The 249,022-nt window shown below is 53.4% G+C and overlaps 2 protein-coding genes across 2 annotated transcripts in view; both read right to left on the bottom strand.

Moving 5' to 3' along the window:
* ABHD17C (abhydrolase domain containing 17C, depalmitoylase) overlaps nucleotides 1-12,886 on the bottom strand; it is a 47,425-nt gene extending 34,539 nt beyond the window's left edge. Inside the window, exon 1 of the mRNA XM_028089435.2 lies at nucleotides 12,279-12,886. Coding sequence (XP_027945236.2) covers nucleotides 12,279-12,886 — 608 coding nt within the window. The remainder of the gene's footprint in view (nucleotides 1-12,278) is intronic.
* Nucleotides 12,887-88,064: 75,178 nt separating this feature from the next.
* Nucleotides 88,065-211,281, bottom strand: ARNT2 (aryl hydrocarbon receptor nuclear translocator 2). Its single transcript, XM_028089417.2, has 18 exons — nucleotides 211,169-211,281; nucleotides 205,348-205,395; nucleotides 197,670-197,883; nucleotides 193,738-193,951; nucleotides 165,134-165,236; nucleotides 162,745-162,810; nucleotides 162,340-162,425; nucleotides 123,850-123,926; nucleotides 122,226-122,360; nucleotides 119,940-120,014; nucleotides 114,482-114,633; nucleotides 105,684-105,756; nucleotides 104,758-104,881; nucleotides 101,748-101,847; nucleotides 98,945-99,083; nucleotides 98,227-98,392; nucleotides 89,667-89,803; nucleotides 88,065-88,163 (listed from the first exon to the last, which is right to left on the bottom strand). Exons 1-18 carry the CDS (start codon nucleotides 211,279-211,281, stop codon nucleotides 88,065-88,067), a joined length of 2,121 nt encoding a protein of 706 aa, XP_027945218.1.
* Nucleotides 211,282-249,022: the final 37,741 nt, after the last annotated feature.

Raw genomic sequence — 249,022 nt, 5'->3', positions numbered from 1 at the left:
CACATGCGCGGCGGCCCTTCCTTCTAACCCAGCTGTTCAGAAAAGAGCTGAGGATGCAGGAGACCACTCCCAAGAGACTCGGGTCCAACCGTTCCAAACGTTCCAGGTGTTACTGCATCACCTTTGCAGTTCTTTGTAAACGTGGAGACAAGGGGACAAGGCAAAGACCAGGGAACAAGGGGCCACGGAACGTGCAGGTGCTACAGAGGTCTCCTCTTGTCCGCCTTTTGGCTCAGAGGGGAAATCTGGGGAGAGAGGCAGGCAGGAGCCACCACACAAATGACGACCGTGGTCTTCACCACACCCGATCCTGCAAAGGTACTTGAGGTGCCCTCACACTACCCATGTCCTGAAGCACTCATCCCCACTCAGGGTCAGGCTTCTCAGAAACTAGTCTTGGGGAAGCCAGGAGGTTTGCGGCACCGAAGGGACCCCAGGCATGGCAGCAGGACATAGGAGTGGGCAGCGCCTCCCACGGGGAACCACCCTGATGCTTGGGGTGCCACAGCTGCTCCCCTGGGTGCCTCAGATCACAGGAGGGCCCAGCTCTCCGGACACAGAAAGTGACCCAGGAGCCAGCACCCAATACCACGTGACACCACAGTGCCGTGCCCCGGGGAGAGGGCTGTCATTCACAGGAGCATCAGACCCTCCCACACGGGGTGCTTGCGGAGGCCTGGTGCACCCGGGGTGAAGACTCAACGGGACCGGACCGGGGGGTGGACAGAAGCAGGGTTCTCCCAGGCAAACGCCCATTCCCTCAAGTCTGCTTTCGGTTTCGTGGCCTTCCTCCTTGGAAGGGACAATTCCCAAATTTATCCAGACCTTGCTCCTGAAATCCAGGCTCGCGCCCTGTCGCCTGCTCTGTGTGTCCCCCTGGATGGCCATCGCGAAGGCGACAGAGACAAAGCGAGACTCCTGGCCTAGCCTCCCGCCTGGGGAGCCTGTCCAGCCCTCTGCCACCTCCGGGAGGAGTGACTCAGGCTTCTTGCTGCTCAAGACAAAACCCCAGGACTCATCCTAGACCCTCCCCTTCCCCACTCGACTTGGCAAATACCGGTGACCTACCTCTAAACGAACACCCCAGATCTGAGCACCTCTCATCACACCTCTGCAGTCACGCACCTGACCCACACCACCATTGTCTCTAACCTACAACCCTGAGGGTGAATCCTAACTGGCCTACTTCCCTCCCTGGGACCCCAGCCTTCCGTCTGTCATCCATACAATCATCAGGAACCACCAAAGCCTATCAAATCCGGTCACTTCGGTCCCCAAGGCTCCCATTACAAGCTGCACAAGCCCAGTGCAATGGTCTATGAGGCCGGATAGGAGCCCCAACCCCACCCGGTGGCTCCATCCGGGTTCCCATTGCCCCCACCGTGCACCTCACTGGCCCTGCTCCAGCCACACCAGCTTCTGGGATGTTCTGTGAACCTCAGGGCCTTTGTCCCCTGGCCCTTCCTGCACCGAGCCACAGGGCTAACCCCTCACTGCTCTGCGCCAGATGTTCTCTGGATGAAGCCCATTCTCACCTTTTAAAACCACACTGCACTCGCCCACTCTCTCGGTATTCCCACCACCCGACTCTCTTCTACATTCTTCTCCTTTCTCCATAACATTTATCATACTCTAATCAAATACAGTTTACATAATTATTAGGATAACTGTTTTTCCTGGGTATCTGCCCCCTATGTGTGAAAGCTTCCAACAGCAGGGATTTCGTGTTTGTTTTGTCCTGGAAGAATGTCTGGCCCATGGCAGGCCCTTAATACATTTGTTAAATAAACAGATCCAACAGGATATGAGACTGAGTCAGAAAAGGATATTTTGTAATTCAAAGGCCGGGCGGTGGACCGCTGCCGGACATGACAGGTACGAGGTGTGGCCGCGGGCGGGGGCCGTGGAGGCGCACAGGGTGGTGGAGGGGAACGAGGACGAGGGACGGGTCGGTAGCCAGGAAGCAGGGGTGAGGAGCAGGCTCTCCACATCCGTGAACGTTTCAGCCGCAGGGGAAGTCAGCATGGGCAGGACTGGCAAAGGAAACTGGGATCCAGGCGGGCAAACTCCGATGAGGCTGCTGCAGGGTGCGGCTGGCCAGACGCACGGACGGACAGTAAGGCCCCAGAGCGGGCGCTGCAGCTCAGGCCCGGAAACCAGGAAGGGTGACGGGTGGTCAGGACGATGGCGGGGCGTGTGTCCAGCACGCGGACTCTGAGCTGTGGCAGGGCTGGAGCCTCAGGCCTGCGAGCTCCCGCTGAGCTTCGGGGACAGAGGCAGACCCCAAATCCTCCCCAGTGAGGGCACAGCCCGGCCATCTTCAGCCCTCCCTTACGACCATGTTCTTTCTGGGGTTTTCTTGAAGTTTTAGTAGGAAAAACCAGTTTTTTCCAATTAAATGTATGACAGCATGCTCATTTAAAAAATTACTTCCCCCAGCCTGGTTATATAACATAAAACATGCAAAGAAGTATTGAATATGTGAATGGTCCTTTCCTTTCATAAATATGAAAACTAAAGTGATACGAACACAAGTTTACAAGGACGCAACCAAACACAGGGAATCTGAAATACCCTTGAGTTATTCATGACAATAGGGAGAAATCAAAACATTTAAGTTAAACCAGCATACAAAACCCTTGTGCTGGTATTCTAGAGCTTTGCGGCAATATAATTATCACCGTACATGGTTTGGTTCTGTCCATGACAATCACTAAAAATAGTTTCGGGAAAGTTGGAATTCTCATTTGATTACTAGCCATAACAACAGAGGGGTTAGCCCCAGCAGTTATAATTAAAGTCTAGAAACTCTCGCTCTGTGGATACATCCTGAATATGGGCTCGCTTCACATTCTTCCCCCAACCTAACTGCCCAGATTTCATTTGAACCCCTCAAAAAGGTAAACTAAAGGAATAAGCTAATAATCAGTGCCAGGATTCTTTTGTGCTCCCTTTTTATTTGAAAATTAAAGCCGTGCTCTGTTAACAAGTAATCCTGAGGTAGGGCTCTGCTCAGTGATTCAGCAAATCATTGACAGGCATCCGTTAACGAGCAGTCTGGATCCGAATGACCTAGACTTTCTGGAAACAGAGGTTTCCAGTTTCACCGTGGTGCCACGGTCCTCGAGTGCTCTGAAGTAAATCAATAGTGTGGAAGTTTATCAATGAGCTCCATCACACAGAACCTTGAAAACTCAACAGGAATCTGAGGTACAAGGCATCATGGGAGCATTCATATTTTAAAAGGAAGTGTGTGATTCAGGCCCCTTGCCCGACTTTAAGAAAAGGGAAGGATAACTATCTACTGAAGGTCGTCCCAGTAGTTAAGAGCGACCAGCATGTCCTGAGTGGGGGACAGGGACTGGGTTTTACCTTCGTGCCCCCTCATCCCTGACGCTATGCCCGAAGAAGTCTCCTGCCACACCACACGGCCCGCACCCATGAGCGAGGCCCGCAAAGGGCATGGTGGAGGGAGCCAGAGAGATGGACGGGCTGCAAAGTAATTGCAAAGCGTTGGATTACAGGTAAAGTTTCCTCTCCTTTAAAGTTCTCCTCTGGGCATATAAACACCTTGGTAGATGAAGTGCCATCCAATTTGAAACACTAATGCATACTACTCCCCAGAGCACAAACGTGATACACGGAGCCCGGAGGAATAAATTCAAACAGCCTCTGCCCCTTAACAACATACACAGTCACCCCCCCACTTATCCGTGGTCTCCAGTTCCTGGAGCTCAACCACAGTCCGGACGCAGGTGATCCTCCTTCCGACCCCTCATCAGAAGATCACTAGCCGCCTGACGCCACGTCCCCACGCCCACGTCCCCCACCTCATGTCATCTTATCATGTGGGCACCGTATCATTTCACGTCCCCATAAGGAGGGTGAGTGCCACGTAGTAAGGTAGCTGGAGAGGGAGAACACATTCACGTAACTTTCATCACAGTATATTGTTCCACTGTATACTGTTACAATTGTTCTATTTTATTATAAGTTATTATTGCTCGTCTCTTGCTGTGCCTAGTTTACAGTCCAACTTGATCACAGGTACGTGTGCCCAAGGCAAAGCCCAGCATACACAGGTTTGGTACACTCCGTCTCGGAACAAATCTCCCACGGATGGGGGCGGGGGGACGCCTGCAGAACTCGGTCATCTCTGCTGTGCTCTGCGCCCACAGCCACCGAGCCAGGCCTGCCCTGCGCGCTGTTCACATCCATGCAGGGTGGGGAAGGGAGTGAGCTCTCTAACGGCCCTCCTGATCTAAGTGCCTGGCCTTCCGCATGATCTGAGCATGCGGTTATGATAACTCTAATAATGTTATTAATGATCGTGAACGGTAATAGCCCATTTGTGGTGCTCTGACCGCGTGGGAGGCGCTGGGCTAGTGCATCTCACACGGGGGGGCGGGGGTCACTCCCATTTTATCATTACTGACACGGTGAGTGACCAGTCCGGTCATGACTGTACCTGAGGTGCACACAGGTTAGGAGACCCGCCCAAGGCCAAGCAGCTAATCTAAACTCGGGTGTGCCTGACTCCAAAATCCCTGCCCTTCCCACAGAAGCATCAGAGAAAGCTCAGACTCACAGGAACATTCCTCACCAGGTCCCCCTTGAGACAACCTTGCTGGGTTGCTCTGACGTAAGAGCCAGGAATCAGCACGGCTGTAAATCAGCTAAATGAAGAAATAAATCACCAAGTCGTCTCCAGCTGGAGACCTCTGACTGAAGCAGCGTGGAGGGCCACCCCTGCGCACCTGCGCCTGGGTCCCCCACCGCCTTCACCCAGCCCGCCCACTCCCCTGGGCCCCAGGGGCCGTGCACGGCCAAGTCCACACCCCCGGCCACCGGCCACCAGCTGCCCACCGTCCCAGGGGGCGGTCATCGGCCACAGGGCAGGAGAGGAGCAGAACGAGGGAGAGGCCTATTTCCCTACAGCCAGTGGCCTCCAGGCCGGCCACGGGAGCCCACACGGGTGGTCACAGAAAGACAACAGTGTCACTGCGCTCCTGACAAGCTTTAAGGAACCAACTGTGGGCTACTCTTCAAGGCCCATGCTCTTTTGTCAGAGTGAGCCTCGTGGAGGCCGGGAGCTCCGTGGAGACTGGGCCTTGCAAGCCCTGCAGCCAGGAGGGGCAGGAGCCTGGCGGGCAGAGCCCCTGCAGGCGCCGGGGGAGTGGACACCCTGGGGGCCCGGCCCCTCTCCCGGGATGTGCCTGCTTCAAGGGGACATGAGGGACTGGAAGGTGTGCTGGAATCAGAACGAATTTCCCTCACTCCAAAGGTTCTGGGCTTATCTAACTTCTGTAAATTCAAACTCTTAGACAAATCAGGAAGCCTATTCTTTAAAGCAAGCCTGGGAGAAAAAAAAAAAAAAAAAAGAAGTCATTCGAACAGCCAGCTAATGATCTCCTGAGCGTCTCTTGCTGAGATTTTGGATCCCTGTGCGAAAGGCCTCTTCAAGTGCAGATTCATAGTCTCACCACGAGCTGAAGCAAAATACCCCAGGGAAGGCGGGTGTGCTGCCCATGCTAACGCCGGGCCTGGGGTCTCCTGTGGGATCCAGGCCCTGGACAGGGTAGAGGAGAGGAGCCAAAGCTGTGGGAGAGGGTAGGGCGCCCCCTCGGGGCTGCGCTCTCAGTCCTGTCCGGTGATACCCTTGAGGTGACTTCTCCAGAAAGAACAAAGGGAGGAAAGGCCCCTTCCGCCAGCTGGGCACCAAGGCACCAAGCCTACGGCTTCACGCCCGACCCTCCAAGGGCCCCTGAATAAATACAAATGCGTTTGGAAGGCGTGGTTGCCCCTTCACACAGAAACATGCACAAGCCCGTCGGGTCTTCCGCAAGTGGGTCACCCTCGGAACAGAACCGTGGAGAAGGAATGATGAACCACGGACACAAAAGCTCGGGATCTGCTGGGGCCGGAGAGAAGCGCTACCCGCACAGCGAGGCCACCACCACGGCCTGGCCCGGCACACGCGCTCCGAGGGCCCGGAGGAGACGCCGAAGCAAAGGGCGCCCTACCAACCCCCAAAACGCACTTCGCCCACTTCGGCTTCAACGAGTCTATTCTGAGGAGCTGCACTCTCCCAAGTGGGATAGTCCCACATTGGCTGCCTTAAATTGCAAGCCAATACTCTGCTCCCTTTCTAGAAACACCACCACGCCTGTGCCTCATGTCAACCACTCTTCACGGCACATTCTATTTTCCTCATTCCCTGTCGGTCAAACCCAGGCAGAAATCCTAAGCGTCCCTCCCTTAATGGCACCGTCGTAGTCCCTCTGGGAAAACTGAGAGCAAAGAAGTCAGGTCTTCAACTTCACCTTCCCTGGGAAAGGAGCTGCCCTGCTCCTCCCAGGAGAAACCCATCCTGAGAGTCAGAACGATACACACCATTCACAACCAACACACGGATCCCACCACCCGAGGGCACCCACTACAGCCTTCCTGGGACTTACGAATCGTCTAGTTATGGATCCTATGAATCACAGACACAGAAGTTATAAAACAGCAACACACAGTTACGTGTTCAAAATGCCTCTAAAAGCTCTCTCTCCTTTCCACCACCATCGTGGTGTGTGTGGTTGGCTGACCCTCGCCATGTCTTCTCACGATCTTCCAGAATCAAGAGATTCCTGGCCAAGAAACAAAAGCAGGATCATCCCATTCCCCGGTGGATGCGGATGAAAAACGGTACTAAACTCAGGCACAGCTCCGAGGAGGCGATGGACACACACTTGCACACTTACTAAAGCCACAAGAGGGTCCCATGTTCCTATCCTATCGCTCTGCAAACATCCCTACTCCTCTCCCTAAACAATCCCTAAACAATGGACATGTTTTACTGGGGAAATGGTTGTTCTGTTTCTGTGTCTCCGCACCAGCAGGTTGGTTCAGTAATAAATGTGTGAGACCTTTCAGCTGGAAAAAAAAAAAAAAAGGGCCTCCAAATTCAAGTCCATCCTTTCACAAAAAAGAAACAGAAGCAAGCAAGCAAGCGTTTGGGATTAGTGATACTCAAAGGGAACCTCCCCACCTCCCCCAGTGTCTGGTACGTGCACACCTGGTTAATGGTTAATGGCTTGCTGGTAAAGTAAATGAACGAGTGAATGAAATATTGTCTTCGGTAATTTGCCTTTGGCACCGAGGCACCAAAAGTCAGTTCTCTTTCTCTCTTGCATTTGCTTTCTCCGATTGGGTCAGTGTTTCTGTCACCAAACGCCTCGCCCTTCCACAGTCTCTGCACCAAACGGAAGGTTCCAACAACTTCTGTGGATGGCACCGGTAAACACTGAAGATAAACTGAATCACAAATGCCTTCTCTCCTGTTTTTCTAGATTAAAATGTTTCAGCCGAAATACTCTCCACCCATCTTCCACCTCATGCTCTGGGTTATTTGCTTGTTTGGGTTTACGCTTGCAAATCCGCTTGACTCACACCTTCTGGAATCCTGGGGCCCACTTCTACAGCTGCTTGTGTCCAGAGGACCCCTGAGGACTTGGACCCCTGAGGACGTGTGCTGAGGGGCTTAATCTGCCTACTCCCACCTTAACCCACACAGAGTAATCACTGCCCCAGCTCAGGTTCCAACACCAACTTCCAAGAAGGCTGCGCTGATTTTCAGCATCCTTTCTAGGTATTTATTATTTATTTATTTATTTGAGAGAGCGAGACACAGCGAGAGAGGGAGCACAAGCCAGGGGACGAGGCAGAGGCAGAAGCAGGCTTCCCGCCGAGCAGGGAGCCCGATGCGGGGCTCGATCTCAGGACCCCGGGATCATGACCTGAGCCGAAGGCAGACGCTTAACGACGGAGCCACCCAGGCGCCCTCTACAAATATTTCTAAGGGATTCCAACGCATTCCCTCAGTGGCTTGTATTCACAACGTACTTAACAAAGTATGTAACACAAATGTGCAAAGTATGTAACACAAATGTAAAGCACGTCCTAACCTTCAAGCTTTCAGTCGGGCTTAGGTTCTCCATTGTAGAGAACCTCTCCTCATTGTTCCCATACCAACTGCAGGAGGACTAGATATTCACGTCCGCTCCCCCAAAATTCACATGTTGAAACCTAACCCCCAAAGTCATGGTATCAGGAGGTGGGGCCTCTGGGAGGTGGTTAGGTCCTGAGGGTTAGGGTTAGGAGCCCTTCTGGGGGGGGGGGGTTAGTGCCCTCATCAAAGCTGCCCAAGAACGCTCCCTCGTCCCTTCTGCCCAGCGCAAGTACAATGAGAAGTCCGCAGTCTGCAACCGGGAAGAGGGTCCTCACTGGACCGCGACAACGCTGGTGCCCCCTATCTCAGATGTCCAGCCTGCAGAACCGGGAGGAATACATCTCTGTTGTCTGGGGCCCACCCGGTCGGTGGTATCTCCTTACAGCAGCCCAAATGGACTGGGACTCCAACTTCGTCCACACTGGGTCCACACTCTTCCTGACTCCTTCAAAGCTACTTCTATTCCACACCTTTTCTAACAAGTTTTCAAATGCTTCAAATAATCATCTACTGGCCAAATAGCAACGAACACCCTTCTTGCCTTCACGTTTACTTCCCCCGCAGACCTTTGTTTTGGACTGCTTGCTCACTTCACCACTCCTTGCTAATGTCCCCCATGCATGTGGGTAGTAGGCATACTAGGTAGTGTCTATGTGGGAAGTCCTCCCTCAAGGACCGGGCAGCACGTTACAGCATGCACAGGGGCTGACGTACACACGGGTGGGACACAGATGAAGAGGAATATAAAGGAATGGTTATTGTTACTCTTCTGTTTGAAACAGACACTTCACTGTCCCCAGAACAAACACATAATGGATCAGACCTCAGGCCAATACATCGTAAACCAACCCCCCTTTCTGGTCTACGGTTGTGTCCGTGGATATTAAAGCTTTGGAGGTAAAATAAGACCCAACTCTTGTTTGTAAGAGTCCAACTTAGGAAAAACTAAATTTATCTCATTTATTGACTTATGCGGCATCCATATGTGCTATTCATTAAACAAATATTTAATGTGTACCTATTATTTTAGGGCATTGTTGGGCATAGAGAAGACACAGAGTCCCTCCCTCAAAGGGCTTTCAATTTAGTGGGAAGGACCATTAAATAACAAGACATAGTAAAAAAGCACGATAAGTGCAGGTCAAGGGGCTGAGTACCAGGTGTCCAGGAACACAAAGTGTCTCCGAATCCAATCAGGACCCGGTCAGGATCCAGTGTTTCCGACACAGGAGAAGGGCGGCACACGCAAGAGGCTAGAGGTGAGTGGGAGGAGGGAGCCAGGTACTCCGGGGGAACGCAGCCTGAGTATAGACAGAGACCATGCAGGACAAGGCAGGCTCTCCCATCAGGGTCATGAGCAGTGTGGACCAGGTCAGAAGAGAGATCCCCAAAGAAGGAGGTGGAAAAGGGGGTCTGGCCCAGCCACGGAGCGGGTACCTGTGGTGGAAGGCACTCCTGCCTTGGCAAGGACCTGAACAGAGCTGTAAACGGGCACAGAACAGGGCACCTTCCAGGCAAGGTGACGGCAGGAGAACCAGAGAGAACCAGAGAGTCGGCTGAAGGAAGCCAGTGAGGAGACGGACCGGCTTCAGGGTCGGGTAACTCCCATGTTATTAGAGTAACCGACACACAAAAATGCACCTCTTGAGAAATCTGATAAGCAGGACTACCTGGTGTAGTGGGAAGAGTGTGAAACCAGCGGTCAGGAGACCTACTGCGGACGCCCCGTGAGACGGCCTTCCCCGGGCCTCAGTCAGATGGGGGGCGTGCACAAGACCCGCGTCCAGGAGTTAGGAAATAAATTCCGTGCCTAGCAACCCACATTCTTCTTCTGCTTTTTAAAAATTTGAAATGGAATATATTATGCCATGCACGTTGCCCATAGAGAAAAGAGGGGTTTGTGAAACATTTGCTTCAGATACAGACGTGTAGGCAGATATGATGTATATGTGTGTGCCTGATCGAGGCGTGACCTCTATGTGTTACTGTGGGGTCACCTTCCAAACAGTTGAAAAGCACAGGGCAGGATGGTCTGTAAGTTTCCTCAAATTCTAAGACTCTCACCGCAGCCTTTAAATTCTACCCCACTTTACAGGTGTGTGAATCAATCTAGATATGAATTCCCCTGTAAAATTAAAGAAACGGTAGGCAAAATTTAGATCTATCATCAGATGTTCCAAAACTGAATCGAACTGTTTACCCAAAAACAATGCCCTTAAACTAAATATGACAAAAGCCTCCAGGAAATAACTACACCTAGCCTATTTTGTAACACAGCCACACCTGCATATTCAGGGCAAAGGCTGGCCTCATATCTGAAAGGCTTTCGTTCTAATGTAGTTACACACACATACGAACAATGGTCTATAGAAATTCTCACATCTGGGGCGCCTGGGTGGCTCAGTTGGTTAAGCGACTGCCTTCGGCTCAGGTCACGATCCTGGAGTCCCGGGATCGAGTCCCGCATCGGGCTCCCTGCTCGGCGGGGAGTCTGCTTCTCCCTCTGACCCTCCCCCCCTCATGCTCTCTCTCTCTCAAATAAATAAATAAATAAAATCTTAAAAAAAAAAAAAAAAAAAAAAGAGGGACGCCTGGGTGGCTCAGTTGGTTAAGCGACTGCCTTCGGCTCAGGTCATGATCCTGGAGTCCCGGGATCGAGTCCCACATCGGGCTCCCTGCTCAACGGGGAGTCTGCTTCTCCCTCTGACCCTCTTCCCTCTCATGCTCTCTATCTCGCATTCTCTCTCTCTCTCAAATAAAAAAATCTTAAAAAAAAAAAAAGAAAGAAATCCTCACATCTGGATACTCAAAGTAGGGTTTCAATGGTTCATTTTTAAAAGATTCAATGCCAACCCTTATTCTTAATGCCTTTATCAACAGTACACTGTAGCAATGTATTGATTGTGTAGGACACATAGTTTTGAAACCCTTTACTGGAACAGGTGGCTTTCAACTACCTGTGGATCCTGACTCAGTGGATCTACTTGGATACATTCTCATCTACCCAAACCACTTTCGAAAAACCATCATCCCAGTGAAGTCCTTCAGGACTCCAAGAGAACACAAATAACAATGTAACATTAAATCCTAAATACTTTCCTGCGGCATTTTCCCCGAAAGGCAAAGGGTAATTTAGGAGCATAGGCATGAACAGGAGACGACATCATTCATGTTGGCAATCTGCATAAGCCACGCAAACGTATTTTAGATAAAAACACGTTAAGTGCCGGTTGCCAGAATCGTGCCAACCGCACTTAACCTGGGGACTCTTTCAGTGGGAGAAATCAGATCGCATTATAGACATGATCTCAGGTATTTTCACCATCCTTGCTCTAGGGTAGGTGGCGAAAAGTCACAAATACCAAAACCAGAGCACAAACAGGTGATGTGACTGCGCATTTGCCAGAGGTGTGCCCAAAATGAGAATAAAACTCCCGTTTTCTGACCCAGGAACCAGGCCGGCCACTTGGGCCTTGCACATCAAAGGCTCTCCCACCATAAATACTCTCCAGTCCTGTGAATGCTAATTCAAGGTCAAGCGAGTCCCCAAACCCTGCCAGGTAAGATTCAAACTCAGCCCAGGCTTGTTTCTGTGGCTCTGTGGAAGGTGCCAGGCCGACCGCCACCAGCTACCTTCCTGCCCACATAGCGCCAGCTACTCTGCACCGCCCCCCCCCCCCCCCAGGAGACAAACTTCACACCATGCGCCCCTCCAGCTGCCTCCAGCGCTGCCCACCCATGGCCCCTCGGAGCCCTTTACAACGGGAGCAAAAGTCTTTGGAAGTCATCCCGTCGACCACACACTATGGGAGCCCGAGGTCGAGAGGCTCCCGTGCCTTGCCCAAGGTCACTTCAGTCTGAGGACCTTCAGGCTCTGGCGGCCAGCTCACACAAACTCAGCGCGAACCAAGTTGTTTCTGCCCAGCACTTAAGCCACCCCCACGCCTCCACCTGCGGTGACCAGAGCCACAAAAGACCCAGCCAGTGGGCCGGGGGCACCCAGGCGTGCCTGAACAGGCAAATCCCCCGGGTCTGAGCTCACAAGGAACCTGAGGGCTGGTGGGATTTGGGGAGAGGGTGGGAGAAGGCCAGGGCTGGAGAAGAAAAGCGAGTCCACAGGGTCCTGGGGGCGGGGGGAGGGGGGTCACACTCTGCTGGCGCACAGCCCGGGAGGAAGGGCCCCTCTCCCCGCCGGCCGCCCCACAGGCCCCCCAGGGCACCCGCCTGCCCTCCCCGCCTCACGCGGCTGCAGGCCGGGACTGGAGACCCCCGGGGGGCTCACCGGGTGCGCAGCGCCTGCCACGCGGCGTCGATGTCGGCGTACAGGTTCTTCTCCGAGGGCTTGCCCGAGCTGACGCCGTAGCCCGAGTAGTCGTAGGAGAAGATGTTGCAGTTGATGCGCGAGCCGAGGCCGATGTAGAAGCTGCACATCTGGCCCAGGTCCACGGCGTTGCCGTGGGAGAAGAGCAGCGTGTAGCGGCTGGAGGGCGCGCAGCGCACGAACATGCAGCCGAGCCGGTTGTCCCGGGCCGTGCGCGAGAAGAAGACCTCGACGGCGTCCAGCTCGCGCTGCGAGTACTGCCAGTCGGCGCGCTCGCTCAGGTGCAGGCTGCACGCGCCGGGCCCCGCGCCCTCCTCGGGCTGCTGCGGCGCCGGCTGGGCCGCGGCGGCGGCGGCGGCGGCGGCGGCGGCGGCGGCGGCGGCAGCCGGGGCCGGGGCCGGGGCGGGCGCGCCGGGGCCGCGCTGCTCGGGCGCCAGCACCGTGTAGGTGGGCTCGGGCGGCAGGAAGGCCAGCTTGGCGGCGATGCGGCTCGGGCAGGGCGGGCAGCAGAAGAGCCAGCACAGCTCGCCCAGCGAGAAGCCGTTCATCCTGGGGCCTGGCTCGGGCATCGGGGCGGCCTGGAGCCCCGCCGCCGGAGGCCGGGCGGGCGCGGGCGAGGACGCGGGCGAGCGAGCGAGCGCGGAGGGCGGCTGCGGCCCGCCCGCCCGGCGGCAGGAGGCGGGAGGCGGGGCGCGGAGCGCGGGAGGCGGGGCCGGCCCGGCGGGCGCGGCGCTCGGAGCCGGGTTGGGTCAGCGGCGGTCCCACGGCCGGGGCGAGGCGCGGGCGGTCGGGGCCAGCGCGCGGCACACAAAGCCGGCGGCGGCGGCCATGGCTCCAGCGCGCCGCCCCCGCCCCCGCGCGCCCGCCGCCGCCGCCGCCACTTCCGGGTTACCGCGCGCCGGCGCCCCCGCGGGGACTCGGCGCGGGGCCCGGCACCGGGGCGGGGCTCCCCGCGGCCCCCCCCGCTCCGCGGGCGCAGGCACCTGCCGGGCCTGGGGAACGCGCGCCCGTCTTCGGGACGCCCGGAAGCCCGGAGGAACCTCAGGTCCCCGGGACGCCTCTGCTCCAGGGTCTGCTCGCGGGCAGCCGGGCCGCCCCCACGGGGGAGCCTGGAGGGGATGCGCGCCCGGCCCCGGGACACACAGGGGCCCAGGGGAGCCGCATGTCCCCGGGACGCCCCTGCCTCCTTCGGGGTCTGTGTGCGGGCAGCTGGGCCGATCCCCGGAAGGGACGGTGCAAGTGGCGAGGGCATCCTTCCGCATCGAGCTGTTCCCCTCACTCCTCTCTCCCTTATCCAAATCCAAGTTTGGTCGTGGATGGAGGTTCTTGGGAATCTGCTGAAAAGAACATTAATGGGTGGAGGAGAATGGACGCGTACCTGAAATGTTTGGCTCTTGGCGTCTGTGCTTTCTGAACTGCCTCTTCCTCACGTCTCAGCGTGAGGGGTCCTGCTGTTGAGGGCCAGTCAGCGCTGTGTGTCCCCGTTACACGAGGTGGTTTCTGCATATGGAGCAACGGTGTTCCCGTCCTAGGGGCATGATTGGGTCTTTAGGGTGTCCCTCTGTCTATAGGAGTGAGACAGGTCACACCTCCCCTACCAGTGCACCGTGTGAGGTTGACATTTCTGGTCCCGCGTGCGGCGGATTTTCTAGATGTCCTCTACAGGGCTGGTTTCTCAAGACTTGTCTTGGGTCCAAGATTTTTAAGTGGTCTTCATCATGAAAGATTTCTTACAGTGATTTAATCCACTGTAATCTTGGCATTCACCTTTAAGTGATTTTTTTTTTTTTTTCCAAATATAACTCTCAGTGCTTGAACCTGAGCATGCTCTGGTGCCAATTTCACCGAGCATTCTATATTTCCTTTTTGTCTCCTGATTTGGCAGCTGAACCTCCCTTTCAGGAATTGACAGGATCCTGGACTGCCAGCAGGGCGGTTAGAGAAGTGGAAGTTGGCAGCATCACCAGGTTGGACCTGTTGTTCTAACTAACAGATGTCCTGAGAATGTTAACTTTTGGTGTGGCTTTTCAGGGAGGAGTATTTTTAAGCACCCTCATCTAGATGGATTTGCTATTCAGATTGCAATAACCTTCAGGACCTGGTTTTAAAAGACCATTTCTTCACTGAAATAATTTTGGACGTTTTTGAATGATCCAAAAACTTAGAGAAAACCTAGTTGGTAACTCCTACAGACAAAGTATTTCTGGGTCTATTTTCAAATTACTCACACTTGGTGAAGTTTTACCTAAAACCAGAATTTTAGCTTCACAGGATTGGGTTCCCTTCTTTAAAAAGGTTTATAACTCGGTACACTTCTGTATACTTTCCTTGGATACGTACTTTATCTCTTGTATTCAATTCTTCTGTATATGTATGTAATTTTTTTTATGCTCACAGCACCCAAGACTTGTGTGTGCCACAGTTACAAAGGTGAGTAGGACAGTCCCTTCTCTCAAGTACCCTACAATCTAATTGGGGCCTTAGGAGAAGATTCAGAACAGTTTTTTACATGCCTTTAAAGAAAAAAAAAAATTCAACTCCCCGTAAAAGGTAAGGAGAGCATCTTCAGTCTTGGCTCAATGGTGGTATTTGTGTGGGGAGCTAAGTGATAGCCCAGTATTTTATTTCCTAATCTAAGTGAGAATAGGAATAGAACTTGAGGAACTGAGATGAAAGAGTGTCTAGTGGGCCCCTTTGTCTTCCTCGAATACTGCTGCGCTCACCTGTCTTGACAGTAGTTGAGTAACATGGGGTTCCTATTAGGGTGCTGTGAGGAGAGTCTCAAGGAGGCGTGCTCTGCATGGCTGGTGGAAAAGACAGGCTCAGTGTTCTGTTCCAGATGGCCTGGGGCAGTGTTAACGTTTTCAGGAAAATTAGAAAGCCAGATATTTATTGACACCCTGCCTCGTTCCACAAAGGATTTGCGGAGGGTCGTGCAGTAGAATGCCAGTGCATAAATAAGTAAATAACTAAAAGCTTGGCTTTTAGAAGGGACGCAGAGGTGGGTGGAAAGGGCAACCTTGGCTAAGAAAGGTGTGCTGGCTCAAGTTTGTGCAAATATTAAGTTGAGACCCCCCCAGTTGGGTGCCATAGAGCAGAGCTACCAAGCCTTTTTCACCTCGTGCTACACGTAGTCATGGTAAAGTCTGTGCTGCCCCGGGGCTTGGCCTCCCTAGCCCTAAGGGGTTCAACATCTCAGCACACCTCTAACACATGCACAACTGGTGTGTCCGTGTGCCTTGGCATATTGATGGGAAAACTCTCACATGCAACGCAGAAAGAATCCATTTTCCCTATAAAATGCAAAGGTCAGAGATTACTAGCTATTTGTTTTGACCTTAAAGAATTTCTGTGTGGCCCCTCACCTGCTACTAGAGAAAGTCTAACTTTGAGTTTGGGTGAGCAAACGTATTTACTAGGTATTTACCAGGAGTTAGTCACTGAGCTGATCTGGGGAACACAAAGCTGGCCGAGACCCAGCCCCTCCTGCCCTCAAGAAGCTGCAAGTTGGCACAACTGCATCCTGCTAAACCAGCCAGGACTGGTAACCTGAACAATATTCCCAGTAGCTGAGTGTGCTGGTTTGTTATTTAATTGGCCCTTTCCACGCCCAACTTTTCCCGAACATTTCTTCCATATTAATCTGCCTGATGTCAAGTTGCTGGAGATCTAACTCAGTTTATCAAAGTAAAACTGTGTCGGTAGTAGAGAGAATGATCATTTTTAATTGGCCATAAGAGAAGGATGCTCGTGCTGAAAAAAATGAATCTGGCTGTTCAGATGGATGATAAAAGAGAAATCTAAAATACATTGCCTGGGGCGCCTGGGTGGCTCAGTTGGTTAGGCGACTGCCTTCAGCTCAGGTCATGATCCTGGAGTCCCGGGATCGAGTCCTGCATCGGGCTCCCTGCTCGGCGGGGAGTCTGCTTCTCCCTCTGACCCTCTTCCCTCTCATGCTCTCTATCTCTCTCTCATTCTCTCTCTCTCAAATAAATAAATAAATAAAATCTTTAAAAAAATAAAAAAATAAAATACATTGCCTGTTTTAATTTAGGAGTGGATGCTCTGTGAAGACAAAGATTGTGTTTATTGTGGTCACCACAGCTCCCCGCCCCCCACCCCATGCCTGGCAGAGAGAAAATGCTCAGGAAATATTAATTAAATTGATAAATTAAAGAACGAATGGGTGATTTGATGAGTGCACCAAAGAGACAAGCCCTGTGCCTTCTGGCTTGCGTGTTACTACTATCAGAGTACAGGCTTTGAGGAAAATAAGTGCAATCCGTAGCCAACGCCAGCATCAGTGTGTTTCTAGCCTGCCCCTGTCCTCTGGCTAGGGAGCTGTGGCCTCCCCCCACCTGGCTTACTCACAGAGCTGGGGTTTTGTTCTGGGTGACAAGGCTCCCGGTTCAGAGACACAGTCATCCCCCTCCCGCGCTGTGAGAGCGGCCACGTGACTCGGTTCTGGCCAGTAGTCTCCAAGTGGAGAACTTTGGGGGGAAAGACTGAACAGAGCCAGACTCATCTGGAATGTTTGCCTTTGCCCCCTCCGTCTCTTCCCCCTCGGCTTGCAGGAATTCTTGGAGCTACAGCAACCACCTTGCAACCATGAGAGCGAATTTCATAGCTGAAGATGGTGGACAAGAGATGGGAATCTAGAGGCTTCATGGCAGTGTTGAGTAGCTGCCCAGCCCGCTTTTGCCTGGGCTTCCCGTTAGGTGAGAAAAATAAACTGCTTTGTCGTTGTAGTTGGATATTTTGTTACCTGTCCCGTGATGTAGTGACTAGGAATCCACTTCAAAAATTAAAAGCAAAGGGTCTTACACTGTTCTCACCGGCTTTCTCAATAAGGACAAGGACTACTGTGTCATGCAGGCAGTTACTCCTGGATCCCGCTTATTTCCCAGAGAAAAACATTAAAGTATGACTAGAGGTGGGATAGATTTTGGAGGAGATATCTATTAAAGCAGCACATCTGAAATGTGAAAAAGAAAATAAAAGCTTATAATTTTGGAAAAAATAGCATAAATGACACTTCGAGGCTATTTCAGGGAACCTATACCAGTGTTCATTAGGGGAAGGGGTCTGCCATTCAGCGAAGAGGTTTTGGAGCAAAATATCTTTTCCCAGAACCCTTTTCAGTCCGAGGGCTCTTATCAAAAGTGTTGTAAATGAGGTCGCTGGAATCCAGCTGGGGAGAGCCCATAGATCCACAAAATGCTGAGAAAGCCCCGCAAGAGATAAGGATTGAAAGAAATAAAACACCCACCCCCACCCCCCCCACAGATAAGTGTTTTCACCGTTCCATCCGTTGCCTGGATGACTGTGTCTTCAAACCCGCCTTTGGTTTTAGTACCGCCTTTAGTCTACTCCTGGATCCCTCACAAGAGGTCCAGTGCCCCTGAAACTGATCACGTAATTCAGACTGGGTGGAACACTTACCGTAGGAACTAAGCCGGTTTGGTTCCACCCTGCATAATCAGCACCAAGCATTATGTCCTACCACATCATAGAGCTCAAAACATCTTTGTCAACTGATGGGAATTCAGTTGCTGATAATTTCTAATCACTCTTTTAAAAATATGCAAAGATGTGATAGACAATGTGAAACAGGTAATCTTTTTAAAGTGGAAAGTGGGAATGACCTTTTTTATACGTGGAGCTTGCAAATCTAATTTGAAGGTGATAATAATATCATGGCATTAATTTTAAGGGTTTTTTTTCCTTTCAGAATTTTGGATACCTACACATTAAAACAGTGTACATGAATGATTAATCTGTAGTGTTATTTATAATAATAATATAATATAATAATATAATAATCTATAGGGAATTTATAATAACAAATACTAAATACATACTTTAAAAAATGGTAACACCAAAAAAGAAAAGTAATACCAGCATAAGACCATGCAGAAAAACCAAAATGACCTAGCTGTTGATAAGTATTTACCATATGAGTAAGTTGATATATCAGAGCAGTGGGGATATGTTAATTCATTCAGTCATTGGTTAAATATTCAAAAAAAGATAAAATTCAATTCCGATCGATCAAAAAAATCAAGGATGTTTTTAATGAAACCAAAAGACAACTGGAAAATAGAAATGAAAATTTACATATTTTGAGCATAATATCAAAGGCAGAAGCCACAAAAGAAAAAAAAAATCAGTGATTTGACTACTTAAGTTTTCAGGCTTCTAAATGCAGAAACATCTACAGATGATGTGATGTGGAAGATATGGTGCAAAACAATCTTCTGGGGAAGAGAGGAGGGAAGATACATGTGAAGCGAAGCTGATGAGCCATGATTTGATAATTGAGGCATTTTAGTGATGAGTTGATGGGCACATGAGGCTGTGATGTGTTAGTCTCTACTTTAGAAAAAAGTTTGAGATTCTCCATACTAAAAAATTCACATCCTTTAATCTTCAGAATTCTGAAGAACCAGGCAAAAATATTTGCTATAAGTTCATTTAAAATAAAAGACTCTAGGGCACCCAGGTCTCAGTCGGCTACGCGTCCGACTCTTGATCTCAGTTCAGGTCATGACCTCAGGGTCTTGAGTTCAAGCCCCAAGTCGGGCTCTGCACTGGGCATGGAGCCTGCTTAAAAAAAAAAAAAAAAATTTGTTTTTTAATTTAAAAAAATTAAAAAAAAACAACAGGGAAAAAGGTCAAAATACATGGACAAGCATTTTATTAAAGTGATCAATAGGTACTATATGAAGAAAGGATTAGACTCCTTAGTGTTTTTTTTTTCCTTTGGTTTTATTTATTTGAGAGAGCGTGTGCATGAGGGAGAGGGAGAAGCAGACTTCCCACTGAGCAGGGAGCCCACCAAGGGCTCCATCCCAGGACACTGGGATCACCTGAGCTGAAAGCAGATGCTTAACCGATTGAGCCACCCAGGTGCCCCCAGACTCTTTAGTTTTTAAAAAGCATATTTTAAAAATGTATTTTTAACCTTCTTAAATTGATCCCAAAAAAGTTTTAAAGGGTTAATGACCCCTAGTGCTCTGTGGGACATGATGTGGAAAAGTAAGCACTCTGATCTCCAACATTCTGGTGGGAGTGTTAATTCATATTGCTTTCTAGAAGGAGATTTGACAATATATACCAAAAGACTTAAAAGCATACCACATCTATAGCTGAGTAATTCTGGTTGGAATGTAGCCTAAGGAAATAACTTGTTTTGCACATAGATTTTTAAATAGTAGGATGTTTATGACAGCCTAGTTTATAATAGCAAAGAAAAAAAATGGACAACATCAAAGCCTGAAGTAAGTGATAGCATGTTCGGACAATGGACCAATGTGTGCCGTTAAAACAAATTAAAGGACCGCATTTAGTATCATAGGAAAATATCTATAATAGGTTGAATAAACACAGAGCACAAAATAGGTACAACACCATGTAAATGTACTTTTTAAAAAGTTTAACCCCGGGGGGGGGAAAAAAACTGTCCCTGGTCAGTGAGATTATAGAGATGTTATTTTGATTTGGTTGGTTGTTCATTTCTGGTGTCTGTGTATATTCCATACGTTCTGGGCCTGTATTATTTTTATAATTAGGAGGGAATAATAAAGGTCATTTTAAGCCCAACAGGAAAAAGAAAGAGGAAAGAAAATACTTCAGAGTAATGAAGATGTTCCAGCTATTTTAAGTCACTTCAAAAATTAACATCCCAAGGATAAAGTCACGTTCCATTCACATGGGAATAAGATAATGTTAATACAGCTGAAATCAGCCGAGCTCTGTTAAGACCTACTATGCACCAGAACTGTGTCGTTCCTGCAGCAAATACAAAGACAGACGAGATCCCGGAGGACCTGTTTTTCCTCTCTCCTTTGGAGTCTGCATTATCTGATGGTAGGACCTTCCTCAGGGCTGGGCTGGTATGTGCCCAGCCCAGGAATGCACTTCCTGTCTGCCATGTTTCTGGCACTGGCTCCCTCCCTCCCTCTCCATCCACCCTTCTCTGACTTCCTTTCCCTGGTGAGGAAACGGGGGCTCAGTGACAGTGACAGCACTTCGGACGAAAAGCCTGGACTCACAGTCCTCTGCCGGCTCATGTCTCCTGAGCTCTCCCTGCTTCCCTACACAAACGCTGTCATCCCCTGGACCTTGTCGTCATGTGGCGCTCTGTCATTCCTGGAGGGTGAACTTCCCTTCCCTGCCTGCAAGTTCCTCTTCTTCTGCCCTTTTCCTTCCCTCCGGCTGAACCTCGTCCACATTCTCTTGCTGCCCACCCCTTCCTCCATCAGACCGCCCAGAATAGCCTAATGGACGGTAACGCGTGTCAATGATACTCTTGTTGGCACCTTCATATGCACCCCCCACCGTCCCTGTTGTCCCTCTGCTGCGCCCACTTTGCCGGGTCCCTTCGCTGGTTAGATCAAATGTTATTTTAACAAAACATCATCGAGCACCTGTTCAAATCAGTAAAGAGCTGGGAAATCCAGATCTCGTCCTTTTTAAAAACCGCTTTTCCTATGATGAAGTGTAGTAGGGTGGGAGGCAGCTTGGTTCAGTGGAGTAGGCCAGGGTGGAACGTGGGACAGATCTGGATTGGAGTCCCGATGTTGCCACCTTGGGCACATTATTTCTCTGAACGCTAGTTACCCCGTCTGGAAAAGGGAGTGACAGTACCTCTTAGGGAAAAATACCTTGTAAACTGATAAGAGCTCAAAGGTTATGAAGGCAAACACTTGTGCAGGCTTGAACTCCAACCCTCCAACCCCTCAGAAATAGCTCACTGCACCCTCCCCCTGTCCTGGGCTTCGAGAGTGGTAAGTCTTGTGACTTTACTTCTTTGTGTGGGTGTATTGAAACTGCGCCTTCAATCAAAACAACCCTGGTTTTCACATTCCCAGAGTGGGGAGCCCAGATACAGAGGCAGCTACTTGCCCACCCCGTGGAGGTGGCCTGGGCCTCCTTCGGCACGTCATAATACGTAGTCTTAATCTGATACAGCGGCTCCGGCTTCCCAGCACAGAGCTGCATTCTGTCGCTCCACCCCCTTGAATTGGGGTTCAACCACGTTTGCTTTGAGTAGCAGAACAGGGTAGACGTGATTCTGTGAGACTTCCCAGGCTGGATTCCAAGACGCCTCCCAGCTTCTGTCTGACTCCCTTGATCGGTTTCCTTTGGGGAAAGCCGGCTGCCATGCTGTGAGGAAGCTCATGCTATCTGCAAGGAGAGAGATGTCGGACCACCCCCCGGCCCCTCCAACCATCCCAGGCAGGGTGTCAGACATGCTCCGTGAGAGCAGAAGCCTTTAGAGGGTGGCAGCCTCAGCTACCAGCTGACTCAACCTTAGGAAGGACCCCACATGGAAACCACCTAGCTAAACCCATCAACCCATGAGAATGATGAGAGATGATAAACAGTCATGGCCGCCAAGTTTTGGAGCAATTTGCTATGTGCACTAGATAATGGGAACAAGAACATTTTTCATCATGCCATGGAAAATCGTCTTTATTAGAACCCATTGGAAGAAGTTTGCTTTGAACCTTGATGTCAGGAAGACTGGAGTGACTAATTAATTGTCCCTCTGTCATCCACTCACTTCCAATGAACACTGTGAGTTTTACGGTCCAGATTCGGTCCTTTTACATTAGCTGGACCAGAAAGCTCAGAGCCACACGCTGCCCTTTTTGAAGTTGGCATGTAGGTGATCTTTTGCAAGTGTGGTTTGTTTTTTATTCTATTTTGTGGCCTCTCTGGTTTTTTCCCTTTTACTTTTAAACCCCCACTTTTATGCTAACTTAAAATTTCCATATCCTTGTAAGCTTTCTTAAATCATTTCTGTAAAAAGGTAGAGGGTAATTCAACTAAATAAATATAGTATTTTCCAGGAACTGCACGGGACTTACAAAGAGGTCACAAAGTTGCATGAGGCAGGGTCTTGCCATCAGGGAGAAAGATTCTTACAGAAATGACTGTCGTGGATATTATATAACCCTCATTATAACAATGACAAGAGAAATGCCAAAAGTGTTCCAAGGACACAGAATAATTCGCTCCCGTGTGGGGTTGGTGGTAGACGCCCGCTCTGAGCTGGGCTTTGAAGGAACAAGGGGTCATTCTAAGTAAAGAGTACAGTACGAAGAATACTACGTGTGTTTCTCCTCCTAAGATAAATCCTTCCGCTTCTGCCACTGACCCATCCCCTCCAGGATTATTCTAGAAACTTCTCGCTCTATCAGCTTTCATCTCTACTGTGCCCTGGACTCTTTCCTTCAGCTGACAAGGATTTCGACGTTTCCCCGCCTTGTAAACAAATAGACAAGCCCTCACCTTCCTGGCACCCTCCTATCCCTCAAGCTTCTGTGCCTATGTATGCCTTCACTGCCAAGCTTTTGGAAAGAGTGGTCTCTACTCACGACCTCCACTTTGTCGATAGTCAATAACCTCATAGGCTGGTGGTTCTCAGACTTGTCTACCCATTAAAACTCTCTGAGTATTTCTTTAAACTTCCAGAGCCCGGCGCGCCTGGGTGGCTCAGTTGGTTAAGCGACTGCCTTCGGCTCAGGTCATGATCCTGGAGTCCTGGGATCGAGTCCCACATCGGGCTCCCTGCTCGGCGGGGAGTCTGCTTCTCCCTCTGACCCTCCTCCCTCTCATGCTCTCTGTCTCTCATTCTCTCTCCCGCAAATAAATAAAAAAAAAAAAACTTCCAGAGCCCAGGTCACACCCCAGAGCTACAAATCACACTCTCTGGGGGCAGGACCCAGGACCCAGGAAATTCCAGTTTCAGTTGGGAGTCCCTGCCACGGCCTCTGGCAGCCTCTTTCCTCCAAGGCCACCAGTCACATGACTCTCTATTGGCTAAATCTAATGGTACCTTCTTATTCTTTATCCTGCCATTTTCCCAAAGCCTTGGAAGTAGCTGGCCACCAGCTAAGTACAAAGTCCGGGCATTCAAAGCCTTCCGTGACGTGGCCTCTCACCAAACCCGAGCGTGGTGCTGCTTAGATAAATGGGTTTGGTGGGACGGAAGAGAGAGCGCTGGGGCAGGACCCAGAACCCAGAGACGATGCATATTCTGTAATCTGGAACGGGCACCAGGAGCGTGGACCCAGCTTCCGACCACAGGGGAAAATGCTGTGACACAGGCAGAACGTGTCTGTTCACTCAGCACCCATGCTGTTCCTGGTCCGTGCCAGCACTGGGAAGCGCTGATGCAGGCAAACAGGAAAGGCTGGGGGCGCCCAGGGCGTGCTCGCACTCCTCCCTGGGGAAAGGCTCCGCAGAGACGGTGACTCCTGAGCAAGAGAAAGTATCCCGAGCATGTAGGGACAGGCCGTGTAAGTGGCAAGCAGGACGCTGGCCAGAATCTGGAGAGAGAGAATTCCCATTTGTGCAGCCCCACCTCTGTGCCAGGCAGTAAATAGGACATTGGCCGGTCGCCGTCCCCAGGAAGCTGACTCTGTCTCTGGGACAGAGATAAGCCTGCAGGAAGTTTACCAGGCAGGGCTCTTGGCATCGGCCCCTACGAAAGGGACGGGAAGGAGACAGGAGTAGACAGAAGGGAAGCTGGTGGGTGGGGTGGGTTTGAGGAAGCCCTCACTGCCTGCTCAGGGATCTCCGACGACCAGAGGGTTTGAACAACTTCTCAGCGGTCACACAGCTCGTGCGTCTCAGAGAAGAAATCTGCTTCTGATTCTGATTCACCCCCACTCATCCAGTCTCCGTTCTGGACACGGAGTGGTATCACCTCCAAGGATGTGAAAATTCGCCTTTGGGGGCAAAACAACTTTAGATACCGCAGTGATTTAAGGCTCTCCGAAGGGGCCCAGAACATGACAAATGTATGTTATTATTTGTGCTATTAAAATGTCCTGGGGCGAGATAATTAGGGGGAAAAAATGTCTAAAAAGCCTTGGGGAGGGGGACAATAGTGGCACAAAGGTTGGGAAACGCTGCTCTAGGGGGGACTCAGGTGGGGTTAAGAGGTGTAACATAAAATCATATTTTACATATTGGGACTAAATTGTGGAGGAATTAGAAAATGTCGAGGCCAGGCAGTGGGGAACTTTCCATCAGAGAAGTAACATATGTTTTAGAAATGTACCAGGAGCGGCAGCATGAAGGGTGGGTCAGACGGGGATGATGAAGGCAGAGCGGATGGGAGGCCATCGCCACACACCAATGGGAGGTGACGAGAGTGAGAGCCTGCCATTGACCCAACCTTAAATCCATGATGATTTTATCCAGAGATTCTGAACTTTTTAATTCTTCCAAGGCTCTAAGTCAGGTCACATTCTGAGGTTCTGAGTGATCATGAATTCTGGGGGAGTTGTGCTCAGCTCACACCTGGGTGTAGAATGTGGTTTAGAGCAAGTGATGGTGAATAGTAGATGAGACATAGGACCCTATTTTGTTTTCAGGGGAAGGGGGTTCTTTTCTTTTTTTTTTTTTAAGATTGTATTTATTTATTTGAGAGAGAGAGAGAGAGAGAATGAGAGATGGAGAGCACGAGAGGGAAGAGGGTCAGAGGGAGAAGCAGACTCCCCGCCGAGCAGGGAGCCCGACGCGGGACTCGATCCCGGGACTCCAGGATCACGACCTGAGCCGAAGGCAGCCGCTTAACCAACTGAGCCACCCAGGCGCCCAAGGGGGTTCTTTTCTAAGACAGAGGAGACTTGGTCTTTTTGCGGGCAGGGAGGAAGGACACAGTGAGAAGAAACTGAAGACTGCGGAGGGGAAGCTGACCGAGTGAGAGGAGAGAGAGGACAGTAGAGAATCAAAAGCACAAAGAGAGGACCAGCGTTGACCAAAGACAACATGTCGCCCGCGAGATCGGTTGCAAATGAGAGCGGGAAGGTGAAGGCCCGAAGAAGGTAAGTAGTGAAGGTGGAGGGCTCTCCAGCTGGTCCATAAGCTGCACGCATGGTTCTCTGCCGGGAGGACGAGCAGGAGACAAGGGCTGGAAGGGTTAACGCAGAAAGCTGAGGTTTGAAACGCTGCCTTGGAGTACGTGACGGTGTGCGACCATATGTTGAACAGCAGCGAGGACCTGGCTGAGACTCCAGAAAGCCATTCATTGAGAAAGAGCTTTGCTGAGTCATGACATTTATAAAGCCAGCCTGCCGGGTGCTTGATCAAACCCTGAGCTTTACTAGGGAAATCTCGGGACAGGTTCTTAGTCTTTGAAATTGCTCATCTAATTAAAAAAACAAAGCCTAAGCATCACGTCCGCCATTAAATCAAGAGAAGAAAAAAACAGCCCACGATTTAACATTCCGTTGGTTTCATATTCGGTGCCAAAAAAAATATTTCTAACAAATCCAGCCCTGCATTCAAATAATTTCCAGATCTGCGAACTTGGGGATGAGAATGACGCGTTACAATGAAAGAAGGAAATCTTGGGAGACTTGAGAGGGGCGGTTGTGTTCTCCAGTCAGATATGGAATGGCAGAGGGGCGTCCCTTCCATACGGATTCTGCCATAGATCCGGGGGACGGCTGGGCAGAGAACCTCACGTATCTACGTGCACCACTATGCCCCTTGAACCGGACGTGACTGCAAGAGCTGTTGGGACCCGCACCAGTACTGCTGCGGGGCTACTGCAAGTCAGAGGGATAATCCTAGCCATTCATGAACAAAATTTTGTCAGAATCTCTGCAATCAGGTCCCCACTCAATCTATGGGGGGAGAAGCATGGAGAAAATGGTGGGATCCTACATTCGTATTTCAGATGCAGACAACCCTCCCTTCCCTGCCCCGAGCTCCACTGTCCAGTCGGACGATATGGAAGGCCCAGGACGGAGTAAAGAGCTCTTGGACCCAGGGGAGAAAGGACCAAAGACGCCAGAGCTGGCTCAGCATAAAGGACAGAAGAAGCCTTGCGACAGCTCTTGGCTTGAGGTGCTGGTGATCGCCAAGAGTGCAGGTTCTAGACATTACATCGCTCTGGTTAGGCAAGTCCAATCCTCAGAACTTTGACCTGAAGAGAGTATGTTTCTGCCTTTAGTCTAGAGTCTTCGTGTCCCATTACCCTACACAACCTTACCCAGCGGAGCCTTGCCTTGGTTTGAATGCTTAACCACCACAAACCTGCCCGAGTGACCTGGGACAGTAACTCTCAGGCGCTGTCATTGGAACACTGGTCCATGTCCTGTTTCTCCATCTGGAAGATCCAGAGAACAGGAACATCTGGTATCCCAAGTATGTTGAAAGATTTAGATTAAGGCAACCCACATACAATATGATTAAAGAGCACTGTGAAAATGTCAAATGCTATAAATATGGATAATACAATGATAACTGAGAAGCAGCTTGGTTAATTGAAGCCAGTCCCCAGAGCTATCCTGTAATTATGGGATGCTTGTGTCAGATCTGCCCTGGAGCATGGCAGGGACCTCTTATGCAAACAGGCAGGTCACATCATTTGCATCTCACTAATTTCTGAGATACAGCTTAAACCCAGTGGACAGCGAGATGCATTCCTACGAGTTTTGACAAGTCAAGAGGATTTCTTGACCTGAGCACTGTTTGTCTGTCTGTCTTTATGGCATGTGACCTCAGCCATGGATCGGCTGTTCTAAGAGAGGCTAGGTCCTCTACCAATCTATCTGAGTGTGAGGGTCCAGGAAAGGTTTCCTTCAGCCTGGATAGATGCAAAAGCAACAGAAAACATCAGGCATGCAGGATATACACTTTTAAGGTCAACTATTCCTAAATCAATAAGTAGGACTTCCGTGTTTAACGACATTACCTTTTGGGGATGTGTTACTAGAACTCCCCATTCTCCATACAGATCTTGATGTGTTGCCTTGTCCCCCAATAAGGCAACTGTGTTCTTAATTTGGCAGACTGGAACCACCAGAGCATCGAACCCTTGTAGATCTGTTTATTTAAAAAACGTTGTTGAGGAGTGAGTCTGGATGGGATTGGTGTTGACATTTGCACTCGCCCTACCATGTGCCACAGATGTGGGTGCACACGTGGGATTTCACTGTGGGGCCTCTCCCTGGATGACCTCAACTTCCAGGTCTTAAACACCAGCCCCCTCCCTCCCCACATCTGCTCTTCGCTTCCCAGCCTTCCCCAAAGGCTCCCAGGCCTCCTCTACTCAGCATGTCCACGTCTGAGCTCAGTTTCTTCCCCGACCCCCACCCCACGAAGCCAGAACCTACTCGCACATTCCCACCTCAGTGGGAACTCACTGTCCTGAAGCCAGGGACCGAAGTTTTGGTATTATCTTACATTTTTTCCTCACTAACCCCTATCTCCAGCTAATGTGGGTTTTGCCAGCTCTGATTTCTGTCATTGAATCCATCCCCACCTTAATCCAAACTACGACCCTCTCTTGCCCAGATTTCTGTCTTCGTTTCCAGTCTCTGGAAACTTAATTCTTGATGCCCATTAAATTTGATGATGTCTCTGCTTCAATTATAAAATATAAAATCCTTCAATCATGTCCCTCGATATCAGATAAGGTCTACATTCCTTCATATGGCCTCTGAGCCCCTTCCTATCTCCCCAGCTCCATCGCTAATCACTCCCACGCTCACAAGAACCTTCTCTCCATTCCGTAAACAGGCCATACTTTCTACACTCTCCCCACTAGACGGACTGTAGGCTCCCTGAAGGCAGGAATCGTGTTTGTCTCAGGCATCATCACATCCCCAGGACCTGGGGCCTTGCCCTCAATCCACGTTGTGCTCTATGCGCCTGGAGCCCTATTCAACTTTCCCTTCTAAGTGGCCATTTCCAAAAAAAAGAGTTTGCCCTTTTTAATCCCTGTATACTTACCTTGCGTTATCACACCAAGTCACCCTATCCTTGCAAGCCTGCATTGACTACACTCTATCATGACCTCAAATCACGTTATTACCGGCGTTGTTGGGCAGGCAGCCCAGACTGCCCCCTTCCAAATACCTTTCCCAGGTGCATGGGAGACTCCTCCTGTGTAAGTCAAACCTGTCCTCCACAGCAACTGGCTACCCAGGCCTGTCTGGGTGTCTGTCTCCCTCTTCTTCTAAATCCAGTCTAAAGCCCTCCTGATCGGGTCACTCTCTCCAGGACATAAACAGCCTCCCGAACCTCCCAAGGGATGTTCCTTCCTCAGTCGAGTGGCAGGGGCCTGTTTCAAAGAATGTTGGTGTTGGGCTTGGTTGTAGTGTTATTTAGAGACTCTGACAGTCAGAATTTCTTCTTCATGGCTACCAAACTACTCCAGCTCCAATTCCAGCTATTCTTCCGAGACCATCAGTCGAGGAACGGAGAGTTTCACACATCCTCCCACCCGATCCCCGCCTTCGCTCCCAAACTAAGAGTAGGGGCCCGTGAAGGGACCAGTCCCTTCCTTCACGGCACCTGGCCTTGGAGTCTGATTCTCACCTGTTTAGAGAAGAACCCCGATCACGGGTGACTTAGAAACTCCGCTTTATTTTTGAAAATCTAATGACATAGGTTTATTTTGTTCTTTTATGTAATCTCTATTAAAAGAATCATTAATCTATCAAGTTTTAAGACAAATATTATTTGGAAAATGATGTGAAAAATGCCCGGCCGTTTGCTGTGTCAAATAAGGAGAAAGGAAAGATTTTTTTTTAAAAACAGATCGATACCCTCTAGCTCCATCCACGTCGCTGCAGATGGCAAGATTTCTTTTTTGTGATGGCTGAGTAATACTCCATTACCACATCTTCTTTATCCATTCATCTGTCGATGGACTTCTGGAGGGTATTATGCTAAGTGAAATAAGTCAATCAGAGAATGACAACTATCATATGATCTCACTGATATGTGGAATTTAAGAAACAAAGCAGAGGATCATAGGGGAAGAGAGGGAAAACATGAAACAAGACGAAACCAGAGAGGGAGACAAACCGTAAGAGTCTCCTAATCATAGGAAACAAACTGAGGGCTGCTGGAGGGGAGGAGGGTAGAGGGATGGGGTAAGTGGATGATGGGCATTAAAGAGGGCACGTGATGGAATGAGCAGTGGGTGTTATAGAAGACTGATGAATCACTGACTTCTACCCCGAAACCAATAATACATTATATGTTAATGAAAAAACAAAGAAAATAAATAAAGGCACATTTTGTTTAAACAAAAAAACAGATCAATAAACTCTGAGAATGTAGAGCAGAAAATCTGAACAAATTTGCTTTAGACGCCACAGCCTTCAAGGAACGAGGGGACTGAGACAATGGTGTGAGGAAGATGGTATGATGGGCTGGAATGGATTTCCAGAGTGCTTCTGCCCTTGGCCACCCTCCTCTTGCCTGCCAATCCCCAGTCTTGGATAAATATAAACACCTGTCTCCTTTGTTCTTCATCGTGGACCGCCAAGCATGGTGACGAAAAGCTAGACCGCGTTAGACAACACCACGTATGCCCTCAGCACCACCCACGAGTCTTCTTAACTCTTTGTTGATGGCCCGTTCCCAAGCCAACCACACCTGAGTATCGTGAGCAACTCCAGGGCCACAGATCCAGAGAGACGGAGACAGGTTGACCCATGCTCAGAGGCTTCGAGACTCAAACCTGCCTTCTGAGGATTCTTGAAAGAATGCTTGATATTTAGCCCCAGGCGCAGAAGAGCTGCTATCTGAAGTCTGATAGTGCTTTCGGAGGTGGTAAGGAGTAGAGCTCGGGCTCGCCCGCCAGAGATGCGGAAAGCAGCATTCAAGGGTCAGTCTGGGGAAGGACCCTGCAAGAGCTCTCCACACACGGAGTGGGTTGTGTCAGGAGACAGTTCTCTTTCATTGGAGCCGACGCATCACTCTTCTCTTCGACAGGTGGCTGAGCTAGTTTTGGGACCCCTCGGAATCAAGAGAGCTTATTCTGTGCTGGAGCTTTCCAATGTATTAAGATATTTACTCATTAGGTACAACGGGTAGGTTCATCATAACCGAAAGTGGGTCTCTGCATGGGGGTAGGAGGAAACAAACGTGAAGAGGCCACTGCTGTGTGGTATGGGAAGTGGCACACCAGGAGGGTCTGTGAGACGCCCGGTGGGAGGCCGAGTACAGCTGGAGAAGTCAGAGAAGGATTTTTTTTTTTAATCAAGGAGGTGGGTTTTTAGCTCAATCTTGTCGAATTTGGCCAATGGGTTCATAAAGAACCGGGGGGGGTGTGTAGACGTGCAGAAGAATACGTGTGTGTGTGTGTAGATATGTACAATGGTGCAAATGGCAAGAAGCTTTAAAAACAGTGTAAGACCCGATTTGAAACGGCCGTGATGCCTTACGGTCGTCACGGGACACCGAGGCACAGAACAAAGTCACTACGTTGGTGTCGTGGGCGGCTGTGAGGGGTTGCGTGAGCTAGTGTGGGCTCTGGAGCGGGAGGGGCCCGGAGAATTCTGAATCGGGGCGTGGAGCAGGGAGTAAGGAGGATGAGGTGGAGTCGATATTTCAGAGGTAGAATCCGCAAAGCTGAGAGATGAGTCTGGGGTGGGGGGAGGCAGGGTCAGTTGAATCCGACTCAGAAATTTCTGGCCAGAGCAACTCAGTGGAAGAGGAGGAGACCGGCAGGACGGAGACGTGGTTGAGGCTGATTTTGAGCACGTCGGGCTACAGGTGCCCGCGGGACATCCGGCCGGGGCAGTGCCGATCCTCACAAGTCTGGGCCCAGAGCCCGGGGGAGAGAAGCAGGTAACAACCCGTCAGACGTCAGCATGGAGTGGGGGCCTCTGCCTGGGATCTCTCCCTCCCCCTTCCCTGGAGACAGAACCCCCTTTTGTCCGGGGGTGGCGCTAAGCTTCCTGCCCCACAGTCCCGGATACCAGCTTCTCACCAGAGCCACCAAGTCCTCATGTCACCATGTGTCCTGCTCACTGTTGCTTGACCCAAGGTTGGATCAAGACAAGTGAACATGATTCCTTCATGGGGATTTTTATTTTTTATTTTTTATTTTTTTATAGATTTTTTAAAATTTTATTTATTTAATTGACAGAGAGAGAGAGAGAGAGAGAGACAGCGAGAGAGGGAACACAAGCAGGGGGAGTGGGAGAGGGAGAAGCAGGCTTCCCGCCGAGCAGGGAGCCTGATGCAGGGCTCGATCCCAGGACCCTGGGATCATGACCTGAGCCGAAGGCAGTCGCTTAACCAACTGAGCCACCCAGGCGCCCCTTATTTTTTAGTTTAAAGAAAATTTCCAATATATGTAAGAGTAGGAACCACAGAGCGTAACAAAGCCCGCGCACTTAATTCGCGGTTTCAGCAAGGATCGACTCATGGCCAATCCTGTTTCCGTTCGACCTGCATCTACGTCTTCTCCTCCCATATTCTTTTGGCTTGGATTCCAGACACCTGGGGTTTCCCTCTCTGGTACAGTCGGGGGTGGGATGTACGTAAAAGATGGGAATTTCTTGCAGTTATGTTGCTATCGTGTTTGAAGCCAGTTTGACATAAGAGAGGATAAAACAGGCCTGAAGAAACATTAGAGAGAAAGAGTCCTGGTAATTTGGGCATCTGTGATTCCTGATATTCCAGAGGCCTCTTCATTGTTCGGAGGACCAACCTGTGGATTCCATGAGCCGAAAACCGCTCTTCCTGCCTTTGTCAGGTCAGGCGGGATTTCTGTCCCTGCAACCGAGCGTCCTAAGACACATCCGTGTTCCCCGACTGAACGCAGCTACGCCAGTGTCCCTAAAAACACCTTCCCTCCCCCCGAGAACGTCCAAATCCCCCAGCGCCTCCTTAATGAGAGCTTCTGTCACCCCAGAGCGGGAGGACCTCTCCCCCCCCCGCAAATCCTGGGGCCCCGGATCCCAGGTTCGTGACTCGCCTTCTCTGTTGTTCCACGGCTGTTGGCGCTCTGCCCCAGACCGGGAGCCCCCGAAAACAGGAGCTCGTCCGTAGTTCTTCCCCCCCCCGTCTTCACCCTCCGACATCGCCTGCAGTGTCAGTTCTCATAAATCTGGCTGAATGAGAAAGCAAAGTTTAATTTTGTTAGGCAAAGGTTCAATACCACTTAAAGCCTGAGAGACACGGACGGAGAGACGCTTCGGGCAGTTTCTCGAGGGTTCTTTCAAATCAAGTCTGTGCCAAGGAGAGGCAGTCCGTGATGACAGTTCCGAAATAAAGTCCTAATGAAACCAAGAGGGCAGCATTAGTCGCATAGTATTAATTTAATGAGAACCCAAAGGCCACCAACTACTGTCCTGCTCAGTAAAGCCCCATCGGGGAAATGTCCCAGACCGTGTATTCTTCCGTGTCAAAGCAGAATTGCGTATTTTCCACCTGACGCTTCTCGGCCCGGAGCGTGAGCTGGGCTCCTCCGCGGGGCTTTGGGGCCGCTGGCCTGGCCCCCGTCCGAGACAAGGCCCTGCTGATGTCCACAGTGCCAGCTCGCGGGCCACGCTCTGGGGCCGCTGTTCACGTGCCCTCCACCCACGGCCACGCGCCCAGACCACAGCGAGCTTTCCCAGCTCCTCATCCCCGAGTCCCGCCCCCAGAGGCTGTGGTTTGACGCCCCGGGGCTGTGGCTCGGCTTTGGAAATTTTTTAAAACATCTGCAAGGGATGTGAGTGTGCAGACACGTTTGGGAACCAGACCAAGAATTGGGTCCTACCGGTGCGACTTTCTGATGGCGGGTTGTTTTGGGCAAGTCATCCCACTTCCCTGAGCCGCGCAACAGTGATAAAACACGTATGTGCCCTCTCTCTTGCTCCCTCTCGCTCTCTCAAGGAATAATCTAGATAAGGCATGGGGAACATTCTGTAACCTCTGGAGTTTACGGTGAAGGTGAGGCGTTCCTGGGGCTGCGTCCGGATCGGGGCGCTCCAACATGATGCCCACGCACCCCATGTATGACTGTCGACACTTGACATGTGGCTGGTGCCTCGTGTTGAAAATATTTCAGATATTTTGGATTAAACAAAATGTATTATTAAAATTAATTTGGGGGGGCGCCTGGGTGGCTCAGTGGGTTAAGTGTCTGCCTTCAGCTCAGGTCATGATCTCGGGGTCCTGGGATCGAGCCCCACATCGGGCTCCCTGCTCAGCAGGGAGTCGGCTTCTCCCTCTGCCCCTCCCCCTGCTTGTGCTCTCAATCTCTCTCTCTCTCTGAAATAAAGAAAATATTTAAAAAAAATAAAAAATAAAATAAAACTAATTTGGCCTGTTTCTTTTTTTCCTTTTGTAACGTGGCTACTGGAAAATGTAAAGTAACATACACGACTCGCCTTGTATTTCTACTGGAGAGTGCTGGCCTGGGCACTTGAAAGCAATGGCAGGTGACAAAATGTTAACTTACATTCCTAAGTGCTAGCAGAGGAATTCTAGACTCCTCCGTGTAAGCCAATAAATATTTAAAAGAATATCTTGCGATGAATGAGCTACTTCTATGTCCTGGCAGTTGGTGAATGGAAGTATATTTAGTTTCAAGGCGGTGCATATATGGAATGGGGTTCCCAGAGGCAGAACTCAAAAGATAAATTCTATCCTCAAAGGGGAAAAGAGATGGATCAACACTGAAACAGACGTGGCTCGGCAAAGCACCGTCATTGTGAGGGGAGCGTGGCAAACAGGACCCGGTACCTCTGCTCCCATCCCTCCTTGTCCCTGTGCTTTCTGGGCCTTTCCATGGTCCTACAGGACAGCCTGACCTCCAGCTGCCCGGGCTTCCTGGCCGGAGCCCGGAGCGAAGAGAAACCTGCCCTGGGTTCAGGATTAGAGTACAAGAAGCCCCACCACTGGGGCCACATGACCCAGCAAATTCCACAGCGCAGGAGGATTTCATGACAGTTAAGGAGCTTATCTGAGGTCAGAGAGTCCAGCACGGCTCCCGGGGCTCTGGAACAAGGCCTGCCATCTGCAGCAGAGAACTAGTCTCTGTTTGAAAAGCAGATCAGGGCCTGCTCCTGGGTCCCAGGTGAGAGCGTGTGTTGGATGTGAGTCACTGAAGGACCAAACCTGCCGTGAGGATCTGGGTGCTGGCCACCCCCCGCCAAGCCACTGGGTAGAGTGGGCACAACAGCAGTGCACCATGGGAACACTGCAGCTGAGGTTGGGCCTGAGTAGGTGTAGAGGCACAAGTAAGTTCTACACACAGGGCACACGCCAAGTCAGCCACCTCTGTTGCACTACAGGCAACAGCTCACACCCATGGCCTCCCGGGGAGGGCTCCTGATGACAGGCTGGTGGGGGAAGGAAGAACCGGGGCCTGGATCATGAATCAGTCTGCTCAGGGTGTTGGTTCATGCCCCACATGGGCTGCGCCCAGGACAGCGACACCCAGGGAGGGTCCTGAGAAGAGCAGGAAAGGAGCAGATACAGCTCCTCACTGAGCACAACTTCGGAACGTACACCTGGTCGTCCGGTGACATGGAGGGAGAAGTCGCTCAAGATAAGAAAACCGTCATCCCAGAGAAGAGAAAAGCAGACCTACTCAAGAAAGAAAACAAAACAAAAACACAAAAAACAGGCCTGCCAAGCGGTGTGGTTCACCCAGTTCAGCTTGTGGGGATGACTTCTAAGCTGAACGTGCCACCCAGAGTCTGTGTGCACCCTTGTGTAGCAACACTCAGGTGGTCGGGAGCAGGTGCAAGGAAAACCGTGAGGTGGGTCCAACCAGGATTGGCGCTTTGTCGGCCAGATGTGATAGAGGGCCAAAGGGTGAAGGGAAGTGGCGGTACTTTAAAGACCTGGTTGCAACGGCGGCAAGCAGAGAGCTGCAGGGCGGGGACCTGATATTGAAGACGGAATGAGGGAGGATAACTGAAGGACTGACGTCCAAGGGTTACTGAAGTGGACCCCAGAGACAGTAGGTCAGAAGGAGAGCAGGGTGCTTGCAAGGAAGGCTCCAGCAAAGGAAAACTTACCAGGTGTGCTAGGTCGATGACCATGATGATGCCAAGGGGCTGTGCTGGGGAGGAGGGAAGGAGGTTAAGGGCTAGCAAGGCCAACACTGGATATTTAGACACCGAAGTCAGCAAGGGTGAGGGCAGGAGCGTGGGTGGAGAGGAAGACAGAGGGCCAGGGGTCCCGCTCCTTCAGGAATGGGGAGGAGGGAGCCGGAAGTCAGCTGGTGTCTGCAAGGGGGTAGGAGGCAGGTCAGAGGGCTAGATGGAGGAAGCTGGAAGGTGCCGGGTGCAGTGAGGCCGGGAGGGGAGGAATCAGAAGTGGTTTGGAGGGGGGCACGGGGACCAAATAAGATGTCTCGGCTTCCCCTGCTGGCTCTCCTGTAAATCCACAATCGGGCTTGATTTAAACAGCTATGGTTCATTAAGAATTTATTGCTCGGGGCACCTGGGTGGCTCAGTCGTTGGGCGTCTGCCTTCGGCTCAGGTCATGATCCCAGGGTCCTGGGTTCGAGCCCCGCATCAGGCTCCCTGCTCCGTGGGAAGCCTGCTTCTCCCGCTCCCACTCCCCCTGCTTGTGTTCCCTCTCTCGCTGTGTCTCTCTCTGTCAAGTAAATAAATAAAATCTTTAAAAAAAAAGGATTTATTTCTCAACAACAGCCAAACTATGGAGAGAGCCCAAGTGTCCACTGACTAATGAATGGATAAAGAAGATGTGTGTGTGTACACACACACACACACACACACACACACACACACACACACACACACTATGGAATATTGCTCGGCCATCAAAAAGAATGAAATCTTGCCATTTGCAATGACATGAATAGAGCTAGAATGTATTATGCTAAGCGAAATAAGTGTGAGGAAGACAAATAGCATATGATTTCATTTTAAGAAACAAAACAGATGAACATATGGAAGGGGGGAAAGGAGAGAGGGTGGCAAACCGTAAGAGATTCTTAACTGTAGAGAACAGACTGAGGGTTGATGGAGGGAGGTGGGGGAGGGACGGGCTAGATGGGGGATGGGTATGAAAGAGGGCACTTGTGAGGAGCACTGGGTGTTGTATGTAAGTGATGAACCACTGAGTTCTACTCCTGAAACCAAAAGTGCGCTGTATGCTAACTAACTAGAATGTCAATAAAAATGTCTTAGAAAGAATTTATTGCTAGCCACGAATAAAGTGGTAACCCTCTGAGGTAGGTTTTATTCCCATTTTACAGATTTGGAAACAGTGAAATCCCTTTACCCCTGTGCCCAAAGTAACAGCCAAGTGGGCAACTCAGGTGCCCTCGGGCTTCAACTGAATTAGTAGCTTTAAGCAAGAGAAAACTTTCATAAAATCTTCCAGATCTTTGAGGGGTTGGGGAGGGAGGAGTTCTTATTACAAAAGCAATACATGTGTATTATAATATGTGAATATAGGCAGGCAAAAGAACACAAAGAAAGTGACAGTCCGATCAACCGTGTCAACTGTCACTAATTCATCAACATGCAAAAAAAAATTTTCCCCATCATACCTTTGGCTGACCCCTACACCGTGCCTGGGTAGGCTGAGCTCCTGCGTCAGCAGGAGGCTGCAGAGCCGAGAAAGATTTCAGAGACCGTGCAGGCGAGCAGGCCCACTGTGCAGGAGTGGCCAGAGGAGACATGCTCAGTCAGCACCTGCGCCCTGGGCCAAGGCTCCAGAAGGACCGCACCCTCGCAGTAAGGACAGGGTACTGGGAGAAAGGGCTGCACCCTAGCAGCTGGGATAGGACTGCAACGACCTGCCCTAAGCAAGCCTGAAACCAACGCTCACGTCTCAACATGACCAAAGCAATTCGTTGGTGATTTCACTGTGGGCAAGAACAAAACCCAATACTCCCTAGAGGAATCGGACAACCCGGTGCCTCTGTCATCTGCCGTGTACAGTATTTGGCATAAGATAAAATTATTAGACAAGCAAAGGGACGGGGTAAAGAGACCAACGATCAAGAAATGAAACAGTCCTTAGATGCAGGGTCTGAGATGACCCTAATACTGGGGATGGTAGAAGACAGGGCTTCTTTTGATCTATATGTTTGAGAAAATAGAGGGAGAATGGATGAAAAGAATGGACATTTCAATAGAGAACTAAAATATTTAAACAAAATTTTTTAAGATTTTGTTTAGAAATATGAAACATAACATCTGAAGTTGGTACTTATTAGAACGGCTTGCAGGAGACGGAGCACAGCAGGGAACAGAATCAAGTGCAGGGGAAGACAAATCGATAGAAAATACCAGACCTGAAGCACAGATGGGGGAAGGGAGCAGAAAGTGTCCTCTTGTCGCTCTGTTCTCCAAGACGGCCCCGTTCAGTAATGAAGATCTCCAGGCTCGTTAACAATTGGAACTTCTACTTCTTTCAAGGTTGAGAGTGTTCCTCCTTCCCCAGCTCTGACCGTACAGACTGAAGTCCAGAAAGATTTGTCCCCCTCGCCCTGTTCGCCCTGTCCTTCTGCCTCTCCTCACACGTCTTGCTAACTGGTCTCTGCTCTCCTGAGCTAGAGCAGGGCAGGTCGGAGAGGAGAACATGGAAATCTCTCCACGGGTGACTCCCTGGGCTTGACAGGGTTGGACGGTTACCCTTTCTCTTCCGTGGCGTTTAAAAGGGTTCTTCAAAAACCCCTGTGCTCCCCATCTCTGGGTTGATGCATTTTCTCCCGGTTGGTTGCTTACAGCCCTTTCCTTAGCCTCTGAGAATCCTATATCCTATGGCCCAGTCCCCTGTTGGACTCACCTTGACCAGGACCAAAGAAGATCCTAAACTGACTCTCTGTTTCCCTCCTGCCACCAGAAACGCTCACCTGTTTTTTGGTCCCAGAATAATCTAGGAGGGCCGTCAGATCCCAAAGCCTGGTCACCAGAGTGGCCATGCCAGTGTTTCCTAAGTTAGACTCTTCAGGTGTCAGTCAAGTGTCGGTCCCTTGGTTTCTGAAACTTCTAGACACATGCCTAGATCTCCAGTCATCCCTTCCGAGCCCATTTTGCTAGGTTTGAAGGGAGGAGCAGGCCCCCCGGACACCCCAGTCTCTCCAGACTTTTTCTAGCCTGGAGGTAGGTGGTTGCCTAAGGCTCACAAAATCTTTTACAAATGCAGGTGGTGGTCCCACGTCTCACTTTGGGTTGGGCTGTACAATAAAGGGTTAACTCAGCAGGCTCGGGATAGTGCTGCTTGCACATTCCGAAGAAAGGACTGGCCCTTCCCGGTCTCCTATGACGTAACCTATGAGTCCTTGGAATGTTCTGCCTGATAAGAGTATCTTTGCATACCTGGGACCTTGGACCACACCAGACAGCTTCACGTTAACAATGTGATTTATGATGAGGGCCTCAGGCTACCCTGTATCTCTTTGAACGCTGGAGATCCAGAGACTGTAGCTAAGGTCAGTCGAGCAGGTACTCCGTGCCCACATGACCGACCCTGGATAAACCCTGGACACCAGCACGCGGGGTGGGGGGACTTTGTGTGTATTGTCACACCTCATTTCGGAGAGAATTAAGTTACTACCCCCTACAACTCTGCTGGGAGAAGGACAAAGGAAGCTCCTCCCCTGTAACCCGGGCTCTGCCCCACGTCCCTTTTCCCTTTGCTGATTTTCCCCTCTGTCCTTTTGCTACGCTAGACCGTACCTACGGCAGCTTTCCTGAGTTCTGTGCATCCTTCCGAATCACCGAATCTGAAAACGTTCTGGAAACCCCAACACTGGGACCAACAGTAAAACTACAATCGTTACTTTCATAACACAGCTGCAGTACTAAAAAAAAAATCTCAAACCCCCAGAAAATCACGGAGGTGACTATAACAGACACCCATGTAGCCGTTACACGGAAGAAATAAATGCATTTTGTCATATTTGCTTCACTTCTTCCTTCATTTTCCTTTTTTGATTAAGAAGTAAAACCTCCTAGACACAAATCAGATTTCCCTGGAACCCACCCTGGTCCTGGTCCCTGCGGCTGAGACCCGCCTTATTGGCTGTTGACTTGCCTTCATGAATTATTCTGTGTTTCTTGACCTTGGTTCCCTGATCTCTAAGATGAGGTGGCTTGAGAGAGACTAGGCAACCTTTGAGGGCTGTGCCAACCCTCACATTCTAGGCCTCGAAAATTCTGTGGACCTCAAAACAGCAACAACACCAAAAACCGGGAAAGTCCGTGAACCTCTACAATGAGCGACAGATGAAGATATTACACAGGTGATTGGGTCTCAGAATTAATGGTCTTCCCCAGAATATTAGAAATTTATTTAAATTTAAATTAATAAAATATTAGAAATCTAATATTCCCCAGGGAATATTAGAAATATTGTTTTTGACAATGTAAGGGCAAAAAAAAAAATGATCCCGGTACACAGAATATCCCAGAATAATTCTTTCCATGCTGCAGTGAACAAAATCAGTTCAGTTTTCCACTAATATTCATTCAGTGACCACTTACTGAGCCCTTCCCACGAGCCAGGCCACGGGCCGTGGAGTGGAAAAGGAGAAAGGGATGGGGCTTAAAGGGAGGCACAGACAGAATGCAAAGGAAGGTCACGTGTGGAAAAGCCTCCCAGTTGGAAGGATCACGGAAGTCTTCCTGGAGAAGGTGGTGTAGCACATTGATTCCTTAGGTATTTGTATTTAATTAACATGCATTTTTGAGCCATTACTGTGTCCTATGCCCTGCACAATGTGAAGGCTGTGGGGCTACCGTGATGAATATGGCAAAGCCAGACTCCGTGTCTGCAGAGTTCCCACCAAGCATGGGTCACCCTGGTGTGCAGAGGGGCTGAACAGAGGGTGCTCACCACCTCAAGGAGGGGCTTGTGAAGGCTTCTGGGGGACAGGGGCAAGGCAGTCTTGTGCTTGCAGGACGTACAGGATTGCTGGAAGCAGATAGTGAAAGGAAAGGCACTCTGTGCAAAGCCCGCAGCACGTGCAAAAGCACGGTGGTAGGAGGCAGGATCCTCGGTCAGTCTTCCCAGAGCAGAACAAGTGTAATAGAAAGTGACTCAGTGAATGGTGGGGGTCTGTTTGTGACCAGCTGAAGGACTCCTGAACGTGGACGGCCGCTCAGCAAAGCGAACCTAGTGGAATAAAACCCAGGCGAGAACGGCGGGTGCAGATACCCCAGAGACTGGTGGGCATGAATGTCGGAAGCCTCGTATTTCTCGTGTGACGATCGTCCCTCACGTGTGATTTAAAAACTTGTCTTGGAAAAAAAGGAGAGGAAATGGGACTTATCATGTATCGGATGATAGAATTTTCCATTTTCTCCTAACGCGGAGTTCCCTTCTCTGCAGGAAAGCTACAGGCCACAGCGTTGGAAGCCTAAATGAGGCACCAACACAAACACCCATCCCCGAAGGGCGGTCAGCGGACACAGACTTCTTCAGGACACTCGCCAGCTGATGTCATAGTGAAGTCAGATGCAATTACTCATCACCGTTCTGTTAACGAACAGAAAAGGGGGGAAACCCGGGGAAGGTTAAGAAAACCGTAGATTACAAATTATTCCAGGCATAGCCATTGTACCAGGCACCTTCTGCGTGTGCTCTCCTGAGGGAACAAAGGGAAGTTGCTCTTTCTGTGCTTACCCTTGGGATATATTACCCTCCAGGTTATGGCAGCCTTGGACGTGCCGTCATCCAAGTCCAGAGTCATGGAGCAGAACGGCCTCTCGGGAGGGGGTCTGGCTCAGCCACCCTGCGCTTTACCCGAAGTGCAGACCCGCCACCAGCCTGTGTTTTTAATCCAGTTCCGGTGCCCTGAGCCCTGCCCTCCCTCTGCACGGCCGTCAATGCTGGTACTGCGTTGTGAGCTCAGCAGAGCCGCCCCCCTCTGACTCCTTCCAGAAATACCCCCCCACCCCCAACCTCATTGTTCTCTGAACTCACTCAGGCTTTTCAATGGCTAAACTAGGCCATGTGATTTTAGTTTGCATTGGTAGAAACACAGAACCCAAAAGGAGAGGACAGCCCCACTCTGAGCTGTCACACCAACCCAGTGACAGGGTCGGGCTGAGGGGCATACGTAGGGCACCCAGCACGGTGTTCGGTACGTAGAAAGTGCCATATAATGCACAGTGCAGCATCTTTTATTACTATTATTATTCTGTTCTCGGAACTGTGCCACCTGCTACAGAAAGCACAGGACCACAGCCCTAAGACATCCTCGCGTCTCTGCGGCAATCCAGACTGGGGAGCGCCTACGCAGTCAGGCCCTGGGCACCGGTGGGTCAGCGTCTCCCCCCTCCAGGGATCCCCATCTATAGCGGGAAGAGTACGAGGGTCCTAAGAGAGTTTCAGGGAAAGCAGAGGGTAGGAAGGTGGCTGAGAGAGACAGCCCTCTCTCCTGGCAAATCCCACCAGTGTTTGGTCCTGGGGGGGAGCCGGAGGCTGCCAGCCAGCCTGGGGCAGCCCACTGCTGGGCGGGGCCGATGGGCTGTGTTCCCAGGAGCGTCTGTCTGAACCCGAGCTCCCCACACGTGTCCAGCTTGGCTCCAGTCCCAGTGGGATGGGGCGAGTGCTGGGCCCCTGGATGGAGGCGGCAGGGGGCCTTCCCTCCCTGAACGAAAGCACCCGTGCAGACGCAGGGCTGGCTCGTGTCTCCACCAGTCGCTCAGAAAGCGCCCACCCCCTCGCCCCTGCCCTTAGGCTCAGGGGGTCCAGTGCAGTCCCGCACACTTGGAAGAGAACGATGTTCCCCATGCAGCAGGGTGCCGGAGGTCTCCGGGCCCTCCGGGAAGCAGACCCCGCCTCCCCTGTGCAGACACCGCGGGCCTCGTGAAGCTGGGGTAAGCGAACACACTCAGCACACAGCAGCCCTGCGAAACTGAAGAGATGAGCTCAGGGGGCCATGACTCAGCCTTCTGGCACTCCCTAGCCCCTTCCCAGCAAACACATCGTTTGTAGAGTGCGATGACCGCAGGTTCTGGGACAACCAGTGTCATCCAGGCACATTTTTTAACAGCCCAGAGGCCCTGATTCTGTCTGTGTTGAGACGATGCTTTGAGATCATTTTAAAGTCTCACAGTAGCTGGGTGACCTGCCGCCACTTTGCCCGGGTCTGAGGGATTCCCGGGACGTCGGGTCTTCAGTGCTAAAGGCACAGCAGGTCCAGGAAGACCAGGACGGCCAGTCACCCCAGCAGGGCCTGTCACAGAGCAGATGACCCATGGAGGCAGCTAGTGACACATCCTGCTCCGGTCTCCACAGCCGCCAAGAGCGCGCGCGCGCATGCGTGTGTGTGTGTGTGTGTGTGTGTGTGTGTGTGTGTTCACGCAGTCCTCAGAGCCGGCCTCGGGGCAGGTCACTGTCATCTCCGGTTTGCAGAGGGGGAAATGGAAGAGCCAGGATTTGAACCAGGAACCAGTAACGGGATTCCTTGCTGCACAGTCTTACTCAGCCTGCTATGCCCTCTTCCCCCAAACGTATCAAGCCCTATGTCCCAGGCGTTGCTCTAGGTGCTTAAACCATGCTCATTCAGTTATTTCTTACAATGACCCTATGACTGCTATCGAGGACCAAAAAGATAGGACGGCTCACTGGGGAGAGCCGGCAGGAGAGCACCGGGCTGGTTCTGCCGTCAGCGCCGAACGCCCGCGGCCCAGGCAAACCAGGGCGCCCGGTCACTCCGCATAAAGTGCTAATACACAGCAGCGAGAATAAAAAACCCCCCCAGACCGTTCAAGAGGGGCTACGATCAGCGAACGGGAGGATTGCTATGGGCACCACCTTCCTGGTTAACAAGAAAATGTACAAAGTATCCCAATAAAGGTCAATGCTTAACAAATGAGTGATCAATTCCGGTGATGCTAAGAGCAGACAACAGCGGGCAGGTTTGGGGCAGCTCCAGGCTCCTGTGGGGTCTGGGGAGGGGGGAGCACGGGGGGGGGATGCCTCCGAGCTACTGATCCAGTGGGGCTCACGGTCAGCCGGGGAGGCGCTCAGGAAGTGGGGCAGAGCGGGACATCTGCGTCCAGAACTGGGCCCAGGCTGTGTTGACCGCAACATAACATTTTTGCATAAATGTCACCAGGGCTTGGAAAAGAACTTGGAAAAATAAAAGCATCTTATGTGTGAAGGAGGAAAACTGTGGTGATTTTTCCGCCTTTCCCCCTCATTCGCACTGTTGCTGTTTATTTGTGTCATGGAGGCAGAGAAAGGCCAAGAGCCGGCCGTGAGTCACTCCTCTGTCTTGACGGCCCTGCCCCTCCTCACCTGCCACCCAGGGCCTCCTCCCTGCACACCCCACCCCCACCCAGGCTCCGGCTTCCCCTGCTCTGGCTGCCCTTCCGGGGTGTAGCCCGGGGCCTGGAGGGTCGGAGGGGAGCCCCTCACCCTCCCTCCACCGCGCGTGCCCTCAGCGGGCCCAGCACGGGTACGCACCCTCTCCTTTCTCCGTCTGCCACAGACAAACAGGACCGTGGAAGGCCAGGTGAGGTTAGAAGGCTCCAGGGGTCTCACGGTCCCTGGAAGGGAGGCCGTGAGGTGGGGACAAGTGAGCCAGGTAATTCGGAATCCCTCAGGGAGGTAGGAAGCAGCAAGGCAAGAACACCAGTCTATTCCGGTGAAGGTCCACGGGCCCCTGGCCCTGCATGAGTGAGACAGGGAAGTGCTGCAGGCACGGTCACCTCGGGCCCACCCAGTCCCACCGCCCGGCGCGTCGGTGCAGGACGTGCGGCCGGCCAGGTGTGCCAAGCCCGAGCCCCTCCGCGTCCCCCCGAGGGCTGGCTTCGGCGCCAGCGGCGGCGGCTGTCCCTCCGGCCAGCTAACGCACCAGAAATTTCTGTCATCCCTGAGTCAGTCCTTCCCTCTGGGAATGCCATTTTCATCCACGAAAGTCACAGGAAGGATCAGTCCTGTTTCCTGAAAGTGGTCACACGTGAGCCATCCTGGGCACTGGTTGTCTCAGGCTGGGTCACTTTGTCCAAAGCCCACCCTTCACTGAGGCCCAGGTGGACGTGAGAGAGAACGGGGATCGACTTTGACGGGAAACAGACTAGGGAGAGAAGCCCCGAGCGGCCGGCTGGGGGGCAGGCGAGGGAGGGGGCGGGCGGTGACAGCCAGGTGCCCTCAGGGAGACACCGCCCAGGTGCCTCTTCTGTGTTCTCGCCCACGGTCTTGGGCCAGGCTTTCTGAGAGCTGGTTTCCTCACTCCCAGAATGGGGTGACGGCCTCAGGCCTCACTGCCGGTTACAGGGAGGGTCAAAGGAGACAAGGTCACGGCGCGGCTGGGCCAGGAGAGAGAGGTGCAAGAGGTGCACGCCCAAGGTCACAGGGCCCGTTGGGCGGGGCGAAGCTGGGGCTACAGCAGCAGCCTGTCACCCCAGTCCCCGTGTCCCGTGGTGGCTGTGACAGGCCTTTGATAACCCCAGAAAGCGCTGAGGATTCTCACACAATCAAAGGAATCGCTGAGTGGCCTGTCAGCGGGGTTTGGCGGGCAGGATGAATGGCCGCAATTTGAGCAAGAAGGCTCAGAAATCACTGATCCAGACACTCCTCTTTCTTTCTTTAAAGGTTTTATTCATTTATTTGTCAGAGAGGGAACACAAGCAGGGACAGAGGAAGAGGGAGAAGCAGTCTCTCCGCTGAGCAGGAGCCCGATGCGGGGCTCGATCCCAGGACCCCGGGATCATGACCTGAGCCGAAGGCAGACGCTTAATTGACTGAGCCACCCAGGCGCCCCTAGACACTCCTCTTTCTTCTCCCAGGTCCCAAACTTCTGTCTCCCCCCTTTCGTGGACCGAGCCGCGTTCCCCACTACCTGGTGTGAGGGGCCAATCCCTTCTCCCAGGACCCGTGGGAGACAGAGTGCCAGGGGCTGATGCAGGAACAACGCCCAAGCGCAGGCTCTGCTCGGTGTGCCTCGTGTGAATTAACCGACTCAGTCCTCGCAAGAGCTCTGGGAGTCCCCATTTTACAGAGGAGGAAACTGAGGCACAGAGTGGTTCTCACAGTTAACGCCAGTTGAGGCAGGATCTGAACCTGAACCTCCTGAAGCCAAGCTGCCCCACAGGTCACCCCCGCACGAGGCAGCCATCTGGTGACACTGGAGACCGTTTCAGTGGAATGCCTGCTGTCCCCACCGTGTCATCTGGCAAAGTCACAGCTAACAGAGGTGGCAAGAGGCTGTTCCCATTCCCAGATGGGCCACTGCTCTTCCGCCTAACCCCGAGCACTGCATTTGGAGGCTGTCGGGGTCTCGGCTCCCCAGCTGCAAAATGGGGGGTTGCAGTGGGAGCCCTTGGCTCGTCTGTGAAAATTTCCCGACAGCATTAAGGCTTGTCTGCTTAGGTCAGTAGAGACAGAATCGACGGGAAGCTTGAGGCTTCCAAATTGGAGAAAAGTTGTTTTGCAAAATAGTCTCAAAGATGAACAGAACTTGTCAAAAACAATGGGGGCATTTTCTTTTATTTCCAAAGGAAGTGATTCAACCTAACGAAAGGTCACTCTTGAAAGAGATGAGTTCAATCACATTGTAAACATCAGAGATTCTGCAACTGTTCCCGGCACGCTGGAGAGACAGCCTGGGCGTGGTGTGTGTGTGTGTGTGCGCGCGCGCGCGCGTGTGTGTGTGTGTGTGTGTGCGCGCGCGCATGGGTGCCTGTTTCCTTCTTCAAGCTTCCACCCCAAACTCTCTTTCTTTTTTAAAACTATGGCTTTCGAACCTGGCTGCATTAGAACACCCCGGAGAACTTTAAAAGCCACCAATGACTGGACCCCACTGCAAGCGACCGGAAGGGGCTCACTCTGTGAAGCCCAGACATCAGCACTGTTTTCAACCAGAAGTTCCCCTCACTTGAATGAGCAATCGGGGTGAAGGGCCATTGTCCTGAAACCGTGGTCCCCACATTTCGGCGCTCACAGAATCACCTGGAGGGCGTGGTAGAGCTGGATTGCGCCGGACTCTGACTCTGCAGGCCCAGGGGAGAGCTCAGGAGTTGACATCTCTCGCGAGTTCCCAGGGCCAGTCCCAGGACCCCACCTGGTGAGGCGCAGCCCTGCAATCATGGAGCATTTCCCCTCAGGTTCTCCAGGGACGCTCAGGCCTGGCTGCACGCTGCAGGCACTCGGGGAGCTCTGGACCAGCCTCGGCTCCAGCAGCCCCCAGGCCCCTGAAAGGGTCATCTCTGCAGGTGGGCCAGCTCGTTTCCAAGGCTCCTCCAGTGACTCCGTGGTGCAGCCAGGTCGAGATCCACTGCCGGGGACACGCTCGCACACACGCACCACCGTGAGCAGGCTGTGCCGTAGGTGAGGCAGGTGGCGGTGGAAGGCCAGGCCAGGCAGCGCGAGCGCAGAGGGCTGGAGGCTAGAATCCGGATCCCCGCTCCCCCTCCCTCCTTTCCGTCCACACTGCACACACCCCGTATCTCCCGTCCGCCCCCTTGGGGCCCGGGACACCTGGAAAGGGCCGTGGTGACCGGCGTGGACTGCGGCCCTGGTCCTGGGAAAGCAAGGGAGGGTAGCAGCCTAGGCCTTCCCGCGGGATGCTTCCTGCTTCTCCAGCACAGGGATTATTTTGAGCTGATTGTTTTTAAGAAACAAGGCCACAGGGGAGAATCTCTGGATTCTATTCTCTGGAGAATAGAAGTTGGTCTTTTGTGAGGGGAATTTACATTTATAAGGGAAATCTCCATTTGTAAGGGTGCCCCCCCCCCCCCCCCCCCGCAGTCTGTAACTCCAGCTGAGAGGAAGCTGACTCCAAATCTCTAGAATCTCTTTACTGCTGGAGACGACTCGGACCTCCATCTGCATAACAAACCTTACCCTTGGTGACTGGGCCCTTCCTGGTAACCCTGAAACTGGCCCCCTCCCGACAGCTTTCTTTTGCCTTTTGCCCAAAATGGTATTTAAAGTGGCGGCTCTCGGGCCTCCTCTGGGAGTTTTACTGTTTTTCTGGGTTTCTCTCATCTACATATGAGGTTTCGTGTAATTAAACTTCTGTTGGTTGGTTTTTCCTTGCTAATCTGTCTTTTATAACATGGGGTGTCAGCCACAGAACCTAAAGGGTAGAGGGGGGAGTTATGGCCCCCACCCCACAGCAGCACTGTCCCACATCAGACCCTGGGTGTCCCGGTGGTGGGGGGGGGGTCCTGACAGGTGGACTGAGCTGGGAGAAGCTGGGTGGCAGGCAGCTCTTCACCCCAAGGCCTTCCCCATGTGTTGGGTTCATTGACGTACTTACTCGGCGCCATTTTGATGTGGGAAAACTTCTGGACCCACGCCTCCCGCAAATAATGACAGAGTCCAATAGGTGGCTCCGTCTCGCCTTCTGGGCTGTGACCCACTTTACTGACTCCTTTTTTATGAAGCATGAGGGGACCAGCTGAGACAGAACCTTCGTTCTTCTGATACCCCAGGATGGTTGGCCCAGGTGAAGTCATGCTAGCTGCAGAGACCGTCCGGACGCCCTGACTCCAGCAAAATGCTCCCGGCTCAGTTGCTGTAAGCCCGACCTGGGGACTCTTCTCTCAAGGACCAAATGCACCCAAAGAGATCGGAGCCACTTACACAAATAGCACTTTCATTTCGGAGATGAGGAGAGTGTGTAGCCTAGGGCAGGGTGTATTTTGCAACCCTGACTGCACCTCGTAATCACCTGACGTTCTCCCGAGACCTGAGTCCCATCCGATAAATTCGAATGATGATTTCATTGGTTTGGGGCCTAGCCGGGGCATCAGGACCTTAAGAAACTTCCTTTTAAAAAAAATACCTTTCATATATGTATATGTATTGTGCATGTGTGTGTATATACACATAGTACATACACATACACACATGTATTTAATACAAGTGGGCTCGTACCACATGTATATACTATTTATTTTTAAATTTGTATTTTTTTTTTTTTTACTTCACCAGGTAATACTAGTCTACAACATTTCTAGGTCAGTACGTACTCATTTACAAGACTATTTTAATGTACTATTTAGACATTTTAAATGTACTATGACATTTAGTCTAAAGAGTACGTTTAGTACATTTTAAGCATATTATTTAGACATCTAAATGCCTAAAAAGTATTTCGTACTGTGGATTTACAATAATTTATTTAACATCATTTTACTATTAGATGTATGGGTTACTTTAACCTCTTATTAACTTTTTCTCCACCATAAATAACACTCTAATACACAACCCATTACATCATCTATTTTGTGCCATTAATACTTATTTACTGAGAATCAATGGTTATCATCCTGATAATTTTGTCAACATGAGTGGAAACTGACATTTTTATACTGATTTTTCATTCCTTTTTAAAAATGTATTGGGAGAGTTGACCATTTGTGTATGTGCACGATTGTATGATATTTTGTTTTGTTTTAGCGATTCATAGGTTTTTCTCTGCGTTGTCTCTGAGTCCTTTGTCTTCTGTATCCAGGGCGGAAGTTGGCTTTCCAGATATGCTTTGCTTCTTACGGTGATATCTGCCCTGGTCTTCTTCCAGAGCCTGACGAACATGTTTTGGATGACATTCTAGAACTTCCAGGTGCATTTGATGAGCCCCTCGGACCTGGCGACCCATGGGCAGGGCTGGTCCTGGGGGTGTCCGAGGAGGCTGGAGGCTGGAGGCTGGAGGCTGGAGGCTTCTCCCACCTCCCTCCTCTCCCCTTTCAGTTTCTCTCTATCCCTTCCTTTTGGCAAAACCTAAAAGGCGGCCATCTGGCCAGGGGGTCTGGAAAATGCAGTTTGCAGCGCCCCAGCCTCAGCCGCATTAAGCAGCACGTGGGAGGGTGAGACACGGCGGTACCCGTGGGCTACAGCTCCCGGGGTCCCTGTCTCCCATCTGTCCCATTGGCTTCTCCAGGCTCCTGACGCTCTGGCAGGGCCCCTCGCGGGGGTGGTCCATTCCAGGGCAGGGAGGCATCTGCACGCCCCGTCTGCTGCCCGGTGCTGCCCGGCGGCCCAGAGCCTCCTCCTGCAGGCTGACCACTCCCCTGGGCCCTCCCGCGGCCCAACTGACTCCTGGGTTTGGAATGAGGCTAAGCCAAGGCCCACCAAGTCGAGGTAACTCCAGTGGCAAAATGACCCGTGCCAGACGGGAAACGCACGATTTCGCTGCCCTGTCTACAGGATGGAGCGAGGCCGGCAACCGGGCCTTCGGGGGGTTCTCACCCAGTATCGACTCCCTCGCGCCACGCAGTCAGGCTTCGCACGATAGCAGCTTCCCTCCTCCCGCTGCGTCTGCCTCGTGGCCGCTCTGGCCACAGAGCTCGGGCCACAGGCCACGCGGCGTGCTGGCCGGCCGACAGCCACCTGGTTCTCCTCTAGGACACGCACTGCATTTGCTCGTGCGGGCATCAGGCTGCTGTCTGGTTCGCCGGGAGCGTCACCCGATGGGCCGCCGTGGGAGCCGCTCACCAGGCGGGGATACAGCATCCCACAGGCTGAACTGGACAGTCCCACCACGTCCAGGAGCGAAACCAAAGGACAGAGACCTGGGAAGTGCTTCTCTGCCCCGGCACACCCTCCCCTCCCCCTCGCCTCTGGAGACCCTCTCACCGCTCCCCTCCTGAACCCTCTGATTCCGTGCTGCTTACTCGCTGGTGTGGACCCTTCACTTCAGATTCCTTTTCTGCCTATTGCTTTCTCTTCCAGGCTCAGCCTCGGGCCTTCCCTTGCTTCCAGGCCCACCCTGCCCAGCCTAGCTCACCTCCATCCCCTGGGGCCACTCTGACCTGCAGAGCGACCTCTTTCTCAAGGGCCTCCGTTCCTTTTCCTCGGGTCTGCCCTGCTCAACTCCCACAGAAGTTTCTCTGACTCTGTCTGAGGCCCTCGCCGGAGGAGATGGAAGTTTGATTTTGAAGGAGAGGGTTTGCTTGGGCCGGGCCAGGCCGAGAGCCTCCTCCCGCCACCTTCGGTCCTCTCTCCCCCCGGCAGGAAGTGATGGGAACTGCAGGACACAACTCGGCAGAGCCCTGCTCCCCAGCCCCCATCTGCCCCCCCCCCCCCCCCCCCCGTCCCAACATCCAGCCCCAGGCGCTTCCAGAAGGTTTGAGGCCCTGGGGATCTCCTCTCATCACTGAGAACTCTCCCCAAAACACGTGTCCTTCCTCCAGACCCTCAGGCACCTGCAGGATCCTTACCGTCAACAGCCATGACTCCTGCTGGCCCCTTGGCTTCTCCAGGATGCCTCTGCTGGAAGTGGCCAGGGAGATTTGCGGTGACCCATCACAGAAATGGGTTGTCACAGACCACGACAGCCCCCATTTAGAATTCAGTGCCAGAGAAGGTCCCGTTCAAAACCAGGGAAAGAGAAGCTCTGTTTCTCTGCCTTTTTAACAAAAAGAGTGATGTGAAACCAGTCTTTGCTCTCCCCAGGGTACGCTGTACCAGGAGTAAGGACAGAATGGGAGCCATTCCAGCACCAGCCTCGGGGTCCATTCACAGAGCCCCGGGCAGGAGAGGGGGGCCTTCTGTGGCAGCGCGCCGCCCCTCGCTGCCACCACCCTGTCCCCTGCTCTCTGTGCGGGACAAAGGATCCCAGAGAGCACCAGAAATCACCGAGAGGGGCTCTGAGCACTACAAGCCGGATGAGAGAAAAACCAGGCAAGCACACCTGTGAACGAACGCGTGGGTGACTAATAGAAGGCACGCGTAAATCTGCATTTGCAGGGTCAGTTTTCTCCAAGCTCACGCTCTGCCTGGGGTGGGTGTCTCTGTTTCACCGTCTCAGGCCCTGGAAGGCTCCACACTCTCTGTGCCGGTCATTTGGGCACCCCCCGGCCCCATGCCCCTGCTCCGTGCACTGCCCTGTGGGACAGGAGGCTGGGACCCTGCACACTGCACTTAGATGCTGCATCCCAGTTCCCATCTGTCCCTGGGGCGGGGGCGGGGGGGCACCTGCAGGAGATGGGAAGTGGGAGGAAGAGCAGTTCTTCCAGGCGAGGGGTTCCCGGTTCCCGCTCAGGCTGCGGGGGCCAACAGCAGCTGTGGGCACCGCACGGTCTCCGGCAAGATGCGGGGTGGGGTGGGGGCCAGAGCTCGGGCTATGTCAGGGCCGGCGGGGGGCGGCGGAGGGGAGACCTGCCTGGCTGCCCGTCCCCTACAGCAGCAGCAGGGTGCAGGCTCCCATGGCCGCGGTCCACGAGCCCCCTCCTCATGCGTCATGAATCTAGATCCCAGACTCCAGGGTAGCCCCATGGCCCTGTTAGCTCTCGAATCTAAGGGGCACCCCAACCCCTGAGCGCCCCGCCTCCTGCATCTGCTCTCCTGGCCTTTCCAGTGCTGAGATCTTCAGTTCCCTCCGTGCGATCACACAGAGCAGCTTCTGTTTCCTCGAAGGACATGGACCCGCACCCCCGCCCCCAGCCTCTGGGCCTCGGGACAGCACCAAGCACGCCTTGGACGTTATTCTCACACACGTCTGCATCTGAATGTGACAAGGAGTGGGACTCCTGTACGGTGAGTCTATGTGTGAGCTTCTTTTTTTTTTTTTTTTAAGATTTTATTTATTTATTTGACAGAGAGAGAGCACAAGCAGGGGAGTGGGAGAGGGAGAGGCAGGCTTCCCGCTGAGCAGGGAGTCCGATGCGGGGCTCGATCCCAGAACCCCGGGATCATGACCTGAGCCGAAGGCAGACGCTTAACGACTGAGCCACCCAGGTGCCCCTGTGTGTCAGCTTCTTTTTTTTTAAGATTTTATTTATTTATTTGATAGAAACACAGTGAGAGAGGGAACACAAGCAGGGGGAGTGGGGGAGGGAGAAGCAGGCTTCCCGCGGAGCAGGGAGCCCGATGCGGGGCTCGATCCCAGGATCCCGTGACCATGACCTGAGCCGAAGGTAGACGCCCAATGACTGAGCCACCAGGCGCCCCTGTGTGTCAGCTTCTAAGGAACACCCAGGCTCTTCTCGGAAGCCGCACACCACCGTCTGTTTGCTCCTGCTGGCGGGGCAGGGCGTGTCCCCGTGGCTGCAGGGGACAGATGTGACTTACCTCCACCCAAAGCAGAGGACCAGAGACCTGCTCAGTGAAAAGTCGAGAGGTGGATTGGCGGTGAGGGGAGGTCTCCAGGTCTCACTCAGAGTCCATGTGGCCTGGGAGGCCTGCTTCTCTGACGACTGCACAAAGCCGTGGCGGTCTGTGGGGGTCACGTCACAGGTAGCTTTCCACTGCTAGATGTCCGTGCGTAGGCTGTTTGTCACAAACATTGGTTCTTCTTTTAGTCCTGTGAATGTCCAAACTCTTCCTGTGTTTGGACAACACTGTCCCCTCGGAGGGCAAGATCTGCAAATGCTGCCCGCCTGCTCCCCCAGGCTCCCGGGGCGGCCCTGCCCCGTGGATGCCGAGGGAGAAGCCAGTGTCTGCGCGGGGCCAGGATCCCGGTGGGAGGAGGCCGGGCGGGCGGCTCAGCCAGGCTGTCCGGAGTGGTTTACGTGGGCCGGGGGTGCCACGCCTTCCCAAGCTCCATGCTATACCCTCGCGTCACGCCCGGGGTTTCAGATCGGGAGTGGCTGGCTGAAGCTGGACAGCAAATGTGTTTTGCTTAGCCTCCGTGGTTTCCTAGAGTTTGGGAGGTTTCCCCCCAAACTCCAGATTTCCTGAAAAAACCCAGAGGCTCTGGCAGCCCTGGGCCAGCATCCCACACATGACCACACTTACCTGGAGCTGAGCAGCCTCAGGGTGCGGTTTGCATGGGATACGAGCTCCTCGGGTGGCCCCTGTGTCACCTCCTGGCTCCTCATCATTCGCTGCACCTACTTGGCCCCCGGAGAGACAAGTATGCCCTGGTTGCTGAGGGGCCCAGCCTCTGGACGAGCTGCCCACTAAGCACTTTCCCGGGGGGGGTGCTGGGAGCTGTCTTTCTATTGAATGTGGTCCCCAAACTTGGCTGCACATGAGAATCACCTGCGGATGTTTTTCCTTTTAATTCCAAAGCCCAGCCACTCTGCAGACCCCTTACATCACAATTTCTGGTAGGGGAGGGTGGGTACAGTCTGGTCGGTGCTTAACAGCAGGCTCCCTGGTTGGGCGGTGGGGAGCCTGATCTTCAGCTTTTGCTGCTTTCTGTGGCATAAACACCCCATCGGGCTTGAGTTCACCTGCCTGCTTTCACTGAATGCAGAGTCAGGACGAGATGCTCGGTGGCAAAACCATTACGTAGTGTTTTCCTCCTGCAGATAAAAACAGTTACAAGTAATCTCAAGGGTATAGATAATAGCAAAATACAGTAAGATAACTTGGAGGTGATGAGTCTTGAATACTTATTATTTTTAATAAATAATAAGTGTATATACACTTATAAACTGCAAGTGTGTATATAATTTATGGGACGGCTATGTTAAATACCTGGGCTAGCGCAGACATTTTCTGAAATTTTAAAAAATCAGCTCTTGCGAGCTGGTAGGAACTGGTTCCAGCCCACTACCAGGACAGGCATCGCTATTTTCTGGAAATTCCCAGTTGATCCCAAAGGATAGATAAATTCAGAATCTACCGCTTTCGAACAATGCTCCTCAAACTTTAACTCGCATCAGGATTGCCTGGAGGGCTCGGTGGAAATCGGATTGCCATCCCCATTCCTACCTCCCAGTTTCTGACTCAGTAGGTCCACTTTAGGGTGGGGCCCAAGAAGTTGCCCTTCTAACAAGTTCTGTAGAAATGTTCATGCTGCTGGTCCAGGGACCACATTGTGATTAGAGACGAGTCAGCCTCAGTTCGGTTAACCTCCTTTGGCAGCAAGGGCCAGGCGTGATTGAAGTCCGTCCTCCTCTCCCCTTCTGATGGGGGCAGGGCAGGGGCAGTAAATGAAGCGCGCCTCCAGCCTTGAGGGTGCCGCCGGCCCCCAGGACAGTCAGGGTCCTCCCAGCCCCTCCTCCAGAGTGCACGCTCCCCTCCCACACTCAGGGCGCCCGTGACACAGGGAGCAGGGAGCAAGCCGCAGAGTTGTTTCTCTGAAGGCCATTACCAGCTCCCTCAGGACTGGCCCAGTACCTGACCCCTGTCACCATGGAGACAGACATTCCTGGTGGGCTGGGGTCTGGAGGGATGAGGACAGAGGTACCGGCTTCCTGAGCCCTCATGCCCAAAGGCTAAGGGAAGCCAGGGGCGTTTTGTCTTTGGCCCATTAAGAGGTGTTAAGAGGGCGCCTGGGTGGCTCAGTTGGTTAAGCGACTGCCTTCGGCTCAGGTCATGATCCTGGAGTCCCGGGATCGAGTCCCGCATTGGGCTCCCTGCTCAGCAGGGAGTCTGCTGCTCCCTCTGACCCTCCCCCCTCTCATGTGCTCTCTCTCTCTCATTCTCGCTCTCTCAAATAAATAAATAAAATCTTTAAAAAAAAAAAAAAAGAGATGTTAAGAAAAGCTGGTGATAATGTCTGCTCCATTAGGTAAGGAGAGGGGTAGGAGCATTCATCAGGTCACAAGTAGGCAAAAGGATACCGGATATATTCTCTAGGGGTCTGATCAAACCCCGACCTCCCTGAAGACAGAGGCTGCATGTTCGCGTCCTGCCCACGGTGGACGTAGCCAGGGCCTGCGGAGGGCAGAGCGGGACGCAGGATACACTTGCCCGCGAGGGAACCATGCACACGATTGCATCTCAGAGTCGGATGGAGCCTTCTCTCCTGGTTCCCGGTTCTCCACCTTCACGGCAGGATCTGGGAAAGCAGCGAAGGTGACGGGTCTGTGTGCATTCTTGACCAGCCAGTGTCTTCATCTGTGAACCAGAGGTTGTCCAACCGTCAGCAGGACTGATTGAGGCTTGTGATTCCTCCAGAAGTACTCAGCACAGTGACTGGAAGGTAATAAATGTTTGCTCTCGTGACACGGTCAGTCGGGAAGAGAAAACGGACTGAGGTTGGCACCCCTACCGCACCCCCAGTGCCTGAAGCATCTGTGGAGCTGAGTGTGAGGAGCGGGGGCTCCCCAGTCTCCCAGCCCCTCCCCCGCCGTGGGCACTGCCCCCCACATCCTGCCACGGAAACATGCCACACACATATAGGAGCTGTAAAAATAAAACAGAACAAAACAAAACAAAGAGATCCTAAGAGAAAACCAGATTTTAAAAATGCTTCGGTATCCATGCAGACGAGTCCTTTGTAAGCATATGAACGTGGTCAGAAAGTGTGAGGAAGAAGAGTGATGGAGATTCCATAAGTGTGTTTTTCACGTTAGCTCACAGGGTGGCACAGTCACTACTGGATGAAGAGTGAGTGAGTAAGTAAAAGCAAAAGGTAAATTAGTCACTAGGGAAATATTTGCAATGTTATGACAAAAGAATACAGGACTTAAAATCCTTAATACATAAAGGATTCTCGTGAACTAATAGAAAATGAGGGCCCATGAGACAAACGGGCAAAAACTGCGAATAGACGATTCACACGGATGAAATCCACATGGTCAATACACATTAAAAGCAATTCCATTTCATTGACTATCAAAGGAATGCGAGTTGAAACACCCAAGAAAAGACATTTTGCTTATCCAATTAAGGATTAAAATTATGCCAGTCAGGTGTAAAGGGTACAAGGAAATTGACTGTTTTCCTTAACTAAGATATAATTCACATATTCTCAAACTCGCCCTGGTAAAGTATACAGCTCAAGGGTTTTCCTATATTCACAAAGTTGCACGCCCATCACTACTATCTGATTCCAGAACATCATCATTCCAGAAAAAACTCCAATACCCACTAGCAGGTCCGCCCTCCAACACCCACTCTCTCCCCTCCCCCCAGCTCCCCACAACCATGAATCTACTTTCTGTCTTTATGGATTTGTCTGTTCTGGACACGGCAGATATTTGGAACCAACAATATGTGGCCTTTTGTGACTGGCTTCTTTCACTGAGCATCAGTAATGCTTTCAGGGTTCATCCACGTTGGAGCAGGTATCAGCTCCTCATTCCTTTTCATGGCTGAATAATATTTCATTGTACGGATATAGCACTTCTTGTTTATTCGTTTATTAGTTGATGGGCATTTGGGTTGTTTGCACTGTTTGGTTATGATGAATAATGCTGCTGTGAATATTCACGTACAAGTTTTTATGTTGAAAAAGAAGTTTGTGTGAGTATATGTTTTCCATTCTCTTGAGTATATAACTAGGGATGGAATTACTGAGTCATTGTGATAACTCTGTGTTTCCACCTTTGAGGAATTGTCAAACCGTTTTGTAAAGTGGCTGTGCCATTTTGCATCCCTAGGACAACACATGACAGTTCTGGTGCCTCTACATCGTTGCCAACACTTAATGACTGTCTGTCTTTTCAATTATAGCCATCCTAGTGCATGTGAAGTGGTATCTCATGGTTTGGATTTGTATTTCCCTAATGGCTAATAATGTTGAACATCTTTTTATATGTGGGGCATATCCTTTTTGAAGAATAATTTGGTATTATGTTTCAAAAACCATTAAATGTGCATATAAGTCTATCATCGTTCCTGATTCTAGAATTTATTCCAAGGAACAATTACAGATGAAAAAGAAACTTACCTGAAACAATGTTATATAAAAGAGTAAGTAGTTCAAAATAAAAGTGCAACTATAGTATATTGATTAAATAAGTGACAGTCCATCCATAAAATGAAATACAATAAAATAATTTAAGGTGGCACCTGGGTGGCTCAGTCGGTTAAGCGACTGCCTTCGGCTCAGGTCGTAATCCTGGGGTCCTGAGGTCGAGCCCCGCATCAGGCTCCCCGCTCCATGGGGAGTCTGCTTCTCCCTCTCTCTCTGCCCTTCCCCCTGCTCATGCTCTCTCTCTCTCTCTCTATCTCAAATAAATAAATAAATAAATAAAATCTTTTTTTAAAAAATTGGCAGAAAAGGGGCGCCTGGGTGGCTCAGTCGTTAAGCATCTGCCTTCGGCTCAGGTCATGATCCCAGGGTCCTGGGATCAAGCCCCGCATCGAGCCCCGCATCGGGCTCCCTGCTTGGCGGGAAGCCTGCTTCTCCCTCTCCCACTCCCCCTGCTTGTGTTCCCTCTCTCACTGTCTCTCTCTCTCTGTGTCAATTAAATAAAATCTTTAAAAATAAATAAATACTAAGAACAAATAATGCATTTATAAAAAAATTGGCAGAAAAGAAAGAAAAAAAATCTGTAAAAAAATTCTGTAGAAGACTAATGATATGAAAATATACAGTTGGAAAAAAATACAGGCTATACAACATGACATTCTTAATTTTAATTAAAAATGTATACATATGTGGAAAAAGGGCTGTAAAGATGTAGACCAGAATGCTAACAATGGTTATGGATAGTTTGTTGTTGTTGTTAACAGCTTTTTGAGATATAATTCACATCCTACAAGATTCACCTATTTAAAATACACAATTCGGGCGCCTGGGTGGCTCAGATGGTTGAGCGTCTGCCTTCGGCTCAGGTCATGATCCCAGGGTCCTGGGATCGAGTCCTGCATCGGGCTCCCTGCTCCTTGGGGGCCTGCTTCTCCCTCTGCCTCTCTCTCTCTCTCTCTCTCTCTCTGTCTCTTGTGAATAAATAAATCAAAAAAAAATAAAAAAAAAAAACTTTAAAAAAAATAAAAAAATAAAAAAAATACACAATTCAATGGTGCTAGTATATTCACGGTTGTGCAACCATTAGTATAATCGATTTTAGAATATTTTCATCACCCCCAAAAGAAATTCCGTACCAATTAGCAGTCGCTCTCCATTTTCCACCTGCCCCCTTAGCCCTAGGCCAGCAGTAATCAACTTTGTCTCTCCAGATCTGTCTATGCTGTGTACATTTCAAGCAAATGAAATCATACAATATGTGGTCTTTCGTGTCTGGCTTCTTTCACTTAGAATAATGTTGTAGCCTGACTCAGTACTTCTTCATTCCTTTTATGACTGAATAATATTATATTGTATAGGTATATCACATAATTGTATTTATTCATTCGTCAGTTGATTGAAATTTGGGTTATTTCCATTTTCAGGTGTTATGAATAATGCTGCTATGAACATTGAAGTTTTCATGTGGATATATGTTTGCTTTTCTCCTGGGTGTGTCCCTAGGAGTGGAACTGCTGGGTCCTATGGTAACTGTGTCTTTTGAGGAACTGCCAGACTGTTTTCCTAAGTTCTTGCACCATTTTGTAATCTCACCAACAGTGTATGGCAGTTTTGTTTTAGCTCTTACATTTGATCTTTGATCCATGTTAACTTTTGGATCTGGTGTGAGGTCGGGGACCAACTTTTCCTTTTGCATGTGGATATACAGTTCTCCAGAACTATATTTTGAAAGACTGTTCATTCCCCATTGCATGGTCTTGACACTCTTGGGAAAACCAATTGACTGTAAGTGTGAGTGCTTATTTCTGGACTCTCAGTTCTATTCTATTGACCTATGTGTTTATCTAGAGGCTGGTACCACACTGGTTTCTTCAGCATTATAGTTTCGCAGTAAGTTTAAAATTGGAAGGTCTGAGTTTTCCAGTTTTGCTCTCTTCTTCTTAAAAATGTTTTGGATAGGGGCACCTGGCTGGCTCAGTCGGTGGAGCATGCGACTCTTGATCTCGGGGTTGTGAGCTCAAGCCCAGTGTTGGGTGTGGAGTTAACTTGAAAATCTTAGGAGAAACTTTTTGGCATGTAAATTTTAGAATTGGCTTGTCAATTTCTGCAAAGAAGTTGACTGAGATTTTTTTTTTTTAAAGATTTTCTTTATTTGACAGAGAGAGACACAGCGAGAGAGGGAACACAAGCAGGGGGAGTGGCAGAGGGAGAAGCAGGCTTCCCACCGAGCAGGGAGCCCAATGCGGGGCTCGATCCCAGGACCCTGGGATCATGACCTGAGCCGAAGGCAGACGCTTAACGACTGAGCCACCCAGGTGCCCCTCAACAAAATATTCTTAAGAATCAATTATGTGTCATAAATGGACATATGTCTGGAAGCCCTTCAACATTTTCCATAATCTGTGAACTAACATGTAATTACAATGGAGCTAATGTGTGGTTCACGTAATCGCTTTGCTGACAACTTGGAAGCTTGTGTCATTCTTTCCTCAGACTTGTGGTTCAGAACATGGTTGACATAGGTACTCTGGATTTGTTTTGTTTTTTTCTGAGCAGTGAGATTTGATTCGTGTCTGCTCTATACTCTCACCCCACCTTCCTGCCACAGTGCCTGGGGAGATTTATGCCCATTCCTGGGGATGGAACAGTGAGGGAGAGTTCATTGACCTGTTGGCTGGTGACCCCAATTGTGTGGTCTTCCTTTTCCCAAGCAGCACATAAAATGGGGGAAAGAATGAGTTCAACCAAGCCGCTTTGACAAACAAGCCAACATGCAAACAGGAACAGGAGCCCTGGGACTTTCCTAAGACAAACAAAGGATTTGAGAGAAATAACAATATTTAGCAAACTCAAAACTCCCACTTCCAGATTAAGAAAAACAACTTGCTGCAAACAACTTAAAATAATATTTAAAAAGTAGCTCTGAGGTTTTACAAAAACTCTATCATAACACCAAAAGTTACTTAGACAGAGTTTAAAAAATATTGGTAAGAATGGAAAATACCTGTTTTTAGCTCAAAGAAGATCTATCGTGTCCTCAACTGAGCCAACTCAATGGCCTGTTCCAAACTCTTGGTTCACTCCAGCTTCCCCGAGTGCCTCACTTCCCATTAAACTCTTATTGTCCCTAAACCTTCACGTCTTTTCTTAATCATATTTCCTCAGCTAGGAAATAAATCTTCAGGCATTTTCCCTTCTGCAGCCATGAGTCAAAGCTCAAGACAGCTGTCAGATATTCCTCTTGTGCAAGCCAAGCCTTCCAAGGAGTGACACGACAAAGTTAAGACGCAAACGGATGTGATGAGGCAGTTGATGTTGGGCTTGGCACAGCCATGGCCAGAGGAGTGGGGCTGCAGAGAAAGAAACCATACAGAGACAGGATGCACATTATCTCCAGAGGAGTCATCAAGGATTTACATTCCACATGGCCCAAATTCAGAGCCTGGAAGCCATGGCCTTTGGCAGATCATATGGTTCAGAGTCACCCTGGCTGACAATTAGGATCGGTAAACATTCTAGATCAGTGATCTGAAAACTATGGCACATGGGCTAAATATGATCTTCTGCCTGTTTTTGTACTGCTGGCAAGTGACGAATGATTTTTAAATTTTTAAATACTTGAAAAACATAAGTAATGTTTTTGAAACTAAAACTGTATAAAATTCAAACTTAAGTGTCCGAAATTAAAGTTTTGTTGATCACTATACCGATTTGTCTATGGCTGCTTTCTTGCTACAGTGGAAGAGTAGTGTTGTGTCCGAAACTGTATGGCCCCCAATGCCTAAAATATTTCCTCTCTAGCCTTTGTCATCACTGTTTTAAGTTCTTTTTCACAAAACCCAGCAGCAACAGGAGAGAGAGGAGCAGAGGAGGGAAGAGCTAAGCCATAACCATCACCTCCGAGATGGGGAACCTAGACTTGCTGGAGAGGAACGGGGTTTGGGAATCTCTGGTTAGGTCTGGCCACTGTGTTTCCATGAGGGATGCTCTGGATGCAGCAAGGGGATGGGACAGACCCAGTGACTGTCCCCACTGAGCCTGTGTGGTAGCTTCTCACCGAGTGAGGGCCCTTCCTCATCACTCTGTGTCTCTGGACCACCATTAGGAAAGTAGTTATTCCTATCTTAGTCCCAAGGGGAGAAAACACCTCAATTCAGGTCCATTTGAGAAAAACTTAGCAGGTGGAGAATTTGGATATTGGTTCAGGAAGGACCATAGGTGGAGAAGAAGCAGGGCTGCGTGCCATGAACGTACTTAACGGCCGGTGCCCTCTCTCCATCCAGCCTCCGTACTCGTAGAGTCCCAGGGCTCAGTCCTGTGTCCTGGTGCAGCCCAGGGTTGGGGGCATTGTCTTCAGATACTTTGAAGGCCATCTTGTGGAAGACGGTTCTACGCCCCAGCCCCCCTCCCCCCGCGCTCAAAAATAGTACTAATCCGTGGAGCCATCGTAGATTTGGACTTTTCTGAGCAGAGCTGCCTTGGAGGCAAGGGGCTTGCTGCTTTCGCAGAAATGCTGACAATAGTCAGAAAGGTGGTGTATCAGATGACTGCGGATGCTAGAAGTATATGACTCAGAGAATATGCGTGGGTCAAGGGGTGGAGTGAGAGCACTCAGACATCGCACACAGTAGCCAAGAGCATGGGCTTTGAAGTCAAAGTGGAAGGAAGTTCAAATCACCACTCTGTCCCTCAGTGGCCTTTTGGTAGAGTTAATTGGGATGGGGTTCAGCTTCCACATCTGTAAACTGTGGATTACGATCATGACCTCACCGGGGTACTGTGAGGGATACATCACAGCACTCTCAGGGTCAACAAATGGTAGCTGTTGTTGAACATGGCAAGAAACCTGATTGCCTTGTACATCAACCGAGTCCAAAACTTGGTAGGAAAAAACGCTCTGTTTTTGTTTTTTTTTTTAAGTTCCTCAATTTCAAAGTCATTTGAGGGCAGGGAAGAAAGGAAATGAAGAAATGCATAATAGAGCTCTCTGGGATTACATATCAGCCTTCAGCAGGAGAGGGTGACTCTCCCAAGTGTGTGTCTCCCTGGGGTCAGTGACATCAACGTGCACTTCATCAGGACTTCCGCCTCCAAACGGGCTGTTGAATCTCTCCCCAGGACTCAAAAGGCTCGGGCAGGGAGGAGAGATGCTCATCAGTTGCCAAATTGGCAATATGTTACAGATGATGGTTGGCAGGGACTTGGAAGTCAGAGAACATCACACTCATTTGTTTTTATATTTTTCCCAAATGTTTTACAAAACCATTAATCCAGAAACCCGGTTTGGCTGAAAAACAAATGTCAGTGGTGAGTAACGGATACCAGCTTCCGTCATATCTGCCCTTTTCTGGTAGTTTCTGAAGTTCTGGACTTGCTGGCTTAACAGTTCAGCTACCACCAAGGGAGATTTTTACAAACCACAGGGTCCGTAGACTGCTTTACGGACATCGGGTAAATGACGAGCTGAGCCCACCTTTACAAGAGCATCGGGCAGGTCAACTCAGCATCTTCTGCTGGAATGCAAATTTCTTGAACCCATTTTAATTCAGTTCCCCTACTGGGTGCCCAGCACAGTATGACACATGGGACACAGAGGTGAGTGGGACACTGTCATTGCCCCTTAAGGGGACCATCCGGTGGGAAATAGCCCCAGCTACTTCCATGCATCGGAGCATCTGTAGGAGTATGAAGCTGGAATACCCCAAGCGGGCTGGAGGGCCAGAGAAGGCTTCCCGGATGGGTCACGCCTAAGCTGAGGCGTAAAGTGCCATGAATTAAGGGGTAGACATCAGAAGCAGAGCTGCTACACGCTCAAGGGCATGACCGCCCGAGGCAGCATGCACCTGCAGAAGTAGCTGAGTGGAGAGCGGTGGTGAGGGAGGGAGTAGCTGGGGTGACGAGTGGGGCTCTAAGGGCAAGCCTCAAAGGCCATGTGGAAGAGCACAGACTCCTGGGGGGGCTGCAGGCGGAGCCAGGAAAGGCTCTAAGAAGAGATGTGGGTCAATCGGATTTGCACACGTAAGTAGCTATTTTGTGAGCCACGGTGCAGAGGATGAGCTAGAAGGGATGGGCCGAGGGCTCTGAGCCAGCCAAGGGACTTCTCCTCTCCCTCTGTGGGAGGGAGAGGAGATGCTCACCATCTGCCTGGGGTCATGTCCTTATGGGGGTCAACTCCATGCTTGCCGACCGAGTTGGACGTTGTCTAGCAGGCCCACATGTCCTGGCGTGGTGCTGGCAGCCAGGCCCCGTGCGTGCACGGGCACGTGTGTGTGCGTGTAACGGGGGTTCCCACTGACCTCGACAAGGACGGGGAGACCAGGCGTGCCTGAAGTGCGCTGCATGACAAAGTCAAATGTGAGTCATTTGCATTTTGAATTCAAGAGGGCCTCATGTACGTCCATGGCCTTCACCCCTAAGCCTACTCAATCACGGTCAAACCCGGCGCTCACAGGTGCTGCGGGTAAGAGAGAGGGGCGCAGGCTTCACCGCCAGGGCTGACAGGAGAGAGGGGTGCACGGATGACAGGAGGCGGGTTCCTGGGTACGGGTAGCATTGCCCACAGGCATCAGCTCCCTGTGTCCAGAGCAGCACTGTGGCATTCTCGTCCACACTTGAAAACACCAGGGCTCAAGAACAAGGAGGAGGGAACCCACCGGGGGCCCACAGACACGCTCCTGACACGTCTGGGGTTCTGGCTACTCCCGCCTTGCCCGTGGCGGGGAAGTCAGGGAGCAGCCCCCACTGCGGGAGAACCCCCATTTGATGATGACGGCTGTCCCCACTGCATGAGGCCTGCAAGGCGGGGCAGGCTGGACAAGGGCCCCCCAAAGGTGTCTGTGTCCCAACCCCTAGAGCCCGTGAATGTGTTGCCTTCCCTGGCAAAAGGCACTTTGCAGATGTGACATAGTTAAAGATCCTGAGGGGGAAGAGCGTCCTGGACATCTGGGTCGGCCCAATGCAGTCGCAGCGCCCTCTAAAAGGCAGTCAGGCGGACCGGGACCAGAGCAGCTGTGACCGGGGAAACAGGAGGTGAGCCTCTTTGAGGAAGGGGTTCAGGAGCGGAAGGCAGGCGCCCGCAGGAGCTGAAAAGGCGAGGAACAGCTTCTCCCCGGACCGTCCCCACGGAACCAGCCTGCTCACACCCTGATTTCAAGCCGTGAGACTGGTTTTGGACTTCCGACCTCCAGAAAGATGAGAGATGAATGTGTGTTGTTTCAAAAGCCACCGCACTTACGGTGATTTGTTACAGTAGCCCCTGGGACCTCACACATTTAGAATCAGAGTCCAACCCAGCTCGGCTGGCTCAAAGCACCCTGGAAAAATCCATTTAGGAGGAGCTAATGGAACCGATGATACGTTCGTTCTCTTGAATAACTATCCTCGGATAGCGTGACCCCACCCTTGTGATGAAGCTCGGCAAATATTTACCGAGCAACCGACGTCAGGCACCAGGACATGTAGTAAAACCCGCACTTTCCCTTCAGGTAGTTCCCGGTCTGCCAAGGGAGTGGATGTAAGTGCATAGATGGCAGGAACCAAGACAGAAAGTGCACATTCTCAGAGGCCCACAGCACAGTGAAGGGTCTCACACGGGACACCTCTCCTGGGTCAGGAGGGCTGCGGATGGTTGGAAATCGGCTTGGATTTGGGATGGGGCCGAGGGGGCAAACCGATGCAGGCCCGGGGTGGGGGCAAAGGCTTGGGAGTGCATTTAGTGCCAGGGGCTGAGTCGTGCTCCCCTGAGTTCCTCTGCGGAAGCCCTAGCCCAGGAGGACTGTGCGCACAGAGAGCGAGAGGCCTGGGGAGGTAGGTCCAGTTGAGTGAGGTGGTAAGAGTGGGGCCCTCCTCCGGTAGGACTAGTGTCCGCATAGGAGAAGGAAGAGCCCCGGGGAGCTCCCTCCGTGCATACACAGAGGACAGGGGCGAGAAGGCAGCCACCTGCAAGCTGGGAACCGGGACCCAGCCCGGCCGCACGTGGATCGTGGACGTCCGGCCTCCGGAGGTGAGAAAACCCATCCCCGCTGCGGAAGCCACCCGGCTGTGGCGGTCCTCCTCGCAGGCCGAGCGGAGGACACGGAGAGCCCCGAGCCGTCAGGGTGGATGGGCCCACGGGATGACGGGGAGGGGCAGCAGTGAGGTGGGGGCCGCCCGGCACAACGGCTCAGAGCATTTGCCCGGAACTTTGGAGAAAACCCGGAGTCCAGAGGTCAGCCTGGAGGACAATACGAGTGAGGTGCCGGATGGGGCATTTGCGGTCAAGGCTGAGTGCTTCTGCTCCAAAGGCAGGGCCAGCAACAATGGCTGAGCTGCCAGTCTGAGGTCTCCGGACACAACGGAAAGGGCTCTCTTTTCTTCTTCCGGGGGCAACACAGGGCAGTGTGGAAGGTGGGGGGGGTCCTCTGCATTCCCACCTCCAGACCCCTGTACACCCCTCCCCTCCCCACACGCACACGCCCCGAGGAGGATGCCCTCTGCTGTCAGCCCCTGGCCTGGAGGGCTGCGCTCTTTTTGGACTTGGGCCCCCTGCCCCTCCCCCCGTGCCTGCACTATTAATCCAAACCTGGTCTTGGAAATGCTGAGACACCCAGGGAGAAGCAGGGACCTAAGTCCTGCCTTGCTTTCTCTGCTTCCCGGGAGGACCTCGCCCTGGACACGTCTGCACGGGCTGCAGGGTGAAGTGTCCGTCGCTTTGGTTTGGTGGTAAAACACCGGACAGATTTCCTCCAAGGCTGGAAATCTGAGGGGGTGTCCAGCAGTGAGTTCAATGATGGGGCGGCCAGAACGGGAGAATATAGGGTCCTCGTCAGCTAAGGGCGCCTGTCTCTTCCTCCTGGAGGCACAGCTCGGGCTTAGCATAGCCCTCGTAGGCAAGCCCAGAAATCTGTGGCCCCTGATGCCCGGCAACACGTCCCTGCTACTCTCCGGCCGTGTGCACACACAGCCACACGCCACTGCAGCCAAAACGGACAGCCAATTTCGAATCCGTTGCTCTCTGCATGCACGCTGCCCACTCACGCAGCTCACCCTCCTTTCACGCACAGATCACTCGTCGTGGCCACCAGACAGCTCCTCGTGACAGCACCTTAGACACGCGCACCCACACGTCCTCTGCATACAAATACAGCAGCTTCAGTTCCTGGGACTGGACTCAGCCGGGTTCCATAGATGGTAGGAAACCATCCTTCACTCAGTTTTGCTTTAAAACCATCTTTTGGGTCCAATTTGAGACTCCGCCCCTTTCCCCCCTTGTCTCAGCTCTCCCAAGGTGGTCTCATGTTGGACCCCAGGAGCTGATGTCCATGGTCCCCAGCTTTGGTCACCAGGGGTCTGTGCTCCCTGTGTCATCCTCATTCTGACCTCTGAGAGTCACCAGCTTCCTCGGCCTTCCTGCAGCCCCGTGGGACTGAGGGGCTCTTACACGTCCTCGGCACCAGCCTGACCATTGCTGGCCTTCGGTTTAGGTGCTGAGCTGCTTTGCTATGAGGGAGGCTCAGCCTTGCTGGTGAGGGACACCCACAAATCCCCGGGACGGTCACCACACCGGGGCCAGTGTTCCGTGAGTTCTCAGCATCGGTACTCCAGGCTTTCCCATTCCCGGTCTCCTCTCTGGTCTGCTGGACAATCTCTTACTTCCCTTTGGGTGTGCAGGGGAGGAAAAATCATTTCCCCGCTACTCTTCTAGATCCTTGCCTGAGACACCGCCAGACCCTTAGTAAATAGCCAGAGTAACAGGAGAAAAACAAATTACTTACGTATGCACATATGGACGGAAGCCCCACGAAGATGTGAGACTCAAAGATGTGGTCAGAGCAGGAAGCTTTTATACTTTTTAGACAAAGAAACACTACGTTTGCGAAGAACTGACAAGACAGAGGGTTTGGGCTGTGGGTAGTAAATGGCGAAGAAGTCACAAGGTTTGTTCCTGAAGCCTTCTTGGTCCTCAATTCCCTGTCTCTGGTGAGAGATGTTCTCTACCCTCCTGTCCAGGGAAAGCACCTTTCACACGGGAGATTTATCTCCTGCTTTCAGGGGGCGAAGGAGGGGCAGAGTGTCCTTCTTGCACCTGCTATTTCTCAAATACCTCTATTTCAAAATAATCAATATGCCAGAGTGGTCTATCTTGGGGTGACGTATTCCGAGCACCCCGCACAGGTTCAGATCACTGTTGGGGAACGATGACTATTAGGGTCTCTTGAGTCTTCCTTCCTCCATGGGAAGTTAAAACCCCACTCAGCTCTCCAAGCTCGGCTTCTTATTTTTGAATTCCAGATCCTAGAATACCTAGAAAATGCTTTTAAACTTTCAGTGAAGGCTGGATCTTGCAAAGTACCTTGACTGTTGCTTCTTTGTGTCTTTATGTGATCCTTCAATTTCTTTCTGAGGCACTTACCAGCAGGATAAACAGAGGCTCTTCCTGCTACCCGAGTGGAGAGGGGGGTAGAGAAGGTGGGGGTAAAGGCAGTGGAATATTCGTTGCTGGTATTAAATCGTTACCTTATAACATAAATGGAACTGAAATGAAGAATTTTGTGGATTTAGCTTTTCCTTCTATTGAATAATAAATTCCTAGGTCCTGGATGAATGGATGCGGGGTGTGCACATAGGTCTGTATGGCTCATGACCTCTCACTAAATGGCAGTCAGAAACCTGCAATGGTCTTTTCTAGGCCCTGTGGGACCGGTGCTATATCACTGAGATCGATAATGACCACTTAGCGGAGGAAGAACAGCCCATGTAGGTCCCATTTTTTATTCTTAAGACAGTTGTATAATGCCCTTCTTTGAGGCCAGGTGCAGCATATGCAGGAGTATGTGAGTTAGGATCCTTGTGGGTTTGTGCGGCGAGCCTTGTGCATCCTCGGGCAGGTGCTTGTGTGTGAGGAGGCGTCCGTCAGGCCTGCCCAGCCTCACCCCCAGCTCTCACCCCCCGCCGCGGTCACGTCCACCTGCAGGCTCCGCCCAGCCCCTGGAGCCATCAGGCCAACTTGCTGTTCGGGTGGCGTGTGGAGCCTTGTCTATGAAATCTAGGTGTTGCCCGTGATCCCAGGCTGACAACCAAGCTCGTATGTCCTCCCCGGTGTCTGCATCCTGCTCTGGATAGCCTCCAGGGGCTAGTCCTCATGGAAGGGGCACCCGACCCCTGCCTCTGCTTCCCCACTGGACTTTGACTTGCTGGGTCCCCAGTGACTCCTAAACTCCAAAGCCAGGGCACACTTTCCAGGCCAGATATCACCTGATAGCGGTGTCATTGGGCGTAGCTGGTGCCACTTCCTTACCACGTGTCCGCTACAAAAACTGACGCCCTCCTGAGTGTCGTGAGCAAGTTCACGTAAGCACGGCGGGAAGGCACAAAGGGCAGAGCGAGAGGCTACAAAATACAAAGTATTTTGTAATTGATAAATACACTGCGGTTACGCTGTACCGAAGCCCCATTTAAAAACCAACTTTCTATTTTGAAAGAATTACAGATTCGCAGGAGTTGCAAAGAAATGTGCAGGGAGGTCAGAGGCTTCCTCCTCTCTCCGCGGCACCTCCTCACATCTGATTGTTGTTATAGCCACAGGCCGGCCTTGGAACCGAGAGAGGGACCCTGGGTGGCCCAGAGCTTCCCAGGATTTCACCAGTTCTGGACACACTCTTGTGAGCGTGTGTGTGTGAGTGAGTGTGAGTGTGAGAGCGTGAGTGTGTGAGTGTGCATGTGAGTGGGTGTGTGAGTGTGGGGGGGGTGGGGGGGTGGGGGGTGGGGGGAGCCAGTTGTACCAAGAGCCTGGCCCTTGTTGCCTTCCACAGCGAGCCCCCCCCCCCAAGCCCCGCAACCGCTGGCCCATCCCCGGCCCCTGGACTGATACTCTCTGAACAGCAACTAGAATCAAGCAGCAGGTGTCCTTTCGCTCAGCGCGACTTCCCTGAGGATCGGCCAAGTCCTCACGTGAATCAACACCTTGTTCCCTCTTGTGGCTGAGTAGTATTCTATGGTCTGGATGTAACAGAGGGGTTTGGGGTTTTTTTCTGTTTTGTTTTTATCCATTGAAGAACACTTTACTTATGAATAAAGCTGTTACAGACATTCATTTACAAATTCTTGGGTGAAAAAATAAGTCTACATCTGCTCCATGTAGTTTTGAAAGGACCCACCGAATGACCTCTGAGTGGCCAAACCGTTTCCTGTTCCCACGGGCAACGTCTGGGCGACCCATCTTCACACCCCTCCGGCACTCGGTGCCGTCACCCTGGTTCATTTTAGCCACACCAATATCTCATCCCAGTGTTAAGTTAGCTAACTCTCTCATGGCTGAAGGCCCCATGTTGTTAATAGGAAAGGCTTAGCTTTTAACTTGGACATACTCTACATCAAAGAAGTCCGTCTGTCGCAGCGAGCACAGGGCCTAAAGTAGGGTGGGGAATGGCTCTGATTTACCAGCTCCTGTCTTTTCTCGTTTAGCAATCTAGATGTTTTCCTTCTTCTTCTTCTTTTTTTAAATTGATTCTTTTTTTTTTTTAAGATTGTATTTATTTTTGACTGAGAGAGAGAGCACAAGCAGGGGAAGAAGCAGGCAGAGGGAGAGGGAGAAGCAGGCTTCCCGCCGAGCAGGGAGCCCGATGCGGGGCTCGGTCCCAGGACCCTGGGATCATGACCGGAGCCGAAGGCAGACGCCCAACCGTCTGAGCCACCCAGGTGCCCCGATGTTTTCCTTCTTCTGCAGGCCTTTGTGCCGTTAGGCGGCCGTTAGGCGGAACGCATGGGAATTCTAACCCTAAGGACAGGGAGGCGGGCTGCGACCTAGAACAATACAGTCCTTTGTATCAAACAGGAAGAAAAAACTGCAGTGTTTCTGGCAGACGAGAGAGGGAAATGCAGAAACAAGTAATTCAGCAAATACTGTGTATCCCCCGTGTGCCTGGGTAATATCCTCGGCTCTCGGGATGTATCAAGGAGCAAAGCAAGATCCCTGACCTCACGGAGCTTAGAACGCTACCCTCGGCCCAAAGTAGGGCGAATGAAACAAACACGGAAATGAAAGAAACTGCTTGCAACCGCACTCTGTAGGGGAAGGATCCGAGAAGATCTCTGCTGGCTTCCATCTCCCCTGCTGCGGCCAGCTTGAGCCAGGCCAGCCCCGCGGGAACAACAGAGCAACAGTAGAAGGACGTAGCCAGGGAGAAATGGTTTGAACAGCTGTCGGTTCCTCCCAGCAGCGGGCAGTTCCCAATGCCCGCACAGCGGGATTTGCAGGTGCAAGGAAACCCACAGATTGGCAGAGTCTGGGGCTCAGACGGGGGCAGGAGGAGATGGGGCCTCGTAGTCGGAGGCCGAGGCCAGGTTCAGAATTTCAGAGTAGATATCAGCCCGACTCAGAAAAGCGAGGCGTCTGCTTCTAGCCGAAGTGGAGAAACAGGGGCGCGGTTTATGCTCCTCCCTGAATCAGGTAACACAGAGAAAATGCATAAAACAGTGGCTATTTACCTGGTCCTCAGGTTAACAGGAACCAGAGATGCCTGAGGGGAGCCAAAGCTATGAGGTTAGCTGAGGTTAAATCCCCAGGTCAGGGCCTGAGTTTCTTCTAGAATGCTGCACAGAGAGAGGGAATCTGGGCAGCATCTGGAGCCTCCGGATTGAAGAAAAAGAGCTTGGAGTTCAGGGAAGCCAAGGAGGCTGGTGTTTGCGAGCAAAGTGTCAGCAAGGAGACAGCAGGGGACGCGCGTGCATGTACCTTGCAGGCCGCCATTCTGATACGGACTCTTTAGAGACGCTTCCTTGAGTCTTCAGCTGTGAGGCCTCCTCAGTGAGAGTAACCAGGGAGGGAACGATTTAAGGTCAGGGAAAGAGCAATCAGAGAGGAGCAGAGAGCGTTGCTCCTGGTGTACCTACAGGTCTGGGATTAGCTCCTGCATCCACAGCTGGATCGGGGAGCTTCACAATCCGGGGGCATTGGGGGGGGGGGCTTGGAGGGTACCATCCCATGAAAGGGGAAAAATGATCTATCCCTCCTAATACAGCTTAAAAGCAAGATGAGAAAGACTCAACCTGTCTCTGTAATTTTGCTGTGTACCAAAACAAAACCGCGGAGTATGTGTAAGAATAGAAAACGATCCGGCATCCACGAAGGTGAAGTTTATGTTGGTCATCCAATCAAAACTTACCAGGCCTTTGAAGAAACAGGGAAATATGATCCATGATGAGCAGACATTTCAGTCGACAGAAACAGATGCAGATAAGGATACAGATGATAAAATTAGCAGAAAAGAACATCAAACCTGTTTTTATCATATAGTTAATATGGGCAGGGAGGTAGCCCCAAGATGATGTTCACTAGAAATGCAGAAGATACAAAAAAGCCCCACTTGAACTTCTAGGTGAAAACCACAATGTCTGAGATGAGAAATAATAGGGAGGGTATTCATGGAGGACTGGGCCCCGCGGAAGCAAAGGTCCTCCATCACGGATACACGCCATATTCGTAGAACGAAGGACGAAAACCACACAATCATCTTAACAAATGCAATCAATGCAGAAAAAAACACTTCACAAAATCCAACACCCTTTGATCACAGAAACACGCACCAAACTAGGAATGGGAGGGAAATGCCTCAATCAGATAAGGGTCATTTGCAAAAAGCACATCACACTGAGTGGTGACAGACTGAAGGCTTTTCCCTTCAGGTCAGGAACAAGCCAAGGCCATCGGCTCTCACTGCGGCCATGCAACCCTGAGCCAGAGAGGTTCTGCCTGGCTGAGGAGGTAGAGAATACAGCAAGAGCCATCCAGACTGAAAAGCCGAAGTGAAACTATGTCTATTCGCAGGTAACATGATCTGATATATAGGAAATCCCAAGGTGCTGCAAAAGAGAAAAAGACCACTAGAGCCTATCAGTGAGCTCACTGAGGCCTCATGGCTCATGATCAGGGCACATCGGCTGTGTTTGCACCAGCAACGGGCGTTCGGACAATGAAATTAAGAAGACAATTCCATTTACATGATCAAAAGCCACTCAGGAATAAATTGAACAAGAGAAGCATATGACTCGTATACTTGAAAACCAAAACCTTGTTGAAAGAATTAAAAGCCTAAATAAATGAATGGAGTTCGTGTTTGTGGCTCGTAAGGGCTAATGCTGTTAAGATAGTAAACCTCTAAACTGATCAGCAGGTTAAATGCAACGTCTGTTGAGAGGAGCGTGGTGTCTATAACACACCGCGCGGGGGCAGCTGGATTGCGACGTGCAAAGGGACACATTGGGGCCACCACCTCAGACACAAGAACTAACTCAAAATGGGCCAAAAACCTAAGTGAAGGACAGAAGCGATTCAAGCCTTACAAGCAAACGTAAGTGTCAGTCTCTGTGACTCCGGATTAGACACCAGTTTCTTCGATATTACACCAAAAGCACAAACAACAACAACAAAAAGTAAATCGGACTTCATCAAAACCAGAAACCTTGGTGCCTCAGAGGACACGCCATAAAGAAGGTGAGAACTGCAGAGTGAAAGAAAGAAGCTGTAAAGCACCCACCTAACGAGGGACTCCGTGCTAGAACACATAACACGCAACAGCTCAACTGTAACAAAGACAAATAATCCGATTTAAAAACGGGCGAAGTATCTGGATAGACATTTCTCCAAAGCAGGTGGACAAACAGACATCAAATACGTGAGAAGACATTTAACATCATGAGCCATCCAGTCGACGCAAATAAAACCCACAGCAAGATAACTCTTGACGCCCACAAGGGTGGCGAGAAACACAAAGATGGGCAAGTTCTGAGGAGCAGCGGAGACTCGGGCGCTGCTCGTGGGAACCGAGGGGGGCGGCTCCCCAGAAAGGAAAACGTGGCCTTAGCATGTGACCCAGCCACCCCACCCTTCCTGTTCGTCCAGACCAAACCGTGAGCGAATGCTCAGCGCAGTATTACCTGTAATATTCAAAATATGGAAACAACTCCAAATGGCCACCAGTGGATGGACAGATAAATAAAAAGTGCTGTCTTTGTACAAGGGAATATTATTTGGCAATAAAAGGGCTGAAATACTGAGAAGCTCCGGCAGGGGTGAGGCTTGAGAGCAGCTCAGCGACAGGAGTGAGACGCGAGAGGCCACTCGCAGCCTGGCTCCCTCTCGGCGCCGCGTCCAGAACAGACCCATCCTGCAGTCAGGGAGGCGTGAGGGGACGGGGGAAGTGGGGCTGATGCTGACGGGCGTGGGTTGCTTTGTGGGATGATGAAATGGTCTGGAATGGATATGCTGATGCTTGCACAAACTTGTTTATGGACTAAAACCACTGAATTGTACAATTTAACATGGTGAATTTTACAGTACGTGAATTTTATCTCAAAAAATACAGTGTGGGGGCACCAGACTGGCTCAGTCGGAAGAGCATGTGACTTGTGATCAGGGGGCTCTGGGTTCAAGCACCCCCTTGGGGGCAGAGATTACGTAAAAATAGAATCTTTAAAAATAATGCAATGTGCGTCACTGGACATTTTAGTAAATGATATGTAACCGTCTTCCTCTTTCCAGAATAACCCTCCTCAAACACACTCCAACCCATGTTTTTGTTTTTCTTAATGAACAGGAAGGAGGAAGACATCTTGAGTGACACACCTATTCAGAAAAGGTAGTGCTCCCCAGCTCCTAACTCGTGGGCCAGGCTCCCTAACTCAGTGCTCCGTGCTCCCTAACTCAGTGCTCCATGCTCCCTAACTCAGTGCTCCGTGCTCCCTAACTCAGTGCTCCCTGCTCCCTAACTCAGTGCTCCGTGCTCCCTAACTCAGTGTCCTGTGCTCCCTAAGTCAGTGCTCCCCGCTCCCTAACTCAGTGCTCCCTGCTCCCTAACTCAGTGCTCCGTGCTCCCTAACTCAGTGTCCTGTGCTCCCTAAGTCAGTGCTCCCCGCTCCCTAACTCAGTGCTCTGTGCTCCCTAACTCAGTGCCCCGTGCTCCCTAACTCGGGGCTCCCTGCTCCCTAACTCAGTGCTCCGTGCTCCCTAACTCAGTGCTCCGTGCTCCCTAACTCAGTGCTCCCCGCTCCCTAACTCAGTGCTCTGTGCTCCCTAACTCAGTGCTCCCTGCTCCCTAACTCAGTGCTCCGTGCTCCCTAACTCAGTGTCCTGTGCTCCCTAAGTCAGTGCTCCCCGCTCCCTAACTCAGTTCTCCCTGCTCCCTAACTCAGTGCCCCGTGCTCCCTAACTCGGGGCTCCCTGCTCCCTAACTCAGTGCTCCATGCTCCCTAACTCAGTGTCCTGTGCTCCCTAAGTCAGTGCTCCCCGCTCCCTAACTCAGTGCTCCCTGCTCCCTAACTCAGTGCTCCGTGCTCCCTAACTCAGTGTCCTGTGCTCCCTAAGTCAGTGCTCCCCGCTCCCTAACTCAGTGCTCCCCGCTCCCTAACTCAGTGCTCCGTGCTCCCTAACTCAGTGCTCCGTGCTCCCTAACTCAGTGCTCCCTGCTCCCTAACTCAGTGCTCCGTGCTCCCTAACTCAGTGTCCTGTGCTCCCTAAGTCAGTGCTCCGTGCTCCCTAACTCAGTGCTCCCTGCTCCCTAACTCAGTGCTCCGTGCTCCCTAACTCAGTGTCCTGTGCTCCCTAAGTCAGTGCTCCCCGCTCCCTAACTCAGTGCTCCCCGCTCCCTAACTCAGTGCTCTCTGCTCCCTAACTCAGTGCCCCGTGCTCCCTAACTCGGGGCTCCCTGCTCCCTAACTCGGTGCTCTGGGCAGTTGCTGTCCCCAGCGCAGCTTCTTGCCTGTGCAGGAAGCCAGGCCCTCCCTCCATGGGGTCAGCATGGGCTTTTCCTCTGACGCTCAGGAACATGTGCATCTTCATCCTGTTGGGCTGGAAATACACTTTTCATTCAGGAACTGCCTTCACAGGAGGTCTCTGTTCTGGAGAAATGCAGATGCACAGCACATGTGGGGCGTTCCTACATGGACCGCCCCCCCGGCCCCCATCACACTCTGCCCCCAAATGACTTTCTTCTCCCGAATCACACTCACCCCTCCTCTTAGTGGGCACTCGGAGCCTCAGACTTGGTGTTGCAGTGAGGCCTGGCTTTCCCCCGCGCCCTCTGAGCTGGACGGGGCACAGGGGCCTCCATCTCTGAGATCTGAGCGACTCCCCCCTTTCTGGGCTCAGCCAGCCTCACTGTTGCACTTCCTCCAAGAGCCCTGATCCTCCCTTCTCCTGGTCTTCGGATCTCAGCACAAACCAGACAGGCCCACCTGCAAGAAGGAAGTACCAACCCTCTCTACCACGTAGATGGCTCAGTGTCTGTGCAGTCCTGCCCGGTCGTGCCCTGCCTTTCCCCACTGCTCCTGCACTTGCGGTCCCCTGCACCAGCCAGGGCTAAGTATCTCCCCAGACTCCGGGAGACCGGTACACGCATGGGGAGATCCAGGCCCTCCCATGCGCTCCCCACAGAAATACTCCCCATGGGGCAAGTCTCCAGGGTCCACTGGGAATGTTCTCTGGGACTTGCTCCACCCTTTTGAATGAATGATGCCCAAGAAAGTCAAAGTTGTCGTTGGAAATGAAGGTCAGCTCCGTCCAGGGCTCGTGCTCTCGGTGAGAGGTTCCAGCGAGATTCCCTTGGCCAAGAAGATGCGTCCGGGTGGAGGGCGCCGGCGCCCGATGGGCAGATCCAACATGGCCCTTTGAGCACTTGGTCAGATTCAGCAAACATCTTTGATCACTTTGATCACATCTGCAAACATGCTTTGATCACTTTTCCTGACGTTGTGTTAGAAGGAGGAGATGCGGAGATGAACTTACCGGTTCCCCATCCCGGGGGATTTGTCCATTCTAGGGTGTTTCTGGAGCATAATCTTGTCCTCGAGAAATAGACTCCAGAAAGAGGTAAGAACGTGATATGTTTTAGTTTAAAGCGAAAAGGAACAAAACCCCAAACCTTTGTCACTGAACCTCCTAAGTCTCAAACTGTGAGGCTTCATTTCTCTCCCTGCTGCAGGGGTTTCCTGCAGGAGAAGCCCCGCTCTCCCCTCTGCGTGCAGCCTGCTGGCAAGGCTGCTTTGAGGGATCGGTGACCTTTGCCCCCATCCTGCCAGGTCCCCCCCCACCGCCCCACTTTCCGGACGGAGCCCCAGTTCCTGCCCTTCCCCGTCTCCTCCCCCTGCCCCACGAGTCTCAGAGCTGCGGGGCCACCTTCCCGGAGGAGACTGTCTCTCCTTCCACGTCTCATTTCCCAACCAGCCACGTTCTGACCCCAAAAAGGAGTGCAGCTGGACCTCGGCCCCCTGAAAACCACTCTCCACGGAGCTGCTCCCTGGGGGTGGAGGTCGCAGCCCCCAGCCTCCCAGCCTCCCATGGTGATGTGTCTTCCGCACTGGGGTCATGCTGGTGCGGACGGTGTAGACAGAAACCCGAAGGGAGGATCTCAGAGAAGGGAGGTAAGTCACCACCCGTTACTGTTTCTCGAGGGCCCGAGAGGCCCAGGCTCACTGTCCTTGAACCTCACGCTCTGGCAGGGGGGACGCCCGGCCGCCCTGCTGCGGCCTGCCTCGCCTCTCCCAGGCCTGCCGTCGCTCTGTGTTCCCACCTCGTGCACCTGCTGTCTCTGCTCATCCGAGGGCGTCTTCCGCAACCGACGTGTACTTCCCTAGGTCCCCACCCCAGCAGCAGGGGTGTCAGCGGCAATTCCTTGCATTCTGGGGTATTCCGTTTGGGTCCGCCACGCTTCTGGGACAGTCTGGATTTCTGCATATCTTTGCAGAAGACCCAGCACCTGAGACTGTCCCTCACACTCACTGTGCGGTGTGGGTTGAGTTGTGTTCCCCGAAATAGGTCCCTGTCCTCACCCCCGGTACATGGGAAAGTGACCTTATGTGGAAACAGGGTCTTTGCAGGCGTCATGAGGTGAAGGATCCTGAAATGAGATCATCCTGGATTTAGGGTGGGCCCTAGACCGGCGAGAGGGCCCTCGTACGAGAAAGGAGGGGGGTGACTTGAGACACAGGGACTCAGGAAGAAGGTCTTGCGGACACGCAGGCAGAGACCGGGGGGCATGCTGACCCGCGCGGAGGGGTACCGAGGCTTCTCGGCAGCCACCAAGACCTTGGGAGAGGCACGGCTCAGATGCTCCTTCACAGTCTCCAGAAGGAACCCGCCCCGCCGACACCTTGATTTCAGAACGTGGTGTCCAGAATCATGAGAATATTTTGCTGTTGTTTGAAGCCACCCAGTTTGTGCTAACTTGTCAGGGTGGCCCCAGGGGGGAAAGGAACACCCTGGCTGACTCGGACGTGGCCCCTGCGTGGGACCCCTGGCCACAGGCCTCTTCCCCCTCTCCTGCCCTGGGACGGGCTCCGGGGTCTGCCCCTCCTCCCCCTCAGGGTCTCCCCAGAGGACCGGCGAGACCACAGGGATCTTGTGCCGGTTTCCTCAGGGCGGAAAGCTGCTCTCCGCGGAAAGCCCAGCCTCGAAGACTCCAGGCTTCCCTCAACGGGCCAAGTCACCTTCTCTGCCGTCCCCTTTCCGGCGCTCTCGGGCAGGACACGCACCGTTGACCCGGTCAGAGGGGAAGGGGCTGTCTCTGCAGGTCTGGTTAGTTGCTGGTGGCATAGAAAGTCCCCCCGCTTTGGGGCACCCGGGGGACTCAGTTGGTGAGGCGTCCAACGCTTGATCTCTGGCTTGTGGGTTCGGGCCCTGCACGGGGCTCCAGGCTGGGCTGGAGCCTACTTGAAAAGTAAAGAAGATCCCCGCCCCCCGCTCTTGTGGGATCTGTGTGGGTCTGATGCGTGGCCTCATTCATCGAGACCGTCAGGGCCGAGAGGAGCATTCCTCTGTTGCTCAAGCTTCTGAGGAACAAAGCAAGAGTCAAGCGAACTTCTGGACTCCCTTTCCCCTTCCGTTACCTAAGAATGCTGCTCTCCGGGCCCACCAAGATCCTGTCCAGCTCCAGCCATCGGCGGCCTTGCAAAATCCATTGCAAAACGTCGGTGTCTTCCTTCCTCTTGAGGGGCACTGTCGTCACTGCCAGAAAACGTTGGGGTCCCAGGTGGGTGACCCGATGTCCTTGTTTACTCTGTTTTCAGGATGTGGGACTTCCATGGCTGCCACTGGGAAAGTCCCAGGTAAACGGGGGTGAGCGCCTCTCCCAGGCCCTGGCGAGAACACGTATCTCTGAGGACGAAGTCCTGTCCCATCTATGGTACCAAACATTACCAAAAATATTCATGTTTTTATTGACAAGTAAAGGCTCAATCCTTTGTATGTCTAGCTCTTTAAAAGACATCTTCTTTACATTTCTTTTTTTCTGCTAGAACGATGAGGTGGTCACAGGTTAATTCTTCGTCCACGTTCCGTGTAGGAGGTTGGGTTCTTCGGAAGCAGAACCTAAGAGGCATGTTCTCGCGCAAGGGTTCTAGCTAAGGGGTGCTCCCCGGAGCCGTCGGGGCTGCAGGGGACACTGCTCATGGAGACTTGGGACAGCAGAGCTTGACCGCCAGGGAAGGGAGACACCTCCCCCCAGGAAGTGGGGTGGGAAATGAAGAGGGGGCAGACCCCCGTCCCCAGCAAATAGGGTTTCTGCAGAAGGTAAGTACATCTCAGTCTCCCAGGGGTGCTCGAGCACCCAGTGTGGAGGCTCCTCAGCAGGCAGCAGGGGAGCGGGGGAGCGGGGCTTTGTGACTCCCCTGCACCCACGGGTCCTTGCTAAGGGGCAGCTCTCAGTCAGACAGATGATCCCATGTGCCCCTGGCCCTGTACGTTGGCGGAGCGGGGCCCAGGAGCTGAGGACAGTCCTTCCACAGAGACGGGGTTCCCGTGCCCGAGAGGGAAGGCAAAGAGGGCTGGAGTGAGGGGGAGCAGGCAGCAGGGCCCCCCAAGCGGCTCGTCCCCCCACTGGCCGTTCGTGGTCTCCTCGGAGGGGCTGTGCTCTCCCAACCCCGGCCTGGGTCCTGTGCTCAGGCCCTCCTGGGGCCCGGGGTTCCTGGGTCCAGGATGCACTGGGGACCAGCGTTCCCCTCTGGGCCCCCGGGGCCACACAGCCTGACCTGCCTTTCCCCCATTGCTTCTAGCCTTCGGGTTTTCTGTCCCAGGTGTGTCCTCTCTCGGCCGCCTGGCCCAAGCACCGTGGGCTTGTCTTTGTCACGCCCAGGTGTCCCAGCCTTCCCTGGACGTCCCTCCCTGGGGCCGCCTTCGGGTCAAACACCAGCCTCCCTCACACGGCCTCCCTGCCTCATGCCCACGGAGGGAAAACAGTCCCCTGGACATTTCCTGCGACAAACGGGGGCCACGCTCCACGGTCCCAGAGGGGAGGCCCTCGTGCCCCGCGGTCCTGGTTCACATGGGTCCCAGACGGGCCATCCGCCCGGGGCTCAGCCGGGGGCCACCAGCTGTCTCTCGCCCGGCTCTCGGCCGCCCTCCCTCCTGCCCGTGGTGCGGAGCCACCGCCCCCCCCAAGCGGAGGCCGACCCCCCTCCAGAGGCCCCCACCAAGCCTCCCCCTGCCCCCGCTCCCGCCGTGGCGAGCTCACTGTGATCGGGACCGTTGCGGGGCTGCCCAGCCTGCGGGGGGGGGGGGGTGGGGGGGGGCGAGCCGTGGCTCCGTGGCCACAGGGAGAACTCGGCGGCCATGCAGGGCGCGGAAGTTCCACGAGACCCAGGAGTGGACGTGGTTTCTGCTCCGAGGAGCCTCGGGGAGGAGAACTTCTCTCCCCCTGGCGAACCGCCGCGTGCCGTGCTGGTTTCTCCCCCTCGCCAGCCCCCCGCCGCCTTCCCGCTTTCCGCACGCACGCGTGACTCCTCGGGAAAGCCGTGAACTCCGTGGGAAGAACCAGGAGCTGGGCTGTAACCAGAGGCGGGCGGCGTTCCAGTCCTTTCCAGCCGGTGTCCAGCAGAGGGGCGGCATACCTACCTCGGGATTTGTAAGGGACTTGGGCTTGGAGACGGGAAACCGTTAAGTGTCGTCTGAACCCCCAAGCTGGGCTCCCAGGGGGAAGGCTGTGTTGCTGACGGGCCCCAGCTGGGACCTGTCGGTTAAGCCAAGCTCAGCACACCCTTCCCTGCTATTCGGCCCCTCCCCCGCTCCTCCTCCCCACGCGTGTTGGTGCGGGATGGGGGTCCTCTATACCCAAACCCTTCGCACATTCTGGAATGTCATAGTCTGTCTGCTTGCCTCTCTCCCAGGAACGGGGTTTCCACTGGGGTGGGGGGAGCATGTCTTCCCGGTGGAGCCCCTGCCCCCTGCCTAGCAGGTGGCCTGAGGACACGCTGGAGAGAGTTTGGGCGAGAAACAGGCTCACAACTATCAGGCCTGAAGTGGGATTGCTTTGTATTTGTTCGCACACGGAGGTGATGCTATATAACATTTAATGAAAGGACGTTTTCCAATGTATTCATTCATTCCTCGATTAGTGGGCTTTGCCTCAATCCACACTTCTCCCGCCGCGGAACACTGTGGCCGTGCGCGCTCGCGCACCCCACACCTGCATAACTTCAAGGCTCTTATCTCACCGGGAGGCACATCTAGAATGGAGATGGCTGGGTCCAAGACATGTTTATTTTCAATGAAAAGATATCGTCACTCAAAGTAAGTAAGTTGTGAAAATGTATATTTCTACCAAAAGTATGTCAGAAAATTCTTGCACGTGCATCCCTGATGGGTGTGAGTATCTTCTGTGCTTTTGGCAATCCATGGGGCGGGGGGCGGGAGGCGAGAAATGTTGTCTCATTGTTACTTCAATTTGCGTTTCCCTGACTACTCGGTGAGATTCAATAGCTGCTTTCTCACTTGCTGATTTATGTGCAATTATTAAATATTTCCAGAACACAGCAAACTTGAGAGAAGGGTAACATACTCCTCTCTGCTCCGCGCCAAGATGAGACCAGCTGTTGGACATTTTGCCCGAATTCTTCCCTTTACTTTCGATCCACAGACCCCTCTCTCTCCTTTCTTAATCTGAAGAAACTCAGCCACACAAACCTTAACAGTCACACCATCTCTTCGCCTCTCTACCCAGAGTTGGACTCTATCGGTCGGTCCATGAGAATTTTTTCCAAACTCTAACAACTTACCTAACACCTAACCATGTAGGTGATTGCCCTGAGCTATAAAAATATGAACAGTATGTTAAATTCAGTACCCTAGTTTTAGAATTTTTGATTGCTGCAACAAGACCCCCTTTATGGGCTGCCTTGTATTCCTTTGTGTGACTAAATGGGTTTATTCCTGTCTCCGCCGAGGGATGGTTAGATGTTTCTCACTTTTCACTGCTACACACGGCACGACACATCTTTTCACTGTCCTCTTGTGCTCATGCAGAAAGCTTCCTAGGACAGGGCTTGGAGTTGGGGTCGCTGAGTCAGGGGTCCTGTACATCCCTGACCTGCAGGGATGTTACCGAACTCTCCAGAGCATCTGGCCCGCTTCCCATCAGCAAGGGTCCCTGTTTCCCCATATCCTCACTAACAACTGTGTTTATCAGACTCAGGGAATCCAAGGACATCGTTATCTTGTTTCAGTTTTGCATTTCCCTGCATTACTAGGGAGGTCCAGCCCCTCCTGCTGTGTTTAATGCCATTTGAGTTTTACGAACTGACAGTTCGAACGCTTTCGCCGTGTATCTGTTAAGTTGTATTTTTCTCATTGTTTTTTTTTTAAGATTTTATTTATTTATTTATTTGAGAAAGCGAGAATGAGAGAGAGAGAGAGAGAGAGAGAGAGAGCACATGAGGGGGGGAGGGTCAGAGGGAGAAGCAGACTCCCCACTGAGCAGGGAGCCCGACGCGGGACTCGATCCCGGGACTCCAGGATCATGACCTGAGCCGAAGGCAGTTGCCGAACCAACTGAAGCCACCCAGGCGCCCCCTTTCTCACTGGTTTTAATGAATCCTTCATATGTTTTGAATACTCTGTGCCAATACCACTTTGTTGGGCATATACAATATAAATTGCAAATATTTCCTACCAGCTTATCAGTTGTCTCTTTACATATTTTTAAGGTGAGTATTTTTCAGTGAGTTCAAACACATCAGTATTTTAACTGTAGGGTTTGTGGTCTTCACGCCTGGTGTGAGAAATCCTTTCCGGATTTGATTCCATAAATACAGTTTCCTAGTTTTTTTTTTTTTTTCCCTACATGTTTTACATGCATCGCTTTTTAACATTCAGATATTTTCTCCTCTGTGGAGTGTATTTTTTGTGTACTGTATTTTGTATCTTGGGTAAGAGAAGGATCAAATGTCTTCTTTGCTTGCCATTTGCCACCATTGACTGGTAGCCCACCGGGTCCCCGGACTTGTGATGCTGGCTCCCCCAGAGGACAATCTCCCTTCCGACCGTGTGTGTCTTCCTAGGTTCTTTGCTGTATTCCCGAGCTAGCGTTCTAGATCCACGCCTCTCATCACAAAGCTTGCACGTGTCTAGAAGGCTGAATGCTCCGTTTTTCTCTTCTTCCTTTTCCTCCTTCTCTTCTTTAAATATCTCATTCAATTAAATGTAGTGGCTATGATTTCTCTTTAGTTCCATAGGAAATTTTGGCTTACCTTGTCAAATCGCACAAAAAAAACTCTCCTGCAATTGTTTCTCTATCAACTTAATTAGGATAGAACTTAGACATACTATAACTTAAAGGACCCATCTTCAGTGAAGAGTTTGAGGAGTTCTGTCATATTTGCATACACACCTTTGTGCCCACCCATCAAATCTAGAACCTTCCCATCCGCTCTTCCGTTCTCCTCCCCTCCAGCCCCAGAACCACGGAGCTGCTGATGGGCTAGTTCTTACCTGGAACTTCGTATATGTGGAGTCATGTCGTGCCTCTGTGCCCGGCTTCTTTTGCTCGGCATGAGGTTTTTGAGCTCTAACCATTGCCTGCATCCACACTTTGTCCTTGTTCCCTTCCATTGCTGAGTACTGTTCATTGTGTGGATATACCACCATTTGCCCACTCACCTTCCGATGGACATTTAGGTTGTTTCTGGCTCTTGGTGGTTACAACATTCCCATTGAAGTCTTTGTGGGGAAACAAGTTTTCATTTCCGCTGGGCAAATCAATACCTAGATGTGGAAAGACTAGGTCTTATGGTACATGCGTGCTTAACTTTCTAAGAAGCTGCCTGTTATGCAAAGGGACGGTGGGGGTGTCTAGGCGCTCCACATGCTGGACAAGACTTGCTGTATCAGCCTGTTTAAATGTTAAAACATTCTAGGGACGCCTGGGTGGCTCAGTCCCTTAAGCGTCTGCCTTCGGCTCAGGTCATGATCCCAGGGTCCTGGGATCGAGTCCCACATCGGGCTCCCTGCTCCGCGGGAAGCCTGCTTCTCCCTCTGCCTGCCTCTGTCTCCGATAAATAAATAAAATCTTAAAAAAAAAAAAAAAAACGTTAAAACATTCTAATGGCTAGTGGAATTAGAATGTGCATTTCCCTGATGGCTGAAGATCCCAACCATGTTTTCATGTGTTTATTTCCCACTTTGTGTCTTCTTTGGTGAAGTGTCTGTTCAAATTTTTTGCCTCTTTTGTTCTGACTTGTTTATTGAGTTGTAAGCGTTCTTTACATATTTTGGATACAAGTCCTTTGCCAGATACATGGCTCACAAATGTTTTCTCCCAGTCGATGGTGGATCTTTTCATCCTGCCAACAGTGTCCTTGAAAAGCAAAGTTTTGAATTTTGTTTTATGAAGTTCAATCTGTAATTTTATTCTTTTATAGATCATGCTTTAGGTGGAGTATCCAAGAAATCTATGCCTAACTCAAGGTCATAAAAATTTCTCCCATGTATGCTTTAAGTATGTGCAGTTTATTTTATATCAATAATAGCTCAATAAAGCTGTAAAAAAAACAAGGACACCAGATGTTTGATGGAAAAGTGTTTAAATTATTTCAGCCTGCCGTTTTGCTAGACTCCAAATAATCATCTCTCAACAGAGAATGGTTAGCATTTGTAAGTATTTACTAGAGGCTTGGGCATATTAAAATACTAACGTTCGGGAGAATTTTAAAAAGAAATAAAAAGACTGTTTTTTTTTTTTAAAGATTTTATTTATTTGACAGAGAGACACAGCGAGAGAGGGAACACAAGCAGGGGGAGTGGCAGAGGCAGGAGCAGGGAGCCCGATGCGGGGCTCGATCCCAGGACCCTGGGATCATGACCTGAGCCGAAGGCAGACGCTTAACCGACTGAGCCCCCCAGGCGCCCCTAAAAAGAGTGTTTGAAGAAGACGATAAAGGGTTTGGAGTGAGGATTTGAGATCAAATCCTGGTTCTGCCAGTTCCTTCCTGTCAGTTCTTAGATAAGTCACTTAACTTCTCGAGTCCAGTTTCATAATCTATAAACTGGGACTCATAACTACATAGCCCCGGTTTGTCATGATTCACAAATACAGCACGCAGAGAGCCTTCTAGAGAGCTTTGCCTGATAGACTGGGGCAAGCACCTTCCTCTCCTATGCAGCTGGACCCCCGGAAGGGTCCCTCTTTAGCACCCAGGGACTCTCCGCTCTTGGCCAGCATTGAGAGATATAACCCAGCCCTTAGGAAGAGGTGTGATCCCAGATATATCCCAAAGTCCAAGAGAAGGTCCCCTGAACCGCTCAATCACGAAGCTGGCCTGCGCTGTTCACTGTTCAGGGCAAAGTCATTTTTATTGTAATGAAATTTTAAAAGGCAGTTACATTAGTTACACATATACACAACCAACTCAATAACTGTTAGTCATAGAGAACATTCAAGAAATACAAATGACGACTTATCCACAGCACAGCTCACGGCCGTACGAAGAAAGGGAAATGAGATGCTTACATTGTCCACGGAAGCCCGTCACCCCCGAAGAACGAGGCTGTCCTGGGGAGCCAGTCGCCCCGCGTCTGGCCCAGCCTCTCCCTTCCCGGTCGGTGGCCCCACACAGGCTTTGGCTGGTTGTTGGACCACAAAACCAGCTCTGGCCACAAGACCCAGGCACCTCGCTCCGTGAACGGCTGCCGGCACCACGGCAGGGCGCCTCTCCAGGTCGTCCCAGACGCTTGCAGTCGGGGGGAAAGGGGGAGCGGCCCCCTTAGCACACACCACACAAGGATTTGGTGGACGGAGGAGGGAACGGGCCCCTGGCAAGTAACGACCAGACTCAGTTTCCGCTACAACCAAGACCACTTGTGCCCGGACTCGTGACTCACTAGCGCTTTGATTGGTCTGCCTAGGTGACAGGTCGTAACTGGCAGGGAATAGGTGGGCCCAGGTGAGCGGAGGCCACGGTCCCAGCAGAGCTCAGCTGCTCCTAAGGGCTGATGTACAAGGTTGAGGCCACCACTCATTTCCCCGGGGCCTGTCCCATCCCCTGGCTAAGGCTGGCAGATGTGGATGGGAGGTCACGGTCAGGTGTGGCTAATCTGGAGGGAGACATGGTTTCTTTACTGGCCGAGAGGTCCAAGCTCCCTGATGGCAGTTCCATCAACTATCAGCACGTTCCCACTCTCTAAAGGGTATTTGTGAAACAGCAAAGGGGGCGGGTTCAATGTATTGGGAAGCAGAGGAGAACGCGGCTGTTTGTGATGACTCCCTGAAACCACAGCTAAAAACAAACCTCGTGGGGGGTGGGGGACACATAGGTAGAATGTTCTAGAACCTCCTTGGCCACAGCCGTCACTAGCCAAGTCTTGTGTGAGCCTCAAAATGGCTGCCTTGTGTCCTCCCCCAAGGCTCAGGCCACCGCGGCTCCGGCCTGTTCTGCGGAAGGCCGGCCCGCCGGGCCCAAGGAGAGGGGGGGTGAGCGAGGCAGTGCGTCCCGGCCGAGCTGGGAGGGGAGTCTGGGCTGGGCCTGGCTGGAGGTCGTGCCAACAGCAGGGTCCACACACAGTCCCCTCCTGGCTGTGCACGCCTGGCACGGGACATGCTCCTCCAAACTGGGGTGAGACCCCCTGTGGTTTTAACTCTCATTCCAGTCTGTCGCAAGATTCCTTGGGCGGGGGGGTGGGGGGGTGGATCTCTTGGGTCAGAGACCCTTCCAGTCCTGTCTGTTTTCTTACTGGCCACGGGATGGCTTCCAAGAATCACAATCAAGCCAAGGAGTAAGACGGGGAGTCTAGGGGACAGAGCGCTCCTGCAGGCCGATCGGACTGCCATGGGCTTCCCTGTCGAGGCTCCTGGGACAGAGCCAGAAGTAAGGGGGCCGGGCCGCCCGAGTCACTGTACTCCCCCCATCACGCCCGGCCTCAGTCACCGACGGTCCCCGCCTTCCAGGACCGAGCCTTGAGTGGTCTGCACCCCGAAAGACAGAAGTGGCTGCAAGGCTCGTTCCCCTGGTCCGCATCCCCTCGGTGTCCAGTGCAGCCCCGGGTCACAGCGTCAACCTGATGGGCACATCTAAGGAAATCCCCAGTTCTCTCCAGGAAACAAGGAAAAAACAAACATGAAAGCCCCCAAACTTCCAAACTCACAGGTGAAAGGCCACAAAAAGTCCATTTCTGTTTCACGGAAATCATTCTTGGATCTGAAAGTGATTTCTGTGCCTTTTTTGGAAATGAGGATCGTGCCCCCTGCTTGGGGTAGGCTCAGGCTGCGGAGGCGGAGGTGACCCCAAGGGCCCACACGGGGAAGCCCCCTCTGGCTCTGGCACTGTCGGGCCCACCACGTCCCCTGAAGCGAAGAGGGTCCTGAGGGCAAAACGACCTCGGGTGCGCCTGAACCCGGGACTCAATCACCGCTATACGCAAAGGATTAAAAGCCGCTCTAGGAACTGTTCGGTCTGTGTGAATTTAGAGTCTAGGAACTGGGAGCACACAAAGCGGACTACTGGCCACTGGGATGCTACCAAACAACTTTGGACTTTTGTTAGGTGGAGCTCTCCAAGCAAGAGAGGGCACAGGGGTCCCCTCTGGACCCCACACGGGAGCCGGCGTTTAATGCAGAGTGTGCAGAGGTCCATGCAACCCCCCGCCCCCACCAGCTCCTCCCTGCCCGCTGGGCTCACTCTGCACTCAGGCAGCTCAGAACCCTCCGCACTCGGCTGGCCCTCCGCAATCCTGGGGGCTGGGGGGACACGGGTTGTTTCCGAGCCGGGTGCCTGAGGAGGTCTGCCTGAGAGACACCGGGAGAGATGCAGGGCTGTCCTGGGGGAGGGCTCCTCCACCTGCCCGGCCGCGAGTGTAGCGTCCCTCCCACACGGGAGGCAGGGAGCCCATGGGTGGTGAGGCCAAACGGAAGCCTGGCTGTCAGGAAAACAGAGACGAGAGGCTGAGAGCCTGCCTCAGGGCACGCGGCCTGGGGGGGGGGCGCGCGAGGTCACTGAATAGAGGGAAACACAGCAAGCCAGGGACCATGGGCTCGGCCAGGTAGAAGCTTCTAGAAGACAGCTCTTCCTCCCGTCTTGAGACCACCTGAGGAATTCAAGGCCCTGGTACCAGAATCAGAACGGGAAGCCCAGCGTTCTGCCTCACAGACCCGCACTCTGCCCCTGGCGGCTGCAGAAGGAAGGCCAGGCGGCCTGGTGGGAGATGTTTCTGAACTCCTATCTCCATGCACAGGTCCACACCTGAACCGGCTCCAGAGCTGCTGAGTGTAACGTGGCCGCCGAGGCCTGGACGTCCTGCCTTCCCGTCCAGTCCTCTGCAGAAGGGCCTCGGGCTCTGTGACCTCAAGGTGTGCCCTTGGCAGGTGCTGGCTGGGACCCAGGGGGGAGACACCTGTGCGTAACCAGGAAGGGCCAGTGCTCCCTCGGGGGCCTCCTGGAAGATGAGGGGGCCGCTTCCTCTCAGAGGGGCGCCTGGACCTGGGAGCTGACCCGTGAAGGCAAGCAGGTTCCCAGCCACGACTCCTGGAGACACTATGAAACGTCAGCCTGCTCCGCCCAGCCCGGCGCCCAGGCCCTGGGCCAAGCTCCCTCCAGCTGGGGTGCACTGCGCTGGGGGTGGGGGCTGCACGCGGGGGCCCCTGGATTCTGGACGCTCACTCTGGCCACACGACACAGGGGGGCACAGCACACCCATCAGGACAGGGATTCACGTCACACTGCACAGAGTACACACATCCCACAGCGTGATGGACGGATGGACGCACACACAGACTTGGCTGAGCTGGGGACGGGGGAGTGGGGTCCACCCCTGGGTCCCAGCTTGGAGAACAAAGGCCATGCAGCCGGCTCGCCTCCCTTCCAGCACCCGAGCCCCACCCATCCACAGATGTCGACGGCAAGAAGAAACCCGTTCCCGTGTCCTGGGCAGGCCTGGGCGCTTGGGACTGGGACCGGACGTTTTATAGGTGGACACTGTCTGCTAAGAGATTATTCACAACCAGACCTCCAGGACCGATGGGCTCACCTCCCGAGCACACACAGATAAGAGTACAATAAATACAGTGGCCCCCCAGTATCCACTAGGGCTCCTGGTGGGTGGCCGGGCAGCCCTGGCTGCAGGCTGAGCGATGCTGTGCTGGGGGGAACATGGCGGTGAGAGGCCTTCTGCTGGGGGGGTCCCGCGGCTGGGCAGGCGGGGCAAGCAGGGTGTGGGGGGGCCCCGCCCGCGTGGGGGGCGCTGCCCAGCGCCGGCCGCAATCTGCCTGCTGCTACTCAGAAAACGGCGGGAACATGCCCAGGTCCGCGAAGTCTTCGATGTTATAGTTGCCGGTCCCCTGGGTCGGATCTCCGGGCATGGGCAGCATGTCCTGCAGGGGGGGGGGGGGGCAGAAAACAAAGCCGTGGGGGCGTCAGCTCATCCTCCTGGGCACCCGCACGCCCCAGGAGCCCAGCCTGCCACGCCCCCTCATGCTCATCCCCCTTGGAGGCAGCCCGGGGACAGGCTGCAGGTCTTGGGGGACAATCTCAGGGGTCCTCAAATGTCCAGAGCCGGGAAGCTGCTCTGCCCTGGGAAGTGGCATCCCAGCAGGTCAACACAACCTCAGGACATAAGCTCTGTCTGTGTGAGGCTGAGCCAGGACACAGGGTGGACAAGAACCCCACCGGTGCGGTACATCTAGCCGGGCACCAAGCCAGGGACCCATGGTCGATGCTCAAAATGCAAGAGAAACTCGGTGCCGGGTTGAGCACAAGAAAGGCTGTGTGCATTCTGAGGGCAGGGCCAACCAAAAGGCTTCACTTTTAGCAAGCCCTTCAGGTTCTGCGGGCCTCAGACTGCCCATCCAGAAAATGGGAATAGCAATATTCCAATGGCAAATTTCTCGAAGTGTGTTCTGTCAGATTCTTGGCCCATGAGATACTCTGGGGGAAAAGAATTCTGTGGACAAGGGAGTTTGGGAAATGGCATAGTCTGTCTACCTCCTAAAAATCCTCAGTGCTTATTAGTATAATAAGGTTCTGATAAACCCTGCAGGCAAGAAACTGAATAATTTGCTTAGCCAGTGTTTCACAAGCTTATCTGACCAAGAATTCTTCTTAGCTTCGTGACCATGAAAAATCAGGTTGGGGAATTGTGCCTTACACACGGCTGCGGGGCAGAAGGACGGAAGAAGGAGGTCAGAAGACTGCCCCTCTGGAGACCGAGAGGGACATCTGGTTCTAGACCTCTGCCTGCGAAGGTTGCTGGGCCAGGTGGGAAAGGTGCCGGGGACAAGGAGAGCGGACCCTCCCTGGGGAAGGTGGGGGTTACCAGCTGGGAGGTCTCCAATCCCTCCCTCCATGTGCCTCCTGCCCGTCCTTGCTTGGCAAGGCAGACCCGGAGCTGTGGGCATGACGGGGACGGGGATGAGGTGGGGGGGGGTGCCTTGGCCCTTGTGGGAGGTGCTTCTCCCTCACATGGGCCTGGTGGGACCGGCCCAGCGCTCGGCTCAGGGGGAGTCAACAGGCTCATGCCTCCATCTGGAACCTTCTTCCAATGGAAACTTCTGTCTGAAGGTGGGGCCGGGGAAACCCCGAGGGGCCCAAGCACTGCCCTGCTGGGCTGTCACGGGGTCCCCTCCAGCTGCACAGCTAGGTCAGGCTGCCCATCACGAGGGATGGCCGGGAGGGTCTCCAACAATGGACAGCTACGGGGGGCACAGGTGTCCTCAAGCAGGGAGGATAGCTGAGGCCTCGGCTCCTGGCCCCTCTCCCCAGGCTGGGCCAGAACCCGTATCCCTACAGGACAGCTGGGGCTGCAGCAGAGAGCGAGGGGAAAGGAAGCAGAGAGAAGGCGCCGGTACCTACGAGAAGGCTGTGCTGGCTCGATTTACCTGGAACACTTCGGCCTGACCGGACTGCTGGTGCGAGTGCTGCTCACCGCTCTGCGGGCCGTGGTGCTGGCTTTGCCACTGTGACCAGACTTCCGACGGCCGCCCTGGGAACTGCCCGCTACTCTGGCCACTTTCAGCTGAAAGATCCGACGTACAGGACACCGCCTTTAAAAGCCCCGTCATGGCTCCGGGAGACCTAAGAGCCACTGCAGCCCGGAGCGCCCCACGCTGCCCATCGGCACGCTCCGTCGGAGCTGGCCGGGCACCCGTGTCCGCGGCCCCCCGCGCGCTCACACGGACCGACAGGCTCCAGGTCACTTCTGCACCACATGGCTGGGCGGGTGGAACGGAAGTGGGGGCTCTCTGCCAAGGGGCGCAGGCACTCACTGGAGGGTGGCTCTCCCCAGAGCGCACCTGCTGGGGGGCTGGGGGCTTTAAGCCTCGGAGCCCACGGTGCCCTGGGTGACGGCGCGTGGAGCTTTGGCGGGGGCGTGTGTGGGGGGCCCAGAGTGTGGGCTGACACAAGCTCCCCCTGCCGCCCCCCACAGCACGCTTGCAGGCCCGAGGAGGGAAAGCCTCTCTGCCACTCCGGACCCCTCGTCCCGAACTTGCTCTTTACAGGAGCCTGACTCTGCCAGAGGAGGAGTTGACCTCAGCGTGCCCTGAGCTCTGCCAACCTCACCGGGTTTCGGGGAACTTGGTGAGGCCACACGTGGCATCCCACGAGGTCCTTCCGCAGGCGCCCGGAGCCACAGCCCCTCCTGCCTCTGGGTGTCTCTTAGCACCGGGTGGCTTGAGAGCAAAGGCATCTGGGCCCGGCTCAAACACGAAGGAACGCCTCTTTGTAGGAATCAGCCCGTTAATGCGTAAGGAGGGCAACCTTGCCTCCTACGCTTTATAAAGAACACACAACGGAAAACCCAAGTAGAAAAAATGAGCGGTATTTGTCTAAGACATTTTAAAGATTCAACTCAAGAGAATGAGTTACCCGGAAGCACATCAAGAAAAGCTGGGGAACGTTCCTTCTTGTTCCGAACCACTCAACAGCATTTGGGGGGCAGTGGGCTCTGTCGGGCTCTGGGCGCAGACCAGGCCCCACCTTGTTCTTCCTCACGGCCGTGCCCACCATGGGCCCCCCCTCCTGCCCGAGGGCGGGGCGCCGGGCTCACAGGGCTGAGGCTGCCAAGTGTTCAAGGAGAACCCTGGCCTCTCCCTCTGTCCCCGTCTCCCGGTCTCTCCCACACACGCACACATCTAACATACTGCCGGAGACAGGGAAGGTGGTAACGTACGAAACACGTATGTTCTCCTCAAGGCCTCACGACTGTGCTTTCCAAACTCCACACGGTAACAGCTGGGAAAAGACTCTATAAAATCAGACAAGGACATAATTCCCTGTGCCCCCATCAGAGGGGTTAAAATCGACTATGCACACGGGACTCTGCTGTTTAAGAAAAACACGTCTGGAAATCCGAAATGCCTTTTCCTAATGCTCGTGAGACACCAAGGCCAGGGGAGCTCTTTCAAAGCACTGTGCCCGAGGGCTGGTCTGGGCATCCACATGTCTAGGACAGGCCTGGTCCACACAGTGGGGCTGGTGGAGGCAGTGAGGAGGCCGCCTCAGGCGCCCAGGGAAACCGAGCACAAGCCGGCCCACCTGTTGCTCAGGGCAGCGTGGACAGGCCCGGTCACCATCGCGGAAGGCGACGGCGTGGCAGACCATGGGGACTGTCATAATAATGGACCCAGGGGGATGACCACCGCACGGGAGGCCCCCCCACGGCCCCCACTTGCTACAGTGACTCCTTGCTGGGGTCTTGCCCATCAGACACAAATTCCCTCAACTCTTCCTTCTGGCTCTGGCCCTCGCCGAGTCGTCCCCCCGATTCATATGCTGGGGTCCTGGGCTCCGGCCCCGAGCCAGGCTCGGTGCAGGTGTGCACCCAGGCCGGGAAGCGGGACGGCTCCTCCTGGGGGAGCTCACAGCACGGGGCGCCACACGGGTGGGAGCTGCTGTGATGGGGGAGCGGCGAGAGCACCAGCTCTCAGGGGGACATCAGGCCTATCACGGGAGGTAGGAGACACCAGCAGGGGGACAGTCAGCAGCTGAGCGGGTGCAGGGCTCAGAGGCAGTCACCAGGATCAGTCTGTGCAAAGATGTGGGGGTGAGGAGGGCGTGTTCCAGGGACAAGGGTCCGAGTGTGACCGGGCTGAGGGCAAGCCAGGGCTTGGGTGCCCCGCTGTGAGGGTGGCAGGGACCTGCGGGGGTTCGCGGGCACATGGAGGAGTGGCCGCACACACCTGTACATTCAGGAATACCACCGCCCAGGGCCGAGCGGACAGAGAGGGAAGGAACCAGCTAGGAGGAGGCCGCTGCGGGATGCGTGCATGAGTCCCGGAACGTGGGGTGGCAGGGAGTTGCCGATGGAGGAGGCGGACGGCCACACATCCGCGTCTCTGCTGTTGGATGTGCACAGTGCTGCTTCTCTAGGCTCTGGGCCTGGGAGCCACCGCTAAGTCTCCGAGAGGCACCCTGGGCTCCCCGTGCCTGAAGTCAGCATCTCCCCGCCCAGACCATCCCGGTGGGGAAAGCCCAGCTGCAGACGCTCACGTCCAGTCCACCGCCCCGAACACCGCATCTCCACTCTGGTCTGCTTCCCTCCATCCTGGGCCAGCACCTGTCTCCCTCAATCTACAGCTGCCCCACAATCTTCCTAAAAGAGCGTCCACTGCCTAAAACCAGCCCAGGCCGCCGTGCCCCCAGAGCCTGAGTAACCCCACTTCTGCTACACACCCCTGCCCCCTCACCCCTTCCTGGCTGACCCACCTGCCCCCAGCCGCAGACTACCCTGTGCCCAGAGGGTTCTGCCCGTGTTCAGAGCCCCATCGGATGCAAGCTTCCCTGACCCACTCTCAGTTTGCTGTGGCCTTGCGTCACCTCCACGGCGGGGCCACCATGGGGGAGGCCCTTCTTCCAGCCCCTGTTACGGAAACCCTGTTCCTCTGAGCTGCATGCATGACCTCCACACTTGATGATGAGCAGTAACTACAACACGGGAACACGGACGACTCTGAGTGTGAGCATCAGACGCAGCGCTGGGTGCTCCCAGCCCAAACCTCAGCCCCACTGACCCACACCACCTGACCACAGACCGATGGTGAGCAGGGGTGGCACCCACCATGCAGCCATAAGCCGCTTTCTGGAAAAAGCCCCAGGGGTCACCGACATCCTTGCTGCCTTGTTCCAGAAGCTGCATGTATGGCTACAAACAGCGAGCTGGGCTCCAGCCACTCCGTCTTCCGTTTGCTCTGCTGGCTTCCTGAGCAAAGTCTAGGCTGTTATAGCCCCAGCCAAACACGTGGGGCCCCCACCAGCCCCACGGTCCAAGTAGAGTACGCATGGGGTTGCTACCACCTGGGCCAAATGGGTAGCCTTTCAGACCAAACTTCAGAACCTTGAAAAGCATGTGGCTTCCTAGGTTGTAGGAGTAAAGGGATGACATCTTTCTTTTAAAACAGTTTATTTTATCAGCTCTCAATGCTATAAGGTCACTCTTGCTGACATTTTTCCTTTTGAGCTTCATCTGAGGATCGCAGGGTTGTTTGAAGTGCTGTGCAGGGGTCCTCTGCGGTCAGAAGCAGCTAGGTGGTTCTAAGCAGGGCTGACTCTGCTGTGCAGGGGACATGTCTAGAGACATTGCTCATGGTCATAAATGCAGGGGTGCTGGTAGGGAGAGGCCAGGGACGCAGCTGAACAACCACACAAACAAGGCAACTCCCAAGACAGAATTACTTGGCTCAAAATGTCCACAGTGCTGACGCTGAGAAACCCTCATGGATAAAGTCAGCAAAGAACACCAAAGGGGCAGTTTGTTCTAGAAATGCCTCTGGGTGGAGGGCTCCTGTAGTTCACGCCCAGGACACATGCTTCCCATGCTTTCGGGCCAAGACCTCATTTTTCATCATTAACTGGTAGTGGTGAAAAGGTCTATAATCCCCTCAACTTGCTGTAAGAATGCACAAGGCTGAGGGGCACCTGGGTGGCTCAGACGGTTAAGTGTCTGCCTTCGGCTCAGGTCATGATCCTAGGGTCCTGGGATCGAGCCCCACATTGGGCTCCCTGCTCAGCGAGAAGTCTGCTTCTCCCTCTGACTCTGTCTGCTGCTCCCCCTGCTCATGCTCTCTGTCAAATAAAAAATCTTAAAAAAAAAAAAAAAAAAAAAAGAATGCACAAGGCTGAGATTCGGGGGCAGGAACTGGGGGGTTCGGGGGTGTGGTGTCTGCAAACGTTTCAGGTCACGAAACCCTAACCCCTCCCCCACTGTGCCTGCCCTGCCCTGCCCCGAATTTTTCATCCCACTTCTCACTGCAAAAGTCTTCAGACTCTTGTGGAATGACACGTTTCTTTCTTTCAATCTTCCTCTCTGAAGTAAGCGTGCAGATGGACAAGGCTCCTTGAGGAAGGCCAGTGATGTGACGGATGCATTTCCTGAGCTTCATGGAAGATGCTCACGCTCAGAGTCGTCTGTGTTCCCTGCTGTGATCTGAGCAGACCTGCACTGACTCGTGCCGGACAGGAAGGGGCCATGCTAGCTGCCCCTTCCTACACTGGGAAGCACGCTGCACAGGAAGCAACGCACTTGCTCGCGCTTGTGGAGTCGCTGCGTCTGGAAGCACGCGGGTGAGACAGGGATGTCATTTAGACCCAGGGCGAGTCCGCGGAAAAATGCCTGGTCTGCCCGGGCCCCTCTGGGCCACTTGCACTGAGCACCCTGTGTGCCTGGCTCCCTGCATTTCCCCAAGCCACACGGACGCGTCGGTGAGCAGACACCCGGTAGTGGCAGAGACAGAGACCAAGCTGTTCAGGGACCTCGGGTCTCAGGACTCAGCATGCGCTATGGGTTTATTGTCTCTTGGCTCCACATGCATCCTTCTTCGTCCCGCCTCATGGGGTAGGAACTGGACGCTGTAAACATGTCTCCTCTGCCTGTGGGCAAGGTCAGGCTTTGTCTGTCTAGAGTGCAGTGACCGGCCGTGTGCAGGATGCCCAGCGCACTAACTCCTCGGGGAGCTTCTCCAACACCCCGTCACCCAGAGCTTGCAAACCAGCCAGCTGCTGGCGCTCTCCACGCGGCGGTGCCTGGTGGGCTCTGGTCTGGCTACACCCTCTGGGGGGCGACCAGCCACAGCCCCCAGCCCCGAAGCTGTGTGTCCCCCCAGCAGACACACCTCCAGGGAGGTCTGACCTCAGGCTTTGTGGGGTGGGGTCTCCCGCTCAGCCTCTGAGCTAGAAGCTGCCACGCGTGTTCGCTCTGTCTTCCTCAGGGCGCTCCTTCAACCATGTTAGCTAAGAATCATTGTCTTAAGCACTCCCCGTTGCAACCTCAGGTGTGGTGTCTGCATCCTCCCTGGACCCCGACTGCCGCACCTTCCCCACTCAGCTTGTTAGGAGGCGAATGCTCGAACTTGTAGCCCCTCGGTAAAGGGCTCCAGTTCTGCTTCTGGATGCTCCCCGTCAAGTGGGGTAAGACCACAGTGAGCTGAAACTGGAACCAGGACTGGAAATGCAAATGCATCGGTCACGCAGCTCAGGATGCGTCCACAGGCAGGAGTCCTTCGGTCTGACTCCTGGAAGCCGGGGGAGCAAAATGAGCCTGTGGCTCACAGAAGGGGCTGGAACCAGGAGGGCGGATTTCTCATTCAAGGAGGAAGCCCCATACACCAGACATCCCGAGGGTTCCCTGCGGAAGCTGAGGCATGGCTTCTTCCCCTCGATGTCGGCCACCCAGGCTGCCACTTAGTGACATGCAGCTCACCAGCGCTCCCAGACTCCTGCTGGCTCCAGCCCATGAGACAGGGCAGTCGGGGTTCCAGAATCCGGCCCAGGACAGCTAGTTGAGCCAGGTACTGCAGGTTGGTGGGGGGCACTGTGGGGCCTGCACACCCTCCAGGCCTGACCAGCAGGCCCCCAGGCATGGCCGTGTGGCCATGCCCTCATAGAGGGCACTCAGGTCCCACGCAGGGCCAAGGTGAGAGTCTGCTGCATGCATCAGGGCTGCCGGCAAGCTCACGGGCTTGTGCTTACTCATGACTGGGGAGTCTGACCGTTAACGGGGCTGTTCTGTCTCCTCCCCACACACTCCTTCTCTGCTGTCTTGCTTGCACCCCTCCCACCATGCTCGGGAGCACCGTCCTTGTTAATAAACCACCTGCACACCCTCGTCTCTCTGACCCTGACCAAAGCCTGCCCCCCACGCCCACCTCCATGGACCCCATTTCCCTGGAGCCCCCTGGAGCCAGGGCTCTTTGTTTTTTACATGCCGCCCATCCCACACATGGCCCACCCTACCCTCCGGGTCCCTCCACACCACTGTCCCCCACCTCTGCTGGGGCCTCCTGCCACACTGACCGCCGCTGTCCTCAGGGAGCCCATGCCCATCAAGACCGTCCCCCATCCCAAGCTCCTCCCCAGCTCCCTGCCCCCCCCCGCCCCCCGGGCCTGGCTTCCAACATGGGCCACGGCTTCCTCCTGCAGTACCGCTCCTGGGTCAAGGTCAACAAGGGAGGGACCGATGGGGAGGCCACATGAAAACTGTTTACAGTCCCTGTGCACTCATGGAACGGGGTCCAGCCCCTATTACTAGGGGTACACCGCTGGTACACCCAACCCCCACCTAATTCCAACACATCCCAAATGGTGCATCAGGAGACAGGCCAGCACAGTCTGGAGGGGAGCGCTCTGTGACTTCTATCTGACCTCACCATGCTTCAGGTTATTTATCTGTGATGCGGGAGAAAATAGGCATCTCCCTCCAGGGCTGCCGTGAGAGTTACAGGAATTCAGCGTGCCCGGTGCCAAGCAGATAGCATCCGGTAAGCATCAGCTGTGGTCACACCTACCCTTAGGACCGTGTGAGTGCAGGACGGCTCGGAGCCAACAGGGACGTGGCTGCTGAGCCTGGAGCCTCCCGTGTGAGCCCACTCCTCAGGGGCCTTAGCCCCGGGCTTTGTCCCCCCGCGCCCCAGGCCCATTTACACGTCAGGGCCTGTGGATGCCACGTGGGAACCAGACAGACGCACGGAGCCGAGGGCCCAGGTCGCTGGCGGGGGAGGGGCTGCCCACCTTTCCTGCTGTGGAGACGAGATGCTTCTCGGCCTTACTGGGACTTACTGGGACGAGCACCAGCTCTCCTCGGAGCCTCTTCAGACTCTGCAGGAACGGCGGCCCTTCGGCCGCGGGCAGACCTGGCGGCTGCACACACGGAGCTGCCCTGCCCTCTCCCGTGTCCGAGCTTCTCCCCTGCCCTCTCCCCATGTCTGAGCCTCTCCCCAGCCCTCTCCCCGTGTCCGAGCCTCTCCCCTGCCCTCTCCCCGTGGCCGAGCGTCTCCCCTGCCCTCTCCCCATGTCCGAGCCTCTCCCCTGCCCTTTCCCGATGTCCCTGTGTCTCTCCTGCCTCAACTGCACTGTGACCTCCCCCTCTGTGAGCCCGGGCCCTATACCTGCAGGCCTCCCGTCCGCCAAGGCTCACCTTCAGGGTGAGGCGGGGAGACCTCTCCCCCACAGGCTGAGGAAGCCAAGGCAGAGACTGCAGGGCGCGAGGGCTCCCCTGGGAGCCAGTGGCTTCCAGCTTCCGGTGGTCTCTGAGTTGGGTGCCTGGCAAGAGGCCGTGGGCCCGTCCCTCGGGGAACAGGGCAACATGCGGCTGAGCGCCCGCTCGGGGACAATACAGCAAAGAGAGCTTAAGGCCGAACAGGAGAACCTGCTAGGAGTGAACAGGAGCTTCGCCGCATCCACGGGGAATGGGCGGTGAGAGGTCAGAAAGCGCTGTGTCCCCAGGCTTGGGGGTGGGGGGCACTGTGGGCAGCTGTGGCCAGCCCCGCGCTCGCCTGAGGGCATCTGTCCTGCAGAGAGATGCCCCATGAGCCACACGAGGGGGTAACGCTCTGAGAACATGGGCTCAGGACGCTCGAAGGGCCACGGCCCCACAGCAATGCCTCCTCGTGGGAGGTGGAGCCCCGGCCCATTAAATCTACACAGCAGGTGCCACACAAATGCCCCTGGGACGGGCACCAGAAGTGGCGGCCACTTAACCCTTTATGGCCTGAGGTTTTGTTAACAAAGCTGGGACAGGTGCTCTGACACGGGATGGGGTCGCTCCTGCAATATTAGAAAAAGAGAGATCTTGACAGAGTCTCCTATTTACACGACGTATTTCTATAATAGGCCACCCGGTTGTTTGAAGCAAGATTATAGCGTTTGGGATATGGGGCAGCTGAACGTCCTTGCCAGGGGCCATAAAGGGTTAAAACTGCATTCCGATGACATGGGCACACAGAATATCGTCTTAGAGCCTTGAAGATAACAAGTCACTCCACAAAGCCGAGACCCGCGCAGCCAGCTCTGAGCAACACCACTGGCTCTCAGTGCTGGAGGCACTGGGAAACCTCTAGCCTTTCTCCCCGGGTTCTGGGAGCTCGGGGCTCAGGCCCTCCAACTCAGGATGCTCAGGAAGCGTTTCTGCGGGCTTCCCGGGCATTCTTTCCCTCGGTCCCCACCTACCGAACCCTGGAGTCCTGTTGGCGAGACCGGAGTAGGCGTTCCCGCTGGGCGACGAGGTAGCTGGGCTGGAGAGAGGGCTGTAGGAAGAGGGGTCTGCTGGGTAGGTGTGGCTCGTTCCAATCCCAAAGGGAGATGACTGAGTCTTGCCAGACTGGGAGGGGATTGGCTACAATTCAGGCACAGCGAAGAGAAGGGGAGCATCAGCAGCAGCCCCTGCCCCCGGCCCCTGGCCCCAGTGGCTGACGGCGACTCCCCACGGCCCTCCTGCCCCACTGGGTGCAAGCCTGGCATCAGGCCAGCACGTGTGGGGCCTGCATCTCTGGGGCAGGTCTGGGTGATGGTCTGGGTCCTGTGGCTTCTGCTTATGGGGTCCTGGGCTCTACAAACTCAGAGAAGGCCCCTGGCCCACCGGACGCCCACGTCACAGTGACTAGCAGGGAGCTGGGGGTCCTCACGCACTCCTGGCTGGGGCAGACAGGTCCAGAGGAGTCCTCACGGAGCGTCTGTGGATCTGCCCCTTCCCCCGGCTTCCCAGGCCACCACTGTGCGGGGCCAGGCTGCTGAAAAGACGGGGCTCCACTGTTGGGGCCCCTCCGGGGTGGGGGGAGGCTGGTGCTCAGAGCGCTAACCTGTCTCGGAGCCACGATCCAAAGAAAGCAGGTCCCGGGTGCTCTGACCCGCTTGGACCCGGGAACAGCTCCCTCACCAGAGCCCATACCTGTCCGGGAAAGGGCGGCCGGCTCCCTGTCCAGGCCACCTGACTCTGGTTCAGTTGCCGGGAGATTTGGGACATGTTCTGGCCCGTTGACGAGGACGACTGGATATCATTCACGCCGGGCACGTGGACCACTGAAGAGCTAGAAGAGATGAAACCGCATCTGTCCCGAGGAGCCGCCTCGCCCACCACGCCGGCCCCCGGGCCACCTCCCCGTTTGCTCTGGCTGCTCCCTCTGTCCGTCCGTCCATCTCTCCAGCACATGCCTGGACAAGAAGGCCCACGCATGGCAAGCCCCGTAGGGTCCCTCCTCTCCCCGGGGCTCCCTCTGTGTCACCGCCGTGGTCTGCCTCATGAGCCCCCGCACCCCCCGGGGCCCTGTTCTCTCCTCCAGGACGCCTATACCCCACCCCGTGTCTGGCTCCCAGGGGACGACTCTGAGGGAGAAGCACCTTAGCATAAAAATCAGCCTCAGCGTGGACCCACTCCTCTGGGCTCTGGTTAATTTGTCCCTGTGGGGCGCCTATAGGGCTTCAGATTTAGGAACCAGGCGCGGGCTGTCAGGTGGTTGGCTTTGGACAGGAGAAAGAGCCTGTCAGGGGACGCCTGCCGGCGGCAGGGGGGCTGGTCTGGCCACCTGGAGCACGCTGCGGGCTACCTGCCCCCGCCTTCCCTGCGTCTTCGATGTCCTCCCTCCGGTCTGTACAGGGCACCTGTGGGGTGTGTCCCAGGTGCCCCAATGCCCAGCCCCCCATATCTCTGACCGCCGTCTGTGCTCCCAAGCACAGGGCAGATACTGCGGATGACACAGTACCACCCAATGCACTCATTAAAGGTGGGAAGCTGGGGAGACTTCTGTTTGGCTTCAGGCCCTTCGTCCTGGGAGCAGCTCAGTGCAGGAGAGTGCTGCGTGCCCAGGAGGGAGCTGGGCAGGGGGTCGGGCTGATGGCAGAACACTGGCGCAGGTTTTGAAGAAAGGCGGGTAGAGAAGAGTGGGTAAAGTTTCAGTGCTTGTATCATACTATATTTTCTGTGCTTTCTGGTTCCTTTTAAGATAGAGAGGCTCCAGGGATGTCAGTACCTTCTCGTACGAGCCTTTCCAGAAGCGGAGAGCATTCCCAGCTCCCTGCACGCAGCGTTCCTTCCCCTTGCTCCCTCCTGATGAACCGGTGGCCGCAGGGGCCTTTACTGATCACCGTTCTCTATGGGGGGGCCCTCTCCCCACCCCCTCAGCCCTCGTGTCCTCCCAGGGCACTGGCAATGAGAGCTGGCCCTTGTGCCCCGCTCCCCAGGCCCCCTGGACTAGGGACGCCTGCCTCCGTGCACACAGGCGGGGCCAAGGCAGCCGGGACCGCGGCAGGTCTCAGGGTGAGCGCACGGTCAGGGACCTGCAGTAACACCCCTCCCCTGGAGCTCAGGGCAGCCCCTGACTGACATCCGTCCCACACCCTTCCCGCTCACACCAGCACGGGCCCTTCCGATTCACAGGAAACCCGGCCCACTCCACAGGCTCGGGGCCTCCCAGGCCTCCCTCCCGCCCTCCTCCCACAGATGAGCAGTGAGTGAACACCTTCCCGATGCAGGCTCTGCGCAGGGGCCGGGTCCTCACATAGCCGGCTGGCCCAAGCCGGCCCCTCCTTCTCCATACCTGCCCTCTGGCTTCCGTTTCCGTAACAGCCTCAGCCCGGCTCAACATCTCGAGCTGGACCACGGGTCCTGTGAACCACCAGCACCCTCCCTGTCCACGCTGCCCTCCGAACTTTCTCCCAGACCCCATTTCCACAGGTCCCTCTTCCCCTCCGACCCCCCGGCGTGGTATTCGAGGCCTCCGCAGCCTCTTCCTGTTTTGCCCTGACTCTGAGCCTCTCCCATCTCTCTGGCCTCTCAGGCCTTGTGCAGCATGTTGCGGAGGAGGCCCCATCGCCTCATCAAGTGGCAAAGTGACCTTTGCTGTGGGCTCAGCTCAGCAGTCGGCCAGGCCTTCCTGGGCCCTACGGTCCCGTCCTCACCTCCGGCCTCCACTCCCTCCCCGCTGCCCTTCGTCCGGACTGAGGACCTGTGAGCACGTGCAGCAGGGCGGGGAGACTGGCAGTGAGGACGGCCGAGCAGCCGCTCCCCGGGGGCCGCCACCTCACCCCACTGGCCCCAGACCAGAGACCTGCTGCCTGTGGCCCACATGCCCGGAGCTGCAGAGCAGGCTGCATCCAGTGAGACCCAGCTGCACTGGCCAGAGCCCCTCCGAGATGTCAGTCTGCTAAAGTGATCTGCTGTTTCTCCAGGAGGTCTGTCCGTGGACCGGTGTGGGAGCGTGAGCCTTGTCCTCACCAGCGAGGGCAGGGGCCCGGCCGGGTCCACTCCCTGGGGTGGTCAGTCCCCCCTGCCCAGTGCTGGTCCCCGTCTGCACCTGGACGCTCCGCTTAGGCTCTGGCCAATGAGCCAATGGCTGGGCTGTATGAGGAGCCTCGCCCACCTGGGCTTGGGTCTGGGACAGTTCTAGTGAGTCTGGGCATTTGGTGGGTGCACGTGAGGACCCCGCACCCTCCTGAGGGCCGCCAGTCTCTACTCCTTCCCAACGGGCAAGCAACATGTCCAGTAGCAACGCACCGAGGGCTCAGAGGGCAGAACCAGAGCCACCGGCATCCCAGCCCGGCCCAGAGCCTGCAGGACGGTAGCCACCAACTGGTGTTGGCAGAATTTGCCACACACGGAGCCGAGCTCTGAGGCTTCCACTGAGGGGTCTGTCTAGGTGGGGGCTTCCCAGGTGAGGGGCATCCTCCCGCCCCCTGGCCCCCAGGCTGGCACGTACCTGAAGGCCTTCCCAGAGTGTCCCGGGGGGAACGGGCTTCCCTGGGAGTAGATCTGCTGCGTTCCTGCCGCAGACGCTGAGCTCATCATCTTCTTCTCCGCTAGGAAGAGCACAGTGCGGGTCACATTCAAGGGCCTCCCGTCCTCCAGACCGTGGGGCAGGCAGCCGGGGAGCAGGTGTGGCACTGGGCGTCCCCGAACAGGACGGCACCTCCCGGCCGCCCACCCACGTGCACCGGCCCTGCCCTCCGCGCACTCCGCCTCCGGGGGGCCTTCTCCGCACGGGGGGGCACCGGGCTGTCCTCCGGCACCGAGGCCGGGCCACATGCACCGGAAGGCAGGCCCTTTCCAAGAGTTGGGAGGACGGAGAGAACCAACGGGAGTTCTTCCGCAGACGTGACTTTACGGACTCCTTCCAAGCCCGCGGACGAAGCACGGGGCAGTGGTTGGAGGACCGGCTCTGTTGCTCGGAGCCCAGCTCCGCCCTACGGTCAGGGGGGTGGCCTTGGACGTGTTGGTTATAGAGCCTCTCACTTCCCTACAATCTCAAGACTCCTACACCTGTTGCTCGCACAACCTGACACCCCACCCACAGCAAGATACTGGAATAAAGGACGTCAAAGTCAGTTACGTGGCAATAATTTTGTGCCTAGACAGACCCCTCGCCTGTACCCATCTCTGGCTTGGTGGGGGGGTCCCCCACTGGGTGGACATGAGCAGTGACTGATGGACACTCAGGCTCCGGGGCTTGGGGCCGAGGGGGCAGGCTTCAGCAGCCACGCGCCGAATCTCCCACCCATGCAAACCACGTCTGTGACGTTTTGATACACTGAAGCCCTGAGCAGTTCTCCTGGTCCATTTCCTCGGCTGCAATGACAGGGCACCCAGTGGAAAATCCCAGAGGATGGAAGGGGCTTGGGCCCTTGAGTGTGCATTCCTGACGCGGTCCGCAGGCCTGGGTCTTGCAGATAAAGATGCAGCTCAAGGTTTCAGGAGAAAGGCACCCGAGGGACTTCTCGTGACTATTCACTTAAGGTAAGCTATTTTTTTCTCATGTATTTTGGTTTTTTGGTGGTTTGGGTAAATGAGAAGCACATTTTTTTTTTCCCTAACTGCTCCAAGACATTTGTAGGGCACAAAATTACGTATGTGAAGATTCTTGATTTTATTATTCGATCTTCTATATCTTTCTTTATAACTTTGATCTACTTGACTTGTTGGAGATGAAGAAATGCATATTGAGATCTCCCGCGGCAACTTGGCTTTATCAGGATTTTCCTGTGTTTCTAACTATTCTTTCCCATGTTCCAGTGCTCATGACACACATACCCTCACGTTAGGCCGCACCTCTTATCTGTGTAAAACAGCCCTCTTGGCTCACAGCGCTCGGCGACCGTGGGTTCCTTCTGGGGTCCGCGGGCACCAGGCTGCCCACCCCTCCGGGCTCCACGGTTTCACGGCATGCTGTTTGGGGGACAGCATATTCTGGCAGCCTGTGATTCAGGAGCTACCATCCAGGAGCCCTTGAGCACCAACCGATTCTCCCGCTCACGACATTCATACTTTCTTATTATTTCACTTGTTCTTCTGAGTATTTTGCAATTTGCTAAAAATGTCCTTGTCTTTTCTTGGAAGCGAGACTTCCTTCCTTCTTTTCTCTTCCCTCCTTTCAAGAGTGGTTATTTTTAAACACACTGGAAACTGTGCTTCTCTAGAAATGTCAGAGAAAAAAAAACATACATGCCGATGAGAAATTTCTGTTTATGACCCCTAACCCGAGATGCATCCGGATCTTTGCCGAATTGCTTTGGTTCTGGTTTTTTTGTATCTTTTGTATCTTCCAGCCATTTGTACCTTGATTCTCGTGCTCTTCCTTCACGCTCCTGCTTTCTCAACCCGTCACTTCCACTCCCGTGCTCTGTGTTTTGATGCATCCCGCAAACAAGCCCAGTCTCTGGCAGGCTGCGCTCTCGGGAGGCCTGGGTAGACGGTGCGAGTCTGGGAGCGTCCTCCTGCGGCTTCCCGTGTGTGAGCGCAGCCTCGTTGGTGGACAGGGGTGGGCTCTGCCATTTTCCTTGTCCGTCAATTCTCCCCCTATTTTGTCATCTTTATGGGAAGGCATCTATGCCTGTGTCACATTACAGCTTCACACGGATTTCCTAGAAATGCTGCGGGGTCTGGTCCAACACCTCAGGCTTCTCTGAGGGGAAGAGAAGTCTTCTGGACGTGCTACCATTTGCTGTCTTCCCTGCCAACATCCAGAGCCACTGACGAAGGTGTCTGGGGGCCAACAGGTCACCGCGCCACACTGGTGGGCACGCACGGCCCTCGTGGGAGACCTCGATGCCACCTTCCTCGCTTCCTTAGCGGTTGGTCCGAGGCCCGGTGGGAGCGACGGCCGTGTCTGCACCACATGTGCAGACATCAGGAGGGCTGAGATTTGCTCTTCCATCTGCCTCAGCTCCTCAGTCCTGTAGACGCGCGTCTCCACGCTGCCTTTGGGTGGGTCAGCTGCCTTCTCCCCTCAACAGATCCCAACCACACTGCACCTTGCAGACATTCCTTGACCACCAGAAAATGGAATCCTTCTGCTGAATTTTGGAATGATACAGACCTTTCCAGGTTGTGTATTTTGCTAACCTTAGTGGTAATCTGGCTGGAAGGGGCAGTTACCCACACAGGCTGCACAGCACAGCTCGACCTAGAACACACCATTTTCTCCGGCGACAACACTAACGTAGGCAGGCAACCCGATGACCGCGCCAGTGAATTCTGGGCATCCACGTGCCATTCCTTCCCAACCCTTGAATGTGGAAGGCGTGGGGGCCCCAGGGAACAGGTGAGCGAGAGGCGAGGCTCCACTGGGGCTCCTGTACCAGGTGCTCTTGCACACTGAAGACCCACCCCGCGGGAGCCTCTCCCCGGGGGGTGGGGGGGCTGTCTCCTGATGGCCCGGCTGCAGCACCCCGCCCCCCACACCCTCCAAGCCGCAGCGGCGTCGGGAAACTTACATGCGCTGATCCCTGCAAACATCTCGGCGAACCGGGGGTCCCTTTCCTGGGAGAAAATGGTGTCCGCCTTTTCCACGGACTTCCCAGCTTCGTGAACACCAGCCGGCAGGTTGGGGACGGGAACCTGTTTGCACATTAAAACACAACCGCATCCCACGTGTGAGAAACAGAACACGTGCTTCCAGCCTCGCCTTCGTCCAGTGCCCTCCATCCCACGTCACTGACGTTTCGGGCTGGAAGGTTTTACAGGTGGAGGGGGGGCTTTTCTGTCGATGAAGGCCAAGGACAGTCGGGGTGGGGGTGTGAGCTGGAGGTCACAGAAAGGACCACGGAGTCACACCGACGACTTCTAGGAAGATAAATAATAACCAGCGTACCCTAAAACCAGGAGACGTGAACATACGGTCTAGCGTAGGAGACAGACACCTTGCGGTTTCCCTAGACAGCCAGCTCCGGATGCAGCAGGAGCAGGAAAGGCAGAGGGAAGAGCAGGAGGCTAGGGACAAGGGGCAAGGGAGGGCGGCAGCGCAGGCAGAGCGGGGACACAGGGCAGGACCGGGGTGGGGGCAGAGAGGGACGAGGCCAAAGGCAGGACAGACGGCTGGGAGGCCGAGGGCTGACAGGGTCCGGAGCTGCCTCCATCGGCTTCCGAGTGTGCGAGGATTAGGGCTCTGAGTCGGGAAGCTACCGGCAGCCCCCCGACACTCTCCGTCCTGGCCACAGCCTGCCACCAGGCTTCCCGGGTCCCGCACCCCTCACGGCCCAGCTCGGCAGAAGGGTCACAGGGGCCCCAGGGGAGCGAAGTCTCTGTGCTGAGGGGCTGGACAGAGCACTAGGACCTGCTGGGCTGGGCTGGCGGGGGCGTCAAGCTAAGGGTGGACTGCAGTGCCCAGCGCCAACCAGGAGAGGCTCTTCCAGAAGCTCACCTGTGATAAGTCGTAGGAGGACAGCCCGTCCCGCTGGTGCACCTCCAGCTCGGCCTGCTGCTGCTGGAGCTGCCTGAGGGACAGGAAACCAGCAGAGTCACCCGGAGCAGACGTGGAGCCGCAGGGCTGGACTGGAGCCTGCCCCGAGCCGAAAGCGGCAGCGGGCGACCCCGACGGACCTCCAAACTGGTTTTGGTGTTTGTTTGTTTTATTTTATGATTATTTTTTAATGTCCCAAATCAAGAGTCCAAGCTCTGTACTGCAGGCTGCCAACAGTTAGGAAATAAATTGTGGTTTATGATGTCATTTCATGCAGGTAAAAAAAAAAAAAGACGTTAAGGCCAAATTCAGACGGACCCAGAAGGCTTCAGTGAGTGCCAACCAGTAGGCTGGACGGGGCCTGCAGGACCTCATCCAGCCCTCACTCGGGACCCCCCCAGCGTTACTTTACGCCCCCGTGAACGGTTCAGAGAGGCTGCCCAGGTGCCCGCCCACCAGCGGTCTCGACCTCACGGGGCCAGGACCTGACGCCTCTGACCCCTGCTCGGGGCTCTGCACGCTCCCAGGCTGCTCTTGGACAGAAAAAGCCTCCTTCTAGGGAATGGCTGCTTTAGGTTTTAGAATATGGAAACCAAGTCACTTCCAAGGGACAGCGAACCCTACAGCTCAGAGTCTAAACACGGGGGAGGTGACAGCATTGCTCTCAGCTCTAAATACCAAGAACGAGAGGCGAACAACGGTCAGCAAGTAATTGACCAAAATCACACCCACACCCCGTACCCAGGAGTCAATGGGGAGGACGCGAACAGTCCGCTCAAGCATAAATACACACACGTATAACATACAGAATACGAATACTCGTGTGACCAGCAGGTAGGGAAACATTTTCACCAAATAGTCAAAGCAAGTGCAAATCAGAACAGACCTGAGAACAATTCTTCACGACCAAGTTGGTAAAAAACTACGTTTACAGGGTGGCTTGGTGTGGAAAGGTCACACGCCGCCGGGGAAGTGTGGGTGCTCACAGGCTTCCCGGCGGTCCCCGTTAGGTTTTGCGGACTCGTCCACGGCCTCCAGGAGTTGCCCGCTGCTGGGGCCTGTGCAGGGAGCTTACTCAGCGGCCAGAGACGAGAGCAGGCTACGCAGAGCTGGCAGTGAGAGGGGACGACTGCATGAACGTGTCCATCGATTCACTGCACGCTCCCCACGGTCCCACAGCGGCTGCTGCGAGGACCATCTGCAGACACTGAGCATGTGGTCAGAGCGCGTGGAAAAGTTCAGGACAAAACGCTCTGCGTGCTGTGACTATGGCCACGAACAGCGCACGGCTTCGGGACGCAGAACAGCATCTCTTCCGTGTTCGCACTAACTGGCTGGATCTTCCTTATCCGTTGGCGCCGTGTTTCGAAGCCAGGACAATCTCCGTGGGTCCCTTGTGGATATCTCCGAGGTGCAGGTCGTCTCCCCCATGCCTGCCCAGTGCTCTGAGCCCGGAGACAGCAGGAGCCCTCGGAGGGGAGGGGGGCCGGAGGCACCGGGGGGCGGGGGGCGGGGCGGGGCAGGTACAGAGAAGGAAAGTCTGCTGGGGAGCCCAGAAGTCACTGCGGGGAGGGCAGGTGTGGGGGTGAGCCGGCCCAGTCAGAGGAGCGTCCCCCAGTGAGCGCATCTCCACCTCTGGATACCTGCAACCCAGATGAGCAGACCCTGGGGCCGTGGGAGGACCTGGGGGGCCCCACGCGGGAGGAGGCCATGTGGACCCGCCAAGGGGGAGCTGCCGACTGCAGAAGGCCAGCAGGAAGGACACCTGCGCCCTCTGTGCATTTGCCCCGAGCCCCTGCTAGGGGTGTGCATTCACAGCAACTCTCACTGGGCTCACAAAGGGAGCCCAAAACCCTCCAAGGGGATATTTCTGAACTCCCTTTACAACAGAGCACACTGAGGCCCAGAGATGCCGGGGTCTGCAGAGAAGTGATGATGCTCTGCAGAGGGCTTGGTGCAGTGGCTATCGCTCACAGCATATAGGACACCCCACAGCGCGGAGGAAGCCCTGAGCTAGCCACCGGGGGGGCCAGTGACGAGACCCAGTGGGAGGGGTGGCCGGCCAGGAGCCTGACCTCAGCAGCAGATGCAGCCCCTGCTACCTTGGGGTGGGGTGTCCCCAAACTCTTACCCTGCGTGCCCCCAGCCAGTCCCTCCACTGGCCGGACAGCTGGAAGCCTGAGAACAGGGGGCACACGCCGTCCTGTCCACAAAGGTTAATGTCGGCTCTCGGACACCCACACGCCCACTGGCTGGCGGGGGTGTAGACAGAGCACCTAGGCCGTCTAGGCCCCGGTGCGGGCTGTCTGGGTGACTGACCACTTCCGCTCCCCAGAGCAGAGCAAGTGTAGGTGATCGGGTCCACAGCCCCCCACCCGAGACCGTGACTGCACGGGCCACTGGCCAGTCTGCCTCCCTCCTCTGCTGGGGAGCTTGCGGCTTCCCACGGCAGCCCGCTCCATCTGTAGACAGACGCAATCATGAAAATCTGTGCCCCAAACAGCCCAAGTCTACCTTCCTACCACTCCCATGTGGAGTTCTGATCCTGCCTCCCGAGAAACACAAAACAAGCTGAATTCTGTACCTGAACTCCTCCCCCAGCAGCCAGAGAGACAGACAGTTTGGACACCGTTCACGCCCCGCCACGCCCTTCACGTCCGCCCCTGGCGTGTGTCGCCCCCAGAGAAGACCTCTTAGAAGAGGACCGGGGACCGCTGAGCAGTGTATTTAGATCTAAGCCCGGATGGGCCGTCTGTCCCAGGAAGTGCACTGAAATGTCTACACCAGGCTCTGTGCTAGACTCCGGGGGAGAGGGTGAGGCATCCAGACCCACGCGGGCGGGGCCCTGACGGCGCGGACAGTGTCTGGGAGGACAGGAGGCAAGAAGCACGGTGTGATGCATTCAGAGCCAGGGTGCGGGGAGAACACAGCTTGTCTCCCGATCTGGGTGGCAGAGCCCAGGGGAAAGGTGAGCCAGAAGACACAGACGTCCCCCCAGGCAGTCTGCACCTGCACCTGCAACACCAGGAAACAGGGGCACTAAAAAGAAATTTTTTAAATTGCTATTTCAAAAAATTTAAAAAGAATATAATGATCTGTAGAAAAATCATAACTTTCCACATTTTCTTATTCTCACTTTACAGTTTTGCTATTGTTTACACCCCGAGGGCCCCACCATCGCTCGCTCCTGGGGCCCCTGAAGCCTGAGTGCAGAGCTCGGGGTGGGACCCTGCCTGCACCATCCTACCTCTGCACCCTTCCCACTTCACAGACACAGAAAGCGAGGCTCAGAATCCCAAAGACGTGCCCGGGATGGCGCATGCAGGATTCAGACCCTTCTGTGTGCTACAGACCCCGCACTTGGTCCCATGACGTAACAAGGACCATTGCCCACATCTCCCATTCCAGAGCAGCCGGCCTGACCACACAGTGTCGTGGACCACCGGGCGGGAGAGCAAACCTGTGCTTTGGGGTTTTTGTGGGATCAGAGCAGTGAATACCCCTCTCTTCCTTCCACAACTTCCCCAGAGCCCAAGTTTCAGCCCAGCACTGCTTGTCCAGGGAATACCGGCCGCTCGTGCCTGTGACCCAGCCTGGGTCCGGCTGGAGCACAGACCGTCGGGGAGTGGGGAAGACCCCCACAAGGGGCCGTGGGCCGGGCGCCCCAGTGTGGGCCTGCGTTGCAGGGAGGGAGGGCCTGTGCTTCCGCTGTGTGCGAGGGTGTCAGTAAGGGCCAGAGGCATCCGGGTGGGAGTGTGCTCTCCGCTCTGTCCCCTTCCGGGCCCGAGGAAGCTCCTTCCAGGGGGATGTAGGAAACAGGGTCTCCAGTGTGGCCGCAGATCCCCTGGGGCCTAACCTCACTCCCTCTGTGGTCCGGACACGGCCACCCCATCCTGCAGACTTTGGTCTCCGCGCCCACAGCCGCGCACCCATGAAAGGAGTGCTGACTCGCAGGTCGCCCGTCCTGGGAATAGGCCTGAGGAGCTTTCTTGGACATTTCACAACAATGGAATAAAAATAAACCTTGGTGTGCTTGCAAATTCCCGAGGGGGGAAATGTGGCTGCTCCCAACTCTGACCAACAGCCTGTGTGTGGGCCCGGGCCTGGACGCAGCAAAGTGCCGCCTGCCCCCCAGTCCCCTGGGGATGAGCGCGGATGACCCGACACGAGATGCCTCAGGCCCGGGCTTCCTGTCCGCGCGGCCTCCCTGCACCGGGGACGGCAGGAGGCCGGCGGATGCCGTTAACGCTGCCGGGTGCCCCGTGGACACGGGTCTTACTCAGCCTGTGTGTGTGTGTGTGTGTGACCGGCCATGGGGGGGGAGGGGGGGTTCACCTGGAGGCAGCAGAGATCGTGCCTCTGGGAGAACCGGGGTCTGGTGACAGGGCACCTGGGGCTCCCCAAGCTCGGCTGACCAGAGTGAGGCTAATAATGCCCCCGCTGACCGAGGGCGGTCTGCATGCCCATCGGGAGGACTCCGGATGCCCGTCCGGGGCTCTGCAGTTGACTCCACGGGGCAGGAGCGGGAGTGTGTGCCACAGCGTGGCTCCTGGGGCCACGTGGGCTGCTCGGTGGGGGCCGGGTGGAAGGCGGGGGGCTGGTCGGAAAGAGGACGGAGGATCCCGAGACAGGGCGGGGGTCTCAGCAGGGAGCAGGGGAAGACGCAGGGAAGGAGGAGATGGACGGAGACTCCCAGACAGACGCTGTGGGACCGTGGTCTGCTGCAGGTGCCTGGGGCGGCAGGACGCGGGACAAGTCCCAGGCTGGGGCTCCATGACCGGCAGCGTCGCCCCCCGCCCCGCACTCTAAGCTCTGCAGGGATGAGGAAGGTCACCTCGCCCTCACTGCCCACTCCCAGGCTCCTGGCCCCTGCAGCCCCTTGGGCTCTCACCGAGTGCGTGGGGACGGACGGCTGGCTCTGAGCCAGGGTGCCAGCAGGGCTGGGCACGGGGGAGGCCTAACAAAGCGCACACACTCCAGCACAAAAGCAGACGTGGTTGTGGAGACCTACGGTGGCTTTGGACAGTGCTGACAGGACATGCCAAAGGACAGCGTCAGATCCCTCCTGAAGAGGGGCCGGGACGGGGAGCGCTCAGCCGCTAGCTCACATGTGCACAGATATGCCAACAGCTCGTGCTCAAAGCGGCCCATGCCATGTCTCCACAGGACAGAGCCAGCCCCGAGCCCCAACACGGCACAGACAACGGTCATGTGGGCGAGATCCGAGCGTGCTTTCTGCGCTTGCTTCCCACTTCCCCGCTCCGACGTCACTTCTCCCCACTTCCCTGCTCTGACGTCACGTGAGCAAGCGTATGGGTGATGGAGGCCTTCCTCTCGGAAGCTTTGCACACATGCTAACCATCTCAGGCTCCGTTTCTCCGGAAGTTTCTTCTGGATGCTCCTGACTGACGGCAGCTCGGCTCACCATTCCCGCCCCAGCACAGGGCACGTAAGGACGTTCCCGTAGCACATCTGCCTGCGCTGCGCACCTGCGGCGGGCTCGAATCCTGGCCGTCACTGCCCGCAGCCAACATCTCCAGCCACCTCCACCAGGGAATGTGCCGCCGTCGGGCCTCTGAGGGGCTGTTCTCATCCCCTCTGACCCCACAGAGCTGCCAGGAGCAACAGTCCTGAGACACAAGCGGGGACACGCCTGTTCGCTTGGGGCTGCCTGCCTCAGAGGAAGAAAGCAAGGCCCCTGCAGTGAGCGCCCTTGGGAGGAGGGTCCCTCCTGTCCTTCTGCACGTCGGACCAGCGCCAGCTGCCGGGAGGCTGTCTTGGAGGCCATGGGCGGATGTGCTCATTCTCTGCCTCCTGTGTCCTCACAGCATGCATCTATCCATCCCTCTGCCTCCTTGTGCTCTCCAGGGACACGGCCCTTCCCTGGCGGCGGGTGCCCTGCCTGTCCTGGAACCTGCCACAGGCCCGTGTCCTCCCGCGGCACTTGGTGGGCACCCACTGCATTGAGTCTCGACAACAGCACCCAACTCGCATGAGGGACGCTTGTACAAACACGGGAGTGAGTGAGGAAGGGTGAAAAGTAGAACAAAGCCAAAAACCCAGGAAGGGAGATTCAGTCCGCTCTCTGACCCGAATCTAGAGGACGCTGCCAGGTGCCTGCCAGGAACGGGTCTGAACCATGCAGGGGTGGCCTGGATGTGCTGCAGAGCCGATTCATGGACGGGCCAGCCTCGGGTCTGACAGCAGGGAGCAGGCTGTCCCCACGACACCCCGAGACTCCTCCCATCGCCTGGAGGGGCAGTCCTCGGCCCCCGCAAGCCGGGCAGCACGCCTCCGGCCGTGCGCAGGTCAGGTATGGGAGGGGGGCGCGAGGCAGCAGGGCGGACGGGTGAGGGGGGCTGCATCAAAGACAAAGACGGCTCTCACTGATCCAAGCCAGTATGTTGGCATCAGAAGGTTCTAGAACAGCGTCCAGGGCCCTGAATGCCTGACAGTCTTGCCCGTCTGCACGACTCCCAGTGGTGGCAGCCGGTGTGACCACAGGGGGGCCAGGAGGCCCACGCTGCAGCGAGAGCCGACGCTGAGCAAACCAAGGCGGCATGCCGTCCTCCCCCGGGGCTCCCACTGCCCGTCCGGCTGCCCCCCAGGCCGCGAGTGCACGGTCACCCCAGCCTCGCAGACCCGAGGAGGGAGATGGCACTGCGGTCGCCTCCCCACTCTCCGAGTGAGGAGCCTCCTTCTCCCCAGGCCGGGGGAAGCCGGGGGAGTAACCGAGTTTGCCACGTAGCCACGAGACCGTCTCAGACACGGGGAAGAATAAAGCCACGCTGTTTCTGCACGCTTGGGTCTCTGACTCCTATGAGCTCCTGCTGGACCTGCAACCAGGAACGTCGTGGCTGGAAGATGGAACCAGAAGAGCCGAGCGCTGGGCAGGCCAAGGGAGAAGGAGCAGAGGGAAAGGAGGTGGTCACACACTTTGGGGGGATGACCAGTGGTGATGGGCTGCCCGGTCCCTACACCTGCTGGGAAAGCGAGTTAGCAGAGCTGGGGGCCAAGGCCAGGCTGTGAGGGGTGACGAGGAGATGGACAGCAGCGGGGGCCCCAACAGAGGGCTGGCAGAGAAAGCTCCGAGGGCCAGGGAGACCAGGGTCTTCCCTGTTCAGGAAGCCGGTGCCTACGCCAGGGTCTCGGGAGGAGCCCACCGCAGGGCCTGGACAAGGAGCGTGGCCCTCGGAAAACAGAGGATGTGCTGGGAGGGCCCGGTCGGCCCCGGGGACCCTCAGTCCCGCCAACAGGAGGCAGGACGATCTGCCTGGAGCTTGAGGAAGCAAGTGGGGCGGTGCACCTCCGGAGCCCAAAGCAGGTGGCGGGCAGCCTGCAAGGGGTGGACCGGGACACGGCGCACCCTCACGGTGTCTGTCAGCCGGGGCCGGCTCCGGGCCCACCGCGCCCCCCACGCTGCTTCACACACACCATCTACGCGCAGGACCTGAGGCACGAGGTTGTTCTTCTCCCCACTTTACAAACAAGGCAACTGAACCCTGGACAACACAGTGACTCGTCCAGTGGGGGCCAGCGCTGAAGCCCAGGTCAGCCACCGCGAGCGGCCTCGCATGAGGGGACTGGACGGTCCAGTTCTGTGCCTTGTGGGCCAGGAGCAGGGCTGAGGCTGAGACACAGGGGGGACTGCCCAGAAAGGAGGCGACTGCAGGGGGCCCCGGGGGCATGCCCCAACCCAGGGAGCTGGGAGACACGGGGGGCCAAGGCCCCGAGCAAGCTGCAGGCTACGGTCACTGCTGGGGTGCCTGGCCGGGACAGCTGTCAGATGAGGAGGGGAGGAGGCAGGGGTGACACCCACTCAGAGCTGGGCCCGGGAGAATGCAGGACGGCGGTGCCACTGACCAGCGTGGGCACACGCGGATGGCTCCGCGGCGGCAGCTCATCTCAGGCCCCGGCAGGCCGCGGGGTCCCCGACACCGACTCACACAGGCTTGGGCATCATTTTGCCTTTGTTCACACTGGTTCCCTGGCCTTGCATTTCCTCGAGAATAAATCCAGGCAGGAGGCGTGACATGCCTCTCGCTGGGAGCCTGACCCCAATCCTCACGGCAACCCCACAGGAGAGGTGTTATCACCCCTTTGCCCAGAGGGGGCAGCGAGCACTGACAAATAACACAACATACAACTCAAGGTCACGGGAAGCGGGGGTCAAGCCCGGAGCCCGGGGCCACGTGCTAGCACGTGTGGACACAGGGGGAAGCCAGTGGTGATTCTGGGACGGCAGGGCCTGCAGCAGGAGGAACGTGCCGACGACTGGGCAGCAGGGGAACTGCGTGTCTCTGCAGCGCCATCCCCAGCCCCGGCCCCCGGCCTCGGAGCTGCCGCAGCCCCAGCCTCACTCCCCGGCCCTGCTTCAGAAGGGCCAAGAAATCAGGCCCTAGCGGCCAGCATGCCGGGCAGCCGGAGGGCACCTGCAGGGCACCCGGCTCACCCCCGCTGGGCTCTGCGTGCTGGGGGCACAGCGAGGCCGGGGGAGCAGGACACCTGCATGGGGTGGGGGCATTCCCGCGGTCTTGGGGTTCTTACAGGAGGGAGGGGGGACGGGAGCATGGCGGGGGGCGGGCGGGGAAGCAGTGATGCGGCCCGCAGCCCCCCTCACCCCCGGGGCCTGCTCCTCCCACCCCGCAGGGACCGCTAGCCAGAGCCCGTGGGGAGAAAGGGCTCCATCCAGCCCGGGACTCAGGAAAGGCACCCAGACCTGGCGGTGGAGTAAGGGGTGGGGTGTGGCGAGCACATACTTGACGTTGGTGTTGGTGCAGATGACGTACTCAATCTCGTCCGAGTAGGGGTTCTGGAATGTGAAGCTGCTGGTGCGGATCAGCATCCACTCGCGGTTCTTGGTGCGCAGCCGGTACATGACCGACAGCACCTGGCCCTTCAGCTTTACCACCTGAGGAAAGTCGCGCAAGGAAGGTCAGTGGGAGGCGGGAGAGGCGCCGGGCAGGCTCAGAACGGGGCACGTGGCAGAGACGGCGAGGGAGCCGGCTGGGCTGGCGGGGCTTCTCCCCCTTTGGAGCAGGCCCCGCACTCTGTCCACTCTCTAGAACGTTTTATATCAGGACCGCTCAGCTTTTTCAAATCGGGTCACGTCGATCTATACGCCCAGTGCTTCCCTGTCCACCTGGGCTGCTAGGGTCCTGGGTGACGAGTTACATTCTAGCGCTGGGTTTGTTGCTTCACACCTCACGCTAAAATATCCTTAACCCCGGTTTACCACTGTTAGTTGGATCGAGCACTCTCTGGGAGGGGGTGTAATGAAAGGACAAATCCGTACGCGTCATCTGTGTGTACAGGCGTCTACTGTCCCGTTCACGCCGCAGCACGGTTTCTGAACGACTTCCCAATGTACATCCTCACGGGGGTTTGGTGAAGGTGGGTTTTACTATTTATACAGGTTTAATACCGAGTCTTAGAGAGGAATTAAACAGGCTGCCCAAGATCACACAGCTCTGCTGGGAAAGCTGAGAAGGAACCAAGGTTTTACTTCCGAACCACAAGTGTGTTTTGCCTGCTCTTGTGCTCCCTGTAGACACACACAATCCATGCACAAGCAGACGTGGAGCCGTGGGTGTGCACGCACAGGTGCAGAAGGCACACGTGCAGAAGGCACACTCGGCCGGCAGCTCTTGTGGCTGCAGCAGAAACAGGCGAGGCTATGAATGGCTGGCGGGTGGGCCTAGGCTTGCGTGAGAACATACCCCCAGGACAAAGCAAGACGGATGGGGCTGTCCTCTCCACAGGCCTGTGTACCCCAGATCCTGGGGCTGATCAGGACAGAGAAGGCTCTAGGCCCAGGGCAGCCAGCTGGCTTGACCATGAGCCCAGAGTATGATCAGAGATAAGAACCGGGACCTGGCCCCAGGGTCAGGGAGGGCCTGATCCCTCCTCCTTAACTCACTCACTTGTAGTTTATTTCTGGCTGGATGTCTGTGGACAGCCTGGGGACAGGGATAGGGAGGGACCTCTTGGTCACCTGAGTCCTGCCCCCAGCCCCGAGCTTGGCACGGAGCAGGCACCTGGAGCACATTTTCTAAACTTCCTCAAGGGGTCTGTCGTCCCATGAGCTGGGCTGATGCAGCCTGGGCGCCCATCCTCTTTCTGCACCACCCCTGGGGAACCCAGACGGAATGAAACCTGAGGCGGTTGGACTCCCTGGTGGGAGAGCCTGAGTGATAAAGAAGCCAGACCACACCCAGGAGGACGTACACACTGGATGGGGCGAGGCCCGGAGGCTCAGGGGCTGTGGCCTGTTGGCAGGTGTGCGGTCCCAGCAGGAAGCTCGCTCTTTCCCCCACAGGGCCAGGGGTCAAGGCGACGTGCCCCTGAGGTTGGCATTCTGAGGGTCCCGTGGGACAAGACACAGGGGAAACCGGCAGCCGCCTCGCATGCTCTGAGACCCGTGTCCTTGGCCCTCTGAAGAAGCGGCACACAAAGTGTCTCTCCTCAGCAGAATGCCTGAGATGGTGGGAAAGTCTTTAGCTTCATGCAACAGACACTTGGCCAAGGTGCCGCCTGTGTGCAAAGCCGGGCCCTCGGGCTGGAGAAGGGGCAGTGGGAGGCTGCGGCAGCCCCGCACCCTCCCAGGGGCCCGGGTCCTGGCTAAGTGTGTGACACAGGTCACCTCGTGTGGGCCTCCCGATGGCACTGTGTGCATCTGGAATCTGAGCCCCAGAGGAGTTAAATATGCCGCCAAGACCGCCCACTACGCCATGCCCGAGGCAGGACGGGGTCCTGGATCTCCTGACCCCACGGCCCACTGTCTCCATGAACTCTTTCGCCAAGAAGGAAGAGAAAGGAGGCTGAGTCCCCGCCCAGAACCACACAATCAAGAGGCACGGGGCCACCAGGACACCGTGGGGTCCAGAGAGGGTTCCTGAGGGAGGCGGGGCTGGGAACTCCCTGGAAGGTGGGTAGGTGGGTACATTGTCGGCGAGTGAAGCTCCCTGGCAGGAGGCATGTGCTCCATGTGTGGGAACCTGGGCCGTGGTGGACGCCAGAGGCCGGGTGGGGCAGGGCTGCACCAGGGTCCCTCCATCCTGCCGAACTCGGGTGCCAGGAGACCACCCAGGCCGGCCCGCCCTGTGCTTCGTGAACATGGCTCCATGGCGGAAGGCACGCAAGAGGAGAGCAGAGGGGGCAGTAGCACCCTGCTCTGGGCCTGCGTCTCACTGGGTCCCACTCTTTCCTGGCTGCCGGGTAAATGGTAAGCTGGTGAGGGTCCAAGAGTGGAGCCAGGAGCAGACTCGGGTTTCCTGGCCCCTGCGCAGGCACAGGCCACCCCACCAAACCCAAATTCCTCAAGAACCTGATGGCACTCTAAGGGTCTCATGTCCGGGCCCCTCAGATGCTTTAGTTTAAATCCAGAGAGTTCCAAGGCTGACTCTGAGCTGACACAGCCCCCTCTGTGCTTCTGCAAAAATAAACCACTTCCCTTTATCAACATTCGTCCCCCAGTGGCTGGGGCCCAAAGAACACATGCAAGGGGCCAAGGCCAGCGCTCCAGGATGTCCCCGTGGCTGCACGGCCCCGGCCCGCTGAGTTCTGGGACTGTGCGGCCGCCGGCTCTCAGGAGCAGCTCTGGTTTCATCTCCCGCCTGCTGTGAGGTGGCCGTGCACGGGGCGAGAGGTCCGTGAGCTGATGCCACTCAGGGTCCGGGCTTACATTCCTCCTGTTTCTGTCCAAAACCACCCAGCTTCCGATTGTGTCAGCAGGGTAAAGCCTCAGCGTGCTGTCCGACGGAGAGGCCTGTGTGCGCGGTGGCAGGGGAACGTGCTGGAAGGGGGTACCTCCAGCCCTCACTCTGTTACCGCCCTGCTGTGGGACTCGGGGCAGGCAACCGGAACTCTCTGTGTCCCGGTGCCCACCGTGAAGATGGGGCGGACGATGGATGGTGTGGGCTGAGGATTATGAGGCCATGTGGGACCAGGGGTCTGGCTGGTCACTAACTGTGTAGGGAGGCCCATTGCTGCTACAGCTTCATTTCCACAGATCCAGAAAAGGGAAGCTGACCCAGGCCAACATCTGGAATAATCTCCACGTATTTGGCAAAGATGAGGCATGAAAGATGCACTCTGACCACGCTTAACCATTCTCACTTCACATCTTTCCAGAATGGAAGTCACCGTCCATTTAGACCACTTTATTAAGAGCCGCTCACCCACGAGCAAGCTCCTCACTCGGTGGTGGGCATGATGGTGAAAAGCACAGACGTGGCACCTGCCCACAGGGAGCTGATGTTTCAGTGGGTGGGGGGGACTCAGCGGACAAACAAATAAAACAATTACAAACTGCAACAGTTGTGCAGGAAAAACAAGAGGCTGAGAAGGAGGGTGGGGGGCCTTCTCGGCTGGCGTGGCTGTGGACAGCATCTCTGAGGTGACAGGAATTAAAACCTAATCAAGAAGATGTCGCTCCTGGGAAGAGTGATGGGACTGCATTCTAGTCTGGAGAGAACATGTGCAAAGGCCCTGAGGTAGGAAACAGCATGATGTGTTCAAGGCACCAGATGACCCATGAGACCAGGTGCCAGGAATGAGTACGGATAAGACACATGGGGCAAGGGTCACCCTGGGCTTGCAGCCGAGGTACGGAGCTTGGACCGGATTCCAGGGGCTCTGGGAAGCCACTGGCACATTCAAGCAAAGACGTGGTGAAGCTGAACTCATGTCTCCCGAGTGGCATGGAGTGGGCAGGAGTCAAGCAGGGAGCCCGGCACGGACCCTGCCACACTGCTTGAATTGAGAGCAGGTAGCCTGGCCGGGGTCGGCAGGAAGGAGCAGAGGGAGAAGGGGCCGGCTGCACATGGCTTCAGGGGGTAGCGGACATGAGGGCTGCACGTGGGGAGTGAGACCAGAGCAGGGGGGCTGACCGTGTCTCGGCTCCGGGCCTGTGCAAGCGGGGGGCATCAGGGGGCCAGAGACGGTCTATGCTGTGTCCCCCGGGTAAAGTCGCCAAGGGAGATGCTACAGGGAGAACAGGAGAGAAGGGAGGCAAGGACCGAGCCCGAGGGCGCAGGGCTTGCAGAGGCAGAGCGGGGGGCTCAGAGAGCCACCCCAATGTGGGGCAGGAACAGAGCAGTGGGCGTCCGGGGAACTGGCCGTCAAGGGGCTCATCTAAAACATTGTAAAGCTCAAGGTTAAGGGCCTGTTGTGTCAGATGAACGAGGCACTATCATCCCCTCCTAGAACGGATCTCAAAGGCCCTCGTCCTGCAACGCTGTCTGGTCCTCTCTTTCCTGGGGCTCTGGCGAGCTCCCAAGGCCCCGGAGGAGGAACCTGTCATCTGCCGTCGCGGCCGAGTGCGGGCCCAGGAGGGGACAGGCCCTCAGACCCCCGGTTCTCCCACTGTGTGGTCTTAGGCCCTCCCCTCTCTCTCCCGTGACATGATGGTGATGATGCCCCCCCGCCCAGGACAAGTGCCCGGTGTGCACACAGGTGTCTGCGGCGCCCGAGCGCGACACAGAGCAGGTGCTCAGCACCGGGCCCTCACGGGGGTGACGCTCAGTGATGCAGCGACGGGCGGCCTCCCTTCCAGGCTCCCCTTTGCCGTCTCCGCCAGAGCGCCACCAGGCCCACACCGGTCCCCTCAGGCCGCCCCTCCACACCCCACCCCTCACCACCTCCATAGCCACCCTGTGCCCCTTGTTCCAAGGGTTTCTCACACTTGCTCTCCGCGTACCCGCGCTACCAAAACTTTCAAAAACACTGCCCTGCTTGCGGTCCTCAGAGGAGCCCTCCCGTAAATGACGCGGGGAGAACTTCAACTCCTCCGTGTGGCCTCAGCAGCCTCCACTGCGGGCCTCCTCCTCCCTGCCCGGCGGTAAGTCTCGCTCCAGCCCAAGGGGCTACACGTAACTCCCTAATACACCACGTTCTTCTGCATCTCCGGGTGCCGGCCATCAGTCTGGAATGTTCTGTCTTGGGGGCAGGCTCATCCCAGCCCTCCCAGGGCTCCCTCCCCTGGGAGACTCTTCCTGCCTCGTCCCTGCACCATTAACCTCTCCATCGCCGGCCCTTCGTCCAGACACAGGCACGGCTTCCTGATAGGTCTGCCCTCCCCACGCGACCGGGAGCCCCTCGCCGCGGGGTCCCTGACTGATGCCTTGGGTAGCCCTACGCAGCCTGCCTGGCGCACCCTGCCAGCCCGCTGCCCGGGTCCCCGGTTCTATGTCAGCCGTCAGTGGGCGCTGGCGGTACCTGCTGAAAGCTCTCACGCAGGTGGCTCTGATCCTCGGAGTGGCAGAATTCCAGAATGTCCTTTCCTAGAAGATCCTGAAGAAAGAGACAAGCTGTGAGAACCCACGATGCCGCTTCCCATCATGGGATGCATCGCTGTCGGACAGCAGTGGTCCGGCACCCCTTCACCCCACGTCCCTTAGCTCCCCATCCTCGGGGGCGAGTGGCCGCAGGACGTCCCCTGGGCCGATGATGGAGCCGGCTTCTGGACCCTGCCTGCGTTCCTCCGGGGCACTCCTACCCACTCTCGTCCCCCGGGGCGCCAGGTCACTTCAGAGTGCAATTCTATTTTGTTTGCCGTAGAGAGGCACACTGTAATGAACGTACTTCAATAAACATAAAAAGAAAGCAAACGACAGCACGAGGACAGACGTGCCTGCCAATGAAAAACTGGAATGGCTGAAATGCAGAAGTGGAAGCTGTCTGGTGGCCAGACAGACGCTGGGACCACACGGTAACTGTACCGACCTTCACCCGTCCACTTCTTACTCAAAGCACCTAGCACAAGCCCCGGACAAAAACCAACCAGGATCACAGACACCGTCGCAAGGGAGCGCCACACGTGCGACAGGAATGGGGTCCCGCTGGCTGTGCCTTAGGCAGCGAAGGATCGAAGTGAATTCACGGATCGGAACCCAAACTGGCAATGGCCTCTGGGGGAGCTGACGTGGACAGTGGGAAGGCGGTCTCATCTGTGTGCCAAGAAGCATCTCGATGCTCGTGGAAGGTGCGGGGGGCAGATGGATCTGGAAATACTCTGCCAGCCAAGGTTACGGTGACTTTGGAAACTGATTAATTCTCCCCCTCCCTCCTTCCAAGGATCTCAAGTTTGCATGAATCTAGAGATGTAGAATTATACGAATGGTTCCAATATTTCAATTTGGACTGTTTCTAGGTCTTCTTCTTTTTTTAAGTTTATTTATTTAAACAGTCTCTACCCCAACATGGGGCTCGAACTCACTGTCCCAAGATCAAGAGCCGTGGGCTCTTCTGAGCCGCCTGGGCGCCCCCGGACTGTGTCCTAGTTCTAAAATAATAACATGTACTTGAAATACCCAACATAGCCCAGATTTTGTTCCTCAGAACAGAGATCTTTTCTTTCCTTCCTTTTTTTAAATGCTTTTTATTTTGGAAGAAATTTGAATCTATGGGAAAGTTGAAAGGATCATGTGATAAACACCTGAATATCCTTTACCTAGACCGTCACATCTGCATTTTTCCTTCTTTCGTATGTATGTAAATGTAAATAAATGAAAACTATGGGAGTATATATAAATGAAATCTCTTTCGTATCTACACACACACACTGAAAAAGCTCTTGTTGAATCATCTGGAAGTAGCGGACAGTAGGACACCTGTCTCTGAAGTGTGTATCTCAAAAATATGACATCCTTCAAAACCCTAACGTTTCCACACTACACCTAAAAAAACACATGAACATTCCCTCGATTATCCCCCAAATGTCTTTTCTGGCTACCTGGGCCCACTGAAGGCTCTCACAGTGCATACTGTGGTTTTTCTCTCCTTGGATTATTATTACTTTTTTAAAGATTTTATTTATTTATTTGACAGAGAGAGAGAGAGCACAAGCAGGGGGAGCGGCAGAGGGAGAAGCAGTCCCATGTGGGCTCCACCCCAGGACCCCGGGATCATGACCTGAGCCAAAGACAGACGCTAAACCGACAGCCACCCAGGCGCCCCTCTCTTTGGTTTATTTTAATCTAGATTACTTTCTCCTGACTTTTAGTGTTTCTTATGACGCTGACTTTTTAAAAAAGATCTGGAACAAAGACCTGAAAATATGCCCCTGTAGACACAGGTTTCCAATCCATTTGAGAAACAAGGGATTAGGTGAAATTAAGTGAACATTTTTTCTCAAGACGTTTCAGAGTCTTTCGCATTAATATTGTTTTTTTAAGTTTGCAAGAAGGAGGTGTCCTGTCTGGTGTTCGTCTAAGTTAACTGATCTGAGAGCCCTGTTCTCACAGAGCGTTCAAGTCTGACTTGTGAGCAACCGGCAGACAGACAGGAGGGCTAGGGCCAAAACTGAAGAGTTACTGTTAAGCAGGGCAGCCGAACCCAGTGTTTGCTTTGGAAGGACATGACTCTCTCCAGGCAGGAATCTGGATTTTTACGCCATGTCCCCTACACCGTCATTCCGCTGGATCTCGAACAAATGAGAGAGAGAAGTGCATTTTAAGGAAAGTTAAATCTCTAGCCAACTGCCATGAACTCAGAACCACCTACCTGGGGCTGGTAGCCGATCACGCTGATGCATCTCGGGTCCACGAACGTGATGATCCCATCAGAGTTATGCCGGGATAAGAACTCCGTGGGCACCGACATCCCGCTCATGTCCATACACACGGGAGAGCTGGTCACCTGGAAAGGGGACATCCACACTGAAGTGGTTCTGCCTGCAGAGAGCCGCACCCCCAGCCTCACGAGCCCCAGTGTGAACCTGCAGAGATTCGTGCTCCCAGCCTCATGAGCCCCGTCTGCACCCGCAGAGCCACGCCCCCAGCCTCATGAGCCCCGTCTGCACCCGCAGAGTCGCGCCCCCAGCCTCATCAGCCCCGTCTGCACCCGCAGAGTCGCACCCCCAGCCTCATGAGCCTCGTCTGCACCCGCAGAGTCGCGCCCCCGGCCTCACGAGCCCCGTCTGCACCCGCAGAGTTGCACCCCCGGCCTCACGAGCCCCGTCTGCACCCGCAGAGCCGCACCCCCGGCCTCACGAGCCCCGTCTGCACCCGCAGAGTCGCACCCCCAGCCTCACGAGCCCCAGTGTGAACCTGCAGAGATTCGTGCTCCCAGCCTCATGAGCCCCGTCTGCACCCGCAGAGCCGCGCCCCCAGCCTCATGAGCCCCGTCTGCACCCGCAGAGCCGCGCCCCCAGCCTCATGAGCCCCGTCTGCACCCGCAGAGTCGCGCCCCCAGCCTCATGAGCCCCGTCTGCACCCGCAGAGTCGCACCCCCAGCCTCATGAGCCCCGTCTGCACCCGCAGAGTCGCGCCCCCAGCCTCACGAGCCCCGTCTGCACCCGCAGAGTTGCACCCCCGGCCTCACGAGCCCCGTCTGCACCCGCAGAGTCGCACCCCCAGCCTCACGAGCCCCAGTGTGAACCTGCAGAGAGTCGCACCCCCAGCCTCACGAGCCCCAGTGTGAACCTGCAGAGAGTCGCACCCCCAGCCTCATGAGCCCCGTCTGCACCCGCAGAGTCGCACCCCCAGCCTCATGAGGCCCAGTGTGAACCTGCAGAGAGTTGCGCCCCCAGCCTCATGAGCCCCGTCTGCACCCGCAGTCGCACCCCCAGCCTCATGAGCCCCAGTGTGAACCTGCAGAGAGTCACGCCCCCAGCCTCATGAGCCCCGTCTGCACCCGCAGTCGCACCCCCCAGCCTCATGAGGCCCAGTGTGAACCTGCAGAGAGTCGCACCCCCAGCCTCACGAGCCCCAGTGTGAACCTGCAGAGAGTCGCACCCCCAGCCTCATGAGCCCCGTCTGCACCCGCAGAGTCGCACCCCCAGCCTCATGAGGCCCAGTGTGAACCTGCAGAGAGTTGCGCCCCCAGCCTCATGAGCCCCGTCTGCACCCGCAGTCGCACCCCCAGCCTCATGAGCCCCAGTGTGAACCTGCAGAGAGTCACGCCCCCAGCCTCATGAGCCCCGTCTGCACCCGCAGTCGCACCCCCCAGCCTCATGAGGCCCAGTGTGAACCTGCAGAGAGTCGCGCCCCCGGCCTCACGAGCCCCAGTGTGAACCTGCAGAGAGTCGCGCCCCCAGCCTCACGAGCCCTGTCTGAACCCACAGAGTCGCACCCCTGGTTTCACGAGCCCTGTCTGAACCCGCAGAGTGTCGCGCCCCCGGCCTCACCTGCAGTCTTCCGATGGCCACGAGGCAGTACTTGCTGCCCTGCCCCACCTCAGCGTCCTCCTCGGGGATGGTCATTCCTGGAAAGAGAAAAGCCAGCGTCATCCACTACGTGCCCAAGGTGGGTGGCAAAGGGGCAAGAGTGCCCGGATTTTATCTGTGCAATCCAAAATACAGATCCACGCGGACCACCTGGGGTCTGAAAGGTAGCCAGTGAGTTAACTGGTGCCCACTCCTGTCCGCTCCCCTCTCCCTGCCTGACGCCTTTGGTACCTTCCCGGGGCCGTAGCATCTGCACGGGGCACAGGAACTCAGGGAAGATGAAATGCCCATCATTCATTTTGCAAAATTTGGCCAAAACACTAGGAAATCTTTACAGCTAACAAGTGTAAGCGGGCATTTCCGGTTATGTAAATGTTTCCTTTACAAGGGTTAGAAAGGAGAAACGGGTGATGGTTACTGAGCACTGAAAACCAGAGCTCGACGGGGGCGCCTGGCGGGCTCCGTCAGTGGAGCCTGCGACTCTTGATCTCGGGGTCGTGAGTTCGAGTCCCACGTTGGGTGTAGAGATGAATTAAAAATAAAATCCTTAAAAAAAAAAAAAAAAAAAAGAAAAGAAAACCAGTGCTCTGGGCGGGCAGGACTTGGTAAAACAATCCCCCGTGTTCTTTGGTCAGGAAAGAGTCTTCCGTTCTGTGCAGCAGCGGCCTGGCATAGGGCCGCTCACGGTGCAAGGTTCTCAAGCGGCTGCAGGTGGTTCTCACAGTTGTGGGAAGCGAGCACCCTTCACCCGGCCTAACGCGTCACACAGACGCTTTCACACTGGGTCAGACAAAAGGCAGGGACAGAACCACACAAGCCCATCGCTGCAGACCATGGAGTGGCAGGGAACACGACTGTGGTTCTAGGAGCCAGAGCACTGTCCCTCTGTCCACACCTGCCCTGTCCATCCCCATAGGTGACCAGCCCCAAGGTTTCTGCTTTATTCTTGCTGCGTTCTTTTTTTTTTTGTACAAAGGAGCATATATCTGTATACTCTCTTTACCTTCTCTCCTTTCTACTACGAAGGGCCGTGCGCTCCAGACACTCTCTGGGGCTTAGCTTATTTCACTTAACAGCAGGTCCTGGAACGCACTCCCTAACTATTCGCAGAGCGCTGCGTGACGCAGACCCCCAAGGCTCGTTCAAGCACTTTCCTGTGAGCACTCGGGTGTTTCTCATGACACGCCTGTGTATTCTCCAGTGACTGGACGTGCACCTGCAGATTCACCCGGAGATACACCCACCCCAGAAGTGGGAATGCCGGGCTGCAAAGTAGGAAAATACGTAGTTTTGTCAAGTGTTGCTAAAATTCCCTCCAGAAGGGGTGTACCGGTTTGCTTTCCCAACAACCGTGTCCGTGAGGCCTATTTCCCCGCCGTCTCAGCCAGAATACACTGTTTAATTTTTCTGGTATTGTCTAAATTGGCATTTCTCTCTCGTTATGGATTTGAACATCATTTCCTGTGTGCGAGGACCATTTTTATATCCTGTCTTTTAGTGAATTGTCCGTTCTGTCTCATCCCCATTTTCCCTGTTGGGAGTTTGGTCCTTTGCCCCTCAAATTTCAAGATCTCGTCACATATTAAGGGATACTGAGTCCTTGTTGGGAATATGTTCTCCTAGTTGGTCTCCTGTCCTCTGACTTTGCTTCTGGTGATTGAACAACTTTATAATTTTTACATAGTCGGATTTATCAATCTTCTCTTGTATTACGTTTGTTATTAAGATACCAGCAAGCTCTTTGAGGGAGTCCTAGAAAGCCATTTCCTACACCAAGGTTTCACCTGTGTTTTACTCTGACACTTTCATGCTTTCGCTTTTTACATTTACATTCCTGAATCCACATGAAGCTATTCCCGTGTCGGGTGTGAGATGCAGATCTAATTTATCTTTAGCAGAATGGCTGTCCGCCGCACGGCTGTTCACAGTGCAGTGACCTGAGGTGTCCCCTTTTATCACCATACTAAAGCCCCACATGTATTTGGAGCTAATTCTGAACTTTCTCTTCTAGTCTACTGGCCAGTTGTCTATTAAGCATCAATACTATGCAATTTTATTATTTTTTATTTTTTTTAAAGATTTTATTTATTTGAGAGAGAGAATGAGAGAGCGAGAGAGAGAGAGAGAGAGCATGAGAGGGGGGAGGGTCAGAGGGAGAAGCAGACTCCCCGCTGAGCAGGGAGCCCCATGTGGGACTCGATCCCGGGACTCCAGGATCGTGACCTGAGCCAAAGGCAGTCGCTCAACCAACTGAGCCACCCAGGCACCCAATACTATACAATTTTAATTGTAGAGGCTTTACGGTAGGGTTCAGTATCTGTAAGGCTGTTACTCTCTTACAGTTTTTCAGTGTTTTCTTAACTATTCTCAGATATATTTTTTTTTACATGAACTTCAGGATCATCTTATTTAACTCCATCAGATAGCTTGCTGGTTTTCTTATTTGGCTTGCATTAAATTTATAAGTTAACGTCAGGAGAACTGACATCTTTATGATGCTGAATTGTCTTCCCCAAGAACAGGGGATGTTTTCCCATTTGTTTGAGGCCGCTCTTGTGCCTTTCAGGAGTGTTTAAACATTTCCCTCACATATACTTGTATTTTGCATACTTACTAAAATTACTCCTAAGCCCTTAATCATTTTTGTTGCTATAGTCAATGGGGTTTCCTCTACCATTATACCTTCTATTTATTGTTTATGTATACGAGGACTATTGGGTTTTGTATGTTAATATTGTGTTGTGCTATTTCACCAAATTATTTTACTATTTCAGTTAGTTTTATTACTGGCCCACTGGGCTTTTGCAGGTGTGCCAGCATATTATAACTGAAAAGAAGTACTCTCCTTCTTTTGTACACGTGTTTGCCTCTGATTTCTCTCTGGGATGGGCTAGTATCTCTTACAATGTTGAAGAGTGGCAGGGAGTGGGCATTCCTGCCTTGGTTCTCATCTTATTGGAAATGTCTCAAGGGTTTTTCCATTACAAATAAGATACCTTTTCGAAAGAGAAATTATTCCCGAATCACTGTTTGGCTTTTTTGCAGATCGATTTAATGCCTTGTTTAATAGGAGACAGCTGGATTCTTACACCTGCTGTGCACACAATCTATTACAATGGATCGTGTTACCTTGGTATATGAAGAAAATGAGCCCTCACATAGGCAGGGAGCTGGAGGAGGGAGAAGTTTCTCCAGATAATTGCGGATATTCTTCTTTGATGTTTTCCTAAGTCTTGACAAGGGGTTGCTTCTTAAAGGTTAATTGCAATGTCAAATCCAAAACTGTATCAATGAATTTTTTAATATTCTGTTACATTAAAATAGATTGGTCTAACACTTGGACTGGCTCCTTTACTAACACAGGAGTTTGAACACGATGTATTGGTCACTAGGAAAATACTGGTTCATCAAATTATACGGATCTAAATGCCAACACATTACAATAAATAATATTTTTAAGATCACACTTGCTCATATCACCATGCGTTTCATCAGAAACAGTTCTAAGTATTGGTCAAGACCATGGTGGTGGATACAAGTTTTCTAAAATTCAGATTTTCACTAGAAAGCTTTAATTTTATCACTGACAGCAAATACTGTCATTTATTTTCCTTGATGTGACAGGTTCATTTTAACTTTTTGTGAAAATATCTTTGCCAAACGCACAAGTTCAAATAACCATAGTTGGTTTGCTCGTCATCCTTTCAAGAAATGGTGTTTCATAAAAGAAGCAACTAGTTTAGCTCACAAACTAGCTCACAGTTTAGCTCAAACAACTGTGCATGTGCTTTTCCTTGACACAACCACCATGCTCTGGTATGCAGCAGAAGTCACCTTACACATACTTCCCATTTCGGGGTTCATTCAAATTAGTACTTTTCACAGCTTCATCAAGGGCATACTTAAGTGAAACCAGCATTTTCAAATTCTGAAATTAGTTTTTGCTGCAAGTGTATATGGTGATAGAGAATCCCATGACCACGACGGCAGTTTGGTGCCATAGCCCTGACACATGCTGAGGCTCCAGCAGGTGTTCCCCACCGATGCTTATGCACCAGCTGTAAGTGGAAAGGGTGAGTAACATCTTAGTGCTGGGATGAAAGCAGTTTAAATGCTGCATACCCCCGAGACCACCTCGGCGCGCCCAGGGTCCACAGACCAGCCTTAGGAGCCACCACCCCCCCTGCTGTCATGCCTGACTTTGGCCCTCCCAGCCTTGTCTACTGATCCTTTCCCCGCTGCCTCTACTTCTCACTACACATCAACAAGACCCAAGACTGCCCCCCCGTCTAGATTTGCCTCTGCAATTCCAGATCCTGACTCCACGTGCCTCCTAACAAGATCTGCCTCTGTCTCAGGTCCTTCAAACTCAACACTGCCCAAATCTTCCTGCCGAAACCTGTTCCTCTGTCTCCTCTCCTGCAGAGAAGACAGCTGGTGACCTGCCTGATGTGCATCCTCTCCCTCTTCCATGATGACAGAACCCTGATTTGTTGGGAGTGATGCTGTGTCCACCCCGTTAGAGGGACACAGCTCTGCCTGTGGAGTGTGAGCAGAAGACCCTGAGTGAGGCTCTCAGGAAAGCTCCTCCTTCTGTGGAACGCAGACATGCTACTGAAGCCCCCATAGCCAAGGTCACACAGGAAGCCAAGGTCACACGATAAGGAGCATGAAGCAGGAACTTCTCTAGTGACGGGATGGTCACCACATCCCCCCCATATGACCGGCCGTCTTAACATTTCATCTATGGGTCCTAGACCTGCCTTTGCACTTGCCCTTTAGACAAATAAAGGGCACATTGTTTTCCTGAGTCTATTTCTTTCGTGGCCTGACATCGTTGTGTCAATTTAACTGGTCTTCCTTCGAAAATGGTCTAAGTCTCCCTTTCTCTGTGTCACTTTTCTGAATATGCTTCAGACTGTCTGCATCCCCCAGAGGCTATTTCCCACAGTGCGCCAGGTATGACCTCTACCACGACCCCATTTCATCTATCCGGGACACAACAGAAGGTGGCTCCCTGGAACCGAAGGCCATGCATTCAAGAAGCAAGGTGTGAGTTGTGCTGACAGCTCTCCATAAGAAGGGTGCCCTTGGCTAAGCATTTAAAAAATAATCACAATGGGAGTTATGCCTCCAGCCAATTTACCTTCCTGCCCGAAACAACCAGAGACAAAGAGGTATAAGGAACAGTGGTTTTCAAGACTGTGTATATGAGGTGATGAACAACAGCATTCTCTGAGATGGGAAACAAATAAGCCCTACGATCACCCCAACTTCCTGCCTTCAGAGTTTCCAAGCCAGCAACTGAAATGTCACAATGTCTACCACCAGATAAAAAATTACCAGGCATGGGGGGGCGGAGCAAGATGGATTTCGTCTGGTCTCAAGAATTCAGCTGAATAGGGATCAAACCATTGTGAACACCTACGAACTCAACAGGAGACCAAAGAGGAGAGTAGCAACAACTCTCTGAACAGAGAAGCGACCACTTACTGGAAGGTAGGACGTGCGGAGAAGTGAATCCGAGGCGATATTCGGGAGGATAGACGGCGGGGGAGGGGGCCTCCGTCGGCCACTTCTGGCAAGTGCTAGAGCCGCGGAGCACAAAATCGGACCTTTTAGAACCCGCTCCGCTGAGGGACGTCGCTCCAGTGACTAAGCTGGGGGTGAAACCCTCGCGGGACAGTGTGGTCTCAGGACCCTCGGGGTCACAGAAAGACCGGGGGTGCCTGAGTGCGGCAGAGCTCCCAGGGATCGGAGCAGGGAAGCCGGCTGCAGAGACGGAGCCGAGGCGCGGGCTCTCAGCTCGGGGTGGCCATAAACTGTGATCCGCGGCCCAGTCGGGCCACTGCTCCTCCAGCAGGGACCCAACAAGCAGCAGAGCCGGGGAGACTCCCCTTCCTCCCCCGGGAGGAGCGGCGCGGGAGCGCACCGCAGGGATCTGCTGGGTTTGGAGACTCCACACGGGGTCGGGTGCCGGAGATAGAAACGCTCGGTCACAGGCCGGGTGAGCACAGAGTGCGGCCGGAGACCGGGGACACGGGAGTGACTGCTTTTCTCTGGGGCGCACTGAGGAGTGGGGCCCCGAGTTCTCAGCTCCTCCGGGTGGAGATTGGGAGGCCACCATTTTCACCCTGGTCCTCCAAGGCTGTACCAGAGCTTGCAGGGAACAAAAGCTCCCAAGAGCAAACCCAAACAGATTACTTAGCCCAGACCGACAAGGGCGGGGCAATTCTGCCTCCAGCAAAGACATTTGGGAACCATGGCAACAGACCCCTCCCCCAGAAGATCAGCACGAACAGCCAGCAAGCCAAGACCAAGTTTACCGATCAAGGAGAACGGGAGAACTCCAGCGCTAGGGGAATACTGCACATAGAATTCATGGTTTTTTTACCATGATTCATTAGTCTTTCAAAGTTAATTGTTTTTAACTGTTTTTTTTTTTGAATATTTCCTTTTCCCTTTCTCAACCAACATCTTACCAATCCTTTAAAAAATTTTTTTTTATTTTTCATTTTTAGAGTCATATTCTATCCCTTCATAGTAGTTACACTTATTTTTGGCATGTATATATAAGTTGTTCTCTCTTTAAAATTTTGAGATACAGTCTCTTCTAACATATCAAAATATACCCTAAATCTCTAGTGTATGGCTTTGTTCTAGTCTCCTGCCTAATCACAATCTCTCCCCCTTTTTTTTCCTTTCTTTTTTTTTAATCCTCTTCTTTCTTTTTTCAAGCACCTTATCAATTCCTCTTTTAAAATTTTTTATAATTTCATCTTTAGTCATATTCCATCCCTTCATTGTATCAACCCTTATTTTGTACATATATAAGGCTTTCTTTCGTTCAAATTTTAGGAGGCACTTTCTTCTAACAGATCAAAATACACCCAAAATCTAGTGTGTGGCACTGATCTATGCACTAGCCTGATCATATTTGATCATATTCTGGTTTTTTTTGTTTTTGTTCTTTTTTTGTTTGTTTTTATCTTTATCTTTATCTTTTTCTCTTTCTTTTTTCTTTCTTTCCCTTTCTTTTCCCCTGGTTTCAGGTCTTTTCTGATTTGTTTAGAGTATATTTTCTGGGGACGTTGTTACCCTGTTAGCATTTTGTTCTCTCATTCATCTATTCTCCTCTGGACAAAATGACAAGACGAAAAAAGTCACCTCAAAAAAAGAACAAGAGGTAGTACCATCTGCCAGGGACCTACTCAATACTGACATTAGTACGATGTCAGACCTAGAGTTCAGAATCATGACTTTAAAGACACTAGCTGGGCTTGAAAAAAACATGGAAGTTATTAGAGAAACCCCTTCTGGAGAAATAAAAGAACTAAAATCTAACCAAGTTGAAATAAAAAAGGCTATTAATGAGGTGCAATCAAAAATGGGGGCACTAACTGCTAGGATAAATGAGGCAGAAAAGACAATTAGCGATATAGAAGACCAAATGATGGAAAATAAAGAAGCTGAGAAAAAGAGAGATAAACAACTACTGGATCACGAGGGCATAATTCGAGAGATAAGTGATACCATAAGATGAAACAACATTAGAATAATTGGGATCCCAGAAAAAGAAGAAAGAGAGAGAGGGGCAGAAGGTATACTGGAGCAAATTATAACAGAGAACTTCCCTAATGTGGGGAAGGAAACAGGCATAAAAATCCAGGAGGCACAGAGAACCCCTCTCAAAATTAATAAAAATAGGTCAACACCCCAACATCTAATAGTAAAACTTACGAGTCTCAGAGACAAAGAGAAAATCTTGAAAGCAGCTTGGGACAAGAGCTCTGTAACCTACAATGGTAGAAACATTAGATTGGCAACAGACCTATCCACAGAGACCTGGCAGGCCAGAAAGGACTGGCATGATATCTTCAGAGCACTAAACGAGAAAAATATGCAGCCAAGAATACTATATCCAGCTAGGCTATCATTGAAATAGAAGGAGAGATAAAAAGCTTCCAGGACAAACCAAAACTAAAGGAATTTGCAAACATGAAACCAGGTCTACAAAAAATATTGAAAGGGGTCCTCTAAGCAAAGAGAGAGCCTAAAAACAGCATAGACCAGAAAGAAACACAGACAATATACAGTAACAGTCACCTTACAGGCAATACAGTGACACTAAGTTCATACCTTTCAATAGTTACCCTCAATGTAAATGGGCTAAATGCCCCAATCAAAAGACACAGGCTATCAGACTGGATTGAAAAACAAGACCCATCGATATGCTGTCTGCAAGACACTCATTTTAGACCCAAAGACACCCCCACATTGAAAGTGAGGGGGTGGAAAACCATTTACCATGCTAATGGACACCAAAAGAAAGCTGGGGTGGCAATCCTTATATCAGACAAACTAGATTTTAAAACAAAGACTGTAAGAAGAGATGAGGAAGGACACTATATCCTACTTAAAGGGTCTATCCAACAAGAAGATCTAACAATTGTAAATATCTATGCCCCGAACATGGAAGCAGCCAATTATATAAGGCAATTAATAACAAAAGCAAAGAAACACATTGACAACAATACAATAATAGTGGGGGACTTTAACACCCCCGACTAAAATGGACAGATCATTTAAGCAAAAGATCAACAAGGAAATAAAGACTTTAAATGACACACGGGACCAAATGTACTTCACAGACATATTCAGAACATTCCATCCCAAAGCAACAGAATACACATTCTTCTCTAGTGCCCATGGAACATTCTCTAGAATACATCACATCCTGGGTCACAAATCAGGTCTCAACCGGTACCAAAAGATTGGGATTATTCCCTGCCTATTTTCAGACCACAATGCTTTGAAACTAGAACTCAATCACAAGAGGAAAGTTGGAAAGAACTCAAATACTTGGAGGCTAAAGAGCATCCTACTAAAGAATGAATGGGTCAACCAGGAAATTAAAGAAGAATTTAAAAAATTCATGGAAACCAATGAAAATGAAAACACAGCTGTTCAAAATCTTTGGGATGCAGCAAAGGCAGTCCTAAGAGGAAAGTATATAGCAATACAAGTCTTTCTCAAGAAACAAGAAAGGTCTTAAATACACAACCTAACCCTACACCTAAAAGAGATAGAGAAAAGACAGCAAATAAAGCCTAAACCCAGCAGGAGAAGAGAAATAATAAAGATCAGAGCAGAAATCAATGAAATAGAAACCAAAAGAACAGTAGAACAGATCAACGAAACTAGGATCTGGTTCTTTGAAAGATTTAATAAGATTGATAAACCCCTGGCCAGACTGACCAAAAAGAAAAGAGAAATGACCCAAATCAACAAAATCATGAATGAAAGAGGAGAGATCATAACCAACACCAAAGAAACAGAAACAATTATAAGAACATATTATGAGCAACTACATGCCAGCAAATTAGATAACCTGGAAGAAATGGATGCATTCCTAGAGATGTATCAACTACCAAAACTGAATCAGGAAGAAATAGAAAACCTGAACAGACCTATAACCACTAAGGAAATTGAAGCAATCATCAAAATTCTCCCAACAAACAAAAGCCCAGGGCCAGATGGCTGCCCAGGGGAATTCTACCAAACATTTCAAGAAGAATTAATACCTATTCTCCTGAAACTGTTCCAAAAAATAGAAATGGAAGGAAAACTTCCAAACTCATTTTATGAGGCCACCATTACCTTGATTCCCCAAACCAGACAAAGACCCCATCAAAAAGGAGAATTACAGACCAATATCCTTGATGAACATGGATGCAAAAATTCTCACCGAAATACTAGCCAATAGGATCCAACAGTACGTTAAAAGGATTATTCACCATGACCAAGTGGGATTTATCCCTAGGCTGCAAGGTTGGTTCAACATCCGCAAATCAATCAACGTGATAGAATATATTAACAAAAGAAAGAACAAGAATCATATGATCCTCTCAATAGATGCAGAGAAAGCATTTGACAAAGTACAGCATCCTTTCTTGATCAAAACTCTTCAGAGTATAGGGATAGAGGGTATGTACCTCAATATCATAAAAGACATCTATGAAAAGCCTACAGTGAATATCATTCTCAGTGGGGAAATGCTGAGAGCTTTCCCCCTAAGGTCAGGAATACGGCGGGATGTCCACTCTCATCACTGCTATTCAACATAGTTATTAGAAGTCCTAGCCACAGCAATCAGACAACAAAAAGAAATCAAAGGCATCCCAATCGGCAAAGAGGAAGTCAAACTTCTCACTCTTTGCAGATGATATGAAACTTTATGTGGAAAACCAAAACACTCCACCCCAAAACTGCTAGAACTCATACAGGAATTCAGTAAAGTGGCAGGATATAAAATCAATGTGCAGAAATCAGTGGCATTCCTATACACCAACAACAAGACAGAAGAGAGAGAAATTAAGGAGTCAATCCCATTTACAATTGCACCCAAAACCATAAGATACCTAGGAATAAATCTAACCAAAGAGGCAAAGGATCTGTACTCAGAAAACTATAAAAGAATCATGAAAGAAATTGAGAAAGACACAAAGAAATGGAAAAACGATCCAGGCTCATGGATTGGAAGAACAAACATTGTGAAGATGTCAATGCTACCTAGAGCAATCTACACATTCAGTGCAATTCCTATCAAAATACCATCCACTTTTTTCAAAGAAATGGAACAAATAATCCTAAAATTTGTATGGAACCAGAAAAGACCCCGAATAGCCAGAGGAATGTTGAAAAAGAAAAGCAAAGCTGGCGGCATCACAATTCCGGACTTCCAGCTCTATTACAAAGCTGTCATCATCAAGACAGTATGATACTGGCACAAAAACAGACACATAGATCAGTGGAACAGAATAGAGAGCCCAGAAATGGACCCTCAACTCTATGGTCATGTCATCTTTGACAAAGCAGAAAAGAATGTCCAATGGAAAAAAGACAGTCTCTTCAACAAATGGTGTTGGGAAAATTGGACAGCCACATGCAGAAGGAAACTGGACCATTTCCTTACACCACACACAAAAATAGACTCTAAATGTGAGACAGGAGTCCATCAAAATCCTAAAGGAGAACACAGGCAGCAACCTCTTCGACCTCAGCCGCAGCAACTTCTTCCTAGAAACATCACCAAATGCAAGGGAAGCAAGGGCAAAAATGAACTATTGGGATTTCATCAAGATAAAATTAGCTTTTGCACAGCCAAAGAAACAGTCCATAAAACCAAAAGACAACCGACAGAATGGGAGAAAATATTTGCAAATGACATATCAGATAAAGGGCTAGTATCCAAAATCTATAAAGAACTTATCAAACTCAACACCCAAAGAACAAATAATCCAATCAAGAAATGGGCAGAAGACAGGAACAGACATTTTTTCAAAGAAGATATCCAAATGGCCAACAGACACATGAAAAAGTGCTCAACATCACTCGGCATCAGGGAAATCCAAATCAAAACCTCAGTGAGATACCACCTCACACCCGTCAGAATGGCTAAAACTACCAAGTCAGGAAACGTCAGATGTTGGCGGGGATGCGGAGAAAGGGGAACCCTCCTACACTGTTGGTGGGAATGCAAGCTGGTGCAACCACTCTGGAAAACAGTATGGAGATTCCTCAAAAAGTTGAAAATAGAGCTACCATACAATCCAGCAATTGCACTACCGGGTATTTACCACAAAGATACAAATGTAGGGATCTGAAGGGGTACGTGCACCCCAATGTTTATAGCAGCAATGTCCACAATAGCCAAACTGTGGAAAGAGCCAAGATGTCCATGGACAGATGACTGGATAAAGAAGATGTGGTATGTATACACAATAGAATATTATGCAGCCATCAAAAGGAATGAGATCTTACCATTTGCAACGATGTGGATGGAACTGGAGGGTGTTATGCTGAGTGAAATAAGTCAATCAGAGAAAGACATGTATCATATGACCTCACTGATAGGAGGAATGCTTAATCTCAGGAAACACACTGAGGGTTGCTGGAGTGGTGGGGGGGTGGGAAGGACGGGGTGGCTGGGTGATAGACATTGGGAAGGGTATGTGCTATGGTGAGTGTTGTGAATTGTGCAAGACTGTTGAATCACAGATCTGTATCTCTGAAACAAATAATGCAATATATGTTTGTTAAGAAAAAAAAAGAAGATAGCAGGAGGGGAAGAATGAAGGGGAGTAAGTCGGAGGGGGAGACGAACCATGAGAGACGATGGACTCTGAAAAACAAACTGAGGGTTCTAGAGGGGAGGGGGGTGGGGAGATGGGTTAGCCTGGTGATGGGTATTAAAGAGGGCATGTTCTGAGTGGAGCACTGGGTGTTATGCACAAAGAATGAATCATGGAACACTACATCAAAAACTAATGATGTAATGTATGGTGATTAACAGAACAATAAAAAAATTTAAAGAAAAAAAAATTACCAGGCATGTAATGAAGCAGGAGAATATAACCCATAATAAGAAACAAAATCAACCAGGCAGAACTATGCAGAAGTGACATGGATCTTGGAATTAGCCAACACATTCAAACTGGTTTTATAACAGTATTCCATATGTTCCAATGGCTAAGTAGAGCGAAGGCAGATATCTAAAAGACCCAAATGAAATTCCTAGAGCTGGAGACAACAATGTGTGAGATGATAAGTGCACGGGATGCATGAAGGGCATATGCAACGGGGCAGAATAAAGATTACTGCGCTTGCAAACATAGCAATGGAAATGATGCCAAGTGAAAAAAAATAAGAATTTTTAAGTGAAATGCTCATTGGTGCATGAGCTATGGAAACCTCCAGTGCCCTGGTGTGTGTGCAACTGGGGTCTCCAAAGAGAAGAGAGAAAAGGCAGACAGAAAGATATCTGAAGCACTAATGGCTGGAAACTTTTCAACTTTGATACAAAGTATGAATCTACGCACACAAGAAGCCTAACGAACCCCAAGCACAGGAACCGTGGCGATTACACCAGACCACATCATAAATTGTTCAAAAGCAGTGATAAAATCTTCAAAGCATCCAGAGGGGGAAAAGACACGATGACATATAGGGAAACAACAATGCACACGACAGCTGATTTCTCGTCAGAAATAACGCAAGTGAGAAGATGTATTTTAAAATATCGAGAGACCAAAAAAAAAAAAAAAAAAAAACCCTCTACTTAGAAATCTAGACCAAGTGAAATACCTTTCAAGATCCAACTATAGGCTGCTTAGAAGAAATACGTTTTAAATAGAAAGCTCTATGTTCAGGCTTGTTTTGAGTCTTATGATGGTTTTTAAATCCTCTTGGGGGCAAGATCCCTATTCTTGGGTTTCACTTAATGGAAAGTCTTCTAGTACCGTATGTGCCATTGATAGTACCTAACCCAGAAGCAAAGATCACGGAGCCAGGGGGGACCTCCATCTTAGCCTGTATTACATCCAATCCACGTGACACCTCGGCATCCAGCCCGGGAGAGGCTGCTCCACGCCATGGGCTCTGGAGTGGTGGAGCGTCTACTGTCAAGGATCGAAGTTCCGAAAATGACCTCAGAAGGAAGTTAGTGTTCGAAGATTTAACGCAAGGGTTCATGTCCTCATTAACTGACTGTTCGGGCATGCCTTGGTAAAGAGAATCATTTAAGAGAGGGCAGCAGGAAGACAGTGACTGTAGGGGATTGTCCCATGTGCCCGTTAACCCCTGCTCTCCCCCACCCCCACCTTCTTTCATTGGTCTCAGCTGTCATTGTAAAGGCTCTAGGGGCCACTTGTCGCATGCCACCCTTCAGGTTGCATGGACTCATCAGGCCAAACCCTAGTTTTTCCTGCAAAGTGGCCAAGGGAGTATGTTGGTTTCAGTCTGTCCCAAATCAGAGCCTGAGAGCAAGACCTCAGGGTGGATGGTTTCCCTCAGGGTGGAGGGAAGCCAGGGACAGAGCATGAGGAAGCGAGGGGACCGAGACGGAGGGGAGGAAAAGACAAGATGAGGGTTACAGCCTCCACATTCCGGGCTCTGCTCACAACTGGGCCAAACGTGGTCCCTTCCAGGGAAGTCCTTGGTGCAGAAAGTAGAAAGGTGCCACACCTTGATGGAGGAATGCGGTCAGCTGGAGGGGAGTCGGAGCTCCCATGGGATGGTCTGCTGCAGCTGGGGCTGAGACCAGGGCTGGGTGCCTGAGGCGTCTGTTGGAGTGACCTAACCCTCTGACCCTCGGTTCCCTACACACGAAGTGGGCATAAAAAGCCCAGCTCGTGGGCATGTTGCAAGGGCTGAAGGAGATGATGGGCGTGAAGCAGCCAGCCCAGGGCCTGGGTATCAGCCTCCTCCCCACTTCTCTGCCCTCACTCCCCGGTTGCTGGTAATAGTGAGTTCGTGGGTAAAGAAGGTAAAGAAGGGTAAAGAAGCCAGTGTGTGTCAGCCATACTTAGGGATCAAGATGCAATGCCACAGGCCAGAGCGGGGAACAGAGGGGACTGTGTGAAGAAGTCTCTGATGTAGCCGGCATGAAGGATGGTAGGTTCTCCGCAGGCCAACTGCTCAGAGGGATGCTGCAAGCTTAGGCTCTCATTGGCTAATATACGACCCCATCTACTAGAGATGTCACAATTCGTTTGTGAATTCATTCTTCGTCTAACAAGTGCTGAAGGGGAACTTTTCCAGATTAAAAAAAAACCAGTCACTATTTCTTTTATATACCTTCCATCGAGGGTTGAAGTTAGATTCCCTCATGACTACTTTCATCAACAAAATATAGGGGAAGATGACACTGTGTGACATCTAGACAGGTGGCACCACACACTGTGGAGAAAGGATCCTTACTACATCCTAAGTCCCTAACCCACAGAGCCTGTGAGAATAAAACGCTGGCTTTTTTTTTTTTAAGATGTATTTATTTGAGAGAGAGAGAGAGTGAGTGGGGGTGGGTGGGCAGGGGCAGAGGGAAAGGGGGAAGCAGACTCCCCACTGAGCCTGAAGACTGACGTAGGGCTTGATCCCAGGACCCGGAGATCATGACCTGAGCGGAAGGCAGATGCTTAACCGACCGAGCCCCCCAGATGCCCCTAAAATGCTGTTGGTTTTATGCCAATCAAAGAAATGAAATGAGTCCCAATCAGAAGGGGGCGTCAGCCTAGAAGCACAGAGGCGGAGGCTGGAGGGGGCCCCCAAACCCCAGTCAGGGACGCATACAAACAGGCTTACTAGAGCTTACAGAAGAGGCTTGGTGTCAACCAAGTCATGTTAAAATAATTCCTTGGCTTTGCAGAAATGAAGTAGAAAAGTTGCAACTTGCTAAATCTGTAGTTTTGGCCTTAACGTGGGCAAGTCGTTTTGTGAATGAGATCCGTGTGTGTGTGCGTGAAATTTCCAGAAAATCTTCAGTAAACCCAGACTTCTTTAAAGGACCGGGTTCTTTAGGTCTGAAGGTTCGCTCAGGGCACTGGGCTCAGCTTCCCCAGGAAAGGGATGGTGATGAGGGCAGAGGGCCACATGCTTGTCCAGGCGGCCTTGACACAGCCCCCTTGGGCCGCCGCCCAGATCTAAGAGCAGGTGAACCTGTGGGACGCGGCTGAGGTTGAGTGCAGGGAGGCAGGGGCAGGTGTGGACATCAGCAGGAGGAAAGACTGAGGATCACACTCCATTCTGAGGCAGTACTGAGCAATCTCCAGGTTATCATCCGGATATTTGATTTTCTCTTATTTTCCAAGTGCTCCTTGTACAATACTCTCAAGTAATACATGATCCCTAAACATGGTTTTGACTTAGTTCCTAGCAATAAAAAGGCAGATATTCCCAAGTAAAAATGAGCAAAGGATCTGAATGTTACTCCAAAGAAGATACACAGATGACTAATAAGCACATGGAAAAATGCTCAACTTCATGAATCATTGGGAAATACAAATCAAAACCACAGTGAGATACCACCTCACACCTATTATGATGACTCCAATAGAAAAAAATGCAAGAACAAGTGTTGGTAAAGACGTGGAGAAATTGAAGCCCCGTACACCAATGGCAGGAATGTAAAATGGTGCCAGGGCTCTGGAAAACAGTCTGGTCACTCTGTCATGAGGTTAACCACCAGGGCACCATATGACCCAGTCGTTCCACTCCAAGCTGTACGTCCAAGAGAAATAACACCCGCCCACACAAAACCTGTGCATGAACCCTCATGGCAGCACTATTCCCAATAGCCCCCCAAAGCGGAAACAACCCTAATGTCTATTAACTGATGAGTGGATAAAAAAAAAAAAAAAAAAAATGGGGCAACTCCATACATTGGAATAGTCTCCAGCCACAAACAGCAAGTACTGACTCGCGCTACAGTGTAGATGAACCTCGACAACATCGGGCTGAGGGAAAGAAGGCAGACACAAAAGATCACACACCCCATGAGTCTAGAGGAAACATCCACTCTAGGCACGTCTGTAGATAAAGAAAGCGGGTGCCTAGGCCTCGGAGGGAATGGGACTAGCTGTCCTTGTGTATGGAGTTTCTTATCGTGGTGACAGAAATACCCTAAAATTAATTGTGGTGACAGTTGCAAAACTATCTGAATGCACCAAAATCCAAATAACTATATACTCTAAATGGGTGATGTAGGCACATAAAGAACCCAGTCCTTTAAGGAAGTTCGGGTTTACTGAAGATTTGATGATATGTGCATTATATCTCAACAAAGCTGGTATAAAAAACTGATTAAAAAATAAAAGAGGTGGCACTGAAGTGAGTAAGGAGCCATTCAAAAGTCCCACCAAAAAAAATGTATCAAAGGTGACATTTTGGTTTACATTTGTCCAGTTTTTCTGGAGCAAGTGTAGAAACTAGAAAAATAAAAGATAAGTGTTAAAATTAACATTAATTATGTTAATACTCTTTATGCTCTTTGCTGTGTATGTATGTGTCTAATAAGATGTCTTTTTTTCCCCCTTATATTGTTTTGTAACCTGCTTTGGAAACTTTAGAACTTACTGGGAGAATCTTTCAATGTGTCAGAACATGTTTTTCATGTTTCCTTCATATGGATGCACCATGATTCATACGACCCCATTTCTATGGTTCTTCACTGTGTGGTTCCCCCAACTTGTTGCTCACCTAAGTAATGCAACCATACATACCCTTCTAGAAAAGTCTCCAAGCATAATGAGGACTTCTTTAGTATAAAATTCTTAGAAGTGAAATTGCTGCCTTAAAGAACATAAATGGTACTTAACGATTGGTTATATTTGCCTTTCTTTTATTTCATTTGATATAGATTTATTTTCCATTTGTTCTTTTATGGACAGCCCGGGCAGGCTTTTGCTGTACAAAAGATCTGTTTGCGATTTTTTTCCCTCACGGATTTTGAAATTCTCCTTATATAGTAAGAATATGTGGGCCCCATGCAAGTTTCTTTTTAAGTGTGTTTTCTATAAAGTATTTTCTCTATCTGTTTTTACATAGAATATTATTAAAATACAGACAATCAAAGCTGTTAAGTTTTTACTCTGTGGTTTCTGCCTTTGGGGTTCCTCTACCCTACAGTTATGGGAAATATTCACCCATATTTTCATAGAGTACTTTTAAAGTTTCATATTTACCTTTAATAAATCTGAAATTTATTTTTGATATGTTTGACTTCATGTTTTTCCAAACGATTAGTCAGTTGTCCTCAAACTATGTACTGACTCACTTTTTCCTTTCCCCAATGACTGAAAATGCTTCCTTCATCAAACAGCACATTTCTAAAGAGACCTGGGTCTCTTTTAGGTCTTTTTGTTCAATAATTTGATTTTTAAGTTCAATTTATCACATTTTAATTATTCAGGCTTTAACATACATATTTTCATGTCCGATATGGCAATTACTCCTCAGTACCTTTATCAGGATTTTGTTGGCTATTTTTATATTTATTGGCCCATATGAATTTCAGAATTAACTTTCACTTAAAAGAAATCTCATTGGGACAATTATCAAAATTGTATCAAATCAATCCACAGGTTTGGAATGAACTAAAATGCTAAACCTTTGTATCAAAGACCATGCATGATGCTCCAGTTAGCTGGGTCAGTCGTGCCCCTCAGTATTATTTTGTAGTTTAAGTACTCCTATATATTTCATGTTAATATTTTTAACATGTATGCTGCAACACTGCTATCTTTATAAACGGGTATTTTTCATGTTGCGTTTTTCTAACTGAGAGTGATTTTTTCTTTCTTTCTCTTTTTTTAGAATTACCTAAATGGCTCTATACTCAATCTCCTGAAAGATTTTCTATAGATTGGACTTGGTTTTTCAGACAGCATCACATCATCTGCAAGCAATGTTAATTTCATCTTCCTTTTCTTTCTTTTCTTCCTTCCAATAGTAATTATGCCTCCTTTTCTCTTCTTTTTTGCCGTGGGTAGAAATCGCACAGTGATGCTGAGTGAGGGTGACAGCAAGCACTCCCCCCAACCTTCCTCCCCTCAGTGAAGACCTGAACCCGTCCAGTAGTTCCCCGTTCTGTTAAGGTGTTGATGATCGGCTCCAACATTCATTCTATGTTAAGAAAACCCAGTTCTATTGCAAGTTTATAAAGATAGTTATTTTTAAAATTTACTAATTGGGGTGGGGGGATGGGTTAGCCTGGTGATGGGTATTAAAGAGGGCACATTCTGCGTGGAGCACTGGGTGTTATGCACAAACAATGAATCATGGAACACTACATCAAAAACTAATGATGTAATGTATGGTGGTTAACATAACAAAAAATTATTAAAAAAATATGTATGCTCAAAAAAATAAAAATAAAATTTACTAACTGAAATGAGTTTTTGTCATATAGGTTTTTCTCCTTTGGTTAATTAATTACATTAACAGATTTTCTAATGTTAAACCACTCAGTCTTGCAATCATTATGTATAACTATTCATCTGATTTGCTAACACTTCTACTTAGTATCTTATATTTACAAATGAAATTGGGTTCATAGTTTTGGGTTGTTGTTGTTGCTTTTAATGTACCCTTAACAGTTTTTGTACCAAAGTTGTGTAACTTGAAAAAACAAAGCAGTACACTTTCCATCTCTTTCTCTACTCTGGAAGTGTTTAAACAATTTGCCCATAAAACCTCCAGGCCTGCTACCATTTAGAGAGCAATTTTTTGTCAGTTTTTACAATTTTTTGCCTACCTTTGATTTTTTTTCTCCTTTCTTTATTCGAATTTGGTTACATATTTTCCCAGAAATTAGCTTTCTTCCTAAAGGTTTTAACATGCATAAATCTAAATCATCCACACTGTTGGTTTATAAGTTTTTACATATTCTCTGATAAATCTCTTCATTCTTAACATGCATTTTTTTGATTCTCTTTTTAAAATTAGAATTAGACTTGTCAGAGGTTTTCTCCTTTCCAAATCTTCATGAAGAACTATTCATCAATAGGGCAATACTTCTCTTTTCAAATTTAATTTTTTTCATTTTTATTTCATTAACTCCATCTTCTTAGTTTGCTCATGGTATTTTGTTCTCTTTTTCCTTGTTCATAGGTCAGATAAGTTCTATTTTCATAAACGAAATTCCCAATCCATACGTTAAATTCCTAGTTTTTCCACATTTAATAATGAAAGGATTTCCAGACACAGATTTCTTTCAAATACTGTTTTGGCCACATGCCCTAAGTCTTGAGATGGAGTGGGGCCGTGGTTGCTTAATTACAAAATAGTTTGTAATTAGGGTTTCATTTTGATTTCCATCCTTCACCAAAAGTTACTCAGGATAGGTTTCTTTATACCAATAGTTGGTTTGCCCTTTTATTTTTATTTTTTTTAAGATTTTATTTATTTATTTGACAGAGAGAGAGACAGCGAGAGAGGGAACACAAGCAGGGGGAGTGGAAGAGGGAGAAGCAGGCTCCCCTCTTATCAAGGAGCTGGATGTGGGACTCGATCCCAGGACCCTGGGATCATGACCTGAGCTGAGGGCATTCAATCGACTGAGCCACCCAGGCGCCCCATTGGTTTGCCCTTTTATAATGACACCAGTTGTACTGGATTAGGAACCCACCATATTTCAGTATGACCTCATTTTCACTTAGCTAATTACATCTGCAAGGACTCTATATCCAAATAGGTAAGTTCTGAAATACTGGGGCTTAGGACCTCAACATATGAATTTTGGGAGAACACAATTCAACCTATAACACCTTCCATGAATATTCTGTGTATACTCTTGCCCTTTTTAGTGGCTTAACCATGACAGACGCAGCACATGAACTGAGAGAATGCCCTCCTGTATCCATGACAAGCATCACTAATTGAGCATGGGGTTTTTCCCCCACTCATTAGAGAAGCAGACCCAAAACAGTCCATCAGAGTGGGCCATGAAATAAAACTGATTTGCCATTTCTGTTTTCTTACTTAGTGTTTTGTTATAAAGTTGCATAAATTCTTTCAAAGTAATGATTAAATAAAAATTGTAAATAGTGATATTGGTAAATCTAGGTACCTCCTGGATAGGGACCTCAGGGTGTGTGACCGGGAGATGCAAAGAAAGACTTAGGTACCAAACACTCACCAGCTCCCTACCACGCTCTAAGCCCTGTGCTCTGTAGTTTAAATACCACAGAAATGCATACGATGTGGTCCTTGCCGTCCAGGTGCACCGCAGAAGCAGGGAAAATAGATGCAAACAAGCTATAATACTAGGTACAACATGACGCCAATCAAGTGGCTGGGAAGTTGGCAGAATCCTGGTGAAGGCTTTATGGACAAGGATTGGTGAGAACTGGGTGTGTCTATCTTGTGCGACTGGCAGACACTGGGGACAGATGGCTCGGGATGGCACCGGGAAAGGAGGGGCAGTGTGGTGCCACGGTGAGTCTAGCATGGTTACACATGACACCCAGGCTCTGAGCACCCAAGCCAGCAGGGTGTCTCTCCTGTAAGGCAAAAGCCTATGAAAAGCACCTCATCCACCCAGAAAGGACCCATTAACAACTCAGCAACCAGAATGAGGTTTCTATGCTTCCCTCACAGATGTCCCAAGGCCTGGGCATTCTGTTCTCAAAAAAGGCTGCCAGTGCCCAACCCAGAGCCTGATTTACTCCCTTTTATGCAGGATGCTGGCAAGTTGGGGTGTGTGGTTGTCTAGACCATGAAGGATGAGAAACAGCAATTTGTGATCGGATGGGGACAGGATAAAAACAGGCAAATGCAAAGAAAAAAGTGTCAGCCACCAGCAGGTGGATTTGCAAACAGCACATCCTATGGAGCACAAAGAAAAACAAACTGAAACAAACCACCAATGAAACAACACCATAGGGGAGGCAGCAGTGGGCTGAAAAGCCCTGAGACATCTCTGAATTGTCCTTTTAATCCCTGGCCAGGCCTGGAACTCTGTCGCAAGAGCTCTGAATCAGCAGGGAAAGATGCGAACACGTTCTGTGTCCCTCATTCATTCCATGCAACCAAAAACAATGCAAACAAAATCAGAAGCTACATGGCAGGCTAGAAGAAAATATTTGCAACATATAATAAGCTGAGGTTTAATATTCATAATGTTACAAAGACCTCCTCTAAGTAAATGAGAAAAACACATCACCCAACAGGAAAATGGGCATACATCATGAACAAGCAACTTGCGGGGAAACAGAGAGAGTCAACACACCCAGGAAAGATGTTCAATCTTGCTAATGAAGGAAACCCAATTAGAAGTATGTCCTTCCCCCCGACACTATCAGACTGGCAAAAGTCACAAAACAATGGAATCATTCTTGGTAGGAATGTGGGAAAACAGACACACTCCCATCCTGCCTTATAGGGTAAATATGGTAGTATCACGAAAAGGGACTTACGTCATTGCTATACCAATGCTGAGATGACCCTGCAGAAACACCAGCACTCGTGGGTCAAGAATCTGTACAAGGACATTCACTGCAGTATCTTCTGCAGGAGCTCCAACCTAAAAACAACGTCAGCGCTCCCATTTGAGGAATGGCTGATGAAATATTGTGCAGCCACTTTATTTTTTTATTAACATATAATGTATTATTTGTTTCAGGGGTAGAGGTCTGTGATTCATCAGTCTTACACAATTCACAGCGCTCACCATAGCACATACGCTCCCCAATGTCCATCACCCAGCCACCCCATCCCTCCCACGCCCCTCCATTCCAGCAACCCTCTGTGTGTTTCCTGAGATTAAGAGTCTCTAATGGTTTGTCTCCCTCTCTGGTTTCATCTTGTTTCATTTTTCCCTCCATTCCCCTATGATCCTCTGTCTTCTTTCTCAAATTCCTTATATCAGTGAGATCATGACACTTGTCTTTCTCTGATTGACTTATTTCGCTTAGCATAATACCCTCTAGTTCCATCCACATGGCTGTAAATGGCAAGATTTCGTTTTCTGATGGCTGCATAATATTCCATTGCATATATATACCACATCTTCTTTATCCATTCATCTGCTGATGGACATCTAGGCTCTTTCCACAGTTTGGCTATTGTGGACATTGCTGCTATAAACACTGGGGTGCAGGTGCCCCTTCAGATCACTACATTTGTATCTTTGGGGTAAATACCCAGTAGTGCAATTGCTGGGTTGTAGGGTAGCTCTATTTTCAATGTTTTGAGGAATCTCCATACTGTTTTCCAGAGTGGCTGCACCAGCTTGCATTCCCACCAACAGTGTAGGAGGGTTCCCCTTTCTCTGCATCCCTGCCAACATCTGGTGTTTCCTGACTTGTTAATTTTAGCCATTCTGACTGGTGTGAGGTGGTATCTCATTGAGGTTTCGATTTGGATTTCCCTGATGCCAAGGGATGTTGAGCACTTTTTCATGTGCCTGTTGGCCATTTGGATGTCTTCTTTGGAAAAATGTCTGTTTGTGTCTTCTGCTCATTTCTTGATTGGATTATTTGTTCTCTGGATGTTGAGTTGGATAAGTTCTTTATAGATTTTGGATACTAGCCCTTTACCTGATATGTCATTTGCAAATACTCCCATTCTGGTGGTTGTCTTTTGGTTTTGTTGACTGTTTCCTTTGCTGTGCAAAAGCTTTTTATCTTCATGAAGTCCCAATAGTTCATTTTTGCCCTTGCTTCCCTTGCCTTTGGCGATGTTTCTAGGAAGAAGTTGCTGTGGCTGAGGTCGAAAAGGTTGCTGCCTGTGTTCTCGGGAATTTGATGGATTCCTGTCTCACATTTAGATCTTTCATCCATTTCGAGTCTATTTTTGTGTGTGGTATAAGGAAATGGTCCAGTTTCCTTCTTCTGCATGTGGCTGTCCAATTTTCCCAACACCATTTGTTGAAGAGACTTGTTTTTTTTCCACTGGACATTCTTTCCTTCTTTGTTGAAGATGAGTTGACCATAAAGTTGAGGGTCCATTTCTGGGCTCTCTATTCTGTTCCATTGATCTATGTGTCTGTTTTTGTGCCAGTACCATACTGTCTTGATGATGACAGCTTTGTAATAGAGCTGCAAGTCCGGAATTGTGAGGCCACCAGCTTGGCTTTTCTTTTTCAACACTCCTCTGGCTATTCGGGGTCTTTTCTGGTTCCATACAAATTTTAGGATTATTCGTTCCATTTCTTTGAAAAAAGGGGATGGTATTTTGATGGAGATTGCATTGAATGTGTAGATTGCTCTAGGTAGCATTGACATCTTCACAATATTTGTTCTTCCATTTCTTTGTGTCTTCCTCAATTTCTTTCACGAGTCTTTTATAGTTTTTTGAGTACAGATCCTTTGCCTCTTTGGTTAGATTTATTTCTAGGTATCTTATGGTTTTGGGTGCAATTGTAAATGGGATCGACTCCTTAATTTCTCTCTCTTCTGTCTTGTTGTTGGTGTATAGGAATGCCACCGATTTCTGCACATTGATTTTATATCCTGCCACTTTACTGAATTCCTGTATGAGTTCTAGCAGTTTTGGGGTGGAGTGTTTTGGGTTTTTCACATAAAGTATCATATCATCTGCAAAGAGTGAGAGTTTGACTTCCTCTTTGCCGATTGGGATGCCTTTGATTTCTTTTTGTTGTCTGATTGCTGTGGCTAGGACTTCTAATACTATGTTGAATAGCAGTGGTGAGAGTGGACATCCCTGCCGCGTTCCTGACCTTAGGGGGAAAGCTCTCAGCTTTTCCCCACTGAGAATGAAATTCGCTATAGGTTTTTCATAGATGGCTTTCATGATATTGAGGTATGTACCCTCTATCCCTACACTGTGCAGAGTTTTGATCAAGAAAGGATGCTGTACTTTGTCAAATGCTTTTTCTGTGCAGCCCCTTTAAAGAAGGAAGTAGCACTGTATGTACTAACTTGGAAATGTATTTACAATGTCCATGAGAAGTTAAAAAAACAGGCTATGTAATAAAATATACAAAATGGGCTCCATCATACACACACACACACACACACACACACACACACACACACACACACACACACACACAAATACCTAGAATCAGAAGCACTGGGGGGTGTTATCAGTTGGTTCTTGGGGGTGGGACCCGGGTAGGAAGGGAGACTGATTTTTAGTTCATAACCTTTTAAAAATTTTAAAAACTGGGTTTGTTAGTGATTTTTACTATGTTTTTTAAAGATTTTTATAGGCCTTTTAAATTTCTTTACTGAAGATGGACTGATTTTGTCATAGTTATTTAAAAAAATAAAGATTCCAGGATAAAAAAGGCCAGCACATGATGTCTGGTACTTAAACGGGGGGTGGGGGGGCTGCATATACTTGGGAAGTTTTCTGAGGTGGTACCTCATTCTCCAACAGTGCCAGGACCATGAGCACGGGGGATTTAAATCCAGACATTAGAACTCTACCCCTTGACCTTTGCATCGAGAGAACATGTACCCAGTGATGCTAGAAGTTAAGTCTAAAGCACCTGGCAAAATTGCAACACTGCTTTCCAAATTAACTGCTCCTAAATCTTGAAAATTTACATGTATCTTCTTTTGCCTAAAAGGAAAGTCGTAAATGAATATCTTCTGTTTACACTTGGACGCAGAAGATAGAGCTTTGTTTCCAATAAATCATAATCTATAAACAAACGGCTAGCCAGTAAGGGGCCGCACCACTGATACCACTCCAAGGGGCAGGGGGGCCATCAGCAGCCCCTCTTAGGCCTAGGCCTCACTGTCCATAAAGGGAGGAGGGGGCCGTGCGCCCCGCCCCCCGGGGGGCCCCGCCCACTGTGAGACTGAGGCCTTGTCACCTTCCCTGCTGGGGGAGGGGTTTCAATGGAAAGCAGTAGGCTGTTTTCCAAGGGAAGCCAAAGAACACTGAACCTCTAGCCCTCCCTACCTTAGCAGCAGGACTTCACGGTGATTTTCGGCTTTCAGTTACACAGAGCTCATAGATCCAATGACGCGCCCCACTAGCCGCCTTCCAGAATCTAACACCTCGCTCCAGTGCAGATGGCGGGGCCACCCGCCCGTCCCCATGCCCGCGGGGGGCTGTGGTGCTGCCCCCTCCCTGACAGCCCTGGGTGCACTGGGCACTGGCTGGCACCACCATCCCTCCATGCCTGCTCTGACAGCTCACCGCTCCCCACCACCTGCCCCTCCGGCCGCCCGCGCCCTCACCCCCCGGTGTCTCACCACTTTCCACTCCCTATTCTGCTCCCATGAACTCCAGGCCCCACTTGCCCCTGCTCGCCTTTCGCAAACTAACCGACCCCCAAACGAGCCTCTTCTGCTCGGCCCTTGGAAGCTGTGTTCTTCGCCACCCAAGCCCGTGGCCATCTGCCTCTTGCAGGCTCTGTGACCTGGCTGCGTCCAGGGCACCTTTGTCACGGGGACCACTGCCCCTGTCGGGCTGCTCCTCCTGCCCACGGACCCCGGTCCCCTGCCCCAGGGCTGCCTCCACGCGCCCGTCCTGTTGCTGTGGTCCGCAGTGTTCTCCCAGAATCCCCCCGCCCCTCCCACTCCACTGCCACTTCCACACCCCGCCAAAGCACAGCCTTGACCGGATTTCAAGCCCCCTTTCACAAAACCTCAGAAGGCTCCCTGCTGGTCACCAATTTCAGGGCCATTCGTTCCATCTGCGAAAGTACATCTCAAAATCTGTTTGGGGAGCAGCTCATCCAAGGAAGAATCTTCACGAATGATCTGAAGGGCAAATACTTTTGATTGAATATAATAATGTTCTGCTACAGGTTGGTTGAGCTCTCCTCCTGGTCTCTCCTCACAGTGTGCTGACCCCATGCGGGCCTTTTTAGGAAGTGGCACAAAAGAAGGCCGGTGCATCCTTTGGAGAGCGTATCTCAGGGCACAGCAGCTGAGCTCTGTGGGCTACCCCCTGTCCCTGATACGGGGAGGCACAAACTGTCTTCATATTTGAAATGGTGGTGACAGGGTTTTGTCTGGATGTCAGGAAGGCAGGCTGCTGTGGAGGCCTCCCAGTGAGTGCCCCGAGGGGCCAAAGTGGTTCCAGGAAAGAATACTCTAAAGGGAAAGTGGTCCCCATGGGACACCAACATGACAGAAGACAAGTCTTGGATGTGTTTATGTTGAAAGTAGGCTCCACGCCCATCGTGGGGCTTGAACTCATGACCCCGAGGATCAGGAGTCGCGTGGTCTACCGACAGAGCCAGCCAGGCACCCCAGGGGACAAGTCCTTGGGAACAGAGTGGCTTGACGGTGATTAAGGGCCCTAGCGCCAGAGTGACAGGAGTCCTGACTGGGGGATCCTGACTCTCTTGCATACTGACCACTGACCGCCGAGCCTCCAGCCTCCCTGCGGTGCAGGAAACAGGACTAATAACAGCCATGATCTGTGAAATGGGGGGCAGTGGGCATTGGATGAGAACATACCTACTAAGCACCGAGCACAGTGCCCAGCATGTGGAACTCAGCACAACCAGATCTTGCTTTCCCTGTGACACGGAAGGTACCATCCTCAGAACTCATCAAAAAGGTGGCCTCTTGCTGTGGCTGAGCTCTGCTTAGCTGCAGGCTTCCTCTGGGGCCAAGGGCAGGGGAGAAATGTTGGGGTTCACAGAGACACAGAGCCTGGCCGGGCTTTCGGTTCTCCCTCTGCACACAGGAGGGGCCAGCCCGAGGTGATGCTTGAGGTTCTCCGTGGCTCTGACACTCTGTGGGCCCAAAGGCCAGGCTGAAGTCCGGCCATGCCGTCCATCACGTTTGACAGACTTCGTGAGCTCCTCCTCAGCGGCCGGGCTGCCCTGGAGATTCAGTGGTGCATGAGACCCGGCCCCTCTCAAGGAGCTCACTGGCTGGCGGGGGACACGGTGAGCCAGATCACCACGATGCCATGTGGTTAGTATTAGAACAGGGAGACGAGCACTGGGCTGCGAGGAGGCTGTACGTCTTCGGCGGGATGCCAGGGCCGGGAGGAAATGGTGTCACGAGGGAACAGTTCCTGGCAGGAGCCGCAATATTTATCAAAGTGGGTTTTAATAGGAATGGGATAATTCCAGCCATTTTAACAGATTCTAGTCATTCCCTAATCGGTGCCACAAACTCACTTTGCCCCACGTTCAATTACCTCTCCTTTGGAAACATGCTTCGCTAACACCAGATCTAAATAAATCCTGAGTGATGCAAACAACACACAAGTGAAATGTAACTGGAAACCGCTGTTTGGGATGAAACCCCAGCATCGGCCCGAAATGTGTGTTCATTTCTTACCGGGGCTTGCGCGAACGCTGTGCAGACACTCATGGAAAGTTGGCCTGTTTTTCAGTAATGCTGGGTGGAGTCTGTCCTGGGACTTAAATCTCCACATGAATTAAGACATATTTGTGGGGCGCCTGGGTGGCTCAGTTGGTTAAGCGACAGCCTTCGGCTCAGGTCATGATCCCAGGGTCCTGGGATCGAGCCCCGCATCGGGCTCCCTGCTTGGCCAGAAGCCTGCTTCTCTCTCTCCCACTCCCCCTGCTGTGTTCCCTCTCACGCTGTCTCTCTTTCTCTCTCTCTGTCAAATAAATAAAATTCTTAAAAAAAAAAAAAAGACATATTTGTGCCTTCTGCCAAATGCGGGGGAGAAAACAACCACCTTCTACAAGCACTTTGGGCCACTTGTTCATTGCATGCTTCCAAGATATTCTCTGAGGAATATTAATAAGTTTTAGGCAAAAAAAAAGTTTCTCTGACCAACACATTTAGGAAGCATAGTTTCAAGAAAGATAGTTTCAAGAAAGATAAAGAGGTTTCATCACTTAGATCTACTCAGAGCATTTCGTGTGCTTCTCTAGGAGGGGAAAACAGAACATGAAGTTTCCCACATTGTTGACCACAGGATCTTTGCTTCATGGTGCATCTCTGGGGAAGTGCAATCTCCGAAGATATTCTGGGAAATGCTGACTTGCAGGTATGTTGCATTTCAGCATTCCTGCTCGTGACTCTAAAGAAATGGATCCCTCCTCTTTGCAAAGCAGAACTCTGAAGCTCAAAAGAGGAAACAGAGACCATTTGAGAAACTACCTGAACCTCCCAAATGACTGTGGAAACAAACAGAGACTGAGCTCAGAGAAGTCCACGTCAGTACCAGAAACCAGTAGGGTTGACATACGCAGACTCCCAGCCTGAGAAAAATCTGGGAGTGCATGGTTTGGGCAAGACTGGACTGAGGGAAGAGCAGACCCGGCACAAGCCCCTGAGCCCGAAGAGAAAGGCCACGTGGGGTGTGTGTGGAAGGCCCCCAGTAAGGCCAACATCCGAGCTTCGAGCTACAGTGGCTTGAGATTAATGCGGAATGGGGGTACATCATGAGGGAGAGCCAGGCTTGAACCCACACATCCCAGAAGGCAGCATGGCGGCCACATGTCAGTGCATCCTATCAGGGCCGTATGTGACTTCAGTCATCTCTTGCCCCCACCTCTGTCCTCGGGTGCAGACAAACGGACCCTTGGTCAGGTAACAGAAAAGGGAAGCAGTCCTCTTCTGCCCTTGCCGGGGCCTCACAGATCCTACTGGAACCCACAAGGTCAGTGATGGAACCAGCCCCAAGCCCCAACAACGGACCATCACACGGCGGCCTCTGGAAGGCAAGCCACGTGGGAAAATCACAAGCACGTGAAAAAGAGGAGACCGAGTGAAGGTAACACAGCAGCAGCTCCCACTAAAGAAAAAGAGTTTCTTTATTTAAAAAAAAAAAAAAAAGAGAGAGGAAAAGTGCCCAAACTCAACGACACAGCATGACACGAGAAGACATCATATTATCGAAAAGAGCACACAGCTTTAATTCAGCAAAGCACTGAGTTCCCATGAAACGGACCATTGCAGAGTTTTAAACAATTAAACGGGAAAGCATACCTAGAAGATTCAGACTGAGAAACTCCCCGAAGAATTTGGAAGAAAAGGTTTTTAACCAACGTAGGTGGGAAATCGGTACGACTGCAGGTGTGAGCGGAGCGGGCAGAGCAGCAGGGCAAGCTGGAAACATCTAGATGAGCTTCCCCATGGAGAAGAAAGACCCGAGTGTGCAAGCCGCGATGGCCCACCCAGCACCAATTAAGAGGAATGAAAACAGACCTACCCCGGGCGCCATCTGAGTGAAAGTCTTAAATTCCAGGGATGAACTCAAAACAACCTACAAATGTCACAGCGGGAGAAAGGAGAAGCAGGCTGCCCAGAAAAGAAAAACAAAAGCCCAGAGGCTCGGGCCTCTCGGAGAGGGAGCACCGTGACCCAGGAGCTTCCGGGGCAGCCACGGGGGAGCCACAGGGGACAGCGTGGACGGTGGAGGACTTGTGAGTGATACACCCACTCGCTCTTCTTGCAAGAGCCTGAAGGCTCACCCTGGCAGTGGGGAGCACAGAACATGGCGGAGGGAATGCGGTCTAGAGGAAATGACGGTGAACCAGCGGGGCTGACCAAGTCTGGGCGACCGACTTCTCAAAACACAGACGACGAAAGACAAGGACCACGTATCTGAACTCTGCGTTCTGCATCTAAAGCCCCGGGTTACCTCCACGCCTATCAGCACAGGTGAGGGGAGGCAGCCTCGTGCACCCTTAAGCCCGGGGCCTCCGGAGTCGATCTGGGGCCGGAACCCCACCAGCCGTGCACGCGGCCTTCACCTGCTTTTGCAGCATCCCACGTCCCCCCTCCATCTGCACGGCATGGCCCTGGGTCAGGCACCACGCTTCCTCCCTGCATGAGTCTCCTCTGGGCCCCTGGCCTTCGGGCCCATCCCTGCTTCTCCTCCCACTTGACTCCAGCATGCAGACTGATCTTTAAGAACCTTCAGTGGCCTTCAGTGACGCTCTGTGGAATGGAGAGCAGGGTCCACACTCCCAGCCTGGCCATGGCCCTCGCCAGCCGCAGTGAGCCACCTGTGCAGGCCAGCACCCCTCCCACGGCAGCGAGCAGAGCACTGTGGTGGGAGCACCAGGAAGGCCTGGTCTCACAGCACAGCCATCCCGCTTGTGGCTGGGAACCAGGCTAACGACAGCATACGTGAGTCCTCTGGTGTCTCCTCTGTGTGACAGGCGGCACTTCCTTAGGGTTCTTATAAAAATTAAACAGCTTAATACACACAGAGACTGTTCCTAGAGCCTAGCAGGTGGCAAGCAGTCGCCTACGGAGCTGTGGTCATTATTCAAAGCCCAGGCCCTCACCCACGCTAGCCCTGTGCCTGCAAAGCATTTTTTCAATTAGGACATTCCTACGCCTCCTTCATGTCTGCATTTCAGCTCGGGTGTTACTCTCTCCTTGCCTGTGGGGCTTTCAACGAGGGTTGGCCACAGCGAGGAGGAGAGAGAAGCCGACCCTGACGCTCCCAGCAGATGGGCTCTCCCCCCTCCACCTGCCTCCCTACCTGTGCCCCTCTGATGACCCGTGACACCAGACTCTGCCGGGACCTGCACGCCTGCCTGTCTCCTCCACTGGACTGCGAGCTACGAGGCAGGTCCTGTGCCAGACGAGCCAGCCCTGGGGTCCCCAGGGCCTCGCAAAGTGCCCGGCCCACAGGTGGACCTCGAGCACCTTCACTGAAGGAGACAGAAAGGCGGCTTTGCCCTGCCCGGGAGCGAGGAGCCAGAAGACGTCAGCCGCCGATGCTCTGGCCTTACGGTCTGCCCAGGGGCATCAGACTGAGCGCCTGAGCGGGAGCCGGCACCTGCCGTGCTCGGATGTGTGCGTGCGCCTCGGGCAGGACAGGGCGGCCGAGGGTCGAAGAGAGCAGGGATCCAGCCACTGCCTTGCGGGTCGGTGGCCTCAACTCAGACAAAGCAGCTTTTGGAGATTTTCAAACGAAGGCAAGACACACACACTGTGTTCCACAAGCAAACTGCAAGAAGCGTGGGGATGAGCTCGTGGCTGGGCTGGGCTGTCTGGCGATGGGACAGCGCTGGCCTGACCACAGCAGATTCTGGCCCAAACCCCCAAATCACCTCAGGCCTCTGGCACGCTGTGGCCAAGGCTTACTGACAGCCCAGCGGCAGAGTGAGGGAAAGCACCAGCCACGGAGCCCCCTCCTGACCGCGCAGGCCGGAGGGACAGGCCGGATTGAGTCAGGCTCCCCTCTCCTGGGTCGGACCGTGGCTCTCCTGCGCGGACGCACGGCCCGTTCTCCAGGGATCCCCCCACAACCGGATTGTCAGGGGATGGACCAAGCCGGTCAGAGCCCAGTTCCTGGAACAGAGGCCTGCATGGAGGTGGCTTCTGGCTCAAGGCTGGACGTCCGTCTGAAATGCAGGTAGCAGGGTGGTGACGACTGGGTGGGGGCAATAAATACCATCTTCCCAATGTCAAAGTTCCCTGGGGACTCTGAACACACCTCACGAGACATAAACTGCAACCTGTTGCAGGTGACTTCTTCACCCACTTACTCTGTTGACCACAGTGTGTCTGTTTCTTCAGACGAAGCAGCTACAGGATTTGAGGGGACAGTCTGTGGAACCCCACTCTTTCTTCCCGTTCCACCCAAACACTTAAAATGAAACCCACGTAGTACACGGTGCAGTTGAGGGGAACCGGGAAGGCCACCGTGTCGCAGATGGGGCTTGGGACACACCAGAGGGTGTGGTGGGGTCCGCGGGCCCCAAGCAGAGGTCTGAGTGCACGGCCAGCCGGCTCGGGGGGAGGCCCACGGGCCACATGCGGGTTGTCCAGGACTCCTTCCTGAGGCCCTTGTCGTCGGCTCCACAAAGTCTGCCTCTTTTCCCCTCTTGAGATGTCCAAGGTCGCCTGTGGATATATTTTCGGCAACATGGGTGCTTAGGACTTCATCCTTTCTAACCACATTTATAATTAAGGCGAGCAGGGACAGCACTCCGCCAGAACATTCACGAGGCTCCATGCAAGTGTGTGTGGGGGTCGCTGTTCCAGTGCTCCCGTCCCCCGACCTTATCCTAGGGTGAGCATGCCAATGACCTCACTGCAGCCACCTCATCGAGGCCAGATGACTCTCTTCCCTCTTAAATGACTTCTGGGAAAGTAGATTGTACAAACGCCTCTGGAAATTCTGGCATGAAGTTCTTTCCCATATCCACCCCCTAGGTCAACTATTCTTCTGTCTCATTCCTTCTTTCTCTCCTTTCTTCCTTTCATCCGTCTGTCCATCTGCCCGTCCATCTGTCCAGTCTTCAGGAAATATATACTCTGAGCCAGGTCTGAGCTGAGCACTGGGGCGGGGGAATGAAGGCACCACGCACTCGGTCCTGAGAGATCTCAATGGGAAGCACAGTGTCCCATGTGCTAAGAATGTAGTTATCAACCAAGGAACGGCGTAGCGTCAGCCACAGAGCAAGGCAGCATCAGCTGAGCATCCCGGAGGCAGGCTGCACTCATCACGTGTGGATGCAGGCTTGTCTTCCAGAACCTTCACCTTTATAGAAGCACAACAATGAAAGACAACGACAAAACAAAACCAAACGCAAAAAAAAGATGTAATTTTTGAATTCAGTGCAAACCACTCAATCCAGTCGTCTGGAACAGGCTTCAGAAAATTCAGACTGGCTTCTTTTTTTTAAGAGAGAGAGAGTGCGAGCAGGGGGGAGGCACAGAAGGAGAGAGAATCCCAAGCAGATTCCCCACTGAGCATGGAGCCCAATGTGGGGCTTGATCTCGCGACCCTGCGATCATGACCTGAGCCAAGGCTTAACCAGCTAAGCCACCTGGATGCCCCCAGATGCACTTCTTTAAAACATCATTTTCTGTGATCACGAAAGTCACATACACGCTGGGCAAACGCAGGAGCGAAGAGAGAAAAGTAAGGAGCGCTCTGCTCCACAGGAGTCACATTGGGTAACATTGTATGTACAACTGATCCATGCATGGATACACTACTCAGTTACGACAAAGGTAAACTTGGGATCATGATGTTTCTGTTGTGTAACCTGCTCTTCTTTTTCACACTTCCTAGCGCGGTGCTTCATTCTGAAGTAACCTTTGAAAGCACGCCTAGTTTGTGATCATCAGGTGTCCCACCAAACAGATGCTCCATGCTGTTTTGAACCAACTCTGTCACTGAAATTTACACGAATTCAATGCTTTTACAATTATATATAACGCTTAAACATGTAATAGGCATCTCTGATAATTCCCTGGAATAAATTCCTACCAGTGCAATTCCTGTATGCTGGGGAATGCACATTTTAAAGCATTTGGTAACACTGCCAAATGAGTCCACAGAAAGGTCTGTACTGATTTATAATATTCTGACCAGCAGTTCATCAAAGTGTCTGTTTTTCTGAACCTTACCAATGCTGTGTATTTTGTCTTTTTTGATTTTTACCATTTGATAGGTAGGAGAAGACCATATCAAATTATTTTAATTTGCAGTTCTAACAGGGAACTAACATTTTCCCATCTGCTTAGTGTGTGTATGTATTTATATTTATACATGTTTTTAATACCCTGTTCATATCCTTTGCTCATTTCTCCCAATTGAGTTAAAATCTGCCTTTTGGTAACTTTCCTCTTTTGGTCCAAATTGTGCCTTCTGGAACTATCCTAAGTAAGATTAATTCCTCCCTCCTATGACACCCCCTCAAATACCTCAAGACAGAAATCATGTCTTACTTTCTCCAAGACAAACACCCCCGGCTCCTTCAACCCTTTCTCACTTGGCACAGTTACAAGGTGGTCACTGAAGGCTTCATGCTAAGTCCTGCTGCCCCCTCACCCTGTCCACACAAACACTCAGGGGGACAGACCTCACGCGACTCCAGGAGAGCCTGCCCGGGGTTACCTGTGCAGGCTCTGGGTGTAGTCAACAGCCTGCACCCTGGGCCTCAGACTCATCCCTTCTGCTCGTCCACCAGGATCCTGAGTTAGACTCATGACGATCATGGCATTTCTCATGATACTGTAGGCCTGCAGCCCAAATAAAGTGGTCAGAAGGAGAGTACTTGGGGGCCAGAAACAGGATGAGGAATTTGCCTGCTATAATGAGAATGACTAATGACTTCAGAAGAGGAAGACATTAAGAAAGGGATGGGCTCTTGGAACCAGGGTCCCAAGAGCTGGATTCGGTGGTACCCACCTGCCCTGGGACGAGCCTCCTCCTCCAGGAAGCTCTCCTGACCCTGGGGTCACTTGGGGTGCGGGGTCCCACGCCCTGTCCCCAGGGCTGGTTGTTTCACCACACTCTCCACTCTCCTGTGGTCGTCTGTGTTCGTGCTGGCCCCCAGCCATATGTCTCTGTGCTCCCTGAGGGACGGGCCCACGTCTGGCGCTGGAGAGCCTTGCTCAACAATGGGCACACATCCGGCCACCACGTGTGCTCCGTGAGCTGAGCGGCTGTGGGAAGGTGGATGTGCACACCTTCCAATACAAATCTGGTCTCACAAGGACCTCAGAGGCTCACAGGTTCCCTGGACAACAGACACGAGCGTCCGCGTCACAGACCAGGTAACCCCACGGCATGACTGGATCACATCTGGGGAATGCATCAGCTTCCGAGGGCTCTCCCACAGTAGCTGGGGCTGACCAATTCTAGAGCACCATCAGGACTGTTTCTAGATCTCAGAGCTGAGGTCCAGGCTCTGAACACTGTGAAGGCTGTGCTGCTTTATGAGTTCTTGTCTCGAGTCTAGCCAGGGGCCTCGGGCAAGCAGCATCACGACAATTTTGTGCATTATGGTTTAAGTAGGTAAAAAAATTTATAAATAAAAAATACATAAACTAAGAAATATATACACTTACATGTATATATGTCAAGCTGATATATGTATACATACAGCCAACATTAAGCGCTGAAAACTCCTGGAAACATTAAACTTCACGCCATGAACTGTTTACCTCAGCTGCTATTACCTGACACATCACATCTGGATTTCAACACAGATTTACAAGGTATGCTAAAAGGCAAGAAAAAAACACAGCCTAAGGAGACAAAGTAAGCAACATTACCAGACTCAGATATGACACAGACCTTGAGATTACTAGACAGGGAATTTAAAATAACTATAATTAATATGTTAAGAGCTCTAGTGGGAGAACAGACAATAGCAAAAACAGGTAATGCAAGCAGAGGGATGGAAACTCCAGGAGGAAAGCAGAAGGAAATGCTAGAAATAACAAACATTGTCGAAATGAGGACTGCCTTTGATAGATCGTCAGTAGATTGGACATTGCCAAGGAAAGACTCAGTGAGCTTGAAGACATGTTGATTGAAACTCCCAAAACTAAAATGCAAAGTGAAAAAAAAGAGTGAAAAAAATCCAGAACACAATACCCCCAACTCATAGTACAATTTCAAATGATATAATGCATGTGCAATCGCAATACCAAAGAGAGAAGAAAGAGAATAGAACCAAAGGAATATGTGAAAAACAATGTCTGAGAATTTTTCAAAATTAATGACACCAAACCACAGACACAGGAAGCTCAGACATGACCAAGCAGTATAAATAACCAAAAAGCAAACCAAAATGAACTATTGAGGCATGTCATTGAACTACTGAGGTTTTTTTGCAGAAAACCAAAGACAAAAAAAGTCTTGAAAGAAGGCAGGAAATTAAAAAAAAAAAAAAGTTCCACACCATCTGTAAAAACACAAGGATAAGAGGTCTGTGGACTTCCCATCAGAAACCATGGAAACAAGAAGAGAGAATATTCATTCATTCATTCATTCATTCATTCATTCATCAGCAGGCTCCACGCCCAGCATGGAGCCCAACGTGGAACTCAAACTCACAACTGTGAGATCGAGACCTGAGCTAAGATCAAGAGTCAGATACTTAACCGACTGAGCCATCCAGGCACCCCAAGAAGAGAGAATATTTAAAATGTTGGAGGAAAATAAGCATCAACCTAAAATCCTATGTCCAGTAAAATTATCCTTCAAGAGTGAAGGAGAAATAAGGACTTTCTGTGAAAAACAAAAATAGAATTCATCGCCAGCAGAGCTGTCCTGCAAGAAATGTCAAAACAGGTTTTTCAGGAAGAAGGAAACTATGTGGGTTAGAAACACGGATCCATATAAAGGAAGAATGTCAGAGAAAGAATAAATTCAGGTAAAATAAACTTTTTTATTTTTATTATTCTTAATTGAGCTAATATATTTCCGTGTGTTCCGAGCAATAATGGTAACATTATGTGTAGGGTGATGAGGCCCATGACCGCGTGGGAGCAGAGCCGCAGGTGATGGAGGGAGGGAGAAGGAAAGACGGGTGACAGAATCCTTGCACTACCCACAAAGTGGTACAACAGTACTTGAAAGTGGATTTACATTAGTTGTAAATGTATATTTCACACTTAGGGCAAACAATAAACATATATATATTTTTAAAGATTTTATTTATTTTAGAGAGAGAGAGGGCGAGCAGGGGGAGGGGCAGATGGAGAGAGAGAATCTCTAGCAGATTCCCTGCTGAGCACGGAGCCTGATGTGGGGCTTGGATTTCGCGACCTTGAGATCACGACCTGAGCTGAAATCAAGAGTCGAATGCTCAACCAACTGAGCCACCCAGGTCCCCCAATAAATATATTTTTAAAGAAACCCATAATTGATACGCTAAGATAGGAGAGAATATGAAATCCTAATCAGAGAAGGCAGAGAGGGGAAAAAGAAAAGAACAAATACAATGAATAGAAAAGATGCTAGGCATTAATCAAAGTGTATCAATAATCACACTAAATGCGAATGGTTTAAACACACAAATTAAAAGGCAGATTGTCAGAGTGGGTGAAAACACTAGACCCAACGACGTACTGTCTACAAGAAACTCACTGTAAATACAATGACACAGTTAGGCTAGGAGCAGAAGGATGGAGAAAAACATACCATGCTAATACTAATCCAAACAATGCTGGAGTGGCTGTATTATTTTCAGACAAAGTAGAATTCAGAGCAAGGAAACTTATTAGGGATAAGGAAGGCAATACATAACGACAAAGGGGTCAATTCTCCAAGAAGACACAAAAACCCTCAATGTGTATGAACCAAACAACAGAGCATCAAGAGATGGGAGGCAAACAAGGGCAAAACTACCAGAAGAAGAAGGCAAATCCTGTCTCCGTTATGGTTGGAGACTTCAACGCCCCACCCTCAGGGACTGATACGTTGAACAGGTAAATAATAAGGACACAGTTGTCCTTAACAGCATTATCAATCAACCTGATCTTATGGACACTTAAACAAATGCTCAACAGCATGTATTCTTTGGCTTAAGAGACAGATTGAGCTATAATTCACACACATAGACTGTGCCGTCGTCAAGTGTACAGTTCAGTGGTTTTTCAGACTGTGGAGTTGGGCGACCAGCACCGCTATCTGATTTCAGAACATCTGTGTCACCTTGAAAAGAAGCGCTGTACCCACAGTCATCCCCGGCACCCGGAAACCACAAATCTACTTTCTGTAGGGAAGGATTTGCCTTGTCTGGATACTGCACATAAATGGAATCAGATCACATGCTGCCTGCGTGTCTGCCTTCTTTGGCCTAGCATGACGTTTTTCAGGGTCACCAATATGGTAGCATGGATCCTTGATTGGCTGGATAACATTTCGTTGTACAGATACTCCACGTTTTATTTATCCATTCATCAGCTGATGCACACATTCGGCTGCTTCCACAGTCTGGCCACTAACGGGGCTGTGAACATTCACGTGCATGTTTCTCTGCAGACAAATGCTTTGGGTTCACCTGAGCGCACCCTGCAGTGGGACTCCTCCATCATAGGGCAGCTCTACGTTCAACACCGTGAGGACCGTCCATCCGGTTTCCCAACCAGCTCACCATTTTACATTCCCACCAGTGCTGCTGAGGGTTGCCAGGGGCTCCACATCCTCACCAGCACCTGCGGCTGTCCGTCTGTCTGTCTGAACCATCCCAGTGAGTGTCGGAACTACCATCTGAAATGCCACCATGGTTTCACCCAGGGCTCTGGGTGACAGAACTCAGAAATGGCTGAGGCTCCCACCACCCTTGCAGGATTGCTCTTTGCAGAAACCTTTGCCTCAAGAAGCAGGAGTTTTTCCAGTTACAAAGATTATTATGTTCTAAGCACAAAGAAAAATAAGAATATCTTACTGCCTCTTTCCATAGAATTACATCCCTAGCAGGAAAGCAGTATTAGGTGAGAAGAGTGCCTGACTCCCTTGGGATGAATATGTGGCCTCACTTACCTGCTGGGGGCCACGCCTTGATGTACCCCGTGCAGTGGACCACAGCATACTGGGCCTCCCCTTCTTTCACGGGACCAAGGCCGTTCCTAAAGAAAGAGCGTTTGTGAGATGGCTCTCAGCCCCTGGTGGGAAGGCAAGGTCACCGATGGGTCCTCTGTGATCTAAGCTCCTGGGGTTGCACCTGCCTTGTGAGTTTCAACGTTGCCTTCCCCCAGCCTGCTTTCCCTCCTGCAAAGCTGCACCCAGCTCCCCTCCCTGCTCAGCCCTGCAGCCCCAGCCCAGATGTGCGCACCACACGCCCCTCCCTGCACTCGGTCCCTCTTCAGGTCCCGCCACCCCCTAGCTCAGTGCACTTAGGCTTTCCAGCAGCGTGGCCCCAAACACACGTCAGAAAAGCCTACTGACCTGAACCTTTTCCTCATGGTGGTTATTCTGTTTAGAGGGAGGTGATCCAAAGGAGCGTTTCCACACCTGAGATTCGAGAAATCATTACAATGAAAAACGCCCAAGTTTATGAAGGCTGGAGTGTTGCAGTCAGAAAGGTGGGTCTGATCTGATGCTCACCCACTGACCCAAGTGAGCCCAACAGCCGGTTCCCTTCCAAAGTGTCGAAGTGGGCTTGCGTGCCCTGGGACATGGATTGTCCCTGAAGGCCAGGGCAGTGAGACCCACTGGGCAATGCTCGGGGCCCAGCCCGGAGGGTGGAGACACAGAAGGACTCCAGGGGATCTTGGCCACGCTCCAAGCTGGAGACTCACGTCTGTGGCACTGGGTGGCTTTCGGGAAAGCAGGGAAGTGGGGGATGACCGTGGTAGCGTCTCTTCACGCCTCAGCAGAGACAGCAACTCAAAACACATGGTACCCACTGGTGACAAGAAACATCTTCTCGGGCTTGGGCTGCAGTCGTGGGACCCTCCCTCCCACCTGCTGGGGAGTAACACGGCCACCATGGCCACTGACGGCAAAGGGCAGAGTGGGGACAGAGGGCAGAGCGGCCTTTCCACAGGTCCTTCCAGGGAGGCCAGGCCGCTCTGGGGGGCCTTTCCCGCCTCTCTCCGCCATGGCCCCCCAGGCTCTGAACAGCATGGTCTACACCGTGGCCAGAGCTGGTAGCCACTTGGTCTACCCCGCCTCACGTGGGCTCCCCGCTCCCAACTCCACGACAGCTAACGCTCTGGATGTCTTCCTACTCAACACGGCCAAGGTAAGGGTCCAACTGTCCTCTGAACCCTGGGACCGCTGCCAGCACATGCGTGTCCCCCCAGCAGGGCCAATCCAGGACCCCGCCACCTGGGCGAGCTTGCCTGGCTTTCAGCATCTTCCTAAAACTGACCCACTTTATTTGGAGGGCAAGGTCATGCGCTCGGCAGACGGCAGGGCCACCCACCTCACAGGTGAATCCGGGTTGTGTGGCGCCACCTGGATGGTGCCCCCCAGGACCCCCCAAGGCAGGGAGGGGCCTGCCTGAGTCGTCGTGATGGGGCAGTGCTCACGGCACGGAGGCTACTTGCAGACGCTCCCAGGGAGGGCATTCATGGGGGGACGGCTTGGGGCTGCTGGGATGGGCGTGCTCTGCTGACCAAGGCACCCGTGTGCTGTGCCAATGGCCTCCCATCTTATTCAGAGTAAAAGCTGATGTCTTATGACTACCTGACATCCCAACCTTACTGACGACCATTCCCCTCCCCATGCCCTGTTCACTCTGCTCCGCGAGAGTAGCCTTCTGGTTCCCTGAGCATGACGAGAACATCCTTTTGCCTCAGGGCCTTTGCACTTGCTGTTCCCTCTGCCTGGTGTTTTCTTTCCCCAGATAGTCCCAGGTCTCCACTCTAAATGTCACCGTATCAATGGGAGCTCCCCTCACCTACCTACAAACTAACACATAAACCAGTAACTCCTACTCCTTCCTACTTCTTCTTCCATTTGTTTCATTTTCCTCAACAGCACTCACCACCATCGGGCATTTCAAGTATCTATGTGGTACTTTCATCTCCCTGACTGAAGTGATGCTCTAGATGCTTGGAGGTTTTGTTTGCTTTTTTCCGTGCTGAGCCCTGGCATCTTGACAACCACCTAATGCAGGCAGGCCAGCAATATAAATGTGTCGAATAACTGAATGAATGAATGAGAACCATTGCCTCGTTTTAGAGCCTCCAGAATCCCACACACTAGGCAGACTCCCTGTCAGGCACCTCCCGCCTGCTCCCAACAGGGCCTCGGGGTATAGGACGGTCTCAGCTGGATGTGAAGTCTCAAAATCCCTGTTCTTTCCTCTTCAGGGACAGAAACTTCTCTAATTACCCCCAGGGTCAGTCACTCCTGCATGTCCTCAGCAGCCATGTGCTAGCCACACTCTGCTGCAGGTCACGGGGGCTCAGGGAGGCTAACTCAAACCTCCTACCCTTGGGGCACTCGCAGAACCGAGATATTTACACCAAGAACATCAATCGACAATATCAAACTTAAATTCTAATTAAAATGTATGATTTGGCACAGGAAACATAAAACTATGAAATCGACCGATCTTACATAAACTATGTTGAGAAATGCAGAGCCTGGAGGGCTTGAAGAACCAGTAGAAAGTTGAGACCTAGGGGACAGGGGAAGCCAACCCGGGAGTGGGCAGAACGCGGCGGGAAGTCAGGCCGAGGGACGAGAGCCCTCCCAGACGGACCGCAGGGGCTGCAGGCTCGTAGGCCACAGCCGGGACCCCGATGTGGGGCAGCAGCAGAGCCCATGGCAGGACAGAAAGAGCGGACCACCCACAGCCACGGCCCCCCGGCACCCCACACACCTCATCCTGCAGATGAAGGACCTCCGCGAGCCCATGCACATCCTCATGGAAGACTGCTGCCCTTCTTTCTTGACCGTCCCCGTCTTCAGGTCCAGGATCCGGCCTAAGTGAGAGAGGGACACAGGTGTAAGCCTCTGCCTTCGGTGGGGGTGCGGGGCGGGGTTGCGGGGGGAGAGCTTTCTCCAAAGGCTCTGCAAAGGAGGACAGACAGGGCTGTGCAAATTGTTTCTTGGATCCCCAGCATTCTGTCTGGGAACACGCGGAGACACAAAATCCATATGGTTCTAAATGCCCCATCTTCTTTGGAGGGCTGTCTACACCTGCTGTTCCCGCTCCTTCGGATGCCACCGTCTGGAGTCATCCCAAGTCGGTTTCTCCCCATCACGTCATGGAGACAGCATTTGCCGAAGTCGCCAGAAACTTCCTTGCTGCTGATCCCAGCACCCAATTCCCGTGGTCTCCGCTCCTCTCCTCTCTCCCCTCACCCCCCGGCGACCTCAGCTGGGCCACCGTCTCTCCTCCCCCTGGGCACCCCGACCAAATTTACCCACTCCAGGGATGGCGGCCTGGATGACGCTGATAATCCCGTGCGCACGCCTCCAGCACCACCCCTCCATCCCCTCGGCCCCAGACCACCACCAGCTCCTCCCCGACGTCAGCAAATGCATCGCCATCCACACGAAGTCAAGCTCAGAAGGCTCAGACGCCCTGTGGGAGTCCTTCCCTCCGTCACCCCCCGCACGCCCACCGGTCTGTCCATCTCCTCCGCCTGCCTGCCATCCCTCAACGGACACTCACGGGCTCCCAGCCTCCAGCCTCCTCCAGGACGCCTCGCACACGGCCACCAGCTGTGTCCACAGCACGCACCTGACTGCCCACCTACGGGAGCTCCTCACAGGGTGCTTTGGAACTCAGCCCTGTCCCGCCTGGGCCTTGGCCCCACAGCCTGCCCTCTGGCAGCCTACAGAAGTCTCCACCTACAACACAAAACAGCCACCGCTTCATCACGCGTGTGACCCAGGCACTCAGCCTTGCTGGCCCATGGTGGCTTTGTTTGTTTTTTCTTTTTCTGCAAAATGGAGGCATCAGATCTCGTGCTCAGGACTGCGGTGATGGTGTGTGATCTGCACACACGAGGAATGCGGTTAGTGTGAGGTTCCTGGCAGACTCAAACAAATGATCAAGGGCGCCTGGGTGGCTCAGTTGGTTAAGCGACTGCCTTTGGCTCAGGTCATGATCCTGGAGTCCCGGGATCGAGTCCCACATCGGGCTCCCTGCTCAGCAGGGAGTCTGCTTCTCCCTCTGACCCTCTTCCCTCTCGTGCTCTCTATCTCATTCTCTCTCTCTCAAATAAATAAAATCTTAAAAAAAAAAACAAAAACAAAAACCAAAAAAACAAATGATCACATCACACTCCTTGAAAACCTTCCATGCTCCCCACTACGGATTCTCAATAAACTCCAAGTCCTTCCGCCCACCGTGAAGGGCCCCCCGCCCCCCCGCCCAGATCTGGCCTCTGGGGCTGCACCTGCTGCACCTTGCCTGCCCCTCCCCCCCCCCCCCCCCCCCGCTCCAATCCCGCCCGGCTCAGCCAGCTCGCTGTCCCTACCCGCCCCCTTGTACTGCTCTGCCTCCTGAGGCTCTGGGCCTTCCCAGTAGCTCCCCCTTCCCTTCGCCCACCTCCTGCTTATTGTCCCAACTTACCCCTGTATTTATTAAATGCACAGTTAATCAGGCAGAGGACATGAGAGTCTAGCGGGTGAACAGACAGCAAAACCCAAAGAACAGAATGGGGGGGAGGGGGAGGGAAGCGGGGACGCTGTCAGGTGGGGGTAAATGCTCTAAACAAAAATACCGCAGAGCAGGAATAAAAACACGACTGGAGACCCACCCCTCTGCAACAAATCACTCAATGGGTTCCCATCACTTGAAATCACAAGGGCCTTGAGGAAGACCCCCCCGAGGCCAGGGTCTCACTGCGCCAGGGGGGAGAAGGCGTGCAGGGCGGGGGGGCGGTGCCTGGGGGGCTCTCTCCCTGGGCTGGAGCCGGTGCCTCACGGGCTGTCCCCCACTGGCACCCACAGCAGTAGCGGGCGCATGGCCACGCCCACGGCAGCCCGAACGTCTTCAGGCAGGACGCGCCCCCCAGACTTGAGCCCCGCGGAGAGGCCCACGCCCTGTCTGCCAAGGGCTGCCCGAGCGGGTGCCCCAGGCGGCGGCTGCCCCAGGGCTGACACCTGTCTGTCCACTTGCAGACAGCTGCTCCTTGCGGCTGTTTCCAGGGGAAACTGTCACTCGCTGTATCATCAACCAAATGGCAAGTGGTTTCAGCTGTGAAGCAGGCCAGCCTGAGAGTCTGTCAAATTCCAAAGTGTGCTCTGAAAATAAACCACGGCTGCGTAACACATGAGCCATGGAATATGAGGAAATGAGAAAACACATTTCCATGATCTGGAATGGACCCCGAGAGACGATGGCTGCCACGTTTGTTTCTCTGTGTGCTTCTCCAGTTTCCTCGGGCACAGGGAGCCCCCTTTCCGGGCTCCTTGGGGGAAAGCATGCTTAGCTTTATACAGCGGATGTGTTCCTGAAAGGTGGTCCTTGAAACTGGGTTTTTGACAAATGTGAAAGCAGCAGAGACGTACAGAGGCAAGTGGCCGCCCCCCAACACTGGGCAGTGAGTCCCGGGAAAGGGGACCGGGGACCACGCTCCGTCCCACCAGCAACGGGGCATCGGGCTTACTTGCAACAGGGCTCCCCTGCAGGGAAGGGGACACGGAGACGTGGCTGCTACGTGCTTTGCTTCCAGTCTTCTCTTCTGGCCCACAGAACCCTCAGGTCTGCTTAGAACCATGGGGCTGGATTCCCAGGGCTGCTCCCAGTGGGTCCCTCAAAGCACAATCAGTCCAACTCCTTCCAGAGTCCAGCCTCATCCCCGGGGTCAGAGGACTCACTCTGCAATGCTGTCCCGGGGCGGCCCCGCCACCAATCAATCCCAGCCTGCTCCCCTCGGCGGGTGCTGAACCCCCAGCCACGCGGCCACCTCTCATCTCCGTACTCTTCATGCATGATCCCTGCTCCCCTCCTCCCCTCGGGGGTGCTCTCTGGAATGCCCATTCTGCAACAGACAGACTCCTACACGCTTGACTTCTTTCAGAGGTTCCCTGAACCCCAAGTTAGACCAGCCCAACCGACTGCTTCCCCAGCAGCAGGCCTTGCAGAGAGGAGGCGTACCCTCCCACAGCCCAGATGCCACGTGGTCAGAGGTGGGCCTGCCTCTTCCCCTGGCCCCAGAGCCCTTCCACACGGCCCTCCTGTCTATAACCCGCAGCTCCCTCCAGACTCGTGAGTCTGCCTGGCGCACCTGCTACATCTCGGTCTTCCCACCGGTCCACTCCTCGTCCGCGTCAGACTCCAGCTTGTTACACGTCTTTCTCTTCACCTCCAGGCCTGCCGGTCATCGGACTTGGTCCCAGCACCCACATGGAGGACTCCCCAGCATTCCCACTCAGTGCTTGCCCTAACCCCCGTGGGCAGCCACCTCTCCCACCACGACGTTCTGGAACATGAGGCATTTGAAATTTTACATTTGAACACGCTGGTAGTCCCCCCACTCTAGTCCCCCGTGTCACCAAGAGTCCAGCATCTGAGCCCTCAACACCCGCGGGCTTCCTTCCGTATGTAAGTGATGAGCTTCCCTCTGGGCGTGGACCCGTGGATCTGCTCTCAGAGCGAGCAGGGCCCACGGGGAACCATGGCCAGCTGTGGCGCAGAGGCCCAGCCATCTTCCCACACAACCAGCAGCTGTGGGAGAGATGTTTCTCTGGACTTGATGCACGGAGGAGAACCATTTGTGAGTGAATGGCAGAGCCCCAGCCTGAAGTACCCTATTCCAGAATGAAGAGGCAGCCAGGGTCAGAGGTGCAGTCCCTATGTGAGTGGGTTATGGGGGGGTAAGCAGGCTGCTCCATGTTCTCACAAGTGGAAGTCAGGACCAGACATGCCTGCTCTGAGGGTTATGTGGACAGCTGAAGACTTACATGCAGAAGCTCAATCAACCCCCTTCAAGAATGAGAATATAAGCAGTTGGCGGCTGGCTCCAGGCAGCAACTCCGTGAGCCCCAAGATGACAACAGGGCCCTGGACTGGAGCGCCACAGGTCGGGGGGGGCTCCCCTACAATCAGCCCGGCCCTGGCCTCCAGGCTTCTCTGAGTGAAGAGGGCATTCTGGAAGGTTCTAGAATACTGCACAAAACCCTGTCTCCAGCTTAAAGATTGAAGAACTACTTAATGTCCCCTTAAAGTGCTTTTATTCTAAAACTAAAGTGGGTTTTTGGAAAAATCAAATACACGCACACATACACACATGCACAGTAAAAACCCCAGACAATCTTCCTGTCTGGAGAAAAACACTATTAACATTTGGGCATATTTCCTGAAAATCTTTTTCTGCGCATGCCTATTCTTTCATCAACTGAGGTGCCGTGGTATTTTCCCACCTTCTGTCACAACATAAACTCACAAGAATGTAACCATGAACATTATTTGAAAGGCTCTAAAACATCATTTTGCATAGATGATTTACCACTGGACACGAAGTTATTCCCAGGCTTTCCACATGGCAAATGATGCCGTGGTCAGTAACTGGGTGGGAAAAAAAAAAAAATATATATATATATCCACACCATCTTAGGACAGATTCCCAAAAATGGAATTACATGCGGACAGGCTATCAACACCAATGCCTGGTCTACTCTGAGCCTTGCGTGAACCTGTGGTGAGTTCTGGACCCCACTCCGTGTTTCCAGTCCATGACACAGGGAGAATTATGACACATTCCAGGGATTTCAAAGACAATTTTTCTAAGTCGAAAGCATAAAATGCCCTAGAACAGGAGTTGGCAAACTGTGACATCTGACCCCAACCTGGCTCACTCTCCCTGTTATTTAAATATTTATTGGAACCCGGCCACAGACATTTACTGATTTATTTATTGTCTCCGGCTACTTTCCTATTACAATGGTCGGGCTGAGTAGTTACGAAAGAAACTATAGGACTCAGAAAGCCAAACATCTCGACTACCTGGCCCTTGACAAAAAACATTTGCTGACTGCTAGTTTGGAAGAATGCTCACAGATTCCAACGACAGAGCACCTTTCTCTGTGGGCAAAGGGCCCTTCCGTCAGTTTTCAGTAAGCTGATTTTTAAGCATTTTTAAGCATTATTTAAAAAAAGAAGAATCAGAAGTTTGTCTTGGACAAGATCACAAAAGAAGGCTTTGTGCTTCATAAAACAGCTCCCCAGGCTACAGGAGAAGTACAAATATAAATTAGAATTATTTCATCAAAAGAATCCTTAAGAAAACTGGAAACATCTCATCTGGTCTAAAAAGAAAAAATAGCAAAACAGCAAGGGAGGGAAACACGGGAAAATTCTTATCAACAAAAGCGACCGCCCGGTGACGGACACTATTGGATGTTGTTCCAAAGACTCGGGGCCCCGAGCCTGGAAGGGACGTCGGTTGCTGTTCCAGGGACAATGTGTTCTTGTCCTCCAAGGCTGGCCCCAGCCACCTGCACGCAGGAACAAACACGCCCCCAGCACAGGAATCCAAGCGGCGCCTACAGCGCCTGCTCCCAAGTGACCTGCAGAGCCTCCTGCTCCGGAGGCCCCTGCCTTTCCCGTGGGCTCCATTCCCTCTGGCAGGTGTCTGGGCACGACCAAGGGCACACATGCCAGTTCTCAAGTTGTGCTCAAACTATTTCCTTCTCGCAGAAGAAGAAGGGGCTCGGGCTGGGCAGCAGAGTTGTCCGAGACCTCCCCCATCGCGATGCTCGCCTGCTGTTCCTTTATGACCAACGCCAGGAAAGCATTTGCCCTCTTCCTACGTGAGCCCACCTCCCTGGCCACAGTGATGGTTGAGCGCTGGGCACCTGACACAAGCTGGGCCAATCATAGTACCTCATTCCTCCTCTGTCCATAGTGATTGGTTCCCAAGTTAGGCCATGATCCGGCCAGGCCAATCAGAGTCCTCCACAGGCAAAATGCGACCATTCCCACCTCTCCTCTTGCTTTTTCTTTAGGATGTGAGCATAGTTTTTTCAGTGGCAATGACTCCAGCTTCGTGGAGAACTGGATCTAAGACAATAGAACTGACTCTACGAAAGCAGTGAAGGCATCAGTTGGTGAAAGAGTACCATCGTGGTGTTCAAATCTCTGCTGCCAATAACCCCCCCCTTTTCATACCTAAAATATTCAATTTTAGTTTCTGTCACTTACAACCAAACAGCCCAGATGAATGCAACCATCTCTGGCCTTTGACAGAAGAGGAAGGACAAGGAATTTAACTTGATGCATTTTACTAGGGGCCAGGTATCACGAAACATTTTCTGTGTATAGTTTTGTGTGATGGGGGTTGGGGGGATGGGGTAACGGGTGATGGGCACTGGGGAGGGCACGGGATGGAATGAGCTCTGGGTGTTATACACGACAGATGAATCACTGACCTCTACCTCTGAAACCAATAATACACTCTATGTCAATTAACTGAATTTAAATTAAAAAAAAGTCTTGAGTACAACATTCAAAAAAAAAATTTTTTTTTCGTGTGATTCACATCACAACCTGGAAAGTAGGTTACAGGGATGCGCCAACATGGAGTAGGGAGAAGGGCTCTGCATGTGGCCGGCCCCAGAGCGGGGAAGGCAGTTGTCGGCAAGTGGGTGATGGAATATTTCTCCGCTCTGGGGCTGGCCACGCGCAGTGCCCTCTCCACTGCGTGGATGGTGGCCACCCTCTGCCTGCTTCAGCCTCGCACACCTAGACTGGGAAAATCCGAGGGTGGCTTTCTTCGCTGGTAATTCTTGTGTGTGTGCGTTTATTGCTTTTTCAGTTTTTTCTCCAGTTTTTGTAGACACCTTTAGATTCCGCGAGCCTGTCTCAGGCATCCCCAGGAGATTCCCAGGCGTGGGTCTGCGTCCGCGTGTGGGTAGATTTAGGGGAGCGGCAGCACCCCTCCGGGCAGGCATGGTCTGGGGTCATCCTGGCTTTGCCTGTGGCCCAGCATAGTTACCAGGAGAGTCCTTTCTCACTCTCCCAGAGTGCTCGGGTTCGGATGACAGATGGTATACATATGGTTCCTCTTTACAAGGTGCCTGCAGAGTGAGGCATGGATCCCGCCCCCAGAAGGTTGAGGAACTCAGCTGATTCCCACCTGTCACTCAGGCTCCGCTGCTCCTAGACAGGTGCACCCCTTGTCGTTAGGGGCAGGGGGCAGTTCTCTAAAAGCCCCTCGGAAGAAATGGTGTGCCAGCGACACAGTCCCTGGCTCTGCCCGACAAGGGCACAAAGCGCCCGAGCGCACCGCAGTGCAGGAAGCGGGGAGTCAGCGCTCAGAGTCAGGAAGCCCCAGGCTAAGGAAACCCTCACCCGCCCTGGCCTCACCCGCCCGGGGCGACCTGCGCCAGGAGCACCCAGGACTCAGACGCGGGAGCACAACTGGTCGCTCGCACTTGGGGATGAACCCGAAGGTGAGACCAAATGGAACATACTGGAGAGGGCCTTCCTTCCGCTTCCCTCTTCAAATTCTTGCTCTGGAAAGAAAGCCTTTCTGCCTCACGCTTCCCTCATCAAGGATACAGCCCTTGTCATCCTGGCGACGCTGCTCTGCTCGTCCAAATCCACACCCGATCATCTCACGGGGAGGACAGGCTGTGAGCAGGTGAACCAAGAGCCCTGTCTATTGCTCTGGGAGCCCTGCGGCCCTAAACAGAGTGGTACTCGGCCTCGTCTCTACTGCCAGGTAGCAGATTCCCACAAACCCAGATGCCTAGAACAACGGCTGCCTCTTAGCACACCGTTCTTTGGGTCCAAGTCCCAGGTGGGCTTCACTGGGTTCTCCACTCAGGGTCCCTCGAGGCCCAAACCAAGCTGGTGGCCGGGCTGGGCTCGTCTCTGGAACTTCTGGGGAGGAACCTGGCCCCAGGCCCATCCAAGCGCCTCGCAGTGGGTGGGCCTCAGGGCCCCCCAGACCACTGCTCCCAGCCCCCTCCATTGTCAAAGCCAGCGATGGTACGTGGGGTCCTCCCTGGGCTAGGAATCTCTGTCTTTCCTTCTGTCACCAACTAGATAAAACTCTCTGCTTTTTATAATGGCTTCCCAGATGGGGTCAGACCTACTTGGATGATCTCCATTTTCTAAGGTCAACTGACTTGGGACTTTAATTACTTCAGTAAAATCCCTCCCCGGCAGAGCCTATACGCACGTTTGACTGAAAGCCCAGGAGCGGGACCCCTGCGGAGCCCATGAAGATACTGCCTGTCATGACCCCCAACAGGGGGTACCTGGGACACAGGGAGGGGCTCAGCCCATGGCCGGCCGGGTTCAAGGAGTTCGCAATCCCGGGAGACCGGCGGGGATGCCCCCGTGTCCGTGACTTTGGCTCCTTGGCGGGGTAAGTGAGCGGCAGGCTGTGCGTGTGTCCCACTGGCCAACACACAGTCCTTTATCCACGAGGGACACTGGCACTAGAGTCTGGTAGGGGTTTTGTAAGGACACATGGTTTGGGGAAAGCTTCCTTTCCCAGCTCGCCTTGGAGGCTGCACCACACGCCACCTTCCCAGACCATACTCTGGCGGGCTTCTCCCACATCACACAGGATGCTCACCACCCTGGGAGGGGAATATACCACACAGAGCAAGAGATTCTTCTTTCCAGAACAACATTGTCCCAAGAGGATACGTGGAAGCTTCTGGGGGAGGGGGTGGGCCTGAGAATGGGGCCGAGACCCGTCCTGCTGGAGCTCGGTGGGAGAGGAGCTGGTGACCACGGCTGGGTTGGCAGAAGCCCACAGGGAGCCAGGCCTCAGGCTGCCCTGCTGTCACCCACCCAGAGGCAGGGGAGCCAGGCGCTCCAGATGTTTCGGAAATGTGCTTCTGAGAGACCCGTCAGTCCCTGCATTCTGTTGGCAGTAAATCTGTGGCGTGTGCTTCGCAAAGGCCATGCCATACAGAAAAGCAAAACTTCTAACCGCCTCAGGACTGTCTGGGGAAATGCATGTGATTTGTGTTTTAAAATATAAGGCCATCAATAATTTAGATTTTAGAAGCAAACACTTGGAAACACCAGCATTAATATTTAATGCCACCCATCCCCGAGAGAGGGGAAGAGAGATGACCAGCCTCGGGGACGGAGTCCGGGCTGGAAGCCATGACCGCAGGCGACAGCAATCCCAGTCAGCCCCTGGCCAGCCTGGAGAGGGAAATGTTTCCAGGGAGCAGGGACGGGCCTGCAGGCAACCATCCCTCCTCGGGTTAGAACTCCAGCCTCCGGCCGTGGAACGGCACAAGACAAAGGCACCCGAGATTAGGGCTGGCGACAGGGACTGAGCACGGCTCCCAGCAGGCCCCAAGGACACTCACGAGGAGCCCTGCTGCCCAGCAGTCTGACTGCTGTGTCAGTCCTTCCCCGTCCCCACCCTGCCGTCTGGGGACGGCGCTGAGGAGACACTGGCCAGGCAAGGGGTGGGCAGCAGCGCAGGTCTGCACCGAGCATCGCGGAGACGACCGTGTCCCGCAGTCAGAGGCCAGGATGAGGCCTGGAGCACATCCACGCCGAGAAGCAGAGCTCCACGGTGGCTGACCGGCTGCAGCCCCTCCGCCACCGGCGACCGGGCTCGCAGGGCCCTCTGGAAAGCCCACAGCTTGCGGACTTTCTCCAGGGTGCACATTCCAGCGGGACGACCACGGGAGCAGCACCCGGGGCTCTGCTCTGAGTTACAAACTCGCCACCACCCCCCATCCCCCAGCACGGGCCCCTGAGTCCTCCCCTCCCCTCTGTCACCCCCGTCCCCCACCCCTCAGCCAGGGCCTCTTCTGCTATTTAATCTGCAGGCCAAAGTACAAATGCTTCATCTTGTTTAGAATATGCTGGGGTGTGCTTGAAAGAAATACATTCCTCTCTGGGTATCATGCTACAAAAATGCCAGAAACGCAGGCCTGGGGCTTTCATTTTACCGGTAAATGATTAACCCCCCTCCCTCCCTGGCTGCAGAAAGGCTGCCTGGCGCGTGGAAGGAGCCCAGGCTGACGTGTCCAGAAGGCGGTTTCAGGCCAAGTCTGGCCTCCCCTGCAAACTGCTAATGAAATGATCAAAAAATACAAAAATAGCAACAAAAATCTGCATCCATGCCGGAAAACAGTGCCAAGGGCCCTGAAGAGGTCTGAAGCATGGAGGAATTTTTGCAAGGAACAGTGCAGGTAGGTGGATGGGGTGAATATGAGCAGCCCTGTGGTTCAACAAATATAAAGGAAGGGGCTGCCTGGGAATAAATATAAGGACCCCCCAGCAGAAGCCTGCAAGCCTGCAAGCAGGAAAGAGACCAGGGAGTCTGAAAGCGGAGGAAAAGGGTCCCAGGTCTGGAGAGAGAGGCCAGGGACAGAGCTCTTGTGTCACCTTGACTTCCAGCAGCCAACCTGCCCCGTGAAAAGGAGGCCCTGCTTCTCAGGGCCGGTGTTCCAGTGAGAGGAGCGGCCGAGCCCCTGCCCACCCCGGCCGCCCACCACAGCCTGCCGCAGCCTCCTATCTGCCCCCGCCCCGACAACTGGGCCCCAGTCTAGAAAAGTGAAGTTTCCAAGAAATACACACTCACCAAAAACCATTTCAACTCTTAACACGCGTTAGGGAGGCACAGAGGACAAGTAAGAAGGTGAGGAAGGGGTCAGATCAGCTGAACGCATGAGAAGATTCAGCATCTAACAGGGAAGCCATCTGAGAAACGAAGAAATTACAACAAATCCCTCCCCTGCCCAAGAAACACCTTCCAGCGAAGCACGCAATACTGAAGTACCCAATCTCCGTGGTGCGGAGATCTTCCATGAATAAAAAGAAGATGACCTGAGATCAGGAAAGGTTGCTTTTAGGTGAAAAACATGATTTCCGACTCAAAACCCGAATGAGGGCAGGCAACAGTGATGCCGCTGGAGGGGACCGCAGGCTGCAGCCCAGGCAGATGGGGCCCAGACTGAGCCAGCTGAGCGCAGGACGGAGGACTAGCACCCCCGGGAGCCAAGGCTGCGAGAACCAGGGTGCGAGGTGCACGTGGGGAACGCCCCCCCCCGGGGCCAGCACCAGGCTACTGATCAGCTCACGCCTGTGGGGAAACCACCCGAGGGCAAGGAGAGCATCAGCGGAAACATGGGAAGGAAGAGCACCGCATGGAAACTCTGGACACGAAAACTGCAACGTCTCAGATGGAAAATACACAAGATGGGGAAAAGGCCACATGAGCTATTTCAGAAGGAAAGATTAGTAAACTTGAACACAGAGAAAAAAGAACTATTTAAAATGAAATACACAGAGATAAAAAGGGATTTAAAGAAATAACGAGATCATCCGTGAGCTGCAGGACAACGCGCTCAATCTCATACACTTGTAATTGGAGCCCCAGAAACAGTAGGGAAAGATGAGAACAGGAGAAACATCTGAAGAACGAAAAAATGATATTTCTTATAAATATGATGAAAACCATAAGCCCAAAGATTAAAGAAGCTAAATGAATACCAAGTACAATAAACATAAGGAAACCATATTCAGACGGACCATAATCCAATTGTTCAACACCAGTGACAAAGAGAAAAACCTTAAAACCAGCCAGATAAAGAGAGGTATTTTGTACCGAGGCGGGGAGACAAGGATGCCCCTGAGTTTCTCACCCGAGTCCACACCAGTGAGAAGACAGGGTTCAGGACAGCAGAGAAAACCACAGACCCACATCCCTCACGGGCCAACTACAAGAATCCGTACGCAAAACGTTAGCAAGTCAAACCCACCAACATATAAAAAATGGAGTACATCATTATCCAAGTGCAGTTTATCTCAGGAATGAAAGACTGGCTCACTCTAAAAAATGAAAACAATGTAATTCACATTACGTTCAATGTAATGAACAAACTAAAAGGGAAAAACCACACTGTCATCACGACAGATGCCACCAAAGTATCTGACAAAATCCGACACCCATTCCTCATAAAACACTCAGGAAACTTGGAACAGAAGGGAACTTACTCAAGCTGATAAAAGACAACCATGGAAAACTCAAGCTGGCTCAGTATTGAATGAGGAAAGACAGAATTCTCTGTGCAACTGGGAAAAAGACAAAGATGCCCACTCTCACCCATTCCTTTCTGCATCATATTCTACGTATGAAAAAGGTCCGAGATAGTGCAATCAGGCAAGAAGAAGAATTCTATTTCTGTGTTCTATCACTGAGCAATTAGAAACTGAAATAAAAAAAAACAACCCATCTACATTGGCATAAAAAGTACAAAATACTTAGAGATAAATCCGTGCAAGGGCCATACACGGACAATAACAAAATAATGCTCAAAGAAATGAAAGGAAAACCACATAAATGGAGGGATGCACTGTGTTCATGGGTCTCAAGACTTGATAGGTCAGTTCTCGCCAAACTGATCCGTAGATTTGATGCACCCCAGTCAAGCTCCCGTCAGGCTTCTCTGTAGGGTCAGGCAAGCCGATTGTGTAATTCATGCGAAGAACCTGGAGGAACCAAAATACCTCTGGAAAAGAACGATGTAGGGAGATGAACGCAGCCTGATTTCATGACAAAGCGGCAGGAAATCAAGGCAGCACAGAACTGGCGTATGACCAGTGAGGTCGAAGGGCCAGCACAGAGTCTAGAAACAGACCTCCCCCTCCCACACACACACAGAGAACTGATTTTTGACAAAGGAGCAGGGGCACCTCACTGGAAGAAGGACAGTCTTTTCAACAAAGGTGCTGGAACAACCACAGATCCATAAGCCAAAAATAAGTAAATAAGTAAGTAAGTAAGTAAGTAAAGGTTCGTCATGAGGGATTAAATAAGAAATATGTGTGAAGTTACGTCACATAGCACTTCATGTAGGATGTAAACACTCATTTCCCTTCTTCTTAGATTCCAAAAACCAAACAAAACTATCTCCTCCCCTGCACCAGAAAAGTCTTTGTGCATAAAAATGCAAATCAGATCATGTCAGCATCCTTTCAGGGACTGCTCCTTGTGCTCTTGGTAAACTCTAGGCACACTGTTGTCCCCCGCGGATGTCACCGGCTGGCCTCCCCCTCATCACACGCCACGGTCCCGGTCACCTCCCCAGACTCAACGATACCTTCCTGCCACAGGGCCTTTCCACATGTCATCCCTGCGGCTGGGAAAGTGCCCAGGCCCTACCCACGGCTGACCTCCATCCACACCCTCCGATTCTGGTTTGAGCATCATCTCGGACAGCCTTCGCCCTGCTCCCCCACCACGTCCAACATGGGAATGAGGGTCCCTGCTACTATGTTCACAGCCTCCTTTGGAACAACACATCACCACTTTTGTTCTGTATTCGCTGTATGACCGTCTGTTTGTTCTCCCCCAGCCACACGGATAGCTCCTTCGTGGACGGTGACCGTGTTTGCCTGGTCTACTCATGCACTTTCAGGTTCTGGCCCGTGCTGAGGAGGTAACAGCGGGATCACATGGAGACATGCACTCTCCCTGCCATAAGGTGGTTTCCCCTTCGTCCATGAAGACTCACTGGTCAAGCCAAGAGGAGCTGAGCTGGTGGTCGGGAAAGAAGGGCCCGTAGGGGTCCTGCCTCAGCTGCTCTTGTGGGCAAGCCCGGGGTCACCATCTCCGCCCATGGCTGGCTCCCAGCCGTCCAGGCCTGTCACAGACACTGCTGGTGCCCCTGGCAGATCCCCAGGCCCCTCGCACCAAGTTGACTGGCAGACCCCCGCCCCAGCTGCTGACGGTGCTTCAGCCAATGGCTCACACCGCATCTTCTCAGGGGCTTGTCCTTGGGGCCGCTTGGAAGCCATGGGCGTGAGGATGCCTGGGAGTTTCACACACCCTCCCGCTCTGTGACGAAGGACAGCCCACTCTCTTGCCTCCCGTGGAATAGTCCCTAGTGCGACGTAGCCTCCCTGCAGCATCAGGCTGAGGCTAGAGCTTTCCTGAACCGCATCTTGGCCCGGCTCCTTCCCTGACCTCCATGGTTTTTTCCCGACTGCCCCCGCGAGGGTGCTCCCCACGCAGGCTTAGTGTCTAGAGACTCGCCCCAGACGAAGGCTGCCGGCCACAACAAAAGGAAGGCAACCGGCTCCGATTGAGCTCTCGGCACGCTGTCTTAGGCACCATCCTCATGCCAACCCTGAGCAGGAAACGGGGCCCCCGAGATCAGGTGGTCTGGGGTAAAACCAGGCCCCGTGGCAGATCTAACTCCAAAGCCCACGCACTCTTAACTTGCCCCTGGCCACGGCCGAGTCTGCACGTTTGCACACTGGGTGGTGTGTGGACATTCCCAGTCCCATCCCGTAGTGTCAGCTGGGCTGTTGGGCACAGAGATGGGGTGACCAAGGGGGACTTCACACGGAGCACAGGCATGTCATTCCGAAGCAGAATGACAGCAGGGCTGTCTCCTGACGGCCACAGCTCTGCAGCTGTGCACACCCCAGAGGGGCCGGGTGGGCACTTCCAGGTGCATTCTGTAGGAAGCGCGGGACCCCCAGAAGAGCTGACCCATGCGAGGTCTGAGGTCCCCACGACGTGGAGCTCTCAGTCTAGGTCCTCAGAATGTGTGCATTCAACCCAAGGTTAAAGAATGACATTGTAAACAGCTCGTTTGAGACTCATTTCTGTCATCAACAGAAAGGGGGAAACTGAAAGCCACCCGTCGGATCGCTGCCTGAGTAAACGTCTGGCAGGCAAGGCTTTGCGTTGGTGTGTAAGAAAAGAATCTATAAAAATAAAGGGAAAACGGAATGCAGATGTTTTCCTCAATTAGCTTCTACTGAGGAAGCAATAAACAGGAAAGATCACTGCTATACGTGCATTTTTATTTCACCGCTGGGTGTGAGTCATGACATTTCAGAGAGAAATAGGTCTCTTTTTTTAGTGAGGCTGAAGGAAACTATTTTAATTTTCTTGATCCTGCTGGAGTTTCTGCAATCCAGTTATTTTTAACCAAAGCATTACAAAATACAGTCATCACGTGAGAATATTGCTAAAACCTGCATCCTACCAGGAAGAAGCAATGATTCCATTTGTCTTTTCATTCGTCCTAAAGTAACTCAAAATAATTGTATCTGCCTAAAAACAATCCTACCGGTAGGTTATTTTTGTTATCGTCTCTTTTTATAGACGGAGAAAAAAGTCTTTGTCTATTTACTTCTCCAGCATCAGAGTTAGGACAAAAGATACTCCATTAAGAACTCAAGGCTTCCAAGGAGGGTTTAAAAGCTAATGGTGCTCATTTTTCAACTGTGTTGCTGACTGATGACATTGTTACATTTTGTTTCTTTTTTATTTTGACCTTGCTGAAATTTGTCCTGCTCTAAAACAGATCGGGCTGTACTCTTTTATTTTGTGGGGTTTTTTTTGGTTGGGGGTACAGTAGTTCACAACCTTTGGCTGACACTGAAATCCTCAGGGCTGTTTTTAAAGTACAGACGCCTGGACTTCACCACAACAGGGTCGAATTCAGAGAAACAGTCCGGAGCCCTGGCATCAAAGTTCTAACACAGCCAATAAAATCCTGATGTGTGCCAAGATTGAGAACCAGTGTTTTAGGGGCTGGGGATTTTAAACACTTACTTATTACAAAGCTGCTGTTTTTCAAGCACTACTTGGATGTTGCTCATTTCAAGAAGAGCCATGATAGAGTTGAGAACACGGGGCACAGATCTTGAGGAGGTGATTCTTAGCACTGCAAAGGAACGCACCAACAGTTCATGGATGTGGTGAAATCTCCGGGTGAACTTAAAGCCAGATGGCGAGTCCCCAAGCCGAAGGCACATGCATGGATAAGGGGATGGCAAATACCAATACTGACCCATTTGGGAGCACTTAACCTAGTCCCCCCCTTAACCAGGACACCCTCCCGGTTCTCGGGAGCCGCCAGAAGGTGCTTCTCCGCCTGGATGCTGGAGAGCCCCGCGCCCCCGCCTCCACGCGGCTTCCTGATGGATCAGTTACACAGCTCGGGAGGAAGGGCTCCCCGACTTACCCACGGTGAGCACCAGACTCACAGTAGTGGCTATGTCCCTGCCTCCCCTCGAGCCCCACTCTGAAGGAGGCTGCGTGCCCCTCTGGGACTTCTGGCACTGAGCTGTGCCCCGTGACCCACAGAAAATCCGGTCATTTGGTCCCACTAGTACGTCAAGCCTTGCGGAGCCCGGCACACTCCAGCGTTAGACCCCAGGCCCTGACGAGCTGTTGCTCTGGTCTACCCATGCTAAGTCCTCAGATGTGGGAGACAAGGACAGCAAGAGAAAGGGGTTTGGGCCCGGTGGTGGGACAGGGTGCCATGCCCTAGCGTCACGGTCCGGCTACAAAGGAAGCCTCGGGAAATGAGGCACAGGGCCCAGCACCAGCCAGAACGACACGTGCTACTAAGCCCTCCATCCAGAAACTGACTCTGTACCGCGGAGACTGGCAGAGCTGGACTGGAGCAGGCCAGGCCCCTGTCTGGGGGCCAAACTTCCCCTCGCCCGTCAGCTGTCCACTGCGTGCCCCTGCCACCCCACCTCGGGCATCCCAGCACCACCCCCTCCCTCTCTGGCTCGCCCCTGACCCCTGCCTCTGGGCCTGCCCTCAGCCAACGGTGGCAACCTTCCACTGTTCTCTGCCGAAATGGCCTTGGCCCTGGCTCTGGACTGTGTCTGGCTCCGCTTCTGTCCACAAAGACAGTGCCAAGTGGCAGGTCTGGCCTGAGGCAGGACCCAGGCATCAGGCAGTGAACTGAGTCAGAAGGAAAGCAGGCGAGGGGCTGGAGCAAGCGTGAGAAGCGGGGCGAACCCAGGAGAAGAGCACTTCTCAGAAATTAAATGCCCCCGCCAGAGCTGGATGGGGGACCGACTTCCTGGTCCCACCAGATCCAAGAGGCACAGAGAAGCAAGGGAAAGAGTGTGCTCCTCACCTCCGACCCTGGGCAGGCCTAACCCCCCTGCCCACAGAGGACGAGCATCAGCAGGTGCAGCTGGGGTGGGGGGTGGAGGTGAGGAAGCAGGGGGCAGGGGAGCTGACACAGCGCGCCAACCGTGATGCTCAGCCCTGAATGAGCACCGTGTGAGGGTGGGGAGGAGCCTGGGGGACCCACCCCCTGGGCTGTGACCCTGGTGGCCCGCAGTTACACGGAACAGACAGCACCGGGCAACCCTGCTTCCCAGCCGGGCACACACAGCGCATCCTGCAGTGCAGCCACGTCCGTCCGCGAACACGGGCTGATGGGCCCACAGGAACCCACCAGTGAATGCAAATGCATCCACGGAAGGGGTGGGTTTTGTGGCCCGACTCAACACTGTAAGTTGGGGCCACGGAGGAGGGGCCTCCGACTCTCGCCACAGTTAAACGCATTTCTGGCAGAAGAGATGCGTCAGAGACAACACGGGGCCACGAGAAAGGGTCACCAAGGACCCTCGATAATCAGCTTTCTTAACGTTATCTGGGTAGAGAAAGAGCTACAGGGGGTGGACCAGCTTCCCTGCTGGTTGTGCTGCCCGAGAACCCCCCTCCCCACCCTCCCCCGCATCGGACAGTGCGCCCCAAAATGCATGTCTCTCTAGAACCTGCGGATATGGCCTCACTTGGAAATAGGGTCTTTGTAGACCTAAATAGATTAAAATGACTCGGACTGGATTAAGGATGGGCCCTGAAGACAGGAGGACAATCTGGATCCAGAGACACGGGGAGAACGCTGTGTGTGGCCGAGGCAGAGATGGGAGGGATGCGGCCGGAGCAGGGAGCCTCAGGATGCCGGCCACCCCCGGACGCCAGGAGACAGGCACGGAACAGACGCCCCGCAGAGCCTACAAAGTGAACCAAGCCTGCTGACATCCTGATGTCAGACTTCTGACCTCTGGAACCGTGAGAGAGTCGATTCCTGTGGTTTTCAGCTGCCCCGTGTGTGCTGAGGGCAGAACCCTACAGCACCCCAGCCTCCGTGCACCGTCTCCCCTGCACACCATCAGCACCCTCACCACCTTGGCTCGCCCAGCCGGCCCGGCCCCCCCACAACACATTCTGCACTTCGCAGCTCAGTCATGGGACTCCTCTGGCGCTCACTGCCGTAGGAACGAGCATCCATTCTCCCCACCCTCCACCATGTCCCACTGGCCACCTTCAGCTCCTCACACACTCTCAGGGGCCCCGTCCCACCTGCCGGACAAGCCCAGTCCCATATTACTTGTTCTCAATGCCCTATGGCCTTTTCCTGCCTAACACATGTCATGATGTGTGACGTATGTTCTATGTGATTATTTCTTCGGTGTGTGTCTTCATTGGCAAACCATCAACTCCCCAACAGCGGACTGTACCACCCAGAGCTCTACATCCCCAACACTCAGCACAGCACCCCCACAAAGTGAGTGAGTACTCAGTACACATGTGCCGGACGGACGGATGCATGAACGCATGCACTCACGAGAAAGGGAAAGAGAGTCAGCACATCGGCACGCCCCTCCGCTCCTCCTGAACGTGTGATGTTTTCCAGCGCGGGCTGCAAGGGGGAATGCCGTGCCGTGATCACTGTGCAGAGCTAAGAAAGCTCAAAGTCTACCCAACTTCCCTTGGCAACAGTGCCAAGATCCTCAGACACATTTTAGAGGGGTAAGAACACAGAGCAGAGCAAGACAGAAGCTTTGGAAGCCCACCAGTGTTTAAATAGGATTCTCAATCACTAGAAAGTGAAAGAAAGCTCTACAATCCCCAAACACCCTCATTAACACCATCCCATGGGTCATTCATGCACGCTTCAGGGCAGTCCTGCAGGGCATGCAGCGCCGCCTGCACTTACAGGTGAGGAAACTGAGGCCCGGGGGAGGTCAAGGCACTCACCCAAAGTCAAGGGCCATGAACTGTAACTGGCACCAGGTCCCTCTGCCTCCAAGTGCAGGGACCCTTCCACCACCCCCAGCTGCCTCCCCAAGCCCCCAAGCCCACCCTGGCCTCACCCGAGTCCCCCTGGAGAGCACACGCACGGACTCTGCTCCCACTCGTTTATCTGCTGGGACACCAGGTGATCCTGAACCCAGCAGCCTGAGTTGGAAATCCATCTAGATTCATGAAATATCTTCCCACATAAAATATGAGAGCAAAAGACAAACAGTCCGGCAGCTTCAGCTATGTACGAACTGAAGCAAAACAAGGCAGGTTATATAAATATTTAGCCACGAGAAAGAACTGAACTGGCGCCCAAGCAACATCGGGGATAAGTGATCTAAGCAGGCTGCAGTTTCTAGTGGGAAAGTCACCGTGACGATATGAAAAATCACTAGCCTGTGACTCTCAGGCCTCACCCTCATGTGCGTTCACCGAGCACCTCGGGCAACACAACTCCAAACGCTTTTTCCCGCGGCCCAAGTGTTTGCTCCACCATTGGGCAATTTCCAAGGGGCCAAAATCAAATAAACATGCTTTTCTTGCCACTAAAACACTTTATTTCTATTTCAAACAACAGAAACTCAATAACACCGTTAATAGCTGACTCAGATAAAATCAGGATTTTTTTTTTTTTTTTGCTCCATTTATGTGTGTTGCCTAATAAGGCAAGAAATGGACTGCCGAGCGTGTTTTGGATTTCAGACTCTGGCATCGGTCCAAGGACAAAGCCCGGGTGTTGCAAAGAAAATAAGCTATCTATTTGCAAGTATGGTTTTCATGAAGTTACCTTCATGACTGACAGTTGGAAAGAGACGGTCTTTTTTCCAGAACTGACACCGCAGGGGTGGGCTTCACAGTTCACACAACCCTTAAGGGACCAGTGATCTGCCTGCCATTCTTCCCCCGAAGGACTCAACAGCGCGGCCGAGGTCGACCTGGTTTGGTCCTCACCGTCTTCTGCGAAGTGTCCCGAACGGGCTGAGACCTTTCCCAGGCATGCGTGTCCCAGGCCGTGCCTGCCGGGCTCCGTGGCATCATCAGCATGGGCTCAATTCTGCTCTAGCCTGGGTCCTCCAGCCCTCGGGGCCTTGTTCTCCCGCTCTGCGCTGGAGGATGCCAGCTGCCAGCCCTGCAAACCTCCTCCCGATCTCGGGGGCGAGTCTGTGATGTGTGGACTTGCAGAGCAAGGTCCTGGGGCTGGTGTGGGCTGTTCTCGGGCCCCGCGACGGGGGCAAGGAGAGGACAGCAAGCTCCAGAGAGCGCTCGTCCTCCGACGGCTCTCCCCAGATGCCTGGCCCTGCCCAAGACCTCCAGCCAGCGCCTGGCAGGCAGTTGAAGGCTGGCCCCGCCCCAGCTGCTGCCAGCCCCCAGCACACCTTGCTGAACTCTTTAGTGCAAGCTTCTCAAACATTTATGTGCATATAAATCCCTTGGGGGGGTTTCATTAAGATGTCGGTGCTGAGTCAGGCCCCCTGGGATGGGGCCTGTGGTTCTGCATTTCCACGAAGCTCCCAGAGCTGCAGGTGTTGCTGGCCCACAGAGCACCCCTACTAGATCTTACCAGGCTTTACATTCCAAGGGCAAATACACATTTGCCTTGAGGTTCACAGCTAATACGACATTTCACAAAGCCTTACAGTCCCACTTTTCTGAGGAAGAAAGTTACAGTCAAAGATGAAAGTTACAGTCAGAGATGAAAGTTACAGTCAGAGATGACAAGGGCAAACAGAAGTGGACTCAGTCCAGGTGACGTGGGGTCGAGTCCCAGGACAGGGGCCCCAGACCGGCGGTTCTCAAACTTCAAGCGTGCATCAGCACGATGTGGAGGTGAGTCAAAATACAGATTACTGGGCCCTCCAAGCTCCTGATCCAGTAGATCGGGTTCCCACCAAGAATGCGCATCCCGGACGGGGTCACAGGTGATGCTCAAGCAGCAAGACCAGAGATCACACTCTGAGAACCACTGCACGAGATCACGCAGGACCCCAGAGGCCCCTGGGGCGAGGGACCCCAGTGTGGGCTCTGACACCATTCACCACCCGTATGCCCTGAACCCCATGACTGCTGCTGGCCTGGCCCCTGTGTCAGGGGCCCCAAAACCCTGGGCTGAGCCACTTTGACTGGACTGGCTGGCCAGGCCGCGCTGAGGCTACTGAGGCTTCTTTGTATCCAGACACCCCCAAAGACACAAAAGCTTTGTCTTCACCGACAATGAGCTCCACTTTGTAGCACCTGTTTGGCCTTAGCCGTGTGGCCCTGGGCACCTGTTGGGGAGCCCGAGCTTCATGCTCCTCTCCTGTGATCTGGGGTCAACAGCCCCCCGCGCAGAGCTGTGATGAGGCCACGCGAGCAACGGTTCTCAGCCCAACCCTGTGCATCAGGGCCACCTGGGGAGCTTTTCCAGAGTAACTGTGGCCAGCATCGTCCCCAGAGCCTGGGAGGGTACCTGTCACTTCTCCCCGTGTGACGCTAACGCTCAGCGAGGGCTGAGAGCCACTAAAGTGGTTCAAAGAAAAAAAGGTGGTATAAAAACATAAGAGCGTTCATTACAGTTGTTAATATTTCACTGTTAGGATGAATGAGAAATAAAAGCGAAATGCACCCAGAGTCCCGCAGGTGTCTCCTCTCCCAGACAAGCAGGGAGACTGGAGCGATGACCAGCTTGAGTGCCTCACAGAAATAATGATGACAGGTCAATGAGCAGAGCCGCCTGAACGGGGGTCCCCGGCGGCCCGCTCTCATGAGCTGCTATCTGGGCCCAGACCAGGGCCCGGCCAAGTCCTGTGACCCAAGGCTGAAACCATCTCTGGACTCCGGGAGATGGGGAGCTTAATCACAGCTGATTGGGACTTGTGACTCATGCATGAGGGGCTTTCCGGCCGGAGCCCTCAGGGACCCACATGGCTCGGGCTCTCCTCAGATTATCACAAAGAATCTGCGCTGGAACAGCTTGTGGGGGGTGGTCCGTTCATTCAGCAGCAGCTGGGAACTCCTGTCTGGGATGGGGAAGGACAGGCTGCATCCCACAAGACCTTTCCTTGGCTGTGCAAACAGGTATTTGTTGAATGGATACATAAATGGTTAAATGAATTAGCAACTGGATAAAGAAAGGGAGGACGGGAGGAAAGGAGGGGAGAAGTGGGGGGCAGAAGAGGGGCAGGGGAGGGGGAGGGGGAGTATGGAAGGAGGGGGGAATTCACCCTGCTTTGGCTCACAGGCCTCCCCAGCACCACACAGTGCTAACTATTGCCAAGTTTTTCCCTATATTGAACCAAAATGCTGACCCAGTTCTCTGAACAAAGGAAGACTGGAGCGCAGAGGTGCGGTGCGGGGGGTAATGGGCCAAACAAACCTGGCTCCTTACAGTCCACGGGTTTCCCTTTTCCACACCTGAGGCCCAGCTGGGGAGCGGGGCACTTCCTACACAGGGCAGCACCCCCGGTCCCGGATAGGAGGTCTCCAGTTTCTGCTCCCCGGGATCAAGGTCTGCCGGAGTTCAGCGGCCTCAGGGGGGTGAGGGGGGAGCTTGGGGAAGGCCACAGACACAGAGACCTCGCTCCCTCTGGGCTCCTCGGGTAGCTCGCTGTGCTGCTTGCCATCCGAACCCCACCCCTCGGGGCGGGATCACCTCAAAAGCTCTGGGCCCCTCCTCAGCTCCCCTCCTTCCCCACAGTATGTGGGCTGGGGCCCGGGTCACTCAGACATGCACAAGAAATATTTCTGCAGCAAACCAGCCCCTGAACTTTTACCTGATCCCTCCCATCTTCCACACCTGACATGAGCACCGCCTCCAACTCAGGAGCCTGTAACCCAAATATCCCGAGCATTCCCCGGAAGATGAGAATGTGCTCCGCATCCCGTAGAAAGCTCCATCCTTCCTCGTATCACCTCTAACACCATGGAGGCCAGCTTTCCCAGCCGGGCAGTAAGCCTTCCTCCCATCAGTGAGGGCCCCGATTTCCCATGGGGAGTCACCTCCCCCTAACCTTTAGGCCCACGCGCCTGGGGCAGAGACCTGGCCTCACACCCTAGCTGAGACTCCCTCGGCACAGTAACTGGGCAGGGCAGGGTGGGTGGCCCACGCGGAGCCCAGGGAGCCGGTCCTGGGATATTTGCAGAGAAGGCAGTCTGTTTCTGCCGGTGTTGCTGAGCTGGTAGTGGAAGCTCAGAGCTGCTAATAAACACCTCTGCTGAATGAGGAGGGCCTGCCGGAGAATCCGCCCAGCCCAGGCCATCCCCCTTCTGGGTATAGCGTCTTCCCCAAAGGAACTGCAATCAGGATCTCAAAGAGGTGTCTGCATCCCATGTTCGCAACCGCCAAAATACACAAACAAGCCCGATGCCCCCTGACAGATAGATGGACACAGAAAACGTGGTACACACGTACAATGGAATATCATTCAGCCTTAAGAAAAAAAAAAAAAGGAAATCTTATCCTTTGCAACAGCATGGATGAACCTGGAGGCCGCTATGCTAAGTGACATGAGTCTGTCTCCAAAAAAGCACTGCATGATTCCCGTTCTGGAGAAATCTAAAGTAGTCAGTTCAGAAGCGGAGAACAGAAGGACGGTTTCCAGAGGCTGGGGGTCGGAGAACTGGGGAGGTGGTGCTTACTGGGTACAAAGTTTCAGTCATGCCAGGTGGATACGTTCTAGAGTCTGCGGGGCAACACTGTGTCTGTGGTTAACAAGGCAGAAATGCGTGCTTTAAAACATGGTAATGAGGATAGAGCTCATATCCAGTGTTCTTACCACAAAAACAGAGGAAGAATGAAAAGAAGGAAGGAAAGAAAAAAGCCACAAAAAAACCACAAGGAAATTTCTGGCGGTGCTGGATACGCTCAGCACCTTGACGGTGGTGACCGTATCGTGGATGCACGCATACGTCCACACTCATCGAAATGTACGCACTGAGTATGTGCAATGTTTTGTACATCAGCATGCCTAACACAACAAAGCTAGGAGATGGGGAGAAGAAGTCCAGCCAATTCTTGTTATCTACCGTAGTTAGGTTTTATCGCCACGGCAATCACCAAGTTCGCAAACACTGAGCGGCTGCTCCAGGGAAGATGGGCTCCTGCCAGCCTCCGGACACAGCCTGGTTGGCACCCCGTGGATACAGAACCGAGTCTTAGGTGTGTTTCTGCATAAAGACACCTTACTGAATGCTGTTCTCCATTACCCCCAAACAGCCAGCCACCAGCACCGTGCCTCAAGTCTGAGAAGCTGCTTGGACACACGACCGCCCCCCCCCTGCCCCCCATGGTGCAGCCTGCACTCAACCACCAGCACTCGAGGGTCATTTTAAACTGCAAGATCACCATCAAAAAGCACAAAAATGCAAACAAAAAGGCACGAAATACACTAGAAGAAGAGTGCTTATTTCCAGCGAAAAAGGGCTGGAACAGGGCAGAGCATCATCTCATTTGACCTTGGCTAGAAACGTGTGCACCCGTGACTCCAGTCTTCACCCCCCAACCCCCACCCGTGCACAAGTGCAAGTGCCCGCGAACGCTCCCTGCATACTGGTTTTGGGGTTACAAACAAATTTTGCTAAGAAGCAAATTTGCAAGTACAAAGCCCCGGATAATGAGGAATGACTGTTACCAGTGTTTGATCGGTGTCTGTGCCTGAAGCCGGAAAGCCCTTCCAGGGACGTGAGCCGAAGTTCCTTTACCACTCAAGCCAGCTGGGGTTGGTTTTCTGTCACTTGAACCCAAGCTGGCTGCTCAGCTACTTTTCTGTAGGCGTAGAGGTCTCTGCGGGCGCCTGGGTGGCCCCTTCGGTGGAGCATCTGCCTTCAGCTCAGGTCATGGTCTCAGGGGTCCTGGATCAAGCCCCACATCAGGCTCCGTGCTCGGTGGGCAGCCTGCTTCTCCCTCTCCACCTCTCATCTCTGGGAGGAAGGCACCACCGCCTGGCGACCAGCCCCTAGGACCCTCTAGAATCCTGCGTCCTCAACGTTCCGATCATGCCTACGAAGGGAGAGTCCCGTTGTCCCCAGGCACTGGGGGACAGAGCCTCCAGGTTTACGAGCAGAGTTACTCAGCTTGAGATGCGGGTCCCTTTCAGCTCCTGCCGAGATAAGCCCTTGAGAGACATGGGGCTCTCATGAGCCACGACGAGAGCACCTCAGCCATGCCCACCTCAGCCCACCGCCCATCCGAGTCCTGGGGAAGGGACATGCTTGCTCCTGAGTGTCCGGGGCCGATGCTGCCCGTCTCCCCACGGGCCCTGCCAGCCAGCGAGCAGGTCCACGGGGTGGGATGCCACGGGGCCCGCGGCCCGGGGCATAGCTCTTCATCCTCCAGCTTCTCCTCCAGCTCCCCCCATTTCTTGAATCAGTGCATTCACTTCTACACGGGGGCCATGGGCAAGAGTGGAGAATGCGAGCTGGGAATTTCCTGGGCGGGGTGGAGGGCGGAGGGTCAGAAAGGGAGACCCAGAGCAGGGCCTCGGGCTGCCTGCCTCGGTGCTACCAGCACCGTTGCCGTGGGCGAGGGCTCCACCCGCCCCGCCCGCACGAACCCCGGCAGACGGAGCCTGGCCCACGCCTCTGCAACGGGGACAGGTAACTCCACTGGTACCTCAGCTGCAGACCCTGCGACTCTGTGTAAGCACCCTACCCCGGGGGCCCTGCCGGCGCGGGAATGGGTGGGCCCACAGCCATCACGGGGTGACTTGTCCCCTCCTGCCGAGCCCACTCAACGCCCCGCAAGCCGGCACAGGCCACCTGCAGGTCCCACGGACAAGGCCCGGCCCCCTGCCCCACACCCTCCCACCCTGACCCCCACCGGGCGGCGGGGGGCATGGCCCTGCCTGCCAGGCCTGCAATGAAGAGACAGGAGGTTGAGACTCCAGGCCAATGACCAGAGGCATCATGTCACCCCCGAGGTTCGTTATTCTGAGTTTCAGTACAGTACATGTGGGCTGATCACAGAGCCCAGCCCCCGCCCCATCCTGAGTGCCCACGAAACCCGAGGCCCGTCCAAGCCGCAGCTCCCCGCTGCACTGAGCTCTTCCAAGCTCCCCCCACTGGGTCTACGAGCTTAGGCTGTATGTGCTGGGAGTCACCTCACACCTCTGCAGCCCTGGCAGAACCGGTCCTCTCTTCCTCCCTGAGCACAGGAACCTCTCCCCAGCCTGCCCTGCTCCTTGTTAGAGGAGCTCAAGCAGAAGGAAGCTCAGAGGGCTTGCTGGTCACCGTCCACCAGGTCTTCTGTCTTCTCGGGGGAATGCCTCCACTACACGAGCTCTGGCGGCCGGGGCCACCGTCCAGGGCCCACCCCGAGGACACTCTGTCCAAATGGGGTTCACACTGTCCCTTTAAACTCTGCCATTAAAGCTTCCCATGGACAGAAGAGTCCACTCCACTCTGGTGAGTCAGTTAGCTAAACCCATGGCCGGAGCCTGACCTCCCCGTGGCCATGACGCCCCCTGCCATCTGCCCCAGCCCAGGCTCCAGACTGGGTTTCACAAAGCCACCTCCTGTGGTCAGACACAGAAGTCTAGGGAAAGATGGCTCTTGCCGGAAAAGGCGATTTCAGCTGTCAACAGCTAAATTTATTTATTTTCCTTTTCGTATCCCTCTGGAATGCTTAGTTTTGTAAGGTGTCTTCCTTAGAAATTTCTACATGGAGCTCTCTAGTTCAGCTCAAGGCTGGGGCAGCAGAGCGCGTCTGAGTCTGTTTCAGCGCCGTCATTCGACCTACGCATGGAGCTCCGTGCCGGGCCCGGTGTCACGGTTACAGAGACACAGAGGGGAGCACAGCACAGACCCCGTCCTCACACCTGAACCCCCTGCCCTCCCCCTCCTCTCATACGGCACTGACACCAACGCCGAGAACATTACTAGCATCTCCAGAAACAGCTGTACTCTGTCACTTCTGAAAACACTCAACTCAGGCTTATCAGGAGTGTTATGGGCTGGACTGGGTCCCCTCAAAATCAGTATATTGAAGCCCCAACCCCCAGAACCTCAGAACGGGACTGCATTTGGAGATGGGGCCTTTAAGGAGGTGATCCACATCAAATAAAGCCATGAGAGTGGGGCCCTAATCTCCTGTGACTGGTGTCCTTACAGGAGGAGAGAGACATCAGGGGTGCCCGGGCACAAAGCAGACCCATGAGGACACAGTGAGCAGGTGCCACCACCAAGGCAAGGAGAGAGGCTCCGGAGAAACCAAACCGCCAACATCTGGATCTTGGACTTCTAGAGTCCAAGACTGAGAGAAAATAAATTTCTGCTGTTCAGGCCACGTTCTGTGGTATGTCTTATGGCAGCCCGAGCAGACTCATACAATCAGCAAAGCACTGACTCATTCACTAGGCTTCAGCTGAACGCCTACTATGTGCAAAGCACTGAGGGAGGCTCTGTGGGCAGACACAGAAGTAAATGCACACCCAGCTGCTCTCGAGATGGCAGGGGCCTGACAGCACAAATACACCCACCATACAGAGGAATGCAAATATTACAGCACAGTCGGCCCTACGCCAACACTTGTTCGGAAAATGCAAATGTGTTCTAATGTGAGCGATGGATGGGGAAAACAACTTGCGCATAATGCGAATTTTGTGTCTGCTTATGCGTGATTTTGTCCGCAAGAAGCACTAGATGAACACAGAAAAGTGCACCCAGCCAAACGGAACCACACAGGCACACACACATGCACAAACACCTCGGACACCTGCCAGCCCCAGGTTGTCATGTGTTATGAGTCACCCCGTCCGTATCTGCTGTCACAACTCTCTTTGGACGTCTAACTTCACAGGACTATCCTTGGACCACCGCACAAAAACACACAAGGGGCAACCCTTCCAGGACTCACCTCCACGAGTAAATCTCACGCCAGCCTCAAGGTCCAGAGCCATTGTTATGCTTATATTTATGAATTTCTTAGGCATTTAATGTATAAAATTACGCTCCCATTTCTCCGAGGTTCCTATTCTTGTTTCTCGGTCAGTAATTCACTCTTGACTGTGTGGTCCTAACACATTTCTTCCCCATAAGCCCTGCAGTTTTTATTTCAAGAGTTTGTATACTGCAGTGATTGCCAGGAACATGCATGTTGCATTATAGCAGAACGGGCTTTATTTAAATGTTGCAATAAGGAACTCCATGGCAGCAAACTAAAGCCTAGGTAATAAACGCCCATGACCAAGATCACACGTAATGAAACACTTGAGGCATAAACCTCGTTACAGAATATGTGGTTCTGGCTAATGTACCAATATCTCCTCCTAGTGACAACATCCCCTAATTGCAGGTAAAACACAGGAAAAAAATGAATTAAAAAAAATTCAAGTATTAAAAATGAATTTTCAGGGGCGCCTGGGTGTCTCAGATGGTTAAGTGTCTGCCTTCGGCTCAGGTCATGATCCTAGGGCCCTGGGATCGAGCCCCACATCGGGCTCCCTGCTTGGTGGGGAACCTGCTTCTCCCTCTCCCTCTACTGTTCCCCCTATTTGTGCTCTCTTGCTCTCTCTGTCAAATAAATAAAATCTTTAAAAAAAAATCAATTTTTCAAAAGTTACAGGGTAAATGAAGCCATTGCACAAGCCGAGGCAAATATATGCCTTCACCTTTAGGCAACTTTTTCTGACCTCCAGCTTCCTGATCTGTTGACTGAAAGACATTTGTCTCCAGGGTCAAACAGCCTCATGGAGGGAGCCCCACTGACCTGTCATTGAGTTCTCTGAGGTGCACAGCTGCTCCCTCAGCTTCTCCACGTCGTCAGGATGCACCTGTTCATACAAGGTGCTTCCAAACCACTCCGACTGGGGCTGGTTCAGAACGGGGGTGACGGAGTCAGACACGTAAATCACTCGTCCTGTCTCTGCCGCGACTACAAACAGAAATCCATCGGCAGCTTCGAGGATGAGGTGCTTCAGTTCCTGGGAAGAAAGGACCGAGATGATGAGAGAGTGCGGACAAACCCCGTCTAATTAAATTTTCACATCAGCAACCTTCACCTTTTATTCCCTCACTGTGACACAAAAATAGTTTTAGAAACTTCGATTGCTTTTTATAATGGAAAAATAAGCTTAAAATGCACAAAGCTTGTCCTAGCTCTAAGATTCAGCTACTGTAAACACTGTTGGCCCTGATTTAACCAGCCCTCTCTTCGGGAGAGAGGAAACTTCCAGCCCGGGGGCGGGGGGGGGGGGCGGGGATGGAAAGCAAGGAGTGGTCACCAGAACCTGCCGGGCTGCCAGAGGTGTGAACAGCCTCACCTGTATCTTCAAAATGCACAAGAAGGGCCCAGCACACAGTGCTCCATATAAAAGGTGACAGGAAGGGAAGGGGAAGAGAGAGTGGAGAGCGAAGGACGGTCTCCCAGCCGCTGCGCCCACACTGATGGTGCACGCCCGCTCGCTCTCGTCCCGCACTCCCAGCCGGCAGCGTATACAAGAGTCTCTCCTCACATCAGCACGTCTGTCAAACTTCCAGGACTCCTGGACAGACACTCAGAGCAACGCTGGGAGGCGGCCCGGCACAGCCCATTGTCCCTATCACTTTAGAGTGAGAAGAGAGGTTAGCGGCCCCAGCCCTGGGGTCACGTTGACTCACCAGGCTCATGACTGTCACAAAAGGCAGGAAGAAAGCTGCTTGGAATCAATGAATGGGCAGCAGGAAGCCCTGCCATCATCCCCAGAGGGGTGTGAATGGAGCCAAGTCAACTTTGTTCCTTTTCTTTGCCTGAAGGCAGCTCAAGTGTGGCTGCCTACCCGTCATTCTCACATCAAGCTCAATGCAATGGGCTCCGTTCCTCGGGACGGAGGCGCTAACGCCCCGGCATGCCCCTGCGCCCACAGGTGTGCCTCCGAACACCCCTCACGCTGATGACGTTCCAAAGAACAAAGGTCAGCAGTCGGCAAACACTTCTTGCTGGGAATCCTTTGTTCGGATGTCACCTGACACAGAAGCCTCACGGGAACACCAATTATGCACCAGCTGCACACATGCAAAAGGTGGGACTCTGACGCCACTGGCCCGGCCCCAGGGCACTCCACGGACCCAAAGATCAGAAAACGGGGGTCTGCTGCTCGTGAGCAGAATCTGGGGGGCTCTAAGCCCTTGGCTGGGTCAGAATCCTTACATCCTCTGCCTGGGAACCTACGGTGGAAGGAGACTATACAGCATTGTCTAAGGAAAAGTTCATTTTGTCCCTTTCCCTTGCCTTGCACTTCTGCTGATCCGTGTCTCCTGGCCGCTCCCTCAGCTCAGAGAATGGGTCAGCGGTTTTATTTTCAGTGTCGGAAGAGCTTCCAACAGGAAGGACTAAGACACGGAGCAGGATGTCTGGGAAAGCTGGAGGGCGGGGGCAGAGGCTGAGGGCTGTGGGAAGGTTTACAGGACGGAGCCTCACCTCCATCACAGCCTCTCTGCCCACACTCCCCCACCCCGCCCCCAGGTTTGTCTCCTGGGAGCCTGTCACTCGTGATCAAGGTCCCGAGCCTCTGCGCTCCGGTTAAACCAACAGGAAGGCTCGCGAGCGTGGGTTCTGGAAGAAAAGGTGGCTCTCATCCACAGCTCTTGGCTGTGCACCTCTGGGCATGTTACTGTGCTCCGCTTCCGTTTCTCAATGGTTCTTCTCAGTGGGATTTTGTGAGTTTAAATGAGGTCTTGTCAACTATCATATGATTTCACTCATATGTGGAATTTAAGAAACAAAACAGGATCATAGGGGAAGAGAGGGAAAAATAAAACAAGATGAAATCAGAGAGGGGGACAAACCATAAGGGACTCTTAACTCTAGGAAACAAACTGTGGGTTACTGGAGCGGAGGGGGGTGGAGGGATGGGGTAACTGGGGGGTGGGCATTAAGGAGAGCACGTGATGGAATGAGCACTGGGTGCTGTATGCATCTGATGAATCACTAAATTCTATCCCTGAAACTAATAATACACTATATGTTAATTAATTGAATTTAAATAAAATTAAATTCAATTAAAAAAATAAAAATAAATGAGGTCTTATGTGTGGAGGCTTGGCAAGGGCTTGGCACACAGTCGGTGCTTAATACATGCAGCTGCTGTTAACATCAACCATGTGCCAAGGAACCAAGGGAGAAATACGGGCTGGACGCGCAGGATGTGCATGACTGCCTTCTTCCTCACTTCCTAATCCTCGGTCATAAGGATGAGGAGATTCATTTCAAACATGGACCTGGCAGGATTTTTGTGAATTAAGTGCAGATAAAGAGCGTTGTTCTTACCCCAGCGGCTAGGGGGCGTGTAACACGTTTCTGTCCCCCCTTGATCACACTGTGCCCAGGAAGCCCCACAACCACAGGAAGTGGGGGTGACCCCTGCGTCCCCTACGGAGGGCAGACGGGGCTGGGCGCCAAGCTCCCGGTGCTCCCGGTCACGGCCACCGCACAGCCACACCCCTGCGAGGTGAGGCACCCTGTGGCCCCCAGGATGGCGGAAAAGGAAGCCTCTGCCACAGGGCAGGCAGTCGCCCAAGTCGGCTCCCTCTCCTTTCCCTTTTTCCGAACCTCACCCCCAACTCGAACAGGTCCCGGCTCCGGCAGAACGGACAGTTCTGTCTCCAGACTCCCCTTTTGCTCCTGCCTCCCCCGAGGCCCTGCTTTCACGTTCTTCCCCCGCGTGTCAAGCCCCCACTCTCCGTCTCTCTGGGTGCGCTCCGGGGCCCCCTCAGAGCCAGGTGATGCTGGGGAGCCCTGGGGATGAAATCCTCCCTCACGTGGGGCTCTGCCCCTCCTGCACCCCCAGAGCACACTGTCCCACGACCGCCTCCCGGCCTGGCCCCCCGCCCACCACCGCACGCCAAAGACTTCCAGACCCACCCTTCTGTTCTTCCTGCGAAAGCCCTCAGCGTCAGGGAGGCCCGAAGCCCCTGCTCCTTTCCAAGATGAGCCAACCGAAGCTGACAGCGTCTGTGGATTTGCCCTCCGCCCGGCGCCCAGAAGAGCTGAGCACAGAGCACAGGCCTTGGGTTCATGCAGTGGTTTGTACAATCTGTAAAATACGAGCCCCGCCCCCAGCCATGTGGCGCCTTTGCTCTTCCCAACCCTTCAAGGCCTGTCCAGCGGTGAGAAGGGTGACTCCGGGGCCCAACCCACCTGCGCCGGCTCCTGGCCCGGCCGCCGAGCCATCCGTGGACACCCTCCAGGCCAACGGCAGACCCTTTCTAAGCCACAGCTTCCTTGTCTACACAGCAGGGACCAATACTTGGAGTACGCACAAAAACGCACGGAGACGGAGGACCCCGGCCCGGCCCAGGGCACCGGTCAGTGGAGCGCCCGCCATGCTGATCCTGTCACAATGATCACCACGACCGTCCCAAACTGCCACCAGCCTGGCGTCAGCACCACCGCCCGCAGAACGTGCGTCACACGGACCAGCTCCGTGTCACACGTGGCGCACAGCGAGGCTCATGAAGGTTAACGGGACACGTAAAAGCAGAAGGCACAAAGGCCGCACAAACACTGCCGTGAAGAAAGGAAGTGAAATTTCCTGATCTCACCTGTTCCTCAACCTTTAGCCCCTCTTCCCCGGGTCGCTTCGCTCACCCCGGAGACAGCTACTCTGTCCCCTTCCCAGTGACGCCGTCAGCCGAGGAAGGCCCGCGCGCAGATCGCGGTACCTGCTCCGTCAGGAAGGAAGGCTTGTAGGCGCCGTCCGTGGATTTGTTCCCGGTGCCCCTCATGGACTTCATGTGCGACACGGCCATGCGGAGGATGGTGAGCTTGTCCGGCTTGCGGGCCAGCGCGCTGCACGTGGGCACCATGTCCGACAGCTCCGTGATGTACTGTGTCATCTTGTTCCGCCGCCGCCTCTCGATCTCGCTGTGGTTCTCTCTTCCCGAAAGCACAAGAGCAGGGCGGGGGGAAAGAGACGCGTCAGATCGGAGGTCACCATTGAACCGGACAAAATAGGGCACATCCGTGGGCACAAAGGGACCGAGAGCCACTCCGCCTCCTAGCGGCTGGTGCTCTGCACACATGTGGGCGTGGCGGCTCGCAGACGCCCTGATCGGCCTTTGTCTCTGCGCGGGGGCCACACAGGCCGCTACGGGGCCCCGTCTCCCCCGGAAATGTGTCGCGAACCCTCCCATCACTCCCACGCACCCAAGTATGCTTCTCTAAGCACGGACAGTTCAGGCCGCGGGAGGTGAACCAACAGGGCTCCATCCACACACCGGGATCTGTGCGTGGCGGGCAGACCCTGCACGTTCACACACGCCTGCACGCTCATGGAGTCACGGTCCGTGGGGATGTGTGCCTTCCTTCGGCCCTCGCGTAAGATGCACCACGTGGCCTCGCCACCCTTCCATCACTAAGTGGGCGGCAATGCCACAGACAGACCTCTGCTCTAGGCCCCACACACCCTCTGCCGAGAACAGGTGCACCCCTGGCTTATTCACCAGCCGACTGGCCAATTAAAATTTAAAAAGCACCGTGAGGGATTACTGAATTCAACCTCTGTGATGTGTTAAGATGAAAAACTAGCAGAAAGGACGGTCGAATGTTTGCATCTTGGTATTATTACCTTTAGGATGAAAGACAGTAAAAGCCAACTCAGCTCCACAACCCTGGCAGGAAGCTGTTACTTGGATTTAAAGAACGGTCTGGAAAGACACGAGACGTCTGCAGTAGGGTTTAGGGCTTCACCGGACTCCGAGCAGGAGAGGGACACGGACCGCACACAAGGAACAATGTGGATGAGGCTGCCTGCCCACCCCGCGTGTACCGAGTTGGCTGAACACCCACCCTCCCAACCGGGCAACAGATGGGCCATCGGGCACAACCACACGCCGGCCCCAGCGGTGCACACTGAGGGCCCCTGCCCGCGCCAGCAGGGGAAGGCAGGCCCGCAGCAGAGCTCACGGTGCTGGGGCGAGCTGACCCCGGCAGCCCGGCGGGCACCTTCCCCCTCCGTCCGAGGAGTGTGCTGAGCCAGGCACCGTGGGGAGGGGCCGAGAGGAGACAAGCATCGCCCGCTCCCGTCCTCCAGCAGCCGGGGGGTTGGCCAGGAGGGTGAGGCAGCGCCTTAAACAGTGGAAAGGAAGCCTGGATACAGCTAAATGCTATGAAAGGCACGTGGAGCATAAAAACCACAGGGCAGAAGGAGAAAGGACAGAGGTGGCGGCCCAGGGGGCCACAGCGCTGGAGGGGCGGGCCTCGACCCAGCAGCGGGACCAGCAGGTGTATTCCGGGAGAACAGCAGGGTCAGAAAGGCGCGGGCAGCCGGATGGAGGGCAGGCTCGGCCTGGGAAGCAGTGAGGAACGGGGAGCACGAGAAGTGGGGGTGCTGCCCAATCCCAGAGGGAAAGCTGGGAGAACCGCGAGCTGACAGCTGAGCCCCAGGAGTGGTGCAAACTCCCGGAGGTGGCGCCAGGGCCCCGCTCCTCGGGGCAGACACCACCCAGGGAAGGACGCCCACCATTCGGGAGAAACGGCTCTCGGGTGATTGGCTAGGGCTTGCTTACTGTGGGGAGTGGGGAGGCAGCCACAGGAAGGGGGTGGGGGCAATCACGGAGAACGGGGGCACTAGGTCAAGGCATTCCCGCGTGCTCCAAGGAACGCCGGCTCCTTCCCTGGAAGATCCTCTCCACCGTTCCAAAGTGGGTAAAGAAGTCACGGGAGCCCACCCGGAACCGGCCCTCCTCGCCGTCTCCCGCCCTGTGCCCTGCACCATGCACCTGGTGCACCGCTCTGGCCCCAGGACTCCGGGGAAGGCTGGGCGAGCCTCGTCGGGCACTCTGCCCCATCCCCCAGGCCAGCTTGCAAACGGGTAGGAGACACGGTGCAGAAAATGCTGCCCGGGGCTGCGGAAGGGGGTGTGACGCTGGGCAGGAAGTCCGGCCACTCAGGGACAGTGGTCACGATGCAGGATGCAGCCTATCCACTCCGCCCGCCCCGCACGCCTTCCCTCCCGTCTCCTGCCCAGATGCTCTCCTGAGGCGAACGTGCATCCTCCTCCCTGATAGCCGGAGGGGAGCCTGCATCTTGCTGGGCTTTCAGGGAACACCCTTCCTGTCCTGGCCAGCCCTCCCTGGGCAGCAGGGCAGAACATCAGGAGAGTCGAGAAGGCCCAAGGAAAGCCATTTTATGCAGCCCCACGACAAGGCGGGCCACAGGCCCTGCAGGAGGACCCACAGAGGCACAGCCAGTTGGGACGTTTCCCTGGCTTCTCAGGCTTCCCCTGAGAGGGGCAAAGGATGTTTCCTCCCTGGGAAGGAGGCAGGTGCCCTGCCCCCCCGGCCGCCATGCAAGGCAGTTTTCTGCAAGACACCCATGTGTCTAGGCTGAAGATAAGGTTCCGTGCAACACAGAGGTGGAGGCGGAGAAAGCCCCAGTCCTCCAAAGAGGGGCCTTTGAAAGCCCAGCCTCTGATCACCCCTGCCCCCCACAGGACACACCCCCTCCATGTTTATACAGCAGTTTCCAGCTCCCCAGGGCCTCAGCGATCACCGCATCTGACCCCCTCCCCCCCCCAGCCCACCAACCACCCTCTGTGGAAGAGGGGCCTGAGGCTCAGAGAGGTGCTGACTTAGCAGGACCTGAGCCAGGCTCCTCAATGGCGTGCTCCCTGGTCCTGGATCTGGAGCCAGAATGCCCCTGCCTGAGAGGCAAAGACAGCTAAGGCATCAAGGGGGGCGGGAAATGCCTGGCAGCTTCCAGAGAGACACAGCTCAGGACGACTGATGACCCCAGAGATGATTTCCTCCCCAACAAAGTCCTGCTGTTATCCGGACACTGTCACTGCAAGTCAAGCTTCATCTCTGCAGGACAGAAGCCGAGGAGTGGGCAGCCAGACAAGGTGAGAAAGGCACCAAAACCACATCAAGCACACGAGCGCCAAACATCTCTACGAAGAGCAGACTGGCCCACATCGGCCTGAGGAGAGAGAGCGGGCTCCACCGGAAACAGATTTCATTCCAAAGCATCTTGACCCTAATCCTAACCCCAACCAATGAAACCAAACCTCCCAACCAAACTCCCTGCTCATCTGGTTGCTTGTGGGCCCCTCTCTGCCAAGGTCAACCCAGCTTGTCTGCAACGCCCTTCTGGTTCATGAGATCCAAGGAAGCTGAGGCACAGAGAAGTCTAGAAAGTCTGGGAATGTTCCTCTTGGGTCTGCTAAATCTCTCCTTGCTGTAAAGAGAGCTGACATGGCCAACGCACGTGTGCCAGATGGGGTGGCCGGTCAGATGACAGAGGACAACCTTTGCTGCTTCCTGGCCATCTTCCCTGCCTCAGAAGTACTTTGAGCATCTTCCCACCTAGAAACAAGATACCCAGCTTTCTCAGCTACAACGCAGTCTAAGAATTATGGGAAACAACAACCCTCCACTTTGTCGGCCAGGAAAGATCTCTGCAGGACAGCCTGCCACACAAATTTCTTCCCTTATCAACACGGCTTTCATCATCATACAGGGTGGTAAATTCAGATGGAAGGATTAAAACTAAAATATCATCACAATCTGTCAAACCAGAAAAAATGCACACAAGCGTAAATATTGCACAGAATCAAGCAGAAAGTATCAAAATAGATGGGATGAAAAATAGAAGGCCAACCATGTAGAAACCTGCCTATCACTAATATCCTCACTTTTGGATAACGTTAGAGGCTCGCTGGCTAAACTCTACAAAATATAAGCCGTTAACTCCGGGAAGAGACAAGTCACCCAGACGGTGGGACCTCGGGAAGGTCACTTAGACCCATTCGTGAAGGGTGGGAGAGCCCAGTAAAACCTCCAGGGTTTGGGGTTCCAAGCTTACAGGTCACCCCACGCCCGTGGCCGGGTTCACAGCCGGAGCCATGAGAGCGCCTGAAAGGTCGTTTGGATGTTTGGAGAAAGGGTACAGAATGAGCCCAAATACAACAAAAATCCAGTTGATAACATACAGTGAACAAGAATGACAGGTTTGGGAGGGAGCACCCAGTTGTTCCTGAGTTATAAATCTAACCTTACAAATATGTGGATGAGTCGTGTTTCCATTCCTTTCTTTTAATGAACCACGCACGCACACGTACACACATACATGTAAACCACACGAAGGACACGGCGTGTAGCTCTGACCTTTGGTGACAGCTCTGGGACGTCAGCCGTCCCACCCACGCAACAATATTCCCGCCGCTCCCCACTGGTGGCAGCTGACCCCAGCTGTGGCACAGGAAGAAATCCCAGGACTCATCAGAAAATGTACCACCGGGGTGGGGGCCACGAAGGGAGGAAGGAGGGCCTGAAGCACGGCGCCGTATGAGGAAAGGGTTTGGCCTCTCCTCCAGGGGGACTGCTGGCCCTGCTGGGCGGGATGGGTGCTTGCCCCCCCCAGGTGGGCCAGGGCCGGGGGGCTCATGCTGGCCTCCACAGAGGTCTGCCCCACTCCCAGCTGCCGGGGAGACTCGTCTTTGGAGGAAGCTTTCTGGTGTGTGACGGGTGTTCCCGGAGACAGCCAGTTCCCTGAGGTCAGGCTGCCCTCCCCAGACATGGCCCCAGGACAGAGGTCGCTCTGCACCCTGGCTCCTCTCGGCCTCTCTGGGCGAAACGCCCCTCCTGTGACATGCAGGCCCGCGTCTCTACCACCCGAGAGACCCTTGTCCCTGTGGCCCGTGGACTGCACCAGCGGACGCCGCCCGGTGCGGGGGCCCTGCCCCAGCACAGCCAACAGCCGCGGCGCCAGGGCGCAGGTAGCCCACCCTCTGTCGCCACCCCCTTCCCGGGAGCCTTCCCTCCTCCAGCAGACCTCCGCCAAACGCTCCCAGGGCTGCGGCGTCCCCCTATCTGCGCGTGGCTCCGCAGCGCCCCGGCTGCCAGGGAGCCGGCTGTTGCCCCATGCAGGCCCTTCCTCATCTGGGGGGCGCAGAGGCTAACGAGGCGTCTGAGGCCGGAGTCTGGGCTGCCCCCGGGCGGACTCCGAGGGCGCCAACAGGGGAAGGGGTGGAGGAGCACAAGAGCCCACCGGCTGCGGCAGACGAGGGCCCCCTTCTGGGAGCCTCCAGGCGCCCTTCCCTGTCCCACGGGGATCAAGCCTCACGCCTTCCCGGCTCCCGGCCTCACTCGGGCCGCTCTTGGAGCTGTCCTCTGGTCCTCTGCTCGACGCCAGCCGCCTGGGTGTCCGCCCCTCTGCTGCCCCTGCCCGGTACCCCAGCCCTACACCCGGGGGGAGTGGGCACCCCTGTATCCAAGCCACTGGCCGTCACTCTAAGAAAACGGACTGCCTTCCTGTGTGACTGGGGCCATAGGGCCCGAAGACAAACGGCGACAGGAGGTCCGACGGTGGGCAGGACGACTGAATCTCAGACCACCCTCAAGGAAGGCTGGGAAGGCTGGCTGAACGGACGTCAGGGACGGGAGGCACGGCTCCGCACCCTGGTCAGCTTCTGAGGCACAAAACCGCGCTGGGTGCCGGCCCGCGCCTCAGCCGCCCTCTCGCCCGGGGCTTCTCGGGGCTGACTGTAAGCAGAAGGGCTGGGGCAGGAGCGGCCCCCAGGTGGGCCAGGCACCACACTGGCGGGACCCCACCCCTGCCCTGCACGGTGGCCGTGGCCACTGGCCCAGGGGAGGGTGGGGGTGCTGTGCACACGGCCCAAACCCTGAGCGGCTCAGGTGCACCTGCGGCTGACAGGTCGTCGGCCACCCCGCCGGGAGACGGCGGTGCGACCCCGGGACCCTACAGACGCAACCGAGAAAGAAGCACCAGCCTAAGTTGCAAACCCGCCCCAGCCTCCCCTCTTGTTTTTAACACGTGGGGGAAGGCTGTGGCCGCAGAAGCCTCGGTCTGAACTCTAAGTAGAACCGGACTTGCTGACAGCCATAGGAGACCATTGCCCAGAGGCCAGGGTTTGTTTCTCAATGACGGGCCTTCAGACAATGAACTCCTTGTATCCTGCACTGTGATTTCATCGTTGACACCGATCTTCGATGTCAAGCGAAGGTCACTCCGCATCTCTGCCCGTCTGTCCTGAGACCCCAGAAATCATCATTTCCTGAGCTCGACCCGGTCTGGAATGTTATCTCGAGGGGGATCCTGACCCAGAGACATCAAGAGTCGTCATCTCCTCAGGAAGGGAGGCTGTGTGGGGTGAGCACAGACCAGGACAGGGAGGCACGTGCCCACATTCCCAAGGCTAGTTCTGTCTCGGGAACAAAGTGCTCCCTGCGGCTAGAGCTTTTCCCAAGAAACAGGTGACATCCGAGCTGGGGCCCCGCTGGCACCAAGGGACATCCCCACACTTCTGCTACCGGCACTCATGTCTTGTTCTGATGAGAAACTCCGGGGTCGTTACGGAGCAGAGCATTCTCCATGTCCTCTCTGTGGTCTCCCCCAGAGCTGAGGCGCAGGACGGTGCACAGTATGTTTGCTGCGGATGTGCAGGCTCCGGGGAGGCCCGGGCACGACAACGGGACACCTGTGCCTCTCTGGTTTGGGGAGGAAGTGGGCTCAGTCACAGCCACTGCCTTGGGGTGAGCAGCCTGGGGAGGTCCGTGGGCCCGGGGCTCCCCACGGACATCGTTCTTCTAAGAACCAGGCCGTCAATCTAAACTGTGAAGTGCAGACAGCACAGGAAGGGACCCATCACCAGGGGCAGGTTTTCAAGTTCATCAGCAGCCAGGAATTAGGACTGCCGGGAGGTGGGGAGGAACGTCCAGGCAGGCCGCTCCGTGAGTGGACCGAGGACAGATGGGCACTTTGCTAAGATCGATGGCATGATCTGTGCCTCTCTCTCAACACTCCCAGACCTCCTACTTAACTTCAACGAAACAAAACCAGAAAAACGAAAGGAAAAAAGGAAGAAAGGGAGAGAGAAAGAGGAACGGGCCGAGGGGCGGTTGCCCTGATGTGCTGACCGCCAGCAGCACCCGTGGCCTACTGTCCTTTCCGGGACACGGTCTGCACTCAGGTCAGCCCCCCGAGCCTGGCTCCCACGCCGCAGTTCTAGGGCTCGCATCCAGGACAGGGCCACCCCGGTTCCTTGCGTGTCCCCTTACTGTCTGTGGTAGGAAAAGAGGCTGTATCTTGATTGTCTTTTCTAAACTTGAGCTCTAGTCTGTCTTTTCAAAAGGAGTCTCTAAAACTCGGCAGTCAGTGCTCCATCTGAAGGGCCACCAGAGCTCATACCGCGTTAGCACCCTCCCTCGGCGATGCCAGCCGGGGTGCCGCCCGTCCCGGTCAAACGCGGGCACAGGGCGAGGGGCAAGCCGGGGCTCAGACGACAGACCACGGCGTTCTCAGTGACAGAAGACACCGAATCCCTGCGTATCCCTCCCACGGTGACAGCTGGCCGTTGGCTTCCAAGGAGCGTAAACTCACCTTGAAAATTTGCTGGGCCCCTCTCCATCCTCCTCATCAAAGTCCATCCTGAAAAGCCAAGAGCATGAGGAGACTCATTACAGACAGAACATTTCCCAGGTGACCCAAGCTGCTAGCACCACCCAGGGGGTCTCGTTCAGTCGGACGGACGTGTCCCAGTCCCAACCCTCAGGAAACGCCACAGCCAGCAAGCAGGCTGGGGACCAGAGGGGGCAAAGGAAGGGCCTCTGTGTGAGCGCCTTGTGTTGTATGGTTGGGAACCCGAGCAACAGTGCTGTGGCGCCGACCCATGCCCTTGGGGTCCCACACAGGCCGCCGGCCGCTTGCTCGGCTCAACGCCCCCTGTGTCCCCCCGCAACTCTGGGGGCTCCTGCCCCCCTCCACCTCGTTTATTCTGCACCGAGACCGCATTTTGCACTTTATTTTGCGGTACATCGTCAGCAGGCTCAAAAAGCTCAAGGGGCTCAGAAAACAGGAAGCTTTAAGAGCGATAGACGGATTAGCTCAGGTCGTGCGGCTTCAGAATGTGGCCGGTCTGGATGAGTCAAAGTGAAAAGGGCGTTTCAGGCCAGTGTCCCCGCAAGTCCAAACCCAAACAAAGGCAAGGGGACCGAGAAACAGTTATCTGGGACCTGAGCGACTCCAAGTACTCGTTCGTCTGCTCGTTGAAACTCACCAAAGACTCGGAACCCACTTTCCTGGGCCTCTCAATATAAACATAAAACTAAAAAGTCTTGATAGGTATTTGTTTAACTAATACCCCAAACTCTCCTTCTCGAAACACCAATCCTCTCTAAGGTCAATTAACATTACCCCTGAAGATGCTGGGGTCATTAATTAGTATTAAACTGTACCCAGAATGTTCCAAGAGCAAAGTGAGAAATAGTGCAGATGTCCTGGTTCTCCTGGACATTCAGGGAGAGGGGGGCTGCTTGGGGAAAAACACCCCAGAGCCATGGCATTGTCCTGCCCGTTCTTAGTGGGCCCGAGGGCCCAAGCGAGGGGCAGTCCCGAGGACTCCCAGCAGAAGGGAGACGGGCCTGCCTGTAGCCAGGACGAGAGCTCGCCTCGGAGCAGCTCAGCACAGGACTGCAGGGTGTGCCAGCCCGTAGGGAACGGGCTCCCCACCCTGGCTCTAGGTGAGCAGTGGTGACTCGGGGAAGGAACGGGAAGCCCAGGCCACCAGGAACGGCCAGGTGCAGAGGCAGAGACATCCCCGCACACACACACGCACACACACTCTCTCTCTCTCTCTCTCACACACACACACACACATGCACGCGCGCGCACACACACACACACACACACACACACACACAAGAGGTCCCTAATGAGACAAATGGTCTTCTCTCGGCTGCAGGCTAACTCAGGGAACTTAAGGACTGGAGTTAGGGCAAAGGAGTATTTTCTTCTTTACAACGGGATCATTCACTTGTTTTTGTTTCGCGTTATATGCAGGGTGCCCAGAGTCCTAATCTGGGCATCCGTCTTTTTGGGATGACCTGAGGGGATCCAATGAGATCCAATCTCATTTCCAGGCGCGTGGGTCACACTAGCTGCTAGAACAGAAGAACAAAGGCGTCAGATCAGAGTAGGGAGGGACAACAGCAATGATAACCAAACCCCGACGCACCCAGGGCAGGGCAGGCAGGGAGGAAACACAGTCGGGGAGGGAAGGAGAGGGAAAGACCGAGTACACACCACTGCGGAGACACACACAGCCAGGCACCGGGCCGCCGCTGCAGACTCGCCTATGCTGTGGGCAAATGGGGGCCAGATGCACGGCCTTCCGAATGGAGGAAAGCCATCGATATCCTGCATAATCACTAGGCCACCACCTCACCTTTGCCAGAAAGGACAGCTGGGCAAGCCCACCCAAAATGCGGCTCCCGCGTTCCCGGAGCCACACTGCCACCCAGCGCTCACCGCGGGAAGCGCCACGGTGCTGGCCACACAGAGATGAGATGACTTAACCCCAGGGACCGGCAGACGTTTCAGAGTTACGGAAAAGAAAGTGCATTTTCAAAATTCCTAAGGACGTATGTCAGCATGTAGCAAAACCTCGAGTGAGTGTGAGATGTGCGGTTATCTTTTTAAATGCCTGTTAGCACAAGTTGATAGGAGTGTGATAACCAGGCTCCTGCAAGATGCCACGTATCAGTCAGCGCCTCCCCACCCCCCCGGCCTCATCCTGCATGATTTTGGGGGTAATTAGGGTGACAAAGCATCCCGATTTTCCCGGAGTAAGAGCAGTCGCAGGATACAGGACTTCGGTGCTAAAACTGGGAAAATCCCAGGCCAACCAGGGCAGTTGGTCACCCCGGTTTTCGTAAAGACAGCTCCGTTCTTTACCTGGACCCTGACGGCCCAGACAGGCGGGGACATGAGCCATCTGGGTGGGCACGTGGCCCCAGATGAGGCCAGGTCAGCGGCGGCTCCATGGAGGGAGCCAAGGGCGTAAGGAAGGGACAGCCCTGCTCTGGAGCCAGAGTTTCCTGAGTCAGGGCAGAGCTCAGGAACCAGGATTTGTCCACAGAAAATTAGAGATCACAAAAGTATGCCTCCCCATCCATGCATATGTGATCACCCATGTGCAGCGGTCCGATTCTGTAATTCAGAAGAGCACGATGTGGGCGTAAGCCCAGAAGAGACTTCAGTCCACAAATGACTGGTCAGATGCTCAGGGTAACTCCCTGACCCCACAAGTCTCACACTCCTGGGGACACAGGCTCCCCAGAGCAGCAGTCCCCAGGACACTGATCCCCTACTTTAAATGTGACTACTGGAGCTAGGCTTATTTCTTCTGCTCTAAAAACTCTAAGTAAATCATCCTTTGTTTTATGTCTTTTATGTGCCTCTATTATACTGAAGCATCTGGATAATAAAAGAGAGAAATCCAGATAGGACTCTGAAGTCCTACTGTATTCACTTTAAAGAATTCAGTACAATACGTGGATGATGCAAGAGTCTTCAAAGGATGGGCTGAAAATGCACCGCCTCACTTCCCTGTCAATGAGCAAGAATTCTTGGCTCAATAAAACGCCAGGAAAGCGTCTCTGAGCTTGTGATTAGTTCAGAGTGCGTGATGTGTCCCCAGGACCGTGACTGTGTAGCAACCGTGCATTATCAAAGGGGATTCACTCACGCTCTTAGGAGAAGGGCAGGTCCCAGAGTGCCAGCATAGGAGGGCCCTGGGCCACCCCGAGGAGCCTGCTAACGGCACGGGAAGTCACGGGTGCGGGACCGGCGGTCCTCCGGGGCCTGGACCAGCCACTGCAGCCACAGTGGTGCCAGACATAAGCACACGAACATTAGCCAAAGGAGACACGTGCTTATGAGAATACGCCTTGTCTCTGACCACATTTCCCCAGCCGTGGACGGACACACTGGTGTAAGGGCTGTTCCCAGTTTGGAAATAGTTTTCCTTGATGACAGTCCTTTTAAGCCCAGCATTGGGCTCCAAGGTGGGGGTGAAGAGACCCCCACGACTAAGGCTGGCTTTGGGGGCAGAGCCTGTCCCATCCCTGCCACTGCCCTGCTTCACCAGAAGTGGGCCCCTCCCACCCTGGCGCTGAGATCCGGGAGGTCTCGACAGAAGGGAACAAGGTGACTCGCTTCAATTCATCTCTCCCACACATGTGGAATCACTTTTCAAAGAATCTGAAACTCCTGAACCTTCACCTTGTGTGCTGGCGGCCAGTGGGGCGCTCAGCTTGCTGACGGCTCCCGGGGAAGGCTCTCAGGAGGGGAAGAACGTTCGAGCCCGAGGGATCCACAGGGATGGGCCAGACAGGCGGCCGGCGGATCCCAAACCTGCCAGGAGCCAGCTCTGCGGGGCGCGAAGCACCAGGAGGGATGGGCGGCTGGCCCGGGAAACCGGGTCAGGGACAGAGGGCAGGAAGGAGATCCTCGCCTCTCGCCGCTTCCCCTCCCTACCACCCGAGCCCCTCTCTCTTCCCCTCCCTCCCTCCATGTCTCTCCAGCGCCCCACAGGCTCAGGGAGGAGACAAGGTGTTTAGGCTGCGGTCAGGTATTGTCAGGGGCAGACCAGCTGTGTAAGGCACCAACTGCAAGAACTATTCTGGAAAGAGCCCTGTGCAAACGCATGTGTCCTTGCTTAGACACCGAGGATAAGCCCCTAAGTCCCTGGGGTTTCGCAGAAGGAACCACGGTTAAGTTCCCGTGCTCCCTCCCTGTGACAGGGAAAAGGAAGCAGGCTTGGTCCTCTGAATGAAGACAGTGGGTGACAGCCCTCCCGTCTGTCTTAAAGGGCCCACGCCGTGTCTACACTGTTGGCCAGCGTGTGGGCGGTTGCTGTCCCTCCCCTTGAATCTCCCGCGTCTTTTCTTGATGTTTGACTTCCGTGGCTGGAGGTGGTATGACCTCCAGGCTCTGTCTCAGCCCGCTCCAGGTCCCGCTTCCGCCTCCAGCGCATGTCGTGTGGGCGTGCGTGTGTGTGAGATCAGGTAGGGAAGGGACAGCTGGGGACGTCTTCAGAAAAGAGCCTGATCCATGGTCCAATCATCAGCCAGGTTGGCCAGTGGAAGTTAGGGCCTGGACATGGGCTAGGGTCAGCTTCGGCCCCTGCAGCCCAGCCCTGCACACAGACCACCCCCCCAGCACCGTGCAGGAGGTGGGGGGGGGCAGGAACTCCTAGCAGGGGCTTAGAACCGGCCCCCAGCACGGAGGGGCTGCTCGCCCTGCAAACAGGGGTCGGCCTGAGCATCTCTGCCTGTACCTGACCCCTCCCCCACCTCCCTGTGCCAACCTTTCTGGAAACAGGAATGGGCCTGCCACAGGGCTCCATGTCTCAGCCTTTCCCACCCTCTCAGTATGAACTGAAAGCTGAGCCCCTCCTTTAAAGACCATGCTGCACCCAGAGCGATGTTCTCACACGATCTAGACCTGCAGCACTGAACACGCGGTCCACTCCGGGCCGTCCTGCACACCTGCCCCCCTGCCCCTCCCAGAGCCCCGATGGGTAGAGGGACCGCAGGTCTGGAACACGGCCGGCTGGCGCCAGGGCCCGCCCTGCAGGCCTGGGGCTGGGGCCCGTGCGTCCCCGGCTCCTGGGGAGCCCTGGGCTGTCGGAGGCAGGCTGATTCTACTTCATGAGAACTGTTATCAGCTAGTTCACTGAAAACCACACGACTGGATGCGGAGAGGGGCCGGGGGACAGCGGGGTGCGAGAACGTCCGTCTTGTTGTCCCTGCAGGCATCTCTGTTACTGGCTGGTGTGTTTGAGATCTCCGTCTGGAACTCCAGGAGCCGCATGCATGAAGAGATGCGGTTTTCGGGTCCATCAGCCCAAGGGCGATGTTTCCATGCCCGCCCCCCCCCCACCCCCGCCAGGCACTGGCATGTACCACGGTCGCAAGGCAAGCACATGAGGCACACACCTGGCCTTCAGCTACGGTGCTGAAGGAGCCAAGGTTCGGAAAGTTCTAGCACACCACCCGGCAGAGACCGGCTGCCCGCGGGGCTGGGGCTCAGACCTGCAGCGCTGCCCTGAGGCTGGGGTGCTCCCACAGGGATACTTGTGAGCTCCCCCCGCCCAGAGATGGCCTGAGCAAGGCCCAGCAGGATCACGAAGCGCCTCCCCACCATGAGGCCAAGCAAACAGAAGGCCGCAGCTGGGTGCTGGGGCGGACACTTAGAAGTTAATCACATGCATACTTGGGGATCTTGCAAAATCTAAACAGCACACAAACTGCTGAGCTTTTATTCTCCAGGAGGGGGAGAGACAGTATTTCCCTAACAGGTCAAGAGCGTTGCGCAACATGGATGAAGCCCGATTCCTGGAAACGTTGAGTCTGCTTACCCAGAACGCCGCTTTCCTCCACGGGCCGGCATGGCCCCGGTCATCCTCACCTGTCCGGTGGCCGCCATGGGGGCCACGGGCAAGGTCACCGATCCAGGGATGTCGGAAGCCATTTCTGGAATGCAGCAAAGAAGAGAGGTTTGATCAATGCCAGGAACAAGCAAGACAGTTGTCCAGCAGTCCCAGAAGCAGCAGGTGTAAGGAGAGCCCAAGGCCCTGGGGCCACTTGGCCCACATTAGTTACGTGACTCAGGTGAGCTCTTCCCCTGGCTGGGCTCCGCCTTTCTCCTTTGGAACAGGCCCCCTATCCCAGGCAGTGCCCCCCAGGCAGGCCCCCTATCCTAGGCAGGGCCCCCCAGGCAGGCCCCCTATCCCAGGCAGGACCCCCCAGGCAGGACCCCTATCCCAGGCAGGGCCCCCCAGGCAGGCCCCCTATCCCAGGCTGGCCTCCTATCCAAGGCAGGACCCCCCCCCAGGCAGGACCCCCCAGGCAGGACCCCTATCCCCGGCAGGGCCCCCCAGGCAGGACCCCTATCCAAGGCAGGGTCCCCCAGGCAGACCCCCTATCCAAGGCAGGACCCCCCAGGCAGGACCCCTATCCCCGGCAGGACCCCCCCAGGCAGGACCCCTATCCCAGGCAGGACCCCCATGGTGGTTAAAGAGAGCACGGATCTGCAGCTTCCATAAGGGACTCCGGGTCACCTGCGGCAGGTAAGACTTCCACGGATCCAGGCAGCGTGGCCAGAGCCTGAGCAACCATGGCCATCGATGGAGCGAAGCCACAGGAGTCAGGCTGGGGTCCCCGATGCTCTGCCCCAAACCTGGGCGCTTGTCTGCAGGTGCAAAGGCTGTCCCCATCCTGACTCTGGACTCAGAGCCCTGACTATAGGGCCCCACATGGCCCCACCGCTCGCACAGGCGGTGCGATGGCCCGTCCGAGGTGCCCCAGCTCTCCACAGCCAGCCTCCCCGGGATCCATGTTAATTCCAAGAAGAAGCAGGTGTGGGGCTAGAGGATGGCGCCTTTCCTGTGCACCCCTATCCTAAGGCACTATTTCTTACGAGCTAGACGCCTCTGTAAGCTCGCTCAGGCAATGTCAAGCATTCCCAGTTTCAGAGAAACCACCCCGTTCAAGAGTTTTTCCTTCCTAGTCTGTGGAGGGTTCCTCAACTCAGGCACCCTTTCCTCAGAATATTAAATAGCAAAATAAATATTCAAGCGTCCTGACTCTGCTTCTTGTTCTTGAGGGGAACTCCCACAGCGCTCGCCTGTCCCAGCTCAGCAGGCACACAAAGGTCCACAAAAACATATTTCTAGAAGACAGGTCGGGCTAAACATGGGAATCTGGGCCTTCGTCAGGCGTACGGGTGGTGCTCACACGGGGTGGGTCTCTGCCCTCTGCCTCCTTCCAGAAACCAGGGAGGCACCACACAAATACCCCGCATTATATCCAAAGACATCGTGTTTAGTAAACACATTCTAAGATCAACTCAAACTATCCCACTGAAAACTTTTGAAGGAGAATTTTCTAATACTAACAAACATCTTAATTTAGCCGCTCTACTCTGTTCACAGAAATTGGAGAGCTGTTACAGTTGATGGGGGTTTTTCTGACCTAACATATACAAGGAAGAAAATCCCTTTACTAAAGTAAACCTCCCCCCTTTCAGCAGTTACTGCACGGGATGTGCAGGGGGGGGGACCCCGTAACCGCACCATCTGCTGATAAGAAATCTGTATTTTTTTTTGAAATGGAAACTGAAACAGATTAAGTCCATTAAGGCCCCTAAACTGAGGGCAGAGTGGCTGCCAGCACAAACACAGGTGAAAACAAAAGTCACCACTTCCCAAAACAAGCCACAAGAACAGCAGTCCCTTAAGATTCTCCGAGAAAAAGGGTCCCACGGTTAAGCAAGGTAGGAAAAGCCACACACTTATCCCCTCCTCGGAGATTCCACTGTCCTTTAAAAATGTACTGAGAAGTCTTGTATCAGGAAGTCTGTTTAACTTCGATTAGACCAGCGTATCATAAAAGGGTGGGGGGAGGCAGGGGGACAGTGTGTAGTTTAGACAAAATAATAGTCATCCAGTTTTATGTCGAGAAAACAAAAATATTGATCGTTTTTGAAATACAAGTTACAGAAAGTAAAGCTCCAGGAAACCGGGCTACAGGACGAGGGCTCAGGAGCACCTGCTGTCTAATCCTTTCCTTGGACAACTGCCCACGCTTGGCCAGGGTGGGGCAGGCCCGGTCTTCGCGGCACGTCAGCATCCTATCTGCTCCCCTGGATGCTCCACGCGGGTCAGCCTCCGCTGCCCAGCAGAAGGGCCGGCTGTGTGAGGGCAGGCCCACAACCCGCCTGCCTCCAAGGACCCCACTGGGCACATCCCAGAGCCCTCCCTGCCCGTGCAGGACAGGAGAGCAAGCTGACTGTGGACACCAGCAGTCTCTACCGTGGGGACATGGTGCCCTCCTGGAGGTGATGCGGCAGGTGGGTGTGCTGAGACAGCCCAAATCTTCACGGGCAACACGCACCCGTCATAAAGCCCGAGTGCTTCGGCCTGGGCGGGGGGCGGAGGGGAGAGCCAACGAGCCCTACACACAAGCGCATCACGTCGCGACGTGAAGATGAGAGGCTCCCACCCATCCAGCAGTAACAGGAAGGCGGCGGTGGCCCACCACCTGCACACCAGCGCCAGGCATTCAGGAAAGTTCTGTCCTCCCAAGATTCAGCGTTTCTTCCTCATCTGTTTGTACAACCTCCTTTCGTGATAAAGAGAGTAGAGCTTTGTCGTATGCTCTGAAAATATTTTACAGTATTTTTTTTCCAGTCTGTCACTTGCTTTCTAGGTTGAGAGATTTTTTTAATACCAGTGAAAGCTTTAAGAGGTAGAGTCTGAAGAAGATGCATTGGTGAGCTCCGACCGCTGTAACAAAACACCGCTGACCAGGCGCTTAAGACAACAAGACTTCTGTTTTCTCATGGTTTGGGGACTGGAAAGTCCAAGATCAAGGTGCCAGCCAATTCAGTTCTCGGCAGCAACCCCCTCCCTGGTTTACGGACAGCCACCTCCTCTGCACGGCCCTGCATGTCCTCCTCTCAAAGGGCCACCAAGCCTAGGGCTCCATTCTCATGACCTCACTTCTACTTAATGACCACCTAAAAGCTCTACCTCCAAATTCAGGCACATGGGGGGGTCAGGGCATCCACATTGGAATTTTGGGAGACACAATTCAGTCCCCAGCAGAAGAAAAGGTCAATTGTCCCAACCTCAGTTCATTCAGGACTCCTTCCTTCTACCCGTGAGTGCCGTGAGGTGCCCTCCACCCTACGCTGTGTTTACCACAGAACATGGGTCTGCCTCTAGCGCATCCATTTCCCCGCCAATTACCTAGCTGTCTGTGTTTGCTCTGGCTGCACCACCATAACGTGCCTAGTGATGGACCTCCTCCCGCTGCTTTTTTTTTTTTTTTTAATTTTTACACCTTCGTGGAGGTACTTTTTTTTTTTTTAAGGTTTTATGTATTTGACAGAAAGAGACACAGTGAGAGAAGAAATACAAGTAGGGGGAGAGGGAGAGGGAGAAGCAGACTCCCCGCCGAGTAGGGAGCCGGACGTGGGGCTCGATCCCAGGACCCTGGGATCATCACCGGAGCCGAAGGCAGACGCTTAACGACTGAGCCACCCAGGAGCCCCTCCTCCCACTGCTCTTACTGTCGTCCACAACTACCTCTATCCTTTCTGGCTTCTTCTTCCATTTAAATTCCAGAATACTGGGGCGCCTGCGTGGCTCAGTGGGTTCAGCTTCTTTCTGACTCTCGTTTTGGCTCAGGTCATGATCTCAGGGTCATGAGGTCGAGCCCCAGCCCCACGACTGGCTCTGCACTCAGGGCTCAGCTCAGAGTCAGCTTGAGATTCCTTCCCCTTTCCACTCCCTGCCCCCCTCCCCCTCCCCACCCCCACGCAGTGAAGGAGCTGCTTGCCCTCCCCACCCTCGCTGTTTTGCGGGTTGCCCTTTCAAAATGCACATGCCTGGTTCAAGAGTTTCTAGGGTCATCATCCTGTGTCCTACCATTCCACCAAATTCTCTAATTTGTTCTGATCATTTTTTGTTAATTCTTGTGAACTTTCTAAGTTCACAAAGCCTGTGGACTCCAAATAAGGATACTATGTTCTCATTTCCAACACTGAAATGTTTAATTTCTTTTTCATGTCTTATTTCATTAGCCAGGACTTCAGAACAATATTTAGTAATAATGGCCTAAACCTGGGTAACACAAGACCATGGGCTTTGCCGTCAAATGGGTCTGATGTCGAATCACAACTCAACATTTCCCAGCTATATGAGAGTGACCAGGCCAACCCTGGTCAAAGTATGATAATCTACTTTGAAAGGTCATTTTAAAAATTAAGAGCCTAACACAGTGTCTGGGGGAAAAACATGCCACTCAAAAGAAACAATGATGAAAATGATCATAATTATGGTGCTGGTGAGCAACCTTGCTTGGTCCTTGAATTTAAGTGGAAGGACCAGCTTGTTTAAGACAGATGTACTTGCTTAAGATAAGGAAATCTGCTCCTATCCCTATTTTTAAAGGTTTATTTCAGGAATAGATATTTCATTTTATCAAATGCCATTTTGGTCACTAAAATAGTGTTTTAGATACCACACTAGCCAAATGGAAGCTGCAATCGGTGGGACTAAAGTTCACTCTAAAGGTTAAACTTCAGTGTCTTTTAGGAGCCACCCTTAGTGCATTCAAATAAAAAAACATTACAAAATCGTGTTTCTCTCCTCTGTAACTATGCCTGAATCCACCCATGGGATCATCAGTCAGCCTTCCTTGGAAAAGGGAATATCTGCTCCCCAAATCTGGAAACTTTTCTATATGACTTGAACAGAAGTGAGCATAGCTCCTGGGATGTCCACTCAGGAAAGGTGGATGGAGGAAGGTCTTTCACACCAGCTCAGAGGTGAGGGTCTCCAAGGCAGGGCTTGAAGTTGCCCTGTAAGCACGCTATAGATTTGCTCTAGGATTTCTGAATTTCACTCCAAAATGAAGAAAAGTGGAACCTGAGCACTGCACTGAGCAGAGGGGAAACCATCCCGACGGCCACAGCCCTACCCTGCCCCTGCGGGGTGCACACGAGCTCTCCCTTTCTGAGGGTGGAGTTGGCAGCACGGACCCTGAGACCCGAGAGCATCCTAGGGTGGGGTGTGTACTGGCTACCGGCACCGGAAAAGACTGGAAGACAAGTACAAGGACACCAACGTGTTATACTTGGCTATTTCTGTGGTGGGAATCATAGGTGGGTTTTATGTTCTCCTAAAAACTCTTTTTATTTTTGCATATATTTTTTTTTCTTTTTGCAATGAACATGTGTTACTTTAATGTGAGTCTAATGATGTGTTAATTTAATGACCACAACTAGAATAATAAACATCTTTAGAGGGTTTCAAGTGGAAAACACAGTGAAAAGCACATATAGCTGGAGAACTAGAAACAACGAATGAACGAGACAAAGAAAGGGGAAATCCTTTTCAATAACAGGACTGTCCAATAATAGAATGGATGGGCTTACGGATAACGATAAAAATTTTATATGTAAATACTTAAAATATTTTTGCATAAAAACAGTAAGGTTTATGTTGGGCACCAACTATGTTCTGAGCTCTTCACGTGTGCTTTGCACCCCCCCCCACACAAGACAGGTATAAAGTCAGCCCATTTTACAGATGAAAGAAGTGGGCAGACAGAGGCAGGTGCCATGTCGCAGCCACATGGCTGGTGAGGGGCCGAGTGGGCTCTCGTGTGCTCGGCGAGTCACCGTAGGGCCCTGGCCCCTTGGGGTGCTCAAACAGAGCCTGGGCAAGCAGCCTGCCCTCCGCGGGGGTGACAAGGGATGTCCTGAGGCCCAGATTCTAAAACACAGGCCCAGACAAGAGCTGTGTGGTGTGTGGGAAACCTTCATGTTTGGGGTCACGGCATCTAGCTGTGGGGTCATGGGCAAGCGACTTATCCTCCCTATGCTGCAGATTCCCCATCGGTGACGTAAGGGATGCTCATACATTCTCGCACCGTTGTTTGGGGATTAAGGAAGGTCACTGATGTGAGATGCCTGGCAGAAGAGATTTCCACTCTGCCCTTTTATTTTCCCCCAAGAGAAGAATGTTTTTTAAAGCAGATGTGTGTGTGTGTGTGTGTGTGTGTGTGTGTGTGTGTGTGTTTATGGAACCCTTGAGCACATAACCTGTCTGTGCCTCAGTCTACCAGCTATAAAATGGGCATCATAACGGGAAGGACCTCATGAAGTTGTTTGGAAGATGAAAGAAGTTCGTATCTGTAGGGCCCCCGGAATGACACTTGGCACAAAGTATAAGCTCATTTAAATGTGGCCGAAGTTGACACACACACACACACACACACACACACAGAGATGCTAACAAAACTTGCAATCATTTTCTTATTGTAAGGAATTAAGTTACTTCTGTGATTTTATTTTTCTGTGCTGGGCCACCAAAGGGGGTAGAGCACTATAAAAGTCCTTCCTAATTGCTCAGCAGCCCCGCTCACAACACGGTCACTGAGTGAGGCCATTGCAAAGGGCCGTGAAGAGGGGGAGCACAGATGGGGCTCCACTCCTAGGCAGACCTCGAGCTGCCGCCCTGCACAACATGGGGCCTTTAAACCACAGGAGACCCAGGCACCACTGCAGGGGGTCTGCAGACAGGCCCTGAGCATGCTGCCCCCGACCTCCCCGACCTCCGCCCTGCCCAGGCCCCCAGAAGGCTTCACACAGAGGCACACACGTGAGCCCCACCCTGAGCCTGACATGGACACAGCCCACGGAGAGCCTCCGCGAGCAGGTGCATGGGCATACAGCCCCATGTGCCTGCAAGAGGGCAGAGGCCGGCCCGTGGGGCTCGAAGTCCTGGACCCCAGTTCCCTGGGTCAACCCCAGCAGATGCCAGCAGGGGAGGGTCACGGTCCTCACCCTGACCTTCCCATGCCATTGAGGGCTGACCACATGGAAAAAGGAGAGGCGTCCAGCACAGCATAGAATCATGAGCGCATTCTACTGACAGAACATCATGCAGCAACATTTAAATCGAGGTTAAAAACAGATGAGGGATTTTCAATTGTACAAATGAAAGTCGGTCACGTGGTGAAGTCATCTGCTCCCCGTGTGTCTCACCCTGAGGCCTCCTGGCCTCCCGCGCAGCCCTCCACAGTCAGAGACCTCTGTCCCCGTCACCCCACCAGAGAGCTGCCCATCACAGGGTCCCTTCCCTGCCTGACCCTCTCTGGGGGTGTTGCCCCGCCCCCGACGTCTCTCCTGGGCTTACAGGGGCCACATCGCCCCCCCCCACTCATGGGCCCCACCTTCTCGGCCTCCTCCGGGCCCCCTCCACACCTCCCTACCTCTCCTCTCCCCAGGGCATCTCATTCAGGAGTGTGGCCATGATCCCACATGCAGCCATCAGATCCTGCTGTTACCCCCTAAAGGTCTCTCCATCCCTGGGCATCAGGACCTCCACGCTTGGCCTCTCCGCATCTACTCTCCCCCATCCAGCCTCACGGAAGCCAGATCTGCCAAGGCCAGTCCTTGCTTCTATCCTCCAGTGGCCTCTCTTTGCTCTTGGCACACATGTGGAGCTCCCTGCCACGATCAGCCTGACCCCATGTGGTCAGGCTGTTGTCCACCCCTCCAGCACATCTCCTGAGCTCTGGCCACACTGCTCCATCAGCTTCTTGGATGCACCACATTCCTGCCCACCCCGGGGCCTTTGCACATGCTATGTCCTGGGGGAGGAAAGCTCTCGTCCCTTCTCTACCGAGCTAACTCCTAACATCGTTCAGTTCAGCTCCAACATTACTTTCGCAGGGAAGCCTGTCCCCGGCCAGTCCCTTCCCCACCCAGTTGAGGTCTGGTCCCCCGTGGTTCACTCTTACCGTCCCTGTACCTCTCCTGCGAAGCCCGGAAGGTCGAGCCGTCCAGGTGAAAGATGGCAGGGTCTGAGCGATGGAATCACAAAGAGGGCATTCAGGAGGAAAGAGATGATGTCAATGCCTCAAAATACTCCATGTGTCACCGTCAGCACCCAGAAAGGGAAGATTCTAAAAAGCCTTGATCACCTGATCCTCCTACACTGAGACTGGATGGGGCAAAAATTTCTGGAGGAGGAAGAAAAATATGGTTGGGTGGCTCGCGTATTTACATCCGCCACGCCACCTGCCTGGCCCGTGGGGACTGCGGCCAGGTGCAGCCACATGCATCCACCCCTCCCTCCGTCCACTGACTCGGAGGGCTGTCTCCCCTATGTGTGACTCTGTTTCCCCACCTATTCTCCCACTGAGAAATGGGGTTAATCTGGACATTGCTTCCTTTTGCAGGGGCAGCTGTAAGAAAATGGGACCCTGTTTCCATTACAAACAGCACTTGCAAAGCTCCGATTTTGAGCCAGGAGCTGTGGTAGAAGCCAGGTGGTCAGAGATGAACAGAGCCCCTCCTGCCTCCAGTGGAGACACACAGCCAGGCAATCTCCTAGTCAGAGCTACAAGCTGTGCTAAGCGACTGGACACCACGTTGTGGGAATTAGCAGGAGGATCTGAGAAGGCTTCCTGGAGGAGGCCACATCTGTGCCATCCTGGCAATGAAAATGCTCTGGGAGGAATGAAGCAGGACATAAAAGGTGTCCTTTTCCTAAATGGATTCCTCTGATTGCTGCCCAGTGTCTGGACAGCCCCACCCAGCCCCACCCTTGAGAGGCATGCCCCCCACCCCATGTCCAGTCCCTGGGGAGCTTCCTCCAATGCCTACGAGATCTAGAATTATTCCTCCGCCTCAAATGCAGCCCTTACACCTAGACCTCTGTGCCGGGTCCCAGGTCACGACCAACGGCAAATGCACCAACAGGCAGAAATACCTCTCTTCTCGGCAGTCTGCCTCCAAACGCAGATGCCCCCGTCCCGCCCAGCCCCCGAGGAAAGCACTGTTTCCCGTCACAGACAGGGGCAAAATGACCGCCTGCCTCATGCAAAGTTGCAGTGAGGTTTCTGGCTCATTTTAACATCAGTATAAGCTGAGGGTTTGAAAGCTTCGCCATAACACAGAAAAACATAGCTGGCTTGTGATGTAGCATCTCGCTCTAGACCATCTCACATTTCAAATGCAGACATATTGTGTAGGATTCCTCCAATACAGCACAGGCGGTGAAAACGTGGGGAAATGGGAACATGAAAGCATTCCAGATACAAGGAACATGAGGAAGTGAGAGACATTTCGTCACCCCCCCAACTATCTCATGGGAATCTCAGTAAGAAAAATACCCCTTGATCTTCACATTGGGAAAAAAAAATCAATTACATGCAAACTTTCATGACACAACAACACGATGTTTTAATGATAATTCCAATAGACAAAAAACCAGAAGGGTCTCTCCGCGGGTGGGGGGGTGAGGGGAAGCAGCTAAGCAAAGAAAAACGCTCTCCCCAACAGCCATCTCTCTTAGAACAATTCTTTCCACAGAAAGCAACACCAAATATCACAGCCCTACCTTTTCAGAGGGATTAAACAAAGATCTTTCTTCCTTGTGACCAACACCTTCTTAGAAGAATCTGTTATCCGTGTAGAAGAAATGTCAGGAACCTCTGGGAGGAAATGAGCTGCATTTGTATTCTGCTCAGAAAATGTCATCACAGATCTGTTTACCTTAACTGTGGACCATGATTCAGCCGTGACAACTGTCTTGCATACTGATCAATTTATTTGCAGCAAAATTTCTAACATTAACTGCTTAGGTTCTGAAAAAGGGCATTGACTTGAATTTCTTGTGCAACCACAATCTACGTTTGAAATGTCCAGACTGTTATTAACACATCTCAGGGGGGAGATCAGAAAGGATTCCTCCTGACAGGAGAGTAAGGGAGGGTCCCTTCTGCTTCTGGAAGGAAGGCAGGGCGCACAATTCCCCAAGGCCCTCCGTGGGGTGGGATTTCTACAGCACGATGTACAGAAAAATCATGAGACTGAGAGCCAGGGGAGCTGTGACCCCAGGTCCTTGCTACATTTTAACCAGCCCCGTGTCCTCTGCAAGGCAGCGCCGACCGACAGGCAGGCTGCGTTTCTGCAGCAGGACGGGAGGCAGCCGACCCAGGAAGAGGCCAGGCCCTGCCTCCACCCGCTGGTGCCTCCAGCCCAGACCCCGGGCATCTGGCTGTGGGCCCGAGCCACTCCCAGCCGACATGCAGGTCTTAGCATTAGAGAACCAGAACTAGTCCCGAGGCGGCCCCCTGAGATGCCCCCCGCCTCAGCTAATGAGGCCGCCGAGGCACAGCCCTACTCCCCAGGCTGACCTAGGCATGCATGGTGCCCTCTGGAACGTGGGCGCTACACCACGGCCCACTCGGGGGTCCACAACCGTACTGCCACTACAGTCCATGCCCACCCTGCTGCCTGAAGTCCCAGCGTCCCTGCCCTGAGGGTGGAAAACACGGACTCAGCAAGAAGACAGGCAAGCAGTAATTCCAGCAGAAAAAGGGTAGGGAGGTTACCACTGAGATTATGACTTTGCAGCAAGACAATGAGAGCCAACTCCACACCCAGCCCACCCCCTCTGTGAGAGACAACAAACCACCGCTGCGGGGCGAACCATGAAGGGACACCCACCCACCATCTGTCTCAGGCTTGAGACCAATCCAACGGCCAGAGGCCATCCCAGGAAAGTGGGTCTCAGCAGCCATGCAGAAGACGGGCCGAGCACCTGCAGTGAAGGCTCGGGGTCTGGCTGCCCCTAAGAAGGGCTTCCTGGGGGCCCCGGCTGAGACCCCGTGGTGACCCACCGGGGCCTGAGTCTTCAGGACCGGAGCGTGGCAGCAGGGCTGACCCCACAGGAGAAAGGGCAGGGCCTGGGCTGCTGGTGGAGAGTCTGCAGGGGGCTCTGACTCGCAGACTGGAAACTACTAGAAAGGCCACGGGATGGTGAAGAGCTCAAATGCTGTGTGGAGGAGAGCCTACGGACCAGACAAGACCTGTCTTCCGAAGGAGTCCTTGAGGCAGGAGGGACGACAGTGCCCTGAGTCTGTGGCGGACCCTCCTGGGTGAAAGGGAAGTGGGCCGCTTGATCCCTGCAGGGGCCTCTGCATGGCAGCGGGGCTACGAGGCGTGAGGCGTTGGCTGCCCAAATACAGTGGGAAGTGGGGCAGAAACCAAATACACTAAAATGTCTGGCGTAAATCGAGGAGCTGATAGAGGATGAACAGCCACCCAGAGAAAAATCACTCAGCCATTAACGATCACGATGGCAGGAATAACGTTGCAGGAAAACACTCAGGGCACAAAATCTCGCATGCAAACAGGTCTCTGTCGGGGGTCCACCAGAGTTCAGCTCCAGCCACACTATCTGCCCCAAACCTTCTATGTGGCCCTGGCTTCTGCACCAATGCCTGGGCCTTGGACAGGACAGCCTTTGGAATCCCCCTGCAGGACCGCCCCCAGCACCCCTGCACTGGTAGGCGATCTGGGACCACCGATCACACAGAGCGCTGTGGCATCTGCGCCCGCAGGCCCCGCCATCAATGCTCCAAACAAGGCGTGCCACATGCGCTCACCCTTCAAGCCTGAATACTCACTTCCAACCATCAATGTGCATTCTAGACGAACCAACCCAAAGATCTTGTGCACAGCATTTGTCCCCGTTCTCCCAATCAGATGGTTTACGAATGCACTGTTGCAGGACTGAAACGTGTGATCATCCACGGCCATATGGTGAAAGCTATGAATTTCATGTGCAAAACCAATTATTAAGAACTTTCAAATCTTTAAATGTAAAAGGAAAGATGGAAATAACAAATATCGAGGGAACGCCTTTGCTTGCTACCTGTCACAAGACCGTGCTATCCTCCCGGAACCGACATGTGCACAGAACCAGAGATGAAGATGCAAAGCAGAATAAAAGGGATTATCGTAATATATTGTAACGAATACCTCGGTGGAACTGCTTGGTGTTCTGGCCTTCGTGATAATAAACAACTATCACCATTTAAACAATTTTTTTATTTCTGCTTAGGTCACGTAACTTTCAAGAAAAACTCCTCTTTGGAAGTTTTCATGTCTTTGTAAGGATGATGTGATAACCCACTCTGTCAACTTTACTACCTCAAGAATGCACACGGGGGCCTTCAGAGCCAGGCACCCCAGGACGATCTACAGGAACTCATCGTCAATCCAGACACAACGCAGAAAACAAAGGGACCAAGGAAAGGGAGGAAACGGAGACGTGAGGGAAACACGGAGGACCCCCAACACAGCGTCCCTCCACCAGGCTCCACCGCGAGCGAACATGGGTTTGGTCCGACGGACGAGCTGCCGCACAGGAGAACAAGGCAGCCTGGCTGTGGACAGAGCTGGACAGACGGCCGATGACGAACTTCTGGAACGTGATGGCCACAAAATGGTAACGAAACAGCAATGACACCTGTTTCTGTGAAAATGCCAGATCTTCATCCCATCCTGACGCCCCTTAGCGGCAGCCTCCTTACAAGCAAACAGCTGTTCCACCTCAAGTGCGCCTCACTGACCTCCCGCGCCCCCGGTGTGCATGCACACAGAGCCCCGGTGTGTTTGCGGGTCCTCGAGCAAGCCCACCAAAGAGCGGGCACCGCTAACACCTACGTGGGACTTCCATCTCCCACTTAGCATTTTCTATAATCTCGAAGTTGTGAAAACTCAGAGTACGTTACTCCTACGATCGGGGGACGGTGAAGGTGATGTCACCGAAAGTAAGTGAGCAGACCCGGGGACTCTGGGCTCCGTGGGCGGCTGTCCGGGGGCTTTGAACACAGAGCTGGGGAGTGGAATAGGATCCCCTGGTGAAGTCTGTGAAATCTGGGCCTCCTGCAGCCCATCGCAGGGGAGGGGAAGGGGTGGGAGAGGACAGGGCTGAGGAGGGGGAGGGGGGAAGGGCAGGGGAGAGAAGGGCAGGGCAGGGGAAGTTTGGGAGAGGGCAAGGGAGGGGAGGGCAGGGCAGGGGCCCACCCGAGAGGAGGCACTCACAGCGGTGTTTCCCAGGTGTGAGCATATTTATGACTCCCTGATTAGAGCGGTCAGAAACGTCCCAGGGAACAGGTGAAATCCTCAGGACAATGTACAGAATGCGGAGATGAAGCTGCACAAGGCAAGGGGACAAGATCTGATGAGAGAAACAAAGGTGACGCCCCAGCAAAGAAATACGGGAAATCAGTTACTCGAGGTGGGGGCACGCTGCCAGCTCACGGCGGGGGGGGAGGCAAGGGGTCACAGGGGCCACAGGAACACGCGTGTCCCTCCAGGGAGCGACCCTGCACCTTTCCTCACCATCTCAGTCCCCGGCGCCAGTGGTGACAGGGACCAGAGGCTCTGTCCCCTCCGAGGAGAGGGGTCAGCTGGTCTACCCAGCACCACGCACACCCGGGCTGGTCATGAACTCCTCGTGACACAGTATGTGTGCGCAGTGACCCGGCACGTACCGGTAACCAGGTACACGGAAAGGAAGGACGGAGCCCACCGAGATCAAGAAGAAGCCCCGCCAGCCCGGCCCAGGAGCCGCGGCGAGTGCAGAGGGTCCACAGGCCACGGGAGCATGCACTGGGGGTCCGTGCTGAGCTGTGTCACCAGGAACCAGCAAGGCGGTCAGACTTGTCTCCCAGACATTGCAGCCTCATCAAAGACCACCCCAACAGGGACAGTTCGGGAGGAGAGGAGACCGGCACCAACATTAAACCAGATGGCCATCTCCACTCAGGATGGCAGCCAGCCACGCCTCCGGTGCCAGGACCCGTGGAAATCAGGAGCCGGGACACTCCATGGTTAATAATCTGGGGGGATTCGGGCAACCTGGGAAAACCATGCCTAATTTAGACTCCCCAAACCGCCCAGCCACCAAGACCTGCCGCACAGTGCCTTCAAGCCCTAGGGAGGTGGCACCATGATGCGATACGGGGACACACGTGGTCAAAGCCAGATCACGTGGTTACAGTTGGCCACTCGCTGAGTCACTGTTCCCCAAGGGCAGGGCGCCATGTCCATTCCTGTGTCTCACGGCATCACGCATCCTTCAAGGACGTCTACATTTCCCTTGCTGCCACGTGGGAGGTCAGCTGGGTCCCCTGGAGCAGTGCTCAGATGGCCAGCTCTGGGCCAGAGCGCTTCACCCACCTGCTGCAGACCACACATTTGCAGCCCCCAAAACTCCTATGTCCACGGTCTGACCCCCCGTGGAATGGGGTGAGGAGGTGGATCCCGTGTTGGGATTACTGCCCTTTGAACTAGAGACAGGAGGGCTTGCTTCCCTTCTCTCGGTCCCCTGCCAGGTGAGGACCCAGCAAGAGGACAGCCACCTGCAAACCCTCACCAGACACACGACAGCTGGACGCTTGACCCTGGGCTTCCCAGCCTCCAGGACCGTCGGAAACAAGGTGTTTGCTGGTTAAGCCCCCTGGTCCGTGGCATTCTTGCTGCAGGGGCTTGAGCAGACCAGGACGCCACCAACGCCCCGAGTCAGCGAGAGACGGAGTGCCCGCGGGGAAGAAGGCGGCACTGCACCCCTGGCTGGCTCAGCTGGGTGAGGCGTCAGTCCAGGACTCACAGCCCACGCGGTGTCGTCAGGACAATGGGAGGGGAAGCTCTAAACGGAGGGTGCTGGGCAGGGGCAGGGAGACCAGACGAAGGGAGAAGACGGGGTGCCGTCAGGGAGGTTTCTGGGAGTTCACTGCTGTGCATGCGCTGAGCACCGGAGCAGGGGCAGGGGCATGCTAGACAAGCAGCCTGCAGGTTAATGCAGGACGGAGGCCGGCAGAGGGCCAGGGGATGTGCGTGGCCGGGCGGCAGGATGGCACACTGGTCACCCGCTATGTGTGGACACCCAGGGCGTGGGGGCTCCCTGGAAACCGGGTCTCAGTGAGTGTGAGGTGCTGCAGATGAGCACGGACAGGGGCCCAGACCCAGCGGTCCCGGGGGGCTCACCCCGGAGTGAAGAGTCTAGCTGCCGCCTCACGGGGCCAGGCCTTGGGAAGAACGAAGAAGGTGCCCTTGGACTGCCCCACCTTCCACCTCACCCCCCCACCCTCGCCACACACACCCTGCACTCAAGACTCACGGAAAGTTCGTGAAACACCTTCATGAAGGTGATACGTTTTACCCTTCTTCATGCCAGCTCCTGGCTTCTTCCCCTAACTCCCACCCTACTCCTGCCATTTCGTCTTCCTCCATCTGCGTTCCTCCCGGATCCCACGGTTTCCCTACAGGCCTCGGCTGCCCTCCTGCCCCGCCCTCGGTTTTCCCCAGATCCTTCCCTCCATCCCTCGCTCCTGCTCCCCGGGCAGCCCCCGGGACACCTCTGGTGCCCACCCACGCTCGGCCTCTCCCCGTAGACGCAGAAGCACGCAGGAACATGACACACTCCCTCGGCCCAGCTCTCTCTCCAAGGCCCCTCCGCCCCGGGTTTGTCCCTCTCGACTCGGCTTCCGCCTTTAGCAGTGCAGGTGCTCACGAGCCACGGGCCTCCTCCCGAACGCCAGCCCGTGCGGTAAGGTGTGCGTGTGCGTGGGACTGGACACTCTGCCCCCTGCAGCTCACACAGGCCCAGCCACACCGCCCTGGGGCAGAGATCCCTGAAACTCTAACAAAGCCCCCACAAACCCTTCCCATTCTTGAAGTGCAATTCTTTCCATAAAAATGCCTTCCTTGAAAAGGGAAAAAAATAAATGTGAACACACCCCCTGTTTACACAACAAACCAATTAAGGAAATCACGTATCCTTCCGCAGATACGACATCCTCTCCGAAGCCATCTAGGAAACAAAGTGGTTTTCTCGTTGAATATATTCCTTGATGAATGTATTCATCCATCATTTGACAAATAGATTTTACGTTCAATTTTAAACTGCGAATTACTCTCTAACTGTAAAATATACAAAATAGTAAAAATGCTTGCACGCAAGGCACTGGAATCTCTTTTCTGTTCTTTGCTGCTACAGACCCAAGGGGCTTTGTCCTCAACGGCCCAACCTCTGCCTGGGACCCAGTACTCGAAGACGGCGGTGGGCGGGCTCCTGGAGGAGAGACTCCCCTGGAAAGCCCGGCCTGCAGAGGCCTCTGGGGATCACAGGACTCACCCTCTGGTTATGGAAGAGCAGGGCTCCCAGAGCCCACGGGATCGTCATTCAGTGTGTCCCAGAGGCTCCGGCCCCCTCGGTCTGGAGCATCTGTGCTAGAGTCCGCACACTTCCTGGGAGGGCCCAGGAGTGGCTATTTTAGGCCTCAGAGGCCACAGGGCCTCCGTGGCAACTACTCATTCACAGGGCTCTTGTACAGAAGCACCCACAGATGCTGTGTATATGAGTGGGTTTGGCTGTGTACCAGTTTATGAACATCGAAATTGGAATCATATAATTTTCACATCACGAGTTATCATTCCTTTATGCCCCCCCCCAATCATTTAAAAAATGTGAAACTATTTCTTAGCTTGCGGGACACAGAAAAAGAGGAGGTGGGCCAGATGTGGCCGATCAGACACAATTTGCCAACCTCTGGCCTCAGCCAGTAAGCCCGGGTGTCCGGCCCAAGAAGACCCCAGGGGGCTGAGCTCAGTGCAGCGACCACGGCTGGACAAGGCACGGCCCTCCCACGGGGCCGAGCTGCAAGCGAGCGGCAGGTGTAGTAGGACTATGTCACCCCAGCCCAAGCCCTGCAGGAGCAGAGCTGTGGGGGAAACCCACCCTGCATTTTCACCTATTGAGGAAAAAACCCATTCTTGGTGGCTGAGCTCCCAGGAGAGCGTGGCCTGGTTCTGCACCGAGCCAGACCCTCCCCGGGTTTGTGGTCCGTCCCCTGGGCCAGCTGAAGAGGCCACTGAGGCTGCCGTGCCAGAGCCTGTCCAGGAGGCAGAGGCCCCGGGCACAGATCCCACAGCGGCTGGTCCTTTCGGAGAGCTGCCCCCACGGCTGGGCCTCCAGCCAGGCACCGTGCCCCCGAGGGCCACCCAAGCACGCCCAGCACAGGGGGAGAGACGGCCCCGCGGCCAGGTGATCTCGGAGGGAGCCCCGGAGATGGCAAAGCCTGCCCCGGGCACCAAGGCAGGGACAGCTGGCCAGTGGGAGTGACCGGCTGCTGCGCGGACGGGAGCAGAGGCAAATGCCCGAAGGCTGTGTGGACCCACAGAAGGAAGAGAAGGGGCACGGCGAGGAGGCTGGACAGGAGGCACAGACGGGCCCCGTGACAAGACCTGGGAGTCTGCTCGCCAGGAGCCCCCCACCCCCAGAGAAGCACAGAGGGCAGACATAGGAGGAACCAGTACTGGGCTGGGGGGGGCGGCTGGCCTGCCAGAGGCGCCATCCCAGCCGCCCCATGTGTCCCCACCACACCCCAGTACACACCGTCCCCGGGCTCTGGGGGGAGGCTCAGGTCATCTGGCGTCACAGGCCGGGGCGGGCTCAGGGGCAGGGACCCAAACGGCGGCTCACAGCTGCTGGGGAAAGAGCACGGGCATCCCTGTGGGAAGAGGGCAGCCTGCCCCTGGTGCCGGCCCCGCGGGGACCAGACCCGGGCCCAGGCCAGGCCACGAATACTGCACCCGGCCCGCCTCCGTCCCGGCGTTCCCAGCCCCCCACCTGCGCGGAGCAGAGCCCGAGCCTCCGAAGACGACCGCGCAGAGAAGACAGAAGGCCTGCTCATCACAACGCCTGAGGCTGCTGGGCTGGCACGGACAACCTGGGGTGTGGGGTTTCGGTGGCAGGATACTGGTTTGTTTTTCTACAGGAAGATCCCCGTGTTGGTTCCCTCGACGGGTGCCCTGCCCCGTGGGAGGATGAGGAGAATGGATTCTGGGGAAGGGCATGAAGCTGGTGGGCAAAGCCCCGGGACGGTCTGGGGAGGGAGGCTGTGTATCAGTGTGCACGCACCGCCCAGAACAGGGCTCAGCAGGCGGGTGTAGACGGGTAATGGGGGAGCCGAGGAGGGAAGAGGCACAGTCCCTCCTTGCTCGTAGTGGCCACCGTGGGCCTGGGCAGGCTGCCTGGCTGCCTCCTCTCGGGCTGGGCATGGGGGGTGGGGGCTTCTGGCCCTCCGTTCCCACATTCCCAACTCTGGTCATTTCTCTGAGTCACCAAAGCAAAAGAGCAGAGAAAAGCGTTAAGGTCACAGCCAATACCCTCAAAGGACCAGGCGGATCCCAGCCCTTAAGAGACATAAGGAAAGAGGGTAAGACACCAGAACACAGAGGCTGAAGCTACTGACATAGCAGACTGAGGCTGGTCCGCCCGCACTTGCAGTCCCTCTGGGCTCCGTCTCCCCTGGGGCTGTCGTCCTTGCAGACTGGCTCTGGGATATCCCGAGAGGGAACCAACCCAGGTGAGGAAGGGCCCTCCCCTGGCAGCTCTGCTACGGACTGGACAGTCCGTTTGAATCAGACACACGACTCACGGTTGATCTTTGCAGTTTCCCGCAGGGCTGCTCAGATTGGGAGTCCTGGAGAGAGTGGCCAGCCGTGCTGGGGCAGGGGGCAGGTACCAGAGGGGCTGGCTAGGCCTGGGGAGCGGGGAAGCCACGGGGCCCACCCTGCTCACGTCAGCGGGTGCCTGGGAAAGCCATTCACAGCGGTGGCATCGAGGCAGAAGGCCCAGGAAGCCCTATGGTCCCCGGGACGGTGGCTTTGGTCTGGGGGAGGAGCACTGAAGTGCCAACAGAAGGAAAGACCCTGATGACGGCTGGGGCGGCGGGGGCAAGAACAGGAAATCGCTCCACAGGTGGCCCTGTGGCTCCTTTCTCAGAGGGACGTCCTGTGGCTGTGACTACCAGGGCAGAGGCACCAGCAGAGTAAGGATGTGCTGTTGGGGGTGCAGGGGAACCTCTGCTCCTACACCAGAGGGCGGGTCAGGACCCCGGGGGCGAGGAGCAAGGGTGGGCAGAGGCTCGTCATGAATGTCAACGGAGCCATGTCAGGCCACACGCCCTTTGTTCTGAGCAGGTGCACCAGTCGAGCCAACTTGCCCTGCTTTCTATCCAGAAAGAAACCTAGAAGGCAGGACGTGCACTCCAAGGAGAAGTAATCTCCCAGGGACGTTCACCGTATGAAAGTAAATCCTACACCTTTTCCAATCCACTTCCTGGCCTGAAGACTGTGACAAATAAATCCTGAGAATTCAGGTCATTCCACGCGGAAACGTTGTTGTTGGGTGCCTCCGAAGACCCCGCGTGGCTATGAGCCGGGGACATGGAGAGAAAGCTGGACTTGTCTGTAAAGGGATGTTGGCTTGTGATCAACAGTAGTTCTCGGCTTCCTTCCGGATCCTTTGCCTTTCTCTTCCAGAAGAGAACAGAGCTCTCTCCTATTAAATTGAAAACGTCTGCTGTGTACGCGCACGTGTCGGGGGGGGCGGGGACACGAAGCCCACGGGCAGGCTCCTCCTCCGTGGGACACCGGCCCTCCCGGAGGCCCGGTGTTAACACTGATCGATCGAGGGCACTTCAGCCAACAAGATAATTCCTGCATGGTTACGGCATCGTGTTGAACACGGGACCGCAGCTGGGACGCAGGAGAACCTCCCAGCTCACCTGGGAAACCGGGTGAGTCACAATCTGACTCCATCCATCTGTAAATTATGCATCCCACATCCTCATGCCTCATGAGATAATGTCCCAGAAACTGTTAGCGGGTCAGACGGCAATGCGCACAGGAGTACTGACGGTGACACCGCTTGGTGACTTCCCCAGAACACTGTGGGTCTACGTGCACACGTGGCACGGGGCAGACAGCAGAGACGGCGCCCACATTGTCAGGATGGGCTGGTGGGTGTGGGGGGCCCTAACAGGAGCCCCAGAGAGGACAGCAGGAGGCAGCGCTGGGGGTCAGCAGGCAGGCAGAAGGGAAGCTACATGCAGACTGTGATCCCCCCAGAGGTCAGATTCAAGAATAAAGGGAATTGTCGGGAAGGAAGATTCTGAAGAGTGGCAGAGAACTTTCCAAGAGCTGACACTGTCTAAATGTAAAAAAAGTGCCTTGTAAGTTGCATGCGTGTCCAAGAGTGCACCAAGCCAGCCCTGGGTGACTATGAGGCTGTGGCGTTATCAGGGGGACTCCTGACAATGACCCAGGTCTTCCTAAGACGCATGACTCCATGACTTCCCACTACTTGGCATCACGTGCTAGAGTTTCAGTCACTCTCAGTCCGTACGGTGAAGCCCAACCCGGTTTCTCCTCCCCAAACCATGTCATGAGCTGACTCCCAGTCGCTCCATCAGCAGAGGCTTGCTTCTCTTCCACTGGAGGCTCAGCACTCCTGGCCGGCCTTCCACGACGGACTTCCGGGCACCTACCTTCTATCGGGTACCATACCAAGCACAGTCCTCAAGCTCAAAATTGAGTGGGACAGTCCAATACAGAATCAACTTGAGCTGTGAACCAAAAAATAATTTCAAAATGTGTTGTAGAAGACCCGTAGCCGAGGGACACAAAGCACACATGCCCATGTCTTAGCAGAATGAGCCCCCGTGGCTGGGTCCCGACCTCACGGGTCAGCCATCCCTGCAGACTCCCCTCCCTTATGTCGCTTTCTTCTTGCCTTTTCCACTTGGGCTTACGACCTTATGGCCCCCCACGTTGGTCACAACAATAACACCCAACAAAACTAATTTTGTGCTGGTGCTATAAATTGAATTGTGTCCCACCCCATTCTAATTCATAGGTCGAGGCCCTAATTCCCTAACTCCTAACATGACACCACGTGGAGGTGGGGCCCCCGGGAGGTGACTAGGTCTAGATGAGGTCTTGAGGGTAAGGCCTCCTGCTGGGATTAGTGTCCTTACAAGAAGAGGCAACAACAGGGAGCCTGTCCCCTCTCCCCACCTGTGTGGACACAGCTCGAAGGTGGCCATCGCACGCCAAGAGGGGGGCTCTCCTCAGGAACCGGATCAGCCTGCCCTCGACCTTGCACTGCCCAGACTCCAAACTGAGAAAACGAACGTCTGTCACTGAAACCATCTGGTCTAGAGCACTTTGTCATGGCGGCCCGGGTTGACTAACACCATTGGTCAATGGCACCTAGTCAAAAGGAATGATTCCCGTGTGGGAATGTGTTCCCATGTGTTCCTCTCAACGAGATAATTTAACCTGGCCAAGAGCAGGGAAGCGCTCTTTCCTCTTCACAGACCCCAAGGGAAAACAGCCATGTGACTGGTGACCACGACCCTGCATCAACCGCGCCCTCCCTTCCCTTCACCCTGTCCGCTCCCACAGAGTGGCCTTGGGGAAAGGGGCCATTGAGAAGTTGGGCTCTGCTGGGATGGACAGAAGGTCAAGAAAGACTGAACTCCGGTGGCACCTGAGGCTGCCTTCCAGCCTACGAAGATGACACCCTAAAGCGACTCCACTCCTCCCGCTACCTCAGAGTAGAAAGTGCAGGGACGGCCGGACCGAGGTGTGGCTGCTCCCAGTGACCCACAGCTACGTAAAGAAGCAGCAGACACCTCAACCATCTCCTTCCGGGCCACAAGACAGCCAGCAGCACACGTGCACATGTCCACCTCTCCTGTATCCGAGCACGGACATGCGGCACTCTCTTCTCCGCTAAATGTCTCGTTCTGAGAACTACTTAACTCACTTGAGCCTCGTGGATACACCTGGGGACCTGAAATAGGGCCCACGACCCCGCAGGGCATCCCATAGAAATGCCACTGAAATGCCCACCTTCACTGAGGCAGGAGGGAAAGAAACGTGCCCATCAGGAGTCACGTGCACAGGGTCACTTAGGGGCCACGGGAACAGAAGCCCGCCAGCCCTGAGCAAGTCAAGCGCTCCCGGGACGTCTCCTGTCGGGAGCTCTTCGGAGTCTCGTTGAGTCCCTGCGTTCCTTGGTCCTGTCTCTGCTGTGGTCTGTTTTCACTACACTTGGTTAGGTTTGCATTTCTTCTGATTTATCTTGCTTGGAATCCACCGTAGGTCCTGACTCTGAGGCGCAGCGTCACTCGTTCATTCTGGAAAATGACCGGCTTCCTCTCCTGAAGGCCGGCCTCCCCGGCCTCCCTGCTGTCTCTGACCGGAGCCCCACGGTGCACATGGAAGCAGGAGACCTCGCCTCTGTCTCGTGGCAACACGCCCGTGTGTCCTAACTCTGTCTCTGTGCTAAATGCCCTGCAATTTCTTCCGTTCCACTTTCTAATTCATTAATTCTCCACTCATCTGGGTTTAGTAGCTATTAAATCCGTCCACTGATCTCCTAATTTTGTTTATTTCCCAGAAAATGCTATAATTTCCTGACAGCCCACTTGGATTTAACGACAGCTGGCTGCCTTCACGTGGCTCCTGAGCACCCGGGGAAGGAGTATCTCATGAGGATCCATGATCGACTCAACATCTGAGGCCCCCTTCCAGTTCCCCTGAGCTAGGGAAGGCCCAGAGGGTCGTAAACGACCCCAGGGAAAAGGTGCATCTTGCCCAGGAGAAACGAGATGGGAGATTCTAACAGCCAAGCTGGAAGGGAGGAAGCAGATTTAATTTGATGAGAAAAAATAATGCAGCAAGATGGGGCTTGCACTCAAGTATCATGAGAAATTCATATCAGCTATAGAGCATCATTTTGTGTGTTAAGGTTCAAAATCAGTAAATTATAGGCTAAAAATGACCTTCTCTGTACCATCAGATGTTTTGACATCAATTCCCTTTCTACTGACTTTAAAATTGTGACCATTTGTCACAGAGACCTTTGTCTCTGCCTGAGCCCAACAGACCATGGCCAATCCTTTTATTTTCAAACCTTTCAGTCACTGTTTTTAAGTTGTAAATAGTAGGATATGATGGTACAGTTTGAGAGCTGTTGTTCTACTCAATTAGAGAATCTTTTTATTTTAAAAGAAAAAAATTAACCTACATGCTTCTTCGAAAAGCCACCATTTTCCAGCTGAAGATGACGCACTGAACTCCTATCCCATCTCCCTCCTCATCCCGACACCCCGTCGATGACAGTGGGGACAGCCCAATCCCCGAGGCCAACAAACTGGCATTTTCTCTGGGGAAAGAAACGAGAGGTCTATTTTCTAAAGAAATTTACATCTCCCCAAAGCGATCAAGGAGCTGGGGCGTGGGAGAAGAGCTGGAGGACCGTCCCAAGAAGTCAACATCCAACTAACAGAATTTCTAGAGAGAGAGGAGAGAGAGAGAAAGAATTTACCTTTTTTAAAAAAGTCTTCAGCCCTGAAAGTCAGAGAGTCTAGGCTGAATACTCAGGACAGTGAATGAAATGAATCCCCACACCAAGGACCAACCCTTCATTTTATGGATGAGAAAAAACCCAAGGAGAAAAAGCGGGGTGCCTGAGAGCACAGAGGAGGCAGCGGCGGGACAGGGACACGGCTCTCCCCCCACTCAGCCCCATCCGTCACCTCCCCCAGGACAGCCCGCTCATTTACCCACCGCCTTTCTGCCGGAGCCACCCGGGACAGCCAGGGTGCCCGTGGAAAGAGGGTGCGCTGGGCACGAGGGCAGCTTCGCCACTCACCAGCTGTGAATGGGGCTGTTGAGCCCCGACCACCAGGAAGAGCCAAGGAGGCCAGAACCAGGTGGGTGGGTCAGCAGTGTGCCCGGCACTGGTTTAGCTGCCCCTGGGCACCGCAGGGTGGTCCAGGAACCAGGAGCACCAGCAGCACCTGGGGACCGGTTGAAATGCAGATGTCACCCCCCTGAGTCCCAACCTACTGGCAGAGCGTCTGGGACAGGCAGAGGGGCAGCTGCCCAGGCTGCCCGCGGTGGTGACACGCACACAAGCGGGAGACACAGCACTGCCTGTGTGACTTCGCCACCTAGTGGGGGACAGGCCTAACGGACCGGCAGCGGCAAGGGAGAGCTTCCAGGCCTGCACCTTTAGCCCGATGACCTGGGGCAGAAGCTGCCCTCCAGCAGACCGGACGTACGCACACGAAGGCACAGACCCTGTCGTCCTTTCTAACACTGCGTGTTCCCAGCACCTAAGCCCCGTGACTGAGACTGGGCAGACAGGTGACAGAGCCACTGAACGGATGAAGACAAAAAAGGCACATGTCCTAACTTCTCCTTTGCCCACAAAGTGTACAAACACGATTGTCCTGGGACTCAGCGTGAGCCCCAGTGGGGCCAGTTAAACAGGTGGAAGGAGATGGGGGCACCGAGCCACCGTCTACAGAGGCAAATTCCAGGCACAGAGTCTGGGCGCCCTCTTGAGTGACCAGGCCCCACCCTGGTGTGTCTGGAGCACGGGAGGGGCTGGGAGGGACAATGTGCTTGGGTGATGGCCCCCCTCCCAGGGCCCGTGCTCCCACTGACAAGACGAGGAGGAGGGGCTGCGTGCACACAGGAGCCCCCCACAGCCCCAGAGTGCCAAGGGAGGGGGAGCTTCCTGTTTCATAAGAGCCCCCTTCTTCCGTAAGCACACCGGCTTATGTGCTCCCCAAGTTCTTCCTGCTTTTCCCTGCAGAGCCCTTGTCACACTCCACATCACCGTGGCGCCGAGAGAAGCACTAACAGTGAGAAACGGCACCGCCCCAAACACCGTGACATACAACCCTCTAGTCCTTCCCACAAACCAACGAGGCACCCCATTTCACATGTCGGGAGCGGCAGCGCCATGAGCCGCGGACCGGGTCCCCCAGGCCTGCTTCCAGCACAAGGGGGTATCTTGCTCACCTCCGAACCTGAGGCACACAGAACAGACCCCACTGCACCCAATAAAGGAGTCACCCCATTTTACAGATGGGTAAACAGAGGCCGTCGTCTGCACTGCCTCCTAGCAGACGGCGTTCACATCACCCCCCACGCACAGAGCAGACGGGTCTGAGTTCTTACACACCTGCCCAGCGAGGTGGCCACCAGTAACTACTGCGGTGGTCCCAACATCTCCGCCCTGATTAGCTCTTGGGTCTCTGTCGAGAGAGGAGGTGTTGGGGGGGGGCATGTGGAAGAAGGGGGGGGAGGAGGAAGAGGGAGAAGGAGAAGGGTGAGGAGGGCTTCTCAGACTTTGGAAAGTTTCTGCAGGCAAATTCCACCCAAAATTACTCCGGTTTTTAAGTCACCAGGTCTTTCTTTACAAAGTCACAGTAAAATACCAACTTGTTTTTAAGTGGAACATAGAAGGAGCAAATTAATTTCCCGAACATCAATGAAAATACACATGGAAGCCTGGATACGCCCCAGCAACAGAGAACAGGACAAATCACATGCTAATTACCGTCTGAAAGAAGATCTGGCTAATTGCATGTGTTTCAGGCATTCCACAGGAGCAACTTACCTAAAAAGCTTTTCAATTTGTATGTCGGGAAAGTTGGTAATTAAACACTTCAAATCCCTATTGACTTTATCAGAGACAGGGTAATCCTTACATAGTTAGCTTATAATTATTTTTATTTGTCAAATGAAGTCGATATTTAGTTTAGGAAAGTATTAGCCTTCCAGTCTTTTTTAAAACTCCCCTGGGACCTGTCCTCCCCGAGGAACCGCCCAGGAATGGTGTACAGAACCCAAAGACGAGGCTTAGCAAGGGTGCAAGGAGGGGCGTCTGAAACTGCTCACCCCCTCCTCAGCCTTGTCTGCCCGAGACCCTGATTCATCCACTCAGAGACCCCTTTTTGACAGTGACAACTGCTAAAAGCAGTCTTGAGACACAATGTCATTTTGGTGGCGTTTTTGATAAAAAAAAATTTAAAAAGCACAACCCCCATGTAACCCTGAGGCAACATCACACAAAACCAAATGAAGAGATATTTTAGAAAACGACTGACCTGTGCTTGGCCACAATGTGAAGGCCACCAAAGAAGAACAAAAAACAGAACAAGACCAAAAAAAGCCTCTGAGCAATTATTCCAGAATTGAGGGGGAGTAAAAGGGCATCACATCGACGGACCGAGGGTATGATGGTAAGTGAAATAAGTCCGACAGAGACAGACAAATGCCGTACGATCTCACTGTGTGGAATATAAGAAATAAAACAAATGAATAAACAACAACAACAACAAAAACAAAAACCAGACTCTTAAATACGGAGAACAAACTGGTGGCTGGGGGCAGGGGATGATGTGAACCAAAGGGGGATGAAGAGGTACAAACGTCCAGTTATAAAATAAGTCACAGAGATGCGAAGTACAGCACAGGGAAAATGGCCAATAATACCGTAATGACTGTGGTGACCCCTCTTACAGAGATGAATGTGAGTCACGTACGGACCCGTTGAAGGCTATAGTGTGTGCGCCAGACACTAATGTAACGCTGCGTGTTAATTATACTTCAGTCAAAAACCGATACTAAAAAGAGAGACACCACAACTAAATACAATTTGTAATCCTGGATTAAACCTAGGGCCAGGAAAACAATGTTTCTGACTCTGAAGAACACTCCGTTGAAAATATGAATAAGGTCTGTGGATTAGATATTACTGTCATATTAATGCTAATTTCCTGATTCGGGTCACAAACTGTTGTCATGTGAGAGAATGTCCTTATTCCTAGCGATGGGGGATCGATCGCCGAGCGCCACGGTCAAGAAAGAATTCTTGAGACATCTTCGGTGCAAAAAGGGTGCTTTTATTAAAGCACAGGGATGGGACCCAAGGGCAGAGCAAGCTGCCCTGGGACTGTGAGGCGTGACTCATTCTATACTTTCAGGTTTGGGGAGGGAGGGGGCAGGTAGAGATAATGTAAGTTTCTAAGGCATTTCTGTATGCTGAAAGCAGGGTCTACAGGACCTTGGAGGTCTGGCTATTGTCAAGATAAAGTTGCTTTTGGTCTCTCCAAGCACATGAAGGCAGCTGGGCGTTCCCTGAGGAACGTCACGCTCTGCAGGTCTCAGGTGATGGCATAACTCTTCACTGGTTTGTCATCTGGGAGACAGGGAGACCGATTTGGTCATTCACTCAGTAAATACGTATTAAGCACCAATTATGTGCCATGCCTCGTGCAAGGTACTGGGGACACTGCGGTTTAAAAAAACAAAAAAGTCCCAACTGGAAAGGAAATGAAAACTCAAGAGGTTTCTAGCAAATCCCCGCGTCACCTGGGTGTCTTGAGCTCAGCATGTCCCAGAGCAAACGTGCGCCCCCCCCCCGCCACCTCCACCAAACCCCCCCCCCAAAAATTCCCAGACCTCATCCATGTCCGCTGCCTTGGAACACGGCGCCCTAACCCACACAGGGCCCGATTCAGAAACCGGATGCTCCTGCCCCCCGCATCAGCTACGTCCAGCCCATCACCTGGCTCAGCTGGTTTCACCGCTTACATACCCCCGTCTCTCCCCATGTCCACGGCCCCCACCTGGACTGCCCACGCGGCCTTGCAGCAGGTATCCTTCACCGGGCTGGCGGACCCAGCAGCGGGAGAGATCTTTCCAGAACCCTCCTCCAGTCACATCACACCCTGCTCACAACACTTCCGAAGCTGCCTGTTGCAACTGGAAACAAAGACTCCTTTCTTTCCTATTACTTATTTTACTGACAGCCTCATGCATGTGATTATTTCATAAAGGGCTGACTCTCCAACCACACAGTGAGCTCTGTGAAAGCGGAAACCACGCCTGGCTTGCACACCACTGTGAGCACACAGTTGGCATTCAAATTAATATTTGTTTAATTAGGTGGATAAGCAATTAAAATAATTAGTGTTTGGCTCTGGCCAGCGAATGGAGATTCACTGCGGCCGAGGACCTGGGTTGGCAGAGTCTCGGGGACACCCGGACAGACACGCCGGGCAGGCAGCTGGAGGCTGACGTTAGGGAAAGACCCAGGCTCCTGTCCTATACGGAGCTGTATGCCCCAAGTCCACCCCTTCGGCATCCTCCCTCTGCCCATCAGAGGAGCCGGCGGGGGTCCATGTGCCCTCTGCCCCCCAGCGTGCTGACGGTCACTTGCCTAAGACTGTCCCAACAGTGCCTGTTCTAGAAGCCGTTCTAGAGGCCGCTGGGCACGCATGCAGCCAACCTGTTTTGCTCAGCGTCCTTCTATCTCCCAGCACAGGGCACAGCACCCTTTGAGCGGGGAGGCGGGGGTGCTCGGGGAAGGCTGCCTGAGCAGAACTGGAAGTCTTCTGGTGTGAAATGCTTTCAAAAGGAGAGAACACAGCTGTGATCCTTGATCACATTCATTCATTTTATTCTTTGGGGGACTTGGAATCCATCAAGCATATCAAATTACGGCAAATGATTCCAGACTACGCCGCATTTCAAACTGCTGATGGGATAGAAACATCAATGCTGTTCTAAAAATAATAAAAAAAAATTCTCGCAGTTCCGTTATTTCACATTTAAATTAACTTCCTTCACGGTATCATGATTATCTGAGGGGGATCATCTTGTTGTTACAGCCACCGGGTTTTCTTACACTGGGTGGCGGCTGTGAGGGCCGGCCCCTTACCTCTCTGCCCACACGCCCCACGGACCTTCTGGGCTCCGTCCAGCTGCCACGGCCCAGGGGTGACAAATAGCCCCGTCCCCGCGGGCCAGGGCTTCTTGTTGAGGGGGGGGGCTGTCCCACGACTGCAGGAGGTTTGGCAGCATCCCAGGCCCCCACCTCCCTGATGCCACCCCCACCCCGCCGGCCCACCCACCCCAGAGTTGTGCAACCAGGAAGCCCTGCAGACATCGCCAATGACCATCCCCCCCACCCAGTTACACGCCGTGTGGACACACCTCTGTCCCCCCAGTGCCAGACTTCCCAGGGGCTCTGCCACACAGCTCCGTCACAGGTCCCTCCAAGATAAGAAAGAGAATATCACGTGCATATAGCCATGAATTTAAAACAGTGGGGGCATAAATTAACTTCAGGCCTTGTGGTGCCTCGAAGTCTGGGGATCGGCTCATTAGCTGATGTTGTAAAGGGCAGCCACGCCGCTCTTCTGGCCTCCCTTCAGTCACTTACCAACTTCAGTGGCTTTTTCCTTAATCGGTTTGAGGCCAGTTTGGTGGGCCGGGCAAAAAATGTGCAGGAAGAGGCCCCATGCAACGGGCTACGGGCTTCTGGTGCCACAGAGGGTCACTGCAGGGCCCCGGGGCGTGTCTGGTGCACAGACGACCCTACTCTCCAGCTCCTCGCTCGGCAGCAAGGCCTTGGCCCACCTGCTCTCGGGAGGCCCGGGATCCACGCCTGGGATCCACCCACGGAGCTGGGTTTCCACACAACTCCCCTTGGCGCTCTCCTGGGGGTGCTCCCCAGCTGTCCTACACCAAGCCTTTCCTGCATCCCCTGGGACTGGGCAGAGAGATGCCCAGTGCAGGAGTCACCAAATCAAACACACACTTACCCTCAGTCACTAAAACCTCCTGACCCTGCCTTCGAAAGCGGGCATAACTGCCACCAACCGTCCAAGCCACGGACGCAGGCAAAGGGACAACAGCCCCCCACCCTGCCCCAAGCTCGCTCAGCCCCGGGCACCGGGCACCGGGCAACCAGGTGGTCTGGTTGGAAAGGTGTCCTTCAGTCCAGGGGCATGTGTGGACGAAGGTTCCCAGGACAGTCGCCGGCCCCTTCCACGTGGAGAAGGCCACGTGGGAGAGGTGACATGGCAAGGGGCCCACGTCCTGCTCGCCACTTACACGGCGGGGACCCCAGGCAGGTGTCGGACCCAGGCCGAGCCCCTGGTTTTACCTCTGGGGAAACCAGTAGGAAATGAAAACATATAAACCCATCTGACGGTTCAATTCTCCTTGCAGGAGGTGAACGTACGGGAAACAAGGAATCGTGTCATGACATGTTTGTCTATGGGGACGGCCATGACCATGCTGTGTGGAATCCTGATGAATGGAAGAGGGCACCAAGCTCGCCTCGACCAAAGAGACTGAGTGAGCAGACGAGGGCAGGGTGCTAAAACCCAAGACTGCAGCATCCCTGCCACGAGCGAAGGGAGGCCAGAACGACTCTGTACGTGCGTCTAGTATTTCGGGGGAACGTGTGACGTCTGTCCTAACACATACAAAACGTTCGCAGGGGGTGACGGAACTGCCTTCCTGCTTTCGTACATTACCCGACTTTTTTTTGTTGTTGTTTGTTTACAATCAACATGTATCTTTATTGTTACACTCGGGGGAGGGGAAGGTAATGAGGAGGGCAGCCGGGGACCCATCAGCAGGGGTAGGGGACCCTGGGGCTCTGCGTGGCCACTCTCCCAGCACAACCATGCCCCCTGCTTCTGTACCATGTGCGAAAGTGGGAGCCACCTGCTTGTGCACATTTTTGCTTGTTTGTGGATTTGCCTGGAAAATGGTCAAACTGGTGCCGTCTGGAAAGCAAGAGGTTCCTTATCTGCAAAGGGCTCAGCCTCCAGCTGCTGCGACTGCCAGCAGCATCCGGTCAGAGGGCGGTGGGTGCGTCCTTTGAACAGAAAGGATGCTGCTACCCCCTCGGGGCACTGAATCTAAAGCCAGTCTGGAGTCCACCTTATCTGCAGCTGCCGGTAACTAGACGAGCCACGTCCACGGTTCCGCACACAGAAAAGAAGGCAGGGAGCAGAGGACCCCTTCCAGGAGGACCTTAGGGGGACTCTAATAAGGGACCTGGTGGGGACAGGCCTTCCGCTACTATCAGCAGGTCACCAGGTTACGACCAGTCTGACCTAAGATGTGTGCGTTTCCAAGGTTCCTTAATAATGAGATAAAGTCTGGAGAAACTGGTTTGGGTAGGAACTACCCTGATAGGATTTACAGATCAAAATCAGTTCCCACAAATAAAGACCAGAATCTAAATTAGACAGCTCTGGCCTACTGTTTCAGAAACCTGCAAATACACTGTCCATGGCCTTGCTTTCTTGTCTTAAGACAAGCATGTATAGGCAGCCGCATACAAAGTTATAACACAATTCCCTGGCATCCATGCCCCCATGCCCCCAGGCATCCATGCATCCAAGCATCCATGCCCGCAGGCATCCATGCATCCAAGCATCCATGCCCGCAGGCATCCATGCATCCATGCATCCAAGCATCCACGTACCCAGGCACCCACGCATCCACCTTACCAGATGCCCACTGCATAGGACACAACATGACAGGCGCTGGGGCTGCACAATGAGGAAGGCATTCCCTGCCCTCGTGGGGCTTCCAGGCCAGCAAAAGACCCAGGCATCAACCAATGACTACGTGATCTACCATTTCATTCCTGGTGACAGGAAGTGTTCCAAATGCAAAGTAGACCCACAGGGCCCAGGCAGAGCGCAGCGCAGGCACACTTCATCTGGATCGAGGCATCAGGAGAGGTCCCCCCCAGCCCCCCACCACCTCAGCTGAGTAAGAATCCAAGCTGAGACCAGGAGAAACAGGCGTTGGACAGGGAAACACTTCGGTGTGGGCGGTGGGTGGGCATGGGGCAGGAGAGACAGGTGAACTTGGTGTCAGCAAAAGCCCTCGAATGCAGGGGCTGGGCCAGAAGCGGGAGACAGTTGGTATTCACCCCACAGGAAGTTCTGTGTGGTGTCTGCGTCCACCAGCCTGCCCCGCACAATGACCTCTCCCTCCAGCCTCTGTCTGAAAGCCCTATCCGTCCCCACACAGCTGTCCATCGCCGGACCACGCCAGTGCACGCTCCTGCCGTTACAGCCCCGCACTAACATCACCTGAGCACAGGAGGAAGAGACGCAGAAAGGATGTGCCTAGGCAGGTGAGTGTCAGCACAGACCCACAATAAAGCAGTAAGTGGGGGCGCTGCCTGGCGACTGAGGTGCTTTATTTAGCCCAACTGTTCAGCCCTCTGGGATCTCATCCTCCCCAAGGAAAACGCTCAGAGGAGCTGGAGAAAGGCTAGCTGATGTCCCTCCCCATGTACTCACTTCTGCAGCCCAGGTCCCTGGGGCCAGGTGGCCAGTGCCAGCCCCATGTCCCGGGGGCACCCCAACCCAAGTGTCGAATGCGGAAGCCTCAAGCGCGCCTCCGGCCCATGTGCCTCCCAGCTTCTGGTCACCTCCCGGTCACCTCCCACCACCCGGGCGTCAGCTCGGACGGCGCGGGCCCTCCTCCACTCCTCCACCTCCCTCTCACGCTCTCCCACCCCTTGCCACACAGTCTTGACAGTTCGGCCCAAAATGAAGGAGTTGCTGCAGGTGGCCACGGAGGAGGGGCCCGGCCCCACTGCACGAGGGACAAGGACGTGCCCGGTGCCCCGGCGCTGTTCCGCATGGAGTCCTGGCCCCAAAGTCTATCTCACCTCCCCCTACTTCCCTCCATCTCCCCTGCCGGCCAGCTGGAGTCTTGCCCCTCCCCCTGCCTTCCAATCTGCTTCCCACACAGCAGATGGAACAGCACGGTGAGGTGCACAGCGGAGCACGTCTCTCCCCAGCTCAAGACCCCGTGGCGGCCTTCTACTGCGCTGAGAATAAAGTCCCAAGCCCTAACTCAAGCTCCACAGCCTTCCCTGAGCCGGCCTCCACCCACGCCTCCAGCACCCCACCCCACTTCATCCTCGCTCATGGGCCTCAGGCCACTCCGACCTGTTCTGGTTCCTCAAAGCACACCGGCCCTTCCCACCTCAGGGCCTTTGCAGAGGCTCTTCCCTTTGTCCAGAATGCACCTCCTTGCCCGTGTTTGTCTTCATTCCTCATATCTCAACTTACAGGTTGCCTCCTCAAGGCAAGAAAATAGAAGACAGTCTCTTCAACAAATGGTGTTGGGAGAACTGGACAGCCACGTGCGGAAGAATGAAACGGGACCACTCTTACACCACGCACAAAACTAAACCCAAAATGGATGAAAGACCTCCATGTGAGACCTGAAGCCATAAAACTCCTAAAAGGAAAAGTAGGCAGTCATCTTGGACATTGGCCATTGCAACATTTTTCTAGCTACATCTCCTCAGGCAAGGGAAACAAAAGCAAAAATGAACTTTTGGGACTTCATCGGGATAAAATGATTCTGCCCAGAAAAGGAAATAGTCAACAAAACGAAAAGGCAACCTACTGAATGGGAGAAGATATCTGCAAATGACGTATCTGATAAGGCATTAATATCTAAAATACATAGAGAACATACACAACTCAACACCAAAAAACAAATAATCTGATTAAAAAACGGGCAGAGGACCTGAATAGACTCCTCTCCAAAGAAGACATTCAGATGGCCAACTGACACCTGAGAAGATGCTTAGCATCACTGATCTTTAGGGAAATACAAACCAAAACCACAGTGAGATACCACCTCACACCGGTCAGAATGGCTAAAATCAACACCACCAGAAACAACAGGTGTTGGGAGGGTGTGAACAGAGAAACCCTCGTGCACTGTCGGTGGGAACGCAAGCTGGTGCAGCCGCTCCGGAAAACAGTACAGGGGTTCCTCAAAAAAATTAAATATAGAGCTACCCTATGATCCAGTAATTCCACTGCCGGGTATTTACCCAAAGAAAACAAAAGAGAATTCAAAAGAATACATGTAACCCTGTGTTTATTGCAGCATGATTTGTAATAGCCAAGACATGGAAGCAACCCAAGTGTCATCAATAGATGAATGGATAAAGATGTGGTATATACATATATATACAATGGAACATGACTCAGCCATCAAAAAGTATGAAATCTTGCCATTGCAAGGACGTGGATGGGGCTAGAGAGTATTATGTTAAGCGAAGTAAGTCAGACGGAGAAAGACAAATACCAGATGATTTCACTTATAGGTGAAAGCTAAAAAACAAAACAATAAACAAACAAAAACTCATAAACACGGAGAACAAACTGATGGTTGCCAGAGGGGAGGGGAGTCAGGGCACGGGCAAAACGGGTGAAGGGGAGTGGGAGGTCCAGGCTTCCAGGTGTGTGTGTCCCGTGAGTAAGTCACGGGACAAGGCACAGCACTGAGGATACAGTCAATGTATCATAATAGCGCTGTGCGGTGCCAGGTGGTAGCTACACCTGGGACGAGCCCCGCACAATGCATCCTGTCGTGGAATCAGTATGTTCTAGGCCTAAAACTAATGTAACGTCGTGTGTCAACTACACTCAACAACAAAAAAAAGATCAAATAAATTTTACAAAGTTAATCCTAACCTGAAGTATAATCTCGTAAAGCATTTCACTACGTCTTACATGTCTGTTCTGTTTCATTGACATCGATCCTATTTTACAAGTGTATACACATCCGCGTTAGAATGCATCCTGTCTCTGCAGCAAACAGTGAGGGCAGTACCTTGACCATAAAGGGCTGCCTTACAGAACCCCTGCTGCATTAACGATCAGGATATCTATCACCTCAGCCAGGACCCATGGGCCCCATGACCACCTTGTCTCATCTATGTCTCGGAATATGGAGCAAGAATGACTTCTGTGTTAAGTAAATATCTGCAATTGCTTGTGAAAGAAAACCAGTAAATATCAGGACACCCCGATGAATAAGTCCAACTCTTAAAAACCATGACTGCCTAGGGACCCTAGGATAAAATGTCCTTTAATTTTTTTGTAGGAACTATCACATCAGGGTGCTTTGATTCTAAATCAGGTGATTGATACCAAGTCCGCTCTCTATGGAGCAATCTATAAAAGAAAGCAATAAAACCAATGCTAATAAAGAATGTTAAAAAAGGTTTCCCCTCCATGAGGCAAACCTCAGACCTCCTTCATTTCTTCACCATTAACAATTTTGTAACTAACATATTTGTGGGATTCCTTGCGGCTGTGTGTGTCCATGGGCTGCAAGCAGCTCAGTAGCCGCAGCTGTCCTGGTTCCTCACTGCTGATCACCCAGAACCTAGCTCTCAGTACCGGGCACATAATAGCTGCTCAGTAAATACTGGCTGAGGTATAACAAACCTCATTTTCAGACATCATTCCTTTCATTTGGCAGAAGCCAAAAGGCTACCAATTCATCACTGGGCTCATGGCACATGTCTACAAGGTAAACTTTATAAAGATTTTTTACTGAAAAGCACACCAACACTAGAGTTAATTAACTGATTTTAAATAAATTAAAAAAAAGAAGAAGACCATAGGTTTTACATATGGATGGTCCAGCTGCAAAACAGACTTTTTTCTTAATGCACAGTACTTGACTGATTCTAAATGCACATTTTTAAAACATCCCTGAAATGGAGGCACATCATGTAATAAGCAGTATGTCAGAGTTGAAGTGGCAGAGTTTTTCCTCAGGAGTAAATACAACAGCGATGTGTCTTGTAACTGATGGGCTGTGGGTTCCATGAAATGCAGTATGTAAAGGAATCAGGCTTCCGCAGTCCGTTCGGTGGGGCGCTCCTCCGCCCCGGGGGGCAGGGCCGCTGGGCCCCCACAAGCACCACAGGTGTCTCCCCGAGGCTCTGAGTCTACTGCATTCTCGGGTGTCCATCTGGGTGTCCAGATCCCCAGGAGAACTGACAGGACAGCCACTGGAGGGCTCCCCGTGCCTTCACAAGTCTGCCCACATAACCCCAGTCCGGAAGGACCCTACATTCTCCATAGCACAAAATCTCTCTCTTCTAAACGCCCGGTTTAGCTAGCTAGCTAAACTAGCTCCCCACAAGGCTTTCTCTGCGTTCCCAGCATGATGCATGCACACCTGGCCAGCATGCATTTCGTGCTACCGTTTGTCATGAAGTTAGCCTCCTTATGCCTCCCGTTAGCCTCGGAACTCCCTGAGGTCCAAGAGCATCCTTCCTGACCTTCACACTATCCTGAACCCTGAGCAGTGCTTGGTACGTCAAAAGTGTTCAGTGTGTCTGCTGGACTGACCCAAGTGTCTCTCTGTCTACAGCTGTTTGCCCAGAGGACCTTCCCGTACCATACAATCAATTCCAAACTAAAATGCCAAAGATCAGAAACACGGAGGGAAAAAAAGTCTAGTAATTGATTTCAGGAAAAAAGTGGACGTTCTAAGTCTCTGAAAACATACCTTTAAATTCCTTTACCACGTGCAAGCAAGCCTTTATTAATTCCTCCGCAAATGCTCCTTGCAGGGAATGTCCTGATGACACCTAATTCCTTTTTTTTTTTAAGATTTTATTTATTTATTTGAGAGAGAGAATGAGAGACAGAGAGCACGAGACGGAAGAGGGTCAGAGGGAGAAGCAGACTCCCTGCTGAGCAGGGAGCCCGATGTGGGACTCGATCCCGGGACTCCAGCATCATGACCCGAGCCGAAGGCAGTCGCTTAACCAACTGAGCCACCCAGGTGCCCCTGATGACACCTAATTCCTGATAATCTCTGGTCTGACGGTACCTGAGACCCTCCTGCTTCTGCTACAAAAGATTAAGGCGGCGTGAGGGCATTGGAAGGGCAACCCCTTCGTACCCTGTAACATTTCAGTTACAGATAACCTTCCGCGGGCAAAACGAATCCAAACCTTCCCTCTGCCATATAAACCAGAAATGCTTAAATATCACCCAAAAAGGAAATGAAACAATGCACACATGCAACAGAAGATTCCAGGACTCCATCCCCTGGTCTAGAGGACAGAGGTCGTCCCCGGCCAGAGAGCGGGGAAAATCAGCAACCTGTGTAGGGCCTGGAAGTTGGGAGGTGTCAGGCGCCACTGGAGACCCAGACCGTTCGGGCAGAAGCCAGGAGAACTGGGGGAGCCCAGCCTTTCTCTCCTCAGAGAGCATGCCTCCCCCAGAGTAGCTTCTAGAATCCGGACCTGAAACCCAAATAGGAGATCTGGAAAGGGCACATCAGAGGTTTAAACAGGGCCCGAACACCTGGAGAATGTGAAGACTCCAGCTCCATCCAGCATCTTGGACCCCAGAGTGCCCTCACCGTGCCTCACAGAGACGACTAATGGCGGAGGGGTCTGCGGTGGGCAGCCAGGACCTGGGAAAACGGAATCAGTGGGCGCGGGTGCAGAGGTGACAGGCTGTGGCCTTTGAACCCTGGGCACGAAGCAGCAGCACAAATCCATCTCAGTGCCTCCTGGTGCCTTTGCCTGTGTTTACCAAGCTCTTACTCTTTGCAAAGCAACAATATCTGGGGAGAGGGGTAAGGCAGGGGTGGTGTTCAGAGAAGCGTATGGGGCTCCTGCCCCGGAACGGTGGGCGCTGGGCAACAGGCTTGGGTGCCTCGCCTCAACTGCCAGTCACATCTTTAGTCTGTCTCTCTTGGGCTCACACCTTTGCTGTATCCCTTCAAAACATACCCTTTCTCCCAAAGAAGGTAGATATTCCCACAGGACAACAACAGCATGCTCCACAGATCTGAGTGTGATCACAGGGGACTGGCTAGGAGGAAAGACTTTGCACTTGAGAAGACCTCTCCGCGCTCAGGATCTCTGGTGTCTCTGCCATCGGAGAGAAGACGCAGACAGCACTGTCTGTCAAGCAGGCCAGGTGCTTCCAAATGATGGAACAACCCTCACCTGCACCATGTGAGTCCCCCACCGGCCAAGGCGCAGGCGTGCGGGCGCTCCGCACCGCCAAGCCGGGCAGCCGTCCCAGATCTGCTGCAGGAAGCTTGTGGAACAATGCAGGGACAAACCCATCTTCAACGGTGATGTAAGGGAATATGCATGTGTATACACTATGTAAATACCCTCTCTGATTTTATTCCTCTTTCTAATATAAGCCTCTATTGGACTAAACAATCCTCATTTAATCACCTTTGCTTTTTTTTTTTAACGTCATTAACATTTAAGTCCATCAATCTGCTATTGATTTTTCAGCAGCTGACCAGGTTGAAACTGCAGACGCCAGGAGCCAGCCAACTGGAGCAGCTGTGTCCACATGTACCACGTTCCCCACTCAGTGTTCTGGACCACCAGCTCCTGATCTGATCGCCAAGACTCCTTGCGTCTCTTATGGAACCTCCTTCCCTGGAACGCCTCAGACTCCCCACCTCTGTGTCTCCATGGCCTCCCGCTTTACCCTCACCCCACATCTGAACTGTGCCAACTCCAAGCCCCTCCACCTGCCCAACG

Source organism: Eumetopias jubatus, unplaced genomic scaffold, assembly GCF_037043125.1.
Source record: "Eumetopias jubatus isolate StellerSeaLion01/CBP00866 unplaced genomic scaffold, mEumJub1_p1.0 scaffold_7, whole genome shotgun sequence".
Classification (NCBI taxonomy): domain Eukaryota; kingdom Metazoa; phylum Chordata; class Mammalia; order Carnivora; family Otariidae; genus Eumetopias; species Eumetopias jubatus.
This window is presented reverse-complemented; position numbering and strand designations above follow the sequence as displayed.

Bases quoted from the DNA above. Each gene is read 5' to 3' on its own strand.
- ARNT2 (XM_028089417.2), bottom strand. From the start codon at position 211,281: ATGGCTTCCGACATCCCTGGATCGGTGACCTTGCCCGTGGCCCCCATG. The intron at 162,811-165,133 runs GTGTGTGGGGTG...CTCGAATCTCAG, and splicing joins TCCTTCATCTGCAGGATGAG to GTGTGGAAACGCTCCTTTGG. The intron at 105,757-114,481 runs GTATGTGCTCGC...CCTGTCCCTCAG, and splicing joins TGCACCAACACCAACGTCAA to GCAGCTCCAGCAGCAGCAGG.